The sequence below is a fragment of the Anticarsia gemmatalis genome, chromosome 6 (genome assembly GCF_050436995.1).
Source record: "Anticarsia gemmatalis isolate Benzon Research Colony breed Stoneville strain chromosome 6, ilAntGemm2 primary, whole genome shotgun sequence".
Classification (NCBI taxonomy): Eukaryota; Metazoa; Arthropoda; class Insecta; order Lepidoptera; family Erebidae; genus Anticarsia; species Anticarsia gemmatalis.
Window position 1 is genome coordinate 10,481,511 of NC_134750.1, and position 288,358 is coordinate 10,769,868.

General features: G+C 33.5%; 10 protein-coding genes and 1 long non-coding RNA gene across 14 annotated transcripts; 6 read left to right on the plus strand and 5 right to left on the minus strand.

The window, feature by feature from the left end:
* The first annotated feature begins 8,387 nt into the window (after nt 1-8,387).
* On the plus strand, nt 8,388-12,566 carry LOC142973728 (protein AAR2 homolog). Its single transcript, XM_076115710.1, has 5 exons — nt 8,388-8,665; nt 9,164-9,366; nt 9,729-9,980; nt 10,888-11,014; nt 11,337-12,566. The coding sequence occupies exons 1-5, from the start codon at nt 8,463-8,465 to the stop codon at nt 11,749-11,751; spliced, it is 1,200 nt and encodes a 399-aa protein (XP_075971825.1). The 5' UTR covers nt 8,388-8,462; the 3' UTR covers nt 11,752-12,566.
* Nucleotides 12,567-12,930: 364 nt separating this feature from the next.
* On the minus strand, nt 12,931-16,294 carry LOC142973729 (uncharacterized). Its single transcript, XM_076115711.1, has 8 exons — nt 16,099-16,294; nt 15,851-16,015; nt 15,489-15,666; nt 15,104-15,204; nt 14,723-14,784; nt 13,923-14,627; nt 13,281-13,543; nt 12,931-13,081 (listed from the first exon to the last, which is right to left on the minus strand). The coding sequence occupies exons 1-8, from the start codon at nt 16,177-16,179 to the stop codon at nt 13,002-13,004; spliced, it is 1,635 nt and encodes a 544-aa protein (XP_075971826.1). The 5' UTR covers nt 16,180-16,294; the 3' UTR covers nt 12,931-13,001.
* A 2,570-nt stretch (nt 16,295-18,864) lies between these two features.
* On the plus strand, nt 18,865-22,187 carry PCID2 (PCI domain-containing protein 2). Its single transcript, XM_076115714.1, has 3 exons — nt 18,865-19,274; nt 19,836-20,010; nt 20,236-22,187. Exons 1-3 carry the CDS (start codon nt 19,059-19,061, stop codon nt 21,078-21,080), a joined length of 1,236 nt encoding a protein of 411 aa, XP_075971829.1. The 5' UTR covers nt 18,865-19,058; the 3' UTR covers nt 21,081-22,187.
* Nucleotides 22,188-22,460: 273 nt separating this feature from the next.
* Nucleotides 22,461-139,850, minus strand: LOC142973730 (uncharacterized). Of its 2 annotated transcripts, none has more exons than XM_076115712.1 (14): nt 139,732-139,850; nt 113,064-113,148; nt 51,538-51,563; nt 41,548-41,584; nt 35,206-35,259; nt 33,498-33,712; nt 32,211-32,333; nt 31,745-31,870; nt 31,270-31,422; nt 26,562-26,757; nt 25,444-25,577; nt 24,988-25,117; nt 24,549-24,639; nt 22,461-24,305 (listed from the first exon to the last, which is right to left on the minus strand). In XM_076115712.1, exons 2-14 carry the CDS (start codon nt 113,140-113,142, stop codon nt 24,176-24,178), a joined length of 1,494 nt encoding a protein of 497 aa, XP_075971827.1. In that variant the 5' UTR covers nt 113,143-113,148; nt 139,732-139,850; the 3' UTR covers nt 22,461-24,175. The 2 variants fall into 2 exon arrangements, with proteins under 2 accessions (XP_075971827.1, XP_075971828.1); XM_076115713.1 differs by lacking the exon at nt 139,732-139,850 and adding an exon at nt 113,584-113,642.
* Nucleotides 139,851-143,403: 3,553 nt separating this feature from the next.
* Nucleotides 143,404-144,724, plus strand: LOC142973900 (NAD-dependent protein deacylase sirtuin-5, mitochondrial-like). The gene is made up of 4 exons (XM_076115933.1): nt 143,404-143,871; nt 143,999-144,193; nt 144,270-144,429; nt 144,519-144,724. Exons 1-4 carry the CDS (start codon nt 143,551-143,553, stop codon nt 144,722-144,724), a joined length of 882 nt encoding a protein of 293 aa, XP_075972048.1. The 5' UTR covers nt 143,404-143,550.
* Nucleotides 144,725-144,974: 250 nt separating this feature from the next.
* LOC142973734 (NAD-dependent protein deacylase-like) lies at nt 144,975-147,176 on the plus strand. 2 transcript variants are annotated; one of them, XM_076115716.1, is made up of 4 exons: nt 144,975-145,373; nt 145,583-145,777; nt 146,122-146,281; nt 146,609-147,176. In XM_076115716.1, exons 1-4 carry the CDS (start codon nt 145,056-145,058, stop codon nt 146,812-146,814), a joined length of 879 nt encoding a protein of 292 aa, XP_075971831.1. In that variant the 5' UTR covers nt 144,975-145,055; the 3' UTR covers nt 146,815-147,176. The 2 variants fall into 2 exon arrangements, with proteins under 2 accessions (XP_075971831.1, XP_075971832.1); XM_076115717.1 differs by having other exon boundaries at nt 145,583-145,750.
* Nucleotides 147,080-155,358, minus strand: LOC142973732 (ATP-dependent DNA helicase DDX11). Its single transcript, XM_076115715.1, has 14 exons — nt 155,100-155,358; nt 154,868-154,988; nt 154,320-154,663; nt 153,868-154,034; nt 153,264-153,504; nt 152,389-152,656; nt 151,777-152,093; nt 151,274-151,456; nt 150,680-150,883; nt 150,144-150,332; nt 148,562-148,668; nt 148,210-148,373; nt 147,533-147,633; nt 147,080-147,263 (listed from the first exon to the last, which is right to left on the minus strand). Exons 1-14 carry the CDS (start codon nt 155,217-155,219, stop codon nt 147,177-147,179), a joined length of 2,613 nt encoding a protein of 870 aa, XP_075971830.1. The 5' UTR covers nt 155,220-155,358; the 3' UTR covers nt 147,080-147,176.
* A 257-nt stretch (nt 155,359-155,615) lies between these two features.
* On the plus strand, nt 155,616-157,096 carry DCTN6-p27 (dynactin subunit 6). Its single transcript, XM_076115934.1, has 4 exons — nt 155,616-155,756; nt 155,831-156,001; nt 156,300-156,472; nt 156,749-157,096. The coding sequence occupies exons 1-4, from the start codon at nt 155,746-155,748 to the stop codon at nt 156,970-156,972; spliced, it is 579 nt and encodes a 192-aa protein (XP_075972049.1). The 5' UTR covers nt 155,616-155,745; the 3' UTR covers nt 156,973-157,096.
* A 653-nt stretch (nt 157,097-157,749) lies between these two features.
* fwd (phosphatidylinositol 4-kinase beta fwd) lies at nt 157,750-210,165 on the plus strand. 2 transcript variants are annotated; one of them, XM_076115718.1, is made up of 10 exons: nt 157,750-158,352; nt 181,348-182,242; nt 188,893-189,093; nt 196,384-196,650; nt 204,439-204,600; nt 205,260-205,493; nt 205,918-206,096; nt 206,406-206,517; nt 206,778-206,919; nt 207,272-210,165. In XM_076115718.1, exons 1-10 carry the CDS (start codon nt 158,261-158,263, stop codon nt 207,451-207,453), a joined length of 2,466 nt encoding a protein of 821 aa, XP_075971833.1. In that variant the 5' UTR covers nt 157,750-158,260; the 3' UTR covers nt 207,454-210,165. The 2 variants fall into 2 exon arrangements, with proteins under 2 accessions (XP_075971833.1, XP_075971834.1); XM_076115719.1 differs by lacking the exon at nt 157,750-158,352 and adding an exon at nt 180,938-181,230.
* A 293-nt stretch (nt 210,166-210,458) lies between these two features.
* Nucleotides 210,459-216,958, minus strand: LOC142973736 (ATP-dependent RNA helicase DDX54). Its single transcript, XM_076115722.1, has 12 exons — nt 216,639-216,958; nt 216,239-216,418; nt 215,777-215,960; nt 215,203-215,549; nt 214,674-214,884; nt 214,087-214,319; nt 213,531-213,722; nt 213,219-213,332; nt 212,877-213,016; nt 211,422-211,557; nt 211,001-211,154; nt 210,459-210,676 (listed from the first exon to the last, which is right to left on the minus strand). Exons 1-12 carry the CDS (start codon nt 216,834-216,836, stop codon nt 210,501-210,503), a joined length of 2,265 nt encoding a protein of 754 aa, XP_075971837.1. The 5' UTR covers nt 216,837-216,958; the 3' UTR covers nt 210,459-210,500.
* Nucleotides 216,959-237,477: 20,519 nt separating this feature from the next.
* LOC142973737 (uncharacterized) lies at nt 237,478-249,782 on the minus strand. Its single transcript, XR_012959522.1, has 2 exons — nt 249,294-249,782; nt 237,478-239,655 (listed from the first exon to the last, which is right to left on the minus strand). It is a non-coding gene; the product is annotated as an uncharacterized LOC142973737 (long non-coding RNA).
* Nucleotides 249,783-288,358: the final 38,576 nt, after the last annotated feature.

A 288,358-nucleotide genomic window follows, 5' to 3' on the forward strand; every position in this document is an offset into this window, starting at 1 on the left:
TCCAATAAATTCTTATCAAACTGGTAGGTTATTGTTGATTTCTAGCTTAGGACAGCCTTAGGTTTTATTTATATGCTGGCTTTATGATAATCGTATTATAGGAGTAACAAAACTGGATAATAGCTAGCGTAGCCGTTTTGAACAGTCACTCGATTGAGAATAAGAGATAACGATAACCTAATTCTGTGGGGTATCGATGATAACTTAATAATAACAAATAATAAATTTATATTAAGTCTAACATTCTTAGAAAACTCACACACGGTCATCTGATCCCAAACTAAGCCGAACTTGTATTACGGTATCCAAACAACTGACTGATAAACGTACCTATAAACTTTTAAATATACCTACACACTCTTCAATATATTCACAAAAAACTTGAGAAAAACAGAAGACAAAAATAAGCCATTCAAATGTACTGTGAATTTGGCCAGCGTTGCAGTTAAACTCTGTCTTTCACGCTCATACAAACCTAATCTTCTCAGCCCAATTTACTAAGAACAAACCAACATACTAGCTCTATTACGTTTACTGTTCGAAGGTCGTTACTATTGGAAACAAACAGTTCGATTCCGGAACGTATCCGATCCGATCCCACAATCCCGCGGATTGCGGACAAATTCAATTTTCTTCGCGTCGATAACTGAAACAATAACATGAACTCCATTGGTTAGGAGTACCGAATGTATAGAGGTATTAATATGGGATCTACTCGAGTATAAAACTATTAGACTGTTTTGCTGTAAGTCGGGAATAGGGGCAAGGACGTAAATGCTTTTGTACGGTAACTTGAAGGTACTGTTCCGCATTGAGTGTGTAATTGTATTTGAATGTTCCAGTTGTAAAATGTTGTCTAATATCGCAACTGTTTCTGTACTATCACGGAATAGCAACAATTTGATTCTCTGCGTCGAGTGATTAGAAATTTAAATTCATTGATGCTCGCCGTTTTGAAAATACAGTTTGATTTTGAAAATTCTGTGCCAACTAATTAATACACAGAAAGATAACTAGAAGTTTTGTCGGCAAATATATCAGCTATTTTACGATTTGTAACAAATAACAATCAACAAGATTTTTATGACTGAGCCACTACTGTCCACATGTTATCTATCCGGCCTTATTGTATGCAGCTAAATTAAATTCATTTTCTCTACACAAAGTCCTATCAGAAAATCTACGAGCAAACAAGTATCAAAAAGAAAACTCCAATCATATCTCGTTGAAGTATCAAAACGTCTTTGTTTCAAGTTTACGACAGTTTCCGAGCTCTTTAATGATCTAAAATGTAATGTTTTATTCTAGGTCGCGTGGACAGGTCGCCCGGCAAGTTTTAATTACTTTAAAGTCTGCGTCCCTTCTAGCCGCTGCGCGCTGCCGAGAAAGACTGTGTTTCTATATAAAGATAGCGAGAATATTAAAGCGAGATGACGCTATAAATAGGAGAGTTTTTTTGGTAAATTATCTTGAGCTAAAAATACTTATACTTACACAGTCGTTTGTCTGGCTCACGATCTCTGATGAATCATAATTACTCGTAGAATTGCTAATAAAGTAAGAACCAGATTAAATACAATCACGTTTTGCATGTCATAATGTGTGTGGTGGTGTCATAATTATGGTAGGGAAAAAAGGATTTCTCCTATTTCTAACAAACTAATCCGATTTTTTTTTACTCTTCTGTTTCGACTAGACCGGTCTAGCAAAACAGGAAGTATCTTAAACGGTTCATTTCATATTTATTAGAAATTACAAACAAAAATAAATTATTGTTTATTTTCGAGATTGTTCTAGTGATGAAAGCCGATAACGCTATCGATAAATCACATTTTAAATTAAGGTGAGCAGATAAATATCAATGCTTATTTTTCACAGCTACAAATAAAAATTTTAACACATTACTATCTCACTGCTGGGCAAGCCTTTTTGCCACCATGCAAAACATATGTGGATCGGGTCTTAACTATCGGAACCTATGATCGAAACTTATTACCACAATTTTCAATTCACACAATTCACAAATACAAAACTTGAATGAAAACTAAATCAATAATGTCAATTGAATTCAGAACACACCTCTTACCAAGTGACCTATTTACAAGCTGGCCTTACATAAGCCGGTCTCGGACAAATTGCTGCAGTGCCTTTTGACAGGACGTTCAGGCGTTATCAAAAGAACCACAACACGCTTTGCCATTCACCATAGAAGGGGTCACGTTTTAGTGTTTCCGAATATTTGATTGGAATAGAATTCTGAAATAATTGTTTTACCTATGTTAAATACCACAACATTGCTTGATGTACTGGGAAGTTAGAAGATCCCATTTTCTTCCTACACTAATCTTTACTTAAATAATTCTTCTGTAAGTGTGTGTGTTTTGATGACATTTTTTTTGTGTGTGTTCAAGGGGATCTGAGAATGGTTTAGATTATTAAAAAAAGTTTAAAATTTTCAAATTAAAGACGTGTAGACAGGACAACGTCTGTCGGGTCCGCTAGTTTTGTTTATAATAGTGAATTGCAGGGCAATTAATCATGGTGAGATATGTGTTAAAATGTTTTTTGTTATGGACGGTAGTGTATTATAAACATTGTCTGAAATTCATTTTTAAAATATTCTGCATCCCATCCCTAGTCGTGGCGCAAAACTTTCCGATAAAACAATTTGAAAGTACGATAGCGATTGTACAACAACTGTCTAATACTTGAAAATTAATTAACTCCGGTTATTGGTTTTATTTAGATGTTTTCGCTGGATTAACAATTTTGTTAAGAAAATAAACAGACAGCTTAAGGATGTTATAATCGTTTATTTTTATATTCATTGTTCAAATTAGAAGTAAGACTTCATGTTTGTTTGTACCAGTTTTTAGTTAATTTTGGCACGTTACAATTTTCTTTTTTTGCATGAAAAACGAGAATTCTCCATCACAAATTTTTACCTACATAGTTCTAGTCACTCTTATACACGCAAAGGAAACTTATACCCAGCTGTTTTATAGTTGTCACTTAAGCAGTTTGGTTAAACTTCTGATTGATTTTTGTTACTTTAGATTAAGGTCAACATAATAATAAAAATGCTTTGTAACATATTTATTTACATAGCTATTTTCCTGTATATAAATAGTAGTCTAAAGTTTACTAGTATTCTTGTTATAGGCCCCGTACATCATCTAAGTTGTGCTATTGCATTATGTTAAGTAAAATATGGTAGTTTCAAAAGAACTTCGGGTTTGTTAATGCGTATTATGATTTACGTTATTTGTGGTGCATTTGTTATTTTGTTTCAAACCAAGATCATACTTTAAAGAGTCTTACCTCTACGCCAAATGTATAATATGTATTTATTAATAAATGCAGTAATTGCAATCCATAAGTGACGAAATACTTATGCGTTTAAATTTGTAGGGGTTATATTTTCGTAAAGGTTTATTCGTGTTTAATACTGAATAGAATAAACATCGCCATTTTTCTAAAATAAAACAATACTGCCAACGTTACCTGAATAAAAAAATCCTTAAAAAAAGAGCTCGTTTAAAAAATGAGACTAAGCATTTTTGGCGTTAAAAAAAAACAAAGCGTAATCGAATCACGGGGTTCGCACTGCACGGTGCTCGTTCGATTTTTGATATCGCTGACGAATAGAGTCTCAGTGGGTATACACCAGGGAAATTAGGATGTAAATTTCCATTCGCCCGTTCTCGCGAACCTATATTCACGGATTCTTTGTTTTCATCGGAAATTTAAGGATACGAAGTCACTAGGGAATACCCGTGTGTAGACAGCAGTATCCGGCCGCCAGGGATAACGTGAGACTTGGAAAAATATACCCAAAATGTGGAAAAGTGTATTGTATTTTGACTGGCTAATGCTAATCTTGTATACTGTTTTTACGAATTTTCTGATCTACCGAAATAAATCTAATCGAAATAATAATCTTAATTATATTTTATAGAAGTCCAAGTTTTGTGTAAAAAGCAATGTTTAATGCGTCACCTGCAAGTGTTTCTGGAAAAGATCAATTTCTCATTGCTTGTTCCTGCTCAGAAAGAACAGCTTCATAAATTCAGAAAGAAGTCAATAAAATTAGCCTCCCTTCCTACAAAAGAGGGGAGAGACCTTCAAATTCACTTAACGCGGACATACAACTCATAAACTCGTTACCAAACTTCAAGTAACTTTCATTCACCTACGAAGTAAACGCACATCGATATAATAACTACAGCGACCTGCAAACTGATGTACTTCGACGTCTTAGTACTCAAGAGACATGAACACTATTAAAAGTTCCACTAACTATCTGAGAGCACCGACGCAACTAGTTTGTGTTGAACGTATCTAAACACCAAATGGCTTCGGAGATGTCATTCTTATAGAACAATAGCGTAATGGACGACACTACTAACTTTCTTAGAGATGTTTCACAGTAGATAGAAAAGACAGGTTACTCAAGCTTTTTGTCCCGTTAGCGTTCCAGTACCTAATCTAATACACGTTTCTTTTCCCATTACAGTAGGTATTTAGGAACAAGATCTAACTTCTTAATTTTTGGTTGATGATAGGTTGACAATAATTTAATTTCTACAGATGGTGGGTCACTCAAACGAGCTTGGCGGGCTAGTTGATTATAGGGACTGTCATTAAGTTATGTAATTTATTAATTTAATTGTTAAAACCCTTAGTCAGTAAAGACAATCGCATAATACCCCATTATTTCCACAGAATTATAAATACATAATACATTTATAGTAAACTTCCAGAACCTAGTAAACCAAACCTTTGATTAAGCAATGAACACGACTATATCGTTACAAAGAGTCTTCGTAATTTGTACTATAAGAATCTTCAGTAACTTTTCCCAGGCTATTCACTCCACTATTTCTAAACTATTTCCTCTAAAACTTTGTAGCTAGGATAGATAAAGTTATTTCTAGTCCTTGGCAGCAAAACTGTCGGATTGGAACATATGGATCACTTTGGCGTCCGTCCATCTGTCATGATCTGTCTATGTGCTCTCCAGATAGGAATTGGAGGAAATAGACGTGGGGTCTTAAGTCAGATTTAGATTCTAGATGAATTTTAGTGGGTGTAACGAGCTTGGGATATTTTTTGACAAGGACCGTAACATTCTAATAAAGATGGTCTTTACGCTTGCGCTTGAGACTCACAAAGGCGATGATATTTGCGTGATCCGAACGACTAAAAAACAACTGAATTTGGAGTCAAAAACTACAGAAAAAGCAAATATGTATTTTTCAAATCAAATACTAATATAAGTTTATATAACGATCAAAGAATGCTGTGCTTGAAGCTGTGCATAGTTACGTCGAATACGCCGTATTTTGTCATTTGTTTACTAGCAAATATTTTTATGCTTTCAATTACACTTTACAAATTCTTTCTCTAGAATATTATTGTTAGCAATTCAATTTCTCATCAACGTAAACTACAAAGCCAGTCCACTCTTTCACCGATGGGTCGATATCCAGGTATTTCCCGATACCCTATCAATATGTAATACCGCCCGACTCTTAGTATCGGTGTTTGTGTCTAAATTGCTACTGCAACGTACATGTTTTATTATAAGTGCGATTACATCCCATTCAATAGCTTGCTAGCTGAATACAGGTTAGTTCTAGATCGGTTTTAGTACTGGCATCTTGGTAAAAACCAAAAAGCAGTAGAAAAAGGAATTTTACAAAAAGGTACTAATTTGGTGTTGGTTGTTGTTTGAAGCGTAAAGTCTTAGCGGCTTGTATCTCTATGTTAAGTATCGGTTAGCGTATTTTTCGTATGTTAATTGCTATCACTTTATCAATTGGGTATTCTATATTTTAGTGGTAAAATTGACATGAATTTTACCCATATTTTTACAAGCATATTTATCATAACCGCGAGAAGTAGTTTACATCCACTTGTATCTATCAAGAAGCCAATTTATCTGCAACTAAATAACTTGCTCTACAAGTGCTATCATGAATTATGTGGAAATCCTAGATCAGTCTTAAATAAAAAAGGCCTATGTTTCTAAATTGATTTCCCACGTGTAAAAGGAAAAAAACTATGTACGCTAGACTCCTTTAGTTCTTGCTGTTAACAATTCTATCTTCAAAAGCGTTCGACGTGTTAGTGTAAAAAAAAATGAATTCATGCTATTTTTAAATATCGTTCAAAATTCTGTATGTTATAAATAGAACTGTATACCGCTTGTTCATTACAATGTTTAATTTATTTCTGACCAGGAAATGATTGGATTTCAGTTGTTATAAAAATGTAAATTCCTACCTATTAACTTCGGGTGTGGAGGATTAATTTGTTTTTATCTTGTTGAGGCTTTTTGACGATAACAAACAATGTTTTTGTAATACACCTACACAAAATCGGTCCTTTTTAATTTGGAAGTCTATTTATAACGCCCTTATACCGTAACTTTAAATACTTAGGTAGTGACTTAAGAATTGATATAGATACCAACTGCACTAGTTTTATACAATGTCTGCTTATTGCTAGCCTACAACTATGATGAACAATGAACTCTACTCTCAAAAACGGAATACATTTTTTTCTAGAGAAAAATCCTCATCGTTCTTTATATGAGAGACAGATCTAACTATTTGTTTTTGGATTTAAAGCTAGTTGTGCACCTCGGTAAAAAGTTATAGATATCCGTAATAAACAGATTATACAAAGTCATTTCTATTTTATTTTAACCGTAGAACCTTAGAGCTACTATGATTTGAAAGGATACAGCCAATATTTTACAAACTTAGGCATAGACACGTCAGAATCAATCTAACTTTCGCAAGGTAAAAGCATCAGTCAATATTTCATCAATATAGTCGATGAAATTTGAAGCGGCTCTCTGACATACGGTCTGATTGAGAAATGGACATGTTATAGACAGTTTGACTACAGGATGCATAATGTAGCTGTGAAACAGTAAATCAAAGTTGCAGCAAATATTGGTAATATACCGTTTTACTGCCCACAGGATTTAATAGTCCAGTAAAATTTATAAATTACATGAATGGGATGATTCTCTAGTTACGAATTGAAACAGAAAGACTCTCGTTTCAAAGTAGGCTGCACAATGAAAATAAAATGCAGGTAGCTACTTACAGTCTGCTGAGTTAGTAAAGTCGTAGGTTTCATTTCAAAAGTGCTAACCTAGATTCCTCCTCTGCCTGAAATCCTTGTTACATTCCTTTACAAAGCTTTACAATGGAATCATTATCGTTCGGCTCGTATTCCACTCACAGTGACTGGATAAAAACAAGACATTCCCAATTAAAAGACAGATTCGAGAATAATTAAAACCGCAAAATAAAGCCGAAATTCATTATAGTAGTATCGTCTCGTAGGTAAAATCCACTAATTGCGAGCGACAGCTAAACTAAAGCGCTTTTCTGATTGCCGCCCGTCTCGCCAGCGTTAGTGGTGCTCGAGACGCAGAATTCGTCACCTGTTGAAAATAATTAGTCAAAAAAATCTGTAGTAAAACAAAAAATGCAGGTGCTGTATAATACTCGACATCTAGCTTTCTGTGTTAAGCTCTCGACGCGAGAACTTGAAAAAAATTTAGACGAAATATTCGGTTGGAATTTTTTACGAACGCAAACTATTCGAACGAGTGTGCTCGCTCGTCTGACGAAATCTGAAGTGGAAAACAAAACTCTTTTTTGGTATCGTAATTTCAGTATACGTCCTTAGCATGCCGTTATCGCATAGATGATTTAAAGTTTTGTGTTTACAGTTAAGTGGATATCAAGGTAGGATTGCTTTTAAATATAAGACATTAGACAGACCTTGGTATCTTGGCACCATAATTATCTAGCTATACGTAGCTGAGAAATTACAAGTAATTATATTTATGAGCATCATCCGATCCAATATTTTAATTTTAGGTAGGTACTAATTACACAGCTGTAGTCGCCACAAAATAATAATATGTAAGTAGCACATCATTTCCAGCTTAGAAAAAGTAGATAAGTATCTAAATAATGTAGGTTTATTTATTTAGTATGGTGATTGAACATGAAGTTTTCTTTCTATTTATTTTTTGTTTAATATAATCCCGCTCAAATTATAATACTTCATAATCCCGCCAGACATACGCGCACGACTGCGACTCGAGTCTTTTTACACAGGTTGCGTTCCGAAACCTTTTAGATGGCCCTTTTCTCACTCCCGTATTAATACCTCGCACACACGGTGCTTGTATGTCCTCGCTCCTTATTGATAGTTTTTACTCTTTATATGATATTTACTGCTATAATTATTTATATAAAGGTTTCAAAAATAAATTAATTTAAATAATAATACTTCCCATGGAAATCATTTTTACAATTTCTAACCTGAACCTCGACAAATGTCAAAAAGTGACATTCAAGGATGTAAACATATTGATTAGTTGTATTTTTATCACATTTTATTGACTCGCTTTCAGTTTACTTTGCAAAATGGACCAAGAAACAGCTAAAAAGCTTTTAGTTGAGGGAGGGACATTTGTCTTCCTAGGAGTACCTCAAGAAACTCAGTTCGGAATTGACATGCAATGTTGGAATACAGACGAAGATTTTCGCGGAATAAAAATGATCCCGCCAGGATTGCATTACGTGCATTATTCTGGTGTAAGTAAGGGCACAGGGGATATATCACCTCGGTAAGTAGTTTCATCACGTTCTTTGTATATTTGTGGAATATTTTACCAAAACATTAACCTTGTCTTTGGTCCTCATGTAATTTTGAAATCGATATTTTGTTACTATTTCTAGCCATCAGTGTCCCTACCGTGACCTTAGGCTATATTGTGTACTCTATACAGGTATATTTCACTCATATAAGGAACTTATGCTCTTAAAACCGGCATTCTTTCTCCTAAATTGTTGATTTGTTTGTCAACAAAGTTAGAAATGTCATGTTTACTTGATAACACAAAACTTTTGGGTGCACATTGAAGGCTTCAATTTTTTTGTTAACCCTATTGGTGTCTAAAGATCAATTAAAAATTTATAAAATAATATGTTTCCATTGCTCATTACTTAAGAAAAAAAAAACAAATTTTATACTTAACTAATACCTCATTATAACCACAAAATTAAATATTAATGTGATTTTCATAGCATCTCTTCATAACAAGGGTTTTATTCTATTTTTATAGTTCTGGCTTCATGCACTATTTCCACAAAAAGGAGTTCTTGGTTAAAATGTGGGATAAAAACACAGAGGACATGAGCAAGGAGGAAATAACAGATGAAAGTGTACAACGGCTCAAAGACAATCTGTTCAACTTGGACCGACATCTTGCACCTTATCCATATGAGATATGGCAGAAGTGGAAGTTACTGTCCTCACAGATCACAGGTTAAATAGAATATTTTCCACAATCTAGAATTTAAAAAAATCTAAGTGAGGTTCTCTGGTATCTATCAACACTTGGGAAAACCCCATGAATTTATACATGTTCAAATGTTAAATGAAAATTATGTGTTCTAAGTATCATTAAATTTATTTTAAGAATAATGAAATAACACTTGCTTATTGAAAGATTGAATTGCAGTTGTTAACTTCTTTAAAGTAATTATTTACATTATATTGTACCTTTAGAGTATTAAAACAAAGTGGCTTTCCCGTTTTAGTACCTCTATGCTTTTGAGACCAACTAAAAGTATCCAGTACTTTTCTATCCCCTAAGTAGTTTATTAACTATATATTGTTCTTTACAGCTGAACTAGCAACAAAGTTATCACCAGAGCAAGGTATCATAAGAGCATCAGTGGAACTGCTATCCATGACAGATGAAGAAAGACCTCGAGGTGTCAAGTCTTCTGCCAGTTCTATGGAAAGTCAGAGCAGCACAGAAGAGTCTGGGGAACAAAAAGAAGAATCCGCTGGACAATCAGATGCTAAGAGAGCTAAGAGAGTTACGCAAGAAGAAAGGGAAGATGCAATGTTGCCAGATTTGAAGCCAGCGCCAGGTAATTTTATGTTCAGTGTTGCTAGTGAGTTATATATACAATATGTGTAGTTAGCTACAAAGCTACTTGAACACATTCAATCTTTCGAAACCTTAGTCTAATTTTGACTAACTATATCATGAACCATGCATATTGCATATTATTTCATGTAAATTTGATTTTGTAAGGTTGTGAAAATTTTGAGCTGTTCATTGATTTTGTAGTGGAGTACCTACCTATTGTATTATCAATGTCTAAATTAGTCTATTTTAATTGCAATTTCAATGTAAAAATACATTTTGTATCCACAGATATGCAAAAGTCAATATTTTCCTACATTCATTTGACTTGATATTACCCAATTAACTATAATAAACAAACTCTTAACAGTAATAAATTACATGTAATTGGACAATTTAAATGCAAATTTTCTTGAGCACTTGTGTATGCAATTGTAAGAGGAAAACAGTAAGGTTATTTTTTTATTTTTTACTTACAATTCCTTTACGAATATGTTAACTTAGTTATCTATTTGTATAATTAAATAAAAGGTAGTTAAGTACTAATTTTGATTACTCACTAGCATCAGCGCATTGCGAATGTTTATTACTGTTTGAAGCTAATACTATAGAATGAATTTTGATAACTTTAGGCTACTTGAGAAGATTTTTTGATTAGGCTGAGAGATTTTTCGACGATATATCAGAGGAAAACCAGAAGGAATATAATAAAAATATGTGAAAAATGAATAAATACTTGAATCTAAAGTGCCTTAGTAACACAAGATGCATATTTACTTAATTGAAGTGAGCTCAGTAGTAGTTTTCGAGAACCTATTGGTTTAAATAGGTAGTTATAGTTTTGTCGTCTCCACTTTGACTAAAATAGGTGCATACCTGTTACATTTTTTTTGTTATATTATTTGCAGGTATGTCGATGAGATTCACAGAAATACCTCGCGACAAATACCCACCGGGATCCACGCCGGAAGAAATCACTAAACATTACCTGGACCAATCATATTCACTGGAACTTATGATTGCACAACATGATGAGTAAGTTGAAATAATCTCCATGAATTAAATTATAATTCATTGGAATTTACTTACGCTGCGCTTTCTATAGAGGTCAAATATTTAGAATGAACAGGAGCACATGGAAACATTCCTTTGAGTACTGTTAGTAGATCTTAAACTAATTAGCGCATTCTAGTGAAATGCTAAATTATTTGTTATATAAAACATAGAAGAAAATTAGTGTCGATGGAACGGAAAGTTTTTCTGCACAGTCGTAGTTGCGAGATAGGCAAATATACCGCTTCAACAAGTTCCTAATAATTCTTAATTTATTTAAGTTTCCTATTTCTTCCATTCACAGACCCATCCACATAATCGGCGAGCTACAATTCGCTTACCTTTGCTTCCTCATCGGACACTCGCTCGAAGCGTTTGAACATTGGAAGAACCTGGTCATTCTCATGTGTTCCTGCGACGATGCCATACACAAATACCGCGGCGTATTCTTTCATTTCATAAGAACCATTGAAGTACAAATTGAAGAAATGCCTGAGGATTTCTTAGCTGATATTGTTATGAACAAGAATTTAGTTTACAAGAAACTCAGGGAATTTTTCCGTACCGCTTACGTGAGCAAGGTTGATGGCAGGCTTTTGACAATGATTGAAAGGTTCAAGGAGAATTTAACGGATAAATTACAGTGGGATTTCACCGGTTTAGATGCTGATGAAGATGATGAAAGGCCAGTCGTAGTACAGTTGGATGAAGCGGAATAGATTAAGAGTATTTTCATTATTTCGACTTGGACTATTTAAGGAGTGCGATAGCATTATGATGATACAAAGTTTTATTGTAATGCTTGTGATGTAGTAATTTTATTAGAAGAGCGATTGATGATCCTTTTTTTAAAGTTAAATAAGACATATTATTATTTTGTAAGTTGGGTAAGTGACATAAAATGTAAAATCCGATCAATTAAACATACGTAAGTTTTCGAATAGGCTTGATCAAGAACAAACTATATGGAGGTAGTATAATGAATCATTTATTATACTGCAATACCAAACATGCCAATGGTGGCGCGCCACTGAGTCGTGAGGCTCATTGAGTAGTAAGTATTTGTTAACATAATTTCTTATAATATATTTTTAAATCGAAAGTATTATATTAGCTGGAATTGTATATTTAATTTGAATCAAACTTAGTTTTTTATGTGCTACATCGGAAAAGTATACCAGCTATAATTTATAATACCAGTGCAGATTTCTAGTATTTATAAGATAAAGTTTAACTTATGATATTTTAGTGCAATATTGTCAATCGAACTTCTATATTTTCTATCCCTGGCACAATTTCTAAGGTAGATTCAAGTCTTTGTATTTGTGTACTATGTACATTCATAGCATGATAAATGTTAAATACTATTTTATTAAGTAGAATCCTTTGTGGACCCCACAGCCCCACATATCTACACGTACAACTATAGCTGCCAAAAGTAGATTATTTTATAGAATAGTCTAATGGTATTGGTTCTTTTCAATGTATTTTCAATGTCAGATGAAGTCAATAAATGGTACCTGTAATAATCTAACTTGTTTTATTTTTAACAGTAAGTTACCGGCGGTCCTGTATGACAAGATGTATGGATGTGAACGACTCAAGGAAAGTTTGTTAGGATTGAATATGGCCATGATTACACGCAAATCAGAAAGACATAGGTTCAGTTTCCGGGTAGAACAAAATATCGTATTCTAGGAAGCTAAGTTGTTAAACACCATGACGTACAAGCTGGTCTGCTTATCTAGCGAATGCTATATGAAACTAATAGAACGAAGTGCAATTAGATTCATTACTGTGGATGTTATGCATGTAAAATAAATGTAAACTAAATCATAGATGTAAGACAAGACAGTCACCTTATAAAAAAAATAAGATTTTAACACAAAAACTAGCTGTTCTCTTAATAAAACGTGTATATTTTATACGATTTACATAATACAATAGAGATAAAGTACACTTAATCAAATTATTTCTTCTTAAACTGCTTCTTCAATGGCTTTTGACTTTGTTTCTCAAACTTCGGTTTCTTGGCTGCTGCAGGTTGTTCTGTAAAGTAGATAAAAGGAAATAAGACTTAAATACTTATCTTCTTACTTCACATTGGCTATAGATGTATGGCTAATTTTCGGATTTCTGGCATAAAAACTATACTTTCACAGGTCTCAAAATCCTAGCACAAAATTTTGTCCAAATCGGTAGTTCGAGCATGAAAAAGGACCAGACTTTTCTATAACGAAATACTTACTCTGAGGTGCTTTCCTTTTAAATTCAGTAGTATTTACATCTTGTTTCTTTGCCTGTTGTTTAGGTTGTTGCTTAGCAGGCTGTTGTTTAGCGACTTGTTGTTTGGGTTGTTGTTGCCTAGCTGGCTGCTGTTTAGCAGATTGTGGTCTGGCTGGCTGTTGCCTAAGTTGTTGTTGTTTTTGTTGCTGTTTCTTTGCCTGTACTGGCTGGGCGACTTTAGGTGGAGGTTTGCCCTTTTTGGCTGGAACCACCACTTCTTCCTCACTAGAAATTAAATAAAATCATGTTATTCCTTTAGATACCAAAATAAGAGTTAGGCTTAATGATAGCCCTTGATATTTGACATGACATGATAGGTGAGAAAAAGATAATTATGTACTTACTTATATTAAAAGCTAAGGATCCCGGTCTACACTTTTGGGTATAACTTGATATAATAACCGCCTTTACACACACACACTCTAGTTATCGCTCGTTCTTAGGAGCGTGCAGGATTACGCACGGGAAAGCAGCGCGGTCTTCGCTCGCGATTTTATTCGCGGGTGCAGACAGCGCGCGTGGTCTTCCACTTTACACGCGCGATTGTTGTTTCATGCACGATAGTGTGTGAGTAAAGGGGGCTATTGTCATAATTTATGCTTACCTTTCATCTTCATCCTCATCTTCATCATCGTCTTCTTCACCATCCTCATCATCATCATCATCTTCATCACCAGATTCATCACTAGCTCCAGATGATAATTCATCATCATCACTTTCCATCATCTTCTCATACTCATCAGAGTCAAAATCTACTGATTCATCATCACTATCACTTTCGTCTAAACTTATAAACTCATTAACGGACTTAACACCAGCATCTTTTAACTTTTGTTCTTTTTCCTTTTGCTGTTTTTCATTCACTTTGACTGGTTTGTCTTTCTTATTACCTTTTACTTCTTTCGGTTCTTCTTTAACTTTTTTATTCAATTCATTAGCTTTCTTTATGTTCTGAGTTTCATTTTTATTGTTCTTTTTATCATTCTGTTTCAGGACATTTTCTTTTTTGACCTCATCTTTCGGTTCTGTCTTTACTTTTGGATTGGTTTTAGGATTCTTCTTTTCGTTCTGAGTTTCAGCTTTTTTATTATTCTTTTTATCATTCTGCTTCTGTACGTTTTCTTCTTTTACTTCATTCTTCTGTTCTGTCTTACTTTGTTGAGGCTTATTTTCCTTCTCTTCTTTGACATCGTCTTCTTGTTTTAAGATTTTCGCGACTTGGTCTTGTAGTTCTTCTGGCACGTCAACTGGTGTGAAAAAGTCATATTTTATACCTAAGTCGCCTAGTTTCTTCACTGTCTTCTTATAACTGAAAAATATAGTGCAATTATGAATAAACCCTTGTAAAAAATTATATTATATTAATGGTAATGCTATTTTAGATAATGTACTATTAATGCTTACTTGTTTAACAGTTTCCTTGACCGTTTTAAATCTCCAGCTTCATCTTTAACTGCATTGAATGCCTGGAATCATTTGTATGCTTTACTATATTTTAACTCATAAAATTAAATGACAAATTTAAGTAACGTAATATGATAGTCCTACTAATATTATGCAAAAGTTTATGAGTATGTATGGATGTTTGTTACTCTTTCATGATGAAATTAAGTATGTAGGTAGCTGAAGACCCAGAATAACACATGGGCCACTTTTTATCTCAGAGTTCCTGTGGGATCAGGATTTACACTGGAAGGGTATCCTCTAGTATGATTTAAATGTCTTTTTATCTGTAAGTATAAAATTGACAAAGTTTTGCTCAAAGTAGGACTTCACTGCTCTTACCTTCTTTTGCTTCAATCTCCTAATGCTTGATGGATTGTGAATAGCATTCCAATTTTTCCTGAAAGCCTTGTTCTTTTGTTTTTCAGGAGGGATGTATGCAGCTGTAAAAAAACATGATTTTAGTATTTAAAATACAATATGTATCAGAACAGAATCTTTGCAAAATAAAGCAAATATGGATTTCTCTAACCCGTCACTCATTCCAATTAAAGAACCTCACATTACCCATTGAATAACATTATTTAGTCTAAACATTGTTCAAATAATATAACATAATTGAAATGCTTTTAGTTTTTTCTCAAAATTACTCTACAGTTTACATAGAAACTTTAAAACTCACTTCACTCATAATAATTAATATCAGTATAAGAGTATAAATTCTCACCTTTGATCAACCTTTTCCCCATAAGGTAATTGTTCATGGTCTCTGCAACAATCTGTGCTACTGACGGTTCTTTGAACTCAACGAAGGCAAATCCCTTTGAGTTTCCTGTGCGTTTCGATCTGATCACTCTTACATTTGTTACAACACCAAACTGCTTGAAGTATTGTGTCATTTGATGCTGCAATTATAAATAAAACAAGTTAAATACATACATAATTTAACGATAATTATCTTAGTTTTAAAGATTTTCGTTATTCTTTTTTTCTGTGAAGATGCTATTGTGAAGCTCAGATACATTATTAAAGAGTGGCTATTTTTTTTATATTTTAACGCCATATAAATAAAAAAAGTGAAAGTCATACCTCATAAAACCCATGTGGAATGTGCGATAAATAAACTAATCCTTTTTGTTGACGTTTATTTTTCTTTACTCTTCCACCTTTTAAACGCATGCTAAATGGCTTTTCAGGCTTCGCTTCTTCATCTTCTTTCTTAGGCTCAGCTTTGGCTCCAACTTTTTCATTTTTCTGTAAAAAAATTGTATAAATATAAACAGGCGTGTACTTTCAAATTATAACCTCACTTTTATACCGAGAAAATAAATACATACCTTTATAAGCTTCTTGATTCCTCTTATAGATTTAACGAAGGTTTTCTGTTTTTTTGAGTCTAACGCTACGTTTTCTTCCATTTTGTTAGTTAACTTCACTTATATTTACTGTAATAAACAAACGCAAAATCAGAAAACTGGCGACTTGCGGTCACACATGTACTGAATCCAAATTCAATCAAAACTTGACAGTTGACACTTGACAGTTTTAAACACGCCTGAGCTGAACTGAGCTCGACGAGCACCTTGAAATTTGACAGAATAAAAATGTATGATTTATTATTTTTAATTTAGGTGAAATTATTATTTACATAAGAAAATTTTTCCAAATTATTTTTATTATTTAATTATTATTTTTATTGGCGCAGTGGTTTAAGCGGTCACCTCGCCGCAACAACCGTAGCGCCGCGTGTGGTGGGTTCGAATCCCACCCGGGACAAATCTTTGTGTGATGAGCACGAGTATTTGTTCTGAGCCTGGATGTTAAATTATCTATATAAGTATGTATTTAGAAGTATATAAGTATGTTTATCAGTTATTTGGTTACCATAGTACAAGCTCTGCTTAGTTTGGAATCAAATGACCGTGTGTGAGTTGTCCAACAATATTTATTTATTATTTATTTATTATTTACTATTATCTATACAAAACCTAAAACGAAAAAAAAAATTAAAAATGTTAGTTCGGAACACCAAAATCAATAGGCATAATCTAAAGTGATCATTATCATTAATAACGTAGGTACCTAAAGATTTTTATTCTATTTTAATTAATAACACAAGAATTTCCGTAATATTAAACTCACTTCGGATACCTTAAACATTAATCGTCATTTTATAATAAAGTTTAGGTACTCTAGTCAATCTTAAAAATCAATTGATTTAGGGTTGTCGCGTAAGAAAGACTACAGTCGGCAGTTGCATACTAGTTGGTAGTAATAGCAAGTAAAGATTAAAACACAAACCTGCCTAGAGTATGCTGTAATAAGTACAACGGTTACATTACAGGTTATGATTAAAGTCGTCATCATCAGCCTTTAATCTAACTATGTTGAAGTCGGCTTCCTGTCCCCTCGGATGCTGGATACCAGTGTTTTACATGGAGCGACGCCTATTGGACGTTCACTATCCAGTTACCTGGGTTATAACTTATAGCACGATACACGCGAGATTATTAAAATTTGTCCGTGAATTTGTGATGATGGCTGTCAAAGATCTTTCTGTCTTGACCCCGATTTAGGTGCCTTCCGAAAACACAGAGGAACTCGGAAGCGTGGTTGGTCAGTAGATGGGTGACCAACCACGCTTCCGAGTACACGAGACAAGCGTAGCTTAACCTGAAAGATCGACCTGCGCTGGCTTTTGTTACTTAGCTATAACCGTGATTAAGTATCCACTTATTTTATTGGCGCTAACTTTCTCACTATCATTCGAGTACTCTCTTATTACACAATAAACATATTATTTATTTACACGATTGTAGAGGTACTATTTATTCAAAATGTTCACTGTATATAGGTAACTTACTCAGAACAAATTGTTCTTCATTTCTCGGCAGTCGATTGTACCTACTCGCCTAGAATCAGCTACCATGTAAAACAGGCTTACATTGCATTACATTCATCTGCAAGTCTAGACTTGCACAAATGTGCAGTCACGTTAGGTGGCAACCCTGAATTATGATTTATTGATTATTGGTTTGCCATTAATTTCCCGTGCCAAAACAGCCGACGAATCTTAATTACCTTGAGATAAGAAAGTACTGTAGCTTTTGAAAAAAGTGAAAATTGGTGTTGAAATACTTATGTCAATAAATGCTTATTCGTAACACTCTTGTATGCAAAATGTCAGCGTATGGTACTTTATCCCAGTATATTCAACTGGTTGAACGTACGTACAGGACGGGACAAGGGGTGGCACTGGCGCGTTTGTTAAATATTAATGACGAACATTTGCGCCCATAGCTAGTTGCGCTCACCGTTCAGTAAACGATCTGTGGGTTAAGCTAACCTTGGCGCGGTCATTCCATAGATGGGTGACCGCATAGTGGTATTTGAACTGGGCGTCTCCGTGCTTCGGAGGGCACGTTAAAAGTCGGTCCCGGTTGTTGTCTATTAAGATAACAGTCGTTAAGCCATGTCAAAGGCCTTCGGGCGGCTTGAACAACTTTGACATTAGGTTGACCACTAACCATTCGATGAGAGAGAGAATGACGAACATGTTTATAACAAGAATTTGTGTTCAAATAATATCATAAGATTTGTGTCAGTTAACTGCGTGTCTCCGTTGGATGAAATTATCATCGGTCACTTGCTATGTATAAAAGTAAGTCATTTTTATTGCATATTAGCCCACTCATCACCAAGAGTCGTCACTTTGTTCAATGCTTTGGGGCTGGCTACATAGCTGCATAGGTAGGTTGATACATAGGTATAATTTAATAGATAATGATAGCAATAGGCCAAAAGCCTAAGTTTCAATTACGAATTTATAAAAAAAAGACATGCTGTGGGTTGTCAACAATTTTTTTTGCTTAAAATCTGGTAGTAATGTTCACCTGTGAACATTGTGTAGTTTCCGTTATCAGTACAGTAAATTTTTTAATATAATTTGTAATAAACATCTCTCTAATTTTTTTACGAGAATGAATCACATCGATATGGCTTTTTCTAGTAGCTGTCAAACTTGAACGGTGCTTTGGTTATGTGGTGAAGGGAGTTTTTCTTTTCATAAAAGCCAACACTGACTGTCTGTCTTGTCCTGTCAATTTGTCATAGTTGATAGTTGTCATTGTCACTCTTGTCAGTCACTCGCCTGATCAAGTTTATTGATTGGGATAGTTTTGTTTGTATTTATACAGCTGATAGTACTAAATAATTTCCCTTATAAATTATATAGCGATCACTGCGCTCTGTATTGCATGCTTAAATTATTTTCAACTAGTGACTGAGCCTTTCAAAGATGACGACAACCGGCACTTTGAACCAATACATACAGTTCGTTGAACGCGTGTATAGAACTGCACAGGGCACGATACTGTCGCGATTGTTGTCTTTGAGGGATGAACACGTTCTTAACAAGAACCTGAGTGCTTCGAGTGACATCGCCACTCTCGTAGAAGGCAATTGTGTCTCTCCGTTGGACGATATTATTATAACCCACTTGTTATGTGTCAAAGTACGTTTTGTTATTGTTTTGGTTATGAAAGAGTACTTATATATCGATAGATACTGTATAGCACCTGACCATAATGCGTCCGAAGAGAAAGGCGTAGATGGTAATAAAATAGGTGTCCTAATACAGGGTGTTAAGATGGCTGTCCAAACACATACTCGATCTGATGATGACAACTGCAGTGGACACATTCATAGCAATCAACTTTGATGTGGCTGTTTAGCAGAAGCAATAATTTAAATTGAGCTTTATTTTGTCTATGACAGGGCAACTTAATAAGCTATTACACCTTATATTTGTTTACACTTAAACTCAAATTTGAATTGCATAAGGCACTTCATTTTAAAGGATGTGAATTGATGCTAAAAAGGGATATTGAAGAACTTTATCTCTATTATTTTCTTGCTAGATGATTACATGAAGTGATAATTCATTATTATGAGAACTCTGCAGTAGTAGTATTAACTATTCAAGCCTTACTTGCACAGTTTTATACTGCCCTTGTGAACAGGGTTTTATTATGGTTTTTCTACTTCTTACATAATATTTATCTTTACTTTCCAGGCTCTCTTTGCCAAGAACTATGTAGAAGCATTTAACCGTCAGAGTGACTGCGTGGCCTGTGTTGTGAAGTTACTCCAAGCACAGAAGGAGGTTAATTGGGGTCTGCCACTCATGTACACTGTATGCTTGGACCTTAGACTGGTCGCTCAAAAAGCTGATGCAGTTTCTGCTACACGTAAGTATTATTTGTTTGTTTATGAAATAATCTAGTACCACTTTCCTAGTTATAATCAAAACAAGTTGCAACTTTTGTACTTTTTCTATTATTATTATCTTTTAAAATTATTGAAATATCAACATATTAAGAAAATGAAAAACAATCATAATTATAATACTTTTAGTAATCCATGTTAAGAATATTTTAAATTATTATTTACATCGATAATTCTATCTTTTTCAGCACAAACTCGTGGCAAGATCTTAGAAAATGCTGCAGAGAGTCTACTGGCGTGCTTCAGAGTATGTGCAGCCGACAACAGAGCTTCTGACGCTGATACCAAGAAACTTGGAATGCTAAACCTTGTAAACCAGCTGCTCAAAGTGTACTTCCGGATAGACAAGATTCAACTCTGCAAGCCATTAATCAGAGCTATTGACTCCTCACCCTTCAAAGATCAATTCCCTATTGCTCAACAAGTTACATACAGATATTTTGTTGGACGTAAATCAATGTTTGATTCTGACTATCGGTCAGCTGACGAATATTTGACATTTGCTTTCGAAAAATGTCACAAGGACAGTGTGAAGAACAAGCAAAGGATTCTCACTTACTTAGTACCAGTTAAAATGCTTTTGGGGCTAATGCCTGCAAGACGTTTACTAGAAAAGTACGATCTCATGGAATTCTGGGAACTTGTTTCTGCAGTTAAAGAAGGTAATCTCAGAGGAATAGACCAAGTGATGAAAGAACACAACAGCTTCTTTAAAAAAGCGGGTATTTATTTAATAGTTGAGAAGCTAAAGATTATTGCTAGGAGAAATTTGTTTAGGAAAGTTTGTATAAATGAGAGGCAGATACAAACGGATGCTGCAAAGTCTCATCAGATTGATATTAAGAAGTTCCAAGCAGCGTTGCAAATGATGGGTGAGGGAGATGTTGACGCAGATGAGACGCAGTGTATCGCTGCTCATTTAATATATCACAATATTATCAAAGGATACATATCGTACCAACATCAAATGTTAGTTGTGAGTAAGAAGAACGCATTTCCGCCACTCTCTAGTTACGATATTACGATAGTTTAAGTGATATTTGTAAACTATTTTTAAACAACTTGTCCCACTAGAAATGGTGCTTTTAGAACCGTGGTTATAATACCTATTTTATGGAAAATAATGGATAAGAATATCATGGTCTGACTTCTATTCAATAATAGGAAAAATTAGAACTATGATAAAATGTAGTTGCAATTCTCATAGTTTAACCCAGGATCCATTTTATAAAAACCATAGATTGTAATCATATATCAGATTTTATTCTGTTATTGGGTAACTAGTCAGATACTTGAAAACCTGTAGGAAAGATTTTCGACTATGTAGTTTCTGAATAATTTTTTGTCTCAATTTTAATTAAACATAGTCATAGAAATAAACTAGGTATTCTGCTCACTATTTTAATGAGGCCAGATTTTATGAATTTACCATCAGATTTTATACTGAAAATGTATAAAGCATCTTAATACTACACCATAGCATGCCAAATCTGTTAAAATTGCATGTGGACAATAGTAAGAGGACCCCTGCTTGGTGTTTAAAGTGTTTGTTCACTTTTTTTTAAGCATTAAATATGTATTTTAATAGACTGTTCAACTATCTAATGCCAATTATGTATAAGATATATGTAAGGCTGAAGTGAATATAAATTTTAACCAAAGTTTCCGAGAACCCTGCTTGGACTACTCTCAACTGAATATTATGCGTGAGAAACAGAGAGCAGTAGTGCGATGTTTTCAAGGCATATGTCGAAGCGCAGAGTGGTTGTGTTGACATATTATATCAAAGATAACAGTCGTTAAGCCATGTCAAGGGTCTTCGGGCGGCTTGAACAACTTTGACACTAGGTTGACCACTAACCATACGATAAGAAGAAGAATATCAAAATCGCATTTAACGTACTACCGGTCTATCGCGCACTTATTACCCGGAATGCGCATAACACAGTTAATTACAAGTTATTTTCACATCAAGACACATTGTAGAGAGTCAAGCTATAGTTAAAATGTTCACTTCAGCTGATATTTTTTTTAACATTATACTCATAATCGTTATACGTGTAGTGTAATGAATATTACGTACATTAAATGTATGGATAAGTATCCTTAAACGGCGAATACACTTTTTTAAACTCTTAAATTTGTATTTTTATACAATTATTTGATCCAAATCTGAGTGCAGTGTCTCTTTAAGCTTTATATTACCATAATTTCCCAGAATAATTATTTCCTTTTATTTCTTGCAGCAAACTAAGCGTGTAGGTTGTAGGACAATAATTAAGCATTAGACTTGCTAGATATTAGGAAGAGATCTTTCTACTCAAGATTTGTCTTCACAACAAGTTTACAACTTACAATAATAACAATCTCTGTGAAAAATATGATTTAGGATAACTGAAATTAAATAATAGTAGACATTAAAACATTTTTTATTAAATCCACAATATATTTTCAAAGAATAATATAAATATAATAAATTTTGCGATCACTAACATAGCATTACCAACAATGCCGAATATAATGGTTAAGTCTTACAGTTAAAAACATGTTTGTGATTTCTAAATAGAAAGACACGGTTCTAATCTATTTATACATTTACTTATACATATATAGGTAAGGTTTGTTATGCAGTTGAGACGATAAAAGTGTGTAATGTACAATTTTGTGTTGTTAGCTAACTACAATTTGTATGAATAGCTAATGATATATTTTATTTTTCGCAAGTAAAAAATCTAAATGAGAGAAATGTATTTTTAAAGTCGAATGGATAGGTGGCACCACTGGCCGATAAGTTCAAAAACAATTTTGGGGTTCCGTACCCGAAGGGTAAAACGGTACCTACCTTATTACCGATTTAAAATACACAGATTGATTTTTGTAAATAAATTACAATTAAATTTGGTATCTCCGTCTCACGAGCTTACTAATGTTCAATTTCAAATCTGCTATCTAGAATGTTTTCCAAACGAAGTTTTTTATGATTATAGTTTTATGAGTGATCTCAAGATATGTTATAAAACATTGATATGCATTTCCTACAGATCTTTGATGCATTTAAGCTCGTATTCTTTCTAAAGGAAGACAATTTTCCAATACGACAACACAAAATCGTACATCACATTAGAAGATTTGGTAGAAAAATATGAAGAAATATTTGACTAACTATTCAATATATTTCAATATTATCTTACATTTAGCACTTATATTCATCTACTAATAAAACAAGCTAAACGAGAATGTCTTACACGCAAAGCTAACAATTTTGCATTTATATAGATTTTGTTAATTGATGTTTATGATACTGTTGTAAGTCTCTTGGGGTACATACACAATGAAGAGTTATTTCCAACTACATACGTTATTTACAAAAGAAATAAACATCAGGTACGGAACATAACTAGTCTTTTAGACTAAGATCTCAAACGAAAGTGTTGCCATCTTAAATACGCCTATACATAGGCCTTACATTTAATAACATTTAAATTTTAATGATCTTACTTCCTTATACATGTAGTAATTTCCAGCCAACTTTAAGTCAACCTTCGAATAAATAGAGATCTTTTAAAATTGGGATTGAAATACTCCGTAAAATATAGGTACTCCTTATAAATTGTTATGTACCTCACTATGTTAGGTACTATATAAGCAGAAATTATATATTTCCATTAATGTATAAGAGATCAAAGGTGTTCCTTTATATTTATGAAGAACATCAACGGATACAAGACAGTAGTTATAACTAAACATGGAAAATACCTACATTTGAGATATTAAAGAAACACCTAGTACATAGATTAATTAATACATAGGTACTATGTGACTGACAATAACTACGAAGATATGACACGAGAATACATAAGCTAAATAATTCCTATTAGAGATTGCAATCTTAGTTCAAACTTTCGCCAGTAGATGGCGTGCGATTATCATAGGGTGAGATTCAAACGCGAATTAAAATTAATCATGTCGTTTGTACTTTTGGCCTTTCGAAAATATATCTAGCGTTACAATAAAAGGGTTTTGGCTTAAAATTAATGTTCCGTATAATTCAAATTTGGCTTGAGTCCAAAACCTTTATAAAGTAAAGGTGTGGTACCTTCGTAGTTATAGTATTTGTTCTGTATCAGTTTAGTTTCTCTCGGGGAATGCGTATTTGTGCTGTGGTGGGCCTCTCAGTAATTCGTCTTTGTATGCAGCGAGGATAGCTCGGGACATGCTTGGTTCGGATGCACTGGCCTCGAAGAATTGGCGCATAAGTCTGGGAAAAAAGAACAATAATTTTAGTAATTTTTGGTAAAGGACTTACATAATGAAAAAAAAAACTCTCCAGTCTCCTGAATTACGACAGATTTCTTTGAACATCGCAAGATAGTCAAAGCTAAGATAAACTACCTAGTTACCAAGCTGTGATTTATCACTTGTTGATCGTACGTTATTGAATTTAGCCGTTACATATGAACTTTCTAACATTCTATATTATTTCATGGTGCGAGGAAGTTACCGGTTAGCAGGGTTAACTCCAACGGCATCATGTGACTGCAGAAGCTCGGGGTGGTCGCCAATAGTGTCCGTCAGAGCAGCAATCATCACATCTAGAAAGAAAATAACCACATTTTTATAATATCAGTTCATGATCATCACGACATCTAACTATATCTAGCTGAACCAATTAGAAACAATGACAGATCTTGAATCTATGCACGTAATTGTTCCCATACACATAACGTTACATTAAGATATCTAAGACACACTAAAGTTTAATATATAATAAGATACGGGAATTAACGCGAACACGCATTTTACTTTAATATGTCTCGGCGCAGGTCGGCGGGTCGGTGACTTCGGTCCTCAATAAGATATTAAACACTTACCTTTAAAAAACCAGATAATCGAAATCTTAAAGCTTTAAAAAAATACTATAGACTAGAATGTGAACATACCCAGTACTTTCTTCTCAATAGTGCGCGACAGTTGTCCCCTCTCAGCCTCCAGTTCCAAGAAAGCCATGAAACGTTGGGTGGCGGCGCGGGCAGAGGCAGGGTCACGGGACAGAGACTGGGAGAACATCATCTGAAATAGTTTGACACAAATTAATAAGATATACTGGTTCCATTTGAAAGGATTTTCTGAGTATAGGTATAACCTACTGCGCTCCTTGATAAAATACTTGTTCTATTAATTCTTAATATTCTTTCTTCAATTCCATCTCTATTTAAAACAATAAGTAAGGCTCGCTTAATTGTTTTAAAACTATCTCAGTCTTCAAAGTTTTTTTTAATGATATTTAATTTTATAAGTATAAGTTTTGAAGTAAATTAAAGAATGGATGTTTTTTGTAAGGTCGAATTTTCTGTGCACTCGGAAAGTAGGTCCTGTCTTCTGGATCTTTTACTGACCTTAGCGAGCTGGTAAATGATTTCCTCAAGAGTATACTCGGTGTAGAGAGTGTCGGCCGCCTTCAGTTTGTCCATCATCTCTTCATACTCCTCCTCAGTGATGATTTGACCGTCGCGGTCGTAGTCCGATGTACCTGTAATAAGAACAAAAATTACGTTATGTAGGAATAATTAACAGTTACAGATAATTCGATGGCTACGAAGTTAGTTTGAATTTTAATACCCTACGCCAAACGGCTTAACAGATTTGGAGAAAAACTGGCACCAGTTTATGCTCGGATACGTAGAAGTAAAAAAGCAAACACATTGGAACATTTGGAACCGACACAAAAGAAAATTGAAATAAGAATCACAGTATCGCGGATTCTAGATTTCCGATCTTGGCTTCAAGCCGAGTATTGAATGCTGGACCCAGGTGTCGTCCATGATTGCTAGTTAGTTCATAAATTTTACTACAATTATAAATATAAATTCCTAACTCATTGTATTCAACGTAGGCAGGTCACGTTATTATATTCATTGAAGCTCTTTTGACCCTCTCGACACTCGGGGGACCTAATTATATCAAGTCAACGAGGCGACAGCCCTCCAGAGTCTTTAAGGGTTATACACCGACTAATATTAGACGTAGGTACATTTTGAGTGTATATGGAACATGAATGGACAGTTGGTTTTGTATGTATATTTAGGTCTTGTAAAAGGTTAGAGTTTATTTACAACCTTATGTTTTTAAAGTCTTTGTCGGTAACTAGGTCACATCACAACCGGTGTTGAAAAGAAAACAATATGTACTTAGGTAGGTATATTATATTAGATTTTTTAAAGAAGTATAAATTTAACAACGCAAATCTCACAGATGCTGTTAAGTTTATTTTAGGATACATTTTTATAATGCCCGTCAATGCCTGTCTCGACGCAACAAACCGATCATTTACATACATATTCGACCCAATATCATAAAGTCCGCCTGTATGCACCTTTGTACATAAAGTTTAAAAAAATATATATCTTTATCTGATCTGCTTAGTTGCAATTCATCAAAGGCCAAAATTATACATACATAATCAAAAATAACCTAACCTTACATTAATTAACAGTTCTGGAACGCAAATACTTACCAATAATATTAGTCTGCAGCATAGGATCGTAAGTCCTCTTGACGGGTTCTGGTCGAAGGTCACTGGAGACCGGCAGTGAAGGTACGGGAGAGAGGTTGTTGCTCAACTCCCAGCTCTTGGACGCGAGGCTTCTGATGATGTCGGGACTGTTGCCGAACGGGAACGATTGCAATGCTGGACTGCGGTATTGATACTCCTGGGGACAAAAAAACATTTGCAATGATGAATTAAAGGATTTGGATATAGCTTTACTTTGTCTTTGTTATGATATTATTCGTATTATATTTATAGAAAGTTTTTGTATACTAGAATATTTATTAACGGATTCTTATAAAAGTGAGTTCAAGGGAGAGGCCTTTGCTCCGCAGTGGGACAGAGAACCAGGGTAAATAAAAAAAATACATATGAAAGAATTACAAAATATATACAGATTACATTAATAGGAGAAAAATTTTCTCAAAAAAATCTCATAAATTAATATTTTCTGATATGCTACGTTATTCCCGATTTGAAAAGAAATTGTTCATAATTATACAGGGTGTGGCGTAAATAATGGATAATCCTTTACCAGCGGATGGGCGACCACCCAACTGATCTAAATATCAAAATTTACCTCTGGCACAAGTATCATAGTTTTTGAGATTTTGGCCATTTTGTGTGTTTTTTAAAAAAGCGATTTAAGCTCGTTTTTTTTAATGCTGTGATCACAATTTAAGGCTTTTTTAAAATCCGTTTTTTGCAAATAAATCCTGAATAGATGTGCTATTGAATCTACAATCTTGTTTTGTTATTACTACTTGTTTTTTATTTAAATTATGCATTCAAAGTTGAATTTTATAATCTTTCACAAAATTTGTGCAACTTTGAGCACTTGTGGTGAAAAAAAAATGTATGGTGGCTTTACTGCCCACGCCATAAATAATTTCAAAATTTTATTAGAATTCTAAATTGGTATAACATGCAGCAATAATACCGATTATTGACAAAATATTACAAAGAACTTAAATTATTAACACTTTTGCCGGTCGAATAATTTAATTTTTTCACGCTAAGCGCGTTCTAGATTCCATAGCACATCTATTCATGATTTAATTGCAAAACACGGATTTAAAAAAAGTCTTAATTTGTGATCACAGCACCAAAAAGTACGAGCGTAAATCGCTTTCTTAAACACACATAATGGCCAAAATTTTTTGTATTTAACTCCTAAATTAATGTGCTATTGAACCTAATATCTTGTTTTGTTATTACTACTTGTCATTTATTTAAACTATGCATTCAAAGTTAAATTTTATAATTTTTCAACACTTTTGTTCAACTTTGAGCACTTGTGTGCAGTGTTGAAAAAAAAAAAGAAATACAAAACATAAATACTATTCAAATAATAAAGATAATTAGAAATCTAAAGAAAACTACTCTGTTGACAAAAAATCATTTTTCATCAAATTGTAATACATTATTTTGAAAAAGACTTGGTAGAAGCAGCACAATTCCAAGCTTTTTTATCATCTAAATAATCTTTAATAGTGTAATAACCCTATAAACATGAATATTTGAAAGCAAACTTAGCTTAAACGCGCTGATAAAATAAAATTAGTCGACCGGCAAAAGTGTTAATAATTTAAGTTCGTTGTAATATTTTGACAATAATCGGTATTAATGCTGCATGTTATACCAATTTAGAATTTTAATAAAATTTTGAAATTATTTATGGCGTGGGCAGTAAAGCCACCATACATTTTTTTTCACCACAAGTGCTCAAAGTTGCACTAAAGTTGTGAAAGATTATAAAATTTAACTTTGAATGCATAATTTAAATAAAAAACAAGTAGTAATAACAAAACAAGATTGTAGATTCAATAGCACATCTATTCAGGATTTATTTGCAAAAAACAGATTTAAAAAATGCCTTAAATTGTGATCACAGCATCAAAAAGAACGAGCGTAAATCGCTTTTTTAAAAAACACACAAAATGGCCAAAATCTCAAAAACTATGATACTTGTGCCAGAGGTAAATTTTGATATTTAGATCAGTTGGGTTGTCGCCCATCCGCTGGTAAAAGATTATCCATTATTTACGCCACACCCTGTATATTAGTATTAAATATTTATTCTATTGACTATAAATAACTAGTGACTATAATGACCGAATGTTAGTAAACAACATTATTATCGACCTAATGAGCTTCACCTTTTATATCACAACAATCATAAATATTTTACGTACATATTAACACCACAAACCTACATAACCACCAACGGCAGACTATAAACAAACATCATTACGAAAGGTATGAAACCTAATGAATTTCTCTTAATACCGAGTATATATTTACGGTAGTTCATAAAACGTTATTTGGCGTACGTGAATAAAGTATCGGCGTATTGTTTGAAAGGTAAATCATTTATTTACTGAAAGAACTTTCCGTATTTTGTAAAGTTTCTTCTTACCCGACTGCGAGGAAATAAGGAAGGCAATGTGTCTGTCAAACTATGTGTGTATGCTTTCTTGAGAGGACGCAAATTGTTGATGATTAAAAAAAAATATTCTCGTAACTAGAAATGTATGAAAATCGGTTTTGATTTTTACCACCTAATATCAAAAGATGAGAAAATAAGAGAAAGAAGTGATAATAGTAAAAATTCTTTAAAAAGTTCTGTATAAAAATTCAGTTCGCGTAATTTCCGCATTTGCACATTTTGTGCCATTTGATTTGCTATTCACTGTGCTACGCTTCGTAAATAAATCGTAGCCGCGAGCTACGGTCGTAGCAAGTTTAAGGTTGCGGTTGAGGACTTTTAAACCGTAGAGGGCTTTTAATGGTAATGGTACTCTTTAATGTTTTGATTGTATAATTTGTTCTTTCATTAAAAATTAATAGTTTTCTTGTTTTAATGTTTATTTCCAACTGATTCTCAACTTAACAAATCTATGAATTCAAATATATAAATTAACAAATCTTAGAACGAAAGTGATTCTGTAGCCTAGATAGGCTCATAAAATGAGTACAAAAATCAAATAAATGTATGTACTCATATTAAATACTACTGTACCTATATTCTACAACTGCCACCTCATGAATTCAGAATAACAACTTAACTACTAACTTACATTAAGGAATTCAAACGAAATGAAGTGAAATTCCCAACTTGAGTGTAAATCTAAAAGTTTTAAACCAATTTCGTTACTTGTGACCTAGTCCGGAACGAAACTGAACAATTTGTCTTAGAACTGTTTCGTTCTAGAATGTTCCATTACAATGAAAGGCGACATGTTGACTGACGTTTAATTACGATGTTGAGCTTCACGTTTCTTATAAATGTGTTACAATATGTGGAGGGTTTTGTATGAAGGGGACCAATCACAAAGCATCATTGTGCTAGATTCACTATAGAAGTATAGACAATAGTTACCAAATCTCGACTAAGTATAAATGTTTGAAAGGCCAAAGGCCGTTTTTATTAGATTAGATTTTATTTTGTCCAATATGTTCTACATACCTATTAGTAAAAAATAAGTGAGTAACTTCACACTTCTCATAATCACCAATCATCATTGGGAATTCCCAAAAATATTTAAAAGTTACAATAAATGTATGTCACCTTATTATCTATAGGTAAATACATAAGGTAGGTCACAAAATATTCTATTATAAAATCTAACAAACTCCAGAGGAATTCTTAAAATAACAAATCTTAAGTAATAACTCTGACAGCAAAACCTTATTGAATCGAACGCAGCAAACTTCGTCGAAGTCACTTATCTCCATTCTTTCCATCATTGGAACAGATTAAACTATAAAACTGTCACTGCACCCGTAATTCTCAACCCATTTAAGAAATTCGGGTCAGCAGATAACGTTCAAATTGACCTACTTTAAACTTCGATTATCAAGAACATAGATTATTCAACATTCCCCTTTAAATCTTTAATTAAAGCCTACAAAGTTCCCTAGAGTTTTGGCGCGTATCTTAAAGGAATGTTAAATCGTGTACAAAGTTCTCTCGAAGGAAGGAATAATAAATAACTCGATTATTTTTCGACTCGTTACTGGTTTTTCCGGAACATTTTTTTGATAAAGTTCCCTCTGATTACCGGTGAGATAATTTGGGACACGATTTTTTTATTGGAGGAAAGGATGACTCGCATTTTAATTTGAATATTTACATTAATTATTGGGTTAAATAAAGATATAACATATGTATATTCTTCTTTAGACTGTCACGAAATGTAGAACAGTGTATACAAAATTATGTCACCAACACTTACTACCCCAACAATAGAGTTTTACCACAGAATATTTTACTCTCCTTGAGAAGTATCTATTACACTTCGCTTGGTCAGTAGCATAGTGCATTTTCAATAATGGGGTCAACCGCCTTTTGAAATTATGTCAACATTACGATATTCATACCACCGACGCGGAATATAATTTTACAATACTTAGTTTCTAGTTTTTGCCTCATTTCTACTTATATATACGAGTGTCTTTTATTTTTTTTGGGTAATTTGGTGTAGTTTCTGGCACATAAGTTTTCAACCCGACTTCGTGTATATTGGTACACCTCAATAATATATTCTGATTTCTGTAGATACATGTAGTCATGAACATTGTACTATAGTATGGATTTCAAGTCACGACAACTCAACAATAGTGTCTTCAATTGTTAATAATTGTTTTAAACAAGAACACTTTCTTTCCTCACCTTAGCATTAGCCTGTTCAATAAGCATGCTCCTCAGTTTCTCCTGCTGCGCGCTCTCCTCAGCCGCCTTCAAGTTCTGCGAGTAGTGAGCGCGAAGGTAGTCGATGTTGAACTTGATCTCTTGAAGAAACGCTATTGCTTCTTCTTTAGACATCTGAAATAGTCATTCATCAATATATTGATTGACTTTTGCCAGTAAACAAGTCAAAAAGTAACCTACCGTGGTGTAAAATACTTGTGGGATTAACTATTATTTGTGCAGGTAGATGTTTTTGATCTCACTATGTACCTGGTTTGTTTGTTTGTAAAGTCCACCATCATCAAATTAAGAAGACTATTTAAATCAGATAGCGAACCATGTGGTAGGCTTCCGTTTTCGTTACAAATATACAAAGCGGAAATTTTATACTAGTTTAAGCTTTGAAAAAATGTGTTATATTGCTGCTAAAGTGTTTCTATATCAAGTAAATTCATACCATTCCCTCTTGAAGGAAGTCTTCGATAGCAGTAGTGACTCCTCGCTCGTCACCGGTCCAGAACACATACTCGGCCATATCCAGTGGCGAGTATTGGATACCGGTGTAGGAGGCATAGTGATCCATCTGTAGAAAAAACTTTTTTAAAAATTTGAACCATAGTTATGAATTAGTGATTCAGCAACCACCGCGTTGACGCATCGCGCTTCAAAATTGTATATATCAGTATAGCAGAAGTTGTTCACAAGCAATTTTTTGCAAGACAAAGACTGGAATTTTGGACTTTGAATTGACTCAAAAATGATCTAGGAACTTAAGAACCATTTCTATTTCAAGACACTTTGTACTCAAATACTACCACCAAAACGCTATAAAACGCTATTTCTCATTCATAAATATCGCGCTGCAAACCAGCAGGGACTCTTTAACGACATAATATACGAAAAGAGAGTATTTAATTACTTACATTGTTCTTGGTTTCCTTAGTGATGTCAGCGTTGAAGGCTCGACGGGCGGCCGTGTGGGTGTTAGTCGGATTGCTGTTGGTTGATGAGCCTGGTTGCACGAGGCGAGCTGCGCCATGGAATACCTGGGGTGAAAGATTATTAATTATGTTAGAAGTACTGTGAAGAACGCTCGGGAAAACAAAGGTTGATATATAAGAGCCATTGACTTGTATAATCACAGAAAATACCATAAGAAGGTATTAAGTAATATCAAGGATAGAACCACACACTACCATCCGCAAAAAAGCTAGTTTATTGTAACTTTCAGGGGTCATAAACACAACCGTAAATAAATCTACTAACTTTTCTACAAACAAGTCTATATAATACGTATCAATCAATGAAAGAGATCATGATTTCTACAAAAAAGATGTAAAAAGACGACACTCGGAATTTTTTCTACGTAAATATACGAGAGAAAGTACATAAGCAAAAGATGAAAATCCATAATTTACTGATCAAAGAAAGGAAAAAACTTTTTTATTAAGACACTTCGTCAGCTTCAATATTAGCTTCAGTTTTTCTTATCCCTTAAAAAATCTTTTAATAACAATCTAAAGTCCCATTTTCATCTAAAACTACGAATTTTTTTAGGAAAGTTTTCTTCAGAAGGAATAAAACTAGAGGAATGGTAACAAATGTGTTTTAATTTAAGCAGCTGCAAAAATTCCGCTCTAGTTTGTTATTTGGGACGCCCCGAGTAAGTGTTATTGGTTCAAAGTGATCGATGTAGAGGAAGTGAGAACGACGTTTCGAGACGTTTGCTTTCCATTGATTGTTTAGTTTGAGTACATATGTGCTATATCTATCACAATGTAGGTAGTAGATAGCGAAATTATATGTTATTAGTTTGTTCGTGTTTTTTTGTGTTAAAAACAAAGCAGGAAATGTTAACATCAAGTGGTAATTGTGGTCTAATATAATTTAAAATTATGATTCTATCGCATTTCACAAGTCATGTTTCCGACCGATGATCAAGAAGTCTCGGGTTCGGTTTCCGGGTCGGGAAAAGTAGGTGTAGGTCTTTTACACAAAGTATTAGAATAAATCTTAATAGCAGCCCGGACTTTAGTAGCGTGCCCGGTATACTCGTATAGCAACGGGATCAACCCCTATAATAAAGGAATAACATTAGTAATGGCGAAACTTTGGTGTGTTTTACCCAACTCTGCCTGCATCTTCGGGAATAACAGGCGAGATGTTCTGTACATATGTATGTAAATGCATTGATTTAGTTTCCAACCCACCTTAGGAGTAGTTTCCTCGCTAGCGACAGTAGTCGGTACGGTAGCGTCATGCACACTGACATGCGACCCGTCCTGCACCAGCACCTGGTGTACACCTTCAGCAGGTACGTCCAGTTGCGCCTGCGCGTGTACCCGTGGCTTCTCGCCGCCTACAGCGTCAGCTGACGCGTGTTCTTCGAGACGGGAGACCAGCTCGCCGTTGGATTGGACAGCATCTGATTGGATAAAGAAAATAGTTTAGCTTTGCATAAAAATGTCGGGTGAAAATTCTATTTTAAAAGATCGGGCTACATTCCTTTTCAATATTTCTTCTCTAAATAAATAAATTAGAAAAGAAGATGATGTTCTTAAATATTGATATTATGATCAGTGCCACTAAAGACTTTAATGCTATTATTAAAAAGTAAGTATTTCAGACAATAATTCCAGCTTTTTATACGCATCTAAATCAAAAATCTTTATTAGAATAAATCTGAGCACCCAAATAACCGTTTTAACACTTAACAACAAATAACCGTTTAGTCCTTACAAAAACTAGTACAAAGCTTAAACTGTATAAAACAAGGATTCCTTTGTTATCGGCTATTAGCAAGTAATTCTAGTTATCTCGCGTTATCGCTACCAGTGATAACGGTTGTGATAACGAGTAGGCGGCTTCGTGTAGACATAATGGTGTTAGAGCCTTTGACACAAGATTAGAGCTTTTTTGCGAATTTGCTTATTGTACGGGAAACGTTTTTTGAGTTAACTAATTAAAGATTTAGCTTTAATGTAATTAATGATTATTTAATCGTTTTAACTGCTATTCTCAGCCATTGTTGTATTGTTACTTTTAAATTAAAAGCATGTTTATTTTTAGTGAACCATGGTATCTCAAATATTTCAAGTAGTTGTCCTCGATCGCCTACAATTATTTTCATCAATTGAATTATCATCATAATATTTCAGACTACCAACATAAAATCTTAAAAAGTATATCAAAACCTATTCGTATATTGGCGTTAATAAACACAGCGGGGAACTCTATTTTACAAACTGTAGACACTGTAGTCTTGTAGTAATACATAATATTGATGTATGAAACACTTTCATATTACATACTCTCACTATCGGTAAGAGCGGTTTACAACGATGTGCGTTAAAAGCATGTTGAAAGCGTTCTGAAGTGAATATAAAACATGAAACATAATTAAATATTCATGTATCCGAGCAAAACTTATTGACAAGGGAATTGATGAAACCACATAGATACTCAATATTTAAACTGATTTTCGAACAAGTGCAATAAATTTATCGGAAAATTCAGTTTGTGGACCGTAAAATATTTTAAGTGCTATTCATGTTTCAATCCATATGTTGAAAGACTCACAATCAAAAAATAAATAAATTTAATAATTACTTTTATATATATCGATGCACGACTAAACAACTCTAAAACTGTGAAATTAAAGGAAAGGTAAGGCTTTTTGTGACCAATTGGTACGTCAAGGCATCAGCAATTCTCTTTACTGACGTAATTGTACAAATTATAAGCGCAAAAGCGAATACCAGACGCACACACAAACATACACACACAAACACACTCGCACATTCAAACCAACACATAGTCAAACAAACACACGTACATACAGACACGCAGTCACACGTGCTCCTCATACGTCTAGCTAACACAATTGTGAGGTAACAGCATTAACCAGTGAGCACTCACCGAGCCGGTGGTACTCCATGTGTTCGCTGCTCATGTCACTCTTGCCGGCCTCCGCTGCAATGCAATTTGGGCATTAGTTTACTAATGAAATGGTAATTTGACTGTGTTACTAGTAATTTTGAGTCACGAATGTTTGTCAATAGGTACAGTACATTATAGGTTTTTCTGTAAATACAGTAGTAAAGTAGTTAAAGTAGTAGTTAGTAGCAAGTCGGAGTATGGTAAAGTATGTTTGTTGGAAAGTATTTTGAGTTGTATGATTTTAATCAATTACTATCTATCTCGGCTATAGCCGCGACTGGACGGTTAACTAAGATAAACAATGTATAATTGCGTCATTTTGACTTTAGCTAACCTATAGTATAACCGCAACAATGACGTGTATAGTGAATTATTACATTAGCGATTAAAAGTTTACCCTCGGACATGGTTATTGGTACAGTTTCTATAAATGAATGATAAATCTTTACAATATAGTGACTTTTTTACAAAAACGGTAACGGATGAACTTATTTAAAAATTACACAATACGATTTGTTTATATCATCACTAGTCATGATTCTGGCGCTTATATTTGCAAGGCAGTAACTTTAAAAACTTGGAAAACACGTTGTTAATCTGCAAAGAGCAAATTGTATACGCTTCCAAGAACCTTAATACAATTTTATGTTTAATTTATCGCACAAAGCTTGTTCATACGAGCTAACGTTACAAATCCAGCAGCAAACGATGTAAAACCGACAGCTTTAGTCTTCCTACGCGTGTGGTGTAGAATACCTTTTATAGACGCCCGTAAGCCTATAAACAATTTGATTAATGCTCCCGTATAATGTTGAAAGTAAAATAAATGATACGTGTTCATAAATTAGGTTGCCGGATTTGGATGAAAAACTTTGCCAAATGTTTGATCCAATATGAAGGCTTAACTCAGCTGTGCGATATACAGGTATATGGTTTCAAAAGATATCTAGTTCGTTCGTCCGTAATAAAATCAATGATATGATTAGCGACTCAACAGAGTTTAGACGTGCCCTTTAAATGGCAAAGGGTTACATTCTTTTAAAAATGTTAGTGTCGTTTAGTTTCTTATAATTTTATGTATACATCTTTTGATTCAGCCATCACTTTTGGGAAAAAGACTATTGGAAAGAAGAGTCTTTTGCATTCGTATAAACCATTTCTTTTCCTCTCGTTTCAGTAGTTCACCTACTAAAGTACTGAATCTAGGTCACAATTTTTTATACAGGCAGCTTTAAGGTACCGTAACCACATAATAAATGAGAGCTCTCGCCACCTGACCTCACTTATTTTACGAAGCATAAATCTGAATAGTCTATCATTTGATACTCCTAGATAGAGGCCTCAGTGACCTGGTTAGATATTCGGTTGAAGGTGAAATCAGTTACAGAAACCCTCGTAAATATTTAAATCCAACCATGTACTGGTTAGACCTAGATATTTAATAGCATATTAGAATAACGACCGTTACCTCTGAATATGTATTCGACTGCGTCAGCTAATACAGAACCAGTACCTTACTGGATACCATATTAGGGAGTAAATAAAACTTACCTGTAGCGCAATTCTCTACAGTCCGTACTGTCCAGTATCGAGAGTTTGACATAATATATAAAATGCCTGGTAGAGGACTTTAACCGATTTTCGTGTAAAAATTATCAATAGCTAGCCGGTTGTCGGTAGTCGACAGTAGTAGAGAATCAACTAAAAAAACAGCGAAAACAAGTAGATGAAGTAAATAATTGATGATGAAAGAAAACTAGAAAAGTATTATTAATTTTAAGAAGTAGCTGTAGTATATACCCATGTATGTATGTAACCCTTAGAAGATATCTTCGATTTATTTATTAGAAGGTAAATCTGTAAGTGATAAGTCCGGCCCTTCATATAATTTGGTCGAAGCATAGACATACAACCAGATGAGACTGAATAAGTCCAAATATGTTTTTTTCTAATCACGTATTTTGGTCTCTGTCTACCACAATCATACTAACAAAGCATGGTAATAAACGTTAGCACGTAAAACCCACGTGTAATATTCCTAACAATGAACCGCCTTTCATAGAGGTTACAATGGAATTATTTTTGGCTACAGGCTCATTTTACCGAACTCCTAATAACGGAGCTATAATCTATAAATAACTTTAAGGCTTCGCATTCATAAAGCAAGGTTGTTTTGAGGTTAATACTTTATGGTTGGTTATTTTTAGTTCGTGTAATATTTGGTAGAAGAAAGTTAGAAAAGGAGCAAGTGTTTTCGCGCTGTTTGAATAACTTTCACTACGATTTGAAATAGCAACAATAATTCAGACAAGCTTCGTTGAAAACTTTCGATAGATAAAATATAGAAATATAGATGCATAAGAATAAGATGCAATGATTAGTCTCAAAACAATAAATCGAAGGGACGAATAATCAGATCAAGATTATTATATAAGATCAGATATTATTATAATTAAAAAGTAAATAACTACGTAGATTAAGACTCGGGCAATTGTTGTAACTCATAAAATACTTGTAATCTATACCAATATAATAAAGCTGAAGAGTTTGTTTGTTTGTTTGTTTGAACGCGCTAATCTCAGGAACTACTGGTCCGATTTGAAAAATTATTTCAGTGTTAGATAGCCCATTTTTCGAGGAAGGCTATAGGCTATATAACATCACGCTACGGTCATAAGAAGCGGAGTAGCAACGAAAAATGTTACAAAAACGGGGAAAATTTTGACCCATTCTCTTAGGTGACGCAAGCGAAGTTGCGCGGGTCAGCTAGTGCGTTATATAATTGCTTGTTAAATTAATGGGCAGGTATGGTTGTAATGACATCCGGACTTATTTTTCCATATTTATCGATTTAGGTGAAGCTGTATTTGATGAAAAAAGACATCATGAGTTTTAAGTGAGAACTCTAAAACGAATTAAACTGATTTGAATTGTAACACTAAATCCTCATAAATATAGGCTGTTATTACACGCAACAGGTTATTCCAGGCGTAGGCGAAATCTAAGCCAGGTACTTGCTAAAATGATGACGCAGTTCTCATAATATTTCCCTCAACACGGGGTTTGTTCAATAATAATTATTATCCATTGCGGAAACTTATATAATTACGAATTCAGCGTTTCATTGTCGATTGATTTTCGTAATAAACGCCTAATTGACACAAATTGAGTGAAATTTTCGTTGAAAATAATTTTTGTCCCATTGTTTTTCATTTAAACTTTTGATTTGTTAATTTATGAACCTTTACATTTGCGATTCAAACCGACTAATATTATCATCAACTCCTTTTTATCAGTGTATCAAGCAAAAGTAGACTGCTAGATAATGCCTTTGGCATTAAATCCACCTTTATTCACCTATATGTATAAGGAGTTAAGAATAAATACACAAATAATATGTACTTATGTTTATTAGAAATAATAAGAATGTAACATTATTTCTGCGAACATTACACAGAATACATGTAACGTTAAAACAAAAGGCATGTATACATGATAGCATACTACACAACATTACTTTTATACTGTATGTCTGTACGTAATCTCAGCTAAGGCTTCACGAGTTCACACAACCTACGGAAACTGTGACTCTTCCCACGGGGGTCGTCACCACTGACTAATGGTTAATATGTCCAAACTAAATTACAGGGCAACGCTCTCTTGCAGGAAAAAACAATTACGTACAATGTTCCTACAGCTTACATACTGAGATAAACTAAGACTCATATTGAGAGAGAATTGTGTGAGGAAAACGTAGGTAGTTCTTTTTGAAAGGATTGTATTTTGATGTTCATTCAATATCACGCTTTATTAGCTCTGTAAAGGTATATGTGGGGTTTCTTAATCTCAAACTTTATCATGAATGAATTTAGTAATACGTATGAGGTATGCGTATTAGTATATATTGGATAGAAATTGATGTACTAATAAATACGGTCTGTTTGATCCTCTGTAATGATAAGCTACTCAATACTTACTAAAGATGAATTATTATTATAATTCTTCAATAAGTTTTATGGAGTTTAATTAAAGGAATTCTCAACTTATTTGCTTTCCCTTGTGTCGGTATTTGATCTAAAATTACACAACTCGAAGCGAAAAAGAGAATAACGTAACTGCAACTTGAAAGCAGTACTCATTCTATTTCAGAAATAGTCACGTGGAAACTTATAACTGAGAACTTCTCAACGGTTCTTATTGGAGACCAAACTTGTCAACACGGACTCAGGCACGTACGTCAATAAATCTTGAGATTCCACTCGAAAGGATATTGTGAGTTAAATTGGCAAACTTCGACAACCTTTTTGTCTACGCAGTTTTATATTAGTGGACTGTGAAGTGCTTTCAACTTGACTATCAATATTAAATATGTGTTTGGACGTTATTCAGAGTTTTTCAATCTTTGGTTAGAATTGTAGTTCACCAAACATTATTTTCTTTATTAGGCGAACGTGACAATTTATTTATTGATTTTATATGCAATAATAATGTACGTTACCTTTTTCAGAGTTAAGTGCAAAAGTTTTATTACAATTTTCGTAATTTATTTGCGCCCTTCACAACACATTCCCGGCAAGAACATTCAATTTTACCTTAACCGTGGGAGATCCGAAGTTATAGCGTCTAATGTTCCCAGAAATCATTGATTGAACAAATAAATTATCAATATTCCCCGTATCCAATGATTAACCAATGAAAAAGAAAACATACATTGTACCGATATCCATAAATCGTTGAGAATACTTGCCCATCAAATACCGAGGATATTTGAGCAAAATGGAACGCTTCAGTTGGAACGCAAGCAATGAATGAGAGATTTGAAATTACACGCATCGCTCGCACGCATTTTTATCTCATATTCACGCAAATCCTTTCTATTGGTCGTAAATTTATCTACACATATATTTTTTGCGTGCGAATGCTTAAGTGCTCGGTCGTGTTGTAATGCGTGCTAATGCAAATAAATGCGTGTTAATTCATAAGGGATATGTAATATACGCATGATTTGTGGATAAAAAGGTTTGCTATTCTTAGCACTTTAGATATTACGGTTTGAATTTGATGTATGAGTTTCAGAGAGACATACAGAAATAGCGAGGTGAAGACGTACCTTTGAATTAATATAGTACCTACTGTTTGCAGGAGATAAGCTCTTATCATATATATTGATGTATGATCACAACTAAAGAAGGAAAATCAGGACGAAAGAAAATTAAATTCAGGGGAATTTATGAAAAAGAACCACAACCATTGGACATTTGCTATCTATACTAATATTATAAAGCTGAAGAGTTTGTTTGTTTGAACGCGCTAATCTCAGGAACTACTGGTCTGATTTTAAAAATTAATTCCGTGTTAGATAGCCCATTTATCGAGAAAGGCTATACATCATCACGCTACGACCAATAGGAGCAGAGTACCAGTAAAAAATGTTACAAAAACGGGGAAAACTTTGACTCATTCTGTCTTACGTGACGCAAGCGAAGTTGCGCGAGTCAGCTAGTTTGAATATAAACTAAGAAAAGCCTCAAGATTTGTAGTCGCGGTTATCCTATCGCCGCAAGAACACGGAGCTTTGTTTACTCTACAGTTTATAATACAAATTGTTGAGTTACTCCCCAAGAGCTATTTGTTCAAGCTGCATGCACAACGCAATTTCTCAGCGCACAATTATTCCTCACATTAATTACACCCAAGCTGTTAGTTTATGCTTTGACAAAGTTTGTGTTATTATTCCGTGTGAAATTACGTATTATGTGGAGAACAATACAGAGTTGTTTACTTTGAAATTTATGTATTTGTTGGAGCTTGTTTATTTTGCGTATTTTGTATAATGGTAGACGATAATATACTGTTTACGGCTGGAAGGGTTTCTGAATATAACGACTAATGTCTGACGAATTCATACACGTTACGAATACGTCAGAATTTTAGAAACTAGTATTTTAAAATATTCCAGTACCATAATGATTGTAAGTAAATATGTCAAGTTCTCGTACAACAACTCCATTTCCCAGCATCATAACCGAATCTAACACCTAATTGTTATACAATCTTTTCCAAATTTCCGAACTGCCAATTAAAACTTGCTTACAGAAAAACCCAATAATACTACATTGCCACTTCCGAAATAACATCTTCTAAAACTACGCCAATCAATTCAGCTCATGATCTGGTAATCTCTGCATATAGCATTCTCCCATTAGTGTATCGTTTTCTTTTCATTTGGATAAAAAACAGGCCAATGAATTTCATTAACGAACCTTATTTACTAAAGCCTTCACGAAATTATTATAATAATATCATACAAAATACACTCACCCATTTTCAGTTTTTCCAGCTGTTCTACAGGTACGTCCTGAAACAGAAAGGTTTGTGTTAAAATAATAAATTATTACGTTTGTTTTTCCTAAAGGGCAGAGACACGTAGGTTATAATATTTACATAAAAAATGTTCGCATTGATGGTTTTACTCATGAATATTATTTTTGACAAGACCATGGGCGTATATTTTATATGCTTCCTCCGATGACCGTTTACGGTTTACCGCTAACGTTACTTTATATTTTGATAGATCGTAACTATCTAGCAACACTGCAACACTCAATGAAATAAGTAACCACAAAAGAATTCAAATGATAAACGTCTTGCGTGTTTTAAGAAGTACAAGCAGTACGTTAATTGTCTCTGAAAACTAGTTATCCCTTTTTCACATAAAAACACCGACAGCAAATAAAAGTCCATAGTCATTAGGTACAGTCGATAAGGTATTCTTAGTTCGACCTCGTAAACAATAATCGTACGCCTTGATTGTTCACATTATTAAAACAAGAAGGTAAATACTGAAGTTAATGTCCCAACAAATAACAATTAAAAACCAACATAAAGAGATACTAAAAACGTTCTAACTATTACATAAGTGGGAGCTATAAAACTAATGTACAGTTTTATCATTCAGTATATAACATATGTAGATATGTAGTGGTTAAGAAGAAAATTGCTTTTTACAGGTCCCTAGAGCTATTTCCTTTTGTAACTTTAATATGAAAATGTAGACGTCTAATTTCCGTATTCTGATATTGTAGAGCTCAAAAAAACATAAAATGTTAATGAAATTATAAGTTGAGATACGGCTTTATTGAAATTTATATTCAGGCTGTGTCTGATCGTAAAATCTGTTACTGAAATATCTTTAATCAAATCAAAATCAAATATTGAACTTTAGAACGATTTCTTTAGAGAAGTTGACATTTAAGATAAACTTGAATTAATCTTTGAAATCTAGATCCGTACCTTAATAGCTATCCGGATGTCGATAGTTATCGGAATTCGCTACTTTGTACAATCGATTTGATATATGTTAATGTTTATAAACTTTAATATTCGATTCTCTAAAGTCGGTACTATCAAGTATCGATACTTTGTAATTTTAATTGGACTGCAAAATAGTTCCTACGGCACCCACTAGAGGCATTGATAAAATTTTCATTCGAAATATGTCGATTCACCCCTTTGAATGATATGTTCGAAAAAGTTACTTTTTACCCTGGATTCTGTTTTCATACAACCGTAGTAGTGGTCACTAACTAGTACATTAAAAAAGTTCTTCGCCGCATGTAGAGGTAGTTCCCGAAGCCTTGTAAAGCTGTGGCTTATCTGCAGGAAACAAAAGCGTCCGTTCGCGCGGCGGCACGCATTTTTCTCGGCGGAGTTTATGTGTTCCATTTCCTACATATTCAAAGTGTAAAGCTATGCTACTGGTAACGGATGTGGCCGCTTTTTTACTTTTCAGCCATGATATGTAGCCGTATGAATAACTAACGCCGTATTCGATAACGGTTGTATCATTACGGTCTTCTACAAAAATACTTCCAAACTCTTTTATTAGGAACATGCGAATGTTTCAGAAAAAATATATAGGTACATTATAGAAATACATATCTTAGAAACTTTTAATTTTTGAAATGATTTAAAAATACTTTAAAAATATGTAACATTGACCTGTAGTGCGTTCTGTGTGTAACTATCTCACCAGTATGACATTCAAAATGTAATAAAAAATAGTTCCTACAGCGCCCGCTAGAGGCGCTCATTAGATTTACATGCAAAAATTGTCGATAGCTAGCTGGTTGCAGATAGTAATTTGTGACATTTTCTTGTAAAATCAAGGTAATAGGTAGAGTACAAGGGAAACACGCCTTAAGGAGTGGCATGTGTCGACCAGATGTCCACGACAGAATGATGTATCGTTTGATTGAACACGATAGGGTTCAATGACCTGTCCGTAAGATTAATATAAGTAAGGTTTATATACTGGACTAGTGACAGTTAATAAAAGGAGTTTAATTAGGTGTAGGGATATCGACATTGGCTTAAATATAAGATCCAATTTTGGACCTTTGGGATTTGATATTAGCACTGGAAATCACGGTTTAAGTAACAGAAACAACTTGTTTATTTCTTGTAGATAACATTTGGAATTAGTTGTAAATGAATTTGTTTATTTTCAATTTTGATTAGTACTTGAAAATTACACCTCCAAAATTTTTTTTCGATTGCAGTGTCATGTTAAAGTCACAGCTTATAACGATAATTTTTTAAAGATCTATAAATATTCATTGTTTTGGTTTGTCTTGCTTCAACAGTTTATCAATTTCAGAATAAGATAAAAATATTTTGACTCTCGATCTCAAACTGTGTTTTGTCTGGTACAATCTCAGAAGTTCTCAGAATTAATCTCTGTCGCCCACAGTTGCATTCAAATCCGTTTAGTGTTCGTAGAGATTAGCGCAGTCATGCATACCGACGGAATAGTAAGTCTGCATAATACTATGTAAACAAGCAACAATATATGAAGCACCAGTTAATTTTACAAGTCTGAATTAAGCAACGAGTTAAAAGAAATTTAGGTAAGTGCCGCCAAATAACTGGAACGATCTTGCTTCATCATAATGAACTTAACTTAACTGCACGTTTGGCACAGTGGTTTAAGCGGTCACCTCGCCGCAACAACCGTAGCGCCGCGTGTGGTGGGTTCGAATCCCACCCGGGACAAATCTTTGTGTGATGAGCACGAGTATTTGTTCTGAGCCTGGATGTAAATGTATCTATTTAAGTATGTATTTAGAAATATATAAGTATGTTTATCAGTTATTTGGTTGCCATAGTACAAGCTCTGCTTAGTTTGGAATCAAATGACCGTGTGTGAGTTGTCCAAAAAAAAAAAAAAAAAAATTAAAAAAAAAAAAAAAAAAAACTATGTTTAGGTCCGCCTGAAAAGAATAACGGGGTAAGACGGCGAGGGCTATTGCACTTCAATCGCTCGATTGGTAAAACTGTCAACCGAGATTCTTCTGCAAGTCTTTTTAAATCTACGTTTAGTTTGCTTTCATACTCTTTTATTTCATTTTAAATCGTTATTAGTTAATTACTACTAAAATTAATTAGCTCCTACGCAGTTCTTGGCTTTGTCTTTCATAGAAATTGTTCACCTTCCACGCTAAAGCTTGTTGCTGTATCAGACACAATGCTAACTAGCGCGTATTATACCAGCGATTACAAACCGACAAGCTTAGCGAAGCGCTTAGCCCGTATTTTATCCGTGGATCATCAATTTTCACGTCGAACATTAAATATTTACCGAAGCTTCGGGATTTCGTGTCCAACTGACAATAACTGGCTGTTTTGATTAATCTATTCAATATTTGAAACGAGAACTGTTTATTTAGCGCTTTGTAACAACAGATGGCCTATTTCAAACTTGTATAAATAGGTTACTAATGTTGGTAAATAAATAATCAGTTTATTCGACCACAACCGCCATTGAATAAGTAAGATTTTTACGCAAAATCGATGAAAGAGTTAAGTAAAGTAATGTAATGCCATAAGAAAAATAATATTTGTCAAGTTTCATATAAATATACATATTGGAGTAGCTGTTGAAAACTATTTGAATATAATATAATTGCATTCTTTCAAATCGTTTATAAAGATTCATATAAAATAAATAGAAATACAAGTTTAAAATCTTATTCATGTTTCTGACATAATGTTTTAAGAATGCACCGCTTAAAACCTTTTTAAACGAAAGTATAACTAAATACCAGTTGTAAAGTCATCTACATAGTTTTGTATTAAAATACATAAGTATTACAGTTATGAATTATGAATGGGTCTTACTTTGTCATAAAAATGTAGTTAAAGTTAGAGAAAGAATAACTAATAGTGTTATAAAGTGAGATTAAGTTTGTAATACCATGTTTAAGTATGTTTTGCATCTTCATTACATATATTTTTTTATGAGATTTGTGGTTGATAAATTATCAAAGATGTTTAAGCTGCCCAAAGTCCATAGCAAAAGACAGTCATCTCTAAGCCTAATCCCTATCCTAATTCTACACGTAGACTAAACGATAATAATATGGATAATTGCGAATTTAGTGAATCCAGAATATCGTGAATTGAGAATCTGGGAAAGTAACTTTAAACTTTTGCGTTGCATGTTTATTACAATAACATGAGCAACTGACTGTCAGCCAGCAACCACGGCGAGTGTGACCTGTGCCGAAACGTCAAGCATTCCAAGGTGAAATACGTGCTAGCGTTAATTCCCGTATTCTTTTAAATAATAAAAAAAAACATGCAACGGGAAAGTTTAAAAGCTATGATTTGAAGAGATAATAGGAATTACAATTTATCAGTAACTAGTTTCTTTCCGAAGTTTTGCTAAAGCTGTCAGTCGTAATCGCTTAAATCTAGTTTGTCTCCAAATAACAAAATATCTTTGACACTAAGCTGGCCTTGAAAGAAAAGTACTACTGAGCCTATCTATGAGATAATCTTCCTCCAGACGAACTCGAATTAACTCTCTTTGCATTGATAATAGGAAATGTAGAAATGTTTATCTGATATCTAGATAAAGAAGTTGTACAAAGTCGTTATAGCTTCAGCTTGTATCTGTTATAGAAGTTTAATATACATTATAATAATATAATTATTCTGTTTGTGTGTTTGTCACTTAACTGTTCCTAAACGGTTGGAACGATATGAAAGATATATTGTGAAGGTATTTCAATAGGTTCTTTGATAGATTGAAAAGACAATTGTACCTATTAGGTAAGTGGAGAGCCTGCTGGTATTTTATTACATAACGCTGCTATTTGGGGTCGTTAATCCAATTATAAATATCTTGTTAGAAACATCGTTATATAGGCACCTCATTATCATATATGTAGATTAATAGCCTGATATTTTACTAATACTTATAGAGTATCGACAACCGGCTAAAAATTGTTTATGAAAACCTGATCAGTGCCTCTAGCGGACGTTGTAGAAACTATTTTGGCAGTACATTTTAAATATCAAACTCTCGATACTCGATGGTTTCAGTTGTAGAGATTCGCGGTGCGGTAATTAATGTACGTATATTATATGTATGTGTCCGTCTGACCCCGTTTTATATAAAGGACATTGACCACGCGACACATGTTCGCATACCTCAGGCTAATAATCCCAAAGGATTATCGAGCGCGATTAAATAAAGCTTTCAGTTTATACAATTAAAATTAACAATGATTCTAAACAGACTTTTATATGCACTTCTGAAACCACGTCGTTTCTCCATTTGAACCCCTTTACTATGGTGACGGTTATTGACAACTTGTGGCCTAAACACGTGCAAAACGTACAAAAAATATTGATTCCAGTATTCTAAGACTATTCTTTAAGTCTTAATCGTGTTATTTTAAAATTACCTGAACCGGCACCAGTAAGACTCACGAAGGTGTTTTATTGCGGGGATAAATTAAAGAACATGATAATAATATATTGCTTTAATTAGTACGCCATATTACGCTTACGTCGGTTGCTCCAATGTTTCGAACTCTAATTTAAAATCTTACTGAACCGCAAAATTTTAAGGCCTCTACCCGATTTTAGCAAATTTCTTGGGATCAAATCTAATAAAGGAGCTCCGTTTATTATCATCGGTCGTCTGCAGACTGCCTAACAATTTGCTTGAGGAAGGAAATTTGATTAATATTATGGGCAGATGAGTCTTTTGGCGATTGTTCTATTTGCGTTCTCTGTATAATTTTGTCGAGATGAGAAATGTGTTTTGGTACTGGCGAATTATAGTTTCGTGATGAATTTTCTACAAGTGAATTAACCTTTAGTTCGCTTAGTCTAGACAGGATTTCTTAGCTTGTGTAACTTTATAACTCGAATACAATTATGCATGCTCATCATATGAACTTACTGCTATAATAAAAATAAAAATCTTATCAATGACTCTAGCGGAAACTCTCGATTCTCGATAGTAACGACGAAAATTGCACTGCGTGTTTTTTTTTGTTGCCTTAATAAGAAGTGGATGTTTTGTTTTTCTCTATATTAAGAAGATTTCTGGGAATAAACCTTGTTGTTGTCAAATCCAGAAATGATATACAAGTCAGTAGCCGTCATAAATCCTTCAGACAACAAAAGATTGGACAGAAGCATTTTAAGTGTAGTTACGGGAAAGTCGTCTGGGTACTAGGAGCCCTTAATAACTTAATATTCAGGCGAGCGAGCCTCGTAGTATGCAAATAAGATTATATTACTTTGGCAAAGGCTATTTTGGTATTTTCGTCTGCCTTACACAATTATCTTATTTACTTCGCGATCAAAAATGGTTTTATTTTGACACGTTTTTTGAATATCATTTGCGTGACATAGCTTTACGGCTATTATTTGAACTTTTATGTCATCTTGATTTATGCATGTTTTAAACAGTTTTGTGTGTTTCATTCGGTTCCTGAATTTATCCATAAGATTGACGTAGTTTTTTTCGGCTAAACTCTTAAAAAAGCAAATATTTGACTTATTTGTATTGGAAGCAGTTACTGCCATAAACAAAAAAAAGATTTTGAACTTATATATATACCTAAATAATGTAGATGTCTGGTACAGGATTGCATTTTTCATTTGAATATAATGCATTTTAATATTTCAAACATATTTTAATATATTTTGTTGCACCTGTGCTTTTAAATTTCATATTCATTCATCAACGCGTGTAAATATTTGCAAGCAATTTTAGTTATTCATTTCGACAGCGCTTTTAATCTGAATTGTAAATCAAAATTATGAATGGAGGCTCAATAAATAAAATAGTATTTTATCAAAGGATTATTAAGGCATCGACATTTTATTTTTTAAAGAATAAATTCACACCTGTGCGCACACGTATTATGATTGCCACTTAATTTTGCAAACAAAATGTTGTAATAAGTATTATAAATTATATTACGAGAAAGACGGGTAAATGCGGATCATATACATTTAGTGATAGACATACAGTGTATTTGTAATGTATAGAATAATAAGCATGTATAAAATGTTATTGTAGTTTTCGGTATAAAAGCCACCAAAACAGAAACTGAGTACGTCTTTAACATCTCGTAATTCAAGATAGAATTGAAGGTCTCGAGATCGAATACGAAAGGATCTTTGTAAGAAAATTTGGCATTCTTGTTTTATAAATAAATCTGGAATTTCAATGAGCAAGGGATTTAGAAGTTGCTTTACTTCGAAATGCAAAATCATCTTCCTCGACTAATTGTAAACTTTATTAATTTATGAATGTTGAATCAAATAAAATTTTATTGAGATTGAGTAAAAACAATCTCAATCTCCCATGTACTTAAATATCTTAACTTTTTAGTGTTGAACGTCAATTATCCAAATAAAACTATTAAGGTACCGTTTTTGGTAGGAAAAGCGGAGTTTTCTGTGTCTATTACGATAAACTAGTTTTTCTGTGTTTAGAAATATGGAATAAATCATAATTTTGATATAAAAAAAGTGCGAGCTAACAATGCCGTGATATATATATATATATGTATAAGTATAACACAGGCCTAGACTTGTCAAAAACCCGCCATGTTTAAAACTTCAAAGCAATTCCACCAACGTACAGCACATTATAACTGTACACAAAGCCTTTGTAGTTGCTCCAGAAATAGATCGCCCAGGTTTTTCATTAGTTCCATGTACCATCTATACGTATATGTAGGTGTGCCTTTACGATCTAAATATAGGAGCCAGGCTTCAGTCGAAGCTATTAACTGGAAATAGATCGTTTACTTCAATTACGTAGCAAATATTAGAGATTAATTGCTTTCCCACAGAAATAGTTCTTGGTAGAGGTTGTACTTTGATTTTAGTTGCAAGGTTAAGATTATTTATAAGTATGTATTCAGGAGAATATAAGAATTGTTTACTTTACCAGTTGTTTCTTTACCGATTGTCTGGTTACTATAGGTTTTGCTTAGTTTGGAAGCTGATAAGTGTGAGTTGTCTAAACATTCAATTATTCTAATTAGTTACTTACACTAAAATTATGCATATCTTAAAATAGTTTTAAACTGCGGAGATTAAGAGTAAACGTTAATTTACTGTTATGAGAGTAATGAAATGTAGCAAAGAAATTCTTTCGTTGCGATTTCTCGCTTGACAAACAGTTCATCAACCTATGGTATCCAGCTCGATTTCTGAGTAAAATATTGTTAATTAAGGTAATAATTAACCTGAGCTGACAGGCAAATAAATAAATCTCTCTTCATAATAACAATACCAAGAAATCTATCTAAATATTTCATCACCGTAATAAACTAAGGAAGTAATAAGCAGCGTTTCATAATGCTCCTATATTTTTATTATTTCAAAGTGCGTAGGTGTGAAATGCAATTACTTTTAACAAAGGTTTGTATAATTACATCCTCAAAGGTCCTTGTCTGTTAGGATTTGGAATGAAGACCTCATTTTATAATTTAAAATTTTCCGGCTAATTACCTAACACTCGAGATATAATGCCCTTACACTGATTTGAAGCTTGTAACAATACTTTTATTATTTCTATGAAAAAATGTAAACATAATAATATGCCGATTTGTTCAAGCAAACGTCAAATTTATAATAATGTAATGAAAACTTTTGGCTTAGTCACAAAACGGGTAGCATTTGGAAACAATTCGTTTAGAATTGTATTCCTAAAAACCGTAACTTGCTAATTTCCTTTTTAAGTGACGTTTATTTCGATCTTACTATTCTTTTCTCAGTTATAATATCATTCAAAGGTTTCTTTACTATAATAAATTATACATAATTCGCTATCTGTCTTATTTCGTCAAAATATAACCTCAACGTTGTGGAAACAGCTCCTTTATATTCTGCGAGAGTCCTAAAGGGCGATTAAAGGACTATTTAAGATGTGACCCTGGACTAAACCATCTTATTACTACCATCTATTCTTGTGGAAACTGTGGCGATTGTGGTAATAAAGCTTGCGAAGTGTCAGAATTGGTCAATTTTATACTTTACTGGTTTATGTGATTGACTGTTTCGTATTAAGAGAAGCAATATTCTTCCACTGTCAACTATTGATGAGCTTTTCATAAATGTTGAATGAAAAATTTATCATCACAAGTCTTGACTTATTTTAAAAGAACAAATAATTTTAAGTACCTACAATTGAATGTCGATTTCTGGATAAAAATGACTATTATCACGCTACAAACGAATGTCCTAGATATGATTTGAAATTAAATAGAAATCATCTCATACACTCAGTAGAAGTAGAAAGAATTTAATGTAACATTAGACTAGTTAGTTTTTCGACCTCAACTCAGAGGAATATTCTCGATTAAATTTAAGAATATTCTACAAATATTTGCGTTTGTAAAACACATAAGACACAGTGAAACTCATATAAAGACACATTTGAAAACAGTTGTCGAGCTCCACTTAAGTCGGTCTCTAAAGTACACTTAGCATTCACATTTATAGCACAAAAGATTGCACAAATGCAGTCGTCATTCTTTTGTATGAGTCTCTGCTGTACAATATTGTTGAATGGAAATCATCGTTTTAGTTCTTCAGACGGCTTCGTGTTTGTAAATTGTAATACGAGTATGTGTTATTACAAAAGTCTCGAGGATTAAAGTAATATTTAGATTTTGAAAAAAACTAAAAATCTTCTCCAATTATTTTTATTGTTATTTTTTTTATAGCGATCACTAGTTTTAAGTGATTTTTTTAAGGAGGGTCATACTCCACATAATTTGATAAACCGTCGGATTTTGTTGCGAAAAAAAGGCTTGCATTTAATTACGACAGAAGAAAAAGAAAATAGCATTCGAATTTAGTTTAGTTTAAAACTTACGATGTTCAATCTAAAACTACTCCTCATTTTGCGTCGAAAGAAATTAGTACCTATCTAAAAGATACTCCGAAAAGTACACAACAAAATTACGATGTAAACAAAGTACTTACCGATTTTGGCTCCAATCCATCACGTCCTGTAACAAAAAAAAAACTAATATTAATTTCTCAAACAATCAAAGGTCAAACAAACATCTATTTATAATGTTACCCTCATTTTGTTGTTTTCATAAAGTTTTTCATAAGTACTTTTTCATCGTGGGTGTTTCAAAACAGGGCTTTAGGGAAGCTTTAGGCTTTATTATTTGTCTGTTTTTTATAACTGTCAAAATAAATTATGTTGTTTGATAGTACTTTTTGTATGTAGTGAATATATTTTTCTTGGCAATTACGTAGTTATCCACGTGCAAAGTTTTTCAATTATATATACTATTGGAGATCAATCTTAGTTATGAAAGTATAATGAGTAAGTCGGCGTCAGAATACTTATTACTAGATAAATGTTAATATAATAATCTGGAGCTCATTCACGTTCACCAGTCTATAAACGATCAGTGGGTTTAGCATCCTTTATCGCGGACTTTGCATGGATTCCACACGTCTTCTTCGCCATCATCCTTTGACATGTCAGAAGTTGCTTCTGCTTTATGTCACCTACAACAAGGAGCCTTTGAGCGGCTTGATCGACTTTAACTGAGAAGAAGGTCCGTATTAAATAGTCTAGTATCAATTGAAAGTACGGTTTTAAGATCCTGTTTTTATTTGTCAAAAGGATTTTTAAAACTATGCAGCCGGATTGATACCAGTCTATCAATACTAGTTTAATAATAGTATTGAAATACATATATTCATTCAATATCTCTATGATGTAGTTGTAAATTCCATAATTATCTTTGTTTAGTTGCGTGCAAGCTTTCCACTAGGGTGGTCATATATTCTCGGTTCATCGCACATTTAGGGCGTATGGCTTTGATCGTATACGCGATAATAACTTTCAAATAGTTTGATATTACATTAGGTTATGTTTGAATAGAGATCGAACACAGATGTGCTCACTGGCCGGTTAATTAACAATGAGGTAAGCAAGTTCAGGCACCTCCAGCCCTCAGATGGGTGACCGTTGTCAATCTTAACAAGTCTTACTAAATTATTTTATAAGTTTGAAGTTTTGCTTTAATTTGAAGTTGGAGATACGATGTATAATATTATGCTATTACTCAATTATCTGAATAAAATAAATAATACATTTCTAAAGTCGTAATGAATACTGCAGAATTAACTATTAATTGTATACTCTTTGTTAACCTGGCTGTATAGTGTATTTCTTCTAAGCATTGCCTTACACATGAGTTCACGTGAAAAATAGAATGACATGCACAGATAAAAAACGCGGGAAAAACTGTTGTCATTCGCAGATGCATGGAACAAAAGAGTATCTAATGATTTTTTTATTAATATGAAGACTGCAAAAAATTCGAAATATGTATATGTTTAATTAGAAAAATAACACATTTAATTTAAATAGGTTATTATAAAGTTGTAGGTAATTATTACGAGATATGTAATCGAAAATGAAAAATGTGGTTACTCTATGCCTCCTTTTTATTACACACGCTTTCAATAAAGCAAAGGCATTGAAATTGTATTTCAAATGTGTTTATCGTAACTTTGTTCCGATATTCACATAAATGCCTTGTATCGGAGACGCTGACTTTCGCGCCAATAATTTCCCGCGAGCGTTGTTATTATGTTCCACGTCGGCCTGGATAATCTATTTACAGGCGTCAACGGTGGCTGAATATTAGATGCCTTTGGCTTGCCACGGGTAAGAGTACCTTTTTACTAGAGATGTGCTTCGCAGCTATGCTACGACTGCTACAAGGATGTAATAGCTATCTTCACCTCCACCTACACTAATGGCACACATCCATAGCACGCATTCTTTCTTATAAAAAAAATATTATTATATGGATAGTGCAAATCCGTGCATTTGATAATACCGCGTTGATCCGACACGAGGAAGTTTAAATCTTTAATATATAGATATTTTAAGGCAATTGTAACGGAAAAGATATGGTAAATATACTTTAAACGTATCAATTATTTATCTGTAGTAAAAATAAACCAAATAGCCTATTAAAAGTTATTTTAATAGGCTATTTGGCTAGTAAAAATAAGTAATACGTTTAAAGTATATTTACCATATCTTTTCCGTTACAATTGCCTTTAAAAAAGGTTATTGCTTCATGGGAAATTTAATTGAAAAGCAGATACGCGGTATTATCCAATCTAGCATTGGACTCTACGAATCTGCGCGGATTTACAGTATCCCCGGCGATATCTGAATCCGTTTCCACCAGAGCTAAGCTACATGCATCAATAAATTGGTATATATCAAACGCATCCATTGCTATTTAACCTAGCACATCTCCAGTAAAAGGCACCTCAAGAAGGTTTTATTAGTTTACGTCACGCGGCGTTATTGCTGAAGTATTTTAGTTGTAAGCTTTGATGCCTACTGTGTTAATTGTATTTGGTATACGGAGGAGGTGTTTCGCGAGAGTATGATTCTCTGTTCTGTCATAAATAAGCATTGTGCTTTTATGTTTGTTATGTAGGCTTTAGTTGGCAAAACATTATTTAGATATATGTACGTATATATATAAGCCTAGTCTTTCTTCCAACTATGTTGGAGTCGGCTTCCAGTTTCAACGGATGCAGCTGATTATCAGTTATCCTTCGGTAAGACTTGTTGTCAGAGTACTTTCAAGCTTCTTACTACTGTTAAGATGTTATATGTATAAGATGGTCACCCGTCCACGAAACAACCTCGGCAAGCGTAGCTTAACATTATAATATCGACTACCAATTTAAGTATTTATCTATATTTGAAAGATTCACAAATTGTTTACATACTTAATAAATATATCAAATAAAACAGCCTGTTGAGCCTTATTTTATCGACATTATTGTAATAAATAACTCGAGTACATAATAAAGTCGAAAGGTCTATTGAAACCTCTTTAAATATGTTGTCATAATCCTTTACATATTCGGGACGGAATATTTTTTATCAGATCAACCGTCGATCGGTGCGAGTTATTTAAAGGATTCACTTGTTGATATTTTGTTAGGGTCTAATATAATTTAATATATCTGTAAATAAAGATTTTATTTCGTATAAAATATGTTTTGTTAGTTCGTTACACGACTGTTAGGTTACTCAAGCTTTAGTCTCGCTATTCCATCGCCAGCTGGACACTTAAAATCTTAAAAAAATATTTCCACTTACGCTGTTTTGTTTAGGTGTTGTTGCAAAAAGTTGAATTCATTTGTGTCTGATATTTTTATACTTCTTATTTAAAGAATATGGACTAGGCTACTAGGTGCTACTACTACGACTAGACTTTCAAAAAAGTTTCAGTAAGTGACAGGCTTTCTCTTATACTCTTACTAACCTTTAACTACCGAATATATTACCACGCACTTAAAATTGTAATTGATCTAGCTACGCAATATAATTCGATCTATTACAAACATAACACGTAGTGAAACCGCCGTCCCAAATTTTATCAAACCCAATCCAATACGACCTAAACTCAATCTCCTCTAATCAAAATCACCTCGTGTGTTTCATCAATCAAAGTTAATAATTGACACGTTTCTATGTAATACCGGTGAAATGAAAACAACCACCTGTTGAAGTTAGTTGATATTTGTTTACTGTATCGAGGGTTAACGGTTCCAATCACGGGGGCACTTTGAAACTTAGTTTCTTTTTGATTTTCTAGCTACCTATCTCGACTTGCCAGAGATTGGTTGAAACTCACATACCTACGTAATTTATGTTATAAATTATATTATAGGTATATTTACGCTCTATGGTTTCCAATATAGAAGGAAAAGCATTTATTAAACAGTTACTTCATTTTGTATCTTCCATTGTTTCACGTGTATAACGTATAGTACAACTTATTCCCAATATCTCTCGGCCTGAATTAACAATCAAAGACCTCCTTTGTTCCATCCCTTTCCGTGTAGGTCTAGTTTAACCGCATTGCACACAATACCTTACTGATATAACTATGAATTATTCATATTACCTTAACTTCTATAGATATTTACATGACCGTATTGTTTGAATTGTACGGCATATTCAGAGGAAGCAAATCGCAGGCTCAGAAGAGAACGAGCTAAAAATGCTATACATAACATCACATAAGTCTTTTGGAATTTAAAAAACAATACATCTTCAGTGAAAGAAAATGTTCAGTGGAAAAAAAGCCAATGTTAAGATGAAAACAGGACCACATATGTCGTTTTTGAACTGAAGCGATATATTATGTGGAATTAGGTCAGCGTCACAGCTGGTACATAATCGGAGCAAGGATAATAGCATCATGTTTGCGCTCAGCGGTACACAAAGTTATTGCCTCTTCAATACCCGTCGAGAACTCTTTGTAAACGTATGTGAGCTTTTGATTGTGTTATTTATTGAAGTAATAAGGAAAAAGGCCTAGAGTCGTTGACCCTTCAACCACATTGTGTAAGTGGAGATCAACTGTTAAGTCGAATAAACCATCAGTGGTATTTTCTTGTATATACAAGATATTTTTCGGGCACAATTTTCTTTGGTTTGACCAGAGTCTGGACATTGTGTTGTAGCGCGATTACTGAGCCTTTAGTTAACTGGAACCCACACGAATTGGACCCGCGGATTAACTCAACTATAGTGATATTATCGAACGGTTGACAATATCTTACGGAAAGGTATGTTTTGGCTGAATAGATTGATCAGTTTTTTCATACAAACTTTCCCGATAGCTACTCGCCTATCAAAATTGTAGACAATCGTTTCATGATTTCTAATCCAAAGTTCTCTACATCTCTGTCTTGAAAGTTGGGAGCACTTGATTTATCTTCCGTACAAATTACTTCTACATTCCGAGACACGCTCGAAGCTGTAATAACTCTACTTCCTAGCTCAAACTGTTCTCAGTATAAATTATGCTTACACTAGTAACAATCTAAATTCTGAATCAGACATCCCAACTATTTCCACTGTAGATTTACTCTGTACTAGTTTTGCAATTCAACGAAATACATGAAACCATTTGGAATTCTACTAAAATTTCTGTCGGGAGAATTGTTGACGGTTTAAAATAACTGCTAAAGTTTAATGTGAGTGCTTGGTATGCACTATGTGAGTGGATGATGCAAAAGTATGCTTGGAAGAGTAAAAAGTTTGACATTTGGGATCGGAAAACCTCACATACGATGAAGTAGACGCTTTGCGGTCCAAGTTCTTTGTTGTACACTACAAAGATGGCAGTTTTATAGGTATTTGTTTGATCTCTATGTGTTAAAGATTGTTTTGTTTTCTAAGAGTTGACATTATTTAATTTTAAAGTTTGTTTTTAAAGATTATAGCGTATGTGTAACTAATTGTAATTTTGTTCATTATTTATTATTTTCTAAGATTCTGCGTAGTAAAAGTAAGAAAATATCATAGGCGGAAATAAAATTATACAATTTAAACCAAAGTAAGACGTCACAAAAAAGCACTTAACGAAGTAAATTGATATTGTTTTCATGTTTCTGTTAAAATATCGTAACATTCAACAAATTAATAAGAAGTATTTAATTTGATTGTTTTTGGGTCTACCGGATTCTGACGTAACACAATGATTTTATTTTATTTTAAACCTAACGTGGCATATATTCCAAGAACTTTCGAAAAGTTTCTTATAAAAAGGAAAACAACTACGCTAAAAATTAAAGGTGGCGCTGGCTAAAAGCTAAAATAAAATACAAATGTACAAGATAAAATTAAATAGAGTAAACCTGTTATGAATGCCTTCAATGTTAATACAAAGTTATTAAAGATACTGGCAAAGGAAATTATTTCTACTCAGCCAACAATCTAGGGCACAAAGGCTTATAATAAAATTCCATTCAGTTTCACTTAACCGCAATCTCAGTTATAAATAGAGAACGGAAGTTATGGGAGCGGTAATCGCGAGATTGCAACGGTATGAAGTTTCCGACTCTCTTTCATAAAACTAACTATAGATAGGTAAGTAGAAGTTGTGTGGGTGTTTCATTGAAGAGAACACGTGTTACTTTTTATTTATATATAAAGATATTTTTGCAGTTCTTGTATAGATGCTGGCAAACAACGGATGTGATACCTCTCTCTCTTGCGTCTATCATGTGACAAGTATATTTTTCATAGAATAGTTACTTCTAGTTGCATCTAATCGTTAGATACCTGCTACGTATGTTGCAAATTAGTTCAATGAATATCTTTGACCCGTTCTCTAAAGTTTAAATAAAATAATATTACAACATGAGACAAAATTAAATCAACCGAAACTATTACATATGTGAAGATTTCAATAAAACTTAATTATTTTCATACGTTGTGCTTTCAAAAAGCCATCAAACTTCAATCACTTCACGACTGGTAGTAATAAACAGTTCGTTTTACATCGGCTAAGCAGTCACATAAATGTTCTAACATTTCATTCCCTCGGGTGTATTTCTGTCCGTCAGTACGTGACTGCAATGTCCAAGCGAAACGTTAAGAAAATTCTATGTCACACGAGGAAGTATTAGGCGGTATTACACGAATTTAATACGAATTTGTGGGTAGTAAATATATTTTATATTAATTTATTGTAGGGAGCTTAAATTCCATGGCTTAACGCTTCCATAAAATTCACTTCAAACGTAATAAGTTTGAAGTGAATTTTATAGAATTTTATTTAATTTTCTAGTTTTGGTTACAATAAAATAGCGGTTCAATTGAAACATCTATTAGACTGGTTTGGCTTCTATAATCGGAAATTAAATAGCGCCTCTTTTTAGCATCCAACTGTCAAACACATCTAAATATTTGACATTTGAACCAAACAAAATCGATACTATCGAGACTTAATTATCGAGCTATTTATGAATTTAGTATCCACAAAATGTAGCCTTCTATTTTCATGTACCATTTTCATTCCATTTTCTTTCACTATTAAAGGTCTAGTTGTATCGTTATAAAATATCCTTTGCCATTATACTCTTGCTCACGTCTGAATAAAAATATACTATAAAAGGGTAATGTATTCATAAATTACTTTGTATAAACGCTGCTATTTGTATTTTAACAACAAATACTCGTTTTTGTTCGTGTAAAATGCACAGTCGCATCCATGCGGGTAGCATTCACATCACATTCCAGTGTTTGCAGACGTTTAAAATTGTTTGTCCGTCTGTTGAACTAACATGTGTAGAGTCCTTTAAAAGGACAATAGAAATGTTTATTGTTCAGCGTGGAATGTATTCTTACAATGTATTTTAAAAGCAAAAATATTATATGAAAAGTTATTTGTATTTATTTTATGTATGTACATACAAGATTGTTTCCAAAATTACTATTGAAGTTATCTTTGTATTCAATCAAATCTGTCAATATGTGTATTGAGAACTTTCATGTAAGGTTTTTTTAGATTTTACGATGCAAAAACAAGACATATCGAAAGGTGAGTATAAAAGAAGTCTAATTAGACGTGTCAATGATCAACTGTCAAACGCGTTTGACGTTTAGACGATATGACAGAGAAAAGCGTTTTAAAATATGAATGTATGTAGTGAAGTTCTTATTTATGTATTTTAATTAACGGAAGATGGAATACTGGAAACTTATCAACATTGTAGTCCGGTATTTGTTTAGGACAAGGATATAATGGTACTAGTAATTGAATGTGAGTTTAGTACTCCAGATGAACAAAGTTCTACTGCTATGGTTCATTCAACTTAAGGTTGTATTTAACTTTGACATTATGATATAAACAAAGAAGTTAATTTTGTTTTGCAGTAATGACACAGATAAAACTATGAAACCTAACAACGCAAAGAAAACCCCATTTTACTCCTAGGAGGACTTAGAGCTTGAGTCCACCACGCTGGCATTAAAGATTTTTGCTCGATGTCATTGGTGTGTTGCCTCGAGTTCGAACCGTCGACCACTCACGTGAGACGTGCAACTTAGACCACACGGCTATCACCTTTCATTATCCATTTTTATTATTAACAAGATCTCTTCCACCTTTATTATCCATCCGGCTTTAAGCCAAAACGCAGACAGCGCAATAAAACGACAAAGACTATATTCCCATTGACTGAAGTCGGATTGTGTTATTTAATTAAGTATCGGGCGCAGTCATTCAACGAACAGAGCCATCTCGTCTGAAATATCAATAAAGAGTTTGCTTTCATCTGCAATATCGGCAGGCATCGGTGTTTTTAATTGATTTGCTCTGCGATCCACATTTGCCAGTACTGCTATAGGCATTCGTACTGTGCGGTTTTAAATTGTTTTTATTGACTGGGCACTTATAAACGTCAAAACATACATAATGTATATGCATATTAGACGTTTGCAGTAGTATATTATGCACAGTTAGAATGAATAATCGCATCCCTTCCATTATATTTAAATTGGTATTTTTTATACCTTCGTAACAGTATTAGCGACAACCGTAAAACGTGGTTAGAATTTTTATGAAACATGTCACAATGGAAACCAGACGAGATTGTAAAATAATTTTTGTGTTACATTTACATTCCAAGACAACGAAAAGTAGCATCTTTTTGTAGTTATAAGTATAATATACTCGTAAATGTAAAACACAGTCTATTATAATATTAGCAGACTACTACATAATTTAGATAAAGTTAAATGACAAGAAGCAGTGACAAATTAAATCCTGTTTGTATACCCTAAGGTAAAAGCAACCATTTTCAACTCAACCCATATATTTTGGACGTGTACAAAACATCCTACATGTTTTACGAAGCAAAGCAAAATGGGTTGACAGTTACAATCGTACCGCAAATCCAGTGATGAAGGTATGTTTGATAAAATTATGTCATAAAACAGCTCGTTAAGGCTTATCTTTATGATACCTCAAAGGTTTAGGCTAAGTAATTTATATTCTTACATATTGATATTTACTTACTCGTATATATGAACTTTTGTATTACGATGATAAATATGTCGATTTTTTTGTTGTTTAAAATGGTGTAAATCAATGGCTAGTAAAGAATTAGTCAATGTGTCAATATACCATTACTATCTCACTGCTAGAGAGGAATATCGTCAACTAGAGGATTACATGACAGTGAAGCAAGCCGAGATCGATAGCTTATGGCAATGATTTTGTACTTAACAAAATATCTTAGTGAACACTCAACAGTTTGCTTGTAAACTGTTATATTACAACATTTTGGTTTTAATCTTAGAAGTAATGACAATCCTTTCATTGAAGCAATCGTAACCAACGCAGCGCATCCGCAATAGCGCATAATTATAAGGAACTTAAATCTCTTCTAGAACTAACTGATGCAGAAAGCGGCGGTAGACCCAAAAGCGAAAATATAAATAATTTAGTAAACACGTGATAATGATTGTGAGAATTTTTCTCTTTGTGGAAATGTTTCGTCAAGGCTAAGGCTTTTCGGCAATGGAAAGTTTGAAATGGTTTCATTGTTTGTGAACGTGAAACGTTTCTGAGTGGCCTGTCCTACCCACAAATTGTTTTATTGGTTTACTTTTTGATTGGTATTCGAATTTAGAAAGTTATTTATGAAAAAACTAATTATAAAATAGGTTTGTATGGTGGTTGATGTTTTCTATTTCTATTATATAAATTTTGTTATACTCGAAAGTTTAAACGAAAATGTAAAATATTTTGTTTGTCGCAAATGATGCAACGACGAGCAATCATTAAGAATATTCCAACATTCATTTCGAAAACCCAATACTACCTTACCCAGGAATTGAACTCGAGACCGCTAAGATACTTAAGATAACATGCGCTTAAGTCCTAAGCCTTTTAAATCACAAAAGTTGTTGCAGTTGGATAGTTGCATTGTTTTTCTTAATTATAGTATTTTTTTATTGACAAAAATAATGCGAATAACACTGATATTGTGTTATTCGCATAATAATATATATGTATAATGGAGATGGCAAAAGGATCTAGGTGACCAGTAGCAGTGACCAAGGTAGCAGTTTCCGAGCGAAACTCTAAGACACGGATACAAGCTAAATAAAAACATATCATGTTTCCCGGAACTAAATAAACACCCAAACCATTAAAAGGCTTTTACTCCTACACCACACTTGATTAATTTTGGAGCAATAAAACGAGTAGACAGAAAGATAAATGGCATTTCGCTTTGTCTATTTCGCACCGTCCGAGAGATTAATTTATCTGTGATCCTGGAAAAAATACGCAAGAACTTTTAATTCTTTGTGCCAAATAAAGCGAATAGAATTTACTTTGTCGATGGCAATGTTGGTCACTATCATTGGATAGTGGTAGTTTAGTATCAATTAATAACTCTTAGCAAAGAATATCTCCAAACAGTTCCAAACTGAGATTTGGAACTTGGTGTCATAGTTACTTTTAGTCAGGTCTATGATACCCATACAGACAATAATGTACCTACTATACGTAGCTATGGGCAGATGGGACCAGCTCGCATTATAAACCTGACATCATCTTTAAGTTTCCATATCCGAGGCACGATGTCTACAGCATCAACTTACTTACTCTGGGCAATCTGTAAAAAATTCTAAACAGAAAAAATCAGTACAAACTTTTTCGGACCGCCCGACCCAGGATTCGAACCCGAGATCTTTATGTGGCAGTAGCACACACCGACCACACCGCAGAAGCAGTATTACAGCCGTTTTTAAAGTAAATATTTAACAAAATAGATTAAAAGCTGAGTATTACGTTTCCATCTCTCGGTAAGGTATTAAAGTACGACATCTCTCTAAATTGAAATGTAATCTCTCATTCGTTGCGTAACTCTTTAATTATTTCTACAAGTTTCAACGCTTTTCTTATATTTTTTCTAAGAAGATCGTTAACATTTTAATATTTTACTTTTACTGATCAAAGTTTGGGTCTTCGTGAAATGGTTTTAACGACAGTTTCATTAATGTTACTTAATTGAAGCTAAATTAAGTGTTATAGAAACATCAGTCATTATTTTGAAGTTAGAAGATAACCACGTCACTACTCAATATAATATAAATACCAATATAAGTTTTATTTTTTCTATTGCATTGTGATTCTTATTAATCATGTGACAACAAGGCCAATTCAATAATGGTATAATATTTTTTTTAATACAGTCACGTAGAAGTCAAAAGGGACAGTTGTAGCTAAAGCAATGAAAAATCATTAAGGCCCTTAAGTTCTGACACTTATCTACTATTTTTCCTGTTATACCTTGCGACGAATAGTTGAAATAAGAGAATAAAGTAAATCTCAATTTATAATAAGAAATTTGCATCTATTACACTTCCTAAGGTATTAGTAGTACGTAAACCCTATTAATTTGAGAACAAAGCTATAAAACTCAACACTTATTGCGGACTTGTAAACAATTTGTCTCCTGGCATTGTGCCCGAAAGCCTTACAGCAACAAATCAAGGGACGGCGGAGTTTGTCGAACGAAAATAGAACAATGAACGAGTTCTTCGAACAGACAATCAGGAAGAAACTGTGGCCAAATATAGGAGAACAAACTTTCAAGACGTGGCCAAACAATGTACGGGAAAGTATTGCTTTTCATCTTTTTCATCTCAAGTATATATCAAGTATAAGTAAGTATCATATTGCAGTAATAAAAGTGAATGTATTAGTTTAAAATCTTTGATTCTCGTCATCGTGTTCACCTACACAAGTTATAACTGGAATAACTTTGAAGGGTTTTTTTGGGAAATGCAGAAATCAGCTCTGTTAATATTGTGCGATTTTTTTTAACAATAGATGTACATACATATGTGTAAAATTCTTTCACACGGAAACAACTGAACTGATTTAGATGAAATCTGACCGACCAGTCATTTTATAACCTAAATTATCACATAGGGTTTATGTTTGCTGGAAACTTTTGGATAAAGTCGCGCGCAGAATATTTTCAGTATTCTAGTAATCCTGCGTTACATGCTCACCAAAAAAATGACCCAGGAAGAATCCTTGAATATAAAACAAAACCAGTGTTAGTTACATGGCCCAGTTTGTCCAATTAAAACTTGGTCATGTTTTTCACAAACAAATGCGACAGAAAGTTGATTGTGTTGTTCTATTTATTTCGTGCATATGCCCACAGGGTTTAACAAAATGAACATCGTAGAATAACTGTTCGTAATTAGTATTTTCCAAATGTCAATGTACATACATGATAAGTGCAATTCTCTTCTGTGGGTACTATCTATCTATCTATCGTATGGTTAGTGGTCAACCTAGTGTCAAAGTTGTGCAAGCCGCCCGAAAGGCATTTGACGTGGCTTAACGACTGTTATCTTAATTGACAACAACCGGGACCGACTTTTTACGTGCCCTCCGAAGCACGGAGACGCTCAGTTCAAATACCACTATGCGGTCACCCATCTATGGAATGGCCGCGCCAACGGTTGCTTAACCCACAGATCGTTCACGGACCGGTGAGCACAACTGGCTATGAGCGCCTCAGATGATATATACTTATGAATATATAGACTTTGACAATTAAAATGTACTACAAAAATAGTACTAACGGCGTCCGCTGGAAGCGCTGATGAGACTTCGATAGTCAAGTTGTCGATAGTCAATAGTGGTATACATATAATAACACGACAGTTCTTTCATTTCATTTTTAATTATGTATACAATGTATATCATATCATTATTAAATGTATTTATGTATACAACGGGATTATGTCAATTTACGACTACAAAAGTATACCAGAAATGCTCGGTTAATTCTGTAATGCCCTAAAAATTATATATGCACAATAATGTACATTAACATATATTACGCCTTTTTTTCTTATTCCCAAGACTAGCCGATATTAGTTTAGAATAGCGATATCAATCCGTCAGTCAAACGTCCTTAGGCCTATTACCTCTGAGAGCTGATTAAGCTGTCTCAAGAGACCCACCTACGTATATATTCTGCAGTAGACTTGCCTTGTGTTTTAAATTCTTTCTATTTTTTTTTCTTCGTATTCGTTATTAGGAGTTACATCGTCAATATTTGAAGTATTTATAGATTTATTGTCTTTGTTTTTTTAGAAGAAGTTGATTCGGATCTATGCGAATAAGTTGCTTGCATAGTTTTACACATATTGTTTTTTTTAGAGTGGACTCACCAATAAACAAACACAGAGCACCAAAGCAAATATTTGTTGTCACTTATAATATCAAAAACATAGGCGTAACTTAAGATCTTAAAAGAACGAAATGGGAGTCTTCAATAAGTTTTTTACAAGTCTGACATACATTTCCTATATCAAAATCACTTCGAAGTACGCTCACGATCGAAAGAATATTCAGATTTATGTGACAGAATATTGCTTATACAAGCTCAAATGCGTATCACATATTCGGTACAAAGGGGAACTTTCGTCGACGGAATTTTCTTCCAAACCATTTTCCAATTACCCGGTGGTGTCTTTTATACGATTGACCTTGACTTCCTTCAGGGGTCCATGCTGTAAACATAAAATTTAAGCAAGCATCGACTATTTTTGACACTCTTTAGCACAATTCTTTGAACCCGTGATTACATATTTCTGCGAAGGTTTCTTTTTGGATGTGTCTAAGAATTTGTTATTAAGATGTGGGGTTTACCTGACTTCGGTGAATTTTTAAAGGGTATTCTTTTCTTGCAGAGGTATTTACTTATCGGACAAAGGATATAAATGTAACTATTAAAATCAAATAAGATACATTTAGAACCAGTCTTTATGTCGCCGAAAACAAATACTTACGTTTTTTTATTCAAGCTTTTAAAAAAAAATCTGTATCATCATCAGCTTGCCTTTCTTCCAAACTATGTTGGAGTCGGCTTCCAGTCTCACCAGATGCAGCTGAATATCAGTATCTTACGTCGAGCGACTGCCTGACAAAAAAATTCAGTATATAAAACTGTAACCAATTCTAATCCTAACCAGTCAAAGCTATTCGTGCCAATATATCTCTACAAGGCATAAAGTTGTACCAGCTCCGTATTACATTTTAATAGAACATGAACTAAATTGAACTCGAGAGGAGTATCGAGTGAGGAAAATTAGATTTCTTTTCACGTCATCGATAAATAGATTACACGGCAATCTCGGTCACAATGCGTCAATTAATCGATTTACGATCTCATCACCTTTAAATGTCAAGCACTGTGAATAGCCTGACTGTACATACTTGACTATGTGTATGTACACATGTTGTGATGTAAAAGGTCATTCTTTAGAAAGACGTAAGACATTCTTAGGCCTGAATCCATAGTGTTATATAATCACTATCACTACATATTAGATAATAAAGTCACAGAGCGCATCTGTCTTTCAATCTATTCACTATTAACTCAAAATCTAGTTAATTCCTTTCCATAAGACCAGCGAAAAATGTCTGCCGGGTCTGCTAGTATTATACAAGCACTAATAACTGATCCTCTAATATTTATAATGTTGGTATGAACGTATGCATCAACGCAATTATGTAGCTACTAGCTGACCTGTGCGGCTCCGCTCGCGTGAATTTCGTACTGTTGCTTATTCGTTTGAGCACTCGAATTGCGAAGCACTCGATACACCTACACATAAAAATGTTAACAACTCTTTTGTCATCTAATGGTTATTTACGAAAGGGACCCGAAAGGCACACAATGTGACACAGGCTCAGGCAGGCCTGATTTCCTGTGGTTACCTTCTTTTCCGCTCTCGTCTGTATCCGTAGCAGTTTACAGTGTAAAATATAATACCTTATAATAGACTGACCATTGCTTACCCGTCTGGATTCAGAATATTATTATAGGTCCTATCTGCGCCGGAGCTCTTCAGACGCGTAATAATGTATACTTGCGATGATACGTCCGAAACCGCGTAACCCGTAATTATTTTTTATACTTATATCATCCGTTGTTTATTTTTAAAAACTTACCACATAGTCTGTTTCATAGCTATCCAATTTATTTCCTTAATGCAACCAATTAATTTGGTTATTAAAATAATATTATGTGATTCGAACAACAACGCCATCTGTCAGTTGCGGCGAACAACGACGACAAACGAAATTACTCGGTTTGCCATCTAGGATATCCCGATCGCACCGAACCCACGTAAACCAACATTTTTGTGTAATATATCATACAACATTTATGTTTAAAAATCTTATAAATGTATAGCATGTTTCAAAGGTATTTTTTTACAATAAAGCCATCAAAATAAATTAATTAGAAAAAACATGCTTTGTTGCGGTTTATAACGCCATCTATTGGTTGGTGCGAACAACAGGTATCGATACGGCAGGCGCCGCGTTAACTATGCGAATGTTGTGAAATGCAATCCATTTCACGCCATCTATGGTCTCTATAGGGAAACGCAGGTTCAAACGATTTCTACGTATTTTTTTCAATTTTCTAAAAATCTTTGAAAATTTATGCTATAAAAAGTATCCTAGAAACTGCTCCACTACTTATTCTATGCATATACCAAATTTCAGTGCATTCTATCCGGTAGTTTTTACGTGATAGCGACACATACAGACGGAGGACAGACAGACAGACAGACAGACAGAAAAAAAAATTATAAATTGCAGATTCGGTATCAGTATCCGTTAATAAACATCCCCCATTGGTTTTTTTTTTAATATATTCAATGTACAGAATTGACCTCTCTACAGATTTATTATAAGTATAGATATTTGTAAAGTTCCCACAAGACAAGTCTTTGTGATATTGTGTCTCTTTTAGGAAAAATCTCTTGTTTGGTTGTATTGTAAAAAGCTTCTTTGCCACGCTTTCAATACAAATTCTTCACTGTTTGATTTTTCCGAGAATACATCGACGGTTGCCCTTTTCAGGGTCCTAATAAAAATACTTTTTAGATGAATCCATTCAAAGGGCTCTAACATATATCAAATACTTTAGGAACATACTAAAATTAGATTACTATATACAGTTTCAAAATTTACACAATTTATTTTTCTAAATTGAAAAACGAAGCATATTACCAATATATTATCAATTACAACATAGTTTAGTTAACTATGCTAAAATGTAATCAAAATCAAAATCACGTTACTAAACTTTCATATAAAACAAGCGTGATTTGGGCATTTATTAAATAAGTTTGCGTCAGCTATTTTAATTTCTTGTAATACCAAACGATATTTTAACACATTTAAAGGGGAGAAGAGATTTCTCCATCAAGAGAGTGCAAGTAACCTCGCTCGAGAGCGTTTACTTAATTTTAACGACGTGATGGCTATAAAACGTCTTACGATAATATCACTTCAAGGTCCCCAACCTCGCTGAAATGTATGAAATATTCTTGTTTCTTTTCGCTAAGATACAGATTCGTATTTTAGTATTATATTATCAAATGTATTGTAAAACAGACCCGGATTGTTTTTTCTTATAATTAGAACCGATTATACTAGACTCTACATTAAATATTTTTTCATATTTGATTCTAAGGGATTCAATTGAATTGAATAATATACGTCATACATTTAATATAAAAAAAAAATTTGCTAAGTATTTAGTGATCTTGGGCCGAAAAGTTACGCACTGCAAGAATACGTGAAATTTTGGCGCAGTGATTTAAGCGGTCACCTCGCCGCAACAACCGTAGCGCCGCGTGTGGTGGGTTCGAATCCCACCCGGGACAAATCTTTGTGTGATGAGCACGAGTATTTGTTCTGAGCCTGGATGTAAATGTATCTATTTAAGTATGTATTTAGAAGTATATAAGTATGTTTATCAGTTATTTGGTTACCATAGTACAAGCTCTGCTTAGTTTGGAATCAAATGACCGTGTGTGAGTTGTCCAATAATATTTATTTATAATATTTATTATTTTTAAAATGCGCGTTCGCGTCAATTATCGTTTAAAATTTAAAAGTTTGATCTCTGCCTACCCCTATGAGAACTAAAATAAACAAGGCTTGATTTTATGTCTGCGTGTTATATTTAAAAGTATTTTCTATATAGAAACAAAAAAGCAGAAGGGTGCATTTATTTCCATCTAATATTAGATTCTAATATTCAACAGAATCCACAAGCACTCATTACTCTATATTTAGAATTTATTGTCCAATAAAGCTTTACTCGGAATAATTTCCCTTGCAATACTTTCATCGGTAAGCCCATTCATCCATCATGTTCTATCATAAATTCATATTTATGTTTGTTTGTTGTTCCCTGTATATACCGGGAATTACTTGGTTCTTTTTAGTTGTGGGTGTAAAGGTCATAGGTTAACGAGTTGAATGTTATTTTACTATCATGGGCTTGATATTGCTAGGGAACGGACTTTTAGTAACAATGCTTCAGGGTATTTTCTTAGTAGTAACGTTGGGTTACTAGGGTTTTGTTTTTGAAGTATACATATAGACGTACAAGTATGACTAGACAGTCAAATATAAAAAATAATTTGTCTAATTTAATCTGATTAGGTTATATTCTGATTGTGCATTGTCGTAATCAGTTATTCATTGCACGTCTATACAGGATTTAGTAATAAATAATTGTATGAAGTAGATAATAAACAATAAAATTATTTGTTAATTTATCAAAATCATAAAAAAGTACGTGTAATTATTAAAACTAATATTAAAACCAAACCAAGATTAAGAGAAACCGACTATTAAAATCTCGATTCGATTTCAGGAGTTTATATACTCTTAGGCTGTTTAGTAAGAAATAACAATTACATTTATTGAGATTATAATAAATTATCGTTACCATTGTTCTAGCCTAGTTTTAAGTTTAAGACGTAAATCCTTATACAGGCGTTCAATCGGATTCTAAGAATTTTACGAACAAGAACGATTTTAGATCGAAATCTACAAATATTTTATATATCACAAAACCTTTACTAGAGGTTACATTTAACATTTCACAGTAACAAGGATCCTTTCTAAAAATGTACAAAACAATGAAACTTTATTTTCTATTAGAAAAGTCAGAGTGTGGGACGTGACTGGGCTGTGTTATGTTCTGAACCAATATGTTTGGCGTCACGTCGGAGACGCGTGGGCTGGCCACAGATGCAAGGATAACGGGCGTTGTCAACTGTACAGTAGCAAGATTCTCTACAGCCGGTACAATCGAGTATCGATATGGAATTTAAAATGTACTGCAAAAATTGTTCGAAATACGTCCGTTAGAGGCGCTGATGACATTTTCTTACGAATTTTTTCGATTGCTACTAGGTTGTCAATAGTCGATAGTGGTATAGAATCGTTCTACAGTTATTGTACAGACGGTAGCCAAAACGAGCATAACTAGCAGTTAACTGTCGTGGTCACCTCGCCTCACAACTGCTCATTGTGTTCATCAAAAAATAATAGTCCTAGGTGGGATTAGAATTCAAAACTCGCGGCGCGACGGTTATTGCAGCGCGGTGATCACTTAAACCACTGTGCGAAACGTGCACTATGCTGTCCATTGTTTTCCTCCTTAGAATATAGTGATTAACATGTTACGTCAAAGCAGCAATGTACTGAATAGTGACCATCAATTTGACGTACACTAGTTGTCAACTGACATACGTGATATTATATGAGGTCGTTTATTTATTTTGTTCGTGACTGTACAAAGGTATTATATTATAAGTAAAAAGTATACGTTAGATACGTGCCAGCGTAAAAATAGAACACATTTGTCACAATCATGGATATTTCTTTTTGTTTATCGGTTTTTCTGTACTATAAAAATAAACTGTTGTGTAATAAGAACTTTAGGCCGTGAGTTCACCACGATGGCCAAGTGCAGGTTGGGGACTTTGCATGCTCTCAAGAAATGTATTAAGCAAACTTTTAGACCTGCTAGGTTTCATCATTATGTTTTTCTACACCGTTAGAAAAAGTGAAACTTTCTTATATTATAGGCCTTTTGATATATAATATAACGTATATGTACTATTACAGATTATCTATGTGGATATATGTCTAAAAAATATAATATTCTTCTGACTTAATAACTTACCTACTATTTTAATTCAAATTCTGAAGGCAGTCTGCATACTTCAAGCAAACTTTTCCAAGAAATGGTATAATAATATTAAAGTTATGACTATCTTCCTCCACAAAATATAAACATTTCAATAAAAAATCAAGACTAAATGAAAGTTTCCTAGTAAATACATTCTTAGTAAAATTCGCTTTAACATTTTTCTACGTAATATTGCTTTTATAACTTGCGGTAGTGGTATGTATTAATGTATTATCTTGATAAGGATGTCTTTTAATTTTTTTTATAATCATTACCTAAATAATGGGATATTCCATTCCATTCAAAATAAAAATAAAACATTTTTTTTTGGGTTTTATCTGTTTGTAGTAAATTAGACCGCGTCCAAAGAATCCCAAAAATCATAAATTTCCTATCTTTTAATCCATGCTATAAACTATGTATCTGTGTTACAATAATCAAAATCCGTTCTTAGTTTTTACGCGAACGAGTAACAAACATCATTCATACATATTCTTACTAAGTTCTGCAGGTAGGTAGCTAGTAGGTACTTATTTCCTTAAAAGTATCAGGATTACACTTTATACAGTTAAACACAGAATTGCAAAGTCGCGTTGCAGAAAGATCACGTGAAAACTTAAAAGCAGACGAAGTCGCAGACATCCGCTAGTTATGATAATTTGAAGAGAAAAGTTGGATATAACCTTTATTACTCGCGGGAAATCAAACGTTTTCGACTGAACAAGCATTTCCTTGTTAAATGTTTCGCTTACATTTTACGTAAAGGTTTTAAAATATGTCTAGATATCAGTCTGTCTGTCTATTATTAGAAACATTTTTTTATTAATATTATATTGTAACGTGGTCTTAAATGCGACTGAAAATATATTTACCAAACTAAGGTATTATAAAACCTTATTCTAGGGAAACGGTTATATTATATAATACCTAGGTATAAAAAAACACTCTATTTCAAAAACAATTATGTTCCAAGGTAGTGCGTAAAATACTTACCCTATTACTTAATAGAAGTTACCTTTCTTAAAACAATGAAGCAAGCACCTCCATTCTACATTAACGACCTACTTTCAAAACTTTCCACTAGCTCTTCTATAAGTATACAGAACCAACTGCTTTTAAAAGTTCATCTTGTTATTTAAACTTTCATTTGCGTTTTCCATTCAAATTCGAATTCCTCCATTTTCATATCCGCAGTCCGTTAACGGGTACTTTTGTATTTGGAATGGTAAAACAATAAAAGCTTAACATTACGCACGGGTACACACGTATACAGCCAGTTAATGGGTAGTCGCGTTTACACCGAACAACAATTTAAATTTATTCAAATTATATATTATCTTAATAAGTTATTTGGACTCTGATAACTCTATGGAAAGATCGGTTTGCGTGGTTTTATCTATACTATCTATACTAATATTATAAAGCTGAAGAGTTTGTTTGTTTGATTGTTTGATTGTTTGTTTGAACGCGCTAATCTCAGGAACTACGAGTCCGATTAAAAAAAATCTTTCAGTTTTAGATAGTCCATTTATTAAGGAAGGTTATAGGCTATATATCATCACGCTACTACCAATAGGAGCAGAGTACCAGTGACCCATTTTCTCTTATGTGACGCAAGCGAAGTTGCGCGGGTCAGCTAGTGTATGTATGTAAGTGAGAGCATTGCTTATAAATATAGATTTCATTGTTGTCCTTCTACTAAGCTAGTTTCTTTCTAGAATGAGAGAGGGGTAAGCTTGCGACGCTGGCCAAGTGCAAGGTGAGGACTCTGCATTCCTTTAAGAACTGTGCTCAAGAACTCTTAAGCTTGCGAAGGTTTTTCACCTTCACTTACACTATAAAACTGTTTTTGGCGACAATACGCCACCGTATCAATATACATGAACATGTCTTTTTCAAGGATTCATTTATTCATTATTATTCTATATTTGTTTTGATGTTTCTAGTACACTTGTAGCATGCAGCTATAAAGTGTAAGCTAAGGTAAGAAACTATATTTTGTTATACTATTTCTGTTATTTACTCTGTTGATTGTTGCTTTTCGTGCAACTAACAATCATGTAGTTCGGTGTAAATGACGCTTAACTCCCACATTGTCTACACCCTGCGACAAATGTTGCGGAACTAATGTGTCATTTGAAAATAGACCCTGTTTCACAAACTTTTAGGTGTAATTTGGGTCGCTTTTATGTACTGTGAAGTAAGTTGGGTAAATGTTTTACTCTTATTTACTTTAATTATATGTGTAATAAAACATTGTAATTAGATTATTATATAGGAAGGCTATGACGGTGTTTAAGCAAAGACATATTAGAAAACTGATATAAAGAAAATAAAACCATAGATGTTACCCTAGTTCATCAGGTCTAAAAAGATTTATATTAGTCAGTAACATTGTATTTAAAAAAAACTAGTTGTAATATAATTCTGATTGCTTAATATTTTAAGTGTGAAAGTGTTTGTTATTCTCTAAAACTACATTATCGAAATCGGTTTTGAAAAACCATTTGTAATATTTTAATTCATAGTAATGTAAAGATCACTTTCGTCTATATCTCACTATATTTTCAGCCCATGTGTACTCACTGTTGAATTTAGGCCTATACTCCTTTATTTACAACAGAATTTTATTTTGAAAATACAAAATACAATATAGAACCACTCTCAAACATTCCAAAAACCTCAAACAGCTCTAAAAGCCTATCATCATAAAATTCTCGGTACTGCACCGGAGTTCGTTGCACCACGTACACCACTTAAAGTACAATAGGATCAGTTGTTACACCCACTTGAGAGCACGTCTAGAGGACGAGGTGTGCTGTAATTGAATACACGTTAAATGCTTATATTGAAAGCAATTTGTTGTAAATTGCAGTTAAAACGACCTAATACGACCAAAGATCGTATATACGTAAACAACACGATATACATAATATGATACTAAATCAATAGGTCCTTGTGGAGCTTTTTTGTACTACATGTGTAGTAAATATATTATTTACACAAAATTTATATGAATTTATACTAAAATAAAGAATAATTGTGTGATTGCAGGATTTTTTCATAATGTTCCACATTAAAATATAATATGCAGCAATGTTCCGAAAAATGCGAATTAAAAAGGGAATTACTTTGTTTCTTATTCTTTTGCGATCTTTTTTTACTTTACTGTTGCGTCGTTGAAACTACAATGCAAGTCCTGTTCGAGACATTTACATTTAACTCCTCCCACATAGTATTAAAATTTAATTACATTTTCCGAGGAATTTTCCATTATGTCTCCTTCAATATGTTAAAGGTCAGACTAATATTGAAACGAATTGATTGAACTTTACTCATCTCTAATACACGATACTAAGTGGTCAACCATCTACTGAATAGCCCCACTAGAGTTGCTTACCCTCAGTGATTGGGCGATAACAACTGGCTGATCAACAGCAATAGACTCACCTCCTATTACATGAGATAATCATTACAAACAGCGAAAAACGTGTGTATTTCATACACCCCTGCCTACGCTTTCGGGTATAAAAATGTTATGAATGTATGTATCAGCTGGCTATTGATTCCGCTATATAAAAATGCCTTATAATAAGGTGTAAAAACAAGTGAAGTTTTCTTTGTTTTTTCCAGGCAAGGTAATGGGCTACTTGACCTATATCGTTCGTATATTGTGGAGGGTTATATGACGTCATAAAGCGGTATATTGCATTTATTGATATTGTTAGATAAGTAGGCGTTGAATAATAAAGTGATTGCTTTCTTGGTTCTTCTTTTTAACTGTAACAGTAGTTCTGCATGTCTGCTATTATTTTTCAAATTATTTCTTGTAAATCTGTACTAATATTATAAAGCTGAAGAGTTTGTTTGTTTGTTTGTTTGTTTGAACGCGCTAATATCAGGAACTACTGGTAGCAGAGTACTAGTGAAAAAAGTTACAAAAACGGGGAAAATTTCGACCCATTCTCTCTTATGTGACGCAAGCGAAGTTGCGCGGGTGAGCTAGTATTGTAGAAATGTTAAAGTAATGTTTGTTTGTATTTCTTTCAATTACATTTGATAAAATATGGCAGTATATTAAATGTTCTAGACAAGTATATTGGCTACTACTACAATATTTTAAGCAAGGACACACGCTTTTTGTAACAAAAACAAAATACGAGATGAACCGAGGGCGTTAGTCAGCTCAAAACATGTGTACACGAATAAAAACGATAAAATATTTTTAAATGTCAACTGTGTGAAACATATGTCACCCGTAACATAGTTTATCAGAGGCTTCCCAAAACCTTTGTAAAACAAAAACCACAGTTATATAAACGGATCGTGGCAACAATCGTGGTATGCAATAACGCGTCGATCACGTAAACTATTCGATTTCAAAGGTATTCGACTATTCGTGTGTGAAGGGCAACAACCCCACTTTTGGTGCGAAAATATTTGTCCAAGAATAACTTGGAATGTTTACAATACATCACATTGACAATATGTATTAGTGGGTCTTTGTTTCTTGGAAGGTCCCCCTTGAAGAATAAAATAGATCTAAGAGAATAGTTTCTGCCCACAATTTTATCGTACGTAAAATTTCTCAGGTTAAGACGTACCATATGTTTAACACATACATTACATTCAAATGATAAGCCATCTACTAAATTACGTCAGTATTCAGTAGTTTTTGAGTTGAAAAAGAACAAACATCCTTTCATTCCCATAAACTTCAGAATATAATTAAAGAGCAAGATTAATAAAGTAGGACTGTAAAAAAAAGCTAGTATGAACAATAACTAAAAGAAAACTGCCTAAGACCCCACAAACAGTCATTAAAAGTATAATTCCAAAACAGCATAACAACATTTTGGTTTCTTCCTTATTGCTGTAAAGTTTTAAACGATGTCAACATGCTGCCAACATTCGCGACACCCGGTACACTAACTTTAAAATAAAATTATTCTAACAATTTTTATTTCCGCAGAGCAACGTTATTTAACAAGGCAACTTTCCCTTACAAAATATGTACACTCACGAGTACCCTGCCACGTTTGTTTGCATTTTTATCAACGAAATACTAAAAAATACTACGTTATGCTGAAGTCAAAATTATCAGTATGTTATGCTTAATGCTACTAAATCTTAGATTGAAATAAAAAAAAACCTGTTCACGATTACCTACACGTCCTACACGACATAAAGATAATAAAAAAAATTAAAAAGTATGCACTTACAAAAAATTATATAGTTCGCAATTTAAATGTTCAAACTTTTTTATTAATTAACGAACAAACGTGACCGGAACGAAGCCAGTCCTTTGAAATAAGAAACTTTTTAGAAAAAGTTCGAATGATGAGTCGTTTAGAAACCAACTTAGATTTTGACCATTAAAAATTTGGCGCTCGTGAAATCATTTTAACTTATTCATTTTTGTATTGTATTATGAAGTAGACTGGAATAAAAAAATCTTCGTTTCATTTAGGTGTGGAAATTAATCTAGGTTAATGACGGAGTCAATTTCCGTTTTTGGCCTGAGTGGCAAAACTAACTTAATCTGTGCCCATTGCCCTACATCGACTAGGATATCACGTAATTGATAAATTGAGCGTAGCAGAGTGGTTGCGAACTATTCCACTAAATTCCCTCTTACATTTGAAATGTTTTGCAAAATTCCCTCTAGTACTACAAATTGTAACGTCCGTTATGCTAAAAAAATTAAATGTGGGAGTTCTTAATACAGGCTAATGACCGCCGAATCAATTGGGTATTCTTTTGCATTAACTGGTATAGCTCGTGTGCGGCTATAGTCCAAGCAAGGGCATAAACTATTTATATCAGCAAAAGGGCAGTAATTTATGTTTGTAAGGAAATGTAGCTCGAATTGTTTTTTTCTATTTCAGTAAAACGTTCATAAATAAATAATAAAGATACGAAAAAAGGAAATATAATCGTTACAGCTCTTTACGGACCAAAAAATGTAAGACTGCTAAAGTTTCATAATTACGCTAAAGATAAATAGACCAACCAATTATATCTTTAAATACTTTGAAGCGTTCTTCAAAAGCCTTCCGACTGAATGAAAGAGCTTCATTAAGAAAACTACCGTTAATTTGTGAGCTGAAAAGACCGGTGATTACAGAGTCTCTATGGTCTTTAGTTAGACTTTAAAAGGTTACAAAGTTCATGTTTAAAGTTGACAACAAGAAGGAATTTTAAAACTTTAGTTTTGACTTGAAACTATTGCGATTTGTATATTTATGACCGTCAAAGAGCAAATTTTCATAAATTTAATAATTTTCCGTTTTTAATTGTAGTATTATACCACCTGTGTTAAAATCGGTACGCTTTTATGTTTAATGTAAGAAAATGTTTACTTGTTACCTGATATTAAACAGCTGAACAGATTTTAATATAATTTCGTTGGCAGGTTACACGTGGTCGCTAGCTAATTCAAAAGCCCGAACCAAGGAGATACAATGCGTGACTGTGTTAGTCTTCATAATATTTTTACAACGAAGTTCTAAAGACTTAGTCTAGTGTGTACCTTAGTCTAGTTAAACTCTGAAACCCGTCCTAAATAAACTATGACATGAAAGTTTGTTTGAAGTTACCTTGTCAAAAGTGTAAGTTAAAATGTGTCCCTAGGCTCATATAAAGAATACTAAATGCAAATACGTAGCCTCACTTGAATACGTTTTAGGCTCCACTATAACTAAATACTAGTAAAAATAAAAATAATTTTATTTTAATTTTTTATGTTCATAAAGTTTACTTAATTTATTATTTGTTTATTAATTTAGTCTACAAACTTTCTAACAAGAAACACAAAGTATAAATACTTACATTCCGATTCACTTTATTGCCTGAATTTGATTTTGAAATTTTAATTATCGTATTGAAATCAAAGAAACAGGCTTTTATATTCTCTTTACATATAGTGTCAGTGAGTATAATCAGTTTTTTTCACAGTCACAAAATATCTGCGAAACATTCACAAAATGGCTGTCACATTTTACGCGCCAATTATCTTGGTTCTTTATTTGACGTTTATGAGTTTGATCAACAGGTTCTTACGGCAGTCGCTCTTGTTCCGTTCACTTGTTCATTCTTGCTAAATCGTACAGGTTGACCTTTCAGCGGTCCTCAGTCTTGATCGTTTTCTTTTCAATTTGTTGAACATTCTTGGTTTTGTTTCCAAATATATTGCGAAACTTAACCGACAATATTGAAACACAATGGTAGGTATAATAGTAGCCTTCTTAATATTATAAGTTTATGATTCTATAGCATTCATTTAATTATTTAAAGACGTGATTTTTTTTTATATATGTTACTGTAAAAGCCCGAACGGTGGTAAATCCTAAGATTTTCCGGTATAACCTAAGATTTACCAACTCGCAATGGTAAAAGTCCGAACAATTATTTTATTTCGAACTTTTACCTATATTCACTTGATGATGTCGAGATGTCGCCGGAGCCCCGCTTCGCGGGGCTCCTCCTACTGAGTGGTTAAAAAAAAATAACCACGAAGGCTAAGGTGGGAGCTTCGCTTCGCTCGCTCCCACCTTAGCCTTCTAACCTAACCTACCCATGTCGCTGTGCCCAAAACTCCTTCTTTATAACTATGTCACAGTATACAATTATATCGTGAAATAGTTATAAACATAGTTATGAAGGAGGATTTTTTTATATATCGTAACATAGTTTTTAAACTCCGGCTTGTTCGGACTTTTACCATTGAGAGTTGGTAAATCTTAGGTTTTACCGGAAAATCTTAGGATTTGCCACAGTTCGGGCTTTTACAGTAACATATATATAGAAAAAATCACGTCTATAAATCACGTATCTGCCATTTAATAAAAAAAAACAGTAGCCTACACAGCTTGCTTTTACTACGACGACAATGCAGAACATTATATAGAGTTGCAAGTAATATACGATTTATCAAAATAAAAGTCGCATCTTAAATATTGTACGATGGTATTTTACCTAACACATTTTCCACGATATCTTCAAAATCTTAACAAGAAACCTACATACATACATATATCTCAAGCAATAAGACGTAGTGAGCCAAAAATATCTCCGGCCACCGATTTGAGCGTATCTTAAGAGGCTATTAAGAGATTATATCGGTCTACATACATCTTAGTGCTAATCCGGATGGCAAATGAGAGGATTACAACTTTGTCTTTGATGCTTCATTCGACTACAAATTTCGTAGTGCTTATTTAGGCACAGATACCCAAAGTGTACCTAAATGATTGCAGAATTTTGATCGTATGAAGCCTAAATAACATTTTCTTATTCGAAAATAAGGTTGTGACAAGCTATATGTTCTTAATTTGCCATAGCATACTTTTTGCATTAAACTCACTGTTACTAAAATATACAACATTATTTATTAGTCTTTAACACAAATCTAACAGTTTGCCTATATCAAATTAGAAAAACATACAAAAGAGGCAGTGCTCCAAAATGTAAAATAAGTCTCAATATTTATATGGAAAAGATATCCTCACGTAATCAATATTTTTTCACATAATCACGTGTTTCGTAGATGGGTAACATCAGTACTGAACATGTGAAATATCGGCCGAGAGTAGAATATATGTATATTATCACTGCAAACACCTCGTCACGCCACGTGTAAGTAAATCAGCTGTCAACCCTTATCTAAAGTAAACAGAATTAGCATTCCATCTACAAAACTGCGTTGTAAGTTTTGTTATTGTTAGCTAAGATAGAATCACACAGGAAATAGCTAACTTGCTGAGAAGTTCAAGCTTATTATTTAATACAAATTAATATTTTAATTCTTATTTGCGAAAATTGTTATGATTATGGATTTCTAGTCTATTTGCTTGGACAGGAAATAAATGTTACATAAAGCAATCTGAGCTAGAAGATATACATGTTTATCTAGTTTGAGAGGCATGATTTCCCATATTGTATACTGATTGCTACTAAACATCACTTAAATTGTCTTTTAATGTAACAAACTTTAAACCTGTATATTATGAAATAAAATGATATATTTTGAAATCCTTGTTTGCATTCATTTCTGCATAGTATTTAACGTTAAACATGCACCGCGATAGTTTGAAAGTTAGTTCAAGCGGTCTCAATAACCCACGCCACGAGGAATCCAGACTCGGCTCGAGTTCAGATTCCAGGAACAGTGTAATTGAATCCTTATGTTGGAAAGTTGTTTGCATCAGGACAAATATCGGGTAAATGCTTGGTTCCCCTTAACAATAAAAATATTAATGACACGTGACTGAGGTTTTGTATTAAATAGGTACCTTAGAAAGTCTGTTCGTGGAAAGTGTATTTTTGCCTATTCTGTAAAAGTATAATTACTGTGATACTACATTATATTAGTAAACTTCACGTAGAACGAATATAGACAACTTACTTAATATCATGATTTCTGTTCAACAGTTTTTGTATGGTCCTGTGGATTAGGTGGCAAGTCTAGAACCTAACTCCTAAACGGAAACAGGATTGGAAAAACCCAACAACAGTTTACCAAACCAGTAAATCAAGCGCGGGACACTGTGATTGGCAATAGCATGCAGCAACACTATGACCAGTAATTGCACGTTGTACCTCTGCTTATATCACAATATACCTCCACATTCTATTCTATCCTGTGGACACAGCACAAAGGAAAACATACTCATAGTTCATTCCTAGTTCCCATTTATCATAACTAGAAATGGAGCATCGCTGATACTCGAGACCACACAATGACATGAAAAGCATACTCGTTTATTATGTGCTGTGAAACACTCAAGCCATAGGTTTTTTGCCGTTCAATATTTATTTAGATTTCAATTTTTTAAATGCATTATAAATCTGTTCGTTTAACTTCGTTTGTCTATTACGATTTCACGATTTAAAGAATTTAAAAAGACGCGGTGCGGGGTCAAACCTAGGAACAAAAACCAATTTTTTTTCGAAATTTACGGTACTGACAATAGTAACAGCTACTCGGGTCAGTTAGCGTATAAATGTTTATCCCCTATTTAAAACCTATACCTAAGGCTGCTTTTTAAAAGATAAATTTTGGCAAAATTGGTTCAGCTGTTGAGAACTTAACAGACACACATAGACTATCAAATTTACAATATTTGATGGTATTAAAATACAAATATAGAACAAGCAAACCCAAACTTTTTCATGTCAAAGAGCACTGAATATCGTAATGGACAAAATGACTGGTACCAAGGGACATCGCAGTACTTGACATTTCGCTTAATGGAATTATTATCACATTCTTAGTAACATTACGCGATAATTTCGTTACCTTGTTATCATAATTGTGTGTGGGTTGAGCGTTAACGGAAACGATAATGTAACTAGAGTAGTAAATTAATATTGGTAATATATTTATCGCAAATTAACGCGTTAGGGCGAATAATTTAATTAATGACCGCTTTTTCCATAATTTTTATACAAAACCTTTGAAAGATATAAACTTTCAAAGATGTATAAAAAAAATCCCAGAACCAAGTTATAGCACAATAAAAAATTGGTGTTAATTAATTTATAATCCTTTTCTGGGTATTCGAAGTCCGGTCGGTTGTTGCGGATCATAAAACGGGAATTCAGGCCATAAAAACAATCCTATTGATATATGATGCATAAACCAAATTTAAATGTATTTTATAAACCTTATCAGCTCTTTTCCGCATCTCGAACTACACAAAATTTAAAATAAAGACAGCCCATTTTCTCGATACAAAATGTAATTTATTAATTTAAATTTCATTTTAACCGATGTAGCAACAAAGCAGCACATATTGCATCGTGTTATTTTCGCTACTACAATATTAGTTTAGACTCTACTGCATCTATTGTTAAATGCAGTCACGATTGGCTGACCTGCAATGAGCGGACAAAGTCAATCATAACTTGGTCTAGTCGGTTACAAAGCTGATTGTCTAGTTGATTGGCCCCGGACTCAGCCGGTTCTGATTGCATATTAGGCTTGTTTTACACGTACCACAACCGCACCAGAAAGTGTGGTTGCAGTGTGGTCGCTATTTGGTAGTATAAAACACGTGATCCAAAACGGCGGCCGAATGTGGTACGTGTGAATTGTTATTCATTTCAATAGGAAAATATGCTCGACTACGGTCGTTGTGGTGTGGTTGTGGTTGTCGCGTGGCTATGGTACGTCTGAAATAGCCCTTACTCAATGTTATGAAGTCAGTGATTTCTAGCTAAACACGTATCTGTGGTGCATTGTTCAGCTTCTAATTGATTTTTATTGCTATCTACAAAACCATAAATCTTTAAAAGAAAAGATCTCCATTCAATTTTCTTATTATCGCAAAATTTTCACACTTAATTTCGGAAAATGTAAAGGGTTTGTAACATTTCAATTTTCTCTTAAGACTTGTTTACGTTGCAATGTATGTATAATAAGTAATAATGTTTATGATTCCTTACCACACCTAAATATAACTTTCAGAAACAATTTTAATAATATAAAACTGCTGAATCGCTTTGCTTTTTATTGCAAAAACATAACATAAATACTTATATATAAAACATTAATATCACTTTTCGCATCCCAAATGGTTGTATATATCGTTAAAAGATAATTTCAAGTAGTACTTGACTCTTGGAATATAGATTTTACGACAGATAATAAAGTTAAATCCCTTGGTACGAAATCGTGACATATTGATTTTTTTAGTATTCACATATATAAGTACAATCCATATAACTTAGCCTGTCTATCTTGGTAAAGAGTGAGGCTACGACAATACAATTTGTGCAGGCAATCTTTGATTTCAATCAAACGTTTTTAAACCGATAGACAAGAAATTAGTCAATATAATTATGAAAAAACATTGTGTTATATGTTCAGAGAGTTTTACTAGTTACAGCAACTGTAAGAAGAGAGATAAAAAAGACCAAGAAACGTTGTAACGAGATGAAGCGGATAAAAGAAACGGTGAATGTTATTATTACAACAGTATATAGAAAATGTATATAAACATTACCCAGTAACCTATTAACATTATTTACTTAATAACTTCGACCACTTTAGTACTTTGTTTGATTAAATTCAGAATCATTTTAAAAGTAGTCATATTATAACATGCCTGTTTGGTACATTAACAGTCCATTTTAAACATATTCATATCCTCTTAGTAGAGGCATAAAAGCTAAAGTAGTTATTTCAGTACTAGCAGACTTGTAGTAGATTGGGCATTGTACCCTTCTTTTGTAGGCAATGAAATTAAAAGTTTCTTCATTATTTATATGGTTTCTGCTCACGTAAAAAGATTTTCCTGGGTACAAAATATCTTATATGTTAATTCAGGCTGTAAGCTATCAGTAAAGTACAACATTTCATTAAAATTTGTTCAGTCGTTTTTTCGTGTAAGAGTAACAAACATTATGCTTGCATGCTTACATGCTTACATCGATATGTACATCTATCCTCGTCTTAGTAGGTACTTCTACACTCTATATCAACGAACAATCGGATGTTGAATATATTGTTTAAAACTGTAACTAAACTTCCAAAATCTTACACATGTTCTAGCATTCAAAGTATCAAAACTTCACATGTACACCAAAGTCTAATTAACAATATCTGGGTCAAAATTCAAACTAGAACAATAACAATTAACAAGTAATAACGAAACTCCACGTACAAAGAGATGAGTCAGCTCTCATTAATCATTTGAGTCTTGGCACAAGATTAGCCGCGAAATGTTGGTACACTTACTATTACTACAGCTTCCGTAGATTATTTTATGTAGTTATTAATTTTACTACATTTGGCGAGCTTTTGTGTACAAACCTAGCTTACCCGTGGGAATCTGCTCTGGTATAATTTGGGGTATATTTTATTCGCGCGTAATAATAATAATTATAAGGTCTTAAACTGGCATCATGCTACAATAAATAAAGATTGGTTTACTCGTTTAGCCTTGAAAGACAGGTTTTTGTTGTTTCATCCTACTAATATTATAAATGTAAAAGTTTGTGAGCATGTATGTATGGATTTTTGTTACTCTTTCACGCAACTATTACTTAACCGATTACATTGAAATTTGGTATGTAGTTAGCTGAAGACCCAGAATAACACATAGACTACTTTTTATCCCAGAGTTCCCGAGGGATCGGGATTTACACGGGTAGCGTTTCCACGCGGACGAAGTCGCGGGCGGCCTATAGTTTGTAATATTTATGGATTGACTTGTAACTGATTGCAGCTTAACAATAAAAAGCTTACTAAAAATAAGGTCCTTAAAATACGTGGTGATGAACATTATTTAGAGTATTTTCCATCTTATTTTGGTTTTTTCCCTTGAACAGACGGTTTCATCAACTATAACTTTGGCAATAAAAAATGAATAGAATATTTCTAAACTTTACTCTTTAGCTTTCCCTGAACTGACGGATTTTTAATTGATTGAATATAGCTTCTGAAATTATAAATTATTTGATATTAACTTAGATATAATAATGAAATAAAACTTTAAACTAACTAGGAATTTAATGTGGGTGAAGGTACGGCACTACCAGGAATTAGGGATGATTATTATTTCCAAATTATGTATTTACGCCTACATGCAAATCGAACTTTTGCACGTGCTATTGTTACAACAATTTAAAAGGCAATTTAAATTATTGTAGCACAACTAAGTAGGTGAAAATCAACGAGATTCCTACTCAGCTAATATTATTTCTAAGTTTGACAAAACAATTTTATGTAAAGGTCGTATTGTTGGATTCGACATCAAAGGGCTGTACGCGCTATGAATTGTTGATTAACCCTTACAGTTGTCGAATTTTGATATTATTGGTCCTCTCTGACATTTAGCAGTCGGAGTTATGAAAATATTTGGCATAATTTTTTTTCAATGACTGTCTCTGTGGCACGGTCAGTAGTGTGTCTGACTGCTGATCATGACGTTTCGAGTTCGATTTCCCCGTCGGGAAACAAAGTGCCACTAGTCTTTTCTAATTTATATTAGAGAATCTACTCAATAGCACCCCGGAGTTTGGTAATGTGTCCGGTAAATGGTAATAGGCTCGCCCCTATTACATGGTACAGAAATTATAAATAATGAAAAATGGGTGTATATTAAAAGCGTTAATTCAACTTGCAGTGTACATTAGTTTGTATGGGACAAATTTTGCGAGCTTTTGGAGTATTTCATGATCGATAATTGATAAAATTAAGCGTTATATTATACAAACTGTTTTAATTCAAAACTAGTTTAAATAGTGTGAATATTGCTCATTTTTAACTAAGTGCTACTCAATTGTTTTAGTAATAGTGAGCATTACTAAGTGAACACTCAGATGAATCTTTGAGGCGTTAATTGGTTTTGTAATGTAAACGTAAATGCTTTTAAAAGATTCGTCAGTAATTAAGTTTTGTTTATTCATACAATTCGTTTTTAATTAGGTCTGTGTTAATAATTTGGTGAAATAGTTGACTAAATTTTCTTAGAAACGAAAATAATTTCAATTAGTTACGAACTTACGAGTAAATTATTCTACGATACTAATATTGTAAATGAAAAAGTCCGTCTGTCTGTTTGTTTGTCTGTCTATTACTCTTTCATCTGCTAAACTGCTTAACTGTTTAATAGGAGTAACAAACTAACAACAGTCCACTAATTTTTAAAGTTTCGCAGTCGACACTTGAAAAATAAGAAACGTATAATTAAAGTCCCAAAACAAATATTTGATATTTTTGTTTAAAGACACATAAAATATGGTTTATATGTATTTGATTTTTGAGTAAATAAGTACCTTGATAACATCATAAGATCAACATATCAAAATAAATACACTGATATTTTCTTAAATCTTGTTATGAAAAGATACCTATCCAATAACATTTAAACGTGTTCTCGATAAGGCCAAGACGTGGCCTTGTTTCTTCAAATAAATAAGAGTTGTCTTTACCGTCGTATATTCTCGCCTTACACGAGTTGTTCAGGCAATATGACTGTATATACCGTATGATTATCTGTATCTTTTTATATGAATACAAACCACATAATATACTATATTGTACTACTATTGCAGAATCGCGGTTCTCTACAGTCAGTGCTATCCAGTATCGAAAGTTTGACACTTAAAATGGGCTGCAAAAATAATTTACAGCAACCGCTAGAGCCGCTGATCAAGGTTTTGTGCAAATTTTTGCGATAGCCGGTTGTCAACAGACGATAGTGGTAAAGGATTGCGCTGCAGATTTGGATGTGTAATTCTGTTTACAAAATATTAAAAAATATACATCCCAAAATTCCTTCTAAATGTACATCAGACCAGCTGTATATCATTAGTCTCTACAGCTTATAAGTAAAAAATATGTAAATATTTCTTTACTTACTTTACTATAAATAAAGACTAGCCTAAATGGTGTAAATCACTCAAATATAAAACCTAACTACTTATTTATTACTGTGTATTAATTTTACTTTATTTTCGAAAGAAAATCATCATGTATGAAAATTTCAAGGACAAAACAAGGCCACGAGGTTCAAAAACATCTTTATTCAATATATGCTTCATAATTATCGCTATTCGCAAACCTAATTGGTGAATTTCTCAAGTAAAATAACACCAAACAGTCTATTCACGTACAGCCTTTACAAGACACCCACACAATTACTAAGAAACCTGCATCTAATAGAAAACCTTAATTTGAAGCTCTGACACGAGACAGTAAATACGTTGCACCCGTGGCGAAAATTATATTATAACTTGCTTTATTATATTACTATTATATTGCAAAATTACACGCGTTTTGTTTTCACGTATTTAGGGGTTTTATTAGATTTTATTCGTAAAGGCGGTGCGATAAATTAATTCGATTTTCGAATTTTTTTTATTTATCGCATGGTTACAGGTTAACATAATAATATTGTCGGAGCAACAGTGCCTCCGAAAGATTTTTGACATAGCTTATATTACGTAATAATAATTGATAACAATTTTAACTGTTACATTATGACTAACATTATCATTTTCAAACGGTCAGTTACTTAAATAAATTCTTTTGAACCAATTGCTCAAGTATGTATTGAGCTAATCGCCTCGATATGCTGAACACGTGAAAGTCAATTCCGATTGCAATCAATGGTCGTTAAACCAAATTGAAGCTTGCAGTTTCAATGAGAACTGCACAAAAGATGCATTAGAATTCTAGCAACCACTCTAAATAATAAAAAAGAAAAGAAAACGAACAGTCAGCAAATAGCACATTAAAATTTAACCCTGTCTCTCCTTTAAACTCTCTCTCCTTGTAACTTAAATAACACGTAAATTATTTAAATACTAACTTTACTCATCTTTAAGTTAAAAATAGATCATCTTTGTACAACGTTTACTGAATATTTCATAGTCGGACGATAAGGCCTGAAAGTATTATCATCTCGACTATGAATAAACTAGATCTTGGCTTTATCCTCAACGGCTTAAAGGAACTACAAAGACATTCCGAGTCATATCAGCGGATGAAAAGGACGCAGTCATATGAGAAAGTGGGATATAGATATGGTTATCGTATTATGACAGTTTAGTTCTGTTCTTTTAGCGATACCGTCACCGAGACTTTTCGTTTGTATATGTTACTGTAAAAGCCCGAACTGTGGTAAATCCTAAGATTTTCCGGTAAAACCTAAGATTTACCAACTCTCAATGGTAAAAGTCCGAACAAGCCAGAGTTTAAAAACTATGTTACGATATATAAAAAATCCTCCTTCATAACTATGTTTATAACTATTTCACGGTATAGTTATATACTGTGACATTGTTATAAAGAAGGAGTTTTGGGCATAGCGACATGGGTAGGTTAGGTTAGAAGGCTAAGGTGGGAGCGAGCGAAGCGAAGCTCCCACCTTAGCCTTCGTGGTTATTTTTTTTCAACCACCCAGAAGGAGGAGCCCCGCGAAGCGGGGCTCCGGCGACATCTCGATATCATCAAGTGAATATAGGTAAAAGTTCGAAATAAAAGAATTTTTCGGACTTTTACCATTGCGAGTTGGTAAATCTTAGGTTATACCGGAAAATCTTAGGATGTACCACCGTTCGGGCTTTTACAGTAACATATACACAAACGCAGTATCCAACTTCTTAAATCGAGAAGATACAGTAAAAATGTACCGGTTCTTTTTACTATTTCAACTCAACAGCTTTTAAAAATGGTTACAAAGAGCTAACTATATGAGAATTTATACGACCGATTTGAATTTATCGTAAGCAGACAGACGGGCAGTGGGTACTTTGTTTCACAACACATATGAAGCTTACCAAGCTTTATAAAAGTTACAAACATTTTCGCAGACAGAAAAAATTAACAGTCTAAAATGTCAGCGCGTAAAAATTAACTCCAAAACAAATAGAATTTTATTAACTAAGTGTAAACAGTAAACATTGTCTCTTTTATAAATGTTTCGCGTTATCTCTGAGGGCAAGCTGTTTGTTTAATTATAAGCCTGAAGGGCCTCAGTAAGGCTCTTGTGAAGGACCGAGTTTAACTCGTTACGTCGTCCAATATACAGGATATTAAATTTTGCATAATAACTTTATCAGTAGCCTTTGTTTCTTCAAACTCTGCTGCTTCATCAAAGGGTACGTTAATGTGAAAACGCCTGAGATTTTTTATGTTTTCATTCGCGTAAAAAAATACATGTAGGTTGTTATTACGGAAAGATCTAAAACATTGTATGACCCTTCTTAAAATTTTATTAATATGTTGTATTAAAATGATGTTGATTCGATCAAAATGTCGGGTAAACAAATAAGGTACTTATCCTATCCTAAATATAATTTAAATCGCGTTTGAAACCCGTTGCATTCTAATATTATGTTACAAGTCGCGAAAGTTTAAAATAGTTGAATAATTATAAAAAATATAAGAAATACAGGTTCAGATGATCCCATCAAAAATAATGCCCTTTACCCTTAGGTATTATGTGTGTGTATCTTAGTTTAAGTCTACAACCAAGTGTTTCAACACGTCTGAAACACACAAAAACTAACAACAATAAATTAACTTAGAAGATTGCGTTATCCACACGATAAACTTCCAATTACATAAAGCCTATATGCCTAACATAAGTTGCTAACACAAGCAATACTTGATAACACACTGCCTGAAGCAATAGGAAACTTAGGGCTTGAACGTAAACAACTCTTGAATGGAACAATAATTAGACAACAAAGTTAAAGGAGTTATATGCAAGGTGTGCGGCAGGCGGAGGTATACAAAATCGGTATTTATGCTATTGAAAATACAGAAAAGATACAAGAACTACAAGAAGAAATACAAGAAGAGTAACTTCTATAAGAATTCAGTACATCAGCCGTCCGCTGACTTATGCAGCAAACGATTGCCTGTTTGCTATGAGCTACTTTTGTTTGGATAAATATGGAATTATTAATTATACTTTTAAAAGGCGTACGCTCAGGTTCTCTACTAAATTCTTGGACCATAAAAGCTGTACCAAGTGAGTGGTATTTATAACTAAATGTTGATGATATCAAAGGGGTTGTATGGTCGAGCTAATAATGTAATAACGTGGCTTGAATGTGTCAGCTATTGAGGTCGACGGGAAATGTTTATTGTTCACATCCTGTTCTAGACGTAAGGCATAGAAATCCTCCTTTTAGTGCTTAAAATCTATGCAATAATCGTCAAAGTTTTCAAAATATTATCCAAAAATTGGTACCTATCTCTACAACGTATTTTCCAAAGTAAACAACACAAAATAATCGGACATAATTTTACAGAAACTCAACAATCTTTATACTAAAAAATTTAACGTAATTTCTTCATACCACAAATTCGTTTCCATTAAATTCAAGAAACCTAACCCCTGTACTTGCCAAAACCAAACCAAATCAAATAAACAAAAACATATTGAACATAACATTTAGTGATAGAACCATAAACTTGGAACAGCTCGTAAAACACTTAGCGACTAGACTGTGACGTCACACGTCTTGTATCGCGACAAACATGACTTTTATAACACGACACGACTACTGCACGATTTATTTGTCTGCGGTGCTTTTAATAAGATTCCGTATAATTTACGTACGTTATGTGTTTGCTTTCAAGGTTATATTACTAAAGAATTCTTTAGCATTTTCGGGTACATAGATTATTGTTTTATATGACACACTAGCTGACCCGCGCAACTGCGCTTGCATCACATAAGAGAGAATGGCTCATAATTTTCCCCGTTTTTGTAACATTTTTTACTGGTACTCTGCTCCTATTGGTTGTAGCGTGATGATATATAGCCTATAGCCTTTCTCAATAAATGGGCTATCTAACAATGAAAGAATTTTTCAAATCGGACCTGTATTTCCTGAGATTAGCGTGTTCAAACAAACAAACAAACAAACTCTTCAGCTTTATAATATTATATTAGTATAGATATTCTATCATTCTCTGAAACTCTAATAGATACAATAATGTCGAATTTCACGCCTTTTTGTTAATGTTTCTGTCAGAAATCAAATACAGGTCGGTTCATCATACTCCGTTTGCTTCTGATAACTCTTTTAATCTCTGATAATCAAACAACACACTTCATTACCCACTGCCAGTGGCACAAGGTATGCTTTGAAAAACTTAAATCATACATTTTATAAACGGACTTTCATTTATACAATAATTTTTCAATAATTTAATTAAGTACAATCAATAAAATCTGAACTCAAGTATCACAACTTTACCACCAGAAAAGTCTGAAGCCAACGTCTGTTATAAAGAAGGTTTATAAATATTTAGTATTCACAGGGTGTACCAGTGACGTGTGTAAGAGATTATATTGAAAGTTTTATGATATTGTGTCGTGTCTCCGTGTCGCGGCCTGAAACATTGTGTTAGTGCTTTTGATTTTTTGGTTAGCTTGTTATGATTCTATTGGAGTGGATTACTTTCATAACGCTTTAGTTGTTTGTGTACAAGTTATATGTCTAAAATCGTTAATTGCTTTACTGAGAGTATGTGTTATGTTTATTTTAGTAATGTTTAAAAATATCTGCCAGTAGAAAGAAGAAGAAAGAGAAGAAAGAAAGAAGTTTCGGAAGGCACGTTAAATTGTGGGTCCCGGCTGTCATTTTCGAAGATCTTTGACAGTCGTTAACAGTAGTCAGAAGCTTGAAAGTCTGACAACCAGTCTTACCGAAGGGTATCGTGTTATCCCAGGTAACTGGGTTGCGGAGGTCAGATAGGCAGTCGCTCCATGTAAAACACTGATATTTAGCTGCAACCGTTGAGACTGGAAGCCGACTCCAACATAGCTTGGAAGAAAGGCTAAGCTGATAGAAAGACAAAGCACTTTAGTTATTTCAGCCTATTTGGTATAAATGATGCGACAGAAAGGTTTCAAACATGAAATAGTTGTATGTAGTATGTACCAGGGCGATGAGTTTTCGGTTTTGATTCTTGAGTAGAGATACGTTTAATTTTCTTTTTCCGCAACAAATAGACTTAAAGTAGCTTAACAATCTTATAACATAGGTTAATAAGCATTTTATGAAACTATAAACAATAAACCACGTTAAAAATTCCATTACCTAGATTGAAATCATTTAAATTTCACTAGAGAGTTCATATTCTCAGAAGCTTCTATATATCTAGTATTAAATATGTAGAGCATTTCCCAGTCGGATTCAATCAAAGTCAAACAGCGGCTCGAAGTTGGCAACGTGCCGAGGCGAGACTTAAGGCTTAGTGCAAACAACGGTGGTTACATCCTACCGGTAACTTGATGAAATTGTTAGCTATGTGATGTATTGAATTTTGAAGTATAATTCATGGTACATAAGGCAGTACTATGATATGTGGATGAATGGTAATATTCGTTTTAATGCTGTGACGTGCACGGCAATGTAATAAATAAAATTGTTACTACGTAGATTTGTATCAAGTAAAGAAAATATCTGTTTTTTAATTGTGTGTTATTCTTCACCGCAAAAATTCTGGACTAATTTTTTGGCTTTTGTAGCATAGAGATTTTTTAAGACATGGTATTAGATAAATACATGTCTTTAAAAATTTACTTGTGCAGTTAATTAGGGGAAGAGAGTGTTTGCACAGGTGGAGCTATGTGAGTCAATAACTCCTTATATATAATTTTCTTTGTGCAAATACTGGTAATAAAAACTTCCAAAGCCTATTTTTTAGATTTATACAAGCACAATAACGTTACGTAAGCCTAACAAAAACAAAAATCCTTTGTATAATTATAACAGTATTCAAAACTATTCTATATTCAAATTCCCAATCCAGTAATTCACATTGTCTTCCTTTCATTCTAATGTATTAATATTACAATACCTGCCAGTACTGTTACACGTCACTCTCAAAGGACTACAGACGAAAGGTACGAATTCGTAAACAGAATCCATTAAAGAAAGAAAAAAGAAACGTGTTTTAAGTTGTAAATGAGTTTATTCAAAGTTGCCAGTGACATACATACTATATGAGGTTGTGTAACCGATATGACAGTCAGAATAAAACCTTGGTAGGAAAATGTTGTATGTGATTATGAATTTGAGTTGTATTTTATGAGTTAATTTAAAAGAGTAACGGTAGCATAATATGGATAGAGAGATACGTTTATGAGAAAGGACATTGATCAGGGGGGCTATCACGTATTTCAATTGACAACTATTTGAAAGCCACTATGCTGTACATTGCTTTCTTTCTTAGATACTAGTGAATAACACGTTACATCAAACCAGCAATGTACTGAATAGTGAACATCAATTTGACGTACACTAGTTGTCAAATGAGATACGTGATAAGCCCGCAGGCAGGATTTTCTATGCTGCGTATATGTATTGTCACAATGTTTGTTTGTATCTTTACATTGTACGAAACGTATATCAAGTGATTTAATAAAACTATAAGCAAACACAGAACATGTCTTTGATGATGACGATACCTTAAAGTAGTCTTAATTTTATATGCTTAAAATCCTTCAGACGCAAGATATTTTCATACAACGTTCAAAAGTTTAAATCTAGTAAAGAAATATACAGTACGACAATAACATATTTATATAAATATAAATAAATTAATATTATTGGACAACTCACACACGGTCATTTGATTCCAAACTAAGCAGAGCTTGTACTATGGTAACCAAAAAACTGATAAACATACTTATATACTTCTAAATACATACTTATATAGATACATTAACATCCAGGCTCAGAACAAATACTCGTGCTCATCACACAAAGATTTGTCCCGGGTGGGATTCGAACCCACCACACGCGGCGCTACGGTTGTTCCGGCAAGGTGACCGCTTAAATCACTGCGCCAAACGTGCAGTTAAATATACTACTAAGAATTTGTTTTACAAAAGTACAATTCTAAGCTTAACTTTGCTAAGCCTAATTGATGTCAAATTCATTCTAATATTTTAATAAAAACAACTTGTTTTGACATTCCGTTACGACGTAAACACAAGCTGACGTTTATTGATAAACTTATTTAATACCAAAGACTTTAAGGGCTATTTAATTCGGTCGTCAAACACTTTTGACAACCAACAAGATGAAATAATAGCGGAACTTTTAATTCAAATCGAAAATGGAGAAGAAAGTTTTTCGTAAACAAACATTATATATGGAAATAATTAAATATCTGTAACGTTTCTATTCTAAAGCTCATTCCGTGTTTTATGGCCTTTTTAATTTGTTGATAAACAGGCCCAATTCATAATATTATAACGCAACGGTTCTTAAACATGATTGAAATATAATAACTTTTTTGTTGACCCGACGTTTCGTATTAAGTAAAGATATCCGTGATTTTTCACAGCCAATCTTTGCGCGCACTACCGAACTAGGCCCAAACATCAAGCAAGCCCTAAACCTCGTAAATCTTGTTTATAATTTAATTACCACAGTACCTACCTACATTACAGTAATTCTTTCTTCAATTTCTAACACACCGAACTGTGCTATATTTAATTTTGAAGAACGTCACCAATGTCATCTCAATTTCTTAAACACTCTCCTCTATCCTCTAAAACTTGGTAAAATTAATACTTAATCCCAATCTTCATCCCAGTACCCAACCAAATAATCTCACTGGCCAGTAGCTCACACATACATGCAATCGTTCATTAACACCGTATACATCGTGTTGTCACTACGTGGGCGGCGCGGCTATCGACTAAAGGCTCACCAGCTTATCTGCTTCGTTACGAACACGTGAGTCGGCTAATGGTCTTTGAATACGATATTCAGTGGTGTTTTGGTGATGTTGCATTGATTAACTGTCTATATGTTGATTAGGTTCTAATTTGCACAGTGTTCATTAACAACAGTGACTGTGTTTGAAACGATTATTGGCAACTAGTGTGAAGTATGTGACTCAATAAAATTATGATTGTTTGTAATAGATACAGTTTTAATCTAATAACAATATATTTTTTTTAAATAATTTAATTTCAGTTATGTGTAAATTCTTTACTACGTTCACTTTACGTTTCTACACTTTTTGAACCGGTTGATATTAAAAAATCTGTTCTAAATTAACAAACTAAACATATATGGCATAGGCACAAGGTTAGAACATTACAAAATACGTCTGGAATGGTAAATTATTTAAAAGTTCACAATTATTTAACAGATGCAAATAAGTCAATGAATAATACATCCAATAGCCATGTAATTTGAATATCCGCAAACCTACAAAAATCTAACACATCGTAACCTTTATCAACTCTTTCAGACAGCTATTGGCAGTTACAAGTAGTAGAACAAAATATGTTAGGTTCGTTTGATCCTGCGTTACATCAAATGTCAAATACTGATTCTGAAGGCTATTGAATGTTTTACCGTAGGAGTTTGAATCGGAAAATAACTTTATTTGTTTTTTTTATTCGTGTATTTAACAATCGCTAATATATAATTATAATGAATAATAATAGACACTGCTTCTTGTATGTAAATGCAGCTGTCTCATTCGTCAAACAATATAGATAAGTAAGACTTTCTAAACTTGTAATTTGAGTATACCAGGATACGGGAATTAAGGCGAAATTCCCCGTATCTTATTGTAATTTGCGATACAATAATTTTAATAATAAAATCACAATCCATACTACAATCTCATATCAAGAATTATGACGACACAATTCCCTATACGCATTTAAAACCATAATGGAACTGTCTAAACACCTTTAGTTTGAAGTAGCACTAGACTAAAGAGTCCTTTCATATCTATGTTACATAAAAGTCGTCACTCGAGCGCGTCCTTAAGGTAATAGAACCTTTTCTCTCTCGTTAGACCTTGACATTAGGTGAAGTAAAGCGTAGTTTCTTACACGCGTAGCTTTAATATGTCTTATGAGATGCGGAGATTACTGTGATTGTGTATTACTAGGTTAAGCTTGTGTTTTCTCCTAGAATTTTTATTTGAAACTAGTTGATCCGCGCAGTTTCGCTCACGCTTATGTTTTAAAAAAATCCGTGCTCTTTTTTTAAATACAATTTTACAAAATCTATTTTTGTTTGGTCTGTTCTTCTACTAGATACAAACGCGCCCGAACGGGATAAAAAGTATACTATCCGTCTCTTGGTTCTAAACGACCTCTTCACCAATTTTCAGCCAAATCGGTTCAGCCGTTCTTGAGTTATGAATAGCCTAACACCACTTTTATTTTACATATAGATAGAAGCCTATTTCCCTGCTTTTTATCTAAATAAATTCAACTAGTTTGACGTGACGAAGAAACAAACACATTTTATTATATTAATATGGATTTGCCTAGGTATTTCATTGTAAGTGTAATTGTTGCGTAACACATTTCAACTGGATAGCTGCAAACCAAAACCCAACAACAAAGGGTAAATAATGCTCTTATTGTTTGATATTATTTAGAGAACGTAAATGTTTACGCACTAAATATAACATAAAAAAAATAAAAAACAATTTGAATGCGAAAATAGCAAACATCCTCAGTATATTTTCCATTTGGCAATCACACTACTCTCAAAATAAAAGAAAAACCACGTAACTGTCAATTCTAAGAGCACTGCATTTATTTTGAAAACATCAGTCGCTTGTGACGTCATCATGTCACTCTCACTAATGGTCCCTAGAGACCTGTGCTATTTTAAAATAAATATATCTGGAAAATATCACTGAGATTGCGCTTGATTCGACCAGATTTTTTATATATTTATATAAATTGTCCTAGTTTGCAAATGATTTGTTTTATTGAGAGAGTTTCGGCAAGTAGGCAATAACTTTCAGATCGATTACTCAGCGTATTTCACATCCTTTTGAAAATATTCATAGTGTAGTACATCTCAATGTATTCAAATGCTGTAGCGTGATTTATTACCCCAGTATTATCAAGCAGCGAGCGTTTGACATTTTAAGTTACTTGGAATAAGTAGTTCTTGCGAAATACACTTTGGTTAATTAGTTTTTTTTTATATTTCTTGTTAGTTACTTCGCAGTTGAGATAGTGGATATTGGTAAAAAATCTCTAAGCTCACGTATTTAACAACTGAGGTAATTACTACGAATTTATGCAAGAAACATATCTCTAATCTAAACGAAGAAAATGTAAGTTATTAATCAACAGATTCTTCACTTACATCTAAAACATCGGTAGGTATTTTGATAAAAAGTTATCATCCATCATAAAAATATCTGTACACGCTAAACTAGAACAACATTACCACGTAATAAATTTGAAAAAACTGTCAACGAATTTTCATTTTCATTTCCAAGTTCCATTTGTACGAGTCGACCTTGACCGTTATTTAATTGTGAGTGATACGTCAAGCCTCGCCGGAGGGTTAGAACAGGGTTGACAAATCGGATTAAATGGATAACTCACGAAATATTATCTGTACACGTGAATTTGAAATTATTCAAATGCGTAGTTCAACTTTGTGAGGTTGCACGTGCCTAGTTTGGAAGTCACGTCGATGATACATGGATTTGTGTTTTATGTTTCATAATATGTTATTATATACCTACAAAAAGGTTAGGTGCGTAGTACTCGTAGCTAACGGTCCTGTATGACAAGATGTACCCATGAGAAGAAGCAAGGAAAGTTCGTAAGCCCTACAGGGAAAATTTGTGATGTTATGTATCAAGACACAACTAATCTCAGATCCAAGTATAGACGAAAAATTGCTTCTGGTTCTGATAAATCTTCATTTCAGGATAATATGCGTTTAAAAAGAGATTTCTATCGAAGAAATTTTAGAAGGAAATTATTTATTTCTTATATTCTGTGCTAAATCTATAACATTAAATGTATACGAATGATTTGTGCTAGCCCTGAACAGAGGTAGTACACATGTCATTTAATGTTCGTATCATGTAACGCTTAATGTGTGTGGATGAAGGGTACCTGCTTAATTTATACTAGTTCCACGTGCTACTAATGTATAATCAAATGCTTTCTATGTTAAGCTACCGCTAAAGACATTTTAATATAAGGAATTAGATTGAAGTATTAAATTAAATAATTCTTAAAATCTTTAGCAAGCAAATAGAGGTAATTTGAAAGAAGATACTTTCAACTTAGTTGCTTTTTAGTTGACATGCAATTTCTTCCAGATCTTAAAGTTATGTGTCACAAGCAGGTGTTTGTTTTAAGACTGATTTGTTTGTCTGTTTTCGTGTTATTGAAACTAAATTGAAATAATTATGATTTCGGCAGTTTTTAAAGAACCCTGGATAAAGTTGCTTACTTGTTTAGGGAACCACACCGACTAATTTAATTTAAAGGCTTATATACAGTGCTTAACATTTCATGAATCTTCTTAAAGCAACCCTGAATAAAAGGACAATCGGCAAAATCCTTTCCAAACGCCAAGAATTCGGATCGTTCAAACTAAGAAAATACTGTTTACTTATAACATTTTGCTAAAGATCTACATTTAACTTTGAGTTGTACAAATAACTCCTTTATTGAAACACAAAGAGGTAAAGTATACAAAGTAGATTCTTCAACTTTCATCTACACTTTATTATTTCTTAGAACCTTTTGTTAAGAACAAGCGTATGGAAATTCTCTACCGCCAAAATTTCGTATAATCAGAAATTATTTTCTGAAACATTTCAGTCCCTTTTTCTTGAAATTATGATTTTGATGTATTCTTTGAAGGAAGCCTCGCTATGAAATATGCTTGTTGAGCTTTATGTTACATGTTTGTAATATTTTTCTGTACTGAAAACGCTCTGTTTATCAAGAAATATAAAGAAAATCTGGCTTCGCAAATATGAGTATAATCACCCTTAAATATTCCTAATATATTACATAAAAAACGGTTATCATCACTCTTTCATACTACATTATTGGTGTTAACAAAAAAAACCTATTCGTTATCGTGAATTTATTTTCAACTGTTTTTCTTTCTTAATTTATTTAACATTTTTCCTTAAACAATTTATGTTTTAACCCGGTACAAATTAATTCATTACCTAACCCGAAATCCGCTCTTAATGGTTTCAATTGCGAAAATATTCAAATGACAATGTAAGGTCAATGCCCTAGCTATAAATACTCGTGGGCAGACCGGTGGTTCTAACGACAGGCTTGAAGGTTCGCCTTATCTTGCGTTGCAGGAGACTATGCGTTAGTAGGGTTGACAATCTTGGCAAATGATGAAAGATAACGGGAGTTGAATGTCTTGAAAATGGATGGCTAGGATTCTTGATGACAGTGTAAATTGCGTTAGTTGATTAAGTTGTATGCAGTAATTTCTTGTCTAAAAGCTGTATTGCATCCGCTATTTATAAGTGCTAATTATTTTTAACTTGCTGACCCGCGCAACTTCGCTTGCGTCACATAAGAGAATCATAATTTTTCCCGTTTTTGTAACATTTTTCACTGGTACACTTTCCCTATTGGTCGTAGCGTGATGATATATAGCCTATAGCCTTCCTCGATAAATGGGCTATTTAACACTGAAAGATTTTTTCAAATCGAACCAGTAGTTCCCGAGACTAGCGCGTTCAAACAAACAAACTCTTCAGCTTTATAATATTAGTATAGATAACTCAATGTCAATAATAGTTTTCTACTGGAGTCTATCCACTGAAGTCATCGACGTTCGATAATTCGGTATTCACATTACTGTTATGAAATTATTAGTTGCCAGCACCAAGTCGTCAAAATGTCATTGTATCTGCGGCTACTTTAGTATGAAAACAACATTATATTAGAGTTTGTTAAGTTAGAAGTAAAAATTGTATTCAGCGTTTTAGACTTGGCTAAAGACACTTGTATCAAAAAATATATTTTCTGAAACAACGGTACCAAATCTTGAAGCCTATTTTTTGTACAGCAAAAAGCGTTGCTCAATTCATCATGAAACTTGTATAACACGTATAAACATCCGGGGTATCCGGCCACAATATATCATCATTATGATCTCCGTCACACATCGCGGACAGTAATTGGGTAGAAACATAGATAGAATTGCAATGTACTAGCGTGCGGCCCTGCGACGTGGAGTGTCAATAATATTGAGAATTTATGTTCTTTTGTCCACAATGTGCCGACAGAATGTTAAAAAGATAGTGGGAAATTGTATCCTAGTTTGTTAGACTTTTACTTTTATTTTTCTTCGTGTTAAAGAGGGAAAGTTTCCTTTGAAAGGTCAAACGTAGCGTTTATTTGTTGCAATTGAATTGAATAACATTACAACGTATTCTTATAGCATTCAAGTTTTGTTTTTTTAGGCGACCGCTTGTGGTCGACGTATGCCTTGCTTGTGTTAATTATGAAGTTTATTTTAAACTTTGCTCTGAACTTAAGGCGTAAACGCTGGGTAATAGCAACAAAATTTTTGAATCTAATTAAAGCTTGTCTTTTAGTAAATAATTTGTGCGCATCGCAATGTCACAGCTTAATAAACTTTATTATGTTTATGTAAAATCACATACAAAAACACGAATGGAAAAATACTTTGATCTGGCTTTGCGGGTGAATTGAATTACGGTTTCTCTTGGCAATTTTCCTAGTATTAAATAAAGAATGTTCTGATGTTGTTTTGAAAATATTCAACCTAAGTAATTTTAGGGCTAGGTATTTACTTGATTGATTTATGCCGTCTACGTTTTGTAACATCAAGTTAATTATAAATTGTACTAGACGATGTCGGCAAAGCAGACTCACGATTCAGCGTCTTATTATTATTATAAAAATTTAAAAACAAAAGATGCGTGAAGCTACATACGATAAAAGGTTCTGAGATCTCTCAACCAGCAGTCTTACAATAAACCGGCACAAAACGCTATCTTCATCTTTTAAAATATTAAATATAATAAAAGTATAAAATAGCCTTTAGAATACCAAATGTAACAGGTGGTCCGAAACTTCCAAACTTTAAACGTTAACTTTTTTAATATCCTAACCTCACAGCGCTATTAAAAACTTCGCTCAATATTTTACTAAACTATTACAAAATTTTATCTTCAAAGGCATACTAAAAGTTGGACAAAGTTCTTTAAATAGTTATTTTAATAACCTTTTCCCTTTACTTCTCTCTTGAATAACTGTTGAACCAAAATTTGGCAAGGTATTCTATTTTCCGTGCAAAGTTTAATTATTAATTTCCTTTCCGATTTATTTTGAAAGTAAACATACAGATTTGTCCTTTTAGTTTTTACCCACAAAAATGTCATTTTAAAACTCAATTCAATTAATGACTTGTAATATTACCTAAATACTACTAGTTTTATAAAATTATCTGTTAATTACGAAAGTCGTAAAAACGAAGTCTGTTAATGAAAAGGTCAAACTTTTAAACTACAATAATATATGATACTTATATTGTGCCGAATAAATCTATTTTTTATAAACTCAACAAAAAATGTGACATTAATGGATCAAACTAGACCTTGACTGAACAAGCTAACTAATACAAAGTGACTTAGTTTCAAAATACAGTACAAAAGAACACGTAGCCTAATTTATACTCTGGACATTTGCAAAGAATAAGGCACAAAGGTCGCCCGTTTCATCTAATATTAATAGGACTATGTAGATTCCTAATTAACATTGATGACTTTCAAGGATCAAATAGGACAAGCCTTGTATAATTCTCACTTATAATTTAAAAAAGGTTTTATAGAGTGACATTTTGTGTCTTGATTAATTCAAAGAGAAGCTTGCTGTTAATATTTAATGATATTAAAATTTATAACTAAAAATATTTTTGAATATTTATGTGAAAGTTACGAAATAGATAAAGACCAACAAGTCTTGACACTATTAAATTCAGAGTTAAAGTCATTTTCGAATAAAATTATTTTAAAGTAAACCAGCTGCCAAAGTTAAAAATTGAGAATGTCTTCCTTTTATTGAAGTTACATAAAAATTGTGTGTATGTAACAACATTTAATACAAATTGTACTATAATAATGAACGAAAATCACAATTACATTCCCAATACAAATATTTTTATTCTACCAAAACCATACGACACAAACAAACCTTTAAATATTCATACTATTTCAAACAACAAGTTTCCAATATAAATCAATACCGCAAAGTAATTTTTAGACACCTCCCACATTTTAATTACATTCGGTAGAGTGTTGACACAATATTTTAGCGTCTAAATATAACGGTGATACAATTCGGAATTAATCAATCGGACACCTACGCAATATTTTAATGGCTGACTTGTAACGGTTGACAACCCTGCACGGTCTGCTCTTAATCACTTTCAAGTCGAGAGTAAACCCAGACTATGAACCTTCTCGAGCCGGCCATCACTTTCATTCACTGTTGACTCTTAGATGCATTGTTTTATAACTTTAGAGAGGCGATATCCCACTACTATATTTTTTTATATATCGATTATAAACGGTTGGCCATCGACAAATTTTAAATGAAAATCTGATCAACGTCTCTAGCGGGTGCCATAGGAACTATTTTTGTAGTACATTTGAAATGTCAAACTATCAATACTCGACAATACCGACTATTAACTTACCATATAGAAATCAGAAGGTTTTTTCGGTTTTATGTGTGTCTATTCTCTACGGTCTATGTTTAAGTTATGAAGCATAGAAAAATCGTATACAGTAGTTGCGTTGTAGGTACTTTAAAAATATGTATTTATTTTGATTATTGAACTAGCAGATTGACTGCTTACAAAACTAAATTATATTAATGAATAGCAAAAGAATTGTTAACGGCTTCCTATATTGTTATCTTAAAATTAATGAAGAATATCGCTACGAAAAATACTGAACAATAACGTCAACTTTTTTATAAGCTTATAACTATGCAAACTTAATAACAACTCCCTTAGGATTAATGCGTGTTGACTTGTGCCACGCAGTGCGTGGTAGAAGAAATAATTTAGTACGAACGCGACGTCCATTAGAAGCGGTCGTGTTGATGAATATTTCAGTTGTACTACACGTTTTTTTGGTTAAAATAATTGCTTTAACGCCAAAGTACTGAAAATTAGGTTAGGTGTACTAGAAAAGAATTCTATATCACATGAAAGAAAAACTAGTTAGCCTTATGTTACTTCGTCACATTTGTAACAAAAACTCGTATCTCTTAAAACCGTAACACTTTTTTTTTCAACTTTTAAAAACACTCAATTTACCTAATGAAATCGGAAACCGGTTGACTGAACTGTTTTTTATCTTACCATAACTACGTTTTACCTTTACAATATCTTTCTACAACTGTCTAGAATTTTGAGTGATTTTTTAAATATTCCACAGATTATATGCATACAATTAAAAACATTAGTGTTTAAGTAAACATTTACTTTTAAACCTTACTTTACCTTATATAGACCAAAGTATTATACTTAAATCGATAACTAAAAATACCTGAGTCAGATATGAATACTACAAATATTTGAATAGAATATAGTATCCATCAATATTGCAGGTATCACTCGAGTAAATTGTTAGAGTGAAACTGAACTCTCAATGCTCGCTCACGATATGCTTTTATAAACCGCTAGCTTTTAAAGTATTATATTTTTATGGACCGCGTTCATAGACAGATTTTTGGCGATATTTAAACCGAGTACTGAAATACTGGTCGATAGTACATATTTCAGATATGTATATTGAAATTGTACTTTTGAATGTTGTTTATTATTATGCATTGTTATATTTCGTTAGGACATTAGTTCGTAGAACTGTCTGTCTGTTAGTCAGTCTGTCTGTCTCCATAACACACAAATACTCTGTGTATATTTGCTGATTCATAAACGAACGGAATTAATTGTTTCGGTTTATGTGAACTTATATTTTTGTCATCCAAATGAAACTTAAGACCTAATGGGATTGCGATAAAGCAAACAAAATATCGTCAAACAATAATGATAACAATTGAATAAAAAATTATATTTTAGCAGCTGAACCATACGCGCATCTATATGTCATATAGTAAATGTATACGAGAAGTTTTTTTCAAGTAGCTTACATAACAAAAAGATCCTTTAAAAATTGTCCACCGCGAAATTAAAGGGAAGACTCCTGGGTATAATTAAAATCTGTGACAAAATTGGGCTTGATTTTGTAATTGGCAATCTCGTTTGCATTAGTTATTCTGTACACGGCTTTTGACGTACAAATATAAACGACCCTTTGATATTTTGTGCCTTAACCTTTTAAAATTCAGGTTCAAAGTAAAAATAGAATAAACAACATGTTCTGAAAATAGAGGTTCATTTTTGAAAGTGATAATTTTATTCACACTTTATGCTTTAAAGAAACATTGTGACACAGAAAAGTCGAGATTTTTTTGCACCATCTCATTTGCCTTTTCTAATATAACTAGCTGACCCGCGCAACTTCGCTTGCGTCACATAAGAGAGAATGGGTCAAAATTTTCCCCGTTTTTGTAACATTTTTTATTTCTACTCTGCTCCTATTGGTCGTAGCGTAATAATATATAGCCTATAGCCTTCCTCGATAAATGGACTATCTAACAATGAAAGAATTTTTCAAATCGGAACAGTAGTTCCTGAGATTAGCGTGTTCAAACAAACAAACAATCAAACAAACAAACTCTTCAGCTTTATAATATTAGTATAGATAAGTACAAATATTTTGATAAAGCTTGTACTTTTAGATTTATAAAATTCTAATTGTTGACATAATATTTCAGTTACACAACATACAAAAATAAAACTAGCCTTACACATACAGTAGGGGTTTTTAATTGTAACCATGTTTAAACAACAAAAAAAATCCTATCCTATATGTTGTAAAATAATAAAGCATTGTAAAATATGAAAGTGTACTGAAATAAAGGAATTTTAATGTAGAGTCCATAATAACTGTCGAAAACTACAATATATTGCAAACCCGCTTTCGAATAGTCTTTTAACAATTACAAAGATACGTTGTCGAGAGTGTACTCAAATGAGATATTATGGTGGGAAGACATACTCCAAAATCCTCATGCTTTTGTCTGCTTTGATATGCTTTTAAATTTCAAATAGAAAAGGACTATCACAAAGCAGTATGCAACATTGTTAGAATACTATTTCCTAATGTATACGAGCCTTTTTGTTACGAGAACCCTCCCACAAAGATACCCATCAGGCTACGAAGCGTAGCGCTACGACGTAGCGGAATTTCGTAGACGGTCTACGTATGCATACGAAAATAGTGAACGTTGCTTTGCATAAAGTTTATATAATGGGTGGGTTGCTGTGTTCGTATTTTGAACATTTTTGTTTAGATGAAGCCAAACGACGTTGTGATATAAGAATACTGCTGAGAGGAGAGAAACGAATTGTTTGAAGCTTAGAACAAATTCATTTCGGTTTACATAAAACGTTCCTAACATAAAACTATGCTGATATGAATGTTTGCATTTGTAGATACGTAGTTTCAATGGATTATATTTAATATACTCCTTTTGATCATAAAATTGACTGCGTCCTGTCTTGCTTAGAAGTTAAAAAATATATTTTACTTTTTGTCAAAGGATATTTATCAAGTTGTCGTATAGGTGAGCCCGGGGGTTCAAACTTGTTAGTAAAAAGGCTATATTATTCGTATTCTATCCCATACAGCTTATGGTAATCGTCAACGTATCTCGTAAAAATATATGTAAAACCTTGTTTATATCTTGTTTATTTTGACGCTTGTATCGTAGGAACATTATGTTGTGTAAGTTTTTACGAATTTACTTTGAAGTTTGTACACTATAAACAGAAAGACTTGTTCTTCAAAGGTACTAAAATTCAATAATTCTTGGTATTTTGTTGTAGATGACTTTTCCTTCTACATGGTGGTTCAGTGTTGTATCAGACATTTGTAGAATATGAACGTGAGTAAGTTATAGCGTCAATTCTTTTGATGGGCGGAAACCTTATTGTGGTGATCTCAAGGCCTTCCCTTATATCAAGAAGAGACGAGCCCAACAATTAAAACATTCACTAATGAGTTTCAGACAAGCAACATTATACTTTTATTATACTATACTTTTATTATACTTTTATTATATTAGACTTTTATTATACTATTTTTGCACTACAGTAAGTACTAAGTATGTTTATCAGTTATTTGGTTACCATAGTACAAGCTCTGCTTAGTTTGGAATCAAATGACCGTGTGTGAGTTGTCCAATCATATTGTCCAATCATATACTTAGGGTTTTTTTTACCTCAGTAGACGTAACACTATTCGCTTGGCTAGACTTACATATCGTATAAAAGAATACATTATGTTATCGTAACACGAGTAAAATTGTAAATCATGTACGAACGAGATCTTTCCTCGCGGGAGACCGTCTAGTGCTATGAGAATTACTCTGAAATAGTGTTTTAATGTCCTTGAATACCTGAATAATATGTAAGAGAATATATTTTACACCTACTAAATAAGTAATTTGTTAACTACTACTTTACTATGATTTATAATTGTCGTTTTTTGTACGATGGATATTAATGTATAATAGAATACGGGAATTAACGCGAACACGCATTTTACCTTAAAATGCCTAACGTTTCGGCGCAGATTGCATTCGCCGTGGTCGCGTTAATTCCCGTATTCTATTATACATTAAACATGCAACGCGAGAATTTAAAAGTTACGATGGATATTAGTTTAGTAATATTCTTTAACTTTGTACTTGTGTGTGAAATCGATTGTCAAAACGTATTTTTTTAACGACGCTTACACCATCATTGGAATTCAAACAGATTTAAGGATTAATTGAAATAGTGAAATAGAGCAACGGTAAGGGCATTCTCGCGATTCAATTTGAGTAAAACTAACGCCAAATAAAATATATTTTTAAGCACATATTATTATCTAAATATGAGGAGCCTAATTAAACAAACAATACATACATAATCTTTGTTTTACCAAACAGTAGATAATATGAATATTAGTTACGTAATGTGTGTTCAATGTTTCATTAAAGCAACGTATATTAAACAACGGTTAATTATTTAGGTGTTCAAATATAGAGTGTAAATCTAGATAGCTAATAACTTTGTATTATATAATATGAAGTATTGTTAGTGGAAATATGTTATAACTAGCTGTTATGAGCAGATCTTGTAGAAATAAGATTTACAAGTTATAATTCGTACCAAACGCAAATAACATTGGTTGTCGCTGTCATCGTTCTGAGAAAAAGTTTATTAAAGTTTAATACGATTATTATTAGTTACATACAAATGTATGTAATGTGTATATAATAAACGTAGATAAGTAAACGGCTTTTTATATACCAAATTTCCGTATGGTACAAACGTGCATGTGGTCCACAAATTATTATTTTCATAATTATTTAGTTTGAGTTGCTATATTGACCATTAGAAAATTTTTCGAATCTTTCTGAATTTATCGTCTTTTTCCTCGTCGTGGAAGTTATTGATAAAAACAATATCAAAAGTTTCTTGAAAAATATCTCCAGTATCTTGGTTTACAATAAGGATATACGTGCAATATATTGTGTAAAGCCTTGTAACTTATAATGCTGTGTATGAAGTAGGGCAACAACAATATTGTTAGGAGTTTTGACGTCACTGATCAATCAACATGGCGGCGTGACGTGTCCTTAATATCAGGGCCAATGATGGAAGGATATCTATAGATGTTATAGAACATTTTGTAGCCATGAGATGGCAAATGCGTTTGAATTAAGCGGCATTGCCTTTCCTTGAGATCAAGTTGGTTATTATTCTTTGCAAAATTTTTCTTAGCTTCTCTGAAGAAATACTATTACACAGAACCAATTATTAGTCACCATACAAAAAGTAAAATAACTAGCTGACTTGTTAAAAACTAGCTGTTTGTCTTCGGGTATTCAACTATGTGTATGTTTTGACAAAATTGCAGTTTAGCCGTTAAAGCAAAACAAACATTCAGACTTCTGCAATTTTTTTATAAAATTATTATTAAGTCCCAATACTATCAGAGACAGTAAATGCTTTACGCCTTACCCAAACAATAATCTAAAATGGAAGTTCATTATCGAATGCAGATATTCCATTCATTTCGCAATTACAGTTTCAATTTGCTAAGTGCGGGTGAACTACTCTCTCGATAATAGCTGGCCTTCACTGACCTACAAATACATTTTCATTTTCTTTCAAGTTTTAAGTGGAGAGCATCCGCATTCGTGCTACTATTCAATAAATACCTATAAATAATTAGTTCTAGGCAATGTCTTGTAATGACTTGAATTATTTACCTAGGTTGCTGAATTTTTTATGCCTACCTGATGCCTAAAGGCCAATTCTTCGTAATTAAAAAGATGACATAAAAAATCTAGCCTAGAGTCGTTATCATTTTCTCATTTTTGTATAGGGAACACTGAACTATGTTTGCATCTTCTCGTCACATTTCAGTTAAATGTCATTTTCATTGCCGAGATTTATAGTCGAACCCCTGGTTGCACTACCACATTAATTTTAATATAAAAATAGGAATTCGTATCTCTGTGTTATATTTTCAGAACTCAAGTTAAAGCAATTATCTGTAAAGACAAAAACATTTGTAAAAAACAAAACTTTTCACATTACAATTTAAGTAAGAATAAAAATGTCGGAACAAATAAAAACTAGGGCACGAAAAACTTTGTGTTATCGTTTAAGAACTGAATTATTCTTTGTCAAGTGCTTACTAAAACAAATGGAAATTAAGATTATATTGAAAGAAATTATCTTAGGACTTATCAACAAGGAACATTGAATACTTGAGTCAGTTTATCAAAAAGTATTCAAGTTTTTGGACTTGAAATGCGATAACAAAACTAAGAACGGTTTCCTTTTAGTGCCTCGTAAACATTATTTTATTGTTATTTTTTCGTATGAGAATAAAGTGATTTAGGAATGTTATGATGATTATATTATCAAACCCACATTTAATTAAGATATTGTATTAGCACAATAACCAGAGAAATAAAGTCTGTGACGTCTCGCATTTTGCAGCCGTTTATTTATGTTAACAACAACACTACGCACTTAAATATCACATATCTTTTTCAGAGGTTTTTGTACCTGAATTTACAAACCTTACATTTGCACATAATTTCCATGTAAACTAACAAGCAGCAGATATTAACATATATTTTAGTGACATACAAAAATAAACCGTCAGCTCATTAAACAACGTAAAACTCTCGTCCTAACTTTCAGTAACAAAAAACGCGTCACATAACAATCCAATGTAAAAACCTGGCAATGTCAAGCTCAGCGTTTGAAGGGTAGCAGTTACGTCACAGCGTTACGTGGAAGTAATTCCATGGGATTCCAGGGGTGTCGGGTTACGAACGGCGAAACTGATGTTTTATGGTAAATTGAAAGTGAATTTTGCTAGGTTATTGAAGGGGAAAGCTGTTGTAGTATGTTTTATTTGTAATGTTCAATCTTAGCCAGTTGCATTCACCAGTTAATAAACTATCTTTAGGCTAAGCAACCCTTGGTGCAGTTATTCCAAAGATGGGTGACCGAGTCATATTTCAACTGAGTGTATTCATGCTTTGGACAGCACGTTCAAAGTCGGTCCCAAATGTTATTAATTAAGATAGCAGTCGTTAAGCCATGTCAAAAGCCTTTCGGGCGGCTTAATTTTGGCAGCTTGAGCAAAGGTTGACCGCTAACAAGACAATAAAACGAAAACAAATTTTCGGTAATGCGATGATGAAAGTTGTTCACCTAATGCAATACGCTAAATAATTAAAATAAGTTTAGTATATGATTGTATTGTATATTTGTATGTATATTGTATACCATTCGGAAACTAATTTAGTACGTAATTCCAAACGTCAAACTGTCACAGCGGCCTCACATTAGTGCGACGAAGGCGTGATATTTTAGCTATATTGATAGTTCACAACCAGACAAGGATGATATTATAACAATATTATTATCAGTTGAAGAATTATATATAGTGAAGGATGTAATGTATGTTAATTGATGAATCTGGTCAATACAAAGATGATTTTTACGACAAATATCAAAATCAAACCACATCTTTAGGTCAAATGTTGGCACTTATATACGGTGCGATTATTGAGACTACCACTAGCTCGGAAAGGGGGCAGAGCCTTATCAGAACCAGATAAAATAAAGTTTCACCGAAACGTAAATAAAACTCATTTAAACGTTTTGGGCTTGACATCCGATCTCTTTCCGAATTTTTATACTGATCATATTTTAGCAACAGAATATCAAGGTAGATATTTAATATTCTAGAAGAATGTAAAAGTGATCTGTTGTCTGAAAATATAAATTGAATAAGTTTTTATATTAAAACATAGCCCAACGTACGTATCTTTGCATTAGAACAAAGAATTCATAATTTCAAGGATCTTTTGGCTTTACATCAGAACTTTGTGGAATTGCTTGTCAAAACGTATTTTCATGAGATCAATATCTATTTTAAATATTTGATTCTATGAATGTAATATGTTTTATTATGTCTATACTTCTAAATTATTGGGTTCCATAATTATACCAAGCTCTATCTTGTGTGACGAAATCCATAATTCCTAATTTACAACACTACTACAATATTATCCACTACTATTAGCTGTCATAAACCAGAAAGCCAGTTATTACAAAGCTGTCGGCTATCCTAGTCTAATAACAGTTGTGTTATTACTACTAATATATTATAAACGGGTTGAAATTTAGCTTGCTAGTTTGAATAATGGAAATCTATATTAGTAATATTAAATTACTTAATTGCGTTTTGTATTAGAAAGGCTAATTATTGTTATTTGAACTGTATAAGAAACAATTATTCGGATAGAAAATACACGTTTTTATCAATAATCTACTATTTTATTCAAGCTGCTATTTCGGGTATTTAATTACAAATATATACGGAAATTCAGTGCTTATAACAATTACCACTCCAATCTATTTCAATACTTATATCTTCCTTAATCACCTTATTATGTTTTAATTACAGACATACATCAGGTTATGACCCGGAAGACTCTACTTGCTACGATGGTAAATCTTTAAAATTGTCTTAGCTTTTATAACAAAGCAGTTATAAGAAATCATATCTGGAAATAATTTCAATAAGTTTCTAAGTTCCGAAACTAACAATTTGCTAAATCGTATAACCGTAATGTTTCCATATCTACTTAGATTTGACCCTTATCGAGACGTTGCAATAACTTGGAAGACCCAACAGTAGTAAGATTGTACTGTTATAACTCTGTTATGACTCGTTCTCTCATAATAATAATAAGCATGATATCTTATTATACGCAGTTTATGAAAATTGTTAGTAATGCTTTTATTAGGTTCCATTTTTATTAGGGCAAGGATATTGCATCTTAGTCGTAGAATGTTCGAGAATTAGATGTATTAAGGCTGGCCTAACGACAGTCTAGCTGTAAATATTCTTACACATGGACGCTTGTGAGTACCGAAACAACTAATATTTTTTATTGTCTTAGCATAGGATAGTCTATATTAAAAAAACAATCGCATTTTCCAACTAGCTAAAACTAAGTGACCCCCTAACGTTATTATATTTAAATTACGCAAAAGAAACGAAATGCCGCCAAATAAATTAACCGAAAATGAAAAATACTGACAATACATTTTCTTATTTAGGTCCTACAGTAATATAAGCTAATAAACTGATACAATAGGAATGCCTAGTTTAGTGTGGAAAGCTATTCAAGCCACATATTGACCTCGAAGACGCTCTACAGTCTACAGAGATGATTGATTCAAATACCACTTCGCGGTCATCGCTCTGTCATTGGTCAATCTCAATGATCAACGTTCTAACCACTGGCTTATGTAGTTAGGTGAGGAATTCAGCTTGTATCCAGGTAAATTAGAATAGTGCCACTCGCTATGCATCGAGTATCTAAATGCAGGTCAATTTATGGTAGCCCTAATCCTCGTGTATTTTTAGACTAGCTGACCCGCGCAATTTCGCTTGCGTCACAAGAGAGAATGGGTCGAAATGTTCCCCGTTTTTGTAACATTTTTTACTGCTGCTCTGCTCCTATTGGTTGTAGCGTGATGATATGTAATCTATAGCCTTCCTCGATAAATGGGCTATCTAACACCGAAAGATTTTTTCAAATCGGACCAGTAGTTCCTGAGATTAGCGCGTTCAAACAAACAAACAAACAATCAAACAAACAAACTCTTCAGCTTTATGATATTATAGTATATAGTATAGATAATTTCTAATGACAATGCTTGTGAAAATCTATGTAAACGGTAAAAATGTAAACGGTGAACACTCTATGATTTTTTGTTGTAGTTACGGGTTTTATTTTACTCAATCAAATATTGCTTGTTGATATAGGCTTCAGGCGCATTTTTGATTTATTTTGTCTTTTGGAATGAAGGTACTTCTGAAAGCCTTAGGTTTCATTATCACCTCAAATTTGTATTCTTACTTTACCTCACACATGAAAGTGAACTTAACAAACAACTTTTGACGCAGCTCCTCAGAATGTTCTCAGGCAACAGGTTTATGTAATAAACATGTCATAAACCACGTAACATATACTCTTAAACAAGCCTCCCACATGATATTAACACATGACTGAGAAAGATCTAAATGCGGAGAGAAATAATAATACGTCTACTCAGTAGTCAGTTCCAGTATTTTTGTGTGTCATTAGGACTGGTTCCGTATTCCGCTGCATATTATAGGGTTATTCCTGTGAACTTCCACACATCTTGTTCGATGATATTTTTGCGTATTCATAATCGTCATTGAAAAAACCAGTGTTGTTACAAAATATGGGTTAGATAGGTGCTAGTCCGGAAAACATTTATTAATTACTTTTGGTTTTGGATGATATAAAGTAATAATCATATGATTATTCTCAAATCTCAAATAAGTACCACATAATAACAGAGGAAACTAAACCAAAAGAATATCTAACCTCTTCTTATATTCAATTTCAATTAATACTAATGTGTAAGGACATTGTGCGTTATTGTACCGTGGTCGGAATCATCCGTAACACACAGCAAAGTCTAGGAAAATCTCTCTAGAAACACAAGATTATTAGCATGTAGGTAGCTACATGCCCTGTAACTACCTACAACGTAACATCAATCAACAAACCGTTTACCTAGAAGTGGCTGGAACCTTCCAAACCCTACATGTTATACAAGTACAAGACCACAGTTACAAACTTGCCAACCCTTTGCAAGAACTTGCGGTTACAAAGTACAGCCACGACCCAAAACGTTTACCTACAACTAACAATTACGTACGAAAACAGAAATATAAGTTGTCTTTAGAATTTGACGTGATAATACTGTGGTTATTTGAGAAATATCAATAAATAGTAAATTATCAGCAGTAATTTAACTGCTTTTAGACCTGTAGCTCGATTCTCTTTTACTATTGACTACCGACAACCGACCCGTCATCGAGAAACTTTGTATGAAAATCTTATCAGCATCATCTGATCAGACCGACGGTACAGAATCGCGCTGTGTTCTCACCCGATATGCAATATTGTTTTGCTAGTGCTGTCGATAGCTGAGCTTTTCACAGAAAAAGTAACAGTGCGCCTAACATAATTTGTGCTACGCGTCACCGCGTAACCAAACTGCGAAAATAGCATCTACGTCGCTCGCTAGAGGCGCTGAACATTTAAAATGCAAACTTTAGATTCTCGGTTGTACTGACTGTACAGAATTGCCCTACTGGTCATACAACATTGTTACTATTGACTGTACCAGTGTTCGTAAAGGCAATGTGAAGCCTTTTAGTGTTTACTCTGACCCTTCACTGTTGACCAACTTAGTGTTAGAGAATCAGTTTGAAGTTTGACTGTTGGTTTTGTACTTGTTAGTTAATTTATGATATGGTGGTGTAAGATTTTTGTTATAAAACAAAATATTAATAAAATTACGTATAGGTCGTGATAGGCTCGCCCCTATTATATGGAAAACGTGGGTGCTTTAGGTATATCAAGCGTGATATTATGTATGTATAGACTGTATAGTCTGAGATAGGCTTCAGAAAGCCTGCACGCAAAACTATGAAATTGTTTGTTTTTGTGATTCGATTTTAACTTTGACATCTGTTTTAAAAAATGCGTATATCTTTAGACGACCAATAAGATATATAAAGTACTTACCAGAAACGGATGGAGCGGAAAATCCATAATGTACGTTGACAAGGAGCGACAGACAGGTGAAATACCACAGAGCTGCCATTGCGATCTGTGGACAAATACAAAGAATATTAAGTACAGAAATAAAGGAGCGCCATCATTGTTATTCCCTATACATCAAGATCGAACTATCATTTTAAATTGGCTTGTCAATCTTTACATACATGCATCTAAATAAAATAAATTTAACCCATAATGCTGGGCAAGGGTCTCCTCCCGTAATGAGGGAGGGGTTAGGCCTTGTTTTTCATCTATATACAAAACAATGTGTTGCACTTGCACGATAATCGCCATAGATTTTGTTTTATACCCATTAATACGCAAAATTATAAGATTTTTTTTCTAAATTTGTTAACTACATAAAAACGAAATTAACGAATTATAATAAAAAACCTGTAACAAGCGTACCATCGTTCATAAATTCTAAATGACTTATTACTAATATATTACGTTCTTAATATCAGGCAATATTTGTTTATATTACCCAAAGCCGAGTATATTTAGCTCCAACAAGACACCAGCCAAAGAAACCAAACACACTCGCAACTTCCTAGCCAATTTCTACGAAACCAACAAAACGAATCACAAACCACGGAACTTGAAGGAAGCCGGTCTCAATAACAAAGAATGTGTAGGAAATATCGAGTAAATCTGAGAAGTGAGTCAAGACAGAAGCCTTGTTAGTGCTAATACGTGAGGTTTAATCAATAACCTCCACACTTTGTTCACTTCCACGTTAAATAATATACTCAATTTGCAGAATGGACGTATATTGTGGCTTAGGTTTTTGCCTGAAGACTAATTGTTTAGAAGGCAGTTTAGGAGGTACCGCGTTCTGGACATTTTATGGTGAATGTAGAAGGAACACCGTTAGGTTTTTAGTCGGTATGCCCAATAAGCCGGAACGGAAAAAAAAGTTTATGTTTCTGTGATTACTAACTTTCTGTTACTTACGTTTTTATACATTTCATGTATTAGCATTGCGTCAAATAAATCAATAGTAATCCTGTATTTGCAATACCGTCAAAAAAAAATACCAAGCGTTTGACTGTGGGCTAAATTGACTCTGAGCCTGTTGTTATACTGTTAGCACAGTAGAAAAGTCACAGGTTTCTTCACATAATCATTAAAAATTGATCCCCGTGTTAAACAACTTAACTAGAATTACACTTAAAGCATTTTAGGTTTAAATTAAAAAAAACGTATTTTAAATGGTTTAGTTAATAATGTCCCAAAGTTCTTTAGTAAGTCATTCCATAAATAACTTCGACAAGAAACCTAAAACACTAGAAGTTCTTCAATCATCTCAATAAAAGGCCAATTAAACTTCGTTCAACCTCAAGATCGCTCTCAAACGATAAAACCGAAAAGAAAACTTGCCGAATCACTAAAAACTTATTTTTAACTTGATTTACTTCAAAAAGAATCTCCTAAACACTTATCTCATTAAAATAGAAATCAATCACAAAGTTTAATGGGTTTCTAGACTCAATTATGTTCAAGTTCAAATTTGCCGATGATACTGCGAGTGACTTCTCAATAACTCATCAAATTGGATGACTGTTATTTGGTCAATCTGGTGAGAGTTTGGGTAGAAAATTAAGATCGCTGATTTCACGTTTAGGAGCAAATATGAATGTTAAATTTCACACACAACATTCATATATGCTCCTAAACGAAATTCGTAATTGTTGTGCCCTTCATACTTGTAGGGCACAACACATGCCACAACAGTCGCGACGAGTACCACTAGCCACGCAAAACAATCAATGACAATCATTCCTAATATGATACTCATAATTCTAAACAACGGAAATATGTAAGGTTCTATAAACTGTTTAAAGTACGTGATAAGAAGTATTATAGTAGTATTACGCAAGTACATGTGAAATTATGATTTAAAAAACTGCTCGTGTGGCATGAACATTAAAATTGTGGTTTGCATGATGCCTACCACGCATAGTTTATTCGACAATACTTACACTGGCTACAAAAGTACTTATGACTACATAAGCACTTTAGTCAGTAGACTACACATATTTTTATTATGTAGGTACTTGAATGATTATCAAGTTTTTAGTGTTAGGGACTAGGCTTTAATTTAGAGCTATCATTCATTACGTGCTTTTGATTTTCATGTATCATTATTCATTTGTCTCATATGCGTATCAATTTTATATTCATAATAATAATAATAACTATTATAAGGTTTGAATTTTAAGCGTAGTATTTCAAGAAAACAACTGTTCTTATTTTTGGCCCATATTAAACAACATATTAACTTATTTTACTATGCTAGTTGACTCCTATCTTTTGTACTTTACACACAAAGCCTATCAGACAGAAAAACTTGATCAAAGCAATCAAAACGGGCGTTTTGATGTGCCGCAAAAACAGCCTGAAAACAACGCAATCAAAATTAAGAATGCAAAGCGTGCCTCTAGGCCTACGCAAACCGACACTAAACATTACTAATGCACTAACATATCAGACTAACCTTTCTCTATCCCGTGGGAAGTTATGAGCTATTTTTAGTCGGAGCTCGCCCCTCATATATTATGTACTTTGAGCGTTAATACTTTCGGATATGAAGTGGTTTTCGGCACATATTCAGGCTTAGGTCCGAAGATTTAAAATCAATGAGGGTTAGACTTGACTAGTAGTTTTCTATAGTGTAGGTATCTTACTTTAGGTTATAGATACCATAGATAGATTATGGATCAGGTGAGCTATGGGCGGCGGTCCTGTATGACAAAATTAACTTATAGATGTGAACGAAGCAAGGGAAGTTTGTAAGGATCGTGCCAGGTGGTGAAAAATGAGTGATTTTATGTATTTATCTTAATTATCTTCTAATAGCCGTTAAAAAATAGATTTTTTAAGAGAAAGGTCGAAGAAACCAGAAAAAAAATGTTTTGGTATATGGGTGACAGCTACTCATGTAAAATTATTAGTTCCTTACATTATGGTCACTTTGTTCCACGTATGTCTATATTTATATTTGTCAGAGTCATCACGTTTCTAAACGAGATTCTAGAATCTTACTAATTCACCATTTGTTAAATAAAGTCCTTAACCTTGCTTAATTTAGACTGCAGAAAATTCAAGCAAGGAACGTAGTGCAATCTGGCACACTATTTAAAATATCAAAGAAGCAATTCCAAGCCGTATACATTTTGTATCAGTTCCTTATAGACTCGGTGCAGGCACTGAGTAGAACTTATACAACATTAATGAGTCGCGCGGTGAACTTGCTCTGTGGTTTGCGGTTAGAAGTAATACACGTACTTGATAGAAAAATGTGAAAGAGCTTTTGAGACCCAATAGCGGGACGTTATAATTGTTTATTTAAGGAGGTCCAACAGCTTAGCAACTTATCATATCAGTAGCTAATGCATAACATTAATATGTTAATGCTTTATAAAGACCACACCTTTCCTGATAAACGACATTATATTAAGAAAAGATATTCTGTATTGTAATATAAATAATTGACTAGCTTCTAGCTGCGCCAGCGTGAAAAGATTTCCTGTGATAAAAAGTATCCCATGAGTTAATCTTGATTATAAACTATCTGTGTACCAAATTGCGTTAAATAGTTTTTTAGTGAATGAATTAACAGACCTATAATGTATTAACATTCATCCTCACAAACTTTCGTATATTTCTAATATCTGTGAGATATAAAATATGATTAATTATATTTCTGACAAAAAAGTCTAAATAAAATAAAATATCCACAAATATGTATAGAACAGTGTCGAAAATATTAAAGTGTTTTAATTACAGACTATAAATAAAAGCCTGACCTATGAGAGTGCTTGGTATATATCATTACGAAGTTTCAATGTTTTCGGGATTATAATATGAATGTTGTTATAATTATAAAAGGATTCTTGTTTGTTTAGGATTGAAACAAAATCCGCTTATGTAATTGTGTAAAAGGTTTTTAATTTAATTTACTCCCACACGTGGAAACTGGAAATAATTCATCGTGGAGGTAGCGCATCATGAGCGATTTAGGCATTTTGCAGAATCGGTATATAACATTAAGCCCTTTCTGCTGTAAATTGTACCTATTTATTGCAGTGTATGTATTATGCAGTGTGTCTATCCATGTTACACTAGTGTTTTGTGCACACATTTGGCCACTATAAACAAACTCTTGCACAGTTGGCTGGTTTCAATAAATCAAGCCGCTGTAGCCAAGTTTTGGCTAGAATAACATTATTATTTCATCTATGTAGCTGTTCAACAATAAAGCGAATGTAAGACATTTTTTTAAGCTTGAGCACTGCTACTTATTTAAATCAATCTTGTAGTGATGAATGTTACATATACAGAAATATATACTTAAACTTATAATGTAAAAATAATATAACACCGAAAAGTTTATTCGTTTGGACACGATAACCTTGGTAATTTGTGCATCTAATAAAAAAAGCAATGTCGTTTATTGAGCAGAGCTCGGCTGTATAACATCACGCTGTAAATAATAATTATAATAGGTGAAAAGCAACAAAAAAAAGAATGTGATAACGAGAAAACTAAAATCCACGCGTAGGAAATCGCAGGTCGCTAGTCTATAACAAATCCCTCTTCAAGTTGTATTTCTGACAGATGGATACAGACACATGTCCCCACGATTCATTAGCTGTATATTTCCCCGGCGTCCATAAAGCTTGTGACGTAAAGTGTGAGTGTGTTTAATATCCATTTAACGACATATCGCGTGGACTATAAAGATTGCAGTGACGTACCATCTGATATCGCTATGACAGTTTTATTCTAGAAATAAATTGAGGTTTCATTTATTTTATAGCTTATGCTGCAGCTACACTGATTTTTGGATTGTTGATCAATTGAATTGATCGATTTCGATCGACGATCAATCAATTGCCGGGATATCGCACCACTATCAGGTGCTTATATGTGCCTATGAAAATATTTTTAAAACTTTTGTTGAAATGTAACATTACAAGCTTATTTCTACTATCGTCAAAATAAACATCTCATATTCATGTAGATTATCCAATACACTAAAATAAACGTTTTACCATAACACAACACCTCAAATTCAAATTAAGTTTGCTATAGTTACTCAAACACAAGAAATCCTTTTGCCAACCCTAGTACAGCTTTCACTACTAACTATTAACGCTCAAATTGCTTATTCTAATAAAGTTCAACAAAATATCGCTAGGGTTGTCAATAGATGTTAAGCTCCGATACTCAAGCCCTGTCACGGAATCTTCCAAGAACTAGCTAACACTTAAGGCCGGAATAATTAAGATATTTATTATGTTCATATTTTGTAGGATAAACAGCTGCTGATATTTTTATAAGATTATATTTTTAGAATATTATTTGGTAAACATAGTTGTGCTACGGTAACTCTAACCTCTAGCAAACAATGATGTATTTTCTTGATTTTTCTATACTTTTCCTCAATGACGCAAATATTTTGAAATCCTATGAACCCGGATCCACAAAACCCTGTTAATATTTAAACCAATTTGAAGTAAATCTTAAATTTAATAAAAGTTATAGTAACCTACCTAGTACCTACTTTACAACCAAAATATGTACTGTTTTTCTATCAATGATTAAACAAGGATCACAGTCTGTGGTTCAGCCTAATCATGAAATTCCAATTATAATACCTCTATAAACATTTTAATGTACATAAAAAGAAACATTATTCTACTATTCACAAAGTCCAGCTAAAATAAATTACCTCTAGTCGATAATTTAATAAAATTTCCCACTAAAGTCTACTTCCTTTTTAAAATTATGTCCATAAAATGGCACTGCAGATTCAACTCGATTAAGAAATAATTGTATTAGTCTTCGATGCAGTCAGGTTATGTACTAAAAGAGAAAATAGGTTACGGGCTATTCAGTACCATAGAACGGGGTGACTTTAGGAAAATTTGGGGTTAATTCATGATAGAAATAAGTTAATAGCTCGCACAAAAAGCTAGCGACGAGTTCAGTAGCTTGATTCTCTACTACTATCGACTACTGACAACCGACCTGTCATCGAGACATTTTGTATGAAAATCTGACGGGCGTCGTAGGAACTATTTTGGCAGAACATTCTTTAAGCCAAACTTTCGCAACTCAACAGTACCGACTGTACAGAATCGCGCTACAGTTGTCCGGTTCTCGGTAGTTAACTTCACTGTGAATCAAATTGTAGCAAACATGCCTATTTCTTTCCATTTTAAAGTAACCCCTCATTCAAAAGTAACCCCCCGTTCTACCATATTCAATTAGATGAGTACCGTATTTTCTTTATTAAGACCAGCTATAGTAACTCGATAAAAGACAGCAGTGATTTGCAAGAATTTATATTACGATTAAATATTATGCTTTTGCTTCGTCATTCTGTAGAAATTAGTAATATTTGGGTCACTGCAAAAAGCTCCTTTTTTACACTGACCTACATATTACTCAATACTCAGAATAAATGTAAACACACTTTTGAATAATTATGAATGAATCAAAACATTTGAATGCTCCGATTGATAGAAAAATATATCTCAAATTAACGTCAGTTATTCAATTATATCTCTTTAAAATTACAGAATTGTGCCGTCTTTCCTTCCATTTAAAAATACCTTAAACCACTCCTCCACATTTCGGTTCAACATAAATATTTTTGAGCAAAAATCCTAATAAAAGAGCAACTAAACCATATTTTTCCTCAAGTCATTCAAAAGCACTCCTACAGACACGTGAACACAAACAACCGTACAATAAATCTCGATATAAGTACAAAAAGGTTCCACGTTTATAGATTTCCCGCGTTCCCGATTTTGCTAGTAGGTCTCGTAACGGTGACCCAGTTACCAGGTTGTTCGCCCGACCCGGCAACCACAACCAGAGCATGAAATGCACCACTAGATACGGTGAAAGGATCCACCACATTATAAAACGGTTTAAAAGCGTTTTTGGGTCGAATTTTGTTGTTCGTTTTCGAGATATTAATATTTAAGCGGGGATTAAATTTGTTTTGTTTTTGTTTGGATTGTTTTAGTATTAATAAGTAGGTCACTGAGTTATTTAATAGTCTTAGTTGTATTAATACTGTATTTACTATAAAGTATTAATCCTCGTCTTTTTTTAGCCTGAAGATTTGTGTCTCTCAATATTTAATGTTTATCAACAAAGCTACTTACTTATTATGTACCTATATATTACCAAATTCTCACTTCCATTTATTTATAAGAAAATTATAGTAAGAACATCAAAGAAAAATAAATAATATTTAGAGTATTGAACCCTGGGTAAATGCTTTATATCTGTGTGTGCGTGAGGTCGCTGATGTCAATGACTTTATCGGCCACTGTGTCAACTTCCAAGGCCGTTTGAAAATTCGGTCAACCTGGGACATTGCAGTGCGGTAACGTTTATCGAAAAACGCCAAAATGCAATACGTTTTTTTTTGTTTTATAGATTAAATTTATTTCAAAACCAATTTCATTTTCGTGATAAGGAGAAATACTTCGCAACACGCACTCCTCTTTGTACCTCTATATACATACTGTAAATATCCTTATTTAAAATTTTAATTTAGAAATAGTTATGTAGTCTTACAAATAATAATGTATAAAAGTTTTTTTATTAATACACATAATAAACAAAATTGATTATAGGTAGTAATAATATTCCTGAAACATACAAAATGTAGAATAGTGAGATTAGTAAATCTTATTCGGCTTATCTAATTCTCTTAGGTCTCTTAAATATTTAGATGTATTAATTGAAAGCTGGATATCTACTAAGTAAATGAATTATTTAACATCTGATATTAATATTTATTCGCGTAAATTACTGTACTAATATTAGGCAATTCAATTCGTTCATCGTTCAACATTTGGCTTTAATGCTTTAGTAAAAAAATATAAACATGAAATTGCCAGAGATATTTTCCTCTTTTTCTTTTACCCATATTTAATTCTTAGATTAAGCAATCGAGGTTATTGAATCATATCTCCTCAACTCTTATGTAGTGTGTAACTCTTCCATTAATGAGTGAGTGACTGACTGTCAGTCAACTTATAGCCGTAAACGTAACTCATCTATACTATATAATATAATAAAGCTGAAGAGTTTGTTTGTTTGATTGATTGTTTGTTTGTTTGTTTGTTTGATTGTTTGTTTGTTTGTTTGTTTGAACGCGCTAATCTCAGGAACTACTGGTCCGATTTGAAAAATTCTTTCAGTGTTAGATAGCCCATTTATCGAGGAAGGCTATAGGCTATATAACATCACGCTACGGTCATTAGGAGCGGAGTAGCAACGAAAAATGTTACAAAAACGGGGAAAAATTTTGACCCATTCTCTTAGGTGACGCAAGCGAAGTTGCGCGGATCAGCTAGTAACTGCTAAACGCAAAAGCCTGATTTGTCATTTATGCTAGCCTTAGTAAGGGTTTTCGGAAATTCCATCCCAAAGAGTGTGAAATCCCAAGCGGGCAAATCCGATGGCGGAAAAGGCTAGTTGAAGCATAAACTACAATATATTATGTTAACTATCAACAACGAATAAATTTTACAAACTTCAACGTTTTATTTAACTTTCAACAAGATACTTCATTCCATACGGAACTGATATTTGCTGAGAACGGATATTTGTTCCGCTTCATCTAAACGTTGGATACGGGGATTCCGACCGAGATTTTTCAAGTGGAAAATTCAATTCAATATTCTCATCGATGTAGACAAGTCGCAATGTGCCTGTTGATCTAGAAACTAGAGATTGTTTTAGCGATACTGAGCACAAAATATTTGAGAACATAGACAAAACTGCACTCAAAAATGTTCAATAATTTGAATACTTGGGTTTGCCTAACGTTTTAAGGCTGTTCCGGCTTGTTTGTTACTGTTCGTAATTTTATTTCCATAGCTAAGCCATCTAGGGTCATCGAGTAGTTTGAACAATTCAAACCTCAAAATTGATCATCAACTAACTGGCCAGCAATATATAGGCAGACTTAATACATTAGTCACATTTCTATCACTGTGTACAAAAAAAAATATGGAAGGTCTTTACGTATCTTGGCCTACATTATTCTCAAGTCTTGCTAGATTCCCTATATCCTACAAATATTTGTATAACCGGGAACCACGGAACAGCTAACTCAAGTCTGTCTCAGTATGTAAATAATGCAAATCTCTCAAAGGCTTTACCGAGTGTCGCTACCTCGCCACTAGATCCTGTAAGCTTCTCGTTAGCTTCGGAGTTATTATAAATTCCTTATCTTTACTACATCGTATGTGGGACGATAGCTCTTTTGATAACATAATAGCTGGAAGTTTTGGTCATAACAAAATTGTTTGTGTCAGATTAGTAGGAGAAAGTTACACTGCAACGGGTCCTGAACGCGATTGAAAATTAAGGGCTGGGAAACCTTATTTGCATGCATTGCATTATAATGTTGTGTGTACAAGACGCGACAGTTAGAAATCGTTAGTAAGAGCACGCTTTCTGCAGACGCAAAACAGTCTTAGGACAATTGATTGTATTTTATTTACATTTCAATTATTTCAAGTAGATAGTAGGACGAATTGGACACGCCCATGGTTGGATGGTCGGGCGCAACAAGCGACTAAGAGGACAGGAACTCCAAGGAAAAGTCTTTTCCTCAGCGGGACACAGAAACAGACTGGTTAAAAAAATGTTATTGAATATGAAATTATACTCAAGCAAGGAACAGCAAGATCATAAAAAAGTGCCTTACCGTCTAGACGTTACAATTGTTTAAACTAGTTAGGAACCGTATAAAAACTTAATGTCCAAACGAATTTAGAAACGTAATACTTTTAATGTCTGATCTCAAGTTTTCATTTCTTTATTCTTAACTTTAACATTGTAGGTCAAAGAAGAAACGTACTCAAGTTAAGAACTTGGCAAAGTGCGCCAAGTTTCAAATTAATTTATGTCTAGTTTGTAAACAAACCAGACTGAAACGGCCTTAATATTCATTAAGATGTTAATTTAAAATGCACTAGTTTTAAAATATTTTTACCATAAAGACACATTTTCGTAAAACAAAATTAGCAGGAAACGTAATATATAACAAACTAGGCGTTTCATTCAAGTATTATATAAAATTTTGGAATATATCCTGGGGTAAAAAGTCGCTTTTGTTATCCAGGCTATAAACTATCTGTGTATCAAATTACACCAAAATCTATTCAGTATTTTTGCGGTGATTGAGTAATAAATATCTATTAAAGTTTTTGCATTTATAATATTTAGTTTAAGTTTATTACTAAGATAATGTTTTGTAAACAGTTCAAAGAAATCTTCATCAGAAAATACTTTTTTCAATTTTAAATCTCTCTCTCAAAGTTATAATAGAGGGTTACAAAACTAATATAAGTGCAAGTTGGTATTTAAATATTCACCGCTCGCTTCAGGAGCATGCAGAATATTTAAACAGCAATTAAATAACATAAAAAATCTCTTTTGAAAACTATTTAACCGTACTCAAGTAAAGTTTATTGTTGTTGTTGTTTATTTAAATTTATTTGTGTTATTATTTCATGAACACGTAACATCTTTTTATATCAGATCAAAGAAAAATTCATCAGTTGTTTGTCTTCGTGAAATACTTAACATTACATCACTCTTAGTAGTTATGAAATAGCAAAACACTAACAATAAAAATGCTCAAGAAAATAAGTTCTAAAATAACAATACTTCAAAAGAAACTTTGAGAAAAATTTCAATTATGTAAAGATTTGGAGAGATCGTGAACTGGGACACAATAAGCTGTAGACCCGTAACACAAAAGAATATTCTTTTGTTACAAAAATGACTTCAAGATTTGTACCCGATTTATAAGAACTTTGCTCAATTTTCACGAGCGCTCGGAATTCCTGATAGGACTTTAAATTGCGCGTCACGTTAACAATACCGATCTATTATTATACAATTTATATCTTTGACTGTAAAACAGATTTTTCACTAGACAAAGTTATTATCCAATAAAGGTATGATATAAATAGAAATTTTACAAAGTGTTCTTACAGTTTAAATACAGCCGAAACAAAACAAAGTAGGTAGTTACATGCTTTTCGTGTTGATATGTGAGACGGCAACATGCTATAATTTTTGTTTAACGGTATGACTTGAGACATAACAGTATTTGACTAGTATGCAAATCCACATCACAGCGAAAGCTTTTTTTTGTCATTAATAACATTTTGGACACTGAATGTTAAACGAGGCAAAGCGATTTGAAAATATTGTGCAATTAGCTTCTATACTATTGATATTGACACAGAAGACTGTAACTATAGCTAATAGATCGACCTCCTAGCTCTCTCCAAGCAATTAAACTTTTAGTACTGCGCACTATCCTGAGAATTCAGACATGATACTTTATATTGGCAACCTTTGCTAAAGTAAATGATGGTCTGGAACAAATTTTAAACTTCAGTGGAAGCGATACTTGATGTAGAATTGAAATTAGAATTTTTAGTGAATCAACAATAGTTCCAGAAAACAAGTTTAATGTGAATAATTCATAACTTACTCATTCATATCAACCGTATAGTGTACCAACTGTTGAACTGAATAATCAATAAGCATATTTTGAAAACAAAACAGAAAACTTTTAGCGTTTACCGTGACATAATTTTTTTTTTGCAGTCAAATACACAAAATAATTGTTTTCACAACCTCAATAAAATCGCCAACGTGTGAAAAACCAGTATCTTGTTTACTCTCACTCTAGTACGATGTCAGCAACCGACAACCAATAAAGTCCGACAAAATGTAATATTACATCCTTTCACCCCACATCAATTTTACTCCAAACCATTTTATTTTTGCGGTATAATACGTGTAAAAATGTGTTATTATCTAAAAGGAATCCGATTTGCTCTCACAAATTACAATGGAAAGCTTTTATAAATAGAATTTGCTGTATTTTTAAGTATTTTTATGGTTCTTTGATGATATAAGGTATTCAGGTATCTGTACCACGAAAATTTCGTGGAACATTATATTTCAATTGGCGCTCTTTGCGTATGATGTTTTACGTCTTTCGCGGTATTGTTTCTTAGAAAACGTATTACTTTTCATGTTCGACAATATTTGGAGCACATTTTCTTTAAAAATACTGGTATTTAGGTAAATTAAAATACAAAATTCGAATCTTTGTAACAAAGCTCAGGAAAATCTGTTCAGTATTTTCGGCATGAGAGAGTACGATATGTCCATCGAAATATCCAACCATCAAAACTGTTGCATTTATAATATCAAAGTAAAAAAACTACATGGGAAAACATAGTAAAAATATGATTTAAAAAAGGCTTTTCCTCCAAACATACCCATGTTTAAAATATCTTTCACACAATCAGTATTAATCTTATTCATGATAAGTATTAAAATGAATGAGATAACGGACAGTGGGCCTTATTGAATTTAATAGGGACCTTCATCTACATATTCAAATTGATATTGTTGGTAATTGCTTGAAAGTTTCTCAAGGGATCTAGTTTGTATCGAATTATCATGTTTATTTAGTACCCTTAATGCATATTAGATTCAGGTGTTATGAATAATTTATAGTATTATCTTTATAACTAGGCGATACCCGCTACTTTGCCCGGTAACCCTTTTAGATATTCTCTTAACGGATTGTTAAATATTTATTCAATTTTATTTGGCAACTTCACCCGGTCAATATAAAATCACACCCAAAAGCGTAAAATAAAACGGTTTCTATCCATCTATCCATCTCAAAAATCATCATCATTGGACTGAATACATCTATTGCAGATGATTAAGGTGGCGTCAGGTAGAATTAGTAGACTTTCGTTCGTGGCTGAAAAGGCCTATGCGGGAGTGGCAACCGCGACCACATTTACGACAGATAAAAGTGCCAGAGGAGGATGAGGTCGTTGGGGTACGTTGGTGTCGTAGGACACATTTCTGTTGAAAATATCAAAAAATTATCACCAAATTCGGTCTAGCACAATACATGCGTGCCTATAAATTCTTAACACAATTCTTTAGAACATGTCTTGAATCCGCACTTACCGGCGTGCCCAGAAGTGAGACTGTCATTGGTTTAAAAAGTGCATTTTGAATATAGGATCGATTGCACAACGTATCTCCTTCGTATCTTGATATTGTGGTGACTTCGTAACTACACAGTGCACTGTTATTTGCACACAATTTTCCAAGAAATTACTCTTGAGAAGAAAATTGCTTGCACTCGGTTGAACATTACAAATACGTTGCCAGTTTCATGAGAAATATTTGTACAAGAATCTAATATAGTGTAGAAAATTACTTGTTTTTACCTTAAGGGGTAAACAAAGATGCAAAACTACAAAGACACAATATTTACTAGTTAGTCATATCTGTTATATCTTTGAAATAAAATATGGAAGGGGGCTATAAACGGCTATAATATAACGGCTATAATCGGCAAAACAGGCAGATTTATCTTTTACATTGAGTATTTTAAGTATAGAGTAAAATGTATTATTTAGAACATTCATAATAATTAAGATTATTTTGGTAAAGTAAGTTAATGTAAACAAATAATCACATATTATAATGTTATAATAATTACTAAGAAGTAAGAATACCTCGATGGTTAGCTGGGTAATTATTTCGTTGTTCGTTCCCCAGACAATATGTATAACGAAACTACTTTCATACATATATATCACGACCGTAATGTGGCAGGATATTAATTACGTAGAAACTGCATTTTGTGTGATTCTTCGTTATTTATTCTTCAATAGTATTTGATCGTATTTCAGAAATATATTGAAATTGTGACCGCAACTGTTAATATACCTATTAATCATCGAGAAGACAGTTCATCAAGGGCAGGAATCACAGACACCTATTTATGAATATAAAAATACTAAAAAATAAAATCCTTCCCTAGAATATCAACTATTTAGGGTTTAAATCAAGCAATATTATTGACCGCATAAGAGCGATCTAACCTAAATTAAATCCGCCGTGATAGTGACATAGATACATACATATTATTAAGTGTACTATTCTCGCCGTAAGCTGTACAATACATCAAGTTCCTATGGACTAATCCGCAATATGATCCGCATTAAATATGTATAAGCCGACGTAATCGTGCTGTAAACTTGCTCAATATTCCATTTTATAGACTACTACTATGTAGTAAAATACATGTAATGAAATTGTAACATTATAACTAGGCATTATGGTCACGTTTTCTTTGTTTGTAAAAAGCCTAAAAACCGATGAAGTTTAGAACAAAGGTTTTATAATACATTCTAATGCATAAACTAAACGAATTAGTATAATATTTTACACATAGAAAGCTTAGTCTTGAGATTTTTTTTATTAGAAAAAAAAACTAATTCAGCCTTTGCTTTTAACATATAGCTGTGTAATGTCAACGTCAAATCTAGTAATTCATCTGATTCTTAACTCTACTTTCACAACCGCAGAATAATAATTAGGTTTACTAAATTAATCATTGTCTTGTTGCAAACCAATTAGCGCTAAAATTATCAAGGTACCTTAAAGCGATAATTTTTTACTTGTAAATATTGGATGTTTTCAACTACCCGCCTTTGTGGGCAGTCCTTAGCAATTCCCAAGTCGATCGATAGAATAAATAATACTGTAATAGCAAGGGTTGACGTCACAGATAATACGTAATTTAATGTTTTAACTGCATAACTATTGTAACCTAGTCATAAATTATTTACTTTCATAAAAACTGTAATACGTTTTTGTGTGAAATACTTTATCTAAAATGTTAAACTATTTATTGTAAGGAAAAGAAGAAACGATATGTGAGATGACTGTACTGATACTTTAAAAATACACAATCGAAAACAGGAAAAGTGATGCCCTTAATATCTAGATAATGCATATGTAGGTAGGTTCATATCTATATCTATACTAATATTATAAAGCTGAAGAGTTTGTTTGTTTGTTTGAACGCGCTAATCTCAGGAACTACTGGTCCGATTTGAAAAATTATTCAGTGTTAGATAGCCCATTTATCGAGGAAGGCTATAGGCTATATATCATCACGCTACAACCAATAGGAGCAGAGCAGCAGTAAAAAATGTTACAATAACGGGGAAAATTTTGACCCATTCTCTCTTATGTGACGCAAGCGAAGTTGCGCGGGTCAGCTAGTATTAAATAACCATTCGATATACGTGTTGAAAGGGTAATTGATAGGTAAAATTCGAAAAAGTACTACACTATAGCAATGGCTTTCTAACACATACACAGCCCTTAGCGTTTTCGGGAAGAGCTATTTTCCTTTAAGTGATTCTAAATGTCAATGCTTGCCATTGGATAGAACCAACTGCAGAAAATTGTACCAATGTTTTCATAACAAACAATTACAAAAGAATACCTAACTATAATCTTCATAGAAATGCAACAGGTCTGTCGTATTTTCTCATTTATTTTTCCCCCAGATTGGGCCAACGTTTGTCAATTTGTGGATTAACGCGTATAATCCCCCCTCTTTCGTCCGTTGAGCTGCGAAATAGGCCAGATTGGCAATCAATCATTTACAAGCGAACGCCTCTTATTTCATATCTTTATTAAATGAAACTTAAGGAAAGGTTTCTGAACGACGTAGAGTAAGGTGAGATTTATTAATCAACTACGTATTAGAAATGGCTTAAAATTTATAAATTCAATTCTCCTGCAACTACCGAAGTAAATAAATGTTAGATTAATCAGTACAAGATTGGGTTTAAATAACGAAACTTAGTAAGTATTCCGTCACGTTTAAAAAAATAGGATAGATGAAAATGCTTTGTACTGTCGAATTAAGTTAATGTTAAGCCCAGTTAGATCAGACAAAATATTAAAAAAAAATAAGATTGAAGCCATTTTCTTCAAGAATAGAAGCGAAGTAATCTTTTTTTTCTTCTAAAACGACACAAAAACGAACAAACTAGTTCAAAAAACTATAGATCATTTATCATGTCAAAGTTCAGAAAACTGATGTATACTTCAATGTTTAGCAAGAACCCTTGTACCACGACCTAACGTTTTTATCCACTGTCGCCCTAATCTCATCCATACCAACTAAGGCTAAAAGTTGAACCCTTACGGCCTCTCTTATTTATACTCTTGCGGTCATTGAACCCAATCTCCTAGCTAGGTAATTACAGGCTACCCTATTTTGTCTCCTGTTTACTAATTAATGGTGGTAGGCTTTTAAAACGGAATAATTAAATATCTCGGCTTTTTACCTGGCTAATTTTGTAATATGACTAGGCGCTACTTTTATAAGTACTGGCTGCTTTAGCCTAACAAGATAATGTTCCGTCAAAACACAAAAAATACTTTTTAGGGTTCCGTAATGAAAGGGTAAAAACTGGACCTAAGACTTCGAGGCATGTTGGTTTGACAGTTAAAATGTTCACAGATAATGTATTTCTGTGGCTGTCTATTAATAACATAATTGTACATTTATTTCTCGATGGCAGTCGGTTGTCGGTAGTCGATAGTAATAGAGAATCGAGCTACAGGGAGCTAACATACAACAAACATGATTTTACTGAAGTTTTGATAAGACAATCTTATCCAAACTTCGGTTAAATCGTGTTTGTACTTGTACAAACATACATACAATATGTATATTTGTACAAGTATCAAACATTTATAAATCTTCACAGCTACATTAACATTTCGTTTAAAACCTCTCTCGTTGTATTTTCTTTTACCTTACAAAGCAGACCTTGAGCAGTACACTAAAAATGCTTGCCTCAGTGATTCAACAAAGGCTGTCAACTAACGTTTTCAACTCATCTTAGTACAAAGGCTAATTGAGTTATGACTTGCTTAGGTTTTGGAACAATACCTGACTGTGACCTTTCAAGAAAACGAGGATAGTCAACTTTATTAGTAATTTACGAATTATTTTATAAGGCAAAAAATTACCTAGGAAATTGGAACTCGTATCTGCAGTTTGTTACTATTGGTATGCTTTAAATTATCATTTATTTGGCACGTCTCCAGACTTACAAATCTGAACAAAAACACGCCATACCGTCTAAACTTAATCCGAATATCTAGGCTCTGAAAAACCTGAAGTATAGTATTATGAAAGTATATTATCGAAAATAATACGGTAATCATTGCGAACATGCACGTTACGGCACGCTCTTTAGCCTGCCAGTCAGGTTGGGAGAGGGACCACAGTCAGTGCAACCTGCACCGAGACGTCGAGAATTCATAATTTTCGTATTTTATGTAAATCTTTTAAAATTATCTATTAATAAAAGGTGAGAACCATTCAAAATATCTTTAAGTATAAATAATCACAATTTATTCTTATAACTTTCTATTGTTTTATCAAATATCAATATATTTTCATCACATCGATTTCTAAAACTATCTTTCCACTCCTCAAAATGTCCGCCACATATAACTACACAGTATTGTATCACAAATAGATTCAGCACAATATCTCAGTGATACAAGGTTTGATTGTCCGTCAAGGCCTGAGCTATTCACCTATTGTCACTACAATACCTATTCATGCTTGACCTCTGGGCATTTGACTCTCGGGTCACATATACTAGGTATATGTTGCTATGCTCTATTTAATTCTTGGTATTCGCTTAGCAGAAGATTATTTGAGCATCAGAGATAAACGATTTTTCGGCAGTATTGATTTCAGAGAACATTTGACTATAACAAATACCAAGTATTATAATATACTTTAGTTAATTTTCCATTAACTAGAAGTTTTAGAAACGTTCTTTTGATTAAGCTGTGTGTCTATTACTAAAACATAATCTATCACCATAGAGTCCTAGACCCTCAATTAATACAATAGTTTTGTTTTAAAGCGTAATTGACGAAATTACTTTACTATTATATATTCGATTATATATATTTCTGTCTCATCATAAAATACCCATATTATTATATTACTAAGATATGCGCTTTACATTTAATGTCAAGATAACAGCAAAACACGCGTATCACATAGAAGTAATTACAACATGTTTTGATCGTAATCTAAAGACTAAAATAGATACATTAACATGATACGCTAACACTAATACACTTAGCGAAGTTCAATGACCTAAGCCTTCATTAGTGAGTGCCCTAAACACTGGGACTCACGTAGGTAATTAATTTAGGACGTAAATCTTTGTAGGTATAGTTTCTTCTGTTATCGAGTAAAAACGTAAAGGAAGACTTTGAAACTGTCATCATCAGAATGAATTTGACCATCAAAATTCATACATTTTTATAGCCTCATTACATATATGTGCAGCCACATTATTTAAGGTGAAAATATGTAAAATAGAGATTTATTTTTATTTGATCATTATTTTTGCTTGCTTGATACTAGTCTTTACTCTTATATTATTTTTTTATTAGGCTACATCGATTGACGTATGCAATTTCGTAGAATCGAATGACGAACTGGATTATAGATTTTTTTAAATCTAATTTGTTAATCCAGAGTATGTTGTCTTTTAATTACAGCACCAATATCAATCATGCTCTTATCAGAAGCGCTTTTACTTCTTGGAAGGAAGACGTTGCGTTTACTTATGTATGTACACATTGTACATCAGTATTTCCCGTTACGAAAGCAGACGTAATACAAAATAACGTATTCATACAACCATCTCTTTTATCAACAAATTGAAAAGTGTTACATTAGCAGTAATTTATCAAAGGCACGTTCCCGAAACTGTGTAACTTTGTTCAAGAAAAGTTCCACACACGCCCGCATCTTTGAGCTGTTGCTTATGCTAATTAGGAGTATTTACGTAATTTTGATACATATTATATAATATTTTTGGTATTTTAGATTAGAATCTGAGAACAATACTGGTATTTTAACTACACGTTTGGTCTAGTGGTTAACTCGCCGCAATAACCATAGTACCTACCGCTCGTGGTGGATTCGAATCACATCTGTATCTGGTCTGAGCCTGGATGCTATTTATTTATATATGTGGGTATTTAAAATGATATACTAGTAAAAGCATTGTTCAGTTTGAAATTAGATGACGGTTTGTTTATTTTCCAAAAGCAGTTTCGATTCGATTGAACAGATTGAATATTCGTATATTTTTTATTTTTTTATTTACTTTAATCAGGTAATAATTTATAAAGGAAACAAAAACAACTTAAAGACTTATCAAATCAAATCTGTTGAAAGTAATTTGACAAATATACCTAATAATAACTTTGTTGTTTTTATCCTGTATTCAAATTTTACTGTGACTTTTTCCTAAAAGTAATCTGCAAACTGTTATATTGCTTCCTATATTATTGTAATTTGACCTTACTATTCAGTTACGTGACTGTGATCCCCAATAGTTTTGACCTAAACAAATACGTACGACTTTTGTTACTATTCATTGAAAACCATTATCTATTGAAACATCATTGTATCTCCATTTTCAAGTAATTGAGTCGTAAATTAGAAAGATTGTAATAAGACACGATTGCTTACAAAAAAGAGATAAATAATATATTTAAATAACGGAACAATCCTTAATATTACATATAATATGTTCGAAATTTGAGGGAATCAACATGAGTACATATGAATGTTACTCTTTGATTAAAAAACTACCAAACAAATGTTGATAAAATTAAGGGCATGGATAGTTTACGATATAAATCAACTAGGTCAAAAATACCCAGAGAAATCTTTTCAGGCAGACAGATCTGCGACCAAAGGCTCATAGCGAATTAAACCGTAGAACAATATTAGCCTGTCTATCTTACAAGAACAACAAAAAGTAAATAAATATGGACAACTTGAACCCATTCATAAATATCGGCATCCCCAAAATGAAGAGTTAAAATTGTCACTCGAGTCGAAAGCTGAACTCAGATTAATTCCATTTATCTTCAAATTACAGACAGTTTATTCAAAGGTTTCCAGTTTTATTTACAAAACAATCTCTTTGCAACTTGACACCGAGATTTAAAACGGGATTTTATTTGTTTGATTGTTTAATTTACATGGATTGGATAAATATAGGTTTGTAAATATACTCCGCCAACCATTGAGGATTTATTGTAAACGTTTAGGCTGTACTTCGATATGTTATACCGCGCTATAATATGAAAATTGTGAGAAATGTACAGCCCTTTATGGCTTGCACAAATCTTGAGAGAGGAATACCATAGGATTTAAATCGCTTTGGCGTGGTAGAATCCGGTCACAGAAAGGCAGTTATACTGCCTAAGTTGATAGTTAAGAAAAGTTCTTTAGACAGTTACAAGAGTAGCGAAAGCATAGTCACTCAAACAGTTACAACTACAGTTTTTATAATAGTTTTCTTTCTAAAATTGTATGCGTCACATAATCCCACTCATACATACGTGGGAAAACAGTAACTTGTCGTATAATTCATTTACATTCATACCTTCTCTCTTACTCTAACTTTTTAAAGAGAAAACCCAAAATTTGTATTCAAGCTTAGAGACCGTCACGAACGTGAAATAGGTGAAGTCTATTTTTAAAACCTCACGCCTGAAATATATTAAAGATTTACATAATCACGTAAAAGCATATGTTATGATGTAAATTTGTGAACTTCAACGAATAACGCTTCAAGAAAATGTAACGCGAGCGAAGAATAATATCGTACTTTATAAAATAAATGCCTTTTTGATCTTGTTCGCCTTTGAAAGATACTTTGGGGTATTTTTGCTAGATAGTTCTAAGAAATTGTAATGGTACTGTAATGGTTAGATAGTATTAGAGCATTTATTTTGAAAGATAACAAGCAATTCTAAGCTATGACGCAATATTTTGTATAAATATACAAATATATCTATAAGTACAAATCTATGATCGATTGAGAGCATCTCTTGATTCTTGTCAAAAACCGTATGATAGGATCAAGAGGTGCTATTTAGTTTACTACAACCGACTGCGTTTGACCGAAATTATTATAACATCTAATAGAACTTCAGAACTGTTACTATATTACGTTTAAACATAGCTATAATATACACAATACTACCCAAGAGTACTTAAAAAGAAATACATCGTAAATTTCTTCAGAAATATAAAAGTGAAGTTTTCCATCGATTATAAAGTCGGAGCTACGATTGTAAAATGCAGTGGAGCACCACTAGTACCACTTAAGAACTCCTAGAGAGTCCCACTTCCCGCAGTTGCCACTTATAAAGCGAGGCAGTAGAGAGAAGTGTGCCATAAAAAATATAACATTATATTTTATTTACGTTCTATACTGAGCACGTAAAGGAAACTTGCCAGTAATTGAAAGTTTGCCGTAAGTGAAAACTCTCATTTTGCAATTCGGTTTATTAGAATTTAAATTAAATTGTATTTAATATTTGAATTGTATTGGAAGAATCTTTGCCCAACAATTAGACAGTTCAAGATAATTATAAAAAATATGTAAGTTATATAAATATTTTTATAATCACCAAATTTTTGAGGTACTATTGCTATAAGCGCAAGCAGTGACTTCATAAATTTGCTATAGAAAACATAAATAAATAAATTGTGTAATTGAGAAAGAAAGACGCATAAAATTTTTCTCTGTCTCTTAAACAACATTGAAATATATCGTATTCCCAATATTGTCAAAGAAAATAATTGCTATAACATCCCTTACAAAAAACACACATATTATTCCATAAAACGAAATAAATAAACAACCCAATTCAGAAGTCCAATTAAGTCGACAAAACAACCTATTTACTCATACCAAAACCATACTTTTTTCGACAAGAACAAAACGTCCCTTGATTAAGATAGAAGCGGCCAAGACAATATGCTTATAAAGCCGCTTACAGACATGCGTCGCGAATCGTTTAGTTACATATGCCTGCTCGCTGTTAACGATCGCCGAACGATATCCTCCTAACTGATATTTCACGACAGCTCGTTTTATAGAAACCAGCCATCGGTGTAGTACTGTGTTATAGTGTCCAAGTGTGTGCAAAATACACAAGTACACTCTCTAATCACTCACTCTCCCCAGTGAGAAGTCAAACGCTTGACCGACAGTTTTACATGCTCTCCAGAGTTCTACAAACTTAAAATCGACTTATAAATTGCTCATCTTTCTTCACTTCTGGTACTTAACACCATGCTTGGTTTTTTGCATTGACAAGTACCGTTCGGGACGTAAGCATAAATGCATAATATATATCTCAAGTTGAAACATTCGTGACAAACAATACGTCACGATTGCCTCGCGATGTCTGTGTGCGACTTTATATATATTTATGTATATTATAGTATATAAGTACAGCCCGAAGCATTCTCTTCTAACCGCTAAGAGTATGCTCGAGTAACCATCGATTAAATTCTTTCATGCCGGTATGATTAGAACCTTTGTGAAACGTTTATTGAAAACGTATTTTTGTGTATTAAATTGTGGAATGGAAGAGTAATTGAAACTTGTTTGATTGGAAAGAGATCGAGTGGAATGTTTTAATGGGTTTTTACGATTGTGTGGTTAGGTAGTTTTATAATACGTAGGGTGAATATAAGTTCAATAAAACTTTATTCTTTTTTTTCTTTTTTCGATGCAGTAATCTCCGATTAACAATTTTGTATGGTCTGATAACAGTTAAACTTAGTTAGGTATTTCAAAATTAAATTTTGCGATTCATTAATGTGCCAATGTTATATACAGCATATTATCGTCATAATTATTATTATTTACTGTACTAGAAGTAGCCAGACTTTGGGTTAACATAGCACCATCTATATTCGGTTTTGACTCAGATAACCGTGTGTGCGTTGTCCAAAATTTATGTTTCTTACTACTATGCCACTACGAAAGATACTTGTATGATAAAAGAATACAAAATCAATGAAAAATCATAGAAGTACAGTTCAACTAGACTAAAAATTCTTTGCCAATCACACAAATATTTTGCTCAGTGCAAAAAATTTACCTAAAGCGAACAACAACTTGAAGCCTCATACACCTCAATCATTAACGTGTTAAATATAGATTAATGAACGACCCAATTACGTCAGAAATGAACCGCAATCATAATTAAATTGTTTACATTTACGTCATCGAATATGTGAAATATATACTGTAACATGTTGACCTATTTCCCATTCAGCTCACTGTTACATCAAACGTATCAAATGTTAAAGATATTCGGTACATGTCACTTGGAATAACGATCAGTGTTACATCTAGGCTTATGATATTTTGTTAGGTTTATGTCAGGGATGAACACGTTTTAAAGTTATCTAAACTCGAAGACGCAGAGTTCAAGAAATTATCATAACTCTATAATTAGCAAAAATATCATTTTCACCAAGAAAAACTACTTCAAAGGGAATTAATTAATTAATATAATATAAAGTTCTAAGTACATAAAAATAAATACTTTATCAAAAACTTTAACTCGGTGTGTATGTCATAGTTTCGTAATTATTAAAGGCTGAAACTGCCCTAAGTTATTTTTAAAACATCAAGTAAATCTAAATATAGACATTCTTTAGAAAACTCTGTCATTTAAATTTTCTCTCTCGTTCTGATGAGCGCGAGTTACTTAAATGATTAGCATCTCAAACCTTCTGTTTTTCTTTTACCCCGAGATAATCGGAAAGCTAATTACATTGGAAATTCAAAGTCTATAGAATGTAATTATGAAGTTGACAAGTCACTGCTACGCGGCTACGGAGCTACGGCGTAGGCTGTAGACTAATAACCGCGTAGCAGATTTTGCGGTCACGTTTTTATTGGACGATTAACATTTCATTTTCTCATATGGTTAAATGTTAATTTATTTTGGTTTTCAGTCTTGATTATTGTTTTCTTTGTGATAAAATTAATTAAAGCCGCGAATTATTAATACTACAAACTTGTGACATTTTTTTTATAATAACAAATTAAGATTTATTTTATTAGAGTCTCACAAATAAAAATATTAATAAGCTGAACTACCCTAACAAACTACACATCAAAATCAAAATATGTTATATTTCCCATCCGTAATATACTAGAGAGAACACGCTAACCTGATAAATGGGATTACATAAACTATGTTAGATAATTGTTATGAGGGTAAGACAAATAGGGAGCTGAAACGATTTATATACCTGTCGATATATCAAATAAATATAATACATAAGGAAAGCCGAAATAAATTATTGTTTTTTTTTATATTTTAACCTACGACGTTTAACTGAAAACAGTATTCAAGTTACGAATACCCTAACGTCATTGTAAAACCCAACTAATTATATTGTATATCTATAAGTGGTAAAATGTAATATGAATATTAAAATAACTAATTTATTTATTCAATGACTAAAACCGAAGGAACGTTAAAGTACTTTAATGAAACCGAAACCAAGCCTATTTATCAATCACAACCTAGCAAGTAATGCAACCAAAATCACAACAAAATAATATCATGAAAATAATAGAATGAATTCTCGTTCTAAGAAGGTTTATTCAACTTTGGACAAACTCATAAAACACTAACAGGCTCCTAAAACAATATTTTGCCTTTAAACATTCTTAATACAAATATGTGCGTCCAAGAGAACGCTCAGGGCCAAACTTTACAAACTAGTGGAACTTCAAATTAAGTTTACAACTTGTAAAATATTTACTGTTACTTTACAAGTATTTGTTAACGCGTAACTTAGAAATTGGTTGTTTATTCTTTATATCGTGTCGTGGAAACTGTCAATTAATTGAAAAGGGTTTCATTTTCTATGTGTACTTAAAAAAGGTAGTGTAAGGAAACCAAAGGTGAGAATGGACATGATATCTTTGTCCCACCCAACGAGGTATTAACGATAGTCCTTTAAGAATATGTCACACACAAGTAAAGATTTAAGATTTTTCTAGCATATTGAATAGGATTTATTCATCTATACTAATATTATAAAGCTGAAGAGTTTGTTTGTTTGTTTGTTTGTTTGTTTGTTTGATTGTTTGTTTGAACGCGCTAATCTCAGGAACTACTAGTCCGATTTGAAAAATTCTTTCAGTGTTAGATAGCCCATTTATCGAGGAAGGCTATAGGCTATATATCATCACGCTACGACCAATAGGAGCAGAATAACAGTGAAAAATGTTACAAAAACGGGGCAAATTATGATTATCTTAAGTGACGCAAGCGAAGTTGCGCGGGTCAGCTAGTACATTATAAAGTGTCGTTGCACAAACATTCATTCATAACCAAATTGCGATAGCTAATTCATATGTATTGACCGTCTTTTCTAGAAAATAAAATTTTCTATTCTTAGATATTTACAGCATTTTTTTTTTGGTACGCAGATATTTCGTATATTATTACTATTGTCATCATTGCCACATATTTGCAGTAAAACTGTTTCTCATGTATCAAGCAATAAAGAAACAACAAGTGCGCCATCGATTATTCCGGTCACCGCAGTCGCAGCAATACATGAATGAAAGAGGAACGCATTGTGACGATCCGAATAGCTAACAATGAATGTGGCTACGAAGTACGACGGCGATATATGAAAAACTCTTTGCGTAGGTAATATGTTCTCCTTAACCATCATTTTTTTCAGATTCAATTGAAAACTATCTTCGAGAACATGTTACTCAAGATATAGCGAAGTAGTAATGAGTTCAAACAAGTGCCATCTGAAACTAGTCTGTTCTTTGAAAGAGATTGAAAAACAACTTGTGTATTCTCAATTTAGGTTTGCATAATATACGAGAATGATAGCCATCATTAACATGTATGTAATACACACATCGTTAAATAGTCAATCAATGAACCGCGTCATTCATCCCCTCGAAATATTATCCCGATGTTGACCCAATGATGTTGTTTACTCCCAAACGATTACTAATTTCGTGTCCGCTCGTAAATCTACATTGGAAAATTCACGTCCCTCTATAATCTCAACAGCCTATAGTATTTTCATTTTGTCATCAAAGGCTTTGATCATAAAATGAAAATGGACACTTAATCTCTTTTGTACACAAGACGCCGAAATTTTGTCTTAGATGCGGAGTTGCGTACTATGTTTAAATCTTTGTAATACGACGCCCGGATTTTGGCAGAGGCTTTGAAAAAAGAAACTGCCTTCACCCCTAATTTTTCTTTGTACAATTTATACATATTCTCGTTTTTATTATATTCGAACCAAAACTGCTTGTTATTCTTCATTATATTATCATATTCAAACTGAAAGAAGAGTAGATACGTTTTCTTTGTAAACAAAAGAGCACAAGTAGCTTTTGCAATAAAATACAATTTTTCAATTTTTTCCACCATCGAAACACGCCGTCACCTTTAAAAAGTTGCTTGAAAACACGAAACGATAAAGAAATGTTCACTGCAAAACGAATACGGGTAATAATTACATATATGTATGTCATTGTATGTATATGTTAGTGTACATAATAAACATAATCTATTTTCAACAAGTTACGAAGTTTTAATTAAATACCACCCAAAAACTGCAGAAACACAACAACAAAAAGTAAATAGCGACCCGAAATTCCAGTAAATGGCACCCACATACACATAAAAGTAAAACAAACAGAAAAAAAGTCCAAAAAAATAACTTTCCACCGAGTTAGACGGGAGGTTCGGGCGTTAATTTTATCTGTGTAATTATTATTACGTCGTTACTTACCGAAGCTTTCCCGCGTTATTTGGTGGCTGGATCTCTTCGCGAAACGAGTGCCCGCCGTCACAGCGTGCCGCGTTGTGAATCCTGTTGTCCTATGATGCCCCTCGCCCCTATGCCGCGATGGCGACGCTGTCCACTGCGCCTGCGCGACCCTATGACGTCAATGGTTTCGTTCACAAGCATACAGGTGTTGGTGTTTGATATGCCGCAGTTGGCGCGTGCAAGTAATAGCTTTTAAATTGCAGAAACTCATTTATAGGTTACCTAAACTTCAGTTTGTTACTATCGTTCTGAATCTGAATGTTTTCAGTAATTCATTCACGCGTTAACAGATAATTCGACTTTCCTCTACCTTTATCAGCCGACCGTGCGTGCGAACCATCCGAAAAGTTTCCGGTTGAATTAAACCGTAAAATAGGACGCAAGGGACCATAAAAGGTTTTAATTTCCGAACCGTAGCATTAAAATGATATTGCTAAGATCCGCTCTAATCTGATGCGATGAGTTGGCTTCAAAAGAAGTTTTTTGTTTGTAGTATACACGTAGCGAGTTCGTAAAAGTATTTGATAGGCATTGAATCTTTGCGGAGAGAAAGGACTTGGTGAAATCAGGTCACTCGATTCCCGCTTTATGGAGCACTTGTTAGTTGAAATGGTCTATTTGTTACGCGGTTGTAACTCGTGTTCTCTTTATTGTTTGACGTTAGTAGTTATTATCCTCCGTGTTATTACGTTCTGTTATTAGTTTTTCTTGTTAAATGCTGATATTTATATGAAAGTTTATTAAATTTTCTATTGATTTAGAAGTTATTTGTATTAGAGATACTATCTAATACTACTACTATACTATACTACGAAGAAACTATAGTTTTAAACCATTAGATAATTCAGATAACTTTGCCGACCAAAATATCTTACGAATAACACAATCAGGGACTAGGACTTAATTGAAAATAATTTTATTTCATTCTGTCAGCAGTATTTCCGACAAACAAGATTTCCAAACTTTCTGTTGCGTCATTACTAAGTTCGTTGTGATAAGATTTGAAATGAATTTCGAAACGTTATCATAACTTCGGCTCTAATTTTGCAGTTGGAAGATTGTTGGATTTCAGTTAAAATGCAATATTAAAAAAATATATTTTTACAGACATACGCCTCATCTATTTATTAAAATACTGTAACTCGTGTGCATTGAATTCACATCTTAAACTACTCGTATAGTCAGAAGTGTCTACAGCTTACTAAACCATTACTCTTAGATTAAACGTTTTTACGAATTTAAATATGTTGTTTTTTATATATTCACTATACACGTATAATGTGTATGTAAGTACGTTCAAGTACGTTGATAATATTTTAGTATGGTTTCGTATACTTATTGGAGGCCAAAAATTAATGCAATTATTTTTTAATCTATTTATTTATTTTCAATGCTAAATTATGAACGAGTATCATCATAATTTTCGTCCTCTTGAATCCAACAATCTGAGCCAGCAATAAAAAATAACAAATTAAAATGCCAATGCTCCAAAGATTTTTTTTCCTCTAATCAAGTTAACAAATTGAGTTGGCGGAAATCTCTCAAGTTCAAAGACCCTTACTTATGCACAGGTAAAGGACGGAGGCTTAATTATGTAATTCTCAAAGGAATACCAGTAGTATGCGGTGTACCACACTCAACAAGTTACGTGTCTTACTTGTTACCGTTTGTAAGTACTTTGTTTGCGGCGAATTGTTTGGCAACAAAAATTTTCTTTGTATATTTATATTTATAGATGATTTTGTCTCGAGATTTTATACACATATGTAAAAATGTATTCTAAGCTCAATTTCCGTGATAAGACTGTAAGGAAGACCGATGCGACGAAAATTGATAGTTTTTCTTGTTGTTTGTTGGGAAGACCTACCCCTGGTTTCTGAGGTATTTTTAACGGTAGTCCATTTACGCAGACTGTCATTTTCATATTAACGCTCTTGACCTCAGAAACCAGGAGCTAGACAAAGCACTTAAGGCTTAAAATCTTCGTTCGATTAGCGTTTTCGTATTAGGTACATAAATGTCTAAATTTATAATAGTTCGCTACATTTATTGCAGCCTCGTGTATACTCCTACGTAACATAATTAAGGTACCTTTATTTGTGACTTTGTAATCAACAGTCAGGTAATTACAAAGTAAGTCCCATATTTCTTGCTAACGTAGTTTTCTTTCTTTTTTCTAGTGTTAAATTGCAAATACTCTGCAAAGGATTATCGAATTAGCATTTCATCCGGTTTTTCTGGAAGCCAATTGCTTTATTCGTTGTCTGGATAAAAGGAATACCTATAACGGTGTCTAGTCATACGCAATAAACTACATCTGTGCTGTCTGAGGACCTCGGGAAAAAGAAATCTGGGTTTTTCCCAACTTCAAATGCGTAGATTGTTAGAAGTTTAGCTTGTTTTGAAGATACTTAAATTGACAAAGTAACTAAAATAACACACCGTTTCTGCTAAAGATTTTATAGGCAGTTTCAGCTTCATTAAGATATTATAGCGTATTTTGAAACAATGTTGTTCAATTCCAAACATTAAACCAAAAAGTACCTTTAAAAAAAATCTGCTATATAGCTACTCGTTTCAATTATTAATATAAATTTCATTTCGGACTGCTCATGGCTGCTGTCAACTATAAGACACGGTCAAATTTTCTTGAGATGATCATAATTTTTAAGTAGAGTGTTCTACCTTAAATAAGTTGTTTAATTGAGATGAGAGAGAGTTGTTTAATGCTTATTTGAGAAAAATCACGTCACGCACGTTTTTCACGTTCTTAAATGCGATAAAACAAAAGTACATAGGTAACTGTAGCAGTAAACTAGATAAAAAAAGGTGGCCCTGGAAAAAACCGCCAAATAAAAATAGAAGCGCTAGGCATCTCAACAATTTACTGCGAAGATTCGTCTTGATACTCGACCTTGGTTTCCACTATGCTTAGTTTATTTTAGTGCCCATCTTAAAAGAGGAGAATTGTTCTTTAAAAAAACATAGCGTCTACTTGGTAAATGATATTAATAGTATCCCTATAATACCTAGAAGATCGGTCACTAACGATTTACTACAAACTATTAATGTGTGAAAATAAATATAAGTATAGTAAAATGAAAAGTATAAGTAATTTCGTACCTGGGAAAAGTATAAATTGTTAATTAGTTATAATGACTACGTCGTACGTCGTCATGTTTAGCCACTTTGAAGGCTTAACCAACTTTTAAACTAGATAGACCGCTGAAAATGTGAAAAAAAGAAAAATCCTTACACGACTCAACGGATTAATAACTTTGGAAGAGGGTCTAATGGGATTGACATTTACTGTAATAACCGCGAGTGGCTCGGACCTTTGGGTCATGTAGCAAAAAGGAAAACGTCGCATTAAGAGATGTCACGATAGAGTGTGAAAGTGTCGATGAACTCAGAATAATGTAGACATTGGAGAACCTACGGGGCTCTGCCGGAATCAAGTTATTAATTAATCCATAATAATGGTTAAAAAGGTACTAAAATGCGCCACAGTGCCGGCATAAAGTAAAATGGTAAGCAAATACTTGCCTCTGTGGTTCTGTTTAATTGTCTTTGCTGCAGTTTGAATTGTCTCTGAAAAGTCTGAAATAACAATGTCATGTGAGTTGTGTTTTGTAATGTTTTGATTACATTAATTTTCGAACAATCATTTATTTATTACGCATCCAAAAATACGATTTTAAAAAGAATAATGCTAAATAATTCATCAAAAATGTACAATTTTAAAGCGAGTATCCATCAAGAAATGCAACTAGAACATGTATGATAATGATGTGGAATGTTTTGAAACCAATTCCGAAAACATTACCTCTGTCTTCCTCTAAATTATACAGAAAAAGAGTAACTGACGACATATCTAAATTAAAAAAAGATTTAAAATCTGCCAAAGAGGTTGTATTTTTATCTGGTGCTGGAATAAGTGCGGAGTCTGGAGTACCAACGTTTCGCGGGGAGGGAGGCTATTGGAGGGACCTTCCTTCGGCTAGTCTCGCCACTCCAGCTGCTTTTAGAGATGACCCTGGTCTTGTTTGGGAATTCTATCATTATAGAAGGGAGTTGGTGATGAAGGTGAAACCCAACGCTGTAAGTACCTCAGTACCGCGTGTTTTAATAGGGTAGAAGTACAGCAGTCTTTCATAATTATACATCTGTGGAAACATCCTAATTATGGATCTTGATCCTTGCTTATTTATTAATTCATTTGGTTCAGGGACATATAGCTATAGCTCAATATGAGGCAAGGCACGCTAAAAACAAGAAGGTAACAGTGATAACACAAAACGTTGATGGATTACACACAAGAGCTGGTACGAAGAATCTCATCGAACTTCACGGCAATCTGTTCAAGACGCGATGTACTAAGTGCAGCGAGGTTCTGGTCAACACCGATAGTCCTATTTGTGCGGTATTAACTATATCAAAACATACCATTTTGATGTTTCCTTTAGTTATGCGATTTCAAGGTAATATTTTTATTTCAGGCACTAAAGGGTCGCGGTTCCCCTACGGCTGAAAAGCTATATTCTGATATTCCGGAAAAAGATCTTCCTCACTGTAAAAAACCAGGTTGTGGTGGCCTTTTACGACCCCATATCGTGTGGTTTGGTGAAATGTTAGATCCAGCCATAGTCCATCAACTTGGTAAGCTCTATAAAACATACCACCAGTTTGACATTTTGTTATCCAACTATATTGTCTCAGCTGCTATAGTAAAAATTCTGTTCCCACAGATCCGATAATATCAAATTGCAACATATTGCTAGTAGTAGGCACATCGTCGATCGTGCATCCAGCAGCGTCTTATCCAGCTGTGATGGCTGCTGCAGGAGCTATTGTGGCAGAATTTAACATTGAAAAGACCCCTGCTTCTCATAAGTTTGATTATTACTTCGAAGGACCTTCAGCTGTAACTCTACCACAAGCTTTGACTGACTAATTCTGAGTTGGTAAGAAAATTCGTTAAATATTGTAATTTTATACATGATTTACGAACCAAATGCTACTCGTATAAATTATATCACTCCTGATTCTCAAAATTAAATGTGACGTAATCCTGCCCGCTCTGGCTGCCTGCTGGATCAAAACCAACGCGCAACGCAAAGAACATTTCTATATTTTTGAACGAAATTTATTCAGCCAAATATAATCAAATCTGTCAAGTCAAGCATCAAATTGTCATTAGTGTCAACCAACTTTGTTGTGTTGCACTATCTTCATTATCATTCGTGAATATTTATTTACGACAATAAACAATTGACCTTTGAATTATGAGCATTAGCTTGCTAAATTCAATTCGTAGAACATTAGTTGTATGTAGTGTACCTAAAATCATGGCTGTGAGGCAATCAAGTGACATGACTAAGTTCAAAGAAGCATTGAAGTCCGCAAAACAAGTTGTAATATTATCTGGAGCCGGTATAAGTGCTGAATCTGGTATACCGACGTTTCGCGGTGCCGGTGGTTACTGGAGAAAGTACCAGTCTACATCTTTAGCCACTCCTGGGGCGTTTAAAAGCAGTCCGAGCTTAGTTTGGGAGTTTTATCATTATAGGCGAGAAGTCGCCGCTAAGGTGCAACCAAATGCGGTAAATATTTGTTTTTCATCATATATTATTAACTGTAAGACTTTCTGAGACCGTGTAAACCAGAAAGATTTTGGTAACTAAATAGCAAAATATACTTCATGCAATGTGGGACACTAATTAATAATGACGCGAAATTAAGGAAGTCCTTTAAGTGCCATATATTTATTAGCTAGTAGCCAGCATTTTCTTATGCAATTTTATGTTTCCAGGGTCACATAGCCATAGCTCAGTATGAACAGAAGCATGGTTCAGACAAAACAATAACAGTGATAACACAGAATGTGGATGGACTCCATGCCAGAGCTGGCAGTAAGAATCTGCTGGAACTTCATGGCAATCTGTACAAGACAAGATGTACTAAATGTAAAGAAGTCTTGGTAAATACTGATAGTCCTATTTGTGAAGTAAGTAATGTTAAAGAAATGTACCATTACTAAGCAGTTACAAAAAAAGCTGTAGCTATATATATTCGAAGAATTTCCCTATATCTGATTTGTATGCATAATTTAGCCAAGTTTTAGTCACAATAACATATGGTATAGATATGTTATTGTGACTAAAACTTGTATATGGACTCTTTATGTTTGTTTGTTAATCATCAATGTGTAAATTGGTAAACTTGACACAACCTAAACCACTTTCATAGTAAATCTTAAATAGTAATCAAATTTATAGATGAGAATTTCATTGTCAATCAATTAAATAGCTAAGAGTGATAGTATTTTAATGTTATATTAACATTTTACAGGCATTAGAAGGTAGAGGAGCGCCGGATGAAAATGTGGTTGGTTCAGATATTCCAGAGAAATCTTTACCTCATTGTAAAAAATCTGGCTGCAATGGTCTACTGAGGCCTCATATTGTCTGGTTTGGGGAGAGCTTGGACCCCTATGTATTGTCAAAAGCAGGTAATCATATTTATTTACCTATACATACCTATAGGTACAATAGCATGTCAATCCTTAAAGAAAAAAATGTAAAGCTTACCAATACAATAACTAAATTATTAAATTCGGGATTATAGATTTTTTTTCTAGTTGAATAAAAGTAATTTTTATTATTTTATAGAATCTTCTCAACATATGAACAGGATCTTACTGTATCCTGGTTTCTTAGCTTGACTTACCTTACTTTCTAAAATATGCTTAAGATTCCTAAACATCTCAACTAGAACCTAAATAGCATTATTCCTCTTAGTAGTTTATTTTCATAGTTCCTCCATTAAAAATTTTCAGAGGAAGCAATGTCAGCCTGTGATGTCTGCCTAGTAGTAGGCACATCATCAGTGGTATACCCCGCGGCTATGTTCGCATCACAGGCCGCCGCGAGGGGCGCCATTGTAGCAGAATTCAACATCGAACCAACGCCTGCTACCCACGAGTTTCATTATTACTTCGAAGGACCTTGTGGTACTACATTACCTGAAGCTTTGGCAGATTAGACAATATGCAATTTACTTTATAGAAAAGTGAAATGTTTACCTTTATATGAATTTAATCTTTCAATAATACAGTTATGAAAGTTATCCATTAAATCGAAATAGCATATCGAACTTCCATAGTGTAGAAATTTTAAACTATTTGTATATCTTGAGAAAATATGGTACTAGAAATTTTATTCTAAATGTTGAAATTTTGAAGTTTTATGAATTTATTGTATTATAATTATTATAGAACATAGTTTGAGGTGATAATAAAATGTAAATATTGTAAAAATACTGAATTTATTTATCGTATTTGTTTAACAATTATTAGAGAGCATTTTGAATGCCTTATACTTTAAAATAAATAACTTATTAAATAATCAAGTCTTCTTTTCTTTGTGCCGGCCAAAAAACTTAGCTATACTTCCGATTGTCATTCCAAAGTTGCAATTGGCTTTCAGGGATTTCTGAAAAATTTAATAATGTTACTTGACTAGTAAAAAACTAAATGCTTTTAAGACCCCCTAAAAATTTTAAGAAATTACAAAATTATAATGAGTAAGTATTTCAAAAAAGGATTTTCAAACACCAGAGAGAGATTCATAAATGCCAAAAAAGAAATAACATTTTTTAGATTACTTGAAAATATAAGTAAAAGGACAAGGCTTATTTAAACAGTAACGGTACAGAACAGTTTTTGTCATATTAAAAGCTAAGAATACATTAAGGTACTTACTTGTACAAAAGATGGCAATGCAGAAATAGTCTGTGCTCTCGAATACCTATCGTCAACAAGTAGAACACAGGCATAATCGTTCGCATGCCTCACTGCCCTACCTGGAATAATAATATGAAAGAATTAATATAAAAACTGATATCAGAATGAATCTAGTAAATAACATTAGAAATTATTTTGAGACATTTTAGTAGTCATTGAAACTAGTTGGCCAGGATCAGAATTTTCATAGTCATCAACAAATCTGGCGACAAAAGCGTGATGTCTTTTTGTTGGTCTTTTATATTGAGCCGTTACATTCGCGGGCAGATTATATTTTATTCAATAAATAGGTAACTGGGTTTTAAATCAAAAGATAGAAGATTTTCTAAGATATACAAAATCAGTTTTCAGTTTAGTTTCTGAAAAAAATGTTTTTTTGATTTAGTTGAGTTTTTATCTAGGGGTGCGATATTATAATTTGCTAACATAGTCCCAACATCGTAGTGTTTTTAATTTATTTTTGTAACCTTGTATTTTAGGCATATTGTTTTATCTAGGTACTCCATTTATTTCTGCGTATCACTGCACTGAGCGTTAGAAATTTGGTCAAAGTTCAAAAAACTGTGCTTTGGGAGGACTCTCTCACTCTGCTATCAATGTTCTTAATTAATAATAGTTTGTTAAAAAAAACTTACCTATACACTGGTTAACAGCTTTCATACACAAGTTTTCATAATAAATGCTACCGGCGCCGCCACCTTCAGTCTTGTTCAAGTAGTTCATTTTCTCTTGTAGCTCCGGTGATTTGACGTTAGGGTATGGCATACCGACTACCATTACACATCGGCCTAGGTCATCACTGAAAAGTTAATTAATATACTTAGAAATTCGGTTTAGATATTTAAAAAATAACTGCATAACTCGTTTATCATAACTTTAAATTGGCGATATTTCATAGTTATTTTGTGCTATCGTTTTTAATCGCTAAAGTGAATTGTATATTAATATACCTGCTATGTTATATGTATGATATATTTGAATCTTTACCTGAAATTCAGTCCTTCACTAAGTTTTCCACCAACAACACTCAATAATAATGCTCCATTTTGATCTCCGTTTTTGTTCTTGATAGCTGCTGCAAATTTGTTTAGCACCTGAAGAAACATAAGCCAAAGTAATACTACATTATTCTGTTTTAACCCATATCTTCCCACCGCCCCATTTAAGGTGCACTTATATTTTACACGATAAAACCTGAATGTTAACAATTATCGATAAATTTTATAATTTTATTATATACTAGACATCTTTGCGGTTAATCTAGTAGTAATTGGCAGCGATTGTGGTCAATAGTATTTTTTTTTATAAAATTCCGAGTTTGATCAATTTCGAGCAACACGAGTGGCAGGAAAAGGTATGTAATAACTATTATATTTATTGTTCATAATTTTAGTGGGGCGATGTTTTGGTAAGTAATAAGGTTATATTATCAGGTAATAATAGTAACATAAAGTTATTTCATTTTTTTATGTGAATTTTACAATGTTCTATTGAACGCCCCATTTGAGGTGCGTTGGGAACAGAAGTCACAATGATAAGTTTTTTGAACAATTTTATTGGAACATAGTTTATATAAAATTTAGAGTTATTATTTCTGTTTTTTTAGTTACAGGTTGAATATCAGTGAATTCTATCAGCTTTAGAAGACGATAACATTACAATTTCAGCTAATATTTATATCACGCCACCTGAAAATAATGATTTGAGTGACGAAAATAGTGGAAGCAAGGATGCAGGGGCGATTTATAATCTTGCGCGTCGCTAATTGTTGGCTGAAGCCGAAGTTCGACGTACGGTTTCATCATCAGAAGTTCAGAAGTTATGTGGTAAGGCAATGTGGACGACTGTTTGATGTCAAGGGGAAAGGCGAAGCGGTGAAGACCCCTATTTGATCCGATATGTCTGCTGCGCCCCTAAGAAAGCTAAGACTATGATCAAGAGGAAGGAAAGGATCATTATATTATCAAAACGGAACTCAAATTTGGTGACGTGAATGCCACAAAAGCCTAATTTTAGAAGCCGCTAATGAAGGGTTTGCGAAATTTTTAGCACATTGCCTGCAATATTGCCTCACAATTCAATATTTTTTGTTTTACTGATTTCTTTTTCATTTATTTATTTATTATTTTATATGATTACTTGTAATTTTATCTATTGCTTTGATATTCCATAAATAAAAGTGATATAACATAACAACAGGTATTTTTTTCTCTATACATATACCAGTGGCATATTATCCCAACGCCCCATTTAAGGTGCGGTACTGAATTTCAGTTACCCTACAACCCTAAAAAATTTTACGCCTATTTTTGTTTTATTGAAAGGCTACTTTAAATAAAAGTGTAAAGAAAACAATGTATTTTTGAATATTTATTGCTTTGGGAAGATATGGGTTAATATTAAGGTCAAACAAACTTATATGCATACGGAATTTCAAGACACTGGTATAAATAAAAGTATCAAAGGCTTTTGTAATTTTCAACTTAATTATTGTCTTAGATAAATTCTTTCAATTCGAAGTTACTATACCTACTGAATTCGTTTACTCATAAGGTTCAAATTCCCATACCTGATCAACATCAGCAGCTGACTTCGGTTCTCGGAAAATGCTCTTCTTTTTACTAATAGCTTCAATAACTTTATTATTCTTCAAGTGGTCGTACACAGTTTGTTCGTAAGAGTATGATGGTAGGAAGCAAACGACGCCGCCGGGCACTATACTGCATATGTTGCGAAGAATACGACCCGTTTCACTTAGCTGGAAATATAAATTCACACACAGGAATCACAATTATGTTTCATTCAATTGCATCTTTCAGTTAAATAAATATTAACATTTAAAAATTTACTATACTTATTATGTAAGTGCTTATATTTATAAAACAAAAAAGAACCTTTGTGATATTTTGTATGTATGTAGGTATTTATAACTTCGGACGTTTCGATCAGTTCCTTGTTGTAGCCATTACTTAATATGAGGCAAGTAACTAAACACTGGATTACTTTTAAGAATATTCTAAAAGAAACTGGGACCACTCACAAGGAATGGACCACCCTACATAATATATGAGACGTAATCAGTCAATGATTTCTTAAAATACTCACCAATTCATTAGACATCCGATTCTCGTACGAATAATTCAGTGCTACATTAGTAGGGCCTTTCGACAAGCAGATACCGAGCACATTGTCCGGCGGTACTACGTGTTCGCATCTCACCACGTTTACGATTTCGTTGTCTGTCGAGTTGCTAGTCAGTAATGCTTGGAACTCGTTGATAGGCTCCATTGTACCTCCAGCTACTATCACCTGAAAAAAACATTTCGTTTATTGAAAAATATAACCAATTTTGGAGTCGAGCAGACGGTCGAGCATCGTAACTTAAAGTGAATAATCAATTTGTTACCATACCATATGTAATAATGTATGTTTTTATAATACCCTCACAAAATTTGATGCATAACTCGAACGCATTGGTCAACACATTTAATTCTTCTCTGTATCGAAAAAAGTAGGTAGGTAACTTACTTTTCTTCGTACGTAATTAAAGGTGCAAGTTTTATTGAAACTTTTTCATTTTTAACCCATTACTGTTATTACTGGCAAACAGTATCACGCAGGAATGAGAAAGGGGGGCCTTGCTCACCACATGGGCCAAGTGTGGGTTAGGGACTTAAAAGGTAAACATAAGGTACTCACAGATCGACACTGCTTGACGACTTCACTGAAATGTTCAGCAGGGTTCAGTAGCAGATACTTGAGCTGCCCACTCTGGTCTCCTTTCTGTGCTAACACTCGGCCGTTCTCGCTACGATCACACAACATGTCGAGGAAGTCTAGCACCGCGTATAGACCACTGCCTGCCGATGTTTCTGATGGTGTCTGAAAATTTTATTTAGTTATTTTCTATTTTTTTCGGTACAGCAACAAGAATAACACACATTCTATATTTTGGGGATTTTATTTAAGTCCGCATATTTATAGCAGTGTTCTGCTATATTTAATGACCGCGACGCTTGCGCCAATAACATCGAGGCTAATAAGTGAACAATAAAACTATTAGAACGCTCTTTTATCAACTTCATACAATTAGGTACAAATTAAACGGGTCGGCCAGTACTTTAACAAGGAAAAAAAAACATTAATCCGAATATATCTTAAAATAAACTCATACAATTAGAGAAGAAAATAAAAAAACGTACATTTATCGGCACAATTGCTGGCTTAACTTCAGGTTTAACCTCTTCAACCTTTTCCCCTTTCTTCTTAGAAATATTGCTCATAAACATTTCAAAAGAGCTTTTCTTTACCACAGTACTTTTATTCATTTCTTCTTCAAGTGCTTGCTGACTGTATCTCATAGAGAACCCGTGTAGTTTGGGAGCCAATCTTGTGTTCCTACAGAATTCTACCAAAGGTCGTAGGTTCATGTGGTCTATCTCAGCTTTTATGACGAAATCTTCGAGAGTGAAGATTGTTGTTTCATTCTGTTTGTCGGTTGGCTTGGGTTTTATCATACCTGGAAATAGTTTTGTATATTGAGTTACTTCTAAAAGTACAAGGTATCGTATAAGCTTCCGTAGTACAACAAATAAAACCTAACATTACAAGACACATTTGAAATAAAGATTTTTTTACATAAGCTATAAGGGACTGGTTACTTACTATCTCTCTCTCTCTGCAGTTGGTTAACTATACGAACTTGTTGCACGAAAGCAACATACCTGATGTATTTTTAGTGCATGTAATGTTAGTTTTGTGTATTGTATTAGCAGGTAAAAACATATTCACCAATATTGTATACATATACATACCTAACAACTTTCCCACAACAAAACTTATCTGATTCAACGAAAGTAAATTCCTGCTGCTTAATCTCGCTCTGTACTTATTAATATAGAACTGTATAAAGGTCTTCACAGCACTCAATTGTTTAATTGATACGGGAGCGGAATGCGCGTTTTCTAACGCAGCAGTAAGGCCGTGAGCTTCGTCGAGGATGACTATGTTGTTTTGCAGTTTGAGAGAAATGCCGGCGCGGGCTCCTGAGCTTACGATACCAGCGTGACTTATTAGGACTACCTGTAAAATGAATAATAAGTAGTAGTAAGCATTACTTTCTCTGCAGAGAAGGTAAATGTAGATAGTAATGGAGTGGCAGAGTTTTCTTGTGTTATAAAAGGCATAACTAATGTATCAGTTTTCTTTGTCTCAGATAAGTAAGGTTTAAGAAAAATAGGCTGCAACTATGTTGAACAAATACATATTTATTTATTTCAGTTGGAACTATACCTACATTCTGCACAATGATAATGGAGTTGCAAGGTGCAAGTTTTAAGCCCTTCTCCCATTACGATACGCCCGCGCGACTCTAGTCTCGGAGACTAGTCGCCACGAAGTATCTCACATACATTTGTATGGAGACTACCAGTATCGTAATGTGAGAGTCTCCATACAAATGTATGTGAGATACTTCGTGGCGACTAGTCTCCGAGACTAGAGTCGCGCGGGCGTATCGTAATGGGAGAAGGGCTTTACTTTTATAGCATGAAAACTATTTATACCACACATCTCCCATTTTATAAAAAAACTGACACCTATTAGAATAAGTCTTATTGAGTTTGTTCTTTAAAACAATGAAAATAAAACATAACAGACAAAAGATTACAATTTATTAAATCAGAATTACCTCAGCATCATCCAAAGCCATTCTCGAAGCATAATAAGGACAAGCCTTCAATTCCTTCCCGCATTTCACTAGATCCTCCATATCCATAATATCAACAAGCATTCTCTCCTTCAGCTTAGTGATGTTATTCTGATTATAGTAGGGACAGCCTGAACATGACTTTGTCTTGGTTTTCTTTAACACTTTGCCCTCTTCACCTACTGAGGTTGATTTTGGTTTAGATTTCTGCATGTCTAAGCATCTGAAAAATTATATAACTTTTTTTAAATTTACTGACACAGCAGTCTATTATAACAACAGCAAAAGCAGTGATATTATATATTCATTCATTATATAATCAACTGGACTGAACTGGGATATATGCTAATAAGCTAAATTGTGTGCTTTTCTTGAAATAAAATTCAGCCTATTATGACTTGATTAGTCCAACTGTCCAACATCTGCTTATAGAATCAATAGCAACCATATTAGTATACATCATTAACAACAATACATTTTATTCCCAATAGGTATCCTCTCAGAATGTGGAAGGGGGAAGGTTCCTTGAAAATTTAATATAAAGGAAAAAGACATAAAACTTTTGTTTTGCTGCAACAAACTGTACCTTTCATTAATAAGGTTGACATTCTTCAGCTTGGTGACTTCAGAATTGATACAGTAATGCTGCCTAGAAGCTAATGTGACTACTCTTGTATCTTCTTTGAACACTGTCCTTTTAATTTCACCTATAAACTGAGACAGCTGGCTGTGAGTTCTGCTGCTTATGTAAATCTGAAAAACATTAAAAAATATATAATTGTAATAAAAAACATACAAGTTAACTATGCTTGTTCTTTAGTTATCTATCCGCCCCACTGGGCTATAGGAGTAATGGGAAAAAGACTTTACCTTGTATATTGTGCATAACTGATTAACTGCACACACTTGAAGACTATATAAACACAGTGCTGCAAAGTTGGCTAACTTCACTGAAACTAGCTGCTTCAGGCTAATATTTACATTATTACCTATAAACATTTCTAGTTAGGCTAAGATAATAATGTGCTGGAATAATACCTTAATAATATCATTATTTTCTTTATCATCAACAGTTTCTTCTTCCTCATCATTGTCTTCTGTTTCCTCGCATTCTTCTAAAATAAGATCTCTGTCTTCTTCACTCTCAATGTCCTGTGTTACATTCTCCTTGTCTTCTCCCACTTTCTCACTCTTACCCTTCTTTTGATAATAAAACTCCATAGTTTTGTTATTTGCATTGGACTTATGTTTAGATACTCTTGCCTTCATTTGATCGAAAAGTTCTTTTTGCTTTTTAATTTTATCTAATTTTAGTTGCAAGTTTACTAATGTTTGATTCTTTTTAATTTTTTCATATTCTTCTTGAAGCCAGTCATCAGATCCTGAAAAACAAGACACACACATAGGAGTAGGCAGAGACCAGAGAACACCACAAACAAACTAGACAAATGTTTAAAATTAAAAAGAGGCAAATAAAAGAAAATTGTATAAGTTGTGCAAATAACACAGGGCCGTTTTGGACAATATACTGTTTTATTCTCTTAAGTAGATGATGGAAATTATTATTAGTTTCTAAGTGCCCTTACCTGTATCACTTGATATTTCGGCTTTTAATTTTGCTACCTCCTTTTCTAGATCTTCGAGCACTTTTTGATTGCAGTCTCTTAGCCATTTTAATGCTCCGCAACAAATACTGAGAGATTTACCCTGTTAAACAGTTTTAAAGACACATGTTATTAACAAACGTTTTATGAAGTCAGTAAGACACTTTGTATTTATTTAAAAATAAGGATCTTGCTTCTTATTAAAAGTACTCACCGTCCCTGTAGGGCTCTCAAATATTCCTAGTTTTTCTTGTTCTAAAGTTACGTACAACTCTCTCATAAACTTTTCTTGGATATCATAAGGTTTGAATGGAAATGGAAACGTTACGTCCATGTTGAAATATGGAATAAGTATAATTCGGCTTGCCCGCGATTTGATTCTCAGATTCCCTTAACTATAATGATTCATAACAGTTGAATAAAACCAATTTAATATTTTGGCGCTTTTACTTTTTCGCTATTCCCGCACTCACCGCTCATACTGTCAAAAACAGCTGTCAGCGTGATGTCATGTCTATCGTTCGAAAACATTACTGGGAACATATTGTGGCTTAAGCTATTAACCTTGGAAATAATATTGTAAGATCTTTTATTGATAATGATTTCCGTGGTGGCAGAAATGTTAGCTAAAGAACAAGCTTTGAATGACTGGTTAAGCCATTGCGCTGATATGTGCTGATGAAAGACATAGTAAAATTCGGTTTCCGAACGTAATATTATTAAGATACATGTCAAATGAAAAGTCGATTGTCAATAACCAAATCGAGCAGTAAAATAAGAAAATACGAGCATTTATATTATAAATATTATTTTAACTCCTTTTAAAACATTCCGACAACCATAGTATTATAGCAGCTAACATGTCTCATAAGTAAGTTCCATAATTAACTTCCCTTTTATACTTTTAGTTGAAAAAGTAATGATCTATTCTAATTGTTGTTACAGCGTTAAAATATTACCTGGGGCCACAGTATGTGAGGACTGTACACTGGAAGGTGACATCACGATAGGTGGAGGTACAGTCATTCATCCCAGGGTGACTATTATTGCAGAAGGCGGGCCAATAATTATTGCAGAATATTGTATTATTGAAGAATATTCCACTATTATACATAAGTAAGCACTGTTTAACTTTTATTTTACTGGTAATAAGTTGTAGTCTACTGCACCTAGGTTTCTCATCTACAATACTCATATATTTGTTGTAATAGGCCTTAAACTAGGTCACCTAAAAACTTAGAGCAGTATAAAAGCAATCACTTCAAGTTCTAATACACAAATCTTGCACAGTATTACTTTTTCATATTTTTCTTACTTTTCACTTAAGTCTTATTTTTCCTTTCCAAATAACATGTGAATTCCTACACAACAAAGATAAAAAGTAGCTAAAACCTTTCATACATTTTGATTGCAGAAAAAGTGATAAACAAGAGAATCCTCCGAAGCCTCTCTTCATTGGTGCTCACAATGTATTTGAAGTTGGTTGCAAGTTGGAGTCTCCATGTGGTCATATTGGAGAGAGCAATGTATTTGAGTGCCGTTCCTTTGTAGGGATGGATGTTAAAATTGGAAGTGGATGTGTTATTGGTAACTATTTTAAGTTTAATGGATCTTTATACTTATTCTATTAATTGCTTCGTAAAGTAATATTTTATCAAATCAATCAATGAACATTAAGCTAAAATAAAAAATACTGCAATATAAGTATTGAATGATAAATCTGTTTGGAATCCCAGAATTTTTAATGTACTCAAGACATTTATCAGTAAATTTTCATGTAGTTGTGATATTTATCAGCCAATTTTTTCATCATAATATCATTTAATTTGCATATGTACTATATTTTTTTTTCTTTAATTTCAGGTGCAGCTTGTCGTCTTACTGCTCCCCAAACTCTTGTAGACAATACTGTGATATGGGGTTCTGAACAACACATCAGAGAAGCCTTAGAGAAACAGCCCTCACAGCTACTGCAACTAGACTTCCTAAGCAAAGTGATGCCTAACTACCATCGCCTGAGGAAACCAAATGTTCATAAGCGGCAACCCTCTACAAGACAGTCACAAGAATCTTCACCAAAACCATAAAATAATAGCTATTTATTGTAAAATGCATTATATTAAACCTCATACTTATTTTGTAGCTGCACTAAGTTAAGATTTTATATTTATTTAGCGCTTTCACTGAATAATCAAGTATTTTTGTAATAAAGTAGTTTTTTATTAATTGTGTTATTCCCCACGTTTTGTGTTGTACCTAGTGGAAAAATATATAACCAATAGAAAATGCATGGGAACTCATTTTTATTCAATTTTAGCTAGAGTAGGTAGTTAAATGAATATTAAAATCCATAATGAACGACGAGTGTGACAATACTTTAATAGTTACACACAAATAAATTTATTTTGGTAAGGAAGTCGATTGTGACAGGCGATTATAGGAATTGACAATATGGTTAAAAATTCTTTTTATATTAACATTCGTTTCCTTTAAGCGAATCAAGATATTTCCTGATTCATATACGAAAGAAAAGAGTGAGTGTGCTCATCTTCAATACAATTACTAAAGGTAGGTAAATGGTTTCGTGATAATATTGTGTCATTCTAAAAAAAAATGATAAAATATAAGCATCATAGGTATATATTTTTTCTATTTCTAATCTATTTAGTCTGAATAAATATTATTACTGCTCTCTTTTTAGATTATATTTTTATGTGTGCACATCGTGTGGCAACATTATAACTGACAAACGTTGGTGACACAGAAACACACGTTCGGTTTCCAACTACGGTGCACAGTATTTTGTGTCAATGAAAATGTCCTTAGTGCCGTAGAGGCAGGAAATGGGAAGAGCGAAAACGAAAGACACGAGCTGACTGTGTGCTACTGTGTTACTGTGTGTTGCATGTTGGAATAATTCTATGACTGCTAACAAAATTCACCAAATAAAAAATAATAGGATGTCGTCTCGAATGGAGCGTCATCGATTTCTTTAATTTTGAGAAATTTATTTCTTTTATTACGCCTAACGTTGATTTTTATTTGAAAATCGTTTCAGTGTTGTTTATTTGTTTGTTTTTTTCACAAAAACCTCGTACCGTTACGTGTTAGAAATCTTTGTAGGGCATCCGAAGTCCGAAGGTTTACATACTTTGCATATTGTGTTTTTTCTTGGAATACAATTGATTGAATATCCGCGGCTGTGAGTAAAGTACACGGTTTCGTTTTGGGAATAAGGGGAACACAATCTGTACAGCGGGAGTCAACGAGTTTTTATATTGGACGCCATGTTGTTATTTACTTTGTGATTTTACTACGTACGGGAGGTAGTGATATGGCTATATTGTGTTGTGCCGCTACATCGCGTGTGTGAGCATGTTGGAGGATGTTCCCGTCCACGGAAGTCGGAGCGACTCCCGAAATTCAAAAGCCACGACGCATCAGAGAAATCTTAGCCTGGACTTTAGGTATGTAAATTTCTTATCTACCGTTCACTATTTGATAACAAAAGATGAATAGATTATGATGGCAGTCTTTAACGTGCTCAAAGTATCATAGATAACCGCCGCATATAATGTAAAGCGTGTTATAATAAAGATTATTGGGTGTGTTACTGAAATGTTATTTCAAATATTGCAACATGAGACTGCCCCACTTCGACTTTACAAGTAAAATAACACTGTCTTGTCTATTTAGTGTATTCCGAGGTTGTTGCAGGCCTTCAGTTGGCTCAAACAACTTATAAGTAATAAAACAAATCATATTACAGATACTCTTGTAAATACCAAAGGTGATGTTACTCCCACTATGATAGTAGGAAAGTGGGAGTTTGTTTATTTATGTGTGTGGAGTAAACTCTAAAACTACTGGACAGATTCCAAAAACTCATTGTAGGTATCCAGGCCATGGTTAACTGAAGTATGTAAAAGTTATAGCTCACAGCCAGATGTTAGTCCGTCTAATTACTACTTATTTGACTGCATCTGAACTCTTACATTTGGAACCTTTTAAAATAAGTAGGAAAATATAGGTAGATATGTTGATTTACAGATCTTTTACAGCCATTACTATTAATAAAATGGTCAAGAAAACAAATGTTATTATTATTGTATCAATTTCACAGACATAGCCTTGGTCAGTACAAAGTTAGTTTAGTACCTAGTTATTTAAAATATGTCTATTTTCCTTTTCACACTATAAAAGGATGTTAACTAAATAATGAAAGAATTAATTTCCTATCCAGTATTTCCCATCCAATAATCCAGTGTCCAGGATTATTGTTTAAATTGTTTTTAGCTTTGAAAATATATATTTTTCACTTTAAAGACTCAAGTTCCCAAGCTTCCACCCTTGTTCTGATATAGAACAAATGCATTTTAAAACACTGATAACATTGCAGTCAAAAGAATGGAAGTAGTTTTTATTAATTGTTTATCTAATCTCAAATTACCTGATAACATTCACATGCATTTTCGGTTGTGCAAGATAATGAAAGATTATGCTTTTTCAAAAATTCAGGAAGTTGATTGTCAGTATAGTAGTTAAACAAGTTAGTTAAGTGATAAGTCTTTGTATTATTCTGTTTTTTACTCAGAAAAAGAGGAATAGCAGGAGTTTCTGAATAGATTAGTACATAAGAAGAAGAATTTGTTTTTACAAAGAACATAACAGCTCACATACCTACCATACTAGATAGAAAATGATTTAATAATACATTAGCTTATATATAGTTTCTTTTAGGTATTAGGTATATTGCTTATTTGGTGTTAACAATACACCATAATATTCTGAAATAAATGAATGCCTACCCAGAAACATTATTATAATGAACTTTATTAAATGGAAGAGTTGAAATAATGCTTAAATTAACTGGCCTTGGGATCAAACTGGCTGGTATGTTTAAAATTACCTTTTTTTACTCACATTCCAGTTACTGCTAATGAGTGTTGCCGCTTTATTCATACATAAGGTTGGTTTCGCTCTAGTTAGTTGGTTTAACACCTGTTATTCATGATTTCAAATATACTTAGGACTAGATTTATTACTTGTTTACTTCATCAGTTTATTAAGAATTAAATTTCATTTTTTATATCAATCATAAATATTAATAATTTAATGTTGAAATTACATTTTCTATAAGGCCATAAAAATTATATTGACTATTCTTAATTATAATACCTAGTCTTTCCCCAAGGTTATCCCATAAAAAAATACAAATCTTTAACTAGGTTACACCATCTAATAAAAGAAACTGAGTAAACATTTTAGTGGATTCAAAGATCACTTCCTAATAAAAAATAATTAAGTTGGTAGGTTCTTACCTATCTCTAGTATTTTATGCTTACCCTTATTTATCAAAGGTTTAACAAACTAATGTAGGTAGTAATGTACCTGGTTACATGCAAACCGTTAGTCACATGGGACCAAATGTAACTAGCAAATTGTGGGTGTGGAACACTAACTAACCTTTAGGAACCGTTATCCTTTAGGGAAATATAGGAGTGGTGTTATGGTCCCTGTCTGTTTCAACCTGGGATCAAGTTGGGCTTAGTCATCAAGTACTACTACTAACTGTGAAATTATAGTATTTTTGACTAGTATTTATTCTTGAGCTATTATTTCTTTTTAATTATCTGAACTCAGTACACAAGATTTAATTCGTTAAAGCTGAATATTTGAATAAAAAACCTAGGCAGTTATAAAATTGTCTGTTTTTCTCATATTAATGTATAATAAACAAATTTAATTTCGTTTGTAAAATTGTTGTATTACGATAAAAGTCTATCAAGCTTATGTCATAGTTAATTAACGGTTACTCTGTCGATGGTATGGCTTAGACGTAACAGGTTGTAATTGGGTTTTAGAAACATGAAATTAATCAATTTTTTATCTGATGTACCTACATTCATGCGTCGAAATATTTGAACTTGTCGTTACATCATTCTGTTGAAGAGCGAAGCCTTCGTCGGAATAAATATCTAAAGTACACGTAATAATGTTAACCAAATGTATGGCCATGCATTCCTTGATGTAGATATGCGCCCATCTACAAAATTCAAACCGCAACAGAAACGGATCACTGGCTCGGTTGGTAAATCAACCGGAAACCGAAGCTTTTACCGGAATCGCTATCCGAATTCCAATACGAAATAACTGTCAATCTCTACCCGTATCACAGGTCGTACTAAGAATGCAATACCAATTGCATGTACTACATTCGTTATCTAAATAGTACAGTGTTTGGCTATTAAAGATGTGTAAACATCGAATGAGCGGTATGTAGGGCGTCTTTGACCGCTCTCTGCCCAGGTGAATGTACGGGGGCGAAAGTAAAAGTGGCCAGCGTCTCGACGGAAAGCGGCCGCCACGATTTCCTGACGTACTTGCTCCACGCTACTTTTTCTCAACACACCTTGTAAAACCCTTGAACTTTTGACATAAAAATAAATAAACCCTGAATTTGCACATTCGTTATTCGCTATTCTAGCTACCGCCCCTAGAAAACTGAGTTTCATCCTCGATCTTTAAGGAACATATTTCGTACATTGGAGCGTAGGCGGGAATATTCGCAGACTAACTTAATAACAGCCTTAGCCTAAAATTGAGCCCCCAGGGAATACTTTCATATCTCGCAAATTATTATTTTCTGAGCCAACTAGGGCTCGTAATTAATTTCCATCAAAGCTGATCTTTATTAATGTTTTAAAAACTAGATTATGGTTTAAGGAAAATGTTCGAGCCGAGAGGGTTTAGAATAGACATAATACACAGCTGCGTTGTTTCAGAACTTATTGTATATAGGCTTCTTGCTACTTTAATTAAACGGTATGCCTTTTGAACGCGATTCTTACCCTGAAGCAAAGATTTTCAACTCTACGCATTGTGTTTTTAAAGTATTTATTAAATCTCCCTACTTTTTATGAACAAATATATCGGCTGTCAGATATACCTATATCCCTTTGACCGTCTCATTACATTGTCAGCTATTTGATTTCTCCATTTCACACGCTTAGTGCCAGTCACAATCATGTGTTGTTTAAAAAATGCGTACTTTTTTCTCTTGCGTGTACTGCAAATGTTTCAACGGACAATTAATAGAGATATGTTGCACAAAGATTGATCGACTGATCCCATTGCTTCTCAGTATCTGACACACATTACTAGCTAAGAGAAATAGCTAAGCTAAGCTCAGTTAGTAGACCGATAAAACAAGTGTAATTTAACTTGTTACATGCTCCATTGTCATTGTAAGATGGGCACTTATTTTTGTAAGTAACTAGCCACCCACCGTGTAAGTACATGCTATTTTCGTCATCTCCGTGACATTCGCGACCAATATGCTACAAGGTTGACAAATTGCCGTCGATCTTCACGACTCGTAATTTATAAATGTAAATTCCTTTTGTGCACCAATGAAGCCTCGACGTATTGTCATGCTTAATGATTTCCTTGACTAAAGGTTTTTCCTCCAAAGCCTTCTTTATCTTCTCTGCTCATCCGTGAGACGGAATACGTTGTCTGATTGTAACGTGGCACTTTATTAGACGAGAGAGCCGGGAGAAATCAGTTATGCCATATTTCTCCCGGAAAATGAACACTCGTGAAAGCTAAATTCCAGTTGGCGATTTTCAAAGGATTAATCATAAAATAAACAACGTTGTCAAATGATTAATTGCTTTTTGTTCTTGTATCGCTTGAAACAATAGCCCTCTGTTGTACACTGTTTGATCATTTAATTTAACACGGCGATAGTTAAAATTACATACTATGTAGCCTTCGTTTTTGCACGATTCAAAGTCATCAGGAACTGTTCGGTGTGACCAATTCTGTAAGTAACATTTAAGAAAGTTCATGATGTGTACATTATACATCATTCAAGGTATTCCCTTGGAAACTTGTCTAGCTAAGTACTTATTCGTTGCAAGTCCCATGGCCTGGAAATTAATGTCACCGCGTGATATTTCATCTTTACTGTTCATGACCGAACGTTGGCACTCGGAAGTTACCACATTGTATCGGAACTTTTTGCTTGCAGACTGATGTAAAAAGTAGACCTAAAAGGAAAAGTATGTTGCGTAAACTATTCTTTACCAGAACAGCACGCTATGTAAAAAAATGTCTGTCGCTTGACTTCTATTACTCTCACAGATAAAAGCTGTGACTCTTTAATTTGTCCAGTTGAGTTTTTATCTGTGAGTCATTTGGCGCCTTCGACTTAGTTATCTTCTAAAAGCGAGTGTAGTCAGTCAATTACAACTAATTATGTTGACCCTTCATTGTTGCCAATCAGCATTGGCACTCGTGGAATGCGATATGCTACTGGACGAGACGCCCGCGATTATTAAACGCGTTGGTTTATTGTTATCGTCCAAATTAACAAGACCCTTGGTCCGTGACGCTAGCGTGTTGAAACACAATACGTTTAAAACTAAATATCACTAAGCAGCCGTGACGGCACTGGCTCTTGCATTTCTGGTCATGATATTATCATAAGAATTTTTTGCAATCAATCCGTGACACGATTGCGTTCGTCAGTATATGATATGGGTACTAAACCAGTAAAACATTACTGTTACGTACTAAATACATTCACTTATAATCGTTCTATTAGCTTCTGAATACATATAAATATATTTAGCTCAGGCGATATTAGTAGAGATAAGCTCGTGGCACAAAACCGGTTGTCGCCAATTTTATTTTTGTGACATTTACTATGTTGATTTTACAATTTGGCTCTACATGTTGTATGCGTTGAGTCAGAAAGATTATATTTACTATCTATTAAGCTCGAAACGTATTTCACCTATCTAATTCTGGCGTCAACTGATAATTCGGTGCTTGTGTACCGGACAGCCTTGTCGTCACGTGGCAGTGAATGAGTTTTATTCGTTCAGTAGTTCTACCTATTTGTGAGCCGCGAGTCTTCCAATTATTCGTATAATTAATAGCTATAAATGATAATGATGTTTGTAGTTATTTAATTTGATGCTCGATTCTCAGAGGTTTTTCCACCTAGTCATTGTTGATCTCGAGTGCCAAAGTCTCACACAAAACGGGTTTTCTTTATCACTAGCCAGATTTTTATGGAAATTTTAAAAACAATGTTGTATTTTCGCTGTTTTGTTATGCGTAGTTATCAATATTTTAGCATAAATAGGTACCTTGTTAGGTGATTATATAATTAGTATTTTTGAAACCTAATTCTTCCTGCATAAACGGAATACGATATCTAAACAATGCAAAAGAAATCTAAAACCATGCCTTGCATTACACTTCCTGAAACGCCAATATTTAAAAATATTTTGAAACTTTAGTTCGGTGAATGAAAGTATGTTATTGCTGTTGATACAGTTTAGTTTATAAAGTCCATGTTGAACACGACTCTTTATCACTCGGTGAATCATTTTGTACTTACTTGTTTACGTCGAATATGTTCTGTATGACGAATATTATACATCAATAATAAGTGGTTAATTGTTAATCAGAAGTCAAAGAATATAAATACATTTAATGACGTCACATACCAAGTCCTCACACGTTGTTTTATAAGGACAATTAGTATAACAATATTATGAGATATTATAAACTGTAACCAACGTCGCAAATAAAATATCCTCGTGGTCTCTTTAACCGCAATCACGTTTCCATACAGAGAAATCCAACAACAGTATTATTCGAGGAAAAAATATTCCAAATCTGTCTAATTTTCATGATAAAACAATAGTTATAATGATTTATGTTACGAATATTATTAGAACAAAACACTGTAAAACCAATCTACTTAGGGTAGTTATTACAGTGTTTATTGAAGGCAATCATAACGGAGGCATCGCATTAGCAATCTCATGGGACGTGTAACGGATCTAATGTACAGAACAGAGGCACCATTGTGTGCCGAGACGGGACCATAACGCGTCTTCCCACGGATTTATATCGAGGTCGGACTAAGACTGCAACACACGATCGACATTTGAAGTGTTGACGTCACCGTGAGACGCGACACTTGTGCCGGATGAATGCACGCATGACAAATGATATGGGTGCATGTAGGTTGGTGAAAGAGCTGCTCACGTTTTTTGTTTTGATGTGTTCTGCTGTCTTGTTTCTATGTTTAGTGCACTAAGTAGATGTGCGAGTAGATAAATCTTCAGATTTCTAAATAACTTCTTACTAAATTATAGCTAAGAAACCCACTATATAAAGTGAAGACGACATCTGGAAAAAAAAATCTGAGATAGGTATCTATACCTACAACCTCCCCAGTGATGTCTTTGGTATCTTACAGTTCGCGCTATAATCGTATTCCCGTTAAAATTGCGTTCGGAAACACCTAGAACAAATTCCTATTGGCCATACAAGCATTATGCATACAATATGGGAATCAATATCATTCACGGCTCTTCAGCTATCGATTCAACGGTCGCTCGATAGTCAATCGTTTGTGGTATTCTTGTACGCCCACCATCATGATATGAAGGTCGACACTCAGTCGGTGTCTCACTATTAGTCGTGATGATTTAAAATACAATCGAGACCAGTTGTAGACGGATGAGTCACTCTCAAAAGTAGAAATAAAGGACTCATGAATGATATCGTAAAGAGATTTGTTTTTCTGTTTTGAACTCGTGGCTGACCAGTTGAAAGTGGCAAAAAGGACGTTTCCAAACGCCAGAAACCTAAGATTTTTTTTATGGGGAGGTTAAAATATTCACACTAAAATAAAATAATTCGAGTCTAATTAAATTTAGTCCATTAATGTTCCACTACTGGGAAAGGGTCTTAAATGGGATAAAAAAATTAATAACTGCTAACTAATTTCTTTTCTCTGACCATTTCACAGGCATTAACTGCAACATGTCTCTGGATTATTGTTCCTGGTCCGTAATGTTTTGCAAAAATGTTTCAAGTATCTAATTGTTTTTATTTATATCAAAGATATCGAGGGCAAACATGATGAAGTACAACGACCTTAGTATGGAACAGAAAAGAAAATTAATAGTCGTTGCTAGCAATATTAACATTGTCTTGACCTCTTTTAGTTAGAAGCCAGATAAAAGAGAAAAAGAAAAAGCCTTTCCGCTTTACTCTGAAATGTCGGTAGTATATTATATCGATGAAATAATTATAACAATGTTCTATCCGGCTACGGCGATCAGTTACATTGCCATTGGCCAACGGTGCAGGACTTTGTTTATAGCATCCAAGTCTGGTCAGGCGCAATTTTAAAAATTGAATGAAATTGATTTTGGCCCGACCTAACATTCGAACCCGAAACATTTTGCGCGGCAGTCGTATACCGACCGCCCCACAGACGCAGTCATACTTATATACACTGAACTTTAAGGTGGTACGATAGTACATCGTCCTCCTTCGGTTACGTTTAAACGTACACGCGGTGAATACTTTTGGTGGATGTGTGGGAGGAAGACGTTGACCCTGAGAAATGGGGACGCCCCAGAAACCCTCAAATAGGTTATTATACACATGATAGTTGAACACGCCCCTACATAATATTAACGAAGCTGATGGTACTAAAGTAGGTTGTAACACAGCTACTTCATATTGATTCAAATCCACAACCATCCCCAAAACCACTAGTAATTGTGATCCAATTCTAAATTCAGCTCGACGGATATTCAGGTTCACGATCCAATTAAAGGACATCTTGTTATTCAAATAAAATCAAAGACTAGGTATCTTGTTCTGAATGCAAATCAGCGTATAATTTCTGCCTAAAGCAGTCAAGCTTTGGATTGTCAAAATCCTAACAAGGCGAGCGGCTATTTTTAGAAACAAAAGGGCCTTACGTCAGATGATAGTTCATTTTAACGTTATTTGTTGCGTTGAGCGACCGACGAGCTGGAGCTACGCATAGGCCGTTGTGGGGTGTATAAAAGGGAGTGACACAATGGACGGAAATCATCAATCAGGGGCCCTCACCCACGAGACTTGACGAGAGGGTCCACTGGCGTAATAATCGCCCACTGTCCGATGCAACTGACTCCTTTAGTGTGTCTCAAGCATGATGATTTAATCGACGTAATCTCTCGGGTCAAGGGACGCCGTCGGTTATAGGAATGAAGATAGGCTTAGTCATGTCTGCTGCCCATAGATTAGGAAACATAGCGTTCGAAGGTCAAATAAATAAAAGCCAATGCGGTACTAATCTACTTAACCATGAAGCAAAGGTATATAATAAACTTTCCTGTAGGTGTGATAAATTAATGTTGATTCGAAGGAAATTTCTGCCAACCATGATGTCATTACATTAAACCGAATTGGATCCGTTTTCACGATTCGTTGGAAAGCTGAAATTAGTGCATGTTTTATCCGAAATTTCGAATCTATCCCAGAAAATTAAGATGTAAGAAATTATCAAATTATTTTCTTCGTTCCTTAGTCATGGTTGTTTTCGTATCTGACGAAAGCTTGATAGGGAAAGTTTTAGGAAAGCGGTGTTTGACTCGATGAATAAGTATGTGCTAATGACAATATTTTTATTTTATGTATAGATATGGATTTATCCTACTTTTTGGTTAAACATAAGGAGATATTGCTATCGGAGTTAGATTTTTTTTATCAAAGGGTCTTTTTTATTAACTAGTTTACCATAGGAAAATATGTATGACCCCAAAAGTTAATTTCCATTGTTCGTGCATTTTTTCCGTGTAATACGCATTTAGTATCTAATACCTAAGTGCTGTTCGATATTATATTATTATTGTTTTAGTTACAAATGTGTTTTCATTTATTTTGGCGTATGGCCTCGCTCATTTGATTTCGGAAGTGGCAATTCATAGGTTGAACTCGCCTTGTACGCGGTAAGGTCGTAGCGAACGTAAAAATTAAGCCCCGTGTGGGCTTCAATTGGTTCATAAGCGAAATATGTATTGTTATAATAAGTGTGAACATTAAAATACTTAGGTAATTTGATGTTTGCTCGAAGTCTGAGATAATACTTGACCCTTGCTCAGCGGTGGGACATTAATGGGTTAAATTTATATATCCGGGAGTCCCGGGGTCTCCACCTGGTAAATTGTGTCTTTTTATTAGGTAAAACAAGGGTCAATAATAGTTAATTGCTTTTATACTTGCGGTGCTACTGAGAACGACCTCTCCATACGCATATAAAATAAACATTTGTCTATTTCTGTTATGCTTTCAAGAGAAATATTATACGAACCATTGTTATTATTAGGTAATGGAATATCAGGTTTATTCACAATCAGTATTGCGTACCAGTATATTTTTGTATTACGGTTATAAGTTATATCGACGGATGAAAGGCAGCTTCTAGCTAATAAAATAACAATGGTGCCACGGAGTAAAGTGACTAGAGGAAGTGCTTACACACGGGTTGATTCTGCGTCCAATAAAACGGGATGATTGACATTCTTTCGTTAAAACAGATGTGATTTAATCTACTATCTATAAAAAACTTACATATTGGTATAAATACAAAGGAATAATTTAGAGTTATTTTATTATCATGAACTAAATTTAATTCTATTCGCATCTGCGGGAGATCAACGTTTGTAAACAGATTAACATACGTCACGTATACAATGACATTATATCCTTGGTGGCTTGCTGCTTTACGTAGATTTAAGTGCAAATTAAGTACAAATTCAGTGCGTCCACACCGACGACCCATACGGCAAATATCGACTGAAAGAATCAAACCAGTTTATTCGTGCTTCTTTATGTATGTAAACAAAAACGGAAATGTTACAATACACGTGAAGCTTGTTTGGAAAATCCCAATTTGTCAATCAATCGGGACACTGTCGATCGGTTTGACGGATTGGTTGGGAGCAAAATCGGACCGTGAGTACAGGCTTAAATAACCTCGTGATGTGGGAATCAACGAAACAACGTCCTAATGGACTTATTCTTGTGTAATGGATTTATTGTGGTATTCAATGGCCCTCTATTACGCTAAATGTGTCGCTTTCTGGGTTTATTTGTAGACACTGAGATGCATTATCTTACAATAATATACGCTTAGATATTGATTTTATCTGTAATCTTAACACTAATTTATTGGTATTATGGGCTTATTCGTTCATAGTTTGCATAGAAACAAGTTTCATTTCCCATTGAATTAGTCATATCCATTACGCGTACGAAACTATGAAATAGGCATGATGGTATACATATTTTCACGAACACTTCATCGGGCATCGACGCACTATTAATATCCAAAGGTTCTCGTACCTTAAGAATAGCAGATGGCTGTGATGTACTACCAGACAAATCGTCTGACGTTGACTTCAAGTATCTGTTAACCAAATAGTATCTGATCTACTACGTCATATGTGAATTTATGATAAGAATTTCAATTGCTACTATCTAGTATCTACACGAATATTTTATCTTTCTGTTACTCATGACGTCTCATAGACCAAATACTGTTATGTTTCAAATATGATTAGTCAAGGTGAACTTACAAATGATTGCATCAAATCTATTTGATTCAGGATTTCCTTTTGGAACTGTCATTAATAAAACTAGACAATAATTGAGACCATTTAAAATTAAATAACAGGTTTTGGTCGTTCTTAGATCAGCAATTTTAGTTTCTTTGTTTCGTTTCAGGATATATTTTTTATGATATCTCAAGCGACCGAGTAACAAGTGATATAGGAAGAGATTTCTTGTTATTAAATTCTTTTCAACGGCTAGAAGTTTGAAAGAGTTTAAGTTTATTAGTGAACAAATAAATTTAAATACGTATAACATCATGTGAGTAAGCTTTACATTCTAAAAGCACGTTCACTCTATATGTTTTAATTGCAGTTGTCTTAAACTTTTCCTCGCGAGGAGAAAATACAATTGAAACATAAATGGTCAACTGTATGTAGAAATCGTTGTAATCAAAACAAATTGTAGAATTTCGTCGTGGAATCCAGTTGTGTCACCCTCACTTATAATTGTTGCTTCGTCACACCATCTGGTTTTTACATTCTATTGTGTTCGGAGGAAGCAGTATAATTGCCCTTGCAATGGAAGGAAGCAAACGTTTTTGAGTGTTTAGGAAACCACATTGTATTGAGAGGAAAGCGATGACTGCTGCGTTTGCACCTTTTGTGAATAAATGTTGATGTTAATAAGTCTTCAACAGACCTGTAATAGGTCTATTTCTTTCATAATAATGGAGAATGTTAACAAATTTGGATTATTAGCTCTCCATATTCTCTGTTAAAAATAAAAAATACTAGTGAAAGAATTACTTTGATACGTCAATTAGTTTCCGATTTATAAGTAAAACAAGTTGTAACCGCGCGAATCGGTGTGACGTCATTGTACATTACGCTAAGTCTGGCTCACATAGTCTTTTTTAATAATATTTACTATTATTACACTTTAAATGTAATAAGCAGACGAAAACACAACAAAATACTGCATAAGCTATTACATCTACGGCTGTAGACTTGATATTAAGCGGGACGCGGCCCGCGCGGCATGGTGTACTATGACGTCACGCTGTTAGCGGGACTCGATATTTTTTGAAACTTTGAATGCTTGTAAAATCAAAACTACTTGGTATTTTTGACTAAAACAAAAACTAGTTTTCATGTACATGTACAGGCTTTACTGAGTCAAAATTTCAAGCGATTTGGCATACCTAGTAACATTCTCCATTATAATATAACGTAACACAATTTTGACTTTACACATGTCTAATATACAAATGTCTCAAGGATTGCTTCGATCCTGTTAACTAGGTTGACTTATGAAGATAGTCCGAATCCAAAATAAAACACAATCAACTCAACTGTCGGTTTGCCTAAAAATAGTAAACAGACATAATTTTAACGACTCTCCAACAGATGAGCTCCCGCAGCGCGAATCGTTTCCAAGTATAAGTATCTCATTAAGCCCGCCCCACTGAATACCGCTGTTGGATGTAATAGGTCACCATGCTACCTACCCATCATTTTAACCTTTAAGCTTCCATTACTATTGTAATTTTCATATTTACGCGTGTAGTTGAACAAATTACATTCAATAAACATTCATTATGTAAGTAAAGGCTTAAAAGTAGCCATGACATATTCAACAATTGAATTACCTCGAAAATGTTAGAATAATCAATAAAATAACAAATCGTGGAATTATTTTATACTCAAACAACTAGAAGTATAATTGGGTTTTGCTAAGTAAGAAAAGTTCTGTTTTAATCCAGGATTAGATTAATGGCGATTGGCTCGGCCCCTATAAATTTGAAACTGCCAAAAGTCCGACCGATAGAATCCCCAAATGGATGAGTAAATAAAGATATACTATTAAGCCCGCATTCTGACTAGTATTAAATGCATTTGTGATAAGAGGTGTAATCTTAGTTCATCTCAGCTTCTCTATTCACAAGAAATACATATGAATTACTCTTTAGGTGAGTATAGGCAGAAGATGTCCACTGTCCAAGTAGAGATAAAGCACAGGGTGGAAAATGTAGCTGCCATGAAGTTACAAGAACGTTTACAGTTAAATTAAATAATAAAAACGGTTATGTATAATTAATTAAAATATATAATGTAATTAAAATGTGACCAGCTGTTTCATCATTTTTCTGAGAATGTTCTTTGAACAGATTTAATTTACTTTGCCTGACCTGGTTTAACATTATACAAAACGTCCAGGTATGCTTACATATCCATTAGTCTTTCGTAAACAGTATGAACGTTCTGACCTCTTATTAGGCCAAAAGGAAGGATGGGGCCTGATGATAGATGCACGGTAGAAATAGTCTGATCCGGTGGCGAATGGCCGGAAATTGCATCGGTCACTTTGTCTGGCGCTAAAGAGAATATCTTGCAGACGTTTTTGCTGTTATACAAGGAGGATTAGAAGTACGGCGCGTAGAAAGCTTTTTAAGTGCCGATGTCCGACCTCTTTCAGTGTTATTTACATTAGATTTAATAAATTATACGTTGAAAAAATTACAAGTGATCGATAAAATCTTCAGTTTCTTTTTCACTTCATTATGGAATCATTGACCTGGCAGCCAGTTCGTGGTAAGATCGTAAGATATAAATTCTTCAACCATTCCCTATTAATTTGTAGCTTATTCTTTGCTGAATTATTTAATTTTTCATTTCAAAAACACGAAGATTAAGTTCCATTGTTACGAGACCGTCTAGTCTAGGTAATAAATTGAAATTTATTGACTTCACAGTTGCCACTTAATTAAATCTATCGATATAGGGGTGGCACAGTCAAGATAAATACGATTGTCAACAGATAACCCTTCAACAAAACCAGCATACGGGTCGATTGGTTCCCCCGATTCAATTTACTGAATTTTAGATCACAATACGGATCACCACGCCTACGGTCCTTCTGACCTTGTTAACATTCAAGGCTTTATTTACATTGTTGAATATTTCATACAGTTTTTTATACTCATTGAATATTGCGATTGGAATCTCTGAAGACTCAATTTTGAACAAATTGCTCGCCTTTATGTCATCGGAAAAGTTGGGGAGCCGTAAAAACTTTTGTATTTACATCATGCTTGTTGGTTTTGACTTTGATACCATCAAAGGCAAGAAATCTTATTTAACGGTAGCATGAAATATAATAAGTCGCCTTCCTGAGACAACTTTATTGTTCCAATCTTGTAAACGTAGCGTTGAGTTAAATATGTGCGTACAAATTCTTCATTATAAGAACACTCGTTGTTTATAATTTGTCTTGAGAAATGTAACAGTGAAAGTCTACTAAAATTCGTACAATCGTTTTAATTGTTGTGCGTGGAACACAAACATTGTGTGCTGGCGGTATATGGCGTGGTTTATTGCATACATAAAGGCAGCACGGTACATTTACTTTTCATCGAAAGCTTGTTTTCTTTATGGGGTGAGAGTAAAATTCGATACGATAATGCTTAAAACAACATAAAAGTCGTCGTCTTAGCCCCTTTAAATGATATTTGTCGAATAGGGTTGGAGACAAGATTTAGTTAAATGCTTTATCCTTTAAAGAAATTTAAGGGGGAATATGATAAAGACTATGTTTATATCCGAGCAGATCTCAGACCCGTTGTAAAAAGGTTAGCTTCTAAGACTTCAAGAAGGATATTCACCCTTGAAGGTGAAATTCATATGCTCTAGCATGCCTCATTATGGAAATTATCTAAAGGAAGTCTCAATACTTAATCACAATATTATGATTTACGATTTGAATCGCGAAAGCTTATTAACGATTATGATGTTGACGACGTACATTTACGATATCTATCGTACGGAAGTGAAGCAACGCTTAATTGTAACTGAGATTAAACTGCAGGTGCAATGTACACTTTTAATATTCGTTTAATTAGTAGTTATACGTGTGTGAAACCAGTTATTTACCTTATCGTGCACGTGTTCGGCCGCATCGCAGTCTGTGATGCGTTTTGGTACCACAATGGCATTCTTTGCTCGCTTCACAGTTCACACATCAAACGCATGATTTATTTTACACCAGGTCTAGTCAACTTTATCGCCAGCTTGGAATTCGTGCCCGTTCTCCTGGGAATCGTAAAATCTGTTTCTTGTTTGTTTCTAATCCGCAGACTACTTTGGTTCTTGGTTAGAGCGCGAGCGTCTGGAAAAATATGTTGCAAAATATAATTATGAAATCGAAATCATTGGAAGTCTGTTACTGCGGTGAGGTAAAAATAATGCTTTTTTATATAATAAAACAGACGATCATCTTAACTCGCAGACTGTTAATCAATTGTAAGAAATAATAATAAGAAACTGTAAGCCGAGGCGTTATTAGTATCTAGGTCTCTATTTATAGACCGTTCAAAGTACAGTGTCTTATCGTTGCTGGAATTATCTAAATAAGGCGTGACGATTCTGAATAAATTGCTGGTTGTCGGGATGAGGGCAATTTAGTACTTTTTCATTCATTCTACACGTGATACCTTTTGAATTTAAAAAAAAAAAAAACAATAATATACTTTCACGCTAGTAAGTTGTAGACGTTACTTACTTGTAAATGAAAATGAATCACCTTTCTTTAAGTGTAAATCCGAGTACCTAAAGATCAATATCAAAGTGAAATGTTCTTTGTTTCTTATGTTTGATTTTCTCACAAATAATGGTAACAAAACATGTTATATTTTGGAGTTTGTTGAGGTCTAAGATGTAAATTTGAATTGATTTAGTTGATTTAGTTGTATTTCAATATTTTTACATCTGCCGTGGGCCACTTATCTCTGTATGAAATCGAAACGGGTGGCAGATGGTTTGCGAACTGCCGACAGCCAATCCGGGACCATTAAATTCGACAGATGTACGCAAAACGCAGATGCAACCCCGTAAACATTTGCGATACCGACGTAGAAGCCTTGGGACATTTTTTTGTTTCTTTTTCGCCTATAATCATGTATACATGACATGTCTCTGCGAATTTAGGTCATATCACGTCGTTATCTACACTATTAATATGCGAATCGTCCTTGTAACGTGAAATAAAAAGTAAAATTCGAAACGTTTTAGGCTCCAGTAGCGCAGTGTAATTAGCATAATGACTTCTCACGCAGACGTGTTACTATAAGCAGCTTTAACTAGGTACAATTATGTTTGGCCAGTGATCCGTATAATAAGCTAACACGCTTCACGTAGCCTTGTTCCTTAAACACAAACGCCTTAGAAATCATTCACCCTGTTTTTCAAAGAAAAAGCCCCGAACGAACGAAACAAAGAAAGAATTACAGAGGTCAACAAATTCTAAGGAAAAATGTTTAAGTATTAGCTAAATCATTTCTATTATCCTCGCTGTAAATAGAACGTCATTACAAGAACTTGTTTAGACTTCGGCGAATGTTTGACGTCAGGTGCAGAAAATCGTCATCGTTTTTGTAGACGTTTTGTCGGGAAGTACTTTATCGTATAAGGGATCCCCAAGGGACATTCTCGTAGACATCCTGTGCATGTGCGTTAAACTGTATACTCGTAGGACAGGTGGCTTAACCGTGATTCCTTTAAATGTATTTCTTGAGAAAAATAACAAATCTGGGTGTTTTCTCTGTAGCATATTTTTATATCTCGAGAATTACCCGAATAAGTTTTAAATTAGAAATGTTTCACTACCTACTCAACCGGTGTATGAGAACTAAAAAACATGGTGTTGCGATCACGATGCCGCTCAGTAATTGTTGTTATTATGGTAATTTTCTCAAGACGGTGTTGGCGAGTGTATGAAGAAAATTTATGCTTCGTAGTAAATATTTTCTGACAGACATTGAAGGCTAAACTTTTTTTTTATTGTATGCCAGTTTTATCTGCACCAAGTGACGTCTGTCAATTCAGCACTTAAGTATGAACGGAGACCGCACTTAATTTGCATCTAAACACCTGGCTTTCTTTTGAAATCATTTAACCCACCTGCCTGATTTTTTTATTCCCGAATTCCAACATGAGGAACATATTTTCTCCATGAGTTCCATTCCAGTTCATTGCCATTTTTTACTGGCTTCTTTATCGAATAAGTATGACGGTTAGCGATTTGGCAGATTGATTTTTGGTCCAAACGTTCCCCACATGTTTACATCAAAGCTTTTATTTACACACATTCAGTGTAGCATAAAAGTAACGTTTTATTCAAACAGAATCACATTAAACCAGTGTCAAAGAAGCCGTATGACTGAATCACGGGTACTGCAGATACGTTCGGTAGACTTCTCTATTGGATTAGTTTGTGCGCTCATGCTTCAGTTAATTGAGTGTCACGTGTTATTGGACATTCGCATGCCTCTTGAGGGCTATTTATCGATTTAATATCCATCACATTTTCCACGTGGTTTCGGGGCGTGACCTAATGTTCTGCCCTATTGACATTGAAACGTAGAATTCGTAGTGTAAAGTTTGAATTTCACCTTGCGTTTTAGTTAGCTAAACACATGATTGTGCTCATTTTGACGGCGCCTTTATACGAATCAATCATGTTTTTCTCAAAGATTGATTAGTATTCATTCGGCACTGCTAAACTACGTTATCGATTATGATGACTTACTCAGCAAACAATTAAAATTTTAAAATCACTGAATCACTGTTTTGACGTCTGATTTAGATAATATTTGTAGAACACGATTAAAATTAATAAAACATGACTATTAACATAGAATTTATATAATCTATTTATCTCATCTGATTGCATATAAAATTCGCAACTCAGCGCTTATAGTGTTACACAACTTCAATATTACGCTCCAGGTGCCATTGAGAATACATTTCGTTACTCAACCTCCTTTGTGTATTAGTTTATGGCTTTTACGTTTACATGGAACTGTTACAACATTATGTAATTGGATCGCGTATCATCATATTAATATGTATGTATAAGGAAGTTATATTCGGAATTTTAGGTGATCAACATGTTATCGATCCCCTTTTAAAACGGAAACTCATCAAAGTTATTAAGTGTGTCGTGAATTGATGAATACAGAATTAATTTATAGAATAGTAAAATGTAGTTCAATGAGTCCAACGTCCTAAGGTTTAACAAACTGATGACCCTCTAAGTAGGTGACTCCTAAATAAATGATAAGCTTCCTTAATACGATACATATTTATCCATCCCTAGGTTAGAAATAGTATATCTATATGATTGTACAACTATTAATGCATGTCAGAAAATATTTACTACAAAACATACATTTTCTACATACACGCGCCAACAGCGTCTTGGGAAAATTACTATAATAACAACAATTTAGGGATAAATAAGTATACTATGTAGTTATGTACCTACCTATGAATGTACCTTCATACAAAATTGAGTAAAGTCTAATATTGCTGAAGTACTTGGCCAGTGACTGACCTCCGAATTGCATAGACCGTGCCTCGCAAATTAGCTTCAAACATCCGAGTGTCATATTCATCAACAAAAGTGCATTTTTCAATTTGTATTATTAGTGTTGCCTTACATTGACCTTAACTTTATATCGGTGATAATCTTGTTTACACACGTGTGCCGTGTCTAATATAATGGGCACGTGTGTGTGTACAATTGGGGATTAGGACGTCTGAACACTTGAGCTTATTTAGTGTAAGTTTTGTTTGATTAAGGGCTTTGTTGAAGATTAGTTATTAGCTGTTAAAAGTTTACATCAACTTGCTTCTGATAGAATTTTGGAGAGGTCACCTTCTATCACGTTTAGTCATTCGTTTTACTAATTCTCCTATTCAGATTGATAGTCATGAGCGCAGCATTTTGCTTTTGCATTTCAATGTACGAGTCTCCAGGTTTCTTTAATCGTATCAACACTTAAAAATAGTATAACTGAACGTTTGTAAACTTCAAAAACAAACCGCTGTTTCTACGAAGCCCTTGTAAAGAATCTTGGAAAACATTAAAAAACGAGGCGATTGAATAAAAATACTTTTTACTTGGAAGTTGATACAATCACAAACACCAGACACGTATATCTAAGAAACAATACAGATATTTATTAACAACCAGTTTTATATGAAACTTGGTGTGTTCATGTAATATTTCAATGTACACGTGTAATTATATTTTTCGTAATACTTTGTGTACAACATAATGAAGTAACTTCAACGCGGCGTGACAGACTTTGTTATAAAACACACTTTTGTTCACAACACAAAACAATAGATTTGTCAATAATACATCATTGTAAAAAATGTACCAGCTATTCAATCTCAATAATTTAGAAGAAACGTCGTTATACCAAATGTATAGTTTGTAGTTGAACACTTCAAAGGCATGTTTAAAATACAGTCAAATGTTTATTTGCTGTAACACAAATACGTTTTCTATTTGGGCGTAGTTCTCTTTGAGATACTAGCTGCAAGCCGTGTTATGGTTGTATTTAGAACTATCTTCACAAAGACACGTTTCCAAGTTCAACAAAAGACTGTCTCTTTGAAGCAATTCTTTGAATGTATCGGGATATCTTTGTTGTGAAGTATCACGTTGTTTTATTAGGAAGAAACATTGTGAATACTATAAACTAGCAAGTGGCGGCCAGAGTTTGCTGCAAGGTCGATAGAGGCGTTCACTTTCGCTACCACGATGACTGAGAGAGAATAGCACGAATTTCATGTCCATCCACACTTGCGATCGTTGCTTATAAAGCCAATTATTCTTTAACGACTCCGACCACTGTTACCACGATTGTTTATTTCGATGTCTTCTTTTTTTGCGCATAATGCTGCTTTTTCTAAAATAACTTTCTCCGAATCATCCGAAGTTAATGATCATCTTTCACATTGTTTATTAGAGATCGCATTATACGATGATGCACAGACAAATGTTGTTTTTTTAAATCTGAGGGTTCTAGCACAAATTTTAATCGCACAGCAAGTACATACAGGGAATGATTAAATACTGACGATGATTGATCGTACGCACGATCATTTTGCAGAAGCCTTAGCGATTAGCTTTCACCGATATTCATAAAATAACACAGTATGGTGCCGCGTCGAATCAATCCGCTATTGTTTGATATTGACGTCAATACGCGTCGTGAAATGCGTCGGCACAAAGGCCTCGCTTACTCGCCGGTGTCCACTAACATTCACCTGTTACTTACCGGAGATCGCGTGCCTGCACAAGAAAAAATAACTGTCGAGTCTACGTAATATGCCATTAAAAGCTTTAGCAAAGTGCCGGAAAGATCCTAAGACACAGCTTTATTTGCTTTTATAATTTGCGAAAGCTCATCAAGGCTGCCGTTTTATTTATTTTGGAATGCGCCACAGGAATTAAAGTCTACTGGCGTCATCACGTAGCCGTAAACAGGGTTCTAATTGAAATCAATATAGCGATGGCTACCATCAAGTGGTATGGCAATTTGCTGAATATTTTTCATTGCTTTTATTGTCAAAGGTCTTCCAGCCAATAATTGTTTTGTTGTGAACGTTCGTTGTTCTCTTGCATTGTCACGTTCACGTATTAGTTCGATAGGGTTACAAATGCGTGATTTTAACTCGTTAAGCAATAATCGTATTGAATATGTTGGATCGTTTCTTACCTGTCGGACACGCGAGGTCGTCGGGCGAGTATTTGTTTTAGTCCATTGGTCGCAGCGGGTTGACCTACATTCACAGTGATAATAAACAAGTTACCGCATAACAAACCGGAAAAGGTTTTAGTTGGGATTCAAATGACCAAGAAACCGCATCTTTGTAACATGGGACCGTTAGGACTTTATTGTTTCAACCTGGTGGCTTTTGGCAAAACATTTAACCATCAAGTTCTGTCTAATTTATTAAATGGAGTTTAATGCAAGCTCCTCTAGAAATTTAGAAGAAACCGAGCACTGAAGTATCTTGTGATGCCTTTTGATTATACGTTTCAGGTGGATTTAGTAGAAAATGAAGCCACGTCTAAAGATTTGTCCTCGTCACTAAGAAATAAGGTCTTTGTTGTCAGCACGCCCGTTGTATTCTCGTTCTTTTCTTTGCTCAGTCTTAATAGCACTGATGAGTTTCATTAAAATATTGAAGGTGAAACCATGCGACTGTGTGCATTTATTTATAGACTGTCATGTCCGGAGTTGTATTATAATTTATATGTATTTTTCTGATGCTGCCTTCGATAGTGCCTCGAGTATTCAACGGTAACTTTTAGTAGTTGATAATGAACCTTTTAAGATAGCGCTATCTACACTACCGATTACATAAAACTTATGAAACGAAGTTATTGATTTATCTACAATCACGGCCTTATATTTTTGTTTGCAGTATTCACATGTTTTGTTTTACACATTTTGGCTTTGTTCCATAATATTTGTAATGGACTACGTGGACGGTAATTGATCGTAAAATCTTTTATGTTTATGATAGTCGCTTTAAATATAGAATTATGTAGAAAGTACGCCAAACAAGTGGACCTACAGCGTCGTTTTATAGTAGCCACTTCATAATGTTTAGATAACATTCAAGACTTGATGTCACGTTTTCAAGCTATCAGAAACCTCTTATTTAACTGCAAATAAATAATTTTATCTGTTCCTATCGTATCCGTAATCAAAGTATCAACATTCATCTTCCTAATGAACGGCTGTTATGTTAATGGAGGTTTCCGTAGTGGGTACTTTACGAGCACGCGTACTCAATAAGTCACTAAAATAGGTCTGGATGAATGCCTCCTCTCTGTCGATACTTAAGCACTGTTCAACGGCACATCTGTTGGCAGGACGCAACATATGCATGGTTCCCGATAACGTTCCAAAAATAAACTAACGATAATTCGTTCACCACTCACGCTCCGCTTGGAATGTTCACTCATTGAGTGCCTACTACACACACTTCCACTTCCTCTACTTTCTTGTGTGAATACGCGGCCGCATTAAGAACGCCATTGCCACTTAAGGCTGCACTGCGCTTTATGTATCTACTGAGAATGATAGCTTACGCGATGATAAACTTTTCGGGGTCATCGGCCGCTTTCTCCTACTTATTGTGATGGTATGCGTTCTTGAATCTCGGTTATGTCACGGTGTCTGCTAGTCGACGTAGTTAACATAAAAACACTACGATAGTGTATTTGTTGTATTTGCAGATTGCAATTTGTTTTCAGTGCAATAAAATGTTTACTATTTCTAACGGTCCATCGCATTGAAATTCTCTGCAACATTAGTAGATACGCCAGGCAGTCTCATAAGGAACTGGTGTTGTAATCGCTCTATGAATACAAAATTAAATATAAAGCTAATGCCATCCTTTTATGATACTGTCAACGGCATGAAATCGTTTACCTCCCCAGAATATTAAGCCATGTAATCGAACTGCCAAATTTTCCAGCTATCAAAATACGGGTAGGTACGCGTCGATTGACGCCAAAATGTTGTTACGTCTATTTGCACAACTGTTTCGTTAAGTTAGTGTAATAAATTTCAATATTACGTGGAAATTAGTTCCACATTTCGAAAATGATATAGACCCTTATATCGTTTACTCGGTCGTCGAAATTTTTGGCCTGCAAAGATCTTTGTTTATACTATTTCGTAGTTGTTTAGTTGCGTTTCGGCTGCGTAATCGAGGTGATCCTTATTCGAATGGTATGCGGGGCGGCGCGTCTATTTGTTGCGTAAAACAGTTTGCCTTACGACGGCCGCGGGGTAGGACGTGTGCGCCGCGCTTACAAAATGTTCAGTGTTTAATTACGCGCTATGATATATCGCAAGGCTGCTCGCATTGTTTTAACGCTACGCCAGTGCTCAAGCGCAACTACTATGTTTATGTGAGGAAGCTAATTGAATAATCGTGCTCTGTGTTCTAAATAGTGATTGAGTTTCTGTGCGTTATAGTGTAAATCGATCAAATGGTTAGGAAAATAATTGTCATTGGTATACAGCATTACGAGGATCCGTTTTACAAGTACGTAATTATGATTCCAAAAAATATTATGGTGTACTCGTTTAGATATACGTAATGCCCCGGAGGAAAATGTTATTCTGGAAATAAATTTCCTTATATCTTTTTCCTTTGTTTTAGACATGTGACGGGTGCGAGTGGGCCGCCAGCAGGATGCGGCCACCAGAGAAACCGATCCCTGGACTCCGTGCTCCAGCGGATACCAGAAGACATGACACCTACGTCGCCGGAAGGGGCGCCGCTTCGAATTCCTATCGAAGTGCCCGTTCCGAGGCTTGCTCTTCCACCAGAAGTGCCAACCGGATCTGATGACTCCGGTATTCACACACCACCTGATGGTAACGACGATGAAAGACCACCACCACCGGCCGCAGCAAGGTCCAGAGAAAGCTTAGACTCCGGTAACCCAGAGGACACAGATAAACCACCAGACCCTCCCGACACTATCAGCGATCCGCCTGCTAGAACTGATGTTTGCGCCGCAGAAACATCTAAAAACAAAGACTTTTTGTTGCGGCTGTTTGAAAGCAAACTCTTCGACATGAGTATGGCGATCTCATATTTGTTCAACTCCAAAGAGCCGGGTGTACAAACCTACTTGGCTAACAAACTATTCTCATTCCCATACGAGGACGTGGATTTCTACCTACCACAATTAGCGACTATGTATATAGAAATGAGCGATGTCGCGGACGTGCTGAGGCCTTACATGGTCTACAGGTGTAAACAAAGTGCTGAATTTTCATTAAGACTAGCGTGGTTATTGACTGCTTTCGGTGGTGACACGAAAAGGTCTCGAGCGACCAAGTTAAGAGATTCTATATTGGCTGAGGAGATCAGGCCAGCCGCGCGGAGAGGACATCATAGATCGCAGTCTGACGCATCAGCGTTAAGGCTAGCGACACCCTCAGGGAGACATTTGGGAGATCTGGCATCAGGACGAGCTTTTGATAACGGTTGTCTTTGTGGGGAACAGTGCTCCTGTGGAGCGCCCCGACTAGCGCCGCAAATTCAGGTATGTACTCTATTGTATCCTATACCGTTATCATTATTTATCATCGTTGACATTATTTAATAATACGCCGTCACTCATTATTTCGGCAATTTGTGTATCTATTTGCAATACTTATGTGACTTAAAATTGATTACATTAAAGACATGTTCGCGATAACAAGTAAATACCTATATTTGTTGTTATGCTAAATTTTATGACTCGTCTTACGTATCTCCCTACTACACTACATGTTTACTTTCAAATCGTATCTTTTGCTCGGAATCTACTAAGTAAGGAGTGTGTTGAAATTATTTGCAAAATGACTAAGGACAAGTGTATCACGTTCACATTCTGTAACTCGTGTATCCGCGAACGGTAGCCTACGAAAAGCCTTGGCTATGAAGGCACAACTAAATAAAATTTATATCATTACAACACATGCGTAAGCAGTGCCTCAGGATATACTAATATGTATGTAAAGGTCATTGGAAAAACGTTGTAATTGAACTTATTTATCTTTACTTTATAAATAGATGTCCTAGAACAAGGTTTCCTCGTCACCAACGCGTTTAAAACCTGATATTTTTAGTATTCATTTCATTGATTGCAAAAAAATATCTCCGTTTCTCTGTACCAACTGTCACTTGATGTCGGTCAATTAAAACTCGACTACGAGTACAATTTGCAAGTGACTGTGTTTTGTAAAGTTCAGCAAGGTCCTTATTCCACCTTCACTTATATCATCAAGTATTTCATTTTTAACGTGTGGGCATATTCGTACTTGAAATGTCAGTAGATGTTATAAAGATCAAACACTTCGTTATGTTAATAACTATACTAGACTTCTTAGAAAGAAATACTCCGTTTATTTATTTGCATCGTGAATAAGTTCGTTTTGATTGAATTTCAATACCAATCAGTCAAACAATAGTGTTATAAAGAGATCAAGATCTCGACGTGCCTTTTATCTCCTGAATTTACTTTATTCGAATTTCGCATATGATAAAAGCTAGTCGATTCTCAGATTTTATTAAGTCCCAAATGTTTGATGTTTTCTTAGAAATGTTGATTTAAAGATTCTTGCCATAAGATATTCCAATTGAATGCGAAAATATTTTTTCAACGTCGGCGTCGTTTAGTGATCTCATTAAATTTTATTTCACCAATTTATCAAAGTAACATTAGACATTAAATTCTGTTATTAACACGCTTCGAACCTAAAAACACACGACCTTGGTTCAAAGCAACCATTCACTAAATAATTTGTAGCTAGTTACGTATATCGTTTCGGCCATTTACACTCGTGGGCTAGACAGAATTTTACACCATGTAATATGATTTTAGCAGTGATAGTCGAATTGGGGCAAGTAGGTATTATAATATATAAACATTCGACTCCCACTTAGTCAGCATACCCATGACTTTAAGATTTTTTTTCTTTTGCCTTGAAGTAAGGAAAAGTATCGGGTTGATAGAGAATTTCCAACACAGTTTTGAAAGGAATTTAAAAGATTCCAAAATGTAATATCAATTGCAACAATCTTTCTAGTAGTTGTATCAAGATAACAAGATGTTAATGAGTTTCTTTGTTAATTAATTCTACTGCAATTACTTTAAGTTACAGCTGTAGACCTAATTTAAATCGACTTTATTTATTTTTATCCCCAACTATTTGGTACAAACTTACTCAGATTTGATTTTTGCGCGATTTAAGTTGCTAACTCTATCCAACTAAAGAAAAATCTGCTCTGAGGCTGGCCCAAGTACGCTACCTAGGCTTACAAGTAGATGTTTCACGTAATTAATGTTGCGTATCTTATGTGATTATATCAGCTGTCTTTACGTTATCTTGGAAGAACTTCCTCGTATTAACATATTAGTGGGTGAATCATTGGTAGTTCATTACTTGTGCGTTGAGTCACTGCTGTGTTTATTTCGCGATGTCTCATATACGAGTCACCGGCTTTAGTTTTTTAACTGTTTTCTGTCTGCTAGCTTGGTGCAATGTTTAATTTCATTATATCAACACCACCTTTTTTTTATTTTATTTTTTATATCAACACCACACTGCTCGTCATGGGCAAGCGTCTTGCCCAAGACACTGGCTATCAGAAGTAAAATGAATTGACAATTTATGTGTAAAGATTCCTTTGTAAAATAATTTTCATCAGGTCCCTGGTTATATACGGCATAGGTAATGGACATGTGGGAGTTCTCCGAAGAATTATTTCTCGTTTTCGGGCTTTATTGCTATTTTTGTACTTTGTAATTGTAGCTGCAACAACAATCATAACAGCAAGTATGTCTCCTCAGTCACGTTGATGTCAACGTACTCGGTTTGTGGTTACGACTGGAGCTTGTGACTTAACGACTGTAGCAGTCATCAAACGGGATTACGTAACGTTTTGAGTGTTCTACCAAGAATTGGTCTTGTACCTACGGCCTATTATTAATTATTAGACTTCATGAGAACATAAACAGAAGCAGAGCAATTATGGAAATATTCAACAAACCTATAAGTTAGCAAATATGTGCTGCGATGTATTTTGGTATTAATACCAAACCAATCCCGACTTGCTATGAAAATGAGGAAAAATTGGAGATCTAAATAAGTAGGGCTTATTCCGAGTAGTGGGTCTACAATAGACAGAATTAAAAAATATGTATACACATCACATCTTCATGGTTTTCGACGCTTTTTTTTTACGATTTGTTTTGTCTTTACTGGCTTGGACTGCCATTCATCTTACTAAGTGCCACTTTATCTAGTTACGTCTTATTCGTTTTTGTACTGTCATCTGACTTGTTTAATAATCCTTGGAATCCCATATTCGCTTTTGCCTACTTTTGTATAATGCTAATGCATTTTTGACTGTCCTGTCAACTTCTGCGGTGGAAGAGAGAAGAATGATTGATTGAGTAACATTAACTTCCGATTTTTTACTCTTACTGATTGTATCTTATGTAATGGAATGTGTTTCAAAGAATGCTATCAATGAAGTCTTTCATACTAAATTAATTATTTAATCAGTTGTTTTAAAGAAACCGAAGCTGTTTGCCGTTTTGATAGCAAATCTATAATTATTATGTCTTTGATAGTTTCATTTCTGAAAAATTGTTAAGATCTTGCCCAAGATAAGATTGTTGATTACGGAAATGACGTGCCGCATAATAATATCAATGATTGTTTACTAATAATAAATATTGCCACGTTATCGTATTTGTTTATGTAGTGATTATTATACAAAACGAACTAAACCGAATTTGCCGGGTTTATTGTTTTGAACTTTGTGTATTTAAAGGGCAAAAGTTCTTAGACCCCAAAACAATAATATTATTGGTTTTTCTAACTTAATTAAACTTCAATCGATGTTATTTCCCTTGGGTTTATTGCAATTTATTTAAATAAACTACATTGCGGTCTGTACTGCCAGTTTTATATTGAGGATACGCAACAAAAAACCCTGGCTTCCTAATATGGGTCACTATGACCACAAACTTTTCGAAAAATCTCGAAATATTGTCATTAAAATGTGCCTCACTATATCTCACGGAATTTTTCTCTCTTACTCAACAATAACAGACTAAATTGTACGCAATTTTATTGTAGTTCAAGATCCATGACCTCCATTCTCGTTCCATAGTAATGAGCCTGCGACTATGTAAGGAATACTGGATGTTACTGAATATTTAGAATACGCGAACTAATGAAAAGCATTCAGATGAGGTCGGAAATATGTGCTCATTTAGCCAAGAACGTTTAAACAGTCGGCAGGTGGGCTATTATCTTCCTTCTGAGGCAAAATGATTACATAACCATGTGAAAATGTTTGTGCACACAATTAGCACCCGTATGTAGGTATGAATGCGATTTTTAATTGTTTGTATGTATTGCTTTCCTTGTCTATCACATAGACAAATAATGTTTATAACTAGTTTCGTGTACAATCAAGATAAAACAATTAGATTGCGTAACATTGAAAGAGTTCCTTGATAATTGTTGCAGAATTCAATGTAACGTAACGTGAATAAAATTCGGCGTAAATTAAATGATAAGGTATTATGAAATTTTGTTCTAAGGACTGTTCTGTTGCTTTTCGTTGTAATTACTAAATGCTGTACCGAACTGGCAATTTATAATAACAAATGTATTTACGACAACTTCATTATTAATTTATCTTACCGCAAATACATTTGAATTTCAATCAGCTTGCTTTTCTTTATGTATCTCTTCTTTACGAAGCTGATATACGAAAATGCTATAACTATTTCACACTCAATTTTCTTAAATTGCGTATACAATACCAACAAATAGGAAGAGATAAAAATCAAAGTAGTTCGAGTAAATCATGAATCATTCTCTAACTTTTAAATTACCAGCAAATATTTCAAAGCAAAGACCTTCAAAAGAAATCAAGTATATGATTGCCTCGAAACATTTTTTAAATGCCTAATGAACGCCAGCCACGTAGTTTCCGACTACCGGTACTAAACCTTCAAAAGAAATAGCACGGCATAAGTTAAACACAGGTTAACCTAGTTTAGGAGTCAGGGTCATAACACAATTATTAACAGTAGCCAGGTAATTAAAAGCATGTGTAGTGATAAGGGTTGGGACGAAAGGTCACGGATTAACTGCTTTTGATATGTAGGAAGCCTGAAGCTGATATGTTTTGGTAGAGTGGAGCAATATTTGTGTTAGAGACTTGAATGTTATGTTGAAATCTAACGTATCGGTAACAATAATTATCTTCATCTTTTCGTCCAATTTATACATTTTAATGTTCTTGGCATGACATGTCTTGTTGTTGTCTAAATGATTTTATTTCACTTTGTATAATTTTGTAAACTTATTTGTTGTTTCTCATTTCGTACAATACCTAATGGACTTTTAGCTTATTGTAGACTCTGCTGTAGTGTGCGTAGTCGCCGTTTCGTGCTATACCACTTAACTGTTGGCATTAACAGTGATTTTAAATATTTCCCTCTGATTATACCGGTGTTTACGTACTTACGAAGCATGTAGCTATCTGTAATGAGTGATGGACCGCAGCTCACAGCTTCCGGCTGACCGAACATTGTTTACGTATGGAGAGTCAATCTCTGGGTGATAAATGTTTACACATCGGCTACCGTTCGTGTCTCGGAGAGCACGTTATGCACGCCCCAATTGTTTATCAACATTACATAATGGCCGGACATTTTATAGCCTGAAGACTCAGCTAATTGTTAAATAGAGCCACTTGACAGTTTATTACTCGTAAACATTTATGATCGCAATCATTTAAAACTGGCGAGTAAATATTTCAAAGGATGATTGAGTACACAGCAGTAGTAATATGTAGTAGTTATTATCAACATAATTGTCATTGTTGAAGATAAACCAAGCGCCCGAAATCCGGGGTAAACTCCCAGTACACATTCCCGTCAATAACAAGATAATTCATAGAATGAAACATGTTTTTGTGTACATGCTCTTTATCTGATACGTGTAAAACCCCTTTTCATAAACGTTTATCCTTTTGATATTCAGTCAACGGTACAGTCGTATAACTATCACCGTTTATAATAATGTATGTGCATTATGATGTTCAATGTTTGCCAAGAGCTTGCAACTGGTGTCGTTATTGACCTGTTTTGTAGGTAATATTACTCAAGAGAAAGCTTAAGTTGCTAGATGAAAGTTGTCAATGTCTCTCGGTGGATGTCATTTGAGATATATTAGTTCTTGTTTCATCAGAAAAATATGATATCTTGCTGCTTTATAATGCTGACGATATCGTTGCCAATGTACAATTGTAGTTTTGCAAAGATATTTTTATTTACTTTCTACTTTACGATATGCACTTGTCATACAAATTAGTCCAAACCTTAAATTTCTTTCTTAAATCCCTAAAGTAAAGAATGTCGAAGTGAAGTCAAAATACAAAATATTAAATATTGATCATCTTTCTTCTTCATAAAATACATCAAAAATAAATATGCTGTTTGAAGCCTCAGTCCATTTGTATCATAAACGATGCTCTACCAATGTCATACATTTCGTCTGCATTTTATTATTTAGGAGGCCGTGAGCAAAACATATGGCTCTGTGTTCTGCTCCGAAAAGTGCCCCATTTGTTTTTGGCATTCACCGTGAGAATGTTCTAAAGGATTGCATCAATAAGATTTGTAGCAGTCACCTACCTGTATACTAATAACTTTGAATTGCAATCTAGAATTCGAGTCAAGCGTTGGCATTTGGTTAGGCCATTTCCTCAGGTCGACATGCTAATTTATTTTCATCTGTTACGTATGTTCTAGAATAGTAATTTTGATACTGACAGAATTAAATTTGCGTAAAACTTTTGAACGCTGACTTTTAAACACCTTACTTGAAGTTTGGCTAGAGACAGCCAAGAATAGAGTAAGAAATTTTGAGGAAAACCAGCTAAAACAACTTCTGATATTTTATATTCTTGTAAAATAATACTAATATTGATATCACAAAATGAAGGAAAGGACACTTGAACCCGGCAAAGGAAGCAAAAACGTAAAATAATCAAACGAGGAAAGATGTGCACAGTTCAAAGGTGAAGCCGTTTGCCGCCTATTCAACCAAAAAATTCCCTATAATTTCATGACCTATATACATTCAACTGTGTATCTAACCTTGATATTCCACTTTTCAGTTTCTAACGGCACTAACGAACATTGGGCGTCGTCTCGCCAGCGTCGCGGACAAGGAGCGGCGGAACGGCCGTCTCAGGGCCGAACTGGCCACGTTAGACCTCAACCTGCCCGCCAGGGTGTGGCTCCCACTACATCAAAGGCCGCACTATGTGTTGAGGATACCTCCCCATGCGGCCGCCGTGCTCAATAGCAAGGATAAGGTGAGGCTTATTTTATTATATCTATTTGTAGACTTTACCTGTCATTCTGTTTTAATCCGTCTTTAAGTGCAACAAGGAAAATGTATTTGTGTTAAACAGATATTCTTCGAAAAGCTTCTGTAAAATGCAGTACTTTCTGTACCTTAAAATTCGTACGAACTCGTTTGTAGACGATGTATAAAATATTTCCTTAAAAATCTCTATTTTGTTTAAAAGTTTTTATTATTGAGTTGTATCTATTTGTGCCTAGTACGAACAAAATTAATATGACTACTTCAAACAATATTTTTCTATTTACGAATTATCCTGGTTTTAAGTTATCATTTGTATGGATGAATGCCTACAAGGATTTACCGCTGGAAACAAGTTTCGTAATACGACCAATTGTGTTTTCCTTCGGGTAATTCCCAGTAGCTCAGAATCTAAAGTCATGTCATGTACCTCTCTTTGCATATGATGTAACCTAACTGGCGAAATGTGGGTGTAAAATGGTTAGACAGGACCGTTATTACGTAATGTAAATAGAAATCTACTATGGGACGAAAATAGAATTAGGCTTGATGTACATATGTATTCTTTACTTGTTACCCGGTCTAACTTTTCACGCATTTACACTACTTTCTATCAGCTAAATATGCTTGTTATATTCATAGATAAGCTTCCAGGACAAATTCTTCAACATAAAAATATATAATGGGTCTTAAAAGCGATTGAAAATTAAAAGTTAAGAAACATTATTTTTACTCGACGTTTCAATCGTTTCAATCGTCGATTTGCAGCCACTGTAGTCACGGGCTGACTGTTTTTTACATAATTTAAGGAATCTGTATCAAAATCAATCGAGTCGTTTTGAACAAGTACCTAAGCAATACAGACGAACGCGGTAGCGCTTTGTTTTATACTTACTATTCTAATCGATCGGTTATGGACAAACCCATGTTTACCGGTAGACAGGGAGGAGTTCCACTAATCGTTAAACTAAAATACGTAAACCATACTAATTGATATTTTAGATACATTTTCATAATAAATCATGTTGTTGATTGCTTGTAATTATAGGCCCGAAACTAATTAAGAGTATGGTATTAAGATTTATTTAAGTATCAATCTATTTCATTAAGTTTTATTGGAGTCATTGAAACGACTTCTAAAATAATGAATTGACTGAAGTTCAGTCTATTTGTTAAAAGAATTGTAACGTCTCTTGTCAAAGATTAATGTTTTAAGAATAAATTGCTGCCAGCAAATGACAGACATAAAGATTGTCACATTAAATATTTATCTCACTTTGCTCTTAGCCACACACTTATCCGAATATTAAGAGTGACAGCCCTAAATTAACATTACGACATGAACTTTGCTCAGGATTAAAGCCGAGTCAAAGGCATTTGATCAACTTTGACATTCGTTTCATCAGTTTTCGTACAAAATAAAGACTCCGTTTTCTATAAAGGAATGCCATTTTCGCAGTATTAGCTTGGCCTCTCATAAACGACTTTCTCTTGACCATGCCAAACGGTCATAGACAAGGTAAACTTATGAACTCTCCTTTAATAAACAAATCTCCTTTTTACGCAATCGCCTAATTAAAAGGGGTCAATGACTTGATTATAAACCGACTTATCCACAATCTGAGTGACCTTCGATTGTCAATTAAAAAAAAGATAAAACAAAACGCAATTATTTTTATTCCCGTTCTAATTTAATGGATGTCGATAATTTATTCTACTATTGTATTAAAAGTTAGAGCGTTATCTCAGGCCTGAAGGTCGTCTACCTTTGATTGTACGTTAGATATACGATTCACGATAGCTATTAGAGCTATTGAATGTGCTACGGCGTTCACACCGAACCTATTGTAGGTCACTAGCAATACTCGTTTTACAAAAAAAAACTAGGTTTATTTCCTAGTTCAATCGGGTTTGAATTTTCTTAAAATATTATACGGGTAATGTAAATATTTTGCCAGTTAAGTGCGTGTTATGATCCAATGTCCAAATAAAAAAACTTGTCTGGTCTCTCGATTTGTCTCAAGTGGACTTGCGAGTGTTCAAGGATACGTCATAATTTATAAAAAAAATATCTGCCAAACAACATCCCACTTGCCTATTCTAAGCAAAAAATTGTTTCCGGATTTTTTCAACATTACGTTTTGCTGTATTAGATTCAAATTGATGTTATGTTACATTGAACGAATGATGTTAGCCTACGCAAGCGACTCCTACGGTCCGATCAATACTGAAAGAAATTTAGGAAAAGGTTAAATAGATAATATTTATAGATTTAGTATGCCCTCTAAGCCTGGTTGTAAATTCGTCTATATGATATATAATTTGAAGTTTATATGTTTTTTTTTTCAGTTATATGGTTAGCAAAGTACAAGCTCTGCTTAGTTTGGAATCATATGACTGTTGTTGAATTGTCCAAATGTATTTATTTCCTTAAAATACTATCCCATTTATTTCCTTAAAATAATATCTGTCCAATGTTTTTTGCGTTATTTTAAACTACCTTTTAACTATATTTATATTTCGAATAAAGGATCGTGTGTAAATCAAAACCAACGGTCCATTTAAGCAACAAACGAATGAATAAACATATAAATGTTAAAACAAATTACTGCTTAATAACACACATATTAATTGATCGTTAGTCAATATCGTTTGCGAAATATAGTCTCGTTATTTTTCATAAGTTTAACTAGTGTTTAACATTTAGAAATTGCTAAAGATGTGAATATTTTATTTAAAATAGAGGTTAGTTCTCAACCAGTGGTATTACGACATCTGACTTATATTAGGGAATCTTAAAGAAAAGTAAGACCCGTTGTATTTTATTGATAATAGCTGACCCGCGCAACTTCGCTTGCGTCACCTAAGAGAATGAGTCAAAATTTTCCCCGTTTTTATAACATTTTTCGTTGCTACTCCGCTCCTAATGACCGTAGCGTGATGTTATATAGCCTATAGCCTTCCTCGATAAATGGGCCATCTAAAGAATTTTTCAAATCGGACCAGTAGTTCCTGAGATTAGCGCGTTCAAACAAACAAACAAACTCTTCAGCTTTATAATATTGGTATAGATATAGTTCAATACTGTCTGGTGTCGTATTTTTTCGATGACACACAGATGGTAGGCCGATCAAGTCCCTAACTATAGCCGTCTGGCTGGACTCAAGGCCGCTTTTACGCTATTTTTATGACTGGGTTTACTAAGTCGTACTGTATTGGATCTATGTAGATTGTTACTAAGATATTGGTTGAAAGTTTGGTACAAGGCTTTTGTTTAAAAAACTGAAATAGCTTTTAGATTAGATTAGAATAGGTTTCGAAAAAACAACAAACACATGCAGCAGAATACATACATTAATAAAGACATAATATATTATTACGCTTTTTCCCATAGGGGTAGGCAAATACCAAAGAACACCATTTGGAATGACCCTTACAAACTTCTCTTGCCTCATTCAGATCCATACATCTTGTCATAGTGCCGCAGAATAACGGCAAAAATAAGATTTACAATTCTTAATTATTCCTTTAAAACGACTTTTATTAGAGAGGAAATACAAAATAGCTTCTTAGCAAAGTCCTATTCTAAAACAGCGACATTGAGAAGAAAAGGAGCAATAATACTTAAATGTATATGTTACTGTAAAAGCCCGGACTGTGGTAGATCCTAAGATTTTCCGGTAAAACCTAAGATTTACCAACTCTCAATAGTAAAAGTCCGAACAATTCTTTTATTCCGAACTTTTACCTCTATTCACTTGGTAAATCTTAGGATATACCTCAAGGGCAAGTAAATGTAGCTAATATAAAATATTTTAATAGTTATAAAGAAGGAGTTGTCGGCAAACCGACATGGGTAGGTTAGGTTAGAAGGCTGAGGTGGGAGCGAGCGAAGCGAAGCTCCCACCTCAGCCTTCGTGGTTATTTTTTTTTAAACCACCCAGAAGGAGGAGCCCCGCGAAGCGGGGCTCCGGCGACATCTTCAAACTCTCATTATAACTATGTTACGGCATATAATTATATCCCTAGCAATATCATTATATTACGGCTCAAACACATTATAATATGACTTCATCAACTTTTACCGTGTCATTATGTAAATCCTAAGATTTGCCATTTAAATGGTGGTAAAAGTTCGAAATAAAAGAACGTTCGGACTTTTACCATTGAGAGATGGTAAATCTTAGGTTTTACCGGAAAATCTTAAGATTTACCACAGTTCGGGCTTTTACAGTAACATATACATTTAAAGAAAAACTGACCGTGAGACAGAAACTATGCATTTGATCTATGTATTATTACAATAATGTTGTATGAATGCAGCTGTATAAATCATCTATATTGTATATCTTTGTCTGTTTTTATCTTGTCTGTGATGCGAATGTTTCCGTTCTATAATCAACAAGATATTGTCATGTGTGTGACTTTTCTTATGGGATATAAGATGTCAAAGAAAAATTGTTAGATTTTACTAATAAAAAACTATGATGACACCAATACATAACTTTTATGAAACGAAAGAGCTGTTAAATTATGAATCGTGTGATGATGGGTCATCTTGCTTTCGCTTATTCCTGCCAGGGTTTCGTGTGACATGATTATTCTCGGTCAGAATGACCCTTAATTTCTTATGATAGGACCATATAAGTGGTTTGCATAGAAAACACTGCCGTGCAAAATTAGGGACTGTATAATTTTTTCCCCGAGGGTCAATTTCGACCCGATTCAGGACAGAAAACGTCTAATTATTCAATCCTTTTGTACCGTATTTGCATAGAAAGGACACACTTTAAGTTACGTTGTTACAAAATTATCTGGACGATAATTTATCATCACTGATATTGTATTACATCTTAAGCCTCTTATATGCGATAGTATAATCAGATTTATCTTTTTGGTTTTAATTTACATCGCGTAGAAAGAACAATGTACATAACATTAGGTATTTGTACAGTGAATCAGTTTTTCACTCATGTATTATAATATTTTTGTATTCTATACGTTTGTTAGTTTTCCTTGTCGGTGTACAGCCATTGTTTGCAGTTATTTCCCTAAATAAGCGTATAAGTGCATTCGGTACATAGGTATTACGTTATTGTTTTCAATAAATATTGTTTATTTTCATAACTTGTTTTCACTAAACCGCAGATAGTTTTGTCATTTCTAAATACGCACATTATAAATAACAAGTTAGAAATACAACAAATATCATCAATGCATTTTCTGCCACAGTATTCATCCATTGAATACACAAAAGTGTTAATAAGTTGTGTAAGCACTCTTTAACCGACTAGTACGCAGTTTAAAATAGGCTATAGGAGGTAAAGTCTTGAAATGAGTTTTTTTTTCTCAAATATCTATATTTATATTTCTTCTTCTACCTGCACTAAGATATGCTAGGAATGTATAACATAACCAGCATACTTCACTGAACGGTCGTATGACGTAAAGCATAAGCATGAATCCATAAAAAAAATCTATAATTGCATTGCACACAATCCTATATACATCGAACGTACTAGACTAGGCATAGGAGAAATATTCCAGCTAAATACACGTTGACAATGAAACCTGATGCGGCGTTTATCCTCTTCATTTAATAGTCTGTTGCACACGGGAAGTAATTGGTAGGCTTTACCTCAACCGAGATCACAGTACTCGAATACACGTACTCTATTCATACCCTTTGCAACGTTCACGGCCCGACGAGGCCGCATCAAAGGCGGATTACATGGATTTCCTCACGTTTCCCTTCACTGTTAAACTATTCACCATTCATATGTTTTGTAATGTATGTTTACTAATTAGTCCAATTAAAACATTTTTATCACTATCTCTAGTGATTATTATGATACTTTTGACATGAACTTCCTCAATTATGTCGGTCACTGTCAACAACTAAATGTACTGCGAATGGTATTTTTTGTTCCACTTTTTGATGGTGACAAAAAGTTAGTTCCCACGGAAAAAGACTTGAAAATTGTTCTATAGGTAGGTACCATATTATCTCGTGCATCTCCATTAGATGGATTTGCTAATGACTTGTCTGTAATCCTTTAAAATAAAAGCGGGCTCAAAGGCTATCAAACGGACTTTATAATTTAGATTTCAAATTCTAGCAACCAATTCACTATCCATTTTCTATTACTATTCGTTTGACCAGAGGATTAATTCTAGAATATTCGTTAGCAATCTACTTAATCCAGAATCATTAGGATCAAAATCGTTTAGTTTTGAGCGATGTTAGATATTCTCGCCTTTAGCCATGCAAATTAACTTGAAAGATATACTCTAGAGTAACAGCATACTCTTCTTTATCACGAAAGGAGAGAATATTTTATAATTTTAAATACGTAGGTACATAAAAGTTAAAAGTGCCTGAATAGAGCTCACAACGCCATGTGAGACTTTTCAACACGTGCATTCAATCTAACGCAACATATCGATTGCATGATAGAAATACAACAATATTCGATAAACGATTCTGAAGTATTATGCTTGAACGATATTGAATAAGAAATTGTAACGCTACTATACAATCTGATAAGTTTTAAATAACGCTAGTTAATGACCATGAAAATGGGAAAGGAATTATTATGTTAGGTACACGTTTTTCTACGATAGGTCACGTTTTTGAAGGTTTTATAAAGCTCTTGTGCGAGGTAAAATAGTAATATTAGGAATGCAGGGTACATACTTTCCTTATACGTTATTTGCATATTTTGTTCATCAGCTTGATGTAAAGTTCTTACCTTCATACATTTTGTCAGGAAACGGATCTTAAATCGCAGACAAGTTTATACTGACCTACATTTTAACTACCAAATGTTTTGACCAATTGAGTCGTGATAGGTTGCCAAATCAAAAACAATCAGTGCCACTGTTCCACTTCTATTCATTGCAGTTGACATTATTTTATCTAAACAAGCAATCTCATATTCAATAGACCATAACTGTTAATTACTAGACAGGAATAACGCAGAACAAGGATGATTGATATAGACAGGGTACTTAGAAAGATAGAATCACAGAAATTGTTAGACGGGTTTATATTTCTGTAATAAGAAACAGGCTCGCCCTTTCATGGGACTAACATTATTAATGGCTAAACGTGGGAGTATTTCATACACCTCTACCTGCACCTACGCGTATAATAGGTGTGATATTATGTATGTAATAAGATAGAACATGCAACCTTTCAAGGTAGCCTTAACAAGCTTATAACGGTAACTTTACAATGATTCATACTTCGACTATAACTGCATTTCTTCTTTCACAGGCTCCATACATAATGTACGTGGAAGTACTAGAAACGGACGGACATGAGCCGCTTCCCCCTCGTCTGCTACCCCCCGCGCCGCCCGCGCCTCACTCCCCGCCTATCCGACATACGAAGAGTGAAGAGAACTTAGTACCGGAGTGGCCAGCGTTAAGCCTTTACTCGGGCTTAGATGATGTCGATGCAGGAGACTGCTGGAGTCATGATGATGAGGAACTAAGCACGCAGTACTCACACAGAGCGCCTGCGCCGGATAGCTTGTCACAAGTAAGTACTGTTTAAGTAAAAATTGGCTTATTCGATGGTACTAATTATGAAATTAGGCTGTGAATCCAGTGAATTGATTCTTCTTCTTTTGGAGGACAATCCATCTCGTAGGTCCAGAAGACTTGATAGGTTTCGTCTAAAACAGTTTCATTCAACTTCAATTATTTTGAATATGGTTGGATTTTCTGTTTTAGTCAGACGTCAAACCAATGTATGATCCATAAGTTTGTTGCACAATATGCGTGATATATCAGTACTAGCTTAACATAACAGATAATTATTTATTACATATTTCACATGTAGAGTTGTAGACATTCGGTATATACTCGTGGCGATTAATTCACATTAGTGCGAGAAGTGAAGCGATCGTTCCAATTCAAGTATATTGCTATAAACAATTGATTACTAACTAATTATTGCATTTAAAGTACTCATTTGTAACGAAACAGGTTTGAGGTCAATGTACTGTTAAAATTGAGCAAACGGTAAAAACAATGCATATTCGGAAATAAAGAATCTATCTAAAAAGAAGTTGCGTGGGACTTGAAATTGATGGACATAAAAAGGTACACATAGCTAACTCTACTCACTGTTCGGTAAAACTATTAGTCATCTTTGCTGTGAGGGCTGAAGAACGGCGAATCGTTTCGTTGTATTTCTATAGAAAATCTCGGGATCCCGCGGGATTGATATTTCTGATCGCGAGGGATCTCGAGTTGACGATCTCGAGTCGGGATTGCATTCCCTAGACACAACATTATTTCGGCCAAATTGAAGTAAGTATTCTATGGGTGTGATAGTTGTTTGGAGAAGTCGAAACACTATTCAGGTGATAGAAAACAACAACACACTTGGCAGAGCAAGATAACTAAGCACTATTTAAAATGTATAATGTGAATTAAAATACATAAAGTAAAGGAGTCGATAAAGATGTAATAATGGCCGATATTTGCGAGGTATCCAATAAAAACTAAAACGTTAAATATGTTAGTTTACAAATTTGGTTACATCGCGAATTTATTGCACACGACACTATTTTTTCACAAGTCGCATGCAAATGCCGGCACACAATCCTAGTTGAAAACCGGAACTCTCAGTAAACTAGTTAGATACTTAGATATACATCTCATTGACATATTACATAGTTACATTCTAATGATTATATTATCTGTTTGAGTTCTCACGACGAAGAACTGTAAGCTAAATAAATATTATAAGTCGCTAACGTAATTAATATACGTCTGGTTTCAACCACCTTTAAAGACATGTGTATGCAACAGACTTGTAATAAATTGATCTACTATACAGCGTGATGTATTTAAATCATTATGAATTGATCAACGATACAGGTCGGTGTTTTAAAATCATAATAATTCGAATTAAATTTCACTGCACTTTCTCTACTCAGGTACCATATTCAATCATTATTTTTATGAAATCGACTTCACAGAATTAGACCTCAAAATAAAAAGAATGAACAAAAAATTACTTCGCTCATAATTCTGCCAAGTCACACTTGTATAAAAACGTCCATTACTTTCTTTGTACAGAATATATGAATAGGTAACACTAATTACAAAAGAAATTCAAAGCAGCTTTCCCAATCTTACTTAAGATTTCATAATTAAAACATTATAATATTCAAAATGTGGAAATGGCATTGCATAAAAAATATATTACACTGAATAATTAAAGTTGCTATATACTTTTCTCCTCCTTGGTAGGTGTAGGTATATCATTTTTATATAAGACAATATGTTTGATATTATATGAGACTAAAGGACGAAAATAAGATGATTTTTTAGTGCTAGTCCAGGAGCTTTAGCGTCCTACGCCAACAGTCGTAAAATATATAAAAAAATATTTAGTCATTCTTTTGATCTTTATAATACGCTAAAATGCGAATGACTATGTTGGTATTTACGTCGGGAACGTCCAATCGTCCGGGTTAATTTCGTCGGGAATATCCCGAGTGAAATCTGAAAATTTATTGTCGGGTAACCCCCGCTTAGGGATTGTTATTCAACCACTGAAATTTCTATTTATAACACAATAATTGCACATTCTTTGATACAAAACAGATGTTATTTGAAGGATGATTCTATCAACAAAAACCATGTGATTTTATCACAGTAAGCACTAACAAAAACAACAATTAAACGTATTATATCCAACAATATCTGGTGATTACGCGAAATATGCGGTTATTACGGTAAATTATTATAGTTTTGTCGGTGTTTTAACGTTACGCTAATTAGTTTTTCCTGCTATCATCTTTGCCCTTGCAGTAACATCATTAATATGCGGAGTTAGTAAAAATCTTAATTGCGTATTACATGCAACTTTATGGGGTACATGACTATAATTTGAACATAGACGATTGCATTAGCGTGCTAATGTTTCCTGTGTCACAAGACTATTACTTTCTGTTGAGACTGCAACGTTCACTCTAACGGATATAAAACGCGAACAAAGTTTCGTAAGATAAAGAGTTGCTCTTTTAGATACATATTAAAAGAGCAATGTGTTTGTGAAAAGATTTTTTAGCTGTTGGATACAGAATTTAATCGTTGAAGCTCGATAAGATATTTAACCAGAATCCGTTACCTTTGCTTTTAACTACTTCAATACTTTCTGGTCGTAGTAAGGTATGATTCTAGATTTTATTTATTTGATACCGTTAATAAGTATTACGTTCAAATGGTAGCTAAGCTTCGTTATATTGGCCCTATCGGCAGTATATAACTTTTAATTAAGATTATTTTATAAAAGCACTTGCACTGTAAAATAACCTCATCTCTTCATCGTCATAACTGGACACGCTTGTCCATTATAAATTCAAACAAATTGCATAATCAAGTTACTTGTTAACAGTGTCTAGTTAACGGACTTTTCCCCACGTAGTATAACTTAATTATAAAACTAAGCGTACAAAGCCGCGGGGGACTGACGCTCTATGAAAACATTTATAACTTTTAATAACCTGTATTTTGTGCAGGCACTTAAATAACGTCAAGTACTTTGCTTGTCTACTGTCTTACTAATTGCGTTCAAACATTTAAGCACTGATTAGTTGTACTGTGTTTTGTCACTTTCGATCAAATTTGTAACTGTATGTAAGTGAAAAACATGACACACTTGTATCAGAGTTCGGCGGTATGATTAGATCGTTTTATTGATCCGAAATGTGTCATATAACTAATGAGATCTAATAAACAGCATTTTGGCTTAAGCTACCTTTAAACATAACATTTTCTATTACTTTAGCGTGGATCTATATAAAACTTATCTTGTTTATTTACTTTGTAGTGATAACTGTATTCAAATATCGCTTCTTCTATAACAATGAATTATACAGACAATTTTATTCTTAAAATAATCGCATATCAAGTTGTAATATTCTGAACTCGAGCTCATATCAGCTAACAATAGTTCGTGACGTAATAAAGTATAAATCATAAGACGATGCGACTGCTTCCTTCCAAAGAAATATTGCTACTTAAGATGAATGGATCAATATACTTCTATTGTTACGACCCTCGTTAGATAGGTTATTGATACCTAGTAATATTTTAAGCAAGGTAATGTTGTATGGGCGGACAGAAGCGATTTTTATATTAAAAAGATAAACCTAATCGCGAAATTACTTAGTGTAGGCGTAATGGCAGTTTGTTATTGAATAGAATATTGTGAGTTGTATTACTCACAACTCACAATATTTTTGGTTACCTGCCTGTCTTTTTTACCTGAGTACACAATACAGTTTACCAAACTTTCATATCCGTTTCAACAAATGTTAATACGTGTGCATAAGGTTTGCCGTCAGCTTTGTGACGTCACGAATCGTTACGCTATGAATACAGGGCTAATGCGGGAAGCAAGCGGGTATAGGGGACGGGGTGTCATCGGCAAACCCTATATGCACGAGTTAGAAATTCCATTGTACAGTTCCACAATAGGACAAAGTTTATTATGTGTGCGCACATCAAATACTCATTTTTCACATTTCTTCTTCTATTATGTAAGTTCAACAAAACGTACTCCGTATAATAGGTTTTATTTTTTACTATGAGAAAGATTCGAAACTTAATGATGTAACATTAAGAATGGTAATAGCGGTTAATTTCAAAAAATAGTTGCGCGTCTTTGCAGAAATAAATCTAAAAGATTGGCTACTTTTTACGTAGAATCCAACATCTATTTACGTATATTTTTTCAAAAGCGTAATCGGTGTCTTTATAATAATGACAACAGCTCTCATCATGCAGTGATTTGAGGAATTTTACATAGATTTGTATTGCGTTGTTATTATAATCGGTTTATCGCTAACGTGCTAGTTTATGTCTGGAAAAAATCACAAAAAAAATATTGCAGGTGGTGCTTCAATAAATCAACTTTTATACACTCGTTAGGGTTAAGAATGCAATTAAAAATATTTATTATACAGCACTAAGCATTCAGTCTAGAAGCGGTTCTTTAGACCTTAGGATTTTATTACTGTGGCACATAAAAATATGTAAATCTCCTTGGCCCGTTTTCTTCTAATGGTTCGCACTAAGAGTGGACAATGACCGGTCATTTAGTTTTTGTACCGCTGTTTACCTAAACACGTCTCATTATATTCTTATAGTGTTACTGATCTTGAGAACGTCTTTGTTTTGACATTCTTCGAACAAAAACATCCCGAAATCATTATTCAGACGTCGTATAATAATTAAGCTGCAAAAATCTCGAGTTTTTTTTATCCAGCGAGGTTTTTCAACGGGGGTTTTTTAGATTTCTTTGTCGTTATAATTATGGTTTGTTTGTTCGCGTGTCACGTTGTATACCATATACATGCAAACGTGGCTTTTGAACACTCGTTTTGTTATTTGACTTTTTGTAAATACTGTCGTATCACGAATTGTTTTATTTTCATTATGGTCTGAAATAACATGTTTTAAAGTTTACACTCTCGGGCTGCATGCATAATAATCACGCATTGTTTTGATGGGAACTAAAAAAACATACCGAGCATATTTTTTTTACTTTGAAAGATGTGTACACCTGTTTTGCTTTATCCACATTGAGCAGTTAAAGCCTTCAAGTCTTCAAACTTCTTCAATTTTACCCAATTTCGAATCCTTCACATCATGAAACTCTATTTAAATCATGTCCACATTCAAATCTGACAACGCACAGGTACTCTTGCATATTTAATGCTACTTACATAGTTACTGTGCGAAAAATTATCAATATAAGGTCTAGGTATAAGAAAGAACAAGTTATTTTGTAATGGCAACTATATACATAATCTACTAGACGTTAGTGCTGTTATTATGTCAGTCACTGTCTCACTGTCAAATAAATTACAGAAAGATTCATGAACATTGACGTAATAAGAAGTCATAAACAAGCTTACATCATTACTAGCAATTAAATGTTGAATAATAGGCTACACACTGTATTTAAAGACTTGGGAATGCCCGTATAAAATCTGTAACTAAGGACCGGCTACTGTATATTTCTTAAATAGCTTATCAGATTCATACATTCGTGATCACTTACCCCCGGTTTCTGAGGTACATTTAGCGGTAATTTATCTGTTCAATAGCGTTAAAACTCATAATTATAAAAAAAACGCTATTTAATAGATAAACTACCGCTAAATGTACTCAGAAACCGGGGGTTAATCAAGCAAATAATAATATATTAACTGACAGTTATTCATATGCTGTGAAACTGGCCCTGAATATTACACACATTATGTGATTTTAAGATTTTATACAAACTATACAAAGGTCAAAGTTCGTTGGAAAAACTGATAATGGCTTTGTTACTAACGACACAAAGGAAATAAATAGGCATAAATGTTATATGAAATTAAAACGTATTATATCGTATGCAATTAAAACGGTCTATTACGTCATCTTTTATCTGCAGCTAGGTTTGAACGGTTGCTCAGATTTTGGCTTCCCTAATTTAAAACTCACTTCACTGAAAGACTACGACAGCGTTCATTTTATTTGTGACCGACGTTAGTCTTTTCCCACATCCCTTATTACACAACGATGCAATAAAAATACAAACTAACGGTACATCCACGATGCAACGTTCCTTCACCATTACTTCAATTAACCATAGAAAAGCTCACAAAGTAACAACAAACATATAATTAGGAGCAGTTTCCTATGGAAACTCGTTGCACAAGCGCTAATTGCACAGGAAAATGAGACGTGCACTATAATTTTAACGTGCAATTATGTACGGAGATAGTTACCTGCTAGATAGTATACCCTTTCACCTGAGGGTTCCCAACTTTTATAAGAAAAAATGTTACTTATATTATAAATGCGAAAGTTTGCGAGGATGTATGTTGGTTACTCTTTTACGAAAAAACTACTCGCCGGATGTTAATGAAATTTTGGTACACGGATAGCTTATAACCCGGATTAACATACTGGAATTTTTACCCCAGGAAATCTTTTCAAGTAAGTAGAGGAAAGAAATGAAGAGTATGGACATATGAAAACGTTTGATTATTAAAATATTGATTTAGGTATTTTTGGTACTTTTTTCGGCACAAGCTTTTTGGTAACTGTGCGAGTCACATACTAAAAATTGTGTCAAATAGTGTCCTCTAGTATTCAAAATTATAGAGTACGTCTATGTCATTTAGAATACAATATCCTATTTTAAAGTACGATTGGCAACCCTACACCTGACTTATACGAGGTGGTTGATGGAAAGCTAACGTTTTATGGCTAATTCTTGTTAATATTAGTTAATGTTTACATTGAAAGTTGACAAGAAACATTACGCTTTCGATTAACATGTTCCATGGGAAAATGCTCTCTCTATTTCCTAACAAACTTGTCCATACTATCTCGTTAACTATATAATTATTGGTATTATAATTTGTTTTAGAACTAGATAAGTTACGATATTTTCTGCAATGAAAAGGAACGGCAGAAAACTTAAGGATCGATCGCTGTTAATATTTTAACCAACTTCCAAAAAAGAAAGAAGTTCAATTAACCGGAATCTTTTTTATGTATGCTTACCATATACTCCGTCAATTCGACACCGATTTTTAATTTTTTTTTTGCTACATGTCTTTGAACTATAATAATCAGTTGATATTTCTTCTCTATATTTGACACAAGCCAGACAAACAAGCTTCTGTGTTTGCAAAGAGATGACACAGAACCTTTATTTGGTCATAGCGACGCTATAATTAATGATTGATTAAAGTTTTAACGAACCATTGCGAACAAAAACTTAGATTTATTACGCTTTGTTTTAAAAAGAAAAATTAACTTGGCTAACTAGCTCAGACATAATAGATTATCCAAATGACCTCTAATCAGAACTTGAGATTTTAAAGCCAATATCAATACTGAGATGACTAATTGTTATGGTCGAACAACACCAAGGTTTTAGGAGGTAACGCGCAATTTATTAACGTATTTTTTTTGTGTGTGTCTCTTGTCTCTATGAATGTGGAATGAAGCATATAAAAACTGGGAATTTCCTTCCTACTTCTGTTCCCAGTTGTCACCCCGGGGTGACAGTGTGGAGGGGACAACTGGGAATATACCAGAAAAGCTAGTGATTACTTGATATTTTTCTTAATTATAAATTTAACTGTTATTTATTTATAAATGTAATTTCTAACCTTTAATTTTCAACCGCGTTTAAGATCCGTTGCAATATATTATAATGTGCACAAGTCGCGAGAGTTTAAAATCGTTACCTTTAGTTAGATCGAAAAGCAATAAATAATTTTTATATTTCTTTCTTCTCCAGGTGTCAGCAATATCAGCGCTATCAACGTCATCATGTGGGTCCCGTGACTCAGTGGCGGTGGGTGCGGGTGAAGTGCGCAAGCGACTGGTTGATGCGACGGCAGCGCCACCACCGAACGCTTTCAAACATGACCCTGCTGATCCTTCTGCTACAGCACTCAAGGTAATATTGATTTAATAAATATTAATTTTACGGCTTATGGATTAACCTGTGTGAGAAATAAAGGAGCTTGTATGAAAAATAATTAAGTCGAAATTGGACTCCCAGATATTCATATTTATAAGTCCGCAATATTTAAATTAGTTTGCTTTAGGATAAGTTTCGAATAACCTATTGGATATATAAAGTGTATGAGAAAAAGTGTGTTAAAATTCTACTACCCGGATATTAATTTATAACTTAGCAATTTTAAAGTTACTTTATTATATAATATTTCTAGTATGTACGTTAGAATTAAATTATAATTATTGTTAGCTGGTTTAATAAACATGTTTGTTTAATTAAAATCCTATTGTTTATCGCATATTTCTCACGATGCAACTTTTTACCTAGCAGTGGTGCTTAAAGTTAGACTAACGAAAATAAACTGTAAAACCTCATCAGTATTTGAACATAATTTAACAGCCTTATTATACAATTATGACTAAGTGAGACCAGAATATAATATAGGTGGCATAGAAATTTCAGCCAAATGTAATGTTATTTTCTCCCATATACTTCTAACGATTATATAGTCCAATAGACACCCAGGTTCCCCCAGATATTCCTTTGATTTCACAAGTTTATGAACCCGTATAATAAACCTTCAATTTTCATTCCAGGAATCATGGGAAAGCAAGCTCGCCCGCATGCGTTCATCGTCTCCATACGGGGCTCTCAGCGGTTGGCGGTTACTGGGCTGTATTGTCAAAGTGGGTGATGATCTCCGGCAAGAGATGTTAGCGGCGCAACTGTTGAGGCGGCTGCAGGCTGCCTGGGTCGCTGAGCGAGTGCCGTTGAAGCTCAGGCCTTATGAGATATTGTGTTTGGATAAGGAGTGCGGACTTATACAACCGGTATGTTTTATTAGTCTATTTCTAGAGCAGTATTGCTAAGAGCAGACTTGTAGCTCGATTCTTTACGACTATCGACTACCGACAACCGGCTAGCTATCGAGACATTTTGTATGAAAATCTGATCAGAGCCTGTAGCGGGCATCGTAGAAAATATTTTGGCAGTACATTTGAGACGTCAAACTCTCGAAAGTTGATAGTTCCGATTGTACATAATCGTGTTATATGTAATACTAAATACTAAGTTTCTGGGGTTTGTAGAGTAGTAGCTTACACAGTGTTGTCTCAACTGTAGATTGAATCTGGTGTTCATCTAAAGATTAAGTTAAAACAGCTTTAAGCTCCTCCTGACAATATTTTTTTTTTGTATTGAAACAAAATGTGTTGTTAAATCTGTTGACTAACAAGTTCTTTTATTTATTTACAGGTGTTAAACTCAGTATCGCTACATCAAATCAAGAAGCAGTCTGGCAAGTCACTCCGCGCGTGGCTGGAGCTGGAGCACGGTCCGCCCAACAGTGAGGGCTTCCTACGAGCACAGAACAACTTCGTAGAGTCCGCCGCTGCTTATGCACTCACTAGCTATCTGCTACAACTTAAAGACCGGTATGTATTTAATCAAATAATGCATTTGATATTGATTAACTCTGTGGTCTGTGTTTGAGTATGCATATGCAGATAAATAAGTTCCAAGTTTGATCAAGTAACATCTAGTTTGTACAGCTCGCTTTTTATTGCATGGATCAATTCATAATAATCGGGTAGAAATAGCGGTATTTTGATTTACCCCTGTGTATACCTTCCGAAGTTGGGATTTAGCGGCGTCTTAAGATAATAGAAAAAATATTGCAGCTTATTTTAGTTAATGTCATAAAACTTATTACCTACTAATTAATTGTTTGTGTATTGTTGCAGACACAATGGAAACATCTTATTGGACAGCGCAGGTCACATTATCCACATAGACTTTGGATTCATATTCTCAATATCACCCAAGAATCTAGGATTTGAAAGCTCACCGTTTAAGGTAAATAATACTTTCTTCAGTGACTACATACTTTGTCTTTAACTTAGTCTCTTATAATTAACTGACTTTATACAGTCTCTGTTATATGCGCGTGTGTAAAGATCACTTCTTCTGCGTTCATCGCTAAACAGTTGTCTGCAATTGATGGACGCGAAGAAGTAGACACAATTGAGTAACCGTATAAATAGTGTTGTTGTTTTTGGTTATGTATTATCTATGTACAAAACAAACATTAACCGTGTATGCTATTTATTCCACAGTTAACACAAGAGTTCGTAGAAGTGATGGACGGCGAGAACTCAGACATGTTCCAGTACTTCAAGATACTGATACTGCGCGGTTTGATCGCCGCGCGCAAGCACTGCGACCAGATCATACACGTTGTTGAACTTATGCGTATGGGTACGTTACAATTTACTATTTTGTTATTAATTTAAATGTGTAATGGGCTTATCCTCAAGTTACCTTACATTCAAGTCTTGTGACAAATTAAATATAGACTATATTCAGTATTTTTGTCTATAACACCATTGTATCAGTAGGTTACATGATTCGTTACTCTCAAACATTGATGGATAGCAAGTTTTTCTCAATCTTTCATCCTGAATTTTCTATGGCGACCACGTAGCCCTTGTTACCGTGTGGTATATGAAAGATTTTGTGGGATCTACTCTTCTAGATCTGACCTGATAATTGGTTCCCTTTTTATTTTTTGTCTACAAAACAGAATACTAATCAGCATTTTCTCTTACAGGCGGTCAGCTGGCGTGCCTGCGCAGCTCGAGCGCGGTGGTGTCGTTCCGCGCTCGGTTCCACGCGGGGCGCACGGAGCCGCAGCTGCAGGCGCTGGTCGACAAGCTGGTGCGCGACGCGCTGCACTCGCTGTCCACGCGCCTCTACGACAACTACCAGTACTACACCAACGGCATCCTATAGGGCTCCACTACCGACATATACACGTATACATACGGGGACTTGATAAGACACGGTCCGGTTACTAACGATTGCGGTAGAGACGTCGTCAATTTTTATTTAACGAGTTTCGTCAACGCCCTAGCGTAAATCAGAAGAGACTGGCGACCGAATACTGAAACTTTACTCAATTATAGTATAGAACACAAGCATGACTTAGAATTCAATGCTGTTTCAATATTCGTACATGAAAACTATACTAATCAATAGTTCGTAATCGTACCACCGGTTGAAACAAGAATTGTTGATCGTGTCCCCCGTATCGTAGTTTAAAAGTTATAATCACTATGTGTCTCCGTTATCAACCTTCAGCGTTGTGTTTTAGAATCGCTAGTTCTGTAACCGAAAGCACGGCGCTTGTTACCTTTCTCAATTGTGACGTTTGTACACATTATTTCAGTACATTTTGTCGTATTAGAGGCACTGTGTGAAATGATATTTAACTACAACTTTTGTCTTAGATTTTCTATTGTTAAGTTGCCGTGCTTAGGTATTGTAGTGCGTTGCATTACTACAGGTAATATGTGCAGTACATATTCTTTCATTGGTATACTGCTAAAGTTAAAAAGTAGTAAAACGGACTGATAAGAAAATGCAGTGCATATACTAACTGCGAACTCTAATAGATTGTTCTTGAAGGTTATTCACAGAACTGCAATTGTATTGACCGTTATTTATAGGCAAATACCCTTCCTGTAGGTAAATGTACCCTGTTCACAAACCCTTTGTTCAAGTTTGAATAGTTTTCATTGTTTTGCAACTTTATAACATCCGTACTATGAAGATACTGAGTACAAATTATGTTCTCGGTGCGTTTAGATAATTTGAATAGGAAATTGAACTACGGCTGTTATAGAGTTACTATACATGCTTATATAATCATTTACGCTAGACAATGACCCGTTCAATGAAATCGTTAGTTATATTTGAATGTGTTATCTCGCTATGAAAGAAGACATCAATCCATTATTGACATTGAGACTCACTTGCATTGATCACGTTGACATGTGAAACCTAGCTTACTTCACGTAGATTTTGTAATTTAGTGCCATAATCCGCTGACACGTGCTGTACCTTGCAAACTTTAGCCTTATTTGCTCAACCATTAACCACTTCGTCATTCATACGAATATGTTCGACCCGTCCACTTACGTAGAACCCGGTAGTGCTTTGTAAAAATAACAGATTGACAGATATAATATTTTCATGTATAAAAGTTACTGTGCGAATAGAATGTTTAAAAAAAAAACGAAAAAATATGTAAATAATAAAATGAAATTATGATAATTTTCGCAATGAGAAGACTGATTGTTCAGGCATGAAAAGTGGTCTAGATTTAGGTTTCTTAGCCGATTAAATTTAAGTTTTATCCTGTATGTACATTGGAGATAAATGAATGCGTAACGAATGTTTAAAATGCTGTTGATGACATGAATGTGGACACAAATGCCAAAGGGATGTGTAAAGATGGCATTGTTTTAGATGTTAATACTTAGTATAATGTGGAAATTAAAAATCTTATTGTTAATAAATGTCCAACGCTAGATAGACTCGGAGACACCAAAATAATTTAGGTGGATCTGTATAACAGTATAGACGTTTTTGAATTATATCAATGTATGTATGAAATATGGGGTTATTGTTATTCTGTGTTGTCTGGCCAGTGTCGCCACTAGATAGGTAATGGAACCAATATTATTGTACTATTAAAAATGAAGGAGTAAACGTTAATTATAAAATTATACCTCGTATCTTTGACATTACAACATCTCTAGGGTATAAAAAGGGAGTGAGAATGTTGCCAAATTTTTAACTATAGCACAGGACGAAATATTTTATATTTTTCGATCTGTTCACTTCGATTTTTCTCCTCAATTTTACTACACACTGTAATAATAAAATAGTCAATCTTTATGATGAATCAGTCGACGGTATAAATCGTTTATATCTATCAAATATCTGATTTTATATGGCGAGAATGTGTTAAGTCAAAAGATGATGTATATAACGTGCATTTTATTTTATGACTTCAATATATTTGGTATTTATATTTCTTGTATATTACGATAATATTAGTTTACAGTGTCAAGTTTTAATTGACATACATATTGTAATGTTATTGGTCAGTTTGCAGCTTAGATATCTTATGATTATTTTATCGCGCTTTTGTGAACAACAATTTGCAGAGTGAAATAATTAAGTTTTATACGCTAAGCGTTGAATTCTTTCATTGAATTCTCACAAATTTGTTATTTTCGGACATTCTCTAGTGAACTGACCAGCTACAGCGCTTAGTACTCATAATTTTGTATAAATTGCCTTTCAGCTTAAAGTTTAGCCTTAATCCAGATATTTATTACTATTATATTTGTGTGTGGGTGAACTATATGTCATTGGACTATTAGATAATGTGTAACTGACGTACCTTTAAATATTTTATTCAATATAGTCTCGTATTTGTTTGAAGTTGAAATTTATATATCTGTAAATAAATGTTTTCGCTTACGGTAAAATATTAAATTATTCTGTTTAAGAATATATTGCAAATGTCCGAAATAAGATACATTTCTCCTCGAAATTATTCGTTATTTATCATCGTGTACAGGTAATTGTAAGTAGGTACTCTAACATCTATCGTTTATCTTAATTTTTTAAATATACATAATCATGATTTTTCGTCTGACTTTCATTTTTGTCCTTGAATGTCCAAAACTACATGTCTGCATTTTTTTATTCAATACTACGATTTAAAATCTGTATTAAAAGCAATTAATGTGATAGATTCACTGAAAATTACTGTCTACGCGCAGATAAAACAAAAGGCCCAAGGGGTTTCATGCGACTCAGTGTGAGGCTAGCCAAAATACCTATGGCAACTTGCTTTCCGATGGACAAGATTCATATTATGAACCCTGTTGAGTTAAAATAAGTGGCTTCGTTCTACCTAATAACAAAATGAAAAATCTTTTTAATTGTTTAAGAAAATTTTATTATAACTTATAATTTACAAGTTACTTCTTCTTTTTCTTCTTATTCATCTTGAATTTCAGTTTCTGCTTGATCTTATCCTTACGGATACGTTCCTTGACTATCTGTTGTTTGTTCTTGAATTCTTTAGATTTCGCTTCAGCCGATTTCTTGGCCACTCGCTCATTGTGCTTCACCCAGTGGGGACGGAACTCAGATGCTGTGTGGCAAAAAAAAATACGTTACTCTTTACCGATGTACTTTCATACAAGCAAGATCGATGACTAATTAAGTTTTAGTTTAGGCTATGTGGTTAACAACGTGGTAACACGCATTTATATTAAACTACAAATATATATTATTAGGCAACAAAGGCAGAAAGTCTACTAATATTGTCCTACACGTTAGTGACTGCTTGCAAAAGTGAGAAAATAGTTATTACTAATAATTTTTCTAGGAAGACATAAAGCTAGATTTTAGATCTAGAAGTGCTGGGATAACTAGTCAAAACCAGAAAACTAGTCAAAATAAGGTGGATACATACCAGCTTTTTTCCTATTATTGTCGTGAGCAGGTTGTTCATCATCGGAGCCAGCATCAGCCTGGTTTCGTTTGCGCCACTCATCGTAACGTCCAGAACGGAACGACGCCGGCACGCGGCCACCGCTCTCTGTACGGATCATCTTGCGACCACCGTCCTGGGAACAAAGATTTCATTAGTCATGATATAGTATTTACTATTTTTTACATAAGTGTAATAAAGTTAGAAGATCATAGTATACTATCGTTCTGTTGCTTTCTAGTTAGTTCTTAGTTTACAGCCAGCTTACATCCAACAAATATTCGCAAGTGTGCGATCGTATCATGTTGTAAGTAATGTATAAATAGTAACACTAATTGTTGCCTGTAGAATAGTGTATGGACGTAGTAGGTATACATTACTAGCGTTTAATAGGGTTACTTACAGGATCAACGTGCACCATCTTCTTCCTCTTACGGTCCCACTTGAGCATAGCGCGATGAGCTCGAGCACCGTCCCCACTGTCAGCGCCTAACTCTAGCTGAGCATTCGCTGCGCCCGCGTTGAAGTTCACTGCCATACTGATAGAAACACGATATTTTGTTTACTTGGTCACTTTAAGATGCTTAGTGGAATTAAATATTATAAATAGCGCAAACGAATCTGAAATTGTTACAAAAAAATATGGACGTTCGTATATAAGGTACTATCGAACCAACTGATTCATGACCCATTTTTCCGATAATTCGCTTGACACCGTCAAAACAGTAAGAATTTCGTCTCTATCGTCAAAGTTGCACTTAGGACATTTTAAACATGCATACGACTGTGTTATGATGTATCTACGACTACATACAACTTTGACCTTTGTTATTACAGTGCGTAGATACGTTTTCGATAAATCACTCTTAATTTGAATGTAGAATGTAAATAGTCTAAACTCTTTTCACTACGAAAAAACCTATTTGTGTCAAATATCAAATAGCACGTCATTTAGAAATCTGTGAAACGATTAGGGTAACCATTACAGTCATTGCCCATCATACAGTGACTGCCAATGTTAAGGAATAATACTTTTATTTTAATTTCTAAAGTAACCAGTTCAAATTAATTGCGATATATGTCATTTTTAGAATATTGGTAACATTTAAAATTTTTAGAACTCATGTCCGACGTTTGTGCGACAGGCGTGTAGTTCGAAAAGAAAAAGTAAAAGTTTGTTGCAATATTTGTTAAGGATAACACATTTGAATTAACAGTATTCGCTAGTATTTATGGTTTTTAAGTGTTTTATATTGAATTAGTATAAAGTTATTGAAACAAAGGACTGATGTTCTTTTAGAAAGAATATTTAAGTTGCGTTTATAATTGAGTTTATGTCAATGTTTTACTAAATAAAGACACTATTGACCAAAATTGTGTATCAATTCCTTAATCGGGTAATAACTATGCTGGTTACCCTATATTATTTAATTTTTATAGTTACATTATTTCCTATAATGGCCGAATAAACCATGCCCTGAGTGGGTATCGAACCCACTCCTGACGCGTCGCAGTCGTAACATCAACCCACTACGCCACGGAGCCTGTTGAAAACGGTAGCAAAGCATTATTGTATTGGCGCACAAAGATTTGTCGCAATAATGACAGATAACAAATTCATTACCAAGGAAACGAAAGGTTCAAGCCAATTTCGACCTAACCGTATATAGACGCGTTTTAGAAAATGAGCACATGGTGGGTCATGATTCAGTTTGTTCGATAGTACATGCACGTGCACGTAAATCTACAAGTCAAATGTAAGTGTTGTAATTCTTTTGCGGATTAAAGACTATGAGCGTGTCAGCCTCTAGTTAGCCAGGAACTAGCAAAATGTAGTATAGTATAAATGTACTCTTACCCCATCTCAGTATGTTGATCACTAGCAAAATGAGATATGTAGTTCTCATCGCGGACAACTTCTTTCTTTTTCTTCTTGGGTGGTTCATTTGCAGGTCTACTTGGTTTGAGGTTACTTGTGTCTTCAAGTATCCCTTCCGCCTGAAATATATCGTATATGTCATAGTAAAAATCAACTATAATGACAACACTATTAGTATAAAAATGTGCTTTTTGTTGTTACGTCGTTGGTTAAAAATGGATGAATAATAGTGGCTCATTTCTGTTTTTTTTTGACATCATAATTTTTTTAAGGAAATTATTGATTCATATCATACTACTACTAAGGAAAACGATTTCTAACCTTTAATTTCTTAATGTCACGAACTTTCTGCACCATTTTGCCGTGAACTTGTTTCTTGCGCTTCATCGCTAAATACATCGGTGAGTCATTCTTAGCTGATAACTCCAGAATTGTCTGAAATAATAATTTCACCTTAAGCACACATTTTTTACTTATGTATTGTTACTTTATATTTCGTTTAGTATTCAGGCCATTTACACAATTAACAGCACAAATAAAACTACTGCTCTTTAAGAGGATTTTCTATAGGTCTATAAGATATTGGTGCTGTGTAGGGTTTCAAAATATCAATTCATATCTAATGTTACTCACTCCTTTAGGCGTATAATTCTTAATCTGCTCTATCATATCGATGGCATCGCCTTCTCCCTCCTCTATTAAGAAGGGGTGTGGTAGTGTGGGCAGGTCGGTCGTTTTGGCACGTTTGTTAGCCTCGGCCGAGGCAGGCTCACGCCATTTCACGTATTGTTGCCAGCCGCGGGAACATGTGCGGGCTGCTTCTTCCTGTAGAAATATATTTATTTATATCTCCCAACGTTTAAAGAAGTTATATATTTAACTTGCCTATCTGATCGATGTAACTTCCGAATGACTATACAAACGGTTTTTAATTATGTCTTGATTGTTAATGTACGAGTGTCTACTGAAAATCTTTTAAATATTGAAATATTAGGGGTAAGTAATGTAAGTATCAACTAAATATAGTTACACTCATAACGATTACGACCGTTATTCGTTCGTAACTCACGCATGCGTATACGGCCGTGTACGTAGACGTTACCAACGTCAAAATACAACTTTATATGCATTGGAAAATCAAAACGGGACAGTTCCTATTAGGTTTACATAAATAATATAATTTACTTACAATCTCAGAGCAGTTCTTATCCCACGCCACGATATCCTGATGCCGTAACTCCAACTGAGCAGTGGGTATTCCGCCCCACACTCCACTGGGACACTTAGTACCATGTTCTGCTACTTGACTAGGTAGTATCAGCTCTGCTCCCAAGAATAGCTGTAGGTCGAGGAGGTGAGCGATGTCTTCGGCTGCTACGAGAGAGAAGGCGCGACCGGCACGACCCGCGCGAGCACTACGACCTGTGATATAAACGTGTCTTTTTAGTATGTGAATGAGGTGATTGCTTAAACATATAGACATATTTTATTAATCTTACAGTAGTGCTGGATTTAATGTCAGTAATATGTATAGGCATCGAAAGTAGAGGATTTTCTTTTTAACATCAAAGACACTCAAAAAAATTTGAAATGCAAAAAAAATTGCATTGTGAAATATTTGGTATTTTTAGATTTTTGTATAGTTTATTTTAGTTTTGTAAAGTGATTTTTTTAAAGTTTATTCAGTATGTTGCGATATATCGTTCAGATCTTTTAATAACGTTTTCATCTACAATATCTACATACTCTATCAATAAAGCGTAAACAGGTACATACCAACTCTATGAACAAACAGCTTCGGTTTAGCAGGGAAGTTGTAATTGATAACCGTGTCTAAAGCTGGCAAGTCCAGACCTCGGGCTGCTACATCAGTGACGATGAGCACAGAACATTTGTTGTTAGTGAATCGACCGAGCGCTATCTTACGAGCTGACGCGTCGAGGCCGGAGTACGCGTAAGTTGATGATATACCTGCTTTTTGTAGGATCTGTGAAGAAAGGTTACATTAGAGAAAAAGGAATTGGAGCCCTTTTTCTTAACAGGTTTCAATAAATGTTTACAATAAAGGAAATCATCGTAAGGATACCTCGACACCTAGAAGACGTACTTGCAAAGGGATCAATCCTGCTTATTTGCACTTAGCACTAAGAGTTGACTGTTGCGTTATTAGAAGAGCATGTACTCGTTCAATAGTAAATAAGAGTTAAGAGAACTAGTTCAAAACATAAGAAATTTGATTGAATCAACAATTTACAGCATTTTGTGAAAAGTAATAATTTAGGTAATAACCATAAACAAAACTCACCAAATTCAAATACTCCACATGATGTTTAGTAGCAGCGAATACAACCGCTTGTGGTGTTTTCGGTGTCAGTACTTTATCCAACAACAGCAACAGAGCTGCAGTCTTCAACTCTGCTCTTACCGCTATCCATCCAAGCCATAACGTAGATGGTAACTTCCAATCAACGTCTAATCTAACGAGCATGGGGTCTGAAAGACCCGCGCGAGCGAATTCTACCAACATCTTAGGTAAAGTCGCAGAGAAAAGTAGTGTTTGACGTGTTGATGGTAAACGAGCTACGATTTCTTGAAGTTGCTCGCCGAAACCGAGTTCAAATAAACGGTCGGCTTCGTCAAAGACCACGATTTCTGTAAAAGAAAATATAACAGATTAGAATTATTACTATTTTAATACCTAAATTTACCCCGAAATAATTATGCATGGAGCATGAAGGTAAGTTAATGTAAGTAAAAATGGAGTCTAATTTCCAACAGCTATTTTAGATTCTACATAACTTGAAGAGCCATAATCACAGCATTTCTTCCTTATGTTAGTAAACATGGTAAAGTATGTGAAGTAAGTAAAAAATGCTTACTAATGTTGTCCAATTTCAAGTTCATTTCAATACAAATGTGCAGGAAACGACCAGGTGTAGCAACTACAATGTCAGGTGCAGTGCCGGACATAACACTGAACTGTTGTTCTATTGACTCTCCACCAAGAATGGCTGCTGATGAGAGTCCTGTAAACTTGCCTAGTTCTCGCACAAATCTTAATGTCTGAAATCAATAACAAGTTATTATCAATTATCTGCTTACTAATTTACAAAATTCACAAGCAAGTTTTCATGTTTATTTAAGGGCAGGATTAAAATTTATTGATTGATGACAATTGTATTTTACAATATGAATACGGTATTGTGTAATATCGTTGAACATTGGATTTAAGGAGTAGTTATTGTAAGAATAGCTATAGCAGACTTAACTTAAAAATAAACTGAATTAACTATCAACATTTTTTATAAAATAGGTATACAAACAAAAAAGTTAAACAATACCTGTAGTGCCAACTCTCTTGTAGGAGACAATATAAGAGCTCTGAAGTTTTTCCCAGGCAAGGGTTTGGTGTTTGGAGCCAGTAGTTTCTCCAATATAGGCAGTACAAAACAGGCTGTTTTACCTGAACCTGTGCGCGCCATAGCCACAACATCTTTGCCTGTTAGTGCTAGAGGGATTGTCTGAAAAAAAATATGTACAACTTTTGTCACCTGTTGTAATAAACAATTTGTAGAAGATATAATCTTTTGAATAATGTTACTTTAGCAAACGTTAACAATGTATTTTTGACGTAACGTAAGAGGAAAAGCATGTGAAACGGTGTATTTACAAACTTTGTTTTTGAGGTTAAGTTCTTAACAGTATTAGTCTAGGGCTCTAGGCAGACTTTTTAACACTTACCTTACGTTGTATAGGCGTTGGCTGTTTATATCCCCTTTTAGTTATACCTTTAATGATCGGGAAGCTAAATCCCATGGACTGAAACCCTCCAGAAGCCTTCTTTTTCTTATTTTTGCTTTGAGTTTCATTTTGCGTGTCTTCCTCCTCAGGGGCATCGAACCCTGGGAGATGATCGTCCAGTTCTTTAGTTTTAACCATTTTGAATAACTCTATTTAACACAATTTGCATTACTTTTACATTATAAGAATAAATATTAATAACAACACGTGAAAGAATCGCGCATGTATTTATTTTGACATTTACTTGACATGAGACAGTTTTGACGTTTACAGCTGTCAATTTGATATTAATAACGTTTCGTTTTCCAGTCAGCGAAGTTAGAAATAATTTAATATCCTTTTTAATTTAACAGGTGTCATAATGTATAACAGGTTATGAGTAGAATTGTAATAATTTACCTACCTACAACTACTATACACAGTCATAATCTTCATTCTTTTTTTTATGAAAAATTATAAACAAAAATTTTTGTTACACGATTTATAAAGTAAACTTATTCCTTTGTTAAGTTACAGAGAAAAATACTTCTCTACAGGCTCATAATTAATGTAATTTATGAGTGAAATAAACTTTTATTAGCAATTTTAGTGCCTAATAATCATATGACAAATTACCCAAACTTCCTAGACTGTAAGTTCAAGGACCTGCCGATTTAAATACGTACTGTTTTAAAGGCATATTGATTTTATATAATATTGCCTTACTATTTGTCTCATATTTGTTTCTAATATGTAATGTACAATTTAATCAAAACAGTCAGGAATAAATCAATGGAACGACGAAGTTTATCTATTTTTAAAGATAAAAGTTTTGCTTAAAAATATTGATAGAAAACGTGCCAATGGCTTAAATGAATAGATTTATATGCACGAATAATCATTACAAACATTTTGAACGACTGCCAAAGTGATTGGCCAGTCAAACATGGTAATTTATAGTTTGATAATTTGAGTTTTGCATGTTAGTGCATGTGACTTTTGTTTATTTCCTACGAGTCAACGGATCAAGATCATTGCCGAATACTGGCACGTGGGAGGAACAACTTTGGTAAAAAAACGAATTGATAGTTTCCGCAAATATTAATTTGAAAATGTGGAACAATACTGGGGCATCGTGGGAATAAATCGTTTACTGCAACTATATTATGAATATTAATAATAGTACATAGTTGGATTAATTTTATTTTACTAATGCGTGATTGCGCTTTCAGATAAATACACTTTCATTACGCCTGTTGGGAATAATAGGTACGGTATCTTGTGCCAGGGATTGTGCGAAAACCCTTATCCTTGCGAATCTGCAATAAGCCTGGCTGGTACTGAGAAACCTAAAAACAAATATAGCATATTATTTTTAGGCACATACAAATTCTAAGAACATTATAAATTATTCACAAAATTAATACCTTACCTACTTATTTCGCAGTAGCGGAATCAAACATGTTTTTATAATATTTGTTTATTGAGACTAGATTTTATGATCATTCATCGTCAATCAAATATATTTCACCTTAATCACTTCTGGGTATAAATGATAGTTATACCTACCGTCTAACTGCTAACCTTGCGTCCAAACATGCATATCAGATCAATTTGAACAGAGGTGTTTTCCTTATGATATCAAATACGGACGCGTTAATATACGCATTTGCACTCAGAACATTATTTATTGAATCATCAGTTTACTGTCATTTCCTATTCCACGTAGATATCTAATACTCTTTGTAAGAAAGATCACTAAACCTCATTCAATGAGTCCTGGTCTGAAATAAGAGAGCTGATGAGAGCTAGATTTTAAAACCGGGACATCATGAAAATCTTAGTTAAGGCAGCAGACAACAAAATCATTATTTTGGGCGAACATTCAAAACCCATGATGGACTTTCAAATGAACTAATGATTACTAATGTGAGGACATTATAGTTTTTTGTTCAGTCGCATTTTAGTAACCAAAAGGCACCAGCAAAGCATGGTCTTCAACTTAGGTATACATTAATCTGTCTTCTAATTTAATTTTACATCTAAACCACAAAAACATTACTCAGTGTATTAATAAATAACAGATACGTCGTACCCGTTCCTATGGGTAATTTTGCCCGAGTTTTGATTTATCATAGTTTCATCATTACATAGTAACAAACAAACAATTTCATGTTATCTATAGGGTTTTATTTATATCTCTTTAGGGTCAGCAATTCAGATAGCGGGCACCTAACAACAGAATAAATCTGACCCTTCGTACATAAATCATAGATTGGCCTACTAAACTTGTTTATCTGTCTTTCATAAAAAATGTTCCTGTTGTTGACTTCTTTCATAATCAATGCTTCCGTATTAGACCAACTAGATTACATAATTCGTCTTGCCCGACCTATCTTTCTTGCAGAAAAACTTTTGTTTTATTCGGTTGATTTTCAACCTTTGGCTGTGGAGTATAGAGTTGAAAATCAGTTGCAGTTTTGTTTTGCATTAATGATTAGCATAGATGCATGGTTCCTGTTGGTGGCTGTGCTTTCTGAGTAATGTTGTTTACTATTTGCTTCAAGGATCTTAGGAAGGAGACGGGTCTATGGAAATGCGTACTTATTTAGAAATTCTGATTTGTGAAATATTCAATCATGTGAGTCTTTTACAAGAGAAATAGGTACACGGCCAAAAGCTTTTTCGACGTTCATTCAGTAACCAGGATCGAAAACGTGCCTCGAATTCGAAAACCAATTTTTGATTGCTTAAATAAAAATTTCATGAGTTCATGCATAATATTTTTGAATGGATGTACTTAATCCAAATATTTACGTAGCTATAATATTGGTCAGTCCAAGTTGGTTTAATTATAGATCAGTAAATATTGCAACATGGTTACGTTACGATTCAATATTGAAAGGGCAGTTTCAATAAATCATTCGCTCTCACAATGCATCATTTTTTTCCACTAATTGACACAATGAATTACCCATCTTTCATCAATAAGAATGAAACCTTGATTAATTGCTTTAAAAGAATAATCCAGAGACTTTTTGTCGCCTGTCGCATGTGTGAATACAATAAAATTAGCGATTGTTGAAAAACTGAAGCTTACAACACGATGTAATCAGGAAATGTGGCACAAAAAGAGACGTTTCTTTGATTTCTTTGTTTTATTTTCACACAGTTTATTTATGATTGATTCGTGTCCTGTTCCTAAGAGAGGTAACATGCAATACTTTGAGGTATTCATGGCCCGTTGCACAACCATAAGAAGAATAAGTAAGTACCTAATCTTTTGTTCAGTCAGTCCCTGAGTGGACGAAACAGAATAAGATTCCTGAGAGGCTAAATATATACTGGAAAGACAGGTTAGTAGGCAAACCCACTTCATCAAGTTCTACTATTTTAAAACTTAAGAATAAAGGAAACTCATATCGCCACATCGCGAGTCAATTAATCTAAATTTATCTTAAAAAAAAAATGATTAGAGTGCCTCTCAACAGCAACTGGTAGTTAGTTGAGGTAGTTGTTAAATTCTATCTTTATCACTATCCTAGGGTTGTAATATTATACTAGGTAATATCCTCAAGTGAGAGATCTACATGACATTTTAATAGTCACTAAAAGCCTTAAAGTTCAAGGCTTCCACAGCCTAGGTCTTAAAGCTCGTAAATCCTAGCGTTAGAGTTCTAAGTGATTACACTAGGATGGCTTTAAATTCACGAAAACTGGAGGAGGGTATGACCTCAAGATAACGTTTTCTCACACTTGGTACAAGGAGATATTCTACACTTAAATTGGTTTTCTGAGAAATTCAGGAGGCATGCTTGAAACCGTGTAAAAATTGTGTTTCGTATTAACATCTCTCGCACTCGCCTCGGAAACCATTAATGATGATAATCTCTATGGTAGGATCAATCGATAGGTACCTACTCACCCAATTGCTTGTTCCAACTAGAACATGAGTTTTTCAAATATTCTTGGTTACTTTAAATACTCACATCGCTCAGTATTTCTAGTGTAAAGTAATTCGACATGTAAGCGATATGAACTCGATAGTTGACAAGAAATTGACTGAAAACACTGCGCTTTTTCTGTTTGGTATTAAGTTTCATAATATAGCTCTATTTTAGATGATGTTAAGCGTTGATATTTTGTTTAAAATACACCTTATTTTAATGTAGATGTCTCATAATATTATAAATACTTGATGGCCTTGTTAAAACAAATTCGTTTTACGACAAAAATATACATCAAATTCTTTAAAACTTGTATAAAGGCATGCTTTTAAAGAGCTCAATAAATATGTCATCACTCAGACAAAACTCATTGAAAAATCTGTTTATTGCTTAAAAAACCTTATTAAGATCTATTGTAAAGTGTTTTTCGAAAACAAAAGAGCATAACACTTAAGAGAGTATAACTGTGTGATGTTTTATGAATGACATAACCTAGATTAACCTGTACTACATTAAGCAGTGAGGCTAATTGAAGAGAGTTAGTCCCTCTGATAGCGATAAGCGACTAGAATATTTATCAGTGTTTTGTGTATGGTTGTGTATGTTCGACTGCCTACGTGGCGCAGTGGCTTAGGTGGCCACGCCGCTACCGTTGCGTCGGGAGGACGTGGGTTCGATTCCCAAATTGGGAGTCTGGTTGTACTTTGTGTCCGTTGTTTGATTTTTTGCAAAAATCCCCGCGACACAAGAGCAATTCTAAATGAGTCAAGTCGATTCGAGTGTAAATATCTCGTCTGCAGCTCACTAACTCTCTTCTAGTGGCTCCAAGAAGTTGCTATGCAGCGGCCACACCCTGGCCGTGACAGAAATATCTTCATTTTTATTCGTAATAATAATATGATTAGTATTTAATAAATGTATCTGGCATGTTTCGAAATTAACAAAAAAATAACGACCGATTTAAAGAAGAGCCGAAACAATTACCTCTTTGTAAATAACACAATTTCCGTGAAGGAATTGAATTAACGTATTTCTTTTCAAGTACAAAGAATTTTAACATTTAATAAGTTAAAGACTACTCAAGAATGTAAGGCAAGTCAAGGTAAAGGGTTCATTTAGGTTCACTGGCCGCCTTCGGTTTGATGCTGTCGTTATAATGACGGTTTTTATTACTGTTAAAATTTTGTTAATGCCGGAGTGTGAATCAGAATAAAGTTAGTCTTTTATGATGTGACCCACCAACAAAGCTAAGTATTAATTCAATTAGAATAGCTTGTATATTCCAGAAGATTTCTTTTATCCGTGTTCAAAGTTTTTGCTTACGGGAAGGGTCCTCCATCCAGCCTGCATTAATGGAAGTAGGTATAGGTAAATCCTAGAAATAATTAATTAAAACAAATATTAGCGTGTTGCATAATTCAATCAATTCAGTGCAAGTACTGCAGCCTTTGGCATTTAAATTTTTAAGGAGTTTTACTGTGAAAATACAAACGGTGGGCGAATTCCATACAAAAAATATGAAAAATTTTTAATTCATTTGATAGTTGTAGCAAACGTAAAGTTGAATAGATCCGTTAAATTTATTAACAATATACATACAACCTTCAACTCGCTCATCGCTATATATCAGCTATTAGACAAAAGCCTTACGCAGTAGTGTTGAAAACCGCAACTCCACTGAATAGAAGGTTAACTGTGAATGAAAAAACCGCAAACACCGGCAGACTGCGGGTTTTCCGCGTTTTTTGTCAGCTATAGAAGAATTCACAAGATCAGTAGGCATACTCAGTATGTTTCTTTTATCCGAAGATTCGATAACTATTCGATGACGAAATCTAAAATCAGTTTAAATGCATGTTTTTGATTTCGTTTGTTTTGTATTTTGTGACTGCCATGCAGACATCTCGGGTTTCCGTGTCAGGCGAATTGCTATTGGTATTTTCTAATTCATATAAGAAAAATCTCAATAAAAGGCCAGAATTTTGCAACGTGCCCGGGATATGGTAATAGGCTACTTGGAACTAACATTGTTAATGGCAAAACGTGGGTGCTTATTCATAGAGTGCAACACCTTCGGGAATCACAAGCGTGATGTTATGTAGCGCTACGTCACCATAAATGGTCGCGATGTATGTATATTCAGTAACTACAGTAGTTTTAGAAGATTAAAATGTGAACAAAACATGGAAAAATGAAATCTTGGTAAAAAATCATTCGAAATTTCGTGCGGAGCATCGTATTCTTGGAATTATTGTAGGCCATCGCTGTCGTTCTTCGAACAAACTCGAATAGGCTTTTTGACGCATATTACCTTATGTTTACTTGAAATTATACGTTAATGACATACGAGCTATATTTAGAATGTTATTTTTGTTTGCCAAATCTGTTGAGCCGTGAGTACTTGATAATTGTGTTCAAATACAAGAACACGTGCTGTTTGTTTAGTGTTTTAAATGTAGATACATAATGCATTAAGCAGTTTTTGGGAAAAAATAAGACAACTAATTACCTATTATTAAATGTTGATTTAAATATACTGTGTTTATTTATGACCTGCGTGTATTCATATATATTGCGCCACTTTTACTTAAGGATGTAATAGAGGTGTCACCACTTACAATGTCAATGAATTCCAGGCTACTGTTGGGAAATATTTTTTTTGGAAAAGATTTATACACGTATTCGAGAATCACCTGTTGGTGATAAATATGTAGAGCAATCCAAAGTATGGCTGCTGTGTTAGAGATCACTTTTACAAGAACTTTATGTCAATACTAAATGCACATTAAACAATTGTTCCATTTTGTTATCAACTTTGTTCAAGAATTTGCTTTTCTTGGGTACTGTATATTCGGATGAATATCGTTAAATTGCCTTATAAAGTTTAGAGAATCCTTACCAAAGTTTTGATTTATCACTAGAGCTATTGTGAACAAAACTAGGCTTCTGTAATTTACTAGATTTCTATCTTAGAATAAGATAATGACTATCAAAGAACTCAAGACACCAAACTTTCCTCTTAAGATTGTAGTCTGCTGAAACTTACTTTTAAGTAAACGAAGGTCAGGCACTGTTCAACCTTTTTGACTAAAGCGTGAGGACTGAGGTGTGAGGACTGAGGTGTGTACTAAATAGATTGTTGTGTTACTTTTAGGCAAAGGTAACACAAATTACGGCTGATCATTGACCTGTGTTCGTATCAACTGCGACTTTTATAACTAGGTATGTCACTTGTTCCGTTGTTAATGGTGAAGAGAAATATCGTGATAAATCATTACTAAAATTTGTTTAGTACATTTATTGAGGACATGCAAGATCCTCAACCCAGCCAGGTGGCTAGGGAGGTGGACTCAAGGCCTAACCCCTCCCGCCTTGAAAAGAGACCCTTGCCCTGTAGTGGGACATTAACGGGTTATAAAACCGGTCATGTGCGAGTTGGACTGGCTCACGAAGGGCTCCGAACTAAAACAGTACGAAAAGAACACGTTTATTGTACGGGGACCCTAAATATATATAATTTTAATTTTTAGTATTTGCTGTCATAGCGGCAACGGATATACATAATTTGTGAAAATTTCAGCTTTCTAGCTATCAAGGATTATGAGAAACAGCCTGGAGACAGACAGCGGAGGCTTAGTAATATGGTCCTGTTTTACCCTTGGGGTACGCAACCCTAAAATTGTATGATCTGCTAAAACTGAATAATAATACCTCTTCCATCAGCAGCAACTATTTTCTCTACATTCTTAGCGACAAAGTTCCCATGACTTCTGTAATTATTCTAGAAAGGTGATAAAAAAAACAATAGAATTATTAAATTAGCGCCATTATGCGTATTAAAAAAGTGTTGTATTATAATTATATAATAGACATCCCTGAGAAAATAGTAATTTATTTCTTGGAAAATTTATTATGTTGAAAAGCGTGAGGCGTTTTGTTACTAACAAATTAGGGATAATTGAAAACTATCTTGCTGGAATGCTTTAATTATATTATTATCCAACAGTAATCATAGAATCTACATACATAAAAAAATATCAACAAAATATATGTATATACGCACGTAACTTCGGAACAACAAAACTGAATTGAATGCTTTTTTTTTGTTGCTATTGGGTTTCTATGGGATCGATGAGATCAAAATTTCCACGGAAGTGAAAAGAACGGGATAAAATTGTACCATATCTTGACGGAGTCAGGCCAGTCCGCTAGTGTATAATATAAATGGAAAAGTTTGCTTGTACGACAAAACTACAGCACGGATTTTGACGTTATTTGCGTCACAACTAGGATTTTATCCCGGGAAATTTTTGCATGCGGCCAGAGTCGCGGGTAGAAGCTATAGTGCCGATAAAAAGTTTATAATGGCGTGAAGTAAAGGAGATAATTTCAGTATTTTTTATTTTAATCATCACGTGGAAGACAATGGCTCCCTCATTTATTCGTAAAGTTTTTAATTACATACTGTCTTGTTGCGTTTTTTAATTCCAGATCTCGAGTCTTCTTATATTATGTATAATAATATTATGTCTTGATTTCTGTATATTTTTCTATTTATAAAATGTCCTTGTTCTCATGCTGATGCCTATTAAAAACTTGTCGCCATATTTATTTGCGACGCGAAAAATCTCGATTTCTTGCATTAGACGTTTATACTTCTAGCATGTGTTCCTACTATTTATCTTATTGATTTAATGCCAAACATAAACACAAAATTGAAGTAAATATTCTACCCTTCTACAATTTATAGTAAAATAGATATAAGAACAAACTTAGTAACACTTAGACCAGAACCATTTTTAAATTTCATATTATAATAAAAATAAAGAAACGGAAAAACTGTAAAACTCTCTAAACTGTACTATTTCTTTGTAATTCTATAAAACTGTCATCACAAAGGATTTCCTTGAAACACGGGCAGACAAAGCGTCGTTTCCGTTTACAAACGCTTCAAACCTTTCCGAGATCCAAAACAAATCAATACGAATTATTTATTACTAGCCGATGTCACTAGATTGTGACCACAACCACAGATCTGACCCTTCTCACGAAGTCAGGGCTTTCGTAAAAACAAGTACCATTATATTTGCCGCTGCGGTCGTAGTAAATTGTACTATATTATCGGCAAACTTTTAGGAACGCTTTATGGCAGCTGCTTCTAAAGAGGAATACGGAAGTCAAGTAAGAGCGATGTTTCATTTTGCAGGCTTTTACTTGAATTGTTGACAATTACTTAGTTAATTTCATAGACTTTTATAGGCAAAAATAGTCAGGTAAATTACACACAGACGAGGTAGCTCTAGTAAGTACAACACAAGTGAGAGTCATACACAATATTGGTAGCATAAATTGGAAATCGAACCTACGACATCCAGTGCAATAACAGCGATAACCTTTAACTTTAGACATTGCACTTTACCGAATGGAAAGTTTTATCATGAAGATTGACCTCTAAAACAACTTTGTACTAAAATGATTGACTCATTAATATCCATACAAAAATTCCCCATATTAAACTAAATTATTTATATGACTCACTATAAATCTGTTCCGGGTTTTGTAGTTTATATTTCTGCGAAAAAGTAAATTTGGCTACTGCATTTTTGTCATACGATCTGACGTCAGTTGAAAACTGGTTAAAGTATTGTACCAAATAAGGATTATATTGATGTAAGTGCAGTAAACGTGTATGAGAACACGTAAGAACGGCAAGTAACGTCATAGTTGCTAAAATTAGTAATTTATACTGGCCCTGAACTTAGCTCTGTTTTGAGATTGTTTCGAAGATTTATTTCCTAGTTTTTGGGCTTTTCCCTATGAATCCAATCACTTTATTTGCGGAAAGTTCCACAACAATCATAACGAAATACAATGAAAGGAAAATGCTATACATCCATAATAGAATTAACGCAAACACGGATTTTACCTCGGATTGCCTGACGTTTCGGCGCAGAATGCAGCGAAGGTTTGAAAGTTATGATTACATCCTTTTAATTTTGTTTAGGGCTCTAGTGTCTGCGTCAATGATAATTAACTGGGAATGAATATATGTGTGTATGTTCTGTATATATTCATAAAAAAGGAATTTGTAATTTGCTGAAAAAACTTTATTTTATTTTATAGCATCATACGGTCAATATCCTCTGCTAACAAATGTTATCTTATTTTTATTTATTTTTTACCAAAATAATAACTAAATATTTCGCGTACAGCTGTAAATGAAAAAATAAAAGTCATTGTTTAAAATACCACGTGTCAGACACTACAAATAGCCATAACAGATCGTAGTTCATACGCAGTTGCGCCAGTAATGACTCAGTGTGCACAAAAGGGATAAAGTTAGCACTCTACAGGTTACTCTGATGTATCAAAGGGTGTCAAACTTGTTTACTGAAGGTTTCAGAGCAGGAGTTCTAAACATTTTCCGTTTTTCTTTCTATAGTCAGTTTCTTATAGGCCCAACATACGGCCTTAAACATGGTCGACTCAACGTTAATTTACTGTCTTATTTACGAGAACTGTAGTAGAGAGTATAGTTTTTTTATGTTGCGGAGAATACGGAGACAAAGTACAACCAGACAAAAAACAACTATTTGTAGTTCACACAAATATTTCTTCCGTGTTAGAACTGAATCCACGAGTTCTAGACGGACTGTTAGTGGCGTGGCAAGCAACTTAATCACTGCGCCATGGATGCTCTCAATATATTGGCCGTTAATATTGTTCAATAACTTTTTTGTATTGCTTTTGTTTCTTTTTTTAATAAAATAATTTTCCGAGAGTCCTTTACTGGCAGCAGTAATCACTGGATGCACCCGAATATCAGTATTTTACATGGAGCGACTGAATTACAAAATTTTCCTAATAAAATCTACCCACAAGTTCGCCACCCCGGTTCTAGAATTACAAAGTGTGACGCAACACTGTTTCCAGTCGCCTTTGTATCTGATGTGTAATAACATTGTTCAGTGCAACAATGGGGTGATAGAGAGCCCTTTTGTTCCACTACAAATCTTTTTATCCTGTGACGAGGTTGACAGGTTGTTAACGGCTTGACGTAATAGACATGTCAGTTAGAAAAATGCCAGTGTTGAGTTACACGTTCGCTAGTGTGTACCTATTAGGTTTTAGTTATATGAAGAGTTAATTCTGATACATTAGACCTAAAGTATGCTATATTAACTTTAGACAATAAAATGCAGTATGCCTGTTTTATTTTCTACTTACATTTAGACTATAATTACTTATTGATAATTACAAGCGTAGAATATTAGAAATAAAACATCCAGTGATATATTTTTTCTATGTATCCTTATATTATATTAATATTTATAATTAGTCATATTATTTATTCACATGTTTGATTCGTCTTTCTTTATTTACAAAAATTATATTTCAATAATGATTTTCGTTATATAGTCAGTCTTTAAAATACTTTTATACGATGTAGATTTTCATAACGTACATAAAAACCTACATCAACGTGACTGTCAAAGTAGAGTTTATGAAGTCACTAATATTTCTGTGGTAGCGAATGTTAGTATAGTGAGTTAACAAAAATATCTATTATGTCTGCTAAACAAGTTTTATTCAACAAAGTAGCAAATAGCTCAGATGACAAACTGGAAAATCTCATATTTTCTAGTAAGAAACCCGAGAAAACACACAGACTTGTATTAGCATATTCCATCTTCACACCGCAACTAATTATGTAGATAAACAGCAATCAATGAATCAGTATCATTTTACGTAAATGAATGAATAATTCGATTAAGCCTAATACATATTGGAACATTATTTTTAATTGACCAACCTATCTTAATGGAGTGAAGTTTTGAGATTTCGTTGCTACCTTCCGAGTTAACTTGAATCAGCTGATTTCAAATGTGAAAAAGATCGGAATCGCGCTACTGCAGCATTATCATAATCGAATATCCGTGAAAACAAGAGCATTCTTGCATAGTATGTCAAAACCTCACATACCATGCAAGAATTATAACAATTCGGAACAAAAATACAAGAATTTTGTTGAAGACACCACAACCATTAGCATAGTAAAATCGAAAATTTTATGTATCTGTGTAGGTGACGGAATGAATAGACACCAGCGATATTATTGCGATATAATGAAATTTATCCTCTATATAACTTGTTTATATTTTTCACTTTCTTGCAGCGGCTTGCGGCTATATTCAGACACACAAAGTTATTTGGTGCGTTACAAATGTAATCAAATGTGTTCTAGCCTCTACAAAGTTGCGGGTATCTTCCATAGAGTTGACGGTGACAAATTAATCGTCGCGTGTCCTGTTCACAAAGTTGTTCAAACGTTGGGTTTTTTATATTTTGTGGACTTTATCAGGGAAATAGGAAGGTAAATGTTATCCGAGGTCGAAGGTTGGCCGGTGTTTTGACAAAAGTGATGATGTGACGTAAATGAAAATGAAACCAGTAGCGCGATTTTTACAGTCGGTACTATTCAACATCGAGAGTTTGCCGTTGTACTTAGGCCTTCGTTTCTAAGGCAATAAGCTAATACAGCTGAAATATTCATACAACATTTGTCGACAGCAAGCAGTAGCGCGATTTTCTACAGGCGATAGAATTGAGTATGTATGTATTTCAAATTTACTGTAAAATTAGTTCCTGCAGTGCCCGATAGAGGCGCTGGTCAAACTTTTATACAAAATTTGTCGATAGCTAGACCGTTGTCGAGTATCGAAAGTAGTAGAAAATCGCGTTACATCTGAAAACGAAGTGAAATTATAGCTTCGATTGTTTAGTTAGTTAGTTTTTCATTGCAATATGAAGTTCTTTTTGATCTCGTAAAACTAAATAATAGTTTTGCAGTTTAATTAAACAAGACTTTCTAATTCCAAACTATATCGTTTATAGTTTTATGAAGTAATAAAACTTGCAGCGAATCAAATAACATCGTTTGAAGATGAGATGAAATATAAGTACCTCCTTTTTTGAGTTAAACTTTATTTAGCTCTATAAATATTCATTAAAGCTGTAAATTAAAAAAATTATATGGAAATAATAATAAAACATCTTTGTAACTGGCGGTCCCTTATGACAAGATGTATGGATGTGAATGAGAAAAGGTAAGTTTATAAGGGTCGTATTAAGTGGCGTTCTTTGCTCTGTCTCTGTTTGGGAAAAAGGCGTGATATTATATATGTACTTACATACATATATTATGTATGTAAAAAAAGACAATTGGAAGTAAGATACCCATCGTAGTACTCGTCCGCATTGCATAGCTGCCCATCGGAAACGTTCCTACAATACTGGTAGCATTGCACGTTGCATGACAATGCTTTATCTTTGTGCTAAATAAAAACAATTATTGTGGTCACACAAAGTGTTCACCAGGCATTTAGTATTATATTTAAAAAGTAAGTCTAATATGCCATACGTACATAATTTGTATGTAACTATCAATCGAAATAAAATAAAGCACGAATAGATAATTAGCAAACCGGAACTCCAGAAATTATCAATATTTTTTATGTATTACATAAGAATAAAAGACAATCTATTTATGATAGTGGGTTCACAAAAATAGAGGCAGGTCAGAGGTGTGGCCTTTAACTCGTTACACGTGTATCTTTATCTACTAATAGTAATGTTGCAATAACTGTCTTTAATATTAAATTGTAACGGTGATATGAGAAAAGTTCTGATAAGCAGGTTCTGAGAAAAGTTCTGGCTGTATTCAGGAAGAAGTGAGAGTATACATTTTGTACCTTTATCCTTTTCAGCTTATATCTAATTCCTTATGTTTCTCACTGATTGAGATCAGTACATAAGGAGTTATTTTAAAGCCTGACAATACTCGTATGAGGACTGCGAAGAAAATTTGAAAGTAGGTGAAAACCTTTTTAATTTCTTACTATTTCCCAAGTTACACTTGTTTTCTTGTCTTAATGACTAGAGGTATCAAAAATATTTATTATAAGTTATTTGATGGTAAAATTAAAATGGGACCACACGGCAAGCACTAGCTTTCAAATAAAAGAAAAATCATCAAAATTGGTCCACCCAGTAAAAAGTTATGAGGTAACAAACAGAAAAACAAAACATACAGTCGAATTGAGAACCTCCTCCTTTTTAGAAGTCGGTTAATAAAAGATCTTATTTGATTAGAAAAAAGTGGAAAGACCATAGAAAATGCTTTTCCAAAAGAAACCGCTGGTAAAGCTAGTTTCACACAAAGGAGATCGTGAGGACCTAATGCCCGGTTGTGGAGGAATTCATTCCCATTACTGATATATAATCCCTCTATATCCGATTACGATACGAACGTCTATAGATAATGTTTGCGTGGGTAAGTTGTAAGTGCCGGAAGTATTTGAACTTGTTTCAAAAATGTTTTTTCCTGTAGACAGTTTTCACTCTTATAATAAAGGAAAGGTGTATTTTTGTGGTTGTTTGTTAGAAATGCTGAGCAATGTACCTGTCTTTAAATATTAATATATAAGATTAAGTTTTGAAGGTTTTTTTTTGTAAAATAACTGTTTAAACAGGACGAAGCAAGGGTGGGCCGCTAGTACTATATGAAAATAAACACAGTTATCGAATTTCACCGCACTATATTTTTGTTAATTCAAAGAGTGAAGTTCTCAAAAATATGACTAGAAAAAAAATCAAAATAGAATTAAATATTTTTTAAGCCATTGCTGTCTAAATGCTGGACAGTGGGCAAGGGCCTACACCCGGGATAAGGCAGAAGTTAAGCAATTAGTTCACCACGCTGGCCGAGTGAAGGTTGGGGAGTTGAAAAACAAATACACTAGGTTTAATTTTAAATGTGTAGTATTTCGGTAAACAATAAAACACGTTATATAATATGTTTATTTTTGTAACTAACCTTCAGAATTGAACTATGTTACTATGATGAAACCCAAATGAACGCATCTAAAAGTGGGACAGTGTATGTTACGTTTATTTATTTACTCTACATATAATAAAAATTACATATCAATACAAAATCGTGTAAACCATCACAAGACGTCAAAGGATGTTCGTCATTGACATACTCATTGAATGATTATTTATTATTGACATACATATTATGTACCTTCGTTCGGTTTAACTTTGCCGGTGATTTTATAACCTACAACTGGCAAAAGAATAAACAGATAATCTTGTATTCTTTAAGCTATAATTAGCTTTGTTATTTGTTTGTGCAAAAGAAAATAAATCTTTATTCATCTGTGGAGGAACGAGGTGATCATGTTCCTCCATCGCAAAGGGAGGATTCTCCGACCAGGCGAGGTGATCATGCCTGGTGGGCCTAGGCTGCCCGACTGTTGTAGTCGGGAACTTGTATATATAGTCAGTTGCAATGCAAACTTCGATAGCGCGATCTAGGACTTGTGACGTCAGTCACACTGCGCGTGGTGGTTGGTTGCGCGCTGGTCCGAGTAGATGTCGCTGTATGTAGCGAGCCCCTACACATCCACTGTATGTTATCTATCACTAGGCCAAAATCTACATACATGCAGAAAATATTCCTACTACCCACAGGGGGTAACCTACCTTACCAGAGAACGCCACTTGGTATGTTCCTTACAAACTTGCTTCATTCAAATCCATACATCTTTACATACAGGTCCATTAGTTATCAAAATTCAACAGCTTTGGCGAACATACGAAAGAAAAACAAATATACAAACACACTATCGCGTATATATATTAATATTATAAGTAAGAATGGCTTAAGTATACACAACACCTGCGTATATTTTTTATAGACACACGCATAAACACGTGCAAAATATATTTGCATTTATTCTATTCTTGGAAGAAACTATAACTGTTCTAAGTAAGAATCAAACAAGGAAAATAAATTAGGATCTTAAAAGATAAGATACACATCTTATATCTTTAATGATTATGAGAAGTTTATGCCATCGGCATGTGCATCGAGTACTCTTTGTTCATCAGTTCATGACCTGGGATTCTTTGTTTTAAAAATTAGATTGCCCTGCTTCGGTGGTCAAAGGTTAGCGTTGCTGAACAAGTATTCTTTAAACAGAATAAATGGAAGATGTATCTGGAAATTCTGTTTGGCTATATTTCAATACATTAGTAGTTCTACGGGCGTTTCAAATGCTATCTATCTACTGATTAATTACTAAAGGTAAAGATTACCTATTATTTTATCATTACTTCGCATTTTACAAGTCGTTTATTGATAGCATTCCTACGAAACCCGTTAACAATATAGACCAACTATTTAATAGAGAGCCTAGAGGCCACCGTCAGCTATATTAACCTACGGCTCACTGATGGTCTAAATACTGACGTTTGTTTACCAAGTTTTCAAATAAATCTTTGATCGAATATTTTAATCTATCTGTAATCTTAGGCCATTAGTCACCCCAACTAAGCCAGAACACATTTACATAATGAAGTAATGATGTTTGCCATCTGATAGGATTCTAATGTGGAAGTTAAACTAAACAACACAGGATGTGAGTTATTTCCACGCACAAATATGTAAATTCATTATATTCTACAGTTTTTTAATTAACTGGTTTGATTGAATAGATATAGTTGGAATGTGACAATCTTTTGCGTTTGACTGTTCGTTTTAAGTATAACAAGCAAAAACGATAACATATTAAAAAAAACCGCTGTGTACAGAATATAAAAAAACATTTGGCCAAGCCTTAGGCCTTTGGCCAACATACTATACGCAGCAACTGTATAATATACAGCAGCAATTTTACTATTTTTATTGATCATAATGCTTTTCAAAATGGGACGGCGTATTCATATTTCTGACGCAGACCGTATATGTCATAATCTGTCTTTTTGAGAATCCGCAATAACAAACCCATTTCCGCTCAAAAACACCTGTAAGTTTTAATGTTACTTGTGAAATATGAATGAAATCCACTGCCTAATCCTTTTGGGAAATACGTCATATAAATTTAATTATATTTTCATTCGTAGTTTCTTGCTCTATTTTAATACTACAATCTAAATAGATACCAAAGTTTACTCAGACAAGTACAGTCAACAACAACATAAGTGGCGCCTGAATATAAACAAGTATTATGTGATAACGTTACGGAAATCTTTAATTAATTTGTTTAAAGATATTATTATGGTTTTATGATAAGGTGCATAGATGTGAATGAAGCAAGAGAACTTTGTAAAGATGGCGTTTTTTCGGCCTCTGCTTATCCTTATGAGGAAAAGCGTAATTTAATATGCGTATGTGCGTAAAAGTAGCTACCACCTGCGACTTAGTCCGCGTGAAACGATTTGTCTTGGTAAAAAGTAGCGTGTCTTAATCTAGGTTAAAACTATCCGTGTATCGAACTTTATTGAAATAGTACTTTTTTCGTGAAAGAGCGACCATCCGCGCAAACTGTCGCATGTATAATATTTGTGGAATACGGTGGTATTAGGTGGTATTTTCGTTGGTAGTTACGTTTTTTTTATATTCCAAGGTGCAGCTATTGAAGAGAGAGATAGAGAGAGAGTACTTATTAAATATGGATCTGGATTGACTATTTGTGCAAAAAGAACTAAACGTTTTCGATGTCATCATTTCTTTGAAATTTAAAGTAATCCTACATAACAAATAGAGTACACGTAACGTAACATTTTCTCTAGAAAATTTTCTTCAGATTCGAAGAAAAATCTTCACTGACAATTGCAGTCTTATTAACGTTCGTGAGTAAGCTTCCTTCGAGAGAGACTGGTTGAAAGGTCAAAAGTCATATAAAGCTATCATGTAAGTTGCGAGAGCTTTATTTAACTTTTGACATTTCTATGAAGACTGTTCCTTATTATACATGTTATTCGCTGTTTCTGTGGTTTGAGAGACTGTTGGATTTGAGTTCTCGGCTTCAATTCTCTGGTTAGGTAAAGTGTGTTTGAAGTATTTCCATTTTCTTGGGAAATATTTTCTATAGTTGGGTTCTCAGAGTTGGGAAAGGCGTCTTATTTAGGTAGATGGTAATTAAGCCTTTTGTCGTTGTCTTTTTCGTGTTATAGCCCAGGTAACTGAGTTGGAGGTCAAAAAAGCATTCGCACCATGTAAAACACCGGTATTTACCTACATCCGGTGAGACTGGAAGGCGACCTATACATAGCTTGAAAGAAAGGCTAAGCTGATAATATATGTGGAACCCGTCAGTCCACCCAAATTGGAATACTTTTGCTTTCAGAATATCTTCAGGTTGTAATAAACGTGATAATAAGAATATATAAAATGATTATTTCATTTTATACTAATATTGGTTGGACGAAGTCCGCGTTACAACAAGCAGAATCATCGGTTTTACAGGTTATGCAATAAAATTATCATAGCGACATCTTCCGACCTTACCTTGACCAGCCTTGACATTTGAAAATATTGTTAAATTGTTTAATTTTCCTCTTAATTTGAAGCATATTAACTTTATGAGTAGATAACAGCATTTTGGAAGGCTAATTCATTAAATTCACACAAATTATAATATGTCTACCCCATTAGCGCATTTCTCTACAGTCAGTACTGACGAGTATCGAGAGTTTGGCATTTACAATGTACTGCCAAAAGACGCATAGTTTCCAAAATATAGCGGAAAAAGTGTTACCACCCCCTTTTCCAAGAAGGCGGCCGGGGGACAAGGGTGGCGACCCCACAAACTTCAAATTAAGCTTGTATTGACCCCCCTACATGTTCCAAAAATAAAATTGCGTCCTCTAAGAGATGCAATATTCGGCCCTCAAATTGTAACATTTCAATGGACTAACAGTCAACTTTAAACTATGATTTATTTTAGATCATCCGTCGCCATAGCAACAAAATACAATAATCAAATTAAATCTCCAAAAATATTATTTATCCATTTTGTAGCATCGTAAGATTTGATCGTTTTTACGTCTTGTTTCGATAAATCATACGACCATTCACAAATTAAGAGCCGCTCATAAATAAAATCGAAATAAATAACGCAGTTAATAATTATAATGCTAGATTATGAATTATCAAACATATGTTGGCAAATATTTCTCCGAGATTTGTACCCAACACGTGCGTCGCAAAAACTGCGTAGTTCCTCACTATAGCCGGAATATTAAACAAAAAATATGATTTATTAAACTATTATGAAGTATGGAATAACCGATAATATAATAATGTTATGATTAAAATCTAACGGGTTATTTTGTCAATAAGTTTGCTTTGTTTTGTTTACATTTTGAACTTTGCTAAATAGACTGAGACTTTGCTTTTGTTGCTATCTAGCAACAAAGTAAGGCTATTGAATAGGTTCGTATAATGTATTTATAGTGATTCTATCCAGTAGCTCAATACTCTATGTGCAATCGAGTAGTGAGAAATCGACATGTAATAGTAATGAAAAATAGTTCTAAAGGAATTAGGCACTGACTAGATTTTTAAACAAAGTTTTCTTCATAGTTAATAGTTAGTTATAGTAGTTGTTAATAGCCGATAGTAGTAGGGTAAGTACTCTCGTATCGTTTAATTGATATGCGACAGATGACCCGCTGACAAAAGTGGGCCTACAAGCAGTGATTTTCTTTTTTAAACCCGTATTACTAAAAATATAAGCCCGATAATAGTTTTGATATTTCGTGAGTCGGTTTATACTTTGTCAGTAAACTAAAAATAGAGACAGGAAATGTGAAAAAATGAGATCAAATAACTTTGTATATGAACTTTAGTCTTGGTGACCTTTCCTTAGGCCTTGTGTGACTAATTTCTCACACTTTTTCCGTGAACTATACATAACGACTAACATTGTTAATGGCAAAACGTGGGTGTAATTCATACACCTCTGCCTACTCCTTCGGGCAAACAGGAGTGATATTACGTATGTATGTATATTTAAAAAAGTAGGATCTGAAATCTGTGTTTTTTATTTCAAACATGGTGCTTTCCGTGTGGTCCCATTTAGATTTGATGTCTAGTTTTATGTTGTACAAGAAATGTCCTGAAAAATGCACAACTTTGTATACATGGTATGGCCATTTTGATTTTATAGTATTTGGTGGCAATATTTTTCATATCCAGAAATATACCGAATTTTAAGTTACAGGCCACAACATAATCACAAGTTGCCGATACAAATCGGGCAATCGAAGCCCAGCAGTCCTCGCAGTTGCCATTTTCGCATAGGGCTTAAAAATATTAATTGCATAAAGCAGTAGTTTATCTATTCAATAGCGTTTAAACTCATATGAAAAAAATGTTATTGAATAGATAAACTACCGCTAAATGTACTCAGAAACCGGGGGTTAGCCATATAGAGCTAAAAGCTAGAATATCTCCGTCTATACGTAACTTGTACAGACATGCGAAGGTTGAAAAAAGTCACGGAAACAGTTAGAATGTAGATGATGGATCAAGGTTGCAGCAGGTGTTGAGCTGCCAAGAAAAAATAGTGATAAATACTTCCGATGAATTCCCCGCGGAAATGACAGTGATTCTTGTATACTGTGTTTTTTATGAGTCAATGTTTTTTATTATGTTGTAGGTGTGTACCCTGTAAAGGCTGTTGTTAAAGCGACTAAGGTAAGGAAGGTTACGAAGGTGGTTATCAAAGTGCGGGTTTCGAGAGTTCGATTTCTACACAGGTAATGTGCTTGCATGACTCGCTATTTGATTTGTTGTTTTAGGAATGAATACACTTTTCTTTATCATTAAAATGGCAATCCTAGTATATTTTAGATCAGTCGTCAGAGAACAGAAAAGGGTTCTTAATTTGAACTTCATAAACATTTATAGTAATCTAAAAAAAAAAGTAGTAGTAAGTAAAATTTAGGTATTAATATTTTACACATATCCAAATAAAAAAGTAAGAATAAAATAAGACCAATATTATTAAACATTTTATTTATAAATAATAATCAACTACTTACATAAATTAATTAATGTGTTTCACTAAAATAATTGTATGTACATAAAGGTGATTTAAAGCTTTGAATGGCATTAAATTAAAAATTAAATAGAAAAAACACTTAGAAATAGAATATTCAAGATTTGGTACACAATTAACTTAGTTTAGTATAATTAATATTAAAAAGTAACCTAATTGACTATACAAAATTTCTTGTACAGTCATAAACACAAATATGCACTCACTGTTCAAATAAGTACCATATTAATGCTCATGATTGTACTAAGACATTATTGCGTAATGAAGAGAGTTTCTTATAACAAATATTTATGGTTGATTTTCTGACAGTAGATTTTTGGTAATATGAATTGAGTATTTTACTACTTTAGAAAAAAACCTGTATACATTACTAGAACACGAAGAATACACCTCTGCCTGCACCTTTGGTTATAACAGGCGTGATATTATGTAATATGTAAGTATGCTAGAACATTCGATAAATTAAATGTATACAGCTAACAATGGAAACTACTTAATTAGTAACTAATGACTACAACTGTATACAATGTAAATCTTTTTACAATTTTATCTATAATACCTTAATACAAAGTATACACAATTACGAAGAAACTACGCAAAACAAGTTTAAACTAAAATATCAAATAAAAGTGTTATATTGTTACTATCTAATCTTAAACTACTTACTTATCATTATGCAATAGTTAAGAATCTGTCATCATTATTATACATCTAGCGCAATTTTCTACATCTAGTACTATTGCATGGTGAGAATTTGACATTTAAAATGTACTGTAAAAGTAGTTCCAATGACACCAGCTAGGGGCGCTAAATGGATTATTATGCAGAAATTTCGATTATAGTGAAGACTCGTACAACAGAATTATTGTTAATACAGACGGAACTGTCGAGTATCGAGAGTTCGACATTTAAAATGTACTACAAAAATAGTTCCTACGATGCCCACTAAGGGCGCTGATCAGATTTTCATACATTTTTTGCGATAGATAGCAGATTGTTGATAGTCGATATTTGAAGAGAATCGCGCTACTGCTTAGTTTGCGGAAGGAAAACCTTGAAATCTGTTATTCGTATTACTTTTAATGTGAACGAACTTTTAAACACAAACTTCCGTATTAGATAAAATAATGATTAAATACGTTATGTATTGGTTTAAACGATTAGGCAATTAACGCGGTCATGCATTAGATGGCTTGGTTTGATTGACGTTTCCTTTCGGTTGCACCGGATGTATTCTAAGACTGTTTTTTTTTAATGTAAACAGGTGTATACTTTTATTATTTATTTTTTATTTCATTTTATTTACATTTATTCTCAAAATCCTATTCTTTGATTATTTTTTAACCCCCCTCTATTGTTTTGTAAATACCTTTAATGTACAAGCACTTGTACTGATTCAGAATATGTATGGATGTCGTTTCAATATATTGTTCTACATTAGTATTGTCAGAAATCTAGGTAACCCGGATAAAAATTGATAGATGTGTCATCAAAGACAAAGCAGTAGATCTGTTTTCTATTAACAAATGTTTTTTGTGCCAATACTTTACATTAGTTCATTTAATACCATAAAATGCGCTTATTCAATTGAAATCAACACATTATATGATGGAAAAAGAATACAAGACTTCAAGCGAAAATTTTGTGAAAACATTCTATACTTGATTAAAACGTTTTACAAAAAATCTGACTACAGTAAAGCTATCTATTATCGTGAACCTTAAAACAATTCACTGACTTTTTAATTGTTATGATAAGTATTGAAAACTTAAACGTAAAATAACATTAAACAAAATTTGGTTTACATTGTCTCTATCATTTATTACATTATATCTACCATAGAATCATTTTATTTTATTTTTATTATTACTGACTACTAAGTAGTTAAATCATAGGTACAACAAAATTATTACGAAATTCTTTTACACATTTTGAAGACATTTCTTGTATTCTTCCATACTTATTAAGAAATCTGTGTAGTTAATGACTTCTGCTCGTTTCTAAACAGGAATGCTTGTTGGTATATTCTTGTTCTTGAAAACTAATTAAGTACAATAGGTACTCTATATGAAGCAATGGATTCTCATCTTGCAGTCCAAGGCGCTTTGATTCACGTACCTGTAACAATGTACAAATAAATTTTATATGATAATATTTAGTTGAAACATTTACGATGTCATAATTTTAGTCGTTTAAAACCTATTTCGTATTGTATTCGCGTCAATATAACAATTATATTTTTTATTTTTTTTTTCATTTTAGTGTGACTCTGTAGCGAAGTACCTAATATATTAATCTCTTTATATTTTACTATATTAGGTACTCAATTAATACAAGAACATTTCAAAAGAATTATAGATTAAAATATATATTTTTTTCGCATTTTCCTAACAAATAGCCTTATTCAATTTTAATATAGCTACTATGCGTGGTAGTATCATAGTATTCAAACGAAAATCTTTTATGAAGCATTGGTTCTAAGAATCAGACATTTAATACAAAGTTTTTGGATAGTGTATTATTTTAGATTTACCAATAACATCTAAAATATCATTGGATTACATTCATCTAATTTCTATAGTTTTTAAAACTTTAAACCACCCACGCAATTTCATTATCCCAAAGATCACATACCCAATAGAATGGTTTTTTACTGTTTTTAAGTACTTTTATATTTTAAAGTACTGTTTCAAAAGTACCTACGAATATAAACAATAAAACAGCAAAAGCTATCAGCCAAGAAGCCTTGAAGTACTTCTATAACTATAAAAAAAGTATTGAAAGTGCTTACTGTTCAACCGTTTTTCAACAGTTTTGGATCGTTCGATCAACTCTAGGGACTAATATTTGTGAAGTCTACAGATAGGAACGTGGCTGTGATTTGAATATGTAACTGGCTATAGGGCATAGTACATATTATTTTAGTGTTTCCTATACATTTTATTTTAGCTGATGTTTGACGATAAACTCGGTTTGTAAACTTTGATGTCGGTAGAGCAAAAGTCACTTATGAAGTGTGTACTTATGGCGATTGAATTTACGATACTAAATAAAATATTAATAGCCTTTTTTCATATTTACTACAAACATATATAATATCACGCTTGTTATACTCGAAGGCTTAGTCATACGTGGTACGGGTGTATGAAATACACCCATAAATGAACTTCGTTAATACAAATTCCGTAGCTTCTTTAATTATTATGTAACACCGACCCTATTCAAGGCTGTTCAAATTAAAATAACAATTATCATTTAATATTATAATTATTTTATAACCCACAATTTTGAGGAAATATATAAAAAAACAGGTCACAACATGTTTGTTAAAATTTTGATCAATCATTAAATTGTTTGTTACCGAAAACTGCGTTCAACGGAAATTGTTCTAGTTCTATTAGATATTTGTTATTTTGTAGGAAGCTTTTAGATTCATGTTATCTTTAATTACTTTTTGATTATATAGGAACAAGGCAAGGTTAATGCCTTGTAATGAACCGTATTAAGTTTAATAGGTTTAACTAAATGGATTAGGATTAAAGTGACTTATTTGAAGTCAATAATGAAGAGGAAACTGATTGGACATTATGACTCGCCTCTGAATAACTTATACTAATACACAAAACTTTGAAATGCTTGAATTACAAAACTGGCAACATTTACGTAGGCACAGTGTACGAAATTATCGAATAAATACTTCAATAAAAAGACTAGCAGAATTAACGGATAGTTAAAGATGCAACCACTTACAAAGTCCTCAACAATTATATGGAAGAAAAAACCTTGAATTTGCCTGGATTTTATTTTACGGAGATTTTATACTGTTTTGTTATCGTTCCAAAATAAATAATAAGAAATGTCGAAAGATGTTTAAGTTATTGATAGTAAAAGGAGTATGTAGATATATAGTATATAGTAAGTGACATTCTATAGTTATTGCTTAGTACATAACGCAATATGGTAAGGTATGTGTGTATGTATTTTTTATCAACATCTTGTAAGGTCAGTAAGTAGTTAATCGCTTATGACTCCATTTACGATCTTTATGACCCGCGAAATATGTTTGATGATTTATTACGGGTTAACCGGAACTACTATAATGATATATTATTATTATTACTACAAATTACTTCTACTAAAAGTTTATTACGCGTCTATGACGAAATATATGGTCTTTAATGATCTTATAATTTATATTGCTTAAGTATACATCATAGAGAAGCTCGTGTGTTTATGCTTTTATATTTCATAGTTTTATTAAGATAACTATAGTTGCGTAGATATTTATTTTCTGTTTTGGTTATTATGGAGCTGACTTAAACTCATAAAGTTAAATTCTAATTCAATTAAGATAATTAGGAAAGTAAACATCGAGTGGAATGCCGCTGATAGTGTACTGATTAATATATCATTTGCAAGTGCGTATTAATATAAATAAAAATGTTACTTTAATTTTAGCCTGACATAACAGTGCTACAGTTATGATGTTTTACAAGAGCGTCTTAACGTCATAAACCCCCGTATTCTAAGGTACATTTAGCGGTAGTTTATCTATTCAATAGCGTTTTTTTGTATGAATTTAACGCTATTGAATAGATAAACTACCGATAAATGTTCCTCAGTAACCAGGGGTTAGTCAAGTAAAAGTTCCTTGGATATCTTGAACAACAATATCACAACAATTTTGGAAAAACTAACTATGTACTTACTTTAAGTGCTACATGGAAAATAATATAATAATTTAATTTATGTTTTTATTCATACTTAAAACGTATTTTACTATTGTTGTTGTGCTACTAAGTCCGGTTCCCATAAAAAAAACTAAGCACATTGTGTGAGAAACAAAAATTGGTAAAACCCAACGTGGTTTTCTAATTAGAACTGTTAATTTATATTATTAATTATTACAATAAAATAAAACATGTAATTCTAATAATTTTTACCAAAGAAACAAACTTATAAACTACCTATTTAGGCAAACTCCTTTACGAAAGGTAGGTCTGTTGAAGCTAGGCTGTTACGATACCATTTCGCTTCAAAATTTTACGTAACCTTCAGTTAAGAAAGTTTGGTTTTCCTACTTACTCATTTTTTTATAAGACGGAGTAACTAACTGAATTCATCCAATATATTTGGTAAAATTTACTGAATTTTCAAAAATGAAACAATCTCCACAAACTGCAAGACAATTTCATTTATTTTTGTTTTTTTTTTATAAAGAAAGGACATTAGTGTTATGTATAGGTCACCAGTCGACGACGATAATAATATATGATTAACCTAATGCTAAAGCTTTATTGTGTGCAAAAGTAAATGTTATATAATAAAAGGCAAGTAAGAATAAATGAACGGGGTTTATAAAATGTACGATCTTTGTCCACGGTTGGGAGAGGCTCTCAATCGCCTATTGTGCTCTACAGGTAATTGGTTCCATTCAAAACATTGTTATGCACAATACTCGAGGATATTGGGAGTCCAATTTAACTAAATTATCAAACTAGAGGCTCTGGAAAAGATTTGAAATCAGATTAGTGTTCCATTTTACTTATCCGACTTTTATCTTACTAGGAATATATCAATTGTATGTGTAAGCGTATGTTTCTCATAGTATAATAATATGCTTAGGAACGTGTGATACTTTTAATGGACGCATACATAAAACTACTGTATTCAGAGCAAAAGACTTGCACGGTGGGCTACAGACAGTCTGGTTTACATTTTGTTAACTATAGTAACTTGTAAATAAATATTTGATACATATTTTTGACTATCATATATTTCACGTTTTGATAGGAGACCTTTTGTAATCAATTGACCTTTGCCACTCTGCATTATATGGACAAGGGAACGATGCAAACGAGATCACGTTATGTGAAAAAATTTAATGATATTTCGGGTAATAGGCAAATTTTAGCTTTGTAATTCAAATGTTCTTGTATAGTGTAACAAGATTCCTTCTTGTTTTTTTGTTGTTAGAAACAATTATACGGTCCCTGCTTGAGTGAAACCCTGCTCTGTCTTTATCCACTTGTTCCTCTCCTTGGCGACTTTCATCCATTATTACCCGACCACCTGTATTAATTATATATTACTTAGGCGGGACTAACATTTTTTATAGGCGAGTGTATTTTATACACCTCTACCTAAACCACCGGGTATAACAGGCGTTATATTGTATGTATTTCGAGTAAATATCGAAGCCGATTTTGTAAAAAAGTCTATCATAGATTTTTTCTTAATTATTAAAGCCTTGAAATCACCATGCACACGTGTCGTCTTAATGATCGATTTGCGCCGTTACTGCTTAAATCTTCTAGTTTATACAGTTACTTGTCACTTTAGCTGATAAATTAATACATAATTATGCATATATGTATCACCTGACACATTTAAAGGTACTCCTTAATTAATATTTGCGTAGTAACTTCGAACTTAGCATATTTTTTGCATTACAAACTAAATTTTATGTTAATTCAAGATAAAAAGTGGTTTGTCAACCGGATTCAATATGGCGGTATTTAATTATATTTTAGTGTCGTGACAGAGTATAAATTAAATCTAATAAATTGGATTATCTATTTTATCGTTATCTGTAAGGTGATTTGATTTGAACTATCGTATGATATTTGAAAGATGTCTGTCATGGTTGTCTATTATCCTCAAAAAGAATGAGTAATTTTCGTATTTCTTTACTGGAGAGGTACGAAAATAGCTAATCAAAGAGATTCGTATTAGGTACATCAATATATTAGAAGCTCTTTTAGAACACTATTTTAAGACCAACATTGTTATAAAGCATTGCAAAATTATAAAAAAGTAAATTATACCTAAACTGAAAACATCAGAAAACACGATTCAGAAAAAAACATTACTAATTCCAGAAAAAAAACACTTCCACGCAATTTCAATTTGTAAATGGAACACGCATTTGAAATCGAACATATCAATTCATAATCGTATGTTTAAAAAAAATGGCCGCTGTTAATAGGCAATGAAAGCGTTTCGTCACGCTATGCGCTTGCGATGCGACGGTTCTAGACCGGTCCGGTGAACGCAATCGTACTCGTGTGTCGGAATTTTACGCTTTATGTACGTAATTATTTCTATTATACGTTGGATTAAATATTAAAGCGAGTTTCGCGCTTCAAGGTCGAATATTATGACGTTGAAATGAGATGTTGAAGCAAAAAAATGTAAAAGAGATTGTTATTTAAGCGGTGTTTTGTTGAGTCCTTTAGATGGAAACTGTGTGTGTAATTATATGGGTATTGGGTATCTTTTTTTTTTCTATAACAAAATGTATATTAGTATCACAAACTTATTATTCCAGATAAAAATAAGAAATAGTCTAAAACAACGCGTTTTTTATTTTAATAGTGCTTAAAGATCTAAAGTTTAGACAACTAAGCGAAGCCAAGAAGCAAAAAAACATCACAAGAATAAAATATTGGTAGCAATATTGTTGAAAACTTCGAACCTACCTTTAAAAATACGCCTACTTTGAAAATATGGAGTTTTAGACTCATATAAAATTAGAAGTTATATTGTTATATTATCATTTGTAAGAGAATTTAATTTAAAATTCTCGTACACTAAAACTAGCTCAAAGAAATATAGAGTCAAACATAAAGAGACCGTTTCAGTATTACATAAATGACTTTCGAATAAGCAATTCTTAGATCCAGGAAATCAAAAGTGTTATATTGAGTGCAAAAAACTTCACAATTGAAGTAGAATTACAAAACGTGTTTACAATTCTGTTTTGTAAGAATTTTACAATATTCTATTTATAGTAAAAGCGAGTTAAAACATTGCTAGCTTTTGCAGAAAAGTAGACTAGTTTTTTTTTTTTTTTTTTTTAATTGGTTAATGCATGAAATTGCATCCCCAACGCCCGGGGGAGCGCTGGGGTATGTGGGGCTCAGTCAATCCAACCACATTATATCAATATCGACTCAGCCGTTTCCGTATAAAAGAAAGACACACAAACAAAAGCACTTTCACTGTATATTTTTTATACTTAGTATTATGTTTAGTTTAGTAGTAGTTTAGTTTAGTGTTTAGTAATATCAATCAATGCGAAATCGAATTTATTAAACTCTAGCACAGCACTACGCAGCTCTACGTACCTACACCTAAATTAAGCACAATTTCAAGGACCCCTTTTATAAAGAACACAACACGAAGTTTTGATGAATAATTTCACTATTAAAAAAAAGGATATTTTAAAATCTATGAGCACAAATGCTTAGTGACGGTAACGATTAAAGGCTGGTTTCTTTATCGAAAACAAACAGCTAAAGTAGAGTGGCAACGTAAAAATGACAGTCACATTGGTTTCTTCACGAATTTACTGACATTTTTATGATGAAACAAATTTGCTTTTACTACAAAATTGCCAAAATAAAAAAGAAAATGGCTTGAGCGGTAACTTATGATAAATGTATGAAAATACTGGCCGTAAGAGACTTACTGACACTTATTTGTTAATTGCATAGAATGTTTAAGAAAAAAAATGTCAATAGAAAAAACAAAAGATGTACAGTTTCCATACAACACTATAACCAACAAAACTTAAAATCCATTAAAACATAGCCTTACTTGATAACGAAACCCTAGATTCGGTTACAATCATTTGAACCATGAAAATGTTTGTGTTAGTTAAATCTCTCTCTTTTGGTAGATGTGATAATGTTCTCCAAGGTCTAGAGGTGTGTCAACTGATTACGTGAACATCTATGTAATCTTCGATCATAAATTACATGTTACTATATTGATTTGTGCATCTATAGGTTAGAGCTTCATTTGAATAAGATTATAATCTTATAGTAGTATCGTAGTACTTTGTCAAAGGTTTAAATTTGTTTAGATAAAGTTAGAGAGCAATTTTGATATTTTTATGGATATTGAATGAACAAAAATCTACATCTATATACTACATCTAATGATCTGAACCCTGTACTGAATACAATTATAACGCCTACTACTACTACTAACTATTACATTATTAATACCATTTAAGTGGCTTATAGTCATCACAATAGGACCCTATAAACGTTACTGAACATATCAATAAGTCAAATTGCACAAAATACTATTGCTAGAAAAAAATCCTTGATTTTCCTTATTTTCACAACAATTTAAGATAAGGTATAATTATGTAAGACAGCTACTTTACGTTAGAATAGTAGCGAGGCCGGCCATAAATAGCCGACTGGTTAAACTTGCAACACTAACGAGCCGTTTATATGAAGAATGGTGTTGCCACATTACAATTATGTAGTAATATAACATATCAAATTGTTATATTACAATTAATTTGACGGATTATGGAATTTTAATTTGTATTGTAATTGTTTTTATGTGTCTAAGTTTTGTAATACTAGTTTAAAGGATTTTAATGTAATTAGTGGAACGCGGAATTGGTGTCCAATTGCAAGTCTTTAAATTCAAGTTGTCCTATTTTTAAAATATTCGGTTAATGATATCGTATCGTTAGAGTTGGTGTATAATAAAATATGTATAATATAAGCTCGTAATCAAAAAAACAGGATCTAAACTGTTTCTAAATCAAAGAAATATACTTTAGAATTTTCTATAGTCCAAATCCTTGATTAATATTATATTCATAAAATTTTTGCTCATAAATATTGCCTTGGGTGCGAAATCGCGTATAAACTAATAAGATAATTTCATCAAAGTATAAGGAAGTGTATCATAATTGCTTTGCTTGTTTGTCTTAAACAATATTAAAACTTTAATATCCTGTTTTACCCATATCAAATTCAGATGGGACATTCCTTTAACATTTGTTATCAAACGCGCGCTTCAGGCAAATTATTTCGTTCGCAAATAAACAAGTTATGTACTAAAACTCATAAGGAAATTCGTTATACACGTGATTTTAAAAAGCACGTTCCGTTGTTATTGTAAAACCTAATGTTAATAAATGAAACAGGTAAAGTTTGTTTTTATGTAGCTTAGTTGGATATCAAAAGACCCTCCCTTTTTGGGTTTACACGAGCGAGCCAAAGGTTGTTTTTGGGCTGACTTCAATATTTTTTCGTATCCTTATATATTTTAGTGGTTTATTATAGCTATAGGCATAAAAACATGAAAATTTTGGCTTTTATAAAAGTTGGGGAGAAGCTAACACAACCTAATTCATGAAGTCAAATATGTTCATATTTATTAATATAATAAAAATGAGAAATTCTATTTGCCTATACCCGTAATGAAAAATTATGTATAAAAGCGATTTTCTTGGAATTTAACATGGTGATATTATGTTCAGACTGACAGATCAGGTAAAAAAAAACTACTTTTGATTTTCAAAAATTAATTCCACTTGTAGGAAGCCGTGCTTTTTGTACGCATGCTATTAGAAGCCTTAAAATATGAATAAAACAAATATTCTTGTAAAAATATTGGGCGAGTCTATTAAACATAATTGTGTGCTAACCTTAGGACCTTGTGCCCAAATATCTACGTTTACAACATACTTAGTTCGTGAATATAATCGCCAATTATACAAAGGAACAGACCATTTGTATTACCTATTCTTGTTTAAAAACTAAGCTAAATTAGTTTTATGTTACGAACAAAATTGATTGAGAATTTGATAAACCAATGTTTAATAACTCCGATTGTGAGTAAAAAGAAAAATGATCTACCAAATGCATTTGTATTGTTTTGTTCTTTACTTTGAAATATTTTACGTATGCTTTTTTAACAATATTTCTATCATTAGGTTAAAAAATGGCCACTTGACTCTGCGCCACAAGTCCTTTTAAAAGAAAACAAAGAAAAATCTATGTGCTTAATTTTATTGTGTGTGTAGAGTGACTTTGTTGTATACCTTAATCAAAAGCCATTCTTACTATTTATTTTATTCTGGATTCGATTCTCAAAATATACTAAATTATTAGATACCACTTTTATTATATTTAACAATAAAAGACCGGATTGTTATTGAAACGTAGGATAAAAAAAAACATTTAAAAATAAACTGTTATTTAAATTAAGTATATAATTAATTAGCAACATTACAGTATTTTTCCAAGAGTTTCCATTTACATTTTGTTATAAATAATACAACTTTACACTTAACTTAGTTCGAACAAAAAACGTAAATGGATATTTTTTCAATGTTTAACCTTCAGTTAGTTATAGGCTGTATAGTTAATTTCCTTTGCTTCCGTAGTTTGAGAAAACGCACGTTTTGGCGGGAGGAGCGTTCTCGAACAATTACACGAAGGTTGAATACCTTATAATACCGATATGAATATGAATAGGGCAATTTTATCGACATGTATGTACTTATAGGGCTAATAAACCTAATAGAAATGTATTTGCCAAAATCTAGTTAATAATTTGTATGATTACTATTCAAATAAGTTCTCATTTAAATGCATGGCTGTATAATTGTGTATACTCGATATAATTTTGGTAATTAAAGTGTATTCAACGGAGAAAATGAGTTTGCTTGTGTTTGCAGTATAGTCGATTTATTATTATAATTAACCTTATCCATGCCTTAGGTACCTATGTGGAAATATCGCTTATAAAGAAATAAGAGAAAAGCCGTGAGTTTCTATACTACACATTGTTTTGGTCGAAACGATTTCATACGAAACCTTAGTACTCAAGTTCGTAAACACTTATCTGAGTAACTCCTACAAAATAGAAACGCAACACATTGTACAAACATTTACCTTCGCAACTGTTTACGAAAAACACGAAAAAAATGTACTCACCAAAGTTTCAAGTAGTGAAAGTAAAGCGCTGACTAGCGAACTGCAAACGTTGGAACAAACACGGCTACAATTCACAAAAACTAAGTCTCAACGTAAACTGAAACCGAACATCTTTCGACTTTCCGTTCCCGATGAACTCGAACACGACGAGGTATTACTATTTTTTCTCGATAGTACATTTTTCCGAACACTTTTGTCTCTGAATATTCTGTCCAAAACTTGTCTGATCGTCGAATGTTTGCGGTCGAAAGGATTTGGGTACATGGTCGAGTCGTGCGTTCGCCACTGGCCGTGTTTCGATATTGTCGGTCGTTCGATATTGCAGCAAGATTAGTGGGGAGCGTTTTGCAAACGGCAGAGGTCAAGTTCAAAGCTACCGGCCCGTTATCTTGTCTAAAAAGTTATGAAACTTTTATTGACCGATTCAATGGACTTAGAGGTTATGAAACGATTGCGCTGTTTGTCTTGAACACGTGAGCGAGCGATGGATTCAAGTGATGATGTTTGAGAATACCTTTCGTTTACAACACGTGCAAATTATATCAGTTTATTTATTCATATTATTATTATGTGCTAAATTATTTACATTAAATTTGCACGTAATATGCATTTTAAATAATTCATAATATTAGGTTTATGACGTGGTAGTGGTCTTGCAATCGGCGGGCGAGGTTAAAAAACTTTGACGTTACATTATAGACGAAATAAAAGGCTATTTTCAATCGCACGCTTTATGTCTATAAAAGCAAATGCTTGAGCTGACAGCTGCCTGAAGTATTCTTAGAATTGCTGTGAAACGCATAAAGCTTTAAAATATCGCAATCTCTTTCAGAAACGGTCGTAACCAAAACCTTTTAGTTAAACCAATGGCTTGTGGTGTCTCACGTAGAAGAACATGACGTAAATCTATGTTCTTATAGATTTAAATCAAAAACACATTAATCCTATATTTGAGAAATCGTGTTGCTTTGAAGAAAAATGTGTCAAATTTTACTAAAAAAAAATCTAGCGCAATTAACTGTCTATAATATTCTTAAACACAGATTAACAAGACAGCAGAAGTCTCGAAAATACTAAGAATAGATAATCGTTTAATTACCACAAAGTGCTTTTGATGATTCCTCATGTGTAGTGGGATCCATGATAATGTCGGGATTATATGCTTATCCGTATTCAAAAAGGTTTCATACATATGCAATCCAATTGCATAATTTATAGCCCCCATCACTTACACTTTCCCATTGACTTGGTTAAAGAGATATTGTGGCCGTATCGAACTATAGTAAATAAAATATTATGCGCTTCTTAGAAAATATATCCCTGTAATAAGCTAGGAAGCGTCACTGCAAAATATCGTCTCTATAAGTGCAGATGACAGTTTTCCTAGCATTTCCTTTTGTTTGTAGTGGAGCTGTATTTTTATGAAAGCCGACAACGCTTTGTTATTTAATGTAGACATTCAGGTGGTTGTTTATATGAAAATAAAATAGTATTATTGGTTAGTAGATTTGTTAAATGAGGGAGAAAGTCGAGAAAAATAAGAAGAAACAGTGATAGAGTGGTCTACGTTTAAAGAAAATTCTTTTGTTATAAATTTCGGTAGTACAGTCGTTCACTATGTATTTAGCTTATAATTACTTGCTTTACAGTTTAACTAGGCTCAGCAGCCAATATATTTCAGAGGTTAAAATACCTATTACTTACTCCTATATTAATTTACCATTTACACCTTTTTTTAAATTACAAGAGTATATTGTTAGATTCTGTGAGGCACAGACTCAAAACCCCTTTTTCTTAGAATAACCGACCGGTCAGGTTTTATTAAAGTGGTAAAATAGGTCCTAAATCTAAATTTATATTAAGTTTTATTTAATAATGAAAACTTTAATTCCGTGTAGCTTCTCGTACTGAGACACAGACTCAATAGTTTGAATAATATTGATCCGAGGTTTTAATAAAGTGGTAAAATAGGTCCTAAATCCATGAAATTAAATTCCTTCACAGCTAACTAAAGCTATATATAATGAAAACTTTCGTATGATCATTCAATAAATGAATATTTGATTGTCAAACAAGTTATTGCATACATATTTGCACTAGCCGGTTCGTTCGACGCTCGCCGTGAAGCAATCGTTTACCGTCATCGGCACAGATTGGACATTTTCGACACTCAATGAACACATAATGTTAGTATATCGAAATACTTAGAATGTATTTCCTTGTGAAGAAAAATTTAAGAAAAAAAATATTACACCAAAAAATTAATGAAGATTTTCTGAAATAATCTGACATTTTGTTGTTTGTATGCTGCAGAAATAAAAGGTTAATTTTTTTTATTAATCTTAATATTATGTATGTACCGTGCTATGTAGTACTAGAGTTGTAAGTAAGTATTCTCTATAAATATCTATACAAGCTACGATGATAATATGATTTTTATGTTGCAAAGTTTAGTCGAAAAATCAAGGTCCCAAAGTATATTGAACAATTTAGGTAATGTAAACTTGCAAGCACAAATTAAGCCAGTTTCACTTCTACCCAAATTTTGTTTATAAAAATTCTAAACCTAATTTATATTTGTAGTGTTATTTTAACACTACAAATATAAATCTAATTAATGGTTTTTAATTTGTAACAATTTTGAGAAAGGTTATCAACCCCAGTTGCAATGTGAAAAGGTTGCTAACCCCGCGTATTACGAGAAAAAGGTTGGGCAACGAAACTCGCTTCTCATTGGTGGAAAGCGTGGGAACTTATATCAAGGGTGTTATTATAAATACTGCAGTTTTATTTAGGTTTCACATATTTATAAGCGAAATATCCGGTGGGACGACTACTTTGGCATCCATCTTAAATTTTTGTAATATTAGTCAATCTAGCTCTATTTCTAATAATTCGTTTTATTTACTAAGATATAAATTGACGGACAGACGTAAATATATAAAAATGGTTAAACTTGGAATCAAACCTAAGACACCCAGTTATAACGTAACCCAGGGTAACGATAACCTCAAACAAATGAAGGTGTGGTTCTCATCGAAGTATAAAGTTAAAAATACCTCTTAGAATGAAAGTGCAAGACGAATATTTAACACTATCTAATGTCAATTATCACTTTGTAAAAAATTGCATTTCAACGAAACAATCGGTAAAATTGAAGCCAAGTGCTTTTTATTGGCTTGATAACTAACTATTAAAATAATGTCTACCTAGCCGATTGTCGGCTACGGCAGTCGATTTCATTGAACTGGAACTGAACCGGCCAAAGATGCTTTATAGATAGTGTCCAAGTGTGTGCACAATACATAGATGCACTCTACTATTACCGAACGTGCCACAGAGGCAGTCAAACTACTACTGAGAGTACCATTAACTAAGGGATTCAGCAACGCATTGACAAAATATCAAAAGTTAGACCTCTTCAGATTCTAGCTCTGGCTTAGTAATAGTCTTGATTTGTTTAACACGGATCTTGGATCTCTGAATTCAACTATTCATAATCACGGATATAAAATTACACACTGGAACAGGAGTAAGTACAAATAAATCCTATACACGGGAAAGTTGGAAGAGATTCACCAACGGGGATGATTCAGACTTTGCAACTTCGTAATTACTGTTCAAAACTTGCGAGATGCAGGATTTTCAACTTTGAGCCGACAGATGGCGTTACATTCTTCGCTTGTGTTCTTGCAGCGGTCGCTTCAATTGTTCAAAAGTTGTCTTGCAATGTTTAACTCTGTAGCCCGATTGTCTACTACTGACGAGTATCGACAACTTCGTAGCTATCGAAAAATGTTGTATGAAAATCTGATCAGCGCCTCTAGCGGACGTCATTACTACTATTTTTGCGATACATTTTAAAAGTCAAACTATCGATGGTTCCATTTGTAAATCTTAGCGATTATACTACCACGCAGTTCAAGATTAAAAACAACATACGATTAAGTGGAATTTACTTAAAACAAGTTTCCTTCACTTTGTTTAAAAAATCAGAAGCTATTACGAGTATTACTTTCAAAGTAAACATTTCACTAAATGTTTGTTTAATTCGTTAGTTTCGTTTCTGTCATTATTTTTTAAAGCATTCTAAAAGTTTTAATTTTAGCAATGGTCAGGTCGAAAATTCTAATTTAAAAACGCGTTTTTTCACTCTTGGGTGCAATTATTATTTATAATGACAGGTTTTATGGAAGTCGTATATAGTTTTTGTACAATTTGGGTTGGACTTGCAAAGATTCAAAAAGGGCATGTATATTTTTAGCATAATATGTATCTATATAGAGCTTAACACACAATGCCCAGTATACACCAGCAAGGCTAACCTAAAATTACCAATAACATAAATAGATACAAGGTAAATAATACATACATGCTGCTAAAAATATACTATATTATATATAAACGTGTACCTACGCAAAATATTATTGTAACCTAATCAATTTACGTAGTTTTACCTACATGTATATCGGTATCCTGAAGAAAAGGGCTTCCTAGAACAGGCAAAGTTACGCCTAAAATAAATGCGCCAACAATCTTGAAATTAGATTTTCGGTTGAACAACTGGGCAGATATGTATAAACGCATTAATATACAAACAAGTTATAACCTAGGAAAGGTTGAAGGCAATCGTTTTGAACCTATAATGAAGGCAATACAGTAGCGCAATTGTCGACACTTCAAACTATCAAGTTTCGAGAGTTTGACATTTAAAATGTACTGTCAAAATTGTTTCGTCGACGTCCGCTAGAGGCGCTGATCAGAATTTCATACAAGATTCTTCGATAGCTAGCCGGTTGTCGATACTCGATAGTTGTATAGAATCGCGCTTCAGATCTCTCAGATTTATTTATAAATTACATATTTATAGATGTAAAGATAACATCATCTTGTGAATGCATAAAACAAACAAGAAATGTACATAATTGCATAATTATATTGATGTAAGATTACATAATGTATTATGTGTAAATAGTAATCTATAAAATACAATGTAACTTTGCATATCGTAACAATTTAAGTGCATGAATTTAGATCTATGTACCTATTCAAAGTTTAATGTTAAATATTATGTAAAGTTATTTTCCGATGTCACTACAAGTGCCTACCAAATAATAACATCAAGAAGAATATTTTACAGTTTTAAGTTTGTGTTCCTTAAAAATAGTTTAAACTATGCTACCATTTGTATAATATACACCGGGGAAAATAAAACAAAAATAGAATGGGAAGTGTATACAGGGTGTGGCGTAAATAATGGATAATCCTTTACCAGCGGATGGGCGTCCACCCAACTGATCTAAAAATTAAAATTTACCTCAGGCACAAGTATCATAGTTTTTGAGATTTTGGCCATTTTCTGTGTTTTTTAAGAAAGCGATTTACGCTCGTAGTTTTTGATGCTGTGATCACAAATTAAGGCTTTTTTATAATCCGTTTTTTGCAAATAAATCCTGAATAGATGTGCTATTGAACCTAAGATCTTGTTTTGTTATTACTACTTGTTTTTATTTTAAATTATGCATTCAAAGTTAAATTTTATAATCTTTCAAAATTTTTGTGCAACTTTGAGTACTTGTGGTGAAAAAAAAATGTATAGTGGCTTTACTGCCCACGCCATAAATAATTTCTAAATTTTATTAGAATTCTAAATTGGTATAACATGCAGCATTAATACCGATTATTGTCAAAATATTACAAAGAAATTAAATGATTAACACTTTTGCCAGTCGACTAATTTTATTTTTGCACGCTAAGCGCGTTCTAGATTCTGCTGCTTAAAATTTTACTTTGAATGCATAATTTAAATAAAAAACAAGTAGTAATAACAAAACAAGATCTTAGGTTCAATAGCACATCTATTCAGGATTTATTTGCAAAAAACGGATTATAAAAAAGCCTTAATTTGTGATCACAGCATCAAAAACTACGAGCGTAAATCGCTTTCTTAAAAAACACACAAAATGGCCAAAATCTCAAAAACTATGATACTTGTGCCAGAGATAAATTTTAATTTTTAGATCAGTTGGGTGGTCGCCCATCCGCTGGTAAAGGATTATCCATTATTTACGCCACACCCTGTATAATATTTATATTATGGGAACTAATACTCATATACATATATTATAATTTTTTCTTCATTTGTATATAGAAGTTATTGTATCCAAATCAATAAAAAAACTCTGTGAAAATAAACTATGAAACTGCTTTTTATGTAAATTAAGTTGAGTAAAAAATAAGCTAGGCTCTTGAGCTGACAACTACAGAGCCTCATTTAATGAACTTTTCAAAGCAGAGATAAAAATAAGTAAATGTAGGGCACCGGAGTCTGCACCAGCCACTTTACATAATAATATTTACATAGGTTTCATATAAAACATGAAGGTCTATCTGTTGCACTTTCATGGATAAATCTTTAAACTTATTTTGATGAAATGTTGTACGGACCAAGTAAAAATTTGCATAAATAAACATAGGTAGTAGAGACTACTAGCATTAAGTAGTATTATAAACGCGAAAGTAACGTGTCTGTCTGTTACACTTTCACGTCTAAACTACTAAACTAATTTCAATAAAATTTGGTGCAGACATAGACTTGACCTTGAAAAAGAACAAAGGGTAATTTTTATCGCGAAAAAGGGGTACAAGAAGAGGGTCTGAATGCTTGTATGGAAATCCTGTCATAAGTCACTAAAACAGGCGGACGAGGATACTCTATCCTCGTCCGCCTGTTTGTAAGTTCCCAAGTTTGTAGTCTATATTTTTTAACCAATTTACACGCTTGGGAAGCCCTGGGTCAGCTAGTACAAAGGTATCTTGCAAATATATATCATTGCATGGTCTTAGCATAGCACTAAAGTGGGTTAATTAACTATGCATACACGAAAAGGTTGTCCTTTGCATGCATTTTATCCGACCCCAATATTATAATTTGCAAACACTGATATTAATTTGCAATATTTCTAACAATGTTTTAATTACATTTAATTTGGATAGCATGTTATTTTCATATATGTAATTGGTATTTCATGAACAAAGTAACATGCGATTGTTTGTTGCTAATAAGCGGTTGTAATTTGCATGAAAACGGATATGTTGATGAACAATGACCTATATTTTAATTAGTTGTGTCCAGTAACTTTGATTATGTAAATGTTACCTATATTTTAACTAAATTAGTATATATTCTGAATAGATCAAATACTAATGAGTTGTTAATTTAAAGCTAATCCAGTAATCAGTTTGACTATCCATGAGATCTGGTGACGGTGGTATTAGGCAAAACAAAACATGTTGTTTGGTGGGATCTTCTTCTTAAACATCCAGATTTTTTTTAAACGACAAGTTTTGATGATTGACACCCGCTCTCGCCGGATTTTTTTTTGTAAACTGAATAGTAATCAGGCCATAATTTCAAGTAAAGCTAACTACTCGATTGAGTAAAATTGTGCGGGAGTACGAAGAAAAAGATACTGAAACTCGATTGTTTATCATTAACCCGCAGGGAACGTGTATTTTACTTACTGACCTCAAGCTAATTAATGTCCATTAAATAAGTTGAATGCAAATTAAACGAGATCTTAATCTAAAAGTATAAATTTAATTAATTAATTGTAATTAATCTTACGATTATGAGATGCATACACTTCCTTAATATTGTGACACAAACACTACATAAAAACCATTCATTGAGCTAAATGACTGAACTGATTTTGATGAAATCTGATTGAGATAATTATAGTTAAAGATCCGAAAACAAAAATAGACTTCTTCAGTCATCCTTTCGATTTCGAGGAAAGAAAGATTTTTCCAACCTGATTTCGAAGAAAATTCTTACTCTTAGTTCGGCCGTAACTTACCCGTAGCTTGTCCCCTAATAAACACCACAAAACAAATATGTATCGTTTGTTTATCATCAATGTAGAAAAAAATACGCATTTTTATGATCTAACATAAACTACTCTTCTGAGTTTAACACCTATCCACTAAATAAAATGTTACGGAGTAACAAACATTACAAAAAATATTAATGACTTAAGAACCTCCTTCGTTTTTTAAGTCGATTAAAATCATCTTCTAAGAAAAAAACAGCTTGAAAGTTACTCCTTGTGCCGGGTTAGCTATTACTAAATAACCTTACATTAAAATAAATCTTATTTTCTAAGAAAATCACAACAAACGTTACATGTATGTAGTAATACACGTACGGTAAAAAACCTAACAATATAAGTTCAAAGTCAAACTAATTTGCAATAATATCCTTATTTCGTAACAATAATAAAACTTCAATTGCGTTCTATAATGATGTAACTTAATACATTGTAAGATCAAATAAAATGCGCAATGTGAAGTAACATTGAACTTCTAACATTCGAAGGCTTAAAAAAGATGAATGATGAGTATCATATAAAAAAATCATATTTAAAAAGGAGAATGCATTACATAGTTAGTATATAATACCTATGTATGCATTAATCCAAACTAACGTTGCGAGTATTAATGCCACAGTTTGTCTGTCTGTAAAGCTCCTATGCTTAACCGCTGATTCGATTTTCATAAAATATAGAAGCGATACATTTTCAAATTCGTGATCAAACATTGCATACCTTATGTGACATATTGATAGAGTTTGTAATTTATGATTAAGTATAAAAATAACATCTCTTTTTTACTCTTAATAATATCTCCGTTTCAATGTCGTCTCTCGCTATAAAATATTTTACAGTGTAATACTAATTTAAGCAATTATAGGTAATCATTATAACTGTCTGGTGACATATCTTGACGCCATAATAATACTATTATCCTATTATTATAACATAGTATATTATTATCTTTATTTTAGATAATTTGATCGCTAATTAAGTTTTGGTTTGAAAAAGAAACGTGTTTGATATGAAACTAAAAAGTCTCGTGATTCGGTGTATGTTTTAAGGCTGTATTTTCAAGGCTCATTTTAAAATATATTTTAATGACTATGCGTATTAGCATAGAAGAGCGAGCTAGATACTGTGGTACATAATTATAATGAAATCTCAGACATCATCAATCAATGACGACTAAGACCTAGTTTAAATACATGTTACTTCCGCAACATAAATTAATTAATTATTTGTCAATTTTTATTACTACGCCTATGGAAGAAAAACAGTGATAGCCAAGTGGTTGTCGGCTCGAATCCCATGCAGCACAACAATGGATTTTATAACTTATATGTAACAAATAAACATCACCTGCTCGAAAGGTGAAGGAAAACATCGTGATCGGGTGTTTCACCCGCATTAGGCCAGCGTGGTGGATTTGCTTGAAAGCTTGGCGAGTAAAATTATCTGTTACCACAAATGTAAAAATACTTCCATTTTATAAATAAATAAAAAAAAACAACCAGCAGTGGTACTCTCGTTACACCGTTTACCAAGTTAGTTAAGTTAAGAATATTTTCTCGAAATTTCTATAAAACCGTTGTTGAACAAGTTATTTGTCAAATTAAATTATTAATTAGTCAATGCTTTAGTTAACTGTTTATATGTATAGGAGCTGGTTTTGTCGGACTATCGAATTTAATAAAGATGTTGGTATATTGAGAATTATTTAACTTAAGGCGTAGTTGGACTAAATTACCTGGTTAAGCAAGATTGCAATAAAACTGGTTTCAAAGGTATAGAAAACAGTTTGTTGCGAATGAGTGACATATTTTACTAATCACAGAGTAAAAAAGTTAGATTAAAAGTTACTTCTACGTAATTTTACCGTTAATTTGTATCTTACTTCGTGGAATAAAATTTGTTATACTATTACAAATACAATTATACCAGTTTCAGTAAAAAAACAGAAAATTTACTTACAATTTACTTTTAATATAAGTAAAGTTAATCTTGTTATGTTAAAGACCTTAAATTTCCTATGTATGATCTTTTGAATGTTGAGATAGTTTCACGTATTAAATTAGTATTATATTAAGAACGAACATTTTGTTGCGAAAGAACAACATTATTTTTAGCAACTGTAAGACATGGACAAAGAGATCTGGAACAAACTATCACTCATTCATTTTTCCGCATGGAAAACTAATTTTCCTAGCAATTGTTACATCTAGAAGGACTTTAACCTCAACCATAAGAACCTTCAGATAACAATATTACATAACTCTACAATTACTCTAATATGACAATTTTCATGTAAATCCCCAATCCCATGAAAACTTTCCCTACAATGTTGTTTGGAAAATTACATTCATTGAAATAAAATAGCCCTTATTGCGTCGTAATAAATATGGTAATTGTCTGACCTTCGGCATCAGTGATCTGTGTGCAAAGGATTTTCCCTTAATAACTGCAATTGACGTAAGATACCGTGTAATTTGTTTGTTCCGCCGCATGAATGGTACAGTCTTCAGAAATTACTTTGAGATTAATTGAGACATACTCGTGTAGTATTTCAATGCGTATTGTTTATTTTTTCTTTTATGTAAGAAGTCTTGCATTCTGTTGATGTAACTGCATTTTATATTTCACTCATTCTTGCACTTTATTGATACAACAGCTTAGTATTTTTTTAAAGAGTTTTCAATTAACGAAAACTATAAAAATTAAATACTCTTCGTTCCATTCCCGTGAAATTATGGATCCCGTCGATCCGTGTCACCGTGTCCTGATTATTGAAAACATATTCAAAAATACTTATTAATTTTGGTGTAGGTACTTGTTATAAAGATATGCGTGTATTATACATACATCTACTATTCAATGTACATACATTTGAATTATTATTTTTTATTTATAAACATGTCTATTATTTTACAGCTCATTTAATGTTAATTTGGAATGCGTTCAATAATCTTTGGCGTTAACCGTACATAACATTTACTGAGTAAATAAATTAATTGCACAAACCAGTCAATATTTTACTATTTAAAGATGTAAACGATGATATATCTTTCCAGAAATATATGTGTCATAGTTTCCTTGTTGCGTAGTTATTGGTCCACGTAGAGTAATGTATTCATTTGTATTGACTTATCTTAAAGGATGTATGAATTTCAGTGGAATACCAAAAGGTAATTTAACATATCATGTAGGTATAACCATTTTTTTTAAATTGACCCCTATTAGGCCCGGTTTCTGAATACATTAAGCGGTAGTTTATCTATTCAATAGCTTTTTTTATGTGTTTAGACGCTATTGAACAGATAAACTACCACTAAATGTACCTCAGAAACCGGGGGTGCCGTATGTAATAAGGTACATAATTTTTTTTTTCATTTATTCAAGTTTAACAATAAAATTTAAGTTTTCACAAAAAATCGCAAAACTGCATAACAGTTGTAATATTGTGTTATTCTGTCCAATGTGCGTAATACTTATTAGGTGATAAAGTAAGGGACTAGACACCATGTATAATATATCTAAAAGCGATAATTAGAAGTGAAGTTTGAACTTACATCTAAGTATAATAATATATTTTACCAATAATTCATAATGTTTTGATTTTATTGTGCTGCTTCTCAATAAATAATGCAAAACCTTGAAGTCTTCGTAGTTCAAAAGGAAAGGAAACAAAATATGGATTTGTAAATCTTCACAATGAGCTTTAACCATTAAAAACACATATTTTATCCTTATTTGGTTATTATACAGACGAGGCAAAATCAATAGTAATCAATACGTTAAATGCATCAATAGGGAAATAAGCATTAAAATAAACATATACTTTTAAATCTATTAGTTACAATGTAGCTAGGTCATGTCCTACCGTGACCGCTGTGCGTAGCAACGGCTTACAAAAAGAATCGGCTTGTTTGCCCTGAGAACATCTGTGGCGTTGCTATTATAGGCTTATAATAGGCTTAGCTTTTAATTACATCTAAGTTGAAGTGGTACAAATTGTCCTGTTATGTAATAAGGCGCAAGGCCGTTAGGTTTTGTTCCACAAATATAAAAATATCGAGTCTTCTTACTATTTTTGTAATAAAGTGTATTTTATGTTCACCGGAATATAAATTCTAGTTGCGGAATTGAATCAGCTATGTCGTTTCAGAGCTAAATCTCTTTAAGGCAAATAATTGATTCAAAGAATTACTATGAAGATTTGTCAGATGGATATTCCGCCAAAGAAAGAAAATTCAAAAGCAATGGCCCTCAGGCAATTCAAAAATCTACCAATAAAATTAACTCCTATGCCATAACCTTTAAAAATGTTACACATAATCTTTGATGACTGAAATCTGTAACTTCTCGATAATTCTCTACAATTACTATTTTAAAATTACAACTTGTTTACATGCAGTGTCGATACGCAATACTCAGCCTAGCCTAGTCAGGCATTAATATAATGATAGATTGACTGACTAGCAGATAATTATATTAAATCATATTTACTACGAGTACACGGATTTATCCAATGGAAAATTTCAATGAGCGTCAGTAATATAAAAAAAGCTGTCAAATTTATTCGATAAACTTTTTGCTAACGTCTTCCTAAGATATTAATAGGCACTATTAGAAATGCCATTGCCTTGTTATAAATAGATTTATTAATGAACTATGTATTTTGAACTTCGGATTTACTTTTAGAGGTATCTATACCAATCTTGATAGACTGCAAAAATAAATAATACAAAACATATACCTTTGTCATGTATACGAAAAAAATCGATTGGTCATATTGTAGTAGTAAAACTTTTTTTATGTAAATTTGTTTACTATTTTTATGATACCATAGTTATCTAACGACGTATATTATTTTGGTTAATTATAAATGTCATTACGCGATAATATTATATGTACTAGTACATTATTCCTTTAGCTTCTATATTATGTTCTAAGTTTTTTACAACTTATAAATAAAAACCTAATGCGGAATGATATCTAACCTTGTCAATTAATAAATACCTAGGATCTATTAATAACAGCAATAATAATATTAAAATATTTAAAGAGCTTAAAAAGTGTTTGTAAACAACTTGGGGAATACCATAATTATCAACTTGATCTTTAATACTAATTTAATATTAAGAATTATAAAAAAAAATCGTAAAAGATTTCTTAATTCCAAATTAATTGAAGTTTAAAAATAATTGTATTTAATTTCATTGTTACTGTCAGGTATATAAAACATTCTTTTAAAATAAGAATTATTTAAAAATAAAATGCCGTTCGTAGATTATTTCACAAACATGAGATTTATTCGCAGTATATTAGAAAAATAATATTAATTTCTGCGCAGTTATACATCCGTTACTATAAATAAATAAACATTATTGACGTTCGAGGAAAGGAAATAAAAACATGATTTTTGCTGTGACAAATGATAACTGTAGACAAATCTTTGTTTTTATCGATGACCATTAATATTTGTCTTTTTTTTTTGGATGGGGCGAGTGGCGTTGGATCATGTTTGTTTCTAGCACACCTGATAAGTAAATTAATTATATTAATGGTATAACAATACGTTATTTTTATATCCTTAGAATACCTTCTAAATGTAAATCTATATCTTTAGTACCTATCCATGAGAAAGTTTGTATGGAATAGTATTCTTATAAATGCAAGTACCAGTAATTGATTTTGATGTAATTTTACACGACCGATGACTTTTACTTCAGAAAATCCTTTCGTGTAATTAAAGTTCAGTCATAGCCTGGATGTTGTTGTTTATAAAAATCTTCGGATAACGCCCTAAATATAAATTAAAGTTATTATTTTTATTGATTACGAGGACTGAATCAAATGAATATAGCTCAAAATAAAAACTATAAGGCCTGTATAATTCAGTATCAATATCATTATGCTACAAAGTCAAATTAGCAGTAACACACATGTAATTTAATGTAGTAAATAACTTTTTTGTCATAGTTTTTGTATGTGGTGTTAAATATAGATTCTTCGAGACACTGACGCAATATTGACGATCAACTGTACAAAAAAAATAATGCCCTCAAGTAGAGAGAATATTATAGAATTATCGATGATAATAGAATGTGGTGGATTGTAATTTTTTTTTATTTTTCTCTTCGCGGTAAACATGTAAAGTTTATGATTGGGAATATATAAGTCCGCCATTATACAGCATTTGTGGTAACCTATTAAAATCTCGAATTTCTGTTACCCGAATCTTAAAACCCCGAAAACGCTTGGTAGAACTTTTAAAAGACAGGTGTAATGATTGACAACTTTTTAAAATCCCTTTTTTAATTTCCCAGATGAATCAATTTCCAGATGCACTAAAACCAAATTTACAAAAAGTATTTTTTTGTTTCCCATATTCTCATAATCCAGATACAGTTATACCAGATTCTCAGAATACTTTTTTTTATTTCCCATCGTACCATTTTCCAAATAAACTATTACCAGATTTTCATAATCGTTTTATTTGATTTCCATACAATCATATTCCAGATGAACTATTACCAGAATTTTAATAATCCTTTTATTTGCTTTCCTTGATTATAGATAGGTTTAAGTGTCAAATACGATTCAGTAGGTTAGGTTTCGCGTCACTCTATACATGGCGCGAGGAGGCCCGAGGTGGAGGCTCACTGCCAGCGCCTCAAGAAGTGGAGGCGCGGAGAGCAGAGCTCCGCCAAGATGTCCTGGCGGCGTGGAAGCGGCGACTGGAGAACCCCAGCGCCGGCCTCGTTACCATCGAGGCCGTGCGGCCGGCGGTCACGGAGTGGCTGGAGAGAGGGCACGGCGCGCTCACTTACCGGCTGACGCAGGTCTTGACCGGACACGGTTGTTTCGGCAAGTACCTGTGTCGCATAGGCCGTGAGCAGACGCCCAGGTGCCATCATTGTGGTGACTGCCCCGATACGGCGCTGCATACGCTGGCACACTGCCAGGCTTGGTCGTCGCAGCGCCGTCAATTGACCGGGGTAGTCGGGAGCGACCTCTCGCTCTCGGCCGTGGTTCTGTCCATGGTCGGGAGCGAGGCAGCGTGGTCGGCCGTCGCCTCGTTCTGCGAGGAAGTTATATCCGCAAAAGAGGCGGCGGAACGGGAGCGGGAAATCAACGCTCCCCTCCCTTCCCGCGCAAGACGCACTGGGCGTCGTAGGCGCCGGGATGATCTCCGGCCCCCGTGACGCGGACCTGTGGGCGGCGGAGGCGGAACGCTCCGTCGCCTGGACAGGGAACAGGTCCGAGAGGTGGGGAGTGCGCTGTGTGTTCCTGGCACACCCCCTTGAAGTGGAGAGCTAGGGGGGGGGGCAATCCTCGTGCCTGCCCCCGCTCGAAGTAGGGTCCGCATACAAAGCGGGCTGTCACCGGCTGGGACGCGGAGTATCCGATCGGAGGTACCGCGTCCTGGCCACGTTATGGTGACCGCAGAAGGAACACCGTCAGGTTTTTAGTCGGTATGCCCAAGTCAGCCGGAACGCCTTGCCGGCGGGAGAGCCCGACAGACCCCCGCTATCCTCCCTGGGGCGGGACATGCAGTAGTGCATTTTCCTGACGAAAAAAAAAAAAAAAAAAAAAAGGTTAGAACTGTGACCCCCCGCACGAGCCGAGCGAGCGAAGCGAGCGTGCCGCGGCAGCGGCCGGCGAGTGCCAGAACCGACTCGCTTTTGTTTTGCTTGCCCATTAGATACAGATATAAGTGTCAAATTCGATTCAGTAGATTAGGTTAGAACTACGTACCTTTAAATAAACAAACTGATTTATGTTGCCAGATTACTAAAATACCGAACAAAATTTAGTACATTAATATTATATTACCGGATTTAAAATACATGGATTTAGTTTTTCTGGATATCGTTTATTTGAATTTGAAAAATCTTGATTTAAAAAATCTGGATTTCAATTATTTGACATTCAAAAATCTGTGTTTTAAAACATCGGGCTTTCTAGTATATGGATTACGGTCACCTGGATTTTGTGCATTTAGATTTCGTGTGTCTGGATTCTGAAACATCGTACAAATGAATAAATGGGTAAGTGAAATTTGGAGTTGCGATTGTATGGCAAATAAAACTTCGGAATTTTAAAATTCGGGATTTTGATAAAATGTCCAATCGTTTTCTGGATTATGATGTTCGGAATTTTAAAATTCGGGTTTAAGATAGGTAACCAGCATTTGTATATGAAGTTAATAAATAAATAAATTAATTAATTAGCATTAGTGGCAATTTTTTTAGAAACTTCTTGTTATGTTTAGAGACTAGTAGTAGTGGTTTCAGGGTCAACAGCAGCCCTTAGATTTTTGAAATAATGACTCTTGCAATGGAATTTTAGTATCAAAAACATCTTAATATAAAAGGAACGTAGAAGGGAGAACGTTAGATGTTTAATAAGTTTTGAAAATGTTCAAGTAGTTTCGGATACATTAATCAAATGCATTTTCAGTATTCTGCCGTATCTCTAACGTTTATATTGTATTCGTATTGAACGAGGTACTATACATTCGCGCGTTCAAATCAAACAAACAAAATCGTTTCCAGCTTTTTGTAGTATAGTATTTTGTTATTTTTAATGTAGATAGATATACAGGGTGTAACAGACAGGCTACCGAAAACGAAAAAAAAATGATTCTAGACATGATTCTGGTGCTTATGGCGTTGAAAATTTTCATCGCTTTTTTCATGATTTTTCCGATTTTTAATGCGTTTTTTTTATTTTTTTTCGGTATTATTTCGTTAATACTACACAGTGCAACATGAATATGAGAAAAAATCCGTCATATTACTGTTTTTCACAAAAAACAGCAATGGATTAAAACAACGTATAAATTCGCTATCAGCTGTCCGCGGCCAACGACACCGCGTCGGCGGCGGCCGGCCGCGATGGTCGACGTACCTACGCGCGCCACACAGACACGATTACGCACACAGCTGTCAGCCTCACTCTCACTAGTATGCAGCGTTACTTAGTATTTGTTCTTCTATGTTAAAAATGAAAATGACATAATTATCCCGCTCTCCGATAAAAGGTACATTAATAAGATTTAAAATGTGTGATATCTTATTATTATTACACGTACAAATACATACAGAACGACAAAAAATCCTATTGATATTCTTTAGCGCTATAAAAATCTCTAATAAACAATTTAACAAGTATTGTCGCTTTGTTCTATTTGTTCTTGCAAACTTATTATTCTATTCGATATTTACACGCTCATTCATACAAGCGCGGTGCGACTCGAAAAGTAGATGCCCGTAGTGACGCGTGACGCCGCGACCGCGCGTGGATGTTACATAGATGGGATGCGACAAAATGAATGCTAAGTAATTCTCCGGGGATAATGAATTATGATAAGTTAGTTTCTCTGATAAGAATATTAATGGATATTGATTGTTATCATTGTTATGTACCTACATTTTTTATGGTTTAATTAAATAAACGTTTCGTGTTTATTTTATTTACTTTAATCTGATTTTATGTTATTAAATATCAAAGTAGGTATTTTAAACTTACATCAATAATGTTTGTAATGTTATTCGGTATTTGAATAAAACTACAATGCAACGAGTAACAACTGTGACAAGTAAAAATAGTACCTAATGCCACATCAATATTTTATTCAATCTAATCTCTCGCTGGGATCCTAACTCGTCGCTCGTCACCAAATCGGCGGCGCGCGCACGGACGGCGCGGAGGGAGCGGGTGGCGCGGGCGAGGGGCGGCGCGAGTGAGCGGAGAGGCGCCCGCGCCGGCGGCTCTCTTTGATAGTTCGAGCAATTCGCTCGCGGAAGACGGAAGCTCTTCACCGGTGTCGTTCGTTATGTCCTATTCGTCGTGTCGTGTGTGAACTATTGTTTATTATTACTTGTTATTGTTTCGGTTTTGAGTTGTTAGTGTTTTTATTGTTATTATTTTTGTTGTTATTGTTTTCGAAGTGCAGTTGTGTTCGTAAATAGGAAGAAATGTTGATGTGCTATGTATGGTGAAGCACGTGGAAGTGCACGGCGTGCTCTGCACCTGTACGTCCGGATCCAAAGGTACCTACTCAAACTCTCGCCATACACCAGGTAATTGCGTGTTGATAGACATTGATAACAATTCGTTTTAGCACTTTCTTATTATTGGTTACATTTTGCTATTATTGTTTGATTTCACGTAAGCCAAGTAGGTATCTACCTACTTACAATTTTACTATGAGCTATTGTAACATACGAGCGTACTTACGATACCTACCATAAACGATACATGAGATTGTTATCTAATAATACATACTAGTGAGCGCATAGACGTGGTGGTACGCGTACGTACCGCTGATTGTTGGCAGCTCCTCGCATGATCAATTATTGTATCAATCACATTGTAAAACTTTTGGCGATTGAAAAGAGTGGCCGTGAGTTTCTCGCTAGCTCTTCTCATAAGGCTCTACCCCCTTTCCGAGCTAGTGGTAGATTCAGTAATTGTAACGACTATCGTAAGTGTCAACATTTGACCTAAATGAATAAATGATTTGATTTTGATTTTGATACCTACGACGCGTCGCGACATGTTGTCGCTCAGCGCGCCGCCGCCGCCAGAAATCTCGTAGGCATGCGCGGAGATATATCGCGTTGTTCACTATACATTGAATGCTCAAAAATGACTAACTCGGGAACCAATCATTTCCGAGAAAAATGGTTGAAGTAAATTTCGCGCATTTAGTGTCACAAAATTAACACTGAAGCTTTCGGTTAACCGTCGTTTACACCCTGTATTTCGCACGAGTTTTAGCAAGTCCTCTTTTTGCCTCTAAACAAAAAAGTAACTTGCCTCGCACGTGTTTATCTATACTAATATTATAAAGCTGAAGAGTTTGTTTGTTTGATTGTTTGTTTGTTTGAACGCGTCAATGTCAGGACTTACTGGTCCAATTTGAAAAAATCTTTCAGTGTTAGATAACCCATTTATCGAGGAAGGCTATAGGCTATATGCTACGACTAATAGGAGCAGAGTATCAGTAAAAAAATGTTACAAAAACGGGGAACATGACCTATAATATTCCCTTTTATGTGACGCAAGCGAAGTTGCGCGGGTCATCATCAATATATTTCTAAAAATAAACATACATACGTTTGTACATTCTTTTAAATGTAAAGTGATTCAATAAATAATTTGTTTATGGTGACCATCGGAGTCAAAGCTGGTTGAAATGCGAAGGTTATTCAAGGGTAATCTAAGGTATGTTAAGTGAATAGATCGAGTTATTTGTGCGATGTTGTGTGAAGTTGTTTGAATTTTAATTAGCTTATCATTATAGGAAGGGCCGGATACGATAGTTATTGAATTGAAGTTTTAATACATTATAGGATGCTGAATAAAACAATTGAGAATCAGAAACTCTATCGCCAAATGATCGCTTGTTCTCTAACAGTGAAGGAAAATATCGTGATGAAACTTTGCATGCCTAAAATTTGTTGATTATTGTTGAAGGCCCTCTCTCGGTCGGGAGTAGACCCTTGCCTAGCATCAGGGATAGCAATAGGTTAAAAAAAGCTCTATTGCTAAAATTATTTCAACAAATATCTTAACGTATTACAGATTATTTGATTTTTTTCCATCAGAGCTTAGTCTAAAGGTCAACGACCAGAGACATATTATTATAGAAATAAGCTCTACATGACTTCTCCATTTGATGATCTATAAGCTATTTTTACGATTAACGAGACTTTAGGCAGAGTTTTTACATAACAAATTCTTTAAAGTTGTTGTGTGAAGCCATTCAACGGCTACGACTGTATAACACTTCCTATAACAAAGAAAAAAAGTCAAACTACCGGTTCACCCAAAAACCAGATAAAATGAATATCACCTCATCAAATAATGTAATGTCAATAAACAATTATTTCAAGTTAAATATTTACGGTACACAAAGAAAGCTATTAACATCTTGTTGTAATTAAAATCATATAAAAATTTACATTAAAATATCATTTTGTTACCAACCAAATATTTTCCGAGAATTACTACTACTAATAAAATCTAAAACTGTAGTATGTTTGTTCGTAACTCACTTGAATGTAATAATTATCACGTATACTATACGTTTATTACTGTTTATATATTACGTACAGTTGCAAGCAAAACATTATGTACAAATACAAACTAGTATCGCAGTTCATTTGTGTGTGCGCATCTCGAAAACCGCTACACCGGTTACGAAAACTAATAGCAAATCATCGATTGTCACAATAACTGCATTTATAATTTAATTTTAATATAATTTCAACGATGTTTACAAAATATGCGTTACATGATAAAAAAATATACCAAACATGATACTTGAAAATGTGTTTGTACATTAGCTTACTTAAATATATTATCAAATAATGGTTTGTGTGATTTGGTATTAATTTACTCTGTGGCATTTTCCAAAGGCTTGACGTCAATGTGGTGGTCTTAATTGTGACGTTGATGACTTTTATATGACACGAATTATGTTGATTGCACTATTATCTAAGTATTAGACGGTTAGGGTGTTATAATGTAGATTATAAAGGTAGGATATTATGATGATGTGTGTGTGGTGTGTGGAGCGAAAAAGTAATGTATAGAGGAAGGGTTAGATAATTAAGTAAGCCTTACTTAAAGTATCGCATAGCAAGCAATCTTTTCTAAATGTGAATATACTAATAATATGTTAGTTTAACTCTGTTAACTTCCAATGATTAGAAAAAATGTTAAAGGGAACCTTAAATAGTGTCGTATGAGTCGAATACTACAACAGTTAATCGGATTACTGCAATTCCCGTTTTTAATTAACAATTACTGAAATTAAGCATTGAAAATAAACAAATATTTTTCTCGCAAGATGTGCTCAAGAGCAGTACCTACGCTATGAGCGCTGATCAGTTCTTCAAGCAATATTGGCGACATTTGAAAGCTACTTGGTTTGCCTACTTACTGGTTTTAGTTACAAGTTGATAAAACACGCAGTGAAAAAGTAAATTTAATCATTTTTATAAACATAGCACAAGCAACAGCCCCTTTATGTTTTATCTTAGAAGGAAGAGACAAGACAACTCAGGTACTTCTGTATTATGATTATTCCATTGCATTCAATCTGTAGTTACTATAATATCAGCGTTATGCGATTCAAACCGGAGATGGCTGATTGTTTATCGATCGCACTAGCTATGAAGCGGATCGTATCAAGTTGACTCAGTTCAGGACAATCATAGGTAGGTCTAATAACGTTTCAGGGTTATGATACCTTAGTACAGCAGCTCGATTGATTGTTGCATTTTGATTGGCTATGTTATAAATGGCTGAACTTTTAGCCTTATGTTTTGCGGTCATGATTTATACGAATTTCAGCCTGTTATACCCCAAGGGAAAGGACAGAGGTGTGCGAAATACAGACATGGTTTGCTGTTCACATTCTTTGTCCCGAGTTAAAAGGCGAGTGTTATATACCGGCAGGCACGCAACCAAATTCCGGGCTAGGTACAATTGAAAACATTCCATGAAAATCAAATCGCTTGAAGCACTTGTGGAACCAGAGTCGTAGTGATCTGTAATCGCATATTCTACTGATTAGTACAATCAGTAGAATATGCGATTTTATTTTTTATTTAATAATATTTTTTTTATTAAATTTTTCTATCATTGAACTAGATACTGAAAGAAAGTCTTTCAGTAACTAGTTCAATGATAGAAAAATTATTCGACTGAAGACTCTTTGAAAATAGTTCTTACGGCATCCGCTAGGCGCGCTGTACGTATTTCCATATTAAAGTTGTCGATATATAGCCGGTGGTGGATAGTCGATAGTGGCAGAAAATACTATTAGTACTACTATAGGTACTTTATAGGGTATTAAGCACTTAATAATATTATCCAAAGTAGAGCGCTTTGAGGTAGCGGGCGTGATTTTCCTCCTTAACTACATTATTTTTAGCCAATATAATCATATCTGAGGTAAATTACGACCAAACTGATAAACTACATATATTTTATTGCTCACATTACAAGCCACACGTTTGTGTATTAACTGCAAGTCTATTTATAATTCAGTAAGCGATTCACACAGATAAACGTGTTGAACTTTATATACTGACCCCGCGCGGATTTACATGCGATTAACACTCCCTATTTTAACCATATTAGTATCTATTTCTGATAAACTGTAGCCCGATTTTTTACTACTATCGAGTATCGACAACCGGCTAGCTATTGAAAAATGTTGTATGAAAACCTGATCAGCGCCTCTAGCGGACGTCGTAGAAACTAAGTTTGCAGTACATTTAAATGGGAAACTTTCGATACTTGATGATTCCAATTGTAGAGAATAGCGCTTCAGGAAGCCTAATAAATGTTTTCAATATTAATGCTGAATTTTCAGTTTCTTTGCGAAAATTCCATCAAAATTGGATCAGTAGTTTAGCAGTGAAATTGTAACAAACTGACAGATTCATAGTTTCGCATTTACAATGTCAGGGTGGATAACAAAACACATGCAAGTACCGTATATTTTATTGACCAAAGGATAGCTATTTAAACAAATAACTCAGTTTAACAACTTTATTATTGAGATAAAGTTTATTGTGTTACAGTATAGACCATTCACCGTAGTTTATTTTTGTGGGGCAACATAAAGCAACATGATAACATCATGACTTTTCCGACCACTTGTTACTATTCGTTCATTGTTGCTCATCTTTTTCATACCGTTATAACAAACAATAAATATATTTGCTATGGCTTGTCGTCTACTAATACTACGGAATAGATAATAGTAAAATATATATTATGTCATTTCGTTCAGTATTTATGTCTTATCTATATAACTTTGTAAAAATCACATAATTTTACTACTGGCTACACCTATTTGGTTTTGTCTGAGTTAGACTGTCAGTGAATACCTAAAGGCAATAACTAATAAAAAGTACAAGTACCTAGTTTTATTGATAATAGAGCTTGCTCTTGTGGAACTACTAGTGAGATGAATAGATGGCTTCATGGCTCTCTACGAGTACTTAACCGTTATGTCAATCACAGCTGTTAGTTCATGACCTTCCACAAGAAACCAAATACATTTAAATATCTATCGCGATGTTAGGACTTTCATTTGCGTCAGAAAAATAAATGTTATCTAAAAGAGAAAGGCGCAGTAAGCCCCCAACAATATCTATGTCAAATAATATAATTATGATTTGAAACATTAGCAACTAGATAGTGTAAATGTATGAAAAACTGCTTTACATTATACGTATGACATGCCCCCGGTTTCTGAGTACATTTAACGGTAGTTTATCTATTCAATTAAGTTTTTTTGTATGAGTTTTAACGCTATTGAATACATAACTTGCCGCTAAATGTACCTTAGAAACCGGGGATAGGTCGTTTATGTCCTCGTTATTCAAATTATTATAATAATAATTATCAAGATGTTTTCCGATTTGCACTAATACTGCAATATCGTGGGTCCGATTCCCACACGCAACAAATATTTGTGCGATCCACAAATAGTTGCTTTCGATCTGGCTGTCCCTTGTGTCTGTTGTTTGTATGTTTGTGTATTTACACAAGAGCATTTCTGAGTACGGGATTTTGTATTTTTTTTAACCCATAACTATGCCTCTGCTGGGCAAGGGTCTTCTCCCAAACGTGGGAAGGCTTAGGCCTTGAGTTTACCATGCTTACCAAGTGCGGGTTGGGGACTTTGCATGCCTTCAATTAATGTATTAATCAATTTTATTGACTTGCAAGTTTTCATCCTGATGTCTTTAATAAAAAAAAAAAATGAAAAAAATGCCCATGCCTTGGAAATATTTGTCTTTCAGAGTCTATGGTTTTTGTTCCCATGAGAGGTGGCAGAGTGTAAGGAATGTACCTAGTTTGTTTTGGGGTCTTTCTTTGTTGATCCGCGTTCATAAATCATAATCGATGCATCATCTTTCAAAATGATAATAAATGACGAGTAAGACTAAGAAAGGTTTGACTTTACCGTTAGTATGAGAAAGGTTCAGATTAATTTATGGTCCCATTGAACTTCAAAGAGCTCCGTGTGGAAGTTTTGGGCTACAATTCACTAGCTACAGAAACAACAGCTTACGCTCAGCACTCGTATGCGATTTCAATCGTGTAGTTTTCGAGCCTACGTCAAAAATTTTCTGTGTAATTTTGAATTCGATCGTTGAGAGTTAACCAGCATAACCCTTATTGATAAAACTAAAGTAGATATTCTTATACATATATTGTTTGTGTTATATCAAAGCTAAGCTACCAAATAAATAAATGTCTCAGATAATATAACAAACTAAAGTCTAAGAGAAATTGAAGGGATTAGCAACGCTTTAGTCTCTCAATTTAAATTTCACTTATACCACAGAATAAATAATTGTAGTCTGAGTCATAAATACATCTCGCATCATAGCCGTAAAATTAATCTGTATTTCTATACTCAAAACACAGTGTAAGTCAACGGAATAACTTACGAAAAAAGAACATTTTTGTGAGTTTGTTTATTAAAAATTATTAAATAATGAAAGGAAACTAACTGAATTAAGAAAACTGCCTTTACCTACTTTTACCGAAAATTCTACAAACACTATAACTGGATTATAAGGATTATTATTTTAAATAGTTTAATCACATAGTAGATGGAAGATGCCACCCTCAGTATAATTAATAAAAATAATTTTGGACATATCACACTGGTTTTCTTATGTAGCTTTTGAAATGCGTAGATGCATTTTAGTACCCATGTTTCATAAATAAAGTTATTCTATTTAAAATGAAACCGATGCGGGACGCAAAGCAAAACATATATGTATATTATGTACTTGTACTATAGTCTTGAAGTGCATAGACATATGTTCGCGTGTAACAATGCAACAGTTAACAAGTGCGTGTTATAACCTGAATGCATGTATCCTTGACATCGATGTTAACCGGTAGTTTTCTACTCACTGCTATTGTAACTCAGTATGTTTTAAAGACGAGAAGAGTTAAAGACCTTTATTAGATTAGAGATAAACACAGTTTATGATACTTTTATTATTTCTTAGGGTTATCTTTAATCCATCATCGTCCAAATAACAAGCATTGAACCACAATGATTTATAAAGACAATAATACATACTTAAGCAGGTTTACGTATAATGTATGTAAAGACTGATGGTCTTGATATAAAGCAAACACTTGTTTATCACACCAAAGTGTGAATTAGATCTGAATCTAGGTTGGCAATAAATTACGACTGCGAAACTGCAGGCTAGAAAGTTCAGTCGTTTCTTGGAAATATTCTACATAGACTTTTACACCCAAAGGTAAAAAAATATTGACGACACTCTCTTTTAATAATTAAAGATTGTATTCTTTTAAAAAGTAATTTTAATTTCAGATCAATCCCCATTAATATGCTACAGGCACATTACCAAACTCTATGCTGTTATTCGCAACTACAGATACTAATAATTATGATCCTTTCTTATATACTTGTATCCTAATCTTTAAACACTTGCGTTGCATGTTTAATGAATAATAGAATACGGGAATTAACGCGAACACGCATTTTACTGTCAGCCTGGGACCACGGCGAGTGCAACCTGCGCCGAAACGTTACGCATTTTAAGGTAAGATGCGTGTTCGCGTTAATTCCCGTATTCTATTATTCATTAATACTTGTATCCCTTTGTAATACCGGATCACACCTCTAAATCGTATCTTGTTTAGTAAAGCTGCAGTTAAAAGAACAATTCTTATCCTTAATTACCTTTCCACTGAATGATGAATGTAAGAGTACTCTAAGTAAACAACTATCATGGCGTCAAGGTATTAACGTTAGCAAACTTTGCATAACGGCTTAGGTAAATCGTTTGCGCTGTAACAACAGATTCTAAGGAAGGAAATGGCAACTGTATATTATATTGTGAGGTTGTAGGGCTTGTGTGTATATACCTAAGGAAGTACGAAGAGGAAATTTGCTCGAGTTGTTTTAAAATGGTGGTTTTAAAGACATTTTTACGCCTATGTATTTCTTGGCATTGAAAGGCCTTTTTATTAAATATCAAGAAGAGCTTCGTTATGTATAGCTACACATTTTAAAGTCCAGCTAAAGTATAATAGTTTTTATATTAAACAAATACTTTGCATTGCTCCAAGCGGGATTTGATTTACAAAATTGTGTGCGGAGGCTTAACTACATCGCATCTTCGTTTCAATTTCGTTCTAGTATTGTTTACTTATTGGCGGTTACAGGCAATGATTAAAAACATAATATACCTAATTTTTATCTTACTAAAGTAAAAAATGGATCATGAAAAACTAGTAGAGAACAAAAAAAAAATAAAAAATAGACACGAGCGAATTTAGCTAACTACAAATTATAAATTACAGCAGATCAAAACCAGGGCCATTAAGAATATTTTTTAAAGACCACTCATTTGTTACTTTTTTCAAATATTGACGTCTAAGATATTAATAAAGTGGGTTCGGCTATAGAACTTTGACACTAGACAAAAAGTCTGTACCGGTTGCGTGACGTTCATACGTTAGTTTTTGTTAGGTGAACATTTTGCAGGACTTTAAATATATGCCTTGGTTGTTGCTAACTAGAAAACGTTAATTTTTCATCGTCTGATAACGTTATTCAAGCAATATTGATGTACTTGAATGGTATAAATAAGCCATAGTCGCTTTCCGCTGCATGTCACTAATTCCCCATGTACGCTTAGATCTTTGCTGTTTTTTTAAGTAGATAAAGTAGTTTGTTGTCAAACCAAAGAAGCTTAAAATGCCCATGGATACTAATATGCTTAATTATTGTAATTATATTTAGTAAAAAATTAATATTCAATCATGCTGATTTCAAATGAACCTAATAGCAAAAAATGTTCGAATGGTAAAAATATATTTCAAAATTGCCGATGGTTTTAGACAAATCTGCATTTGGCAAACACTACACTGACTGCTGCTGTCGCACAAAGTAGAGACTCGTGTTGTTTTTATCTAGCAAATCTGTTACATTGATATGTATAATCTATACTTAATCTATACTAATATTATAAAGCTGAAGAGTTTGTTTGTTTGTTTGTTTGAACGCGCTAATCTCAGGAACTACTGATCCGATTCGAAAAATTCTTTTAGTGTTAGATAGACCATTTATCGAGAAAGGCTATAGGCTATATAACATAACGCTACGGCCATTAGGAGCGGAATAGCAGCGAAAAATGTTACAAAAACGGGGAAAATTATGACCCATTCACTCTTTGGTCACGCAAGCGAAGTTGCGCGGGTCAGCTAGTATAAAAATAAAGACAACTAAAACTAGTTGGTTCATCACTCATATTGTCAATAATGTTATTGAAACAAGCCGTTAATCGATAAATAGTTTTTTATTAGTATATGTTAACATAAAAGATCCGGCTGGAATTCCCAAAGACTAGTAATCATTAACTTTGTATTAGGATTGTTCATAAAAAATTAAGAATTAATTTATTAACTCTAACAAATTAATATGAAAAAAATGTTTTGAATTTTGAATAACTTATGTATTCTCGCGATAACTTAAAAATTTTGGTTTGAAGGTCATTTGAAAACCAAATATTATATATCAGGTATTTTATATATTTGAGTACCAAAATGATCAAAATGAAATTACGCTATGGGCACATTTTTATTTAATTTTATAGAACGTTGACCAAAGTGCTATTATTTAATGATAAATATATTATTATGTTCTAAAATACCCCAACAGTTTTATAAAGAACTATGTATTTAAAAGATCTAACATTTCGCTACTCAAATATTACATATTTTATCCATCACGTAAAATATTTGTACTGAAATGAAAACTTTCGACCCAACTGTCAATTCAGGCGTTATTAAAATAACGTTATAAGCAGACAGTGAGAAAAAAAATAACGAAACAAAAACATTCTCCCACCAAGTTCACGACCTCGCATATTAGCGCGGTTAAAACAATTGAGTTGTCAATTTCTTGCTGCGTTGAGTTCAATGCAATTTTACAGCCACTTGTGACTTTATTTATTTGATTGGAGACTTTTTATTTGTCTGACTATAAAGCTAGGCCTTGTAAAAGGTAAACAAGTCATTAATTTAGCTGTAATTTATGGTTTCGGAATATATTTAACTGCACGTTTGGCGCAGTGGTTTAAGCGGTCACCTCGCCGCAACAACCGTAGCGCCGCGTGTGGTGGGTTCGAATCCTACCCGGGACAAATCTTTGTGTGATGAGCATGAGTATTTGTTCTGAGCCTGGTTGTCAATTTATCTATATAAGTATGTATTTAGAAGTATATAAGTATGTTTATCAGTTATTTGGTTACCATAGTACAAGCTCTGCTTAGTTTGGAATCAAATGACCGTGTGTGAGTTGTCCAATAATATTTATTTATATTTATTTATTTATATGTAGCAGAAGTGATAAAAATAAATTAACAAAATTTTTTTGACGCCGTGATAACTGAGTGACATAATTAAGTGACACCTCCCACCCAAGTGGTCGATGGTTTGTTTCGTGGTGGACTCAAAGCCTAATTCCTCCCTCGTTCGGGAGGAGACCCTTGCCCAGCAGTGGGACAGAAATGGGGTAAAAAATAATTGTAACCGGTATTAAATATTTATATTGTTCGAACATGTATATGTATTGTAGTTAAAATAGTTTTGGACTTCAATAGAACAGTAACTTATTACAGAGCCATTTATCTTGATGATAATTAAGACTTCTGTGCATTTCATAATTAAGTAGCTGTATCAAACAGGTCACCTGCTGCATATACGTTGATGTTTTAAATGTTGAATTTTGTATACCTCTGCTAACCGTGAACCTTGCATAGAAAACTCTCTACTGAGTTGTTGAACTATACTATTGATGCTCCTATTTATTTTCATTCTGATAGCAGAGTAAGCTAACCGCTTAGCCGGGGTCAATTTCCGGAGCAGGGTCACTGAAATCTTTTTGTTCGATAAAACGCCCGGTCAAGGGCAAAAGCGTACAGTTTCTTTACTTAGTCTTTATCTCATCAAACGTATAAATTAGCTGCCAATAATATATTAATATTGATAGTATGTTGCAGGTCATGAAGATGTAAACAAATCAGTTGTCAATTTTATTTGTCACATATCAACTGTCATTTGATAGAGAGGTTAAGTGATTTCATAGATGTCTGTGACTTTTGTTTATGCGTTATTTTTTTTATGTCTCGGTTGAAGGTTAAATAGCTAATATTAGAACAAGCAAGTCACATCTATTAAGCGTTTTTATTTAATTGTGGAATGTCGCAAATGGCTGTCAATTGCTTGAGTGTTTCAGAAATAAGTTGTTTATTTTTTGTAGCACGTGCGCGTACAATACTTAACCCATTACTTCACTACTTTAAGGATTTCCTCTAGAGTCTAATCAGGCCATAGTGCCTAAAAACTTTTTTGAAAAATATGAAGCAGTTTTTTTTTAAGCTTTTTTGGCTATAGTGTATCTCAGTTCCCAGCTATGTGAAAAGCACTATGCTATACACGGTGCTATACACCGCTTTCTTCCTAAGATTATAACGTTTATCACGTTACGTTGAACCAGCAGTGTACTGAACAGTGACCATTAAATTTGACGTAAACTAGACATGGTACGCTTACTGGTAATGTAGTTTACTTACTACTTAGCGTTAACAGTCTTATTTGTGGTATTTACAATAATGTTGGCCAGTGTGATGACACGGCGAAATTGAAGCGAAAAACCAACTTCATAGACAGAATGACTTCATCAATTTAGAACATTTTCTTTTTAAATATGTGAACATAATATTAACCTTCAGAGAATAATAACTGTAGCTAACTTCAATCTGCCAACAACCTGTTTGATCTCGGTGTGAAAATCTCTTATGTAAATTAGATCGGATTTTGAAACGGGTTTGAAATTGCCTTACCTACTGTATCAAAGGACGACTGACTGGTTAGAATCATGAGCTTTAAACGTGGAATGCTGGTTGACTTAAAAAGTATAGAGAAAAAAGAATACACGTGGCGTATTCTTTTTATGAATAGAATATTGATTACTTTTTTATTTGCTGATTTTTGTATGCCAATATTATAATTTAGATAAGGAATGTGTATAGTAAGAAAAAATAGTATTGTTTTTACTTTTGAATTAAAAAATTAAAGCTCTGAAGAGCGTTATAAATCTTTTAAAACTGTGTTAATGTATTCTAGTGTTTTACTGAGTGTGGTGTGTGTAATGGAACTTAACCGAAAATGAAACGTAAGTTTAACAATAAAATATAATCTTTATTGGATCATATAAACATCTTGGAGCAGCAACTTCTCAATCTTGTTTGGACTTCAAATCCGTTGTCCAACAGGTTGTCCAACTTCACGTGTTCGTTAGACCGGTTCTGTCCGACCTGTGAGCAAAGAAAATAACTTATTGTAGACTTTCTATTAAAATTTCAGAGCAACCGTTATGGAGACTGCTAACTAGATGCAAGGTTTATTTAACTAGTTTCATTCATATAGAATTGTATATAGAACCCTATTATATATTTAAATAATATGTATTTTAGAAGCCAATATGTGCTTTGTCATTGAATAGATATCATTTGCGAATTATATTTCAATCATACAACAATTAATATTCGGCCATTATAACCGCAGCTCAATTGGACATTGTGTGCATTTATATACAAAATGATATCTAAAATTCTATATATTCTACAAAACAAACTCATATTCTAGTTATTTCAATATTGAAACTCGTGATTCACATGTTATCATTCAATTTACTTTAATTTATCTGAACATTTGATCTACGCTTCATTCTCTAAGATTAAAAAGCACTCACGAGCTTAAAACGTGATTATTTCTAAGTGCATTGCATTACAAACATTATCAAATGAAATTACTATTCTGTTCTTGGCGAAAATTTTGTTCAATGACACGAAGTCGTGATAGTTCAGTTTAACTAAATTTGTCATTTATATATTATTCTGATACTATTTCCCTTAGTAATAATTTTTGGGCGTGATAACTTTGACTATGTTTACAAAAGGCTTGCTTATACAGAAAATTGGTTACCCAAATGAAAAAGAGACGATTAAAACTAATTGTTGAATACAAAACAAACGCTTAATTGTTTGAATACGGTATTAATCTGCTTTAAGTGATACGCCCGAAACGAGTTCAATTACTTTGACCCCTCATGATTGGACAAATTGAGAACGATTTTTAAAAGCTTCAAATTGCTCTCCAGTGTCTAAAAGACTTTTCAAATAAGCGAAAGATTGAGACTTAAGACTATTTTATTCTAGAGTGGAAACATAATGATGGCACTTATCTGATTACAAGTTACAGACTAATACTTTGTTCTACATATGTTTCTTTAGTGGAAAATGAATGCCTGCATTATGTCTCCGTATTTGAAATATAACAGCACAAATACCAACCTTATTAGTAAGTCGATCTGGCACGATTATTTCACTATCACAACACACATGCACTGCTCTCCTCATCTCTTCTCATTGAACTTAGGTTTGTAGTCCATGGTTGAAGATGCAACTGATGAAGTGCTGCTGCTTGTAGACTTGGACAAATCCGTCTTCTTTCTAAAACTCAGCCTGGTTTCGCCTCTGATGAAGCGGTCAAGGGCCTGCCTCAACGAAGAGTGTTTCCTCTCAAAAGGGTTTGTGTACATCTTGATAAATGTTGAAGGTTTTTGTTTAAGTTTATTGACACGTCTGTTCGCTAAGAGCTCACAATCAATACTGAGTGAAGCCACCTCCCACTCTCTTTATATAAAGTGGCGTGGTGCGTGCGCGCAGGTCACCGCAGTTCAACCCACTGGTTGGTCAGACGTCATAGCGGCTTTTTGTTTTGATGTCAATTAATTGGTTATTTTATTATGATGGACATAGGCACGTCATTGACGGACTTTTTTTTTGTAAAAGTTGTACTACGCGGGAAATTGTTGTATTATGTAGAGTAATGTTTACATCCGTTTTGCTTGTTATGTTATTTTTTAAACTAGTGATGTAACTTGGTTTTTCTAACTCAATTATTGTGTTGTTATTTTTTAATGATAGTGATGTAATTTTTTTGAGTTATTTTGTTTTGTGATAAAGTTTATTTTGACTAAGCGTTTGAGATTTGTAAACATGTATTGTAGGTACAGTTTCATAACTTCTCGATTAAAATAGAATGATACTGTAATCAATATGTGTCAGTGTGACAGGAATATCAAAATATTCTTATTGCTTAACAAGTGACCCTATTATTTGTTCAATTATAATTAAATAGGCAAGTGATAATTCTATTTAAAGATTTTATCACTGAAATACTTACTAAAATCGTAATAAGTTTGCCATAATTTTGTTATCAGAGACTTATTCTAAATATATGCTAATTATTAAATAGAACGCTCTGGAAATAAATTATCAAAATGGTTAGAAAAGGATGAGATTATTTTTTTCCGTAATTAAAGTTATAAAATTAAAGTGAATTTTTATAATACGTAGGTACAATGTTGCTCTATCGTATTAGTTTTAAAATCTGTCGTCGTGATAGATGTAACATGCTTTTTAATTTAAAAAATGCCAGAATCTTTTATAATTTCACACTGTTTGTATTCTTAATTAAATATAGAGCTAACCTTTTCTGTAATGTTTCGCCAAGAACTAGAATATGATAAAAATACAGAATTGCCTTTTTACAAAAAAAAAACATTTGAATAAAATTAATTAATGTGAAACAAATTATCCACTCGTTACTTCAAGTAAAAAGGTAATTACGATGATTTCTCAGAAGCCAGTGTAAGATCTATTTAACTAGGATTTATTTATAATTACACCAATCTAGACTTACAAGAAAAAAGTAATTAGTAGGGCGTTTCAGGTATTTTTTTCTATACTTTATACTATTCGTTATAATGTTATATTTGAAGGTTTTAAAAGCGATATAAAAACGGTGTCCAAATTAATTAAAGAAAGTACCATTTTACTTATAATTTTAGTTTAGTTACTAAGGTAATGTTTAAATTAAACATTTATTCATAGTTATACAGTTCACTATTTCTATTTGTTCTAATTAAATGCTGAAAAAATAGACCAGGGTCAGACTAAGAATAATGAAATGTTAAATGTAGTTTTCTTTAACGTTATATGCGCAATTATCATGTTATTGAGTTAATCAGATTTTGGTCTACGGTTTTAGACTTTGGGACTTGCGGGTAAAAAAATCATTTGTTATTAGGCTTGGTGTATAAAAATTCATAATAACAGCTCTTAAATTAAAAGTAAAAATGAATAAGACTTTACATAATATTGTGTAAACTCTACCTATGACTAAAGAATAGCCAAATAGCTACATTTATATAGTCCTTTCTACCACATCCATATAAAGCCATTTAAATTAATCATCGTTTCTTAAAACAGTAACTACTAGTCATAAATTAAACCTAAAGGGAATTCCAAGTGAATTATAAATGCATTGTTTACATTCCAATTAACAGACCTTGAATGTTCACGTCATCAGGAATCAGGCCCTTGTTTTAACGCGGATCAGCTGTTTCTGAGAAATTTGTGATAAACATACATTTACGTAATTCTCATAACCTGTTTCGTGTTTGCGCTGTGATATTAGTGTTCGTTAAGTGACTTGATACGGTATATCACTAATTAAGTAAAATTAAATACTGTTATAAGATTGTGGGACAATTTTCAACGTGGTTTCCGTAGTGTGATGTAAATTAGCTATCACGGGGGTTTTTTGTAGACCTTGACGATTATAAAGTAGACTAATATGTAAAACTTTTTTCAAATTTGCATTAATGTTAATAGAAGAAGTTGTGTTTTGGCTCTATTCATTTCTTATTGTAAAGTCAATTTATTTATAAAATACTAAGTGAAGCATAGTTTCAATAACGTGTATTTCAGTCAGAGCCATCGATTGCAAAATAATTGTAACTAACAGTCCGTCAGCGTCTAAATTCGAACAACTATAAACATAAGATACTCACACATACATATCTAATAAACTACCTACTTAAGCTGTGAAAAAAATATTTAGCCTATTAATTATTCATGCAACCAACTCTATGAATTCAGCCACATCCTGGTTTGACCCACTTCTGACGTTGCCAGAAACAGCCACAAAGGGATGCGTCAGTAGACTTCTAACGTTCAGGTGATTTATTTGAAAAACAGATTATTTCACCATTTAGCGTCATAGTGACTAAGATCATTTTCCAAATGACGAAATATTGCTAAACAAACCGGCCATATTTGTATAGGAAATATTGTGAACTAGAGTGATGTTAATGAAATTACTTAAAGCACCTTTTGTTCAGTCAAGTTTGCACTAAATATAAATATCTATTATCTGAATAGTTTCATACGTGGTTTTTTATTTCTTTCGAAAATTATGAGATTCTTTAGCCTGATGTATTCACAGGTTCACCCTTTATTACACTAATACATGAAACCAGTGGGATAGTAGACTGACATGACAAATAAGTAAGAAAGCAGGGCTGAGGGTTCTATTTCCTCACCAAGGTACAGAGGTCTGTGACCTCAAAATCTGACACAATTACAAAGCTCCTTTCAGCGAGTATCTAAAATAATACTATGGCTCATGCGGCAACCAAAATAATCCCACCACGTCACTAATACAGTCAAAAATACCTATTTAAAACCAAGCAAAATACCGATACGTACATGAAAACCCACCTGCCACAATAGAAAGTAAATATAGCTCAAAATGATTCACGTTTTACTCACAAAGTCACTAACGTTCGACCTATTAATTACCTATTTAATTGTTCCACATTAGTAATGGATTGACGTACTTCGAATATTGTTCCCCTAATTTGAATCATATTAATGAGAAAACGTTCAAGTAATTGCTTGTCTGTAAACATCGTGACGTATCTGGAATTATAGGCATTCTGTAGAATTATTGAGAAAACTTCTTAACTTTCTGAAGTATTTTACACATCTATGCAGGTTGGTAACTTTTAACTCAGGCAGAGATTTTAGGAATAGAACCGATATGAAATAAAGCATTTTTAATTTCTTTCACCCCGTGGCTGCCCCACTGCAGGGCAAGGGTCTCCTCCCGAATGCGGGAGGGATTATGCCTTGTGTCCACCACGCTGGTCCAATGCGGTTAGGCGATTTTGTATGCCGTCGAAAAAAGTCCAAAATTTTTAGACATGCAAGGTTTTGATCACGATGTTTTCCTTCATCTTTAGATTTAGATAAAAAAACCTGTCTATTCGTACTACGTTATTTTACATATATTATTATAATAATAATATGACATTTCCTGTAGGTACCTATGTCACCTATAGAGAGGAAAATTTGGTAATGACGCAAACTTGAAAGGATAATAGGTATCTTTATAAAAGTTTGTTTTTACAACAGTGCCAAAAAGTATTAATAATATATTCAAAATGTTCAGATATCAATTCATACTTCACTGAATTATTTGTTTGGACATATGAAATTCTACTTAAGACACCAACAATGGTGTATATGTGTACACGTATCTTTGTAAATATTGTTTACGTGTACAACTGTGTGAAGCGTTCAAAATTAAGCCTGTTCTAAATTTCAAGAAAAATCCTCCACATTTTTTACTACAAAAGATTGCAAATAAATTGTGGTTAAGGGAATCAAATATAGAAAAACAAATCGCAAATACTTAATTAAATCTCACCTTTTGTTACAAAAAAGGTTTTGATAGCAAAAGAGCGTCATCTTTTTGCGTTTAATTTAGTCTAGTCGAATTATTTCAAGTTTATAGAACAATCTAGAATTGTAGAATTTATTCTTTATGTTCTAATTCCGAGACGAAAACAGAACTAAAAGATATGCACTTAATGTATTTTTGTGGTTTATCGGATGACTGCTTTAAATAAATTATGTGAAAGATCATTGATAATGTAATGTGTTTGTTCTAAAGTTAGTCTTGTGGTTTTATAACCAGTTCAAATTAGGTATGGATAAAACACCTGAGAAAGATATGTGGTCAAAAAAGAATTAATTAATTATATTTGTTGCATTATCTTTAATGATACTTAGGCAAATACTAAGAATATTGAGTCATTGTTATGTTACAGAGTGTACTTTTTTACTGTTTTTTTTTAAACTTAAATCTGACATTAAATTTATAGTCAGTCAGTACAATTGTGAAAAGGAAAGCATGGTAAAAACGACGCATTAGTTCAGCGATCATCTTCCAATATACTTACTTACATTTGCTATCAAAGCTAATCGTCCTTTATTCGTTAAGAAAGCTTTCACATTTTAAAATAAAACATCGGATTTCCCACACGAAAAGACGGAAACAACATATTACACAACTTTTAAATTTTCGGTAATTCCGTCACCGCTATTAAAAGAACCAACCAAAATTTATGCTTAAAAATACCGTTTAACAGATTCATTATCATGTAAACCTCAAAATAGTATGTTTGTCGAATCTCATGCGTCAATGAACAAAAATGGAAAGAAAAAAAATGTATACAGTAGGTTTTTCGTGTGGTATTTTCCATCAATTCTCAGTCACCTTTATTTGCAATGCCAATAACAGCTTAGATCTGGGTTTTAGCTAAACCGCGTTATTTGCTCTGACTTCATACATTTTCTGGTCATTGGAAATATGATTTTCTGAACTATGAATGGAGATTGCTCATCTTTTATGACGTAAGATGACTAAGATATGCATAGAAGGTGGACATTAGATTCAAAATAGGTACCATTTAGATCTTTGAATAGTGTCGTTTTGCGGAAAATGCTATTTTTATTGATTTTAAATTAATATTATACCTATAAACTGTCTCTGTAGGTGGTTGTGTATCCGACTGCTGATCGTGAGGTCTTGATTATATTAGGACGGGGAAAAATCTTTTTGCATTATAGTATGTATGAACTTGCAATAAAATATTTTCTCTACACAGAAAAGCTCGATATTTGGGTACCTCACGAGCTCACTGAAAGAAACCAATGAACAGTGTACACATTTGTGATTCTTGAAGCCAAAGAGATTTTATTACAAGTTCATACATAGTGTAATGCGAAAAGACTTTTTTCCCGACCTAATATTATCGGCTGTAATTCCAGGGAAGGACTATCCTCCTGTGATCAAAAAATAGACAAAAGAAAAATAAACTTTTGGCCTTAAGGTAACGATGATTTTTTTCTTAGCATTCCCATAATGCATTTTATTTATATAACCTGTAAGAAATTGCGTGTAACTGTTATAATAACATTATTCCACGGCTTAAACCTATTGTCAAACAAAGTTTAAAGGCTTACAATGAAGCCGGGTTATAAATAAACTGTCACATTTTTATTCTACTTGCTAAACTTATCTCTTTACATGTGATTCTATTGACACGAGAATAAAAAGTATTATTGCATCACATATATACAAAAAGTTTATCAATATTAATATTAAACAATCATATTTTGCACGCGCCAGCGCCTCTTTTATCACGTGGATAGGTCAGGCCTTCAATTGTGGGCTCGCTTGTACAAATATTTATATCCTTGATTAAATATAACGTTTACTTGTGATTTTTTATTATTGTTATGGCATCATGACTGGTTTACCCGAAGGTAGAGATGTAATAAATGCATTAATGTTTCGACGTTCATATTTTAGGACATATGCTATAAAGTGTGAGCATATTGTTATGATTCTAGCACTGGACATGTTTCAAATCTCATAAAACATTTGGAGGTAAAATTTAACTTCTCTAACCCCCGCTTTCGGAGGTACATTTAGCGGTTGTTTATCTATTCAATAGTGTCAAAACTCATATAAAAAAACGCTATTGACTAGATAAACTACCGTTAAATTTACTCATAAATCAGGGGCTAGATACAAATTTACTAAGCGACGGGCCGAAGTTGAGTATTCTAATAGAAATTATATTTGTCCTTTTGCTCATCCCCTGGTCAGTTTGAATCAAATCTTCCCACGGGACATGGCAACAAACACGAAAAAAATATTGCGGGTATGCAAGAATCTGCACAGCTGGTTGCCACAACCAGCAAGCAACCAGCAACCAACAAGTTAGTTAAGAAGCTTACTTTAAAATCACATCACCAAAAAAGCGGTACTTTGTATCCCAAAGACATTTATTTCCGGTCCATTAACAGGTCCTTTTTCACCAATAGTACCTAAAAAGATATCGAATGTCTTTCACGAACGGTAAGCATACTCTTACAAATATCACGATCAAAGGTTAAAGACCTAAGTAGGGTCATTCAGGTAACAACCTTCGATTAAGGATCGAAATCTAGAAAGATAAAGGCTTTTACAACGTGTAACACGTGTTCATGAGTACTTATGTAATAGAAACGATAAGGATTCTGTATTTTCGGAAATTATTTGTGTAAATTTTAATACATTCAGCAATCCGTAATAAAATGATTACCGAGTTTGGATAAACAACAAAATTATAATACCTGTGAATTTATTTTTATTTAATTTTGACCTGAAAAGTCGAGTATAAATAAAAATGCAAGTCACATAAATGCTTTTGAGTTGATTTCAAAGATGCAATTTTAGGTTTAAGTGAACACTCCTATTTATCTGGACAAAGATTTAAAACCAACTTATAAATCATGGGCTTTTAAAATAATAACTCAACTGCTTTAAATAATTAGTTTCAATAAAAATAACAAAAGTGAATTCTAAACGATAATGGTCGTTGTATAATACCATTATCGAATAACGTGAGAATCATTTGCATTCTTGTTTTGTTTTATTCGTGAGCTTAACAAGATGTAGCTTTGAAAACTTTATTTATTATTGCTGTAAGATAACACTAGGTGACCAACGCAGATTCGCTCGCGAGCATCTTATTAGGGACGAATTTTCGAAAAATTACGAATGTATGAAGGGAGTTATAAAGGCCCGTAATATACCTTTTAATGGCATCTATAACCTTTTACCTTTAATGTCAACCTATCTTTATCAAAAATGCTTTAGTTTTTAATCGTGAAAGTAAAACAGACAGATTTTTGCATTTAAAATATAAGTACGGATCTTTATCAAGGGATTCGGACTCTTGCATTTCAAGAGAGCGTTGACTTAATTTTTTTTTCCATCGATCGTTATTTTTGGCAATGGAAAAAACCTTTGACGTCAGAAGACTCGTTTAATGCACCTTAGAGC

What these genes read in the sequence shown, in the direction of transcription:
- DCTN6-p27 (XM_076115934.1), top strand. An exon ending in TATTCCACTATTATACATAA is followed by an intron (nt 156,002 to 156,299) that starts GTAAGCACTGTT and finishes TTTTGATTGCAG; the next exon opens with AAAAAGTGATAAACAAGAGA. An exon ending in TGGAAGTGGATGTGTTATTG is followed by an intron (nt 156,473 to 156,748) that starts GTAACTATTTTA and finishes CTTTAATTTCAG; the next exon opens with GTGCAGCTTGTCGTCTTACT.
- fwd (XM_076115718.1), top strand. Translation starts at nt 158,261, where the DNA reads ATGTTGGAGGATGTTCCCGTCCACGGAAGTCGGAGCGACTCCCGAAAT. An exon ending in CTTCTGCTACAGCACTCAAG is followed by an intron (nt 204,601 to 205,259) that starts GTAATATTGATT and finishes TTTTCATTCCAG; the next exon opens with GAATCATGGGAAAGCAAGCT. An exon ending in TTGAAAGCTCACCGTTTAAG is followed by an intron (nt 206,518 to 206,777) that starts GTAAATAATACT and finishes TTTATTCCACAG; the next exon opens with TTAACACAAGAGTTCGTAGA.
- LOC142973729 (XM_076115711.1), bottom strand. Translation starts at nt 16,179, where the DNA reads ATGGAAGAAAACGTAGCGTTAGACTCAAAAAAACAGAAAACCTTCGTT. An exon ending in TCAAGGAAACTGTTAAACAA is followed by an intron (nt 14,628 to 14,722) that starts GTAAGCATTAAT and finishes TATATTTTTCAG; the next exon opens with TTATAAGAAGACAGTGAAGA. An exon ending in TAAAAGGAAAGCACCTCAGA is followed by an intron (nt 13,082 to 13,280) that starts GTAAGTATTTCG and finishes TCTACTTTACAG; the next exon opens with AACAACCTGCAGCAGCCAAG.
- LOC142973900 (XM_076115933.1), top strand. Translation starts at nt 143,551, where the DNA reads ATGATAATGATGTGGAATGTTTTGAAACCAATTCCGAAAACATTACCT. An exon ending in TGAAGGTGAAACCCAACGCT is followed by an intron (nt 143,872 to 143,998) that starts GTAAGTACCTCA and finishes CATTTGGTTCAG; the next exon opens with GGACATATAGCTATAGCTCA. An exon ending in CCGATAGTCCTATTTGTGCG is followed by an intron (nt 144,194 to 144,269) that starts GTATTAACTATA and finishes TTTTTATTTCAG; the next exon opens with GCACTAAAGGGTCGCGGTTC.
- LOC142973736 (XM_076115722.1), bottom strand. Translation starts at nt 216,836, where the DNA reads ATGGTTAAAACTAAAGAACTGGACGATCATCTCCCAGGGTTCGATGCC. An exon ending in CAAGAGAGTTGGCACTACAG is followed by an intron (nt 215,961 to 216,238) that starts GTATTGTTTAAC and finishes TATTGATTTCAG; the next exon opens with ACATTAAGATTTGTGCGAGA. An exon ending in ATGTGGAGTATTTGAATTTG is followed by an intron (nt 214,885 to 215,202) that starts GTGAGTTTTGTT and finishes CTTTCTTCACAG; the next exon opens with ATCCTACAAAAAGCAGGTAT.
- LOC142973728 (XM_076115710.1), top strand. Translation starts at nt 8,463, where the DNA reads ATGGACCAAGAAACAGCTAAAAAGCTTTTAGTTGAGGGAGGGACATTT. An exon ending in ACAGGGGATATATCACCTCG is followed by an intron (nt 8,666 to 9,163) that starts GTAAGTAGTTTC and finishes CTATTTTTATAG; the next exon opens with TTCTGGCTTCATGCACTATT. An exon ending in AGATTTGAAGCCAGCGCCAG is followed by an intron (nt 9,981 to 10,887) that starts GTAATTTTATGT and finishes TATTATTTGCAG; the next exon opens with GTATGTCGATGAGATTCACA.
- LOC142973734 (XM_076115716.1), top strand. Translation starts at nt 145,056, where the DNA reads ATGAGCATTAGCTTGCTAAATTCAATTCGTAGAACATTAGTTGTATGT. An exon ending in CTAAGGTGCAACCAAATGCG is followed by an intron (nt 145,374 to 145,582) that starts GTAAATATTTGT and finishes TTATGTTTCCAG; the next exon opens with GGTCACATAGCCATAGCTCA. An exon ending in CTATGTATTGTCAAAAGCAG is followed by an intron (nt 146,282 to 146,608) that starts GTAATCATATTT and finishes AAAAATTTTCAG; the next exon opens with AGGAAGCAATGTCAGCCTGT.
- LOC142973732 (XM_076115715.1), bottom strand. Translation starts at nt 155,219, where the DNA reads ATGGACGTAACGTTTCCATTTCCATTCAAACCTTATGATATCCAAGAA. An exon ending in CAGCAATTGTGCCGATAAAT is followed by an intron (nt 151,457 to 151,776) that starts GTACGTTTTTTT and finishes TAAAATTTTCAG; the next exon opens with ACACCATCAGAAACATCGGC. An exon ending in AGTGAAGGACTGAATTTCAG is followed by an intron (nt 148,374 to 148,561) that starts GTAAAGATTCAA and finishes TTAACTTTTCAG; the next exon opens with TGATGACCTAGGCCGATGTG.
- LOC142973730 (XM_076115712.1), bottom strand. Translation starts at nt 113,142, where the DNA reads ATGGCAGCTCTGTGGTATTTCACCTGTCTGTCGCTCCTTGTCAACGTA. An exon ending in ACTTCCTTCAAGAGGGAATG is followed by an intron (nt 31,423 to 31,744) that starts GTATGAATTTAC and finishes TGACTATTTCAG; the next exon opens with ATGTCTAAAGAAGAAGCAAT. An exon ending in TCATTTACCAGCTCGCTAAG is followed by an intron (nt 25,118 to 25,443) that starts GTCAGTAAAAGA and finishes AAACTATTTCAG; the next exon opens with ATGATGTTCTCCCAGTCTCT.
- PCID2 (XM_076115714.1), top strand. Translation starts at nt 19,059, where the DNA reads ATGACGACAACCGGCACTTTGAACCAATACATACAGTTCGTTGAACGC. An exon ending in CCCACTTGTTATGTGTCAAA is followed by an intron (nt 19,275 to 19,835) that starts GTACGTTTTGTT and finishes TTTACTTTCCAG; the next exon opens with GCTCTCTTTGCCAAGAACTA. An exon ending in TGATGCAGTTTCTGCTACAC is followed by an intron (nt 20,011 to 20,235) that starts GTAAGTATTATT and finishes TATCTTTTTCAG; the next exon opens with CACAAACTCGTGGCAAGATC.